Consider the following 256,379-nt stretch of genomic DNA (forward strand, 5'->3'; position numbering starts at 1 on the left):
ACGGTGTTGACAAACTTATTTTACAAGGCAGCAGATACAGAATGAGTGAGACACAGAATGTAGTATGTGTCCAGGATTTGGATGTATGGGTGGGTGGGTGGGTGGGTGGATGGATGGATGGATGGATGGGTGGGTGAGGAGAAGGGAGAAAAGGAGCGGGGGGAAGAGAAGAAGGAAAAAAGTAGAAAAATACACCTATTGGTGAGCTGATGAGTGCTACTTACACATGTGGTGGCAGTTCAAAGAAATTGACCCCTTGATAAAGTTCCATCTGGCTCAGGGTGTAGATGCCCAGCTCCTGGTACGGATTCACGGACACAAGGAGGGTGCCAATGTATGTCTAGAGGAATGGACCAAAGCACTAGTGAGGAATCCCGGGGTGCAAGTGGCCACTGTAAAAGACCATCACGTGCTACGATCCCCCTGCGTTCATTCAGAGCTGGGGATAGAACGTGATACATAAGACAAGTGGGAGAGATGCAAATCAAAAGAACAATGCGGTACCATCTCACACCTGTCAGAATGGCTATCATCAACAAATCAACATAAGACAAGTGCTGGCGAGGATGCGGAGAAAAAGGAACCCTCGTGCACTGCTGGTGGGAATGCAGACTGGTGCAGCCACTGTGGAGAACAGTATGGAGTTTCCTCAAAAAACTAAAAATGGAACTCCCATTTGACCCAGTAATCCCACTCCTAGGAATATATCCTAAGAAACTAGAAACACCAATCAGAAAGGATATATGCACCCCTATGTTCATAGCAGCACAACTTACAATAGCTAAGATTTGGAAACAGCCTAGGTGCCCGTCAGCAGATGACTGGATCAGAAAACTATGGTACATCTACACAATGGAATACTATGCTGCCATAAAAAAGAAGGAATTCTTACCATTTGCAGCAACCTGGATGGACCTGGAGAGCATTATGCTAAGTGAAATAAGCCAGCCAATGAAAGAAAAATACCACATGATCTCACTCATTTGTGGATAATAAAGAACATTATAAACTGATGAACAAAAAGATAGGTACAGAGGCAGAGAAGCATCGAACAGACTGTCAAATTCCAGCGGGAAGGTTAGGGAGAGGTGGGGGAGATAAGAGATCAACCGAAGGACTTGTATGCATGCATAGAAGCATGACCAATGGACGCAAGACACTGGGGGGTGAGGGCATGTATGGGAGTGGGGTGGGTGGGGGCAATGGGAAGATATGTACACATGTGATACCTTAATAAAAAAAAATGGAAGAAAAAAAAAGACAGGTGGGGTCTCTGTTGTCATGGAGCTTGGTGGACAGGGGCAGATAAACAACCCAGGCATCAAGGCTGTTTCCACCAGAGATGAGTGGTCAGAACGGTGTAAATAGGGTAATGAGAGCGAATGACTAAGGAAGGCCACCTCAGCTAGCGGGCTTAGGGACGGCTTCCTTTGGGAGGCGACATCTGAGCTGAGACTTGAAGGAGGAGGAGCCACGTTGTGAAAAAAAGTCAGCAGGAAGGGGTCCAGGCTGAGGGACGAAGCGTGGCAGGTTGGCAGCCACAGAGGCCAGGGATGGAGGGGAGAATGGAAAGGGGGATGAGATGATGTTGGAGAGGGAGCGAGTTCCCATCACACGGCGTGTGAGGAACTGGGGGTTCACTCCAAAGGCGATGGATGGCGGGGACACCGGTCTCCCTGCTGAAATGAAAATACCTGCCCCGAGCTGTGACACAAAATGAATGACGTGAAGAGGGGGCACACCGCGCTCTGGCGTAGGTTTCACCATGGTCTCTCCGGCCATCGGGCGAAAGCAGGGTGAGTGAACTCGCCAGCCATTTAAAATGGGGCAAATGCTCCCCAAGATCTCAACCTTGGATTCTATTAGGATTCAAGTTTTGGAAGTACTTATATTTGTAATATAGCAATTAAGGTAAAACCACTTGGCATACAATTAGGAATAAAGGTAAGCTGAAATAATTTACCTGAAAAATTGACCAATCAAATTAGGTTGGGGTGATAAATGGAGAATTTAATAACAACTGGCCACCGCTAGAAGCAACAGGGCCAGCCCTTGGATACTCAGGGGGTGTGGTGGACATCTCTTATTTATGCCTCCCTCCCCGGTATCTAGTTCCCCTTCGTCCAACAGGTCCCTTGGAGGGACCCTCTTCCCCAGCTCTCCGTCCATATCATAGGGTCAGAGGGGCGCTGGCCTCACCCCTCATCGCCAGGGGTGGCCTTGGGTAAATATTCTGTTCAATCAGAATATTCCTCACTCCTGGCTATTGGGATTGGTTCAGAGATAGGCACATGACCCAAAATAGGCCAATCAGAGCCAGTCAACATCTGTGTATCTGGGAAGACCCGCTTTCCGCAACTCTAAATGGATGTTGGCATGGTTCTGTTAGCAGCCAACTTGTCCCCTTGTGGAGAGGCTTCCCCAGAAGGAAACGGACACAAAAGAAACCAGAGAGGTGGGAGAGATCCCACCAGAGGGAGAAAGGGCCCTCAAGACATTACCCGAGCCCTGACCGGTTTGGCTCAGTGGATAGAGCATCGGCCTGCGGACTCAAGGGTCCCAGGTTCAATTCCGGTCAAGGGCACGTACCTTGGTTGCGGGCACATCCCCAGTAGGGGGTGTGCAGGAGGCAGCTGATCGATGTTTCTCTCTCATCGATGTTTCTAACTCTCTATCCCTCTCCCTTCCTCTCTGTAAAAAATCAATAAAATATATATTTTTTAAAGACATTACCCGAGACCCTAGATCTATTCATAGAGCCTACAGTGACATAGGCCCAGAGATTCCCTTTGGAGGCTGAGACGGGTTTCAGTCTGCGTCTCACTGTCCCGCCAAAAAGGCCTTAAGCCCAAAGGATGAAAAGGCATCTGAGCGGGGTCCCTCCACGCCTCCCTTCCCTGGCTAACCTAATAGCGTGATATCGCTCACAACCATCAAACTGGGACGGCGGGGAGGGACCCGCCACAGAAGGAAACCGGCTGAGGAAGGGGGTACGTTACATAGATGAGGTTCTCCCTGAAACGCTTGCGAAGGTTGTCCAGGAAAGCCGATTCGCTGGTGTGTGCGTCCAACAGCACGAAGTCCTGCACCCCGACCTTGTCCCGGGCGGTCAGCGCGCCTTCCATGTGCAGGCGGATGTGCCGCCGCCTGGCCTCTTCTCTCTGCGGGAGACAGAACATGCCTCAGCTGCCATTGCATCCCCGATTCCTGTCGCACGTCTAAGGTGGAAGCAGCGAGACGCGAAGCCCCGGGGACGGCAGAGAGCCACGCTCACAGGATGCTGTCTTCATGGAGAGTTCACCCCTGGCGAGGGACACCGGAGGAGGATGATAAAAGCAGCCACAACAGTTAGCGGCAGCAGCGGGTGGGGACTGAGCATTTGCTGTGTTGGGCACTAAACACGTGCTATTTGATCCTCATTCTGCCTCTGTGATGGAAGTACTACCATCATGCCCATTCTACAGATGTGGAAACCGAGGACAGAGAGGTTACAAAACATGTTCAGACCTGCCCAAAGGCAGAACCAGGGTATGAACCTAGATGGCCTGGCCCCAGGACCTGCTGGTCATGTACTCACTAAATGTTAGTTGCTTAAACTCGCAGTATAATTCCGAGACAAGGGATGAGGAGTCTGGTCAGAAAGAGAATTTCTTGTTACAGAAGGGTGGTCAGAAGAAGGACAGACTTGGAGGGTCCTCTCCCCAAGGCTGGGCTTCAGATCTCCGTGGAGAAGGCGTGGTCGCCACCCATGGGGTGGGGCTGGGGGAGGGGCAGAGCATCTCGCTGGGTGACCAGGGCCAGAGCTGGTCCGAGGTCACCGGGCAGAACAACTCTCCCCGGCGCAGGTGAGCGAAGGGAGTCGGAAGACCTGGCGCGGCACCATCGCGTTGGGAAGGCTCTGGGAAACAGCTCTCCGGGACCTGAGGCCGGAGGCTGGAGCTTGTGCAGAGGGAGTGGGTCATGGCTGTAGTCAGAGGTCTGCAGTGTGTAATGTGTGTGTGGGGAGGACTGAGGCAAGGTAGTCACCAATGTCAGACCAGGACTGGGAGTCTCCGAGGGACTCTGTTCTGGGCACAGTCAGTGCATGTCCCACCCATGTCCCACTGTGTAGCTGACAAGCAAGAAAAAGCAAAACATAGTAAAGGGAGCCAGGAAGAGAATCTCCTGCCATTGCAATGTCTCTCCAGCGCCCTCTACTGACAAAGACTCATCATGCTCACACCAAGGAGAAATGCTTAAGTCCAGGTCATGCTAACGGAAGTACCAACGGGTCAATTTGGACTTGAGATATGATAGATGGGCGACAGGCATATAGGGTTATGCAAAGGTCCTAGAAGAGTTGAAACAACCTTGAAAAAGAAAATTAAAGTCAATGGACTCACACTTCTTTGCTTTAAGTAACCAAGAGTGTGTGTCGATTGATTTTTGACAACTGACAATGGTCAAAATAATTCAGTGCAGAAAAGGAAAATCTTTTCAATCAATAGTGCAAGAACAGTAGCTGCCCATAAGGAAAAAGTGCATTCCAGCCCCTACCTCACACTATACGCATACTCTATATTATTTGTTAAATATAACAGGAAATAGATTTTATATATTAAATATAACATTAAATATTATATTAAACATAACATTAAATACACAAATAAATAGATCTACACTAATAAAAGAGAAATATGCAAATTGACCATCACTTCGCGATACCCACCAGCCAATCAGGAGTGAGTATGCAAATTAACCCAACAAAGGTGGCGGTGCCCCCTCTCCCCCCAGCTGCTCTGGGCCTCTGGTCAGCATGCATGAAGATGCAGAGCGGCTGGGCAGGGTGGGACGCCTGCTATGAGGGGGAGGGCATGGGGCAGAGGGAGCTACAGGAGCGGCGCTCCGGCTGAAGCAAAAACTGAAGGCGGTGGCCAGAGCGGAGGCCTGGGTCCTGGGTGCCAGAGGAAAACTGGTGCTGGCAGCCAGGGGAAGGAAGGCCTATTGCATGAATCTTTGTGCAACGTGCCTCTAGTATTAAATATATAAGATATATATTAGTTATTGTATAATTATGTATTGTATGTATATTACATTACATATATTAACGTGAGATGGATCTCAGGCCTAAATGTAAATGCAAACTCTATAAAGCTATAAGGAGAAAACAGGGCAAAATATCGTTGCATCCAGAGGAAGGCAACGTTTTCTTAGAACACAGGAAGAAACTACAAAAGAACAAAATAAGACATTAGACTTCATCACATATAAAACCTCTCATCAGAAGACGCCGTTTTAAAGACACCAATCGGCAAGCTACAGGTTGGCAGAGAACATTCACAAAACGTGGACCTGGACAGGGCCTGTCACCAAAGGACTCCCACAGCTCAAGACAAAGCCAAGCTCCGTAACAACTGGGCCAACAACCACGAATGGACATTTCACAACGGAGGACAGACGGATGGTCACGAAGCCCCTAGAGCCGTGGTTCTCAACCTTCCTAATGCCGCGGCCCTTTAATACAGTTCCTCATCTTGTGGCGACCCCCAACCATAAAACTATTTTCGTTGCTACTTCATAACTGTAATTTCGCTACTGTTATGAATTGTAATGTAAATATCTGTGTCTAAGGCTCTGGTTGAGCCCACAGGTTGAGAACCGCTGCTGTAGAGCCTAAGACCATCGGAAAACACAGATATTTACATTACGATTCATTAACAGTAGCAAAATTACAGTTATGAAGTAGCAACGAAAATAGTTTTATGGTTGGGGGTCACCACAACATGAGGAACTGTATTAAAGGGTCGCGGCATTAGGAAGGTTGAGAACCACTGCCCTAGAGAGATGCTCGGCAAACTTCGTCATCAGGAAAACGCAGAGGAAAACCACCGTGAGATGCCGCCACCGAAACAGTTCAAAGAAGACAGACTGACAACACCCGATCTTGGCGCGGACGTGGAGCCGACGAAGCCCTCACTCACGGCCAGTGAGGCGCAGAGGGATGGGATCCCTTCGGGGGAAAGTCTGGCAGCTCCTAATGAAGTCACCCGAGCCTCTCCCCTCTGATCCCGCCATCCCATCCCCGCGTGTTTACATAAGACCAGTGTAAACACTTGCTCCCAGAAAAGACCTGAACACGAAGGTCTACATCAACGTTATTCATCTCGGCCCCCAACTGGAAACAATCCAAATTCCCATCAACCGGAGAATGCGCGCCGGCCATCGGTGCCATCGAGCGGGCCCCGGCGATCAAAGGGAAGCGGCTGGCGTGCCCGGGACGCGATGGCTCTCGCAGACATTCTGCCGAGTGAAAGGGCCGGACACAAAAGGCCGCATGCCCTCCGGCTCCATTTATATGAAACTCCAGGACAAGCACAACTAATCCACAGTGAACCTCGGAATAATCGTCGCCTGGCTAGAGGGGGATTGTCTGGCAGAGGGCAGTTTGGGGACTAATGGAAACGTCCTCTGGCCCTGGAGGGCTGGGGGTTAACACGGCTGGGTCTCTCTGTCATGATGGTGTGCTTTTTTGAGATATGTACATTTTATTTATTTATTTTTATTTTATTTGTTTGTTAATTCTCACCCAAAGATATTTTTCCATGGATTTTTAGAGAGAGAGAGTGGGAGAGCGAGGGAAAGACAGAGAGAAACATCGACGTGAGAGAAACACATCGATTGGTTGCCTCCTGCACTCGCCCTGACCAGGGCCCGGGCTGGGGAGGAGCCTGCAACCAAGGTACGTGCCCTTGACCGGAATCGTACCCTTTGGTCCACAGGCCGAAGCTCTATCCACTGAGCCAAACCGGCTAGGGCTGTACAATTTATTTTTTAAAAAAGAACCATAAAAGTAATCAGTGGGGAGGGGATGGGGAGTGGTCGGAGGTATACACGAAAACATTTATGGCAGGGTTGCTTGCTGAAGCTGGGTACGGGAGGGATGTATTACGCTATTCTGTTTTCTTTGAAATGTAATTGAAATTTCCCATGATACAAGTTAAAAACACACAACACAGAACGGCCACCAGGTGTCTCCCTACACTCACCAAATGGAGCTAGAAGAATCACCTGCTCTCTAAGGTTGACAACAACGCGTTTAGATGAAAAAATATGTTAGTGATTCTGAATATTCTCACTTTAAAGTTTTGTTGTATATAAGAGAGGAAGCACAGCACGGTGATTAAGCACAAGGACTCTGCAGCGGGAGCCTGCCCAGGTTCAGATCCCATGTCTGTCTGCACAACCTTGAGAAAGGCTCTTGCTCTGTCCAAGTCCCCGTCGCTGCTCTGTGTCTGTAAAACGGAATCAACTGTGCCTACTTTAAGGGGGTAGGGGGTGGGGGGCTGGTTTGAACAGAACCAGGAAGAGGACTGGAAACAGTGCCAGATGCAGCATCAGCTCTGTAGCACTCGCTTCTGTCCTCAACCATATTAGTCAGACAACTGTTAGAAAACAGAACGTTACAAAAACAAAATTCTGTGGGTGAGCAGTCAGTGAGCCCCAATTGGGAGCAGGCTGGAGTCTGAAATCCTATCAGCGCTGCACCCACCAATATTACTACAGTCAGATCTCTGCAGGCGGAGGGTGTAGAGATTAGCAAAGCTTCTTCCTTTTTTTTTAAAAAAAATGTTTGTATTGATTTCAGAGAGAGGAAAGGAGAGTGGGAGAGACAGAAACATCAATGAGGAGAGCGAGTCATCGATCGGCTGCCTCCTGCACGCCCCCTCCTGGGGATCGAGCCTGCAACCCCGGCATGTGCCATGACCGGGAATGGAACGGTGACCTCCTGGTTCATGGGTCGATGCTCAACCACTGAGCCACACCGGCCGAGCAACAAAGCTTCTTTCTTATCTGCCCTGGAGATGGGAGGGTGCTGTGCTTACAAGAGAGAGAGCTGTGCCATCAGCCCAGGGCCTTATGCGACGTTCAGCCCAAAAAGAGATTTGACCAAACTTCCTAAATTAAGGAATCAAACAGGGAAATCGTAAACAGCCAGCGAGACGCCCCCTGTCCAGGCCGCTGGTGGTGCGTGAGGGAGGCAGAATTCACACTGGCAGCTCGACTCCAGGGCTTGTCCGCCCAACCCTCGCTCACCACCCGCGGGCAGGCTCCAGGCCGCCCACGGGGAAAGGGATCAGATGGAAGAAAAGGGCCGAGAAGAGCATCTAAAAGGCTTTCTTTCAAATAGAAGCTCGGTCTACTTCGGTTCTGCCTAGATGCCACCATCTGTCAGGGAAGTCACTTCCGTTTTGTAACAAAATTGGAATACGGAGTGAGCCCCACGCCGGGCTGGGGACTGCTCGTGCCAAGCTCAGGGCCCGGTGTCCTGGCCAAAGATTCCCCTTCGCTGCTCAACATCCATAACAATTAAATGCAAACAAATGAAAGCAACCAGCACCAGGTCATTACCATAAAAAGACACGCAAGGGAGAGGATCACACACAACATTGACATGAGAGTAAAACCCCCATGCACTGCAAGTGGCATAGTACATTTTTAAAAAAATATATTTTATTGATGTTTTTACAGAGAGGAAGGGAGAGGGAAAGAGAGTTAGAAACATTGATGAGAGAGAAACATCGATCAGCTGCCTCCTGCACACCCCCCACTGGGGATGTGCTCGCAACCAAGGTACATGCCCCTGACCGGAATTGAACCTGGGACCCTTGAGTCCACAGGCCGACACTCTATCCACTGAGCCAAACCAGTCAGGGCAGCATAGTACATTTTAACTATCCCTCAGAAATGCAATGTTGTCATAGGTTAATACACAGTATATCTACTAGAGGCCCGGTGCACGAAATTCGTGCAAGAGTAGGCCTTCCTTCCCCCGGCTGCCAGCACCGGCTTCCCTCTGGCACCGGGATGCAGGCTTCCCTCTGGCCGCCAGCAGGCACCCGGGACCCAGGCTTCCCTCGGAGCCCCGGCTTCATCCAGAAGGCCATCCGGAAAGACGTCCAGTCTAATTAGCGTATTACTCTTTTATTATTATAGATATTGGCCCAGTGATACGATTCCTTAGAATTTCTTCTAAGGAAATATTTCAAACAAGTAAAACATTTAGCTGTTTCTGTAGTGTTTTATCTAAAATGGTAATAGAGCCCTCGCCGGTTTGGCTCAGTGGACAGAGTGACAGCCTGCGGACTGAAGAGTCCCGGGTTCGATTCCGGTCAAGGGCACCTCGGTTGCAGGCTCCTCCCCAGCCCGGGCCCTGGTCGGGGCACATGCAGGAGAGGCAACCAATCGATGTGTTTCTCTCACATCGATGTTTCTCTCTCTGTCTTTTCCTCTTTCTTCCACTCTCCCTAAAAATCAATGGGAAAATATCCTCGGGTGAGGATTAAAAAATAATAATAAATAAAAATAAAATGGTAATGGACATTAAATTTACAACAGTAGCCAAGTACATGACCCCAACTAGATAGAATACATACAGAGGTGGAAGTAATGCTTAGGAAGAGGACATAAGCGATGCTTCCTCCCTTTTGAGGGACAGCAGCAGAAGACACAGGTAGATGTGGACTGGGATTACAAACTACGCCTGCAATGTATGCCGACGGACTGGGATGACAAACTACGCCTGCAATGTATGCCGACGGACTGGGATGACAAACTACGCCTGCAATGTATGTCGACGGACCGGCTGCGACATGGGCCGGACACAGTCACACCGGGTGGCAGGTGCCAATATTGGCTTCTGCACACCATTCCCACTTCCAGCGTCGGTCTGCTTTCCCCCCTGACGGGTCAGACACTGAGCCCAGAGCATTTTTCTTTCTTTCTTTCTCCTACTGCCATCCTAGATCTCTGTCTTGGCCCTCCAGACATCCGCAGCTCCTCCTCTGACTTCCCCTAGAGGTGTGTCCTCTCCCCCCTCGCCCCCCCCCCCCCCCGTGGAAGGTCTCAGGTGGGACCGTCCAAGACTCTCCCATCTCCTCCAGCCAAGAGGGTGGCGGGAGACACAGCTCCAACTTCCAGAGTTCTCTCTTTAGGACTTAGATCTCAACCGCACGGGGCGTAAAAAGAAGGAAAACGGCCCGGCCGGCGTGGCTCAGTGGTTGAGCGTTGACCTATGAACCGAGGAGGTCACGGTTCGATTCTCGGTCAGGGCACATGCCCGGGTTGCAGGCTCGATCCCCGGTGCGGGGCATGCAGGAGGCAGTGGATCAGTGATTCTCTGTCATCGTTGATGTTACCATCTCTCTCTCCCTCCCTCTCTGAAATCAGTACAAATATATTTTTAAAAAAATAAGTGGAACAACAAATCTATGTTTCCTTCTCTCTCTCTCTCTCTCTCTCTCTCTCTCTCTCTCTCTCTCTCTCCTTATTGATTTGAGAGAGAAAGTGCTGGTTTCCGTTTCTATTCCTCCTCTAACACAGAATCCGCATCTAAAGCTTCAACGCCAACAAGGATTTCAGGCAGACGCTTGCACACAAGACGAGCTTCTGTCCACATCGCTAACTCACAGATGAGGACTGCTTATCTGATTTCCTTAGTACCACACTTCAACACCACTGTTCCCGTGGACGGAAGCAAGACTGTGGACATTTGGGGTGACAGTTCACACATCCCCCATGAGGACCAAAGGGGTTTTTCCGGGGAGCAAACACCTCCCCCCGCTATCCCATGAAGGCAGGCGGCCGGGAATTTGGAGAGCTACACCTTCCTGAAGATGTTAGCCTACAGGCATCAGCCAATCACAGCGATTCCTGTCTCCAGGCCCTGAACATTATTAGTAAGGGGTGTGTGTGTGTGTGTGTGTGTGTGTGTGTGTGTGAGAGAGAGAGAGAGAGAGAGAGAGAGAGAGAGAGAGAGAGATATCTTTGCTATGGTGGTTGTCTAATTGGCAACAAAAAAAGCATTGAACTCTGAAGCTGACATCTCCACTCTGATTCAAGAAGCACAGAAATTGGGTATATACCTGAAAAAATGGGGTATTTGCAAAGATATATGCGCCCCTATGTCATTGCAGCATTATTCACAGTGGCCAAGACATGGAGACAGCCCAAGAGTCCTGCGACAGAGGACTGAATAGAGAAGACGCAGTACATACACACAGTGGAATGCTACTCAGCCATAAGAGAAGACGAAATACTGCCATTTGCTGGGGGGATGAGGACAAATATGTGGTACCTTAATCAATAAAGAAATTTTTTTAAAAAATGTTAAAGGAAGTCCTTTATGGTGTAAGTAAAACATATTAGAGAGTAAAGTAAAGGCATACATGAAGTAAAGAACTCCCTTCAAACTTTTAATAGAGCTAATAAATGAGTTCAGCAAAAAAAAAAAAAAAAGAAAAAAGAAATACTGCCATTTGCAACACATGGATGGCCCTTGAGAACATGGTGCCGAGTGAAATAAGTCAGGCAGAAAAAGCGAGAACCACAGGACTTCACTCATACGTGGGATATAAATGAAACTCGTGGACACAAACAGCAGTGGGGTGTTAGCCGAGGGAACGGGGGTGAGGGGACTGGGGTGAAGGGGGTTTCACGTATGGTGACGGAAGACGATTTGACTTTGGGTGGTGGGCACACAGTGCAATATACAGATCTTGTATCCTAGAAACCCACCCCTGAAACCTACATGATCCTATTAACCAATGTCACCCCAATAAATTGAATATGAAAAGAGAGAAGCACAGAAACACCCATTTAGTTTTGGCCTAAACGGATTAGAGCTGGCACACAAACCCGAGGGCCTCAGTCTTGGGGGAGACACTGAATACGCCTCAAACCCCAGCAGGTTCCCCCATAAAACTCATTGGGAGCCCTAGCCGGTTTGGCTCAGTGGATAGAGCGTCAGCCTGTGGACTGAAGGGTCCCAGGTTCGATTCCCATCAAGGGCTCGATCCCCAGTAGGGGGTGTGCAGGAGGCAGCCAATCAATGATTTTCTCTCATCATTGATGTTTCTCTCTCTCTTTCCTTCTCCCTTCCTCTCTGAAATCAATAAAAATATATTTTTAAATATATATAGAAAAAAAACTCACTGGGAAAAACGAGGTGGCATCTGAGATTCTCTGCTGTCTCCTATTTTTTTTAAAAAATACGTTTTATTGGTTTTTTACAGAGAGGAAGGGAGAGGGATAGAGAGTTAGAAACATCGATCAGCTGCCTCCTGCACACCCCCCACTGGGGATGTGCCCGCAACCTTGACCGGAATCGAACCCGGGACCTTTCAGTCTGCAGGCCGACGCTCTATCCACTGAGCCAAACTGGTTTGGGCTGCTGTCTCCTATTTATCCACACACATCCAGACCCCCTCCAAAAAAAAATAAAAATAAAATAAAAATGAACTTTTAGCCGAGAGAAAGCCCCAACCATCCATTCCTGGGACCCCCTGATTATCTGCAAGAAACAGGCTCCCAGCGTCTTGGAAAGGCTGCCCCTCGGGCCACCGGCGCAGGACAGGGGTCGGGGCGAGCTGCCTCGCGTTCCCAAATCAAAGCGGGGCAACGCAAGTGAGAAAATCTCCCCGGTTCACACACCCCTTTAGAGGCCGCGATGTGTCTCCCTGCTCAGCATCGGCTGGCCAAAGGCGGCCTCCGAGGGGCTCGGGGCTGGGAACGCCGGCCGCCGGACCATTGACGCGGGCCCCGCACAAAGGCCGTCCTGCCACAATCCCCGTGCTCGCGAGGGACGACATCTCCGCGGCCCCGAGAAAACATTTTAATGCGGTACAATCCTTGACACAGATCGCCCCCCATTTCCTTTCAGCAATTATTCATTAGAAAACATTTAACGTCGCTGCGGATTTCACACCGGCCAGTCCGCGCACAAAGGGCCAGCGATGGCCCATTTAGAAGGGGCCCGGGGCCGCCTTTTCTCATCGGACCAACCCCACGGAGGTGGGGCCTGCGGCGAAACCGTGCGGTTAACGGTCAAAGCCCCCCTGCCTGCCCTGACACTCATTTCAAGACGACGGGGGACAAAAGAGATTTGTTCTGTGCAACCCGCTCCGGGTGCCCCGGGGGCCGCGGCCGGCCCCGCACATGAAACCGCCCCGGCATTTCATCCCACCTGCCAGCCCCCCCCCCCCCCCTCCGCCGGCCCCTCTCTCCTCTGCGGCTCGGCTCGTTCCCACTTTAACACAAAGAGACAGGTAAAGAATATCGCCGAAAGCCGCCCATTCAGCGTGTCAGCTTGCATCAGGCGACCGCCTGTCAGGTTCCCTGCGAGCTGCGAGGCGCGCAGACGTCTGGGTTCAGACCTGAAATCCGGCCCGCGGGTTGGGTATAGACTCCCCGGCCACCACCCCCCTCCCACCCCCCCGGGGCACAACGCCATCATTTCACAGACCCCAAAACCATCCTGAGCAGCAGCGGTTTGAAACTTGGGCGACGTCAGTGAGGGACCACATGCCAACTCCCAAGGGGCTCTGTGCACATTCCCTTACTCGACAATGTAGCCACAAGCTCAGGCCCGGAGACCTGGGAGGCCAGGAGTAGGGAAGGCTGGGAAATAGCGTGTGGACATTTTTGAGGACATTCTCAGAAGAGGCGAGAACAGTTTAACACTGCGGATCCTCCCCTGACGTGGTGCGGGGAGAAGAATGTTCTTGAAAAGTGTGGCCAGAGGAACGGAGGTAGCTGATCACGCCGGAATATGTTCAGACTAAACACGGCTCGTGCGGCTTCTAGTGTGCACACTGCATGAGGCTTCCAGAACACCCTGGTTCACACACACACACACACACACACAGCCACAACCACAGTGAGCACACACAGGCGCTGGCGTGCACAGATTTTCAACAAGTCCTGTGTCACTGTACTGCTGTTACTCCTGAGGGCCACCCTGATGTTTACGTGTTACACTCGCTTCTGCTGACCACCACGGCGTGTCACGGAGTCCACCAGTGAGAGCGTGCCGGGTACGGTCAGTGGGCCGGCAGGGAGAGAGCAGAATTCAGAGTGAAGCCAATGGCAGTAGCCCGGGCAGTGGTCAAGGAGATTCTAAAGCCACTTTGGATGTTCTGCGTCACAGGACAGCAAACTGTGGCCCACGGGCCGAGTCCAGACAACTGCCTATTTCCTCCACAAGTTAAAAAAACTATCATTAGAGTAATACAGTATAATATAATACTCTATTGTGTTAATATACTATCCTATCTAATAATAGAGTAACATGTAAATTACCATCACTCCGCTACGCCCACGATTGGGCGGCGAAAGGCTGGGGGGCGGGACTCGGGGTGGCCTATCCGGCCATTGAGAAGCATGGATCCGCTGCCACTGAGGGGGGCTACCCTGCTGTTGAGAGGCGCAGGGGGCGGGACTCCCGCCTCCTGTGCCTCTCAACGGCCAGATCCGCGGCCGCTGAGGGGGCCTGCCGCGGACATCCAGCTGCGCCTCTCAACGGCAGGGTAGCCAGGTGTCCGCGGCAGCCCCCCTCAGCGGCCGCGGACCATCAAAAGCGTGGGAGCTGGGTGCCTGTCTGCTCCGGCACCAGGCCTTTCAGAAGCCTCCACTGAGCCGGAGGCTTCTGAAAGGCCTGCTGCACCAGCAGACAGGCACCCAGGTCCACCGCGAAAAGCGAAAGCGTGTAGGGGACCCTACATGTGCATGATTCAATCATGCACTGGGCCTCTAGTCTATATATAAAAGGCTAAGTGACCGACCATACGTCCGTCCCACCATCGGACCAACCGACAGGCCGGTACATATGACGCGCACTGGCAATTTAAAAATACACGTTGACTCGTGCATGTGCAATACATATAAAGCTCTCGCTGGCCCCAATTGCACGCGTGTATTTCGATCTGTCATTGTCCATCGTGAATTTGGTTGACATTTCTATTATAGAGAAAGGGCAAATAGCAATCTATTATAATAATAAAAGCATAATATGCTAATTAGACGGGACAGTCAAACGACCTTCCGGACATCATTCCGGACGTCCTTCTGGACTAAGCCGCAGTGGTGGGAGCCAAGGCAGAGGCGGTTAGGGGCGATCAGGCAGGCAGGCAAGTGGTTAGGGGTGATGAGGCAGGCAGGCAAAGTGGGTAGGGGCAATCAGGCAGGCAGGCAGGCAAAGTGGGTAGGGGCAATCAGGCAGGCAAGCAAGCAAGCGGTTAGGAGCCAGTGGTCTCAGATTGCGAGAGGGATGTCCGACTGCCGGTTTAGGCCCATTCCCACAGGGATCCCTTCAGGATTGGACCTAAACCGGCAGTCAGACATCCCCCAAGGGATCCTGGATTGTGAGAGGGTGCAGGCCAGGCTGAGGGACCTTCCCCCCCGCCAGGCCGCCCTCCCCTTCTGTGCACAAATTTCGTGCACCAGACCTCTAGTATTAAAATATTTCTTCTAATTAATTTCCTTTCAATGTGCATGAATCCGTGCACCGGGCCACTAGTAATTCTATATTATAATGTTACTAGAGGCCCGATGCACGAAGATTCATGCAAGAGTAGGCCTTCCTTCCCCCAGTTTCCCTCTGGCACCCGGGACCCGGGCTGGCTTCCCTCCGGCCCCAGCTTCGTCAGGAAGGACGTCCAGAATGACGTCCGGAAAACACCCGGTCTAATTAGCATATTACCCTTTTATTAGTATAGAAGAAGATAGTGATATTATTATTTTGTAATATGAAAAAATTATGGTATTCAAATTTATACCCATAAATACTTATTGGATCAGGGCCATGCTTATCGTTTACGTCCGTCTGTGGCCCCTTTCACACTACAACAGAGATGAGTATTTATGGCCTACACTACTGACTCCTTAGACCTCTACCGAGAGCAGTTTGCTGATCCCTGCTCTACATCCTACTTAGCACATATTTCTCTTTTCCTTAGGAACCAGACTCCCGAATCAGTGCTAGTCACAGACTGCACGCACCAAGAGCGGCACCGCGGAATTGCAAACACACCCCTCTCCACGTACGTGTCGAGTGGTTTGGGACATACCCCTGGAATGTGAAGTCAGGTTACTTCTTACTGAAGGTCGTCCCTATTCCCAGCATTGTTAAGCGTTGCAAGTAAGGTCATCTAGAACTCGAGTTGGGACGTTATCTTTCCAGACCCACGGTTGCTTCCCCGATCACCGAGCACAAACCTAAATGTAACTGTGCAAACGGCAGGTAGCGGTGTCTCCTGTGGAACGTAACCGGTGTTCGCTCCACAGACAGACAGACAGACAGACAGACGGGTCAGCCTCTCAGGGAAGGCCTTCTGCAGGTGCCACCCCCAATTCCACGGGACAGTGCTCGGGGGCACGAAAATTTAAACCAAACGCGCATCAGGCAAGCAAGCATGGCCGTGTTGTTTTGATGGCAGGGGTCTCAGCTGGGGAACTAACCAGGATCACACGTGAACGATACAAGCATTACCACACGGCACGCTCTCAGGTATCTGACTTGCTCAGCGCTGACAGCTCGCCGGCTGGACTGAGGGACTGTCTTTTCATCGAACAACGGGGAGACTGTTGGCGTTCTCATCTCCAACAGCAGCCTCTTAATCACTGCTGAATGAGTGTAATTATGACTATCAGCGGGCGGAATGATGCTTCTAAATGACCTCTGGGCTTAGACAGTCTCCTGGCAAGAATGAGAGCAGTTCGTGGAGTCTTAATTGCCTCCTGGGAGTTGCAGGTGGAGAAAAAAATTTGCAGTTACTTGGCCATCTTTTTCAGCATAACTAGGGACTAAAAAATATTAAATGCATGGCCTGTGGCCCTGGCCGGGCAGCTCAAGCTGGTTAAAGCATCGTCACGATTTGCCAAGGCTATAGGTTCAATCCCCAGTCAGGGGCACATGCAAAAATCAACCAATGAATGCATAAATAAGTGGAACAACAAATCGATGTCTCTCTCTCTCTCTGTGTCTCTCTCTCTCGTCAATCAATCAATAAAAAATTTTAAAAGAAGCAACTGCCCAGATGATTGGCATAAAGTGAGCTTTGGAATGAATCACCCATGAACTAAATATGCCAACACATGGATGACGTCCAATCGAGTGGCAGGAAGTACTTGTTTAACATCAGCATCATCATTCATGTGGCTTTAATGCTTCCTTTTGCTTCACTCATCAAACCCAGCTCCTTCTGAAGGTAATTTCCAAATGGTTCCATCTCCAATATTTTCAAATAGGATTTATTTTTATTGATTAAGGTATTACATATGTGACCTTATCCCCCCATTGCTCCCCCCCACCCCACTCTCATTCATGCCCTCACCGCCCCCCGCCCCCGGTGTCTATGTCCATTGGTTATGCTTATATGCATGCATACAAGTCCTTTGGTTGACCTCTACCCCTTACCCCCACCCTCACCTACCTTCCCTCTGAGGTTTGAGCATCTGATCGATGCTTTCCTGTCTCTGAATCTGTTTTTGTTTTGACCCAGTGATCCCACTTCTAGGACTATACCCCAAGAAACTAGAAACACCAGTCATAAAGGATCTATGCACCTTTATGTTCATAGCAGCACAGTTTACAATAGCGAAGATTTGGAAACAGCCTAAGTGCCCATCAGCAGGTGAGTGGATTAGAAAACTGTGGTACATCTACACAATGGAATACTATGCTGCTGTAAAAAGGAACTCCTACCATTTGCAACAGCATGGATGGGCCTGGAGAGCATCATGCTACGTGAAATAAGTCAGTCAGAGAAAGATAAATATCACATGATCTCCCTCACTTGCGGATCATAATGAACAACATAAACTGATGAACAAATAGGATTAAAAAAACCCACTTTGCTTTGAAATAATCACACACTCAGAAGAAGTTGGAAAAATAGTGGAGACAAGGCCCAGGTCCCCTTCCCCAGCTTCCCCCTCACATAACGTAACCAGAGTTCCAAGAGGTTGACTTTGGGACCATCTTCAGACTTCTTTCAGATTTCACTAGTTTTCACATGCACTCATGTGCGTGCGTGTTTCTATGTAATTTTACCACATGTATGGATCCATGTAACTACCATGGCAATCAAGATGCAGAATCATTCCATCATCCCTAAGGATGCTACCTTTTTAAAAAATATATATTTTTTTTATTTCAGAGAGGGAGAGGGAGAGATAGAAACATCAATGATGAGAGAGAATCATCAATCGGCTGCCTCCTGCACGCCCCACACTGGCCATCGAGCCCGCAACCTGGGTGTGTGCCCGGAGCGGAATCAAACCACAACCTCCTAGTTCACAGGTCAAAGGCCAACCACTGAGCCACGCTGGCCAGGCAGGATGCTACCTCTTACGGTCTTCCCGACCATCCTCAGACTTCTAACCATCCCCTGACTCCTGGCAACCAGGGATCTGTTCTCTGTCTCTATAATCATACTAGAGGCCCGATGCATGAAATTCGTGCAAAACTAGGCCCTCGCAGCCCCGGCTTCGTCCAGAAGGTTGTCCGGAAGGCCGTCCGGCCAGGCATTCCGCTGTTCAGCTCTTTGGTCGATTTGCTTTTATCATTGTAGATGGAGACATACAGGACATAACCTTTCGAGGTTGTCTTTTTTCACTGAAATAATGCCCTTGAGATCCACCCAAGTGGTAGGATGTACCCACAGCTTGTTCTTTAATATTCTAGACTATTCCATTCAAGTAATGTTTTACCAAGGGAATCTGGGAATTAATTCACAAGTTAAAGAAGAATAGCACCCTTCATTTTTAAAAAATACAACTACAGACAGCCCAGCCGGAGTGGCTCAGTGGTTGGGCGTTGACCTATGAATCAGGAGGTCACAGTTCTATTCCCGGTCAGGGCACAGGCCCGGGTTGCAGGCTCGATCCCCAGTGTGGGGTGTGCAGGAGGCAGTGGATCAATGCTTCTCTCTCATTATTGGTGTTTCTACCTCTCTCTCCCTCCCTTCCTCTCTGAAACCAATAAAAATATACTTTTAAAAATATATGTATATATAACCACATGCAGGTAAATCTACATGCATACTTCTACATGGATGTCATATAGTCATGAGGACAGAAAATGGCACAGAGACCTCACTTGAGGACAGGCCTACCAGTTGCATTTCCTCTGGGAGACCAGTGCCGCCGTGACCCCACCTCTCCACCAACCAACCAATCGTGTCTCCCCGCGACTCACGCTTCCTAGAGCCGCTGTCTGGAGATGTAACGCAGGAATGGCAAGTACAACCTGGACCTCTGGGTCAGGCACATTTCGGCCAAGGGCAGTGCCATTTAAGTTACCAGTTGCCAAGGTGCCATAGAAATGGATAATGGGCGGGATGGATCGATGACAAGCCGGAGCTAGAGTTTCTTCGTTGTGCGTGAGGTTTCTGGGGCCGGCTACTCAGTTATTCTGCCCACGAATGTAGTAAATGCTTCTGTGGCCTCTTAGCTCTCGAGAGAAGGAAAACTAATCCTTCAACAAACAGTGCTTTCTAAATAGACCACACAGGAGATGGTTATGCACAAAACCAACCAGCAAACAACAGAAAAAAAACTGTCCTCCTCCTTCGTTAGGCCTTTAAGGAACTCCTGGAGAGAGGGAATAGCCGCGGACACTCAAATTCCGTCTTCCATTGCCCCAGAGAATATTTTCATTGGCAGCACGCCAATAAAAACACCTCTACCTTCTTAGGGTGGTGATCTTTCCCGGGGCCAATTTGGAGGTAGCACATCGAAAAGTAAACACACTCTATCTGGGATTTTTAAAAAAAGGAAGGAAGAAAGAAAACGCGCACACAGTCTCACACCTAAGCGCCAAAATGACCTACGATTGTCTTCACTATTAGGTCACCATCTATTATTTAAGGTTCTACCCTGCGCCGCCCAACACCGCGGCCACTAGCCACCTGTAGGCATTTCGGTGGATTCAAATGCAGCGAAACGTACAATTCCGTGCCCCGGTCTCACCAGCCGCACGTCAAGCGCTCAGCGGTCACACGTGTCCTGCGGCCACAGGACTGCACGCCGAGAACACAGATCGCACCCTTCGTCACGGGAAGCTGGACAGAGACACTGCCCTAGACCAACTTGAACTGTTAACACCCCACACCTCGGCTCTAAAAGATCACCCGGTCCCCAACCAAGAAAAGGGGGAGCCCCTCAAGAGCATCTTAAACAACATTTTCACCCAACAAACGCAGCATCCTATCCACGTGCCCCCTGGGGGCTCGGCTGGGAGGCCCATTTAGAGGCTCGGGCGGCAGAGAGGATGCTGAAGTGAGGTCACGTTACCTTGGACTCCATCATGCCTGGGGGAGGTGGGGGGAGAGTGCGTGGCTAATAATTACTCCACGCGCGCCCTTCAAAACTTGCTTCTCACTGGCTTCTGATCCTGCGACGCATGACACGCAGCAGCAGCAGCGAGGTCTGAGCAGAGCCTAGCTCGCTGGGCGGGGCGGCATTAAAAATTCATCCTGGGAGGCAGTGACTGCATCCTATGGCCGCTTGGGAGCGATAAGAACTGGAAACCGGACCTGCCTCGAGATTACGTTACAGCCACTGCTGATCTTTGATTAGTCCCTGACGTTCCCGACCGACCGGTCGCCATCGGTGAAAGAAAGTTGGGACCCTCCTGAGCGATGCACACAAAAAAATAAAAATTCTCCCGACCACTCGGCCTAGACCCTGCTCAGCGTGACACCCCTTGGGATCATCTGCTGGCTCCTTCTGGAAGAGTTGACGTCCTCAAACTGCAGGAAAGCAAGCCCACTGGCAGCCTGGAGGTGCATAGCAGAGGGATGCCCGCACTCCCGGGTTCCCTCCGTGTTCATTTTGTTGTTCATTTTCAGATGCAAAAACAGCCCATGTGCGCGCTTACGCATTGACAAATTACAATGTTGCCCTGGCTGGTGTGGCTCAGTTGCTTGAGCATCAGTCCTGGGCACCAAAAGGTCACCGGTTCAACTCCCGGTCAGGGCACAGGGCCAGGCCTGTGGGCTCAAATCCCTGGTCGGGGTTGCGTGCAGGAGGCGACCGATCAATGTGTCTCTCTCTCACATCGATGTCTCTCTCTGTTTCTTCCTCTCCCTTCCACTCTCTCTAAAAATAAAAATAAATCAGTGGGAAAACTACCCTCGGGTGAGAATTGACAAATAATAATAATAAAGGATCCCTTAAGAGGCCAAGCAAGTAATAGCCACTTCTAGAATTCTCCTTCCAAGATGGTCTGCTTTGCTCACAAGCTCTTGGCTCTAAAGAGGGCCCAGACTTTGAGTCTAAATGGGATATGGCCCATGGATATGGCCCACGCTGGATCTCAGAATTCCCACGCTGGATCTCAGAATTCCCACCTCTGGTGGAAACAAGTTCTCAAAAAGCCTTCGTAGGCGCCCCGGGGCCTGGGTGATGCTGGGTCCCAGGTCCGGTTGAGACCAAACCAGAGGGAGTTGGACCTGCATTACCACCATTTGTCCACCATCCAGAGCTGAAAAGTCAGTGCCGACATGTACTCATAGGGAACTGGTGGACATTGAAATTGGGTCTCAAAAGAACTGTTGGTCCAGAAAGAAACTCACTACAGACTGATTCATTTGCCTGTCAGCATAACTATTATTGCTCGTCTCACATTCGGTTCTTATAAGTATATTTCTAGTGACACATGATTTCACTCATCTAGGGGAAATGATGAACAACATAGACTGATGAACAAGAACAGACCCAGAAACAAGGAGGCATCGATCGGACTGTCGGGCCTCAGAGGGAGGGTAGGGGAGGGTGGGGGGAGGGGGGAGAGATCAACCAAGGGACTTGTGTGCATGCATACGAGCCTAACCAATGGTTAAGGACAAAAGGGGGGTAGGGGCATCCGTGGGGAGGGGTGGGGGATGGGAATTGGGGGATGAGGACAAATATGTGACACCTTAATCAATAAAGAAATTTAAAAAAAAAAGTTATCGAAGAGAAAATATTTAAAAAAAAAAAAAAAAAGCCTTGGTAGGCACTCGAGCGTGTCAAAGAAGGGATTACTTCCCATGATGAAATCTGGGACGACCGAAAACTCTAAGAACCAATAGGAGAGACAGGCGCTCCAGTGAATTTCCCAAAATGGAAATCCCCCTCCAGAAAAGCAGAAAATAACGGGCGACTGGGACACATCAGGCTAGCCATAAAGACACGCAAAAGCGTATGTTCTGTGAAGGGTCATCCATTCTAGAGTAAATTAGAATCATTAGCCAGAATGAGTGACGTGAGTTGAGGAAGATGTATCCATGGCATAATGCTATGCCCAGAGCCGCCTTTAAATGACTCTTAAGTGAGCCATCTATCAAATGGTGTCCGGTGTTATAATATTCATTCATTTTGAAAGAAACGCACGCAACTACTACTCACAGCCTAAAAGAAGCACCCTCTGGCATAAACACGGACAGTGCCGATTCAGTGATGATTGGTGGGTTGGCAACCCCAGACGACAACTCTACACAAAACGAGAGACTTCAGGGCCACGTCCTGGAAATCCCACAAGGCAACTTCACGTTGAACTTGCAAGCAAATACCCAGGCACGATCTGCATGCAAGGGGGTGGCGTTTTGTTCTAGAACAATGGGCCCCAATTAAAAATAATGAGGCCTGTCTCCAGCCGCCAGACCCCATTAGAGATAATGGGGACTGATGGCTCCCGAAATAGATTCATTTTTCCCTGATGGACGAATTGGGACAGGGGTCTCGGAAGGGTCATCGGGACAGGCATGGCAACAAAGACTGGGTCACCCGGGCTTAAGAAATCCCCACAAACCCCAGTTAGTAAGGAAGGAAGTGGGAATAACCCCGCAAGACGGGCACCCACCAGCCACTTACACTCCGCCCCATTCAGATACACCTTACGTCTGAGAAGGGGTTAGTAGCCAAGATACACAAGGAGCTCCCTACACTGCAGTAGCAAAAAATAAAAATAAATTTTAAAAAAAGGCCCTAACTGGTTTGGCTCAGTGGATAGAGCATTGGCCTTCGGACTGAAGGGTCACAGGTTCGATTCCGGTCAAGGGCATGTGCCTTGGTTGCGGGCACATCCCCAGTAGAGGGTGTGCAGGAGGCAGCTGATCGATGTTTCTCTCTATCCCTCTCCCTTCCTCTCTGTAAAAAAAAAAAAAAAATCAATAAAATATATTAAAAAAAAAAAAAAGGCAAAAGGCAAAGGACCGGAATAAACATTTTTCTAAAGGAGACATAGAAATGACCAACAGGTAGATGAAAATGTGTTTGTTCTACATCATGAGTCATCAGGGAGATGCAGATCAAAGCCACAGAGGGACCAGCTCGCACCTGCCGGGATGTCTATTAACCAAAAAGACAGGAGGTGCGAAGTGTTGGTGAAAATATGGAGAAAGGGGGAGGGACCCTGGTGCCTTTTTCATGGTAAGCAAAGGTTTTCCTAATTTCCAACAGCAACACTCATTTCCCTGATTAAAGAAAAAAAAAAAAAAAGATGTTATTCTGGCCAAAACCAACCAAACAAAAAACCACAACATAAAATTTACCATCTTAAGCATTTTTGTGTCCAATTCAGTCGTGTTAAGGATGTTCACGTTGTTGCCCGCCGGATCTGGAATTTTTTCATCTTTCCAAATGGAAACTCTGTTCCCATAGACACGGCAGGAACAGGGACCAGTCACAAAGCACCGCTCAGGTTATCTATCCGAGAGGCCTCCAAGCGTCCGCGCAACGCAGGCTGTAAAACCTTCAGGGAGGGTCATTAATGGGTCCGGCAGCGAGGACGCGGTCGTTATCACTCAGCGGGCCCGTCGCGGCCGCAAACCCCTGGGTTTAGGAAAAGCAAAACCAGGGTGGGGTGCATACGCCTAAAAGCAAGGCAGTTTCTTCACTCAGACGTAGACACGACGCCCACTTTCACTCAGGAGCTCCGTCACAGAGCGGTGCTTGCAAAAGGGCTATTCAGGATAAACAGCTCATTTAGATCAAGATGGTCTCGCTTTTAAATGCTATCACTGATAAAGGTTTAATCTCCGACATCTACAGGCAGCTTATGCAACTTAAAAAAAGGAAGATAAATGATCCAATAAAAAAATGGGCAACGGACCTAAATAGAATCTTTTCAAAAGAAGACAGAAGGAAGGCCAAGAGACACATGAAAACATGCTCAACGTCACTAATTATCCAAGAGATGCAAATCAAAACAACAATGCGGTACCATCTCACACCTGTCAGAATGGCTATCATCAACAAATCAACAAACGACAAGTGCTGGCGAGGATGCGGAGAAAAAGGAACCCTCGTGCACTGCTGGTGGGAATGCAGACTGGTGCAGCCACTGTGGAGAACAGTATGGAGTTTCCTCAAAAAAACTGAAAATGGAACTCCCATTTGACCCAGTAATCCCACTCCTAGGAATATATCCTAAGAAACTAGAAACACCAATCAAAAAGGATATATGCACCCCTATGTTCATAGCAGCACAATTTGCAATAGCTAAGATTTGGAAACAGCCTAGGTGCCCAGCAGATGACTGGATCAGAAAACTGTGGTACATCTACACAATGGAATACTATGCTGCCATAAAAAAGAAGGAATTCTCACCATTTGCAGCAACCTGGATGGAATTGGAGAATATTATACTAAGTGAAATAAGCCAGTCAATGAAAGAAAAATACCACATGATCTCACTCATTTATGGATAATAAAGAACATTATAAACTGTTGAACAAAAAGATAGATACAGAGGCAGTAAAGCATCAAACAGAATGTCAAATTACAGGGGGAAGTTTAGGGAGAGGTGGGGGCGATAAGAGATCAACCAAAGGACTTGTATGCATGCATAGAAGCATAACCAATGGACACAAAACTCTGGGGGGTGAGGGCATGTATGGGTGTGGGGGGGGGGGACAATGGTAAGATATGTACACATATAATACCTAAATAAAAAAAAGTGAAGGAAAAAAAAAAGATGGTCTCGCTTTTGAGAAACAGGCCCTAAAAAGCCAAGACAATTGTATTCCATTCTTCTTTTTTCTCATTTTAATTGATTTCAGAGAGGAAAGGAGAGGGAGAGAGAGAGAGAAACATCAATGATGAGAGAGAATCATTCATCGGCTGCCTCCTGCACACCCCCTACTGGGGATCGAGCCCTTGACTAGAATCGAACCTGGGGCCCTTCAGTCCACGGGCCGACGCTCTACCCACTGAGCCAAACCAGCTAGGGCCATTGTGTTCAATTCCTTCAAGCAGCCCAGCCTTTTGGCTTTCTTTTGAGACAACTTATTCTGGTTGGAAAGTTATTTCTTCCCCTTTCCTTCTGAAAGCATGCCAGTGATTAGGAAGAAGTGTATATTGAAGTTGCATGTACATCTAAATTAGCGTTGAAATGGCTAGTCTTTGGTTTAAAATTTCAGTGAACATTTAAAATATAAAGTATAAATATAAACATTCACATCAATATAAATAATACTAGTGACCCGATGCACAAAATTCATGCACATTAAAAGGGGACTAATTAGAGGAAATAATTTAATATTGCTATTTGCCCTTTCTCTATAATAGAAGTGTCAGAGATTAAAGAAAATTAGTAAAATGTATATGAAAACCTTTCGCCTGTCAGAGTCTGGGGCTCACCACGGGACCCAGAGTCAAGTCCCCACCCTCCCGAGACGCCTCAAAATTGCGTTGCCGCCCACCCCGCATTGGACTAGATCCAGACCCAGCCAGTCCCACCCTTGTCAAGCCCAGCCGGGCAGGGGGCGTAGCCTCAGGTCCCCTTGCCCAGCACCAGGACTGGGGGCATGGCCTGAGGTCCCCCAGCCCAGACCGGGGCGGGGCGTATGCCTTGAGGTCCCCTGTCAAGCCCTGCTGGGTGTGTGTGGGGGGGTACAACCTGAAGTCCCCTGTCAAGCCTCACCAGGTGGGGGGCACGGCCTGGGGTCCCCTGCCTGGCGCTGGGGCTGGGGGAGTAGCCTGAGGTCCCCTAGCCCAGCACCAGGACGGGAAGCGCACCTTGAGGTCCCCTGTCAAGCCCCACGGGGGAGGGGGAGGGTGTAGCCTCAGGTCCCTGCTGATAGCTTAAGGCTCCTTATGGGAACTTGGCCTCAGCTGTAGGTGCAGCCATCTTTGTGACAGAGTGATGGTCAATTAGCATATTCCCTCTTTATTAGATAAGATACTAGTAAATATTTGCTTAGTTCAGAGTCCCAGGCACACTCCGGCTGCTCACTGGCTGTCCTGGGGTCTGTATTCGAGACTTTGCCATTTTTAGTCTCTAAGTTGAGTCCATCATGGGCTTTTCAGTCCATGGCTTCGAGGAATGACGATTTCAAAATCAGGGGCACGGTCCTTTTTCATTTCAGGTGCAGATTAATTTCTAACTCGCAGAGCCCTCCCTCTCCAGCCCCCAGCCCAGCGAACCCCTTTCTGGTGAGATGAGTGAGCAGCAGATACCGGTTTTGATAATGAGCTCTCTCCACTGGGCACAGCTGTTCGGCCCACGGCGAAGCCGCTCTTGGAAGCAAATCCTCGTGCAACGTGGAAGGGTTGGGCGGAGGACACGGGAGAACACGCCTGCCTACGCCCTGGTGGGTTTCAGCACGCAGAAGGCGCTGCGGACTCTCCCAGAGGGGAGGTGGTGAAATGGACACATTCTTGGGGGCCCGAGCGTCCCAAACAAGTCAGGCGCTAGGACCTCCGCTGTCTCCTCCAGCCCGAACGGGGGAGGTCTTTTTGTCCGTTACACCCAGGCATGTAATCAGCGATTGTTCCCATTGTGAGGCCCAGATTCGCCATCTGTACGCTCCAAAGGGCCGGGGGATTGTGAGGGCCCCGTCCCGATGGGATTAATCTGCAATTTCACACCGAGTGATTTTTAAGGATAATTTGTTACAACGATAACAACGTTACCATTTTCCAAAACAAACAGCCGGGACTGTCCCCTTGCAGAGGGGCCGTGTCCGGGGAGCGCGACACTGGGACGAGCGTCTGTGTGATCGTTTTATCGTCACTGCACTTCAGACGCAAATGGAAAGAGATGTTGGGGCGGGGGGAACCCCAATCCAGAACCTTGGGAAGGGGTCTTAGAAAAAAAAAAAAAAAGCACGTTGATTTTTGACTCCTGGGGAGCAGGAGCTGCAAGTGCAAGAGTGATAAAGTGAGTTCTCTGAGCAGGGTTGTGTGTGTGTTTTAATATATTTTTATTTTTTATTTATTAATTTTTTAAAAATATATTTTATTGCTTTTTTACAGAGAGGAAGGGAGAGGGATAGAGAGCTAGAAACATCGATCAGCTGCCTCCTGCACACCTCCCACTGGGGATGTGCCCACAACCAAGGTACATGCCCTTGACCCGAATCGAACCTGGGACCTTTCAGTCCGCAGGCCGACGCTCTATCCACTGAGCCAAACTGGTTAGGGCTGTTTTAATATATTTTTATTCATTTCCGAGAGGAAGGGAGAAGGGAGAGAACAACAGAAGAGCCTGCAACCCGGCCTGTGCCCTTGACCGGAATCGAACCCAGGACCCTTCCTTCCGTCCACAGGCCGACGTTCTATCCACCGAGCCAAACACCAGCTGGGCAGTGTTTTAAAACCACTCTGGGTTGGTGGCTCGGGGTTTGCAGGATAAAGCTGCTTGCGGTGAAAAAACTGGAGTCTAGATTCTTTGCTGAGCAGAGATCTGTTCAAGGCCTTTTTGTGGACAAAGGAGGAGCCCCCCAGATCAGCCTGTGCTGGCTTGAGGCACACGAAGAATGTATTCCTTATCATAAGGCTCTCTTCCTGTGCGCGCGTGAAGCAAAAAATTAACTTCCACCTCTAAAAGCTGCTTTTTAAGAGAAAGGCTCCATTGGGCGCGAACAGGACCAGGTCCTCAGGCGGGACATACAAACCACCAGCAACACGGCTCCGTGGAGAGATGAGCCCGCCATCCGGGCGTGGAGCGTTTTTATACGTCAGGGAGGGGTGGGGGCGAGAGGCCAGCCGTTCTGAAAGAAGTCACATTTGTGATCAACAAAGCGGGTACGGGAAGGTGGGGTGGGGCCTGCTCCGGGACAGGCACCCTCAGCACACACGGGGCCACCCCTGTGAACTGGCCGTGGGCAGCGGACTGGAAAATGCATGTGCAAATAGGACGCGGGGGCTCCTGTGGGTCCAGCACGCCTGGCTGTTCTCCCCTTTTGGAATCGGGGCAATAGCCACCTGGAAATGAATCCTAAATTCCAACAGATTTACAGGAATGTGGGGGGCCTTTTGTCAGAGCTGGTCCACAGCTGTTAACAGGTTGTGTCCTCTCTCTCTCTCTCTCTCTCTCTCTCTCCTCCCCCCCCCATCCTTCCCTCCCTCCAGCCATTGGACTTGAGAGCATCTCAGAACCTTTTTCTTGTCACCGTCTTAGTTTATGGCACAAAAGGTATCACTATAACCAACAGTGATAACTCTAGCCCTGGCCTGTGTGGCTCAGTTGGTCGGGCATCGTCCTGGGCACTGAAAGTTTGCTGGTTCGAGTCCCCGTCAGGGCACGTGCCCGGGTTGCAGGCTCAGCTGATGATCTGCTCTCACACTGTGGCTTATCTCCCCTCTCTGCTTTCCCTTCTCAAAAAAATTAATTAATTAAAAATAAAATTAAATCAATAAAAGTGTTTTTTAAAGTCACCAAGTCTTTTAAAAAAGTAATAACTCTATGAATTTCAAGAGGCAATCAACCAAAGACCTTGTATGCATAGATGCATAACCCCTGGATGCAGACAATAGGGTGGTGAAGGCCTAGTCAGGGCATGGGGGCGGGCTGGAGGGGGGTCAATGGGAGGAAAAGGGGGACATAGGTAATACTTGCAACAATCAAGAATTATTTTTTTTAGCCCTGGCTGGATTGGCTCAGTGGAGAGAGCATCGGCCTGCGGACTGAAGGGTCCCAGGTTCGATTCTGGTCAAGGGCATGTACCTTAGTTGCGGGCACATCCCCAGTGGGGGGTGTGCAGGAGGCAGCTGATCGATGTTTCTCTCTCATCGATGTTTCTAGCTCTCTATCCTTCTCCCTTCCTCTCTGTAAAAAATCAAAAAAAATATATATATTTTTAAAAAGAATTATTTTTTTTAATGTGCTATTTATATACATGAGCGTGGCACTGAAGTTCAAGGGTGGGATGTAGAATACCATGCGTGGAATTTCGGCATTGGGTGAGCCTCGGAGGCGAATCGACTGTTTTGTGAATCCCCTGCACCTGTGTTCATTCCCTGCTGGGTGGAGGGCACTTGCTACCAGCAGAGGAGAAAGGCCGTCTAATTGTTAGAAAGGTGTTCCTGATATCGACTAGTGAAGCCCCGGAATCTACAACCGGTGATCTCGGCTCTGTTTTGTGGCCTCACAAACCAAAATAGGCCTCTGCTTTTTCTTCTTTTTACACTAAAAAAAAAAAAAAAAAATCCTCAAAATTGAAAACAACAACAGTTTTTCATGAAGAAACGCCTGCACATGTTGCCAAAACTGACCCCCAAACGAGGATGTTATAAAGGGAAGGAGAAAGACCGTTTGGGGGAAAAACAAAAGCTCCCTCGATGTGCTCGGTGCACGCTCACGGCCCGCGCTCTTGAATGGGGTTCGTTTTCTGAGCCCGTAGCCACCTTTCTGAGGACAGGACAATGTCCGAACCGGGCGGGGGCAGGGGGACATCACCAAGAATCAAAACCATGACAGTGTTCCCTCCCTGGGGACATCCAAGGACCTGGCATCCTTTTATTAAGTAAGATGTGTGGCGATTATAAGCGGCAACGCCTCTACAAAGGCGCTCCCAAAGAGAGCCACAATGCACGCATCGGTCATGCTCACCGAGCAAAGGCGATCAGCGACCAGGATTCTTCCATGGTCTCCCCCGGGAAAGAGGAATCCCGTGCCCCCGTCTCCAGAAGCTGTGTTCCCCATCACGCAGTGGTTTCACGGGGCTCGGAACCTCCCATCTTAAGGAGCCAGGATCAGAAACCATTTTTAGAGGAGGCACGAAACTTGGGAGCATGAATACTGGGTAAGCTTTCCATTGAGAACTTCCTTTTTTTTTTTTTTTTTACTTTTTTTTTTTATTGATTTAAGAGAGGGAGAGATAGAAACATCAATGATGAGAATCATTGATCGCCGGCCTCCTGCACGCCTCACACTGGGGATCAAGCCCACAACCGGGAATTGAACCGTGACCTCCTGGTTCATAGGTCGATGCTCAACCACTGAGCCACGCCAGCCAGGCTGTTGAGAACTTACTTATTTTAAAAAATTCCACTTCACTAGTTTTTAGCAATTGACAAAGCAAGAAAAAAAATTTAAACCTGTTAATCTGCAGAGTATCTATTATATGCCAGACAGAGCCCAGGGGACTGTGGCCGAGAGAGGGGTGTTCTAGTTAAATCATTCACGGAAACTCACTTGGATATTTCTGCTTCATAAACATGGCCTTCAGCTCACTATACCAGCCAGTGGTCAGCGGGGAAGAAAGAGAACTGTGTTGTCCGGCCGGCATGGCTCAGTGGCTGAGCCTCGATCTGTGAACCAGGAGGTCACGGTTTGATTCCAGGTCAGGGCACATGCCCAGGTTGCAGGCTCAATCCCCAATGTGGGGTGTGCAGGAGGCAGCCGATCCATGATTCTCTCTCATCATTGATGTTTCTATCTTTCTCTCCCTCTCCCTTCCTCTCTGAAATCAATAAAAAAATTTTAAAAGAAAGAGAACTTTTTTTTTTTGCTACAAATCATATATTCCTGACCACACTCCCGGTTCCCTCCTCATTACCAGAATATCAGAACAATAAGCAAAGCCAAAGTCAGGAGCTTAGGAAAACAGAGAAATGTTTCTGGCCTGTGATAAAAATCAAGCTTCTTAGCAAACAAAACCTGCTTTAAACTTACTGAGTTAGTAGTTTTTAACCTTACAACACAAACACGGTGCCTACACAATGCATCCGAAGGACTGGTCTCCCCACTTACAACTGAGTTGTTTTAAGCGCATCCTCAACATCATAAATGTTTCTTGCAAAGCCACGGGTACCCTAGCTCGGAACAGACCAGGCAGATAACCATACCGCTCAACTATCAACATTTCAGAAACGCGGGCCCAGACTCGAGCTTTTTCCACTACATCCAACCGCAGAGTAAACAGAAAAGCCGTATACTTATTGCTTTCGCTTCCTTCCTTCCGCAGAGCCTGGGGACCTGGGTTTCTGTTCAGCCTTGTGGGAATCCTGCAGGCAGCCACGCAGCTACTTCTGCAAACTCGGGACCCATCTGAGGCCCGCCCCTGCCAGGAGCAAACGCTATGATGCTATTTATGTAGCTATGGACACAGGTGAGCTTCGCCTTCTTTAATTAAAAAAGAAAAAAGGGTGTTGGCCATCTTCACTTCAGTAAGGGGCTCACCCGGCACAGGTGCCCACACTTATTTGATCCCAGAAACACTTGAGACGCTGGTTTAAAAATAAGGATCTCCGAGGAGCATTTGAGATCTTGCTTCCCAGCAGTTGTCACCAGTTTGGTTCAAATAAACTCTTTTTTAAAAAAAATATATATATATATATTTTATTGATTTTTTACATTGATCAGCTGCCTCCTGCACACCCTACTGGGTATGGGCCCACAACCAAAGTACATGCCCTTGACCAGAATTGAACTTGGTACCCTTGAGTCCACAGGCCGACGCTCTATCCACTGAGCCAAACCGGTTGGGGGGCTCAAATAAACACTTATAAAATGTCTCTACAGGTTTGGCCATTTCTTATGTCAACAGCCAGTAAATAGAAGTTGCAGGATTTCTGGAAAATGGTCCATCATTGCACCAAGTTACCCTTTTGTTGATTCCTCTCACCTGATTGCTATGTTTTTCTAATTGTAGATTCGTTAACTTCACATGTCAGTGTCTCCCAGGAAGAGAGACTCTCTTGCCAAACAACATATGGGGAGGGTGTGTGTGCATGCGTTTTCTTTGCCATCTTTTTTTTTTTTTGCTGGAAAGTCTTTGGAATATGATGGCTTGCTTTGATCAATCTATGCTTGAAAAGGGATTTGTGTATCTACCACTCGATACTGATACCAAACATCTGAGCCAGCCACTGCGACACAACCAACATGCTCCAAATGAATGAGAAATAAGTACATGACTAAATATGGATTCTCAGCTCTTGCTTTTTATGGTTCTGATTGCACCCCCGGTGACTTACACAACGCAGCAGGCGTGAGGACACCCTACATTTATAAAAGGGGGGACATACGGGACTCTAACAAAAGAAGGGTTTCGGCTAAGATAGCCGGGTTTTCTGAATAACTCTGTAACAGTACATGTTTGAGGGGCAATATTTTCACCACCCAATCCTGAAGCAAAGCACTCAAAATCAATCGTTAGTGAAATCACCGTGCTTGCCAGCCAAGATTCCAAAGGGGCTCTTGAGGGCTGCCTAGAACATCCTGCATCTCTCTCTTTAAAAAAAAAATAAAAATAAAAAATTGAAGGGTCCTTGCTCTTCTTTTCCATAGTACTTGTGTCTATAGAACCCACACACGGAATGCCTTTTATTTTGAAAGCTTTATAGGAAAGGGGATCACCCGTTTCAGAAGAAAGACTTTCTTTCCAAACGATTCGAAAGATACAAAATGATCACTGGTAATGAAAGGGGCTGTCGCTTCCGAAGGAGGTTGTCAAGTCACCCCGTTTACTTACAACTCCCTTAAAGATGAAAAGAAATAAACCCAAATGCTTTGAATCCGCAGGTACGTACAGGGCAACTTAACCGGTGAATTCATTACAGGCCGGTCATTCGGGGACATTCGAGGCATTGTAAACTACCTTTTATCATCCGTCAAAATACAAAGTTTAACTATATGCAGGTGGGAAAGAGAGATGAAAAATGAGAAAGTTTCCTGACCATGACCTTGACTAACATCTGTAAATTACTTCTCCTGATCCCCCCCCCCCCCCCCCCCTTAGAGAATGCAAGCTGATCTATTTGCTCCTGGCCTAGAAGAAAGGAGGCAGGGCGGCCAGGTGCCACAAGAAAACCCTTCAGGACATGGACCAGCGCCAGGGCACAGCCCACCTGAGTGGGAAATGAAATCCAGGCACAGCCAGCCCAGGGAGCCTCAGCTCCCGTCGGAACTGAAACCCCAGAGGCGGAGGTGCGTTCTCCCGCCGCTACAGGAAACAGAAGGCGAGGACAGCCTCAAAACCCCTGGAAGCCTCCATCCTGGGGCCTGATGACCCCATTTGCAGGCGCAGAGGCCTCCGTCACTCGCTCGCCTCGCCCCCTAGGCCCACTCATGAGGGCCCAGAGCCTCCATTTCCCCATCTGCAAAAAGGGGGCCATCCCAGCTGCGAAGGGGCCGGTGCAAAGACCAGCCGAGGCGGCAGAAATGCGTAAATAAAAAAAATAAAATAAAAGGTGACTGTTCCTGTTGTTGTGGCAACTTATTCCAACAGAGGCTCACGGGTGAGAGGACCGGGAATGCAAACTTTCTTGGGGGATCAAACTCCTCGGGCCTTCCTAGAGGACCGGGGAGACCTTTGTGCGCGCTCCGCTCCGCCCCGCCCGCCGCCCGCGGTCCGCGCCACCTTTCCCGCGGCGGCTGCCGGGCTGGGCGGGGCGGCCGGCGGCGCGGGCCCCGCGGCCGGGAAGGCGGGAGCGCGGGCGCACCGGCGGGCCGCCGCCCCCAACGGCTCCGCCGGCTCGATCGCCGCCGCTCCGGACCCCGAACCCCGCAGCCTCCACCGCTGCTGCTGCGGGCTCGGGCCGCGGCCCATCCCCGCAGCGATCGCTCCGGGCCAACTCACTCTCCACGCGGGCCAGGGGGGCGCAACGCGCAGACCTGGGGCGCCCACCCCCGCGCCTGGCCCCCGCGCTCAGCCCGGCCCCCCTTCGCTGCCCGGCAGGTGGAGGCGCCCGGCGCGAGCGCTCCGGGCCCCGCGGTCCCCTCCCGCCCCGCGCCGCGCGCCAGCCCGCCCGGGCGCAACTTTCTTAAAGGGACAGGTGGCCGGAATCCGGTCTACCTGCGCCCCCCGACTCGGCCTCCTGGCCTGTCCCCGCTTTAGGGGAGAAAGAGGGTTGCAATCTCTCCATCCGCCCACCGCCCTTCCCGCTGGGCAGAGACGGATTGCAAGTTTTAATGCACCCGGTATCCTTTTGCCATTCAATGCTTTTGGCCTAAATCGCTCCTCCAGGCAAGCTCGCAGGCATGTAGTTGCTGCCACCGTGGGCAAAGTTGGAAGAGGGGTGTCCCTACCCTGGCGCCCCACCCCACCTGGAGCCCCAAGGCGTGCAAGGCTCGCCGCTGCCGGGAAACGCCGGCTGCCATCCCCTTGACCCTGCCCTGTAACTGACCCTCGGGGGGGGGGGGGGGAGAGAGACCCCCCGCGGGGCTACTGCGCATGCTCTGAGCTGGACAGCTCCAGAGAGGGAAATTTAAAAACGGTTCTTGCTGCGACGGCGACCAAATTGCAGAACGCGAGGGGCGAGCGCGAGGGAGTCCCCCTCCGAAACCCTCGCCCAGCCCAGGAGCGCGGGTAGCGGCGGCCCGGCGAGGACTGGCTCCAGGTACCGCCATGCAAGGTCGGCTTTGCTCCCTCCTCCTCCAGGGAAGTGCCCGGCATCGCATTTCCAGGGCGGAGACCCGGGCACAGGGCTTGCGGCGGGGGCTGCCTTATTCTGCTCTATTTATTTATTTATTTTTCCTCCTTCCTGGGAATCCCTGAATGACTTTGGGGGCGGATCTGAGGGTCTTGGGTGGGTTTCTGTGTACATTTCAGGCTTGGAGTTGGAGACCTTCAGGAAAGATTTCTTTTCTTAAAGGCTGTGTGTTGTTTAAGGCAGCGGCGGGGTGGGGGTTGGATGGGCTTTCCGGCCAGGGCAGGTGGCATTTCTGAAGGCATTTCCAGGGCGGGAGCCAGGCGGGGGGGGATGACTCCTTTTGCAAGTGGGAATGCGGCTCCCCCAGAGCAACAGGCACGGCGCATCCAGCTGTCCTTCCTTGCTTTTTATTTTCCAAGTGATCGTAGCTGCGTGCGGTTGGAAAGATTGGGCTTGGAAAGGAATCGGGCTCTTCTGATTTCTCGTTTGCGAGCCCACATTTTCCAAGTCTTGACACTTAGATTCTGGAGTCTCCCTCTGCCCTTCCCCCATTCATTCGAAAGAACCTGGAATTCCATTCCATTCTCTTCATTCGCTTCTAAAACCCTGTAGAATTGCCCTGGGAAAGTGACCTGGGACGCCCAGGAATCCTCTAGTACTTTTTTTTCCCTTTCTTTCTGATTCTTTCTTTCTTTCTTTCTTTCTTTCTTTCTTTCTTTCTTTCTTTCTTTCTTTCTTTCTTTCTTTCTTTCTTTCTTTTTTAAGTATACTGTCGGTTGTTTGAGCTCCATCCTTCTGAACTGTGGGAAAACTGTGGTTTCTGCCCCGTCCACATCGTTGCTCACGGCAGCTTTGTTTTCTGCTTGTCTTTTCCCCAAGGAGATGATAGAAAGTGACATCTCATCCATAATGTCAGGAATCATTCGAAACTCAGGGCCGCGTCATCACCCCTCTCCCTCTCCGCAGGAATACAGGTGAGGGCGTCAGCCGGGACAAACCGTGTGTTTTATCATTGCTTGAAGGGGGTGTGCGCTGTTTACGGTTCCTGAAAACGATTTGGTCCATTAAACTGTGGGGTTCTGTGGGAGAGCTAGGACGTTCCGATGTCAGGGTGGGTCTCTCTGAGGGCGCTGAGCTCCTGGCCTGGGGCAGTGGCGTCTCTAAATGCCTGTGGTCCTTTGTCTTTGCCAAGACAAGCCCTCGCCTGGTTGAGAGACTGGGCACCCTGGCGAATGTGAAGATGACAAAAGCAGCTCTGGCTTCCTCTCCAGTGGCCCTAACAGGGCTCCAGGAAATGCCCCCAAAATTGGGGTTTGGCTTCCATCCTCCTCGGTGCACTCCTGGGTTCTAAGCCTGGCTGTGTGACTTTGGACCAGTCCCTTGCCCTCTCTGGGCCTCCTTTCCTCGTCGGTTAAAGGATGCTCTGGAATCAGATGGTCTTAAGGTCCCTTCTAGGTCTCATGTATTTGAAGAATAAATGAGATGGAGACCGAGGCCAAAATACATGACTTCCTGAGACGGGATGAAGGGAGATGCAGGCGTGGGTGTGGAGGTGGGGTGTGTGGGGGGCTTCCCCTTTTTCTCTTCAAAGCTCAGGCCTAGAAAGGTCCAGCCCCTTCTTTTACAGATGGGGAAACTGAGGCCAAGAGAGGAGAAGGGGCTTGTCCAAGGTCACATAGCAAATGGGAGGGATTAGAAGAAAAAAGAAAGGACCTGGACGTGCCCCCCCACCCCCCACCCCCCACAACCCCTCTCCCTTGAGCTCTGAGAGGCCTGACATGGTTCCCAGCCCCACCCCCATGGCAAGCACCGTGTCCGAGGGTTGAGGGGTGACAGCCCAGATTATGGAGTGGGAGCAGGACAGGGGCCGGCCTGAGACGAGCGGGCTGTCACCTCACGTTCCCCATCCGCCTCCGGTGCCTTGTGGGGAAGACCGCCGCTCTCCATTAGAGGGAGGCGGCTCCCTGAGGGCTGTGGGTCTGGAGGCTGCTTTCCGAGACCCAGCTGAGGCACAAATGCAAACACATATTTGCCGGGAGCCTGCTGTGTGTGGAGCTGCGACCCCAGGTGTGGGCCAGGCACACAGCCATCGGCGAGCACCTGCTGTATGCCAGCCCCCCTCTCCCCATCCCTCACCTCAGCCTGGGACGCTGCTCTGATGAGTCCCATTGTACAGGTGCGGAAACTGAGGCCCAGGAAAATGAAATGGCCCTTCCCAGGATCCTACAGCCAAAGGCCTCTGGGTTTCCCTCCATCGCCCAAGGGTTTAAATCGGGCGTCCTCAAACTACGGCCCGCGGGCCACATGCGGGTGTTTTTGCCGTTTTGTTTTTTTACTTCAAAATAAGATATGTGCAGTGTGCATAGGAATTTGTTCATAGTTTTTTTTTTAAACTATAGTCCGGCCCTCCAACGGTCTGAGAGACAGTGAACTGGCCCCTGTTTAAAAAGTTTGAGGACCCCTGGTTTAAATAATGGAGATGTATAGAGGCAGCCCAAGGGTTGCGAGTTTGGGCTCTGGAGTCCGTTAGAATCCCAGCTTCTCTGGCTGTGTGGAGCTCTCTGAGCCTCAGTTTCCTCATCCATAAAATGGGGACAGAAATAGCACCCACTACATGGAGTTGTTATAAAGATTAAATAACAATTTCTGATGCTGCTATTTGCCAATTGAATGATCCTGGGAAAATGGGTGCCCAGCCTTTGTCATTCACATGTATTCAGGGTTGTTTTCTCATGTGAAACAGCTAGTATGTCCAGAAGGCAGAATGACATCATCATCATCATCACTGGTGGTTTCTTAACCCTTTATTACCTGCCTGACCTGGGCCACAGTGACCCCATCAGAGTAGCACTATTGTGCCCATTTGGCAGATGAGGAAACCAAGGCTCAACTAGATTAAATGGCTCCACAAGAGGATGCGGCTAGATATGGGCACAGTGAGAATTTGAACCTGAGGCTGTGGCACCCGCAGGGCACTGTGGCTGCCACCCCCCCACCCCACCCCATTGGTGAAGAGCACAGGTGCTGGAACAGAATACGTTGTCCTACCACCTCCCAGCTGTGTGACCCTGGGCAAGTCGCTGGCCCTCTCTGTTCCTCGGTTTCTTCATCTGGGCAGTGGAGCAATGAGAACCCAATTCACGGGTTATTGGGAGGTTCTGAGCCTCCGTCTAGAGAAGTTGTTTAGCCAGGCCTGGGGCAGAAGGGAAGGTTTTATGATCATACAGCAACTCCCCCCCCACCCCCCCGCCATTTCCAACGAATCCCATTTTCCCTGCATAACGGCCCCGGAGAGGTTTATGGGCTTCTCATTCCTCCTCCCAGTCCTCCGAGAGTGGCTCCAAGGACCGCTCAGGGCTGCTGGTCCAGCCTGGCTCCAGCCCCCACGCAGCCCTCCACGCAGCCGGCTGCCCCGCATCCCTAGGGGCCCGGTTTGGCCGTTAACTTTCAATGGTGTGTTCGGGGAGGTGGGGGGAGTGGGCAGCAGCTGGAGGCGGCCGCCCTGTCCCCGGGGAGCTGTCGGGCGTCAGTGGCCGGGCCTAGACAGCAAATTGGCAGCCGTCTCCCCGCCTGCAACACGGTGGCCAGGGGCCAGGGGTTGGGGCAGCCCTGACCTCCCGGGCAACGGCAAACTGCTTGTGCTCAACGTGGGTTAGCTACTTCCCCACCCCCCCACCCCACCTCCCCCCGGCCCGGCTCAAGGCCTGGAAGGGACTCCCCCTCTTAGAAGTGCTAAGAAATAGTTATTAAGCACCTACTGTGTGCCGGGCACCTGCTAAGCTCCTTAGCAAGTGCATCATCCCCTTTATGGTAACAACCGTGAGACAGGTTCTGGCATTATCCCAGCTTCTAGACGTGGAGGCGGTGGCCCGGAAGCATGGCGCACCCAGAGGCATGCACTCAGGAAGGGGCCGGACCACAGAGTTGAACCACCTGCCTCAACCTCTGGAATTTATTCTAGAGGTCAAGTCCCACAAACCCCTTTTACAGATTGGGAAACTGAGGCCCAGAGAGGCGAGAGAAGGCTGGCTGCTGGCTCCTCGGGCCCTCACCTTCTCCCAGGACCATGCCAGACCCTCCTCTCAGAAATTAGGTGACCTTGGGCAAAACCCCTTCTCCTTGCTGACGATGGTTTTCTCCTCTGTGAACCACAGCAAGGGGCACACAATAGATACTTAATAAATACTCATTGGGTGGGTGGGTGGGTGGGTGGATGGGTGGGTGGGTGAAAGTCGTGTGAGATATAACACATCCATGGAAATGTGGGGAGGCTATATGCTCGTGATGACAACATCCTGTCGCATGGACCAGACAGCAGACACCACCTGCCTTTCCTCCAACCTCCCCCCGAGCTCTGTATGGCGATGGTTAACCCCCTGTCAGTGTACCCCCGCCCCCCAAATCGGTTGTAACCTTGCAGAGGGTGTGGGCTCCATCTGTCAGGGGCGGGACCATCCCAACATCCTTACAATCCTTCACCCTCCTGGTGCCTGAACAGCTCTCAGTCTACACTGTGGGCAAGGAAGATGGCAGCCTTGCTGAGCTCTAGCCCTCCTTTGGGGTCCTGCGGTCCCACCCCCAGAAACACACACACACACACACACACACACACACACACACGCACGCACACACATACACGCATACATACATACACACATGCACACACGTGCGCGCATGCACACACGCACGCACATACACACACATACACACATACATACACACACATACACATACACACACGCACACACACACAAACAAACACACGCACACACGCACGTCCCAAGCCAAGTTCTAGAAAGGGAAGATTCTCTTTTCCTAACTCCTAATGTAATCATTTCACATGACTCTCCCTCCCAGCCCCATTTCTGCACTTGCTTTTGAGTTCCTGTTTCCTGGAAACGGCTACATAAGATATGTTGGCTAAATAAACACCCCTGTGAGATGCTTAATCCCTTCCGTGTGGAGGTTGAATCAGAACCAGGAACAGTTTGTGGTGATGGAACGGTTTCTTACTGACCACATCTGGAGGAGGCAGGCGAGACTTCTTGTAACCAGCGTGGAGGTGCCCTCCCAGGGAGGGCCCGGCATGCCTCTGCACCGCCGGGGTGGTCACCTGACCCCCTAGTGACAGTACTTTCTGGACAAACCCCTCCCAGTGACCATGAAAGGCCAGAGGAGAGAACGCAGTGAGGAGGAAGGAAGAATCATGGTTAGAGCGCCCCCTGCATGCTCGGCTCTGTCTTACAGTTTATCTGCCCTCTGTAGTGGGAATCATCACTACTAACCCATTTTACAGATGAGGAAACTGAGGCGCAGGGAGGTGAAGTGACTTGCCCAAGGTCCCACAGCTACAAAGGGGTTGACATGGGATGTGTACCCCCAGCAGATGTTCCTTCTACTGCTCAATTGCTATATCAACTCTAAGGAGCCCCAAGATAGGAAATAAGGGGTTCGCTGTGGGCTTGACTTCAGCTCTGTAGGCAAAGGTCCCCACAGAACTGTATTCCACCCACCAATATGTGTGGCCCTGTGCAGGCACCTCTGCAAGAACACCATCGCCTTTCACCTTACAGACAGGGCAGTGGCCCTGGGGTCCAGTTCGCCTCGGTGGACAAGTATTTGTGAGAGAATGAAAGCCTGGACTGGTGTCCTCTGAGTCTGTATTCGGGTGTAGGACGAAGTATCCCTGTCTTCCGGGAGTTTAGCGTCTACATGGGCAGATGAAGATGGGAAGAGATGCCCGAGTAAAAGTAATGGGTGATCAGTGGGACTTTGTGTTATGTGTAGACACGAATGGCATAGTTCATTCTAGGGGATGAAAGACTGGGAGATGTTGGACTGGTCTGGGAGGGCTCCCTGGGGGCAGTGGTATCTAAGCTGGGCAGAAATGGAGAGAGACTGGGGCATGAAAGATGTGTTGGAGCTGGGATGGGGGCTCTTTCTTCCTTTTCTACTCCAGCAGGTATGTAATAAATGCCCACAGGCTGCCAGGCCTTGTTCTGGGTGATGAACAAAAAAGAGGACTTCCTATCCTTACCCTTGTGAGTGAGGCTCAAAACATGTATAAATGCAAAATAAAGGGCCACTAGGGATCGGGGAGTGGCCAGGAGGGGACTCTCAGAGGAGGGGACATTTAGGCTGAGATCAGAAGCATGAGAAAGAAAGAGCCTGCCGGGAATGAGGACATGGAACAGCATTTCGGGCAGAAGGAACAGCATGTGCAAAGAGAACAGGTTTGCCAGAGCAGAGGGCATGGGAAGGAAGAGAAGGGAAGGAGGTAGCCAAGGGCCAGATCACGGCGAGGGGCTGGACTCTTACTCCCTGACGAGTTTGAAGGACAGGGACAGGCTCTGATGCCCCTTTTGAAAGCCACTCCGGCGGCTGGGGGTCTCATAAACGCATCTCTAGCTCCTGAGCCGCCCACTCACTGTCCTGCACTCTTCCCGTGGTTTACCTACTCTGAACCAAGCGGCAGGCCCTGTGGTCACCTCTATTCTGCACAGGAGGAAACGGAGGCTCCAAGGCATTGAGTCGCCTGCCCAAGGACCCCCCATTGGGAGTGGAGCCAGGACTGGAATCCAGGTCTCCCTGGGCTCACCCCTCTAGTGGCCTGCTCCCCTGGCCCACCTTCCATCCCTCCAGCAACATGGCTGATCAAGGACATGGTTGAGGTTGTCCGGTTGGTGTCCCCCTCAGTGTAGGATGGCAGCCAGGGGTGTCTCACTTTGCTCAGGGCCACCACGGGGCCCCCTGACCATGGCTCTGCCACCGTGGAGGCCCCGAGCAGATTCTTCTAAAAACGGTATGACGGTGGTTTGCCCTTCCTGACTTACTTCAGCCAAGCTGGCACAGTGGCTGAGGGACGAGGTTCCAGGGGGAGCGGTTTAAATATCCCAGCCCCGTGGCTGACATGCTGTGTGGCTGAGGGGCATCTCTTTCCCTCTCTGGGCCTCAGCCGTCCCATCTGTGAAATGGGTATGATCAGTAGCCACCCCACAGGCCGTCGGGCGATGATGAAGAAGGTGCAGAGCTCAGAGGACTGGCAGGAAGGTGGGCACGCCCCGGGGTAGTTCTCGCTCCTCTCCCCTAGGCCCGCTAGGAAGTGATCTCCGTGGGCAGGAGTTTTGTCTACTTCCCGGAGCAGGGCCTGGCAAGTAGAAGTTCGGGAAATGTTTGTGAAATGCTGTGGACACTATGCTAGTGGCCATCCCCCGAGAGGCCACTTGATGCCAAATCCATACCCTTCAGAGGATGTTTGCCGTAATGGAACCTCTGCCGTGCAATGCACGTTGATGAGCTGGGCACCTGCCTGCATGGGCTCATCCAACCCTCACAACAAATAGCCTGCGAGATGGGCATAGGTGTTAGCGCCCCCATTTAACAGATGAGCAAACCGAGGCTCAAAGAGGCAGATGACGCCAGACAAGGCTGGGATTCAAACTCAGGCCTGGCCGACCCCAGAGCCCCCACTCATAACCACGACACAAACGCCACAGAGAGAACAATGAGGGGGGACGTGGCCTGGGCTCCCCGGCTGAGAGGGGTCACGCAGGGCCTGGGCTGGGCCTTCTGAGGAGCCAGAGCCCTCTGAGCAAACCCACCGGGGCTCCCAGGAGCAATGGGGTGACAGCACACAGGAAGCCCTCGGGAAATGCCGGCTGCGTCACGACCCTGGTGACAGGTCATTCTGGTGTTGGTTTTCCCAGGGTGCCAGCTCGCTCCTAACCAGGCCCTGCCCCCCTTTCACACCCCTCAGCATCCCCCCATTTCCCAGGGGGCCCTGCAGGCTGTGGGTCCCAGTGGCAGCCCCACAGAGATGGAAGGGACTCAACCCCTTGCGTTCTGGATGGGGAAACTGAGGCCTGGGGAGGGCAGGTGGGAGGTGCTGGGGAGGTACCTGGGGCTGCTGCCAGGAGGCAGCTGAAGCACATGCACCTGCGCGGCCTCACCTTTCCTGTCTGTGAAAGGGGTGATGCTGCCCCCTAGGGATGTGTGTGTGTGTGTGTGAGTGAGTGTGTGTGTGTGTGTGTATGTGTGAGTATGTGTGTGTGTGTATGTGTGTGTGTGTGAGTGTGTGTGAGTGTGTGTGTGTGTGTGTGTGTGTGTGAGTGTGTGTGAGTGTGAGTTTTAAAAAGGAAAAGATGGATATGGCTGAGCTTTGAAAAGAAAGGAGAGCCCCCCAGTGTGGAGTGGGGAGCTGTGGGCGACCTCCTGAATCAGGAGGGGACTCTGAAGTGCCGGATAGGTATTTGTTTTTGTTTTTTGCCCCCAAAGCCCCGTCTGTGACAAGTCCCCCACCTGGTTTGAGGAAGGCGCCTTGTCAGGGTTCACTCCTGAAACCCTGGACTAACCGTGTCAGCTGCTCTTTCAGCAAACGCTTAGCGAACTGTCACCGTATTGTCCCCAGCCCGTGTCGTGTAGGTGCCATTTGGTTCCCATTTCACACCCGGGGAGACCGAGGCCAGGGAAGGTGAGTTACCTGCTCAGCTCACACAGCCAGGAAGCCTGCAGGCGGGGCCCCCCTGCCTCGGGGTGCTGCCTGCTTCTCACCGCGGTGCTCCCCTGCCTTCCTGGAGCCCCAGCGCCAGTGCTGCGCTGAGGGACCCTCTCCTCTGCCACCCCTGCTCTTCAGATGGGGAAACTGAGGCCTCGGAGGGACAGGCGCGTGCCAGGATGGTAACGCTTTGGGAATGCAACTAGGGGGTCACCTGCACGCTACCGCCATGGATGACAGGGTCCTTGGAGGCTGCGTGGCCTCATCTTTCACCCAACAGGGGCCTTTCACCCAACAGGCTCCTGCTTGCATGCCCCTGGGACAGGGAGCTCACTACTTGGTGTGGCCGCGGTACCCAGCTCCCAGGTTTACAGAGCCCTGCCCTCACTTCCTCACTGCGGGGGGTGAGCTGGGGGACTCTTTTTTCATTTCATTTCATTTCATTTTATTTATTTTATTTTATCGTTGACAGTATTACAGATATCTGCCCTTTTCTCCCTTTTTACTGGGAGAATCTTTTATAAGGAAACATACTAAAACTCAGAACCCCATGAAATCAGCTCCTGAAATTTCCAAACCTAACTCAGATTTGTACTTGTGCTCAGGCGATGTAGAAACACCACGGATTTTTCCATTAAGACTGAACGGAATGTTCTAGACCATTCATTGCCTCTTGGTAGGACTTTCTGCCTGTCCACTGTGGCAGCCACCGAGCCTCCGACGTGGCTGGTGTGACAGAGACGCTGAGTCTGTAATTTTGATGTTAATGGATTTAAATTTAAGTAGCCACAGGCAGCTAGCGGTTCCCTCTCGGCTGGCACAGTGCTGGGATTGTCTAGGATGCACAGAGCCCGTATCTTCAACCATTCCTGCAGGGCAGGGGAAGGGACAGTGGGCTATAACGAACCCAGTCTCTGGCTGGGGTATCCTAGACAAGCCCGTGTCCTCCCTGGCCTCAGTGTCCCCATCTGGCAAATGGGAAGGCAGTAATGATAACAATTCCTGTGTGCTCAGACTCCTGTGAGTTTGACATGAGACCAAACACGTAACCCATGTTAGCTCAGGGCTGGCCACACGCCAGGGGCTCGTGTCCACAGGCTTCCGCCCTGCCTGACCCTGGGGAGGATGGGGGTGGGGCATCTGGGAAACCGGGGTCTGTGTGCTCATTGGTCCAGCCCTGAGGACTTACTGAGCACTGTGTGCCCAGCCCTGGGTGGGACTCTAGGGGTCCAGCTCCTCCCTCAGGGGGTGCATGGCTCCTGCTTCAGCATCAGGATCTCCCGGGGCCACCTGCACCCTGCAGTGGGCTCTGCCCCTGTCCTGGCCTCCTCCCTGCCAGACCTGGGGGGCCCCAAGATCTGGGGGTGCAGTCCCTGCCCTCCTGGGGACATTAGCGGGGCTCGGGAGAAGGTGGAGGTTTGTGGTTAACCAGGGTGCTCCCTGGGGCTCAGGTGGGGGGTCACCAATGGTGCCCAGAGCATTGCTGGGACTGCTCAGGCCTCAGTTTTCCTATCTGTGAAATGGAGGTAGAGGGTAGCCCAGGCTCTGGCATACAGAAGTGCTCAACACACGAAAGCCCTAGTGGTAGCAACCACAGGGGCAGGTATATGTGACCCCCAGAGCCCACTCCTTTGAGGCCCTAAGTTTATCATTAACATTAATACTGATGTTAACGTTAATATTAATGACCGCGAAGTCAGACACTGTTCCAAGTGCTTTACATGCAGTAACATTTAATCCTCACAGCACCCTACGAGATAGGAACTGTTTTTACCCCCATTTCACAGATGGAAAACTGAGGCTCAGAGAGGTTCAGTCAGTGGCCCGCAGGTAAGTGGAGACCAGGATTAGAACCCAGAGCCCAAGCTCTTAACCACCACGGGTCCTGCCTGTGAGATGCACCCGCCACCGGAGATTTGATCCACGGGGGTGCCCAGGAACCTGGTGCGTTTACAAGCCACCCCACCACCATCCGGGGCTCCGATGGGGCCCCCACCTTGAGAAACCTGCCAGCGGGGACTCCCTCCCGCTGCTCCCAGCGCCAGGCAGACGGGTGAGGGCAGTGGGAGCCTCAGCAGGTTGCTGAGCGGGAGTGAGGAGGTGGGTGGGCTGGCCTTGGGGTGAGAAGGGGCGGGTGGGAGCCAGCCAGGCATTCCTGACAGCAGGTGGCACACCCAGCTCTCTCCCTCGGCCTCACTCCGTGGTCTCCGCGGGCCGGGGGGACAGATGGCATCGCCCAGGCCCGGGCCGTGGCTGTCACTCGGCCAGATGAGTTACCAGCGGGCCAAAGGGGCGGCAGCTGGGGGGGCTGCAGAAACAATCGCATTGAGACCCCAGGACAATGGGGGCCACGTGCCACAGGGGCAACAGTCGTTTGTCACACAATGGGCCGTGGCGGGGGCCGCAGCCGGGCCAACTGCTGCCGCGGGCACGGGCCGGCCGCGTTTTCAAACCGTCTCCAGGCCGTTTTCCTGCGAGGCAGCCAATCGCCGGGCAGCCGGGCGGTCACCTGATGCCAGCGTGGTGGGCCCAGGCCCTGTGACAACTGAGCAGCAGTGGCCATGGCAACGCTAATTGTGGCCCTAAAACACAGGGAAAGAGAGCGCAGGAGACACGGGAAGAAGGGGGAAGAGAGAGACAGGAAGAGAGAGAAGGAGGGCGAGAAGACCAGATCTGGGGGGGGGGGGGGGGCCGCAGATGGCAGGGCGGGGGAGGCTGATGCCCGTCGGTGGGTCCCGGTCACATGCCCGAGAGAAGCAGAGGTGGCATTTCTTCCCGTGTTCTCTCTCCCTCTCCAGCTCTGTGTTTGACACGTGGAGCTTAGAATTTGGACCCGGGGCCTCGCGGCAACAAACCGGACAGCCCTGGCCTCAGGGTGGCAGGGGTGTGGGCCTGGGGTGGGCCCCTGGCCGGTGGGCAGCCACACGGTCGCCTGGATAAGGTGCCGTGTGGGCCCAGTGCTGTCGCAGATCGGGTCCCTGTCCGGCGTCCTCACTGGCCGCCTTTCTCCTCCCGTGGGAAGTGCTGTTCTGGCTCATGAATCTGTTCAGGGCTGGGGGGCATGGGTCCTAGATGGAGCCTCCAGGGGCTGCCTGGGGTCACGGTGAAGAGTGCGGGCCTCAGACCACGTGGCCTGGGTTCCACCCCACCACGTGGTCCTGGGCAAGTGACTCGGTGCTCTGAGCCTCGGTTTCCCCATCTGTAAAAGGGGGATATGAGCATTTCCTGCCTGTCAGGTTTGCTCTGGGGATCGAATGGGCCTATCCTTTTTTGTTTTTAATTTATTTTTATTGTTTCCAGAGAGGAAGGGAGAGGGAGAGAGAGAGATAGAAACATCAATGATGAGAGAGAATCATTGATCAGCGGGCTCCTGCATGCCCCACACTGGGGATAGAGCCCACGACCTGGGCATGTGCCCTGTCCGGAAATCAAATTGTGACCTCCTGGTTCGAGTGGGACTATGCCTTTTGAGCAGGGATGCCATTACCTCAGTTTCCCCATCTGTAAAATGGGTACAATGATAATACCTGCCTTATGGATTAACCGGGAATGTTTCAATGGCTTAATTCCTCGAAAGGACTTGATATGCTGCTTGGCATATAGTAAGTGTTCAACACACATGAGTGCTTGTCATCTTGGGGCAGGAGCTAAGGAACATGTTAGAAGAGTGAACGAAGGAATGATCTGAGGCTGTGTAATCTGGCTTCCAAAGGGACCAGCGTGGGGAGACTGAAAAGGGGGGGAGGCTTGGGGAGGTCAGGGGCTAAAGGGGAGACTCCAGAGGTAGGGGAGCCCCCGGAGCTGGCCTGAGCTCCCTGCCTCTCCCGAGCTCCTGCCCTCCCTGCAGGCTCCTGGCCACGACCGGCGACGAGGACCTTCCCGGGGACCTGCAGTCGCTGTCCTGGCTCACGGCCGTGGACGTGCCCCGGCTGCAGCAGATGGCAAGTGGCCGCGTGGGCCTGGGTGGCCCCAGTGCACCACACCCACACCCAGGTAGGCCCAGGGGCCAGGTGGGACAGCATGCGGGTGGGACCGGGGAGGGGCGACACCTAGAAATGCCCCCCTCCCCCCCTGTGGGGTGGCCAGGGCCGGGTCACGCTCTGGGCCTCAGTCTCCACATCTGTAACATGTGCCCAATTCCGTCTTCCCCGGAGGGGTGTGACTCCTTTGCTCATCGCTATGTGCCAGGCCCCTGGGAGCTGAGGGGTTCCCTCGAAGAACAGACAGTCCCGCCCCCTGACACCTAGAGCAGCCTGCAAGCGGGGGCCCGGGCCTGTCTGTGTACGGATGGTTTTCACATCTTTCAAGGGTTATTAAAAAAAAAGAAAGAATCCACATGGCTGGCCAAGTCTAAAATACTTGCTATCTGACCCCTGAGAGAAGTTTACCGACCCTGACCTAGAGGTGAAAAGAGAAGGCATGGAAGGTGCTGAGCACAGGGCCTGGCACATAGTAGGTGTTCAGCAAACGGCAGCTGGTGGCCGTGACCCCAAGTGGATCAAATGCCTACATCAGGGGTCCTCAAACTTTTTAAACAGGGGGCCAGTTCACTGTCCCTCAGACCGTTGGAGGGCCGGACTATAGTTTAAAAAAAAACTATGAACAAATTCCTATGCACACTGCACATACCTTATTTTGAAGTGAAAAAACAAAACGGCAAAAACACCCGCATGTGGCGCCCGCGGGCCGTAGTTTGAGGACGCCTGGCCTAGAGACACAGAAAGTGCTGAACAGAAACCGTCACAAAAGCAGTCATCGCAGCGTTCGTGGCTGGAAAACGAGCGTCCAGGAGTATTTCCTTCATTGAACAAGTTGTCCGAGTGGCCCACTTCACAGGTGGTAGCCACGTGGTACAGATGGGGAAACTGAGGCTGGCCCAAGCTTATCCCCAACCCATTCTTCATCGCTAACCCCCCGCAGGGAAGTGATTTGCCAAGCACCTACTATGTGCCCGGCCCCAGAGGGGCGGTATGGCTCTGCTCTCTTGAGGGAGGTGCCCAGGGACTGGGCTGTCCCTGCCAAGGCCTCGTTGCCCCCAGCTCTGCGGCGTCTCTCTGTTTCCCTCTCACAGGTTCCTTGGCTGGGGTGGCTGACCTCCATGTAGGAGCCACCCCAGGGCCCCTGCTCCATGGCCCGGCAGGCATGGCCCCCCCAGGTGTTCTGGGCCTGGGCCCCTTGGCCAGCCACAGAGCCGGCGTAAGTGCTGCTGCATGGGTTGGGGAGCGAGGGGGCATCCTGCAGGCTTGGGGGTCTGTTCAGTCACTCTGACCCTCTGTCTCTTCCTCTCCCTGCCCCTGCAGATGCCCCAGTTCCCTGTGGGGGGGCAGCCCCCCTCCAGCCTGCAGGACCCACCGCAGATGTACTCTCTGGCTTCCCAGCCACAGTTCCCGCTCCCCCGCGGCGCCCAGCAGGTACCGGGGGCTCGGAGGGGCCCTGAGCTCGGAGGCAGACACCCCTGACTTTGACGGGCCAGGGACCCCTCTGAGCCTCAGTGTGCTCCCCCGGAACACGGGAATAACATTCTCCGCTGAGTCCCTGTCATGGGCTCCTTCATTCAGTTCTCCCTAAAACCCTGCTGTGGGTGCAGACCAGACTGTCTCCGGGGGGGCTGGACACCCCACACCTCATCTCGCTTTTCTAGCCCGGGGTGGGGTGGGGTTACCGTGAGTGACGTATGCTCTGTCTCACCGTCTCTCTCTCTGCTACCTGTACCCTGTCCCTGCCTGTGGGAAGTGCCCTCCTGTGGGCCTGTATGGCTCCCCGTTTGGGGCACGACCTCCCTACCCCCAGCCCCGCATGGCTGTGCATTCATCTCAAGAGCTGCACCCCAAACACTACCCCAAGCCCATCTACTCCTACAGGTGAGGTCCAGGGTGGGCCGCGGTGAGGGGGGCTCGAGGGGTGAAGGGTGCCTTTAGGGCACCTCGGACCGCTAGGTGTGGTGGCCCAGACTTCCAAGGGGGAGGTTTTGGGGACTGGGAGCCCCCAGGTGTGATATGGTGTCAGGAAGGGCCATCATGTGGTCAGTCGACCCCCGGGGTGGAGAATCCACTCCAGAATTGGGCTCAGGGCAACACTCTGTCACTCACAAGCTGTGTGGCCTTGGGAAAGTGGCTTGGCCTCTCTGGACCTCAGTTCCCCCTGATGTCTAAATTCATCAAAATAATAGCATTGTGTGACTCACAGGATTTGGGGGAGGGGAGTAAACAGCCTCGTTAACGTCTAAAGGCCCACAGACATTATTATGGGGAAGGGATAAACAGGAAAAGATGGGGTTTCTCACATCGGTATCAATGGCTGAGCTCAGGGTCAAGGAAAAAAGGGCAGGGGGTGGGGAAGATGTAGGGCCATGAAGAGGTATCCACAGTTAGCACTGTGAGTGTCGGGGCTGGTACCCGTGGGTCAAGCAGGGCAGGCTTCCTGGCGGAGGGGACCTTGGGCTGTCGGCCCGAGACGCCTTCATGCCTGGCCTGCCCACCTTCGCCTCCAGCTGTCTGATCGCCATGGCCCTAAAGAACAGCAAGACTGGCAGCCTGCCCGTGAGCGAGATCTACAGCTTCATGAAGGAGCACTTCCCCTACTTCAAGGTGAGGCGCCGCAGCCAGGGCTGGGGTGCGAGAGCCGCCCTGACCTCTCCCGGCACTGTCAGACCCAGAAACGGCCCCCGGCTGCACCGAGCTGCCCGCCTAGGCTCCCAGTTATGTCTGAGACCCGGCAGTGAGGATGCGTGCACGCGTGCACTCCCACAGACATGGGCAGAACAATCCAGACAGAGAAGGGGGTATCTGAGCTGGGCTCTGACGGATGAAGAGGAGCTCACTCGGCATCCTGGGGGCAAAGGGCAGAGGGGGCAGCCTAGTTACTCGGCACAGGCTCCGTATAAAACAGAATGATGCAGAACACAGGCCCCGGCGAGAGCCTTTGCTTCTCTGAGCCTCGGTGTCCTCACCTGCAAGATGGGGAGAGTCATCCCCAGCTGGCAAGTTAGCGAGGATTCTGCACGTCAAGGGCCTGGCAGCTCCTGGCACGTGGTTTAGTCATTAGTAATGTTATCCTTGTTGGCGTCAAAGCCAGAAAAGGAGGCGGTCAGAAGGTACCAAGCTGTGGGGTCCCCAGCCTGGATAGTGTGCTTAGCAGAAATATTGTAAATTTAGTAGCCCGTTGCAGGAAGATTCCTGCAATAGGGCTTCCTGCTGCGCTCTCCCCAGCCCCACCTGCTTTCCTCCCTTCTCCCCGCCCCACCTGCTTGCTTCTCTGCAGCTTTGCTCCCTTCTGCAGCGCTTGGCTTCTTGCTACGCTGTCTTGATATGCAAATTAACTGCCATCTTGGTTGGGTTAATTTGCATACTCACCCTGATTGGCTGGTGGGCGTGGCTTGGGCATAGCGAAGGTGCAGTCAATTTGCATATTACTCTTTTATTAGGTAGGATAGTGGCGGGAGGGGTGAAGGGGGGGAGGGAGGGAGAGAGGGAAGGGCAGAGAGAGAGAATAGGGCACGTATGGGGTGCATTACAGTATCCGGTTACCCAACAATAAACTAAGAGCATTTAAACCTGGTTGGCATTTCATACACTTGACCAGTTATCCATGCATTAGCATCCTCTCGCTTGCTTGCTTCCTGAGTGGGAGGGAAAGTGGAAAACCCAGCAGCCCTGGGCCCTGTTCTTATGTCGTAACCATGATGGGGCTGAGCTGTAGCTGCCCCTTTCATCGGGGCAGAGGCCCTCCAGTTCGCCACAGTCCCCACCACTCTCTCTCGTCTTCCCGACTCAAAGTGGAGTGTGGACACTGTCCTTGAAGCCCTCGAGGCCCGAGCCTGAGACCCCCAGGATAGAGGGTTTGCAGGGAGGTCTCTGGAGGGGCCTCCTGCTGCCCGTGTCTCCCCACAGACGGCGCCCGACGGCTGGAAGAACTCGGTGCGACACAACCTGTCCCTGAACAAGTGCTTCGAGAAGGTGGAGAACAAGATGAGCGGGTCCTCGCGCAAGGGCTGCCTGTGGGCGCTCAACCTGGCCCGCATCGACAAGATGGAGGAGGAGATGCACAAGTGGAAGAGGAAGGACCTGGCTGCCATCCACCGGAGCATGGCCAACCCGGGTGAGGCCCAGACCCCGCCCCGACACCCCCCATACACACACACACCACACACCTCACCGCCCAGCCCCGCCCCAGCCCTCCTTCCCTCCTGTGACATCACACCCTCCCTTCCCCACCCTCCCAGGTGGCCGCCCGGCTGAGGGGCCTGGGCAGACACGTGACTAGCTGTTGAAGCTCACCAAGCAATCCCTAGTCCTCACACAGAAATGCTGAATAAACAACCAGAAGAGAACACTGCGTTCTCACCTTTCCTAACACAGGTCTAAAAAATAGCAACCCCAGAGTGGGCTGGGGTGTGGAGAAACAGTGCCTGCATGTGCAATTCACAGGAACATAAGTTGTTCGACTTTTCCAGGGCAAAGTAATAGATCCAAACCCCATACACTGTGCCCATTTATTGGTCCGGTTATTCTACCTCTGCCAATGAATGCTGCAGAAATCAAGGATTTGTATGTATGCGCATCTATAAACACTTACACATGCATATATCCACACTCATTTCTCTAGATAGTTGAATGTATGTGCACACACACACACACACATCTCTATACATGGATATGTATCTATCTATATAAAAGCCTAAGCGACTGTCTGACCGGTAGCTATGACGTACACTGACCACCAGGGGGCAGACGCTCAACACAGGAGCTGCTCAGCTGAGGTGACTTGGCAGCTGCGGTTCTCGGGTGATGCACCGGAAACCAGAGAGGAGGGAGCCCGATTCTGGGGTGTGTCATCCGAGAACCACCCTCTCACAATCTGGGACCCCTCGGGGGATGTCAGAGAGCCGGTTTCGGCCTGATCCCCGCAGGCCAGGCCGAGGGACCCCACCGGTACACGGATTGGGCCTTTAGTCTAAATATAAAGAGAGAGAGAAAGACTGGAAGAAATATGCCAAAACCTTTACCATGAATAGAGAACACGGATAATTTCTAGATGCTTCGCCTTTCTGTATCTCCCCGCTGGGATCGAACCTGCAGTGTAGGTGTGTGCCCTGACCGGGAATGGACCCTGCAACCTTTTGGTGCACAGGACATGCTCCAACGAACTGCGCCACCCGGCCAGGCCACAGTAACTCCTCTCACTGTCCTAGGAGCAGGGGGTGGCTAGGACCCCTATGTGCTCATTCCATCCAACCTCACGGGCCTTGTGACCCCTGTCTCCCCGCCTCTTACAGGGCTGTGAGAGGGTCAAGTGAAGTCCAGGAGCGTCAGGGCCACCCTCTAAGGCACTGTCCCCCTGAGGGGAGCCACTGTTGTTGTCCGAGGCGCCTTGTTCCTGCACAGCGTGGGGTTCATCCCATTCCCACAATGACCCTGTGCAGTGCACGATGCCATCTCCTAGGTGCGGGACCTGAGGTTCACAGAGTCGGAAAGGCTGGCTCAGGTCACCCGGGTCCTAGCGGGGATCTGAGCCAGGCCTGGGCTGCTAAGTGACCTCCCCCCTGGGCTAAGTGACCTCCCCCCCTTGCCTGCAGAGGAGCTGGACAAGCTGATCTCGGACCGGCCAGAAAGCTGCCGCCGCCCTGGCAAACCGGGGGAGCCTGAGGCACCCGTGTTGACCCACGCCACCACGGTGGCCATGGCCCACGGCTGCCTGGCCGTCTCCCAGCTGCCGCCCCAGCCGCTGATGACCCTGTCCCTGCAGTCGGTCCCCCTGCACCACCAGGTCCAGCCCCAGGCACATCTGGCCCCAGACTCCCCCGCCCCCGCCCAGACCCCACCCCTGCACGCCCTGCCGGACCTCAGCCCCAGCCCCCTGCCCCACCCGGCTGTGGGCAGGGCTCCCGTGGACTTCATCAACATCAGCACCGACATGAACCCCGAGGTGGATGCCCTGGACCCCAGCATCATGGACTTTGCTCTGCAGGGTGAGGCTGGAGGAATGGGTGATGGGAAGAGGGGGAAGGGAGAAGCTGGGGGCGGGGCAGGAAGGCTGGAGGGCTGGCTGTCTGCATTCACCCCCAGCTCATTCCTTCAGCCAACACTTCCATCCACCTGGGAACAGCACATTCCATCAAGCACTTCATGGTGCTTACTGTGCAGCAGGCCCGGCCCAGCATTTCACAGGCAGCTCCCCCCTCTTCCCACAACAAGCATCCTGTGAGGCCACAGCCCCCCACCTCTTCCCACAACAAGCATCCTGTGAGGCCACTGCACAGCCCATTCCGCCAGTGCGGACACTGAGGCACAGAGAAGGCCCACGGTCACCTGGCTAGTCCGTGGCAGAGCCAGGATTTCAACCCCAAACGTTCCATCAGTAACTGCTACAACCTGCACGTGCCAATGCAGGCCGGTCACACTGACCCGCTGCCTGACACATGGCCATCCTCCATGCACGGGGTTGAATAAGTGAATGAATGAATGAATGAACGAGCAAACGACCGAACAAGAGAAGGTCAGGTTTCAGTGAAGGCTCATGACTCATTCACTCTCACACTGGTGTACCTACTATGTGCTAGCCAATAGCCTCTGCCCTCTGCATGTCTAGCGAGGAAAATGGACAAGTGAGCAGCTTAGTCCAGTGGTCGGCAAACCGCGGCTCGCGAGCCACATGCGGCTCTTTGGCCCCTTGAGTTTTTAGCAAAGGCCAGCTTAGGAGGACCCTAATTAAGTGAATAACAATGTACCTACCTATATAGTTTAAGTTTAAAAAATTTGGCTCTCAAAGGAAATTTCAATCGTTGTCCTGTTGATATTTGGCTCTGTTGACTCATGAGTTTGCCGACCACTGGCTTAGTCTGTCAGCAAGCTAGTGCGTTAGTTATAGCTGGGAAACGGGGGTGTTGGGGCCTCCCCCCCCCCCCCCAGATTCTTGTGTTGTTAGCCTGATGAAGAAAGGGAATGCTGTTCTGTCCTCTGGCTTTGACCAGGATGGTACCCCTGAACGAGGGCTAAGTGTTTCCACGCACCCCTGGTCTAGGGGGTGGGTTCTCAGATGGCCTCCATTTCATCTGGGGGAGCCCGAGGCTCTAAGGAAGTGACGTTCCCCGGGGTGCCCCGAGGGAAGGTGAGGGCTGGGGCTGGGACTCTGACTCCTCCAGGTGTTTCTCCGACCACACAAAACTTTATTTATTTATTTTTTAAATATATTTTATTGATTTTTTACAGAGAGGAAGAGAGAGGGATAGAGAGTTAGAAACATCGATGAGAGAGAAACATCGATCAGCTGCCTCTTGCACACCCCCTACTGGGGATGTGCCCGCAACCAAGGTACATGCCCTTGACCGGAATCGAACCTGGGACCCTTGAGTCCACAGGCCGACGCTCTATCCACTGAGCCAAACCGGTTACGGCAACACACAAAACTTTAAATCCCACACGGGGTCCCGGGCCTCCCTAAGAGGGGACTGGAACTCGGGTCTCACCTGAGCCAGCTCACCGAGCGCTTGTGTCTTTGGAAGGGAACCTCTGGGAGGACATGAAGGACGAGGGCTTCAGCCTGGACACGCTGGGGGCCTTCGGAGACTCCCCCCTCGGCTGCGAGCTGGGGGCCTCGGGCCTGACCCCCGTCTCCGGCAGCGGCGATCAGTCCTTCCCGGACCTGCAGGTGACGGGCCTGTACACGGCGTACTCGGCCCCGGACAGTGTGGCCGCGTCAGCCGCCGCCGCCACCTCCTCTCAGTACCTGGGCGCCCCCGGCAACAAGCCCATAGCCCTGCTGTGAGCTGATGGCCTCGCCCCCCCAAACCGGGGCCTAGCGGAGAGCCTCCCGGGCCAGTGCTCCTGCCCCTCCCACAGGGCGCTGAACCTCTGGGGGGCTGCTGGCACCCCGACCCCCCACACACACACACCTCCACAGGAAGCCTGTGGGGCCTCCCAGGTCGGAAGGACAGGAGAGTGGACAAGCATCCTGACCTCCGCCCTCCCGGATGCTCCTGGGACGGAGACGCGAGGCCTCCCGCCGGCCTCCCGCGGGGCCCCGTCCACAACCTGCGGCCCATTGGGGACACCTCGCTGCACCCCGGACACACCCTGGTGGGAAGGAAGGCCCTTTAATTTATTCTCCTCGGATGAACCATCTGCCGCAGCCTCTGGTGGACAGGCCCTGAGGCCCCGAGTGGCCGCCTGACTTCCCTTGGACTGGAAGAGGCTGAACTGGGAAATGGGTGCCCCCCTGGGTGTCCCCCACCCCACCCCCTGCCTCCAGGCCCACTTCTCCTGTAGTCCCCTAGACGTCCATAGAGCAGATTCCGGGGCCACGCCAGGCACCGTGACCCCGTGTACAGTTATTTATATTTATTGGAGCCCAATCACACCACCTCTTCGGATCCAGCCCGCAGCCCTGGAGTGAGACTCCGGGCCCCTGCCTGCATCCCGGCAATCCTAACACCCACCTTCTCCGCGAACCCCGTCTCCAACGGGCTCTTGATCCCCTTGCGGCCCGGGCTGCTCCTAGAAGGAACCAGCACTTTTGAGATGTGGAACATCCCATTTTGAAAACTTAAGAGACCGGAGAGTTCCTAACTGTTCAGCCGTGATTCCCATCTCTCCCCGTGTGGACCAGGAGGGGAGGCGCCATGCTTTTGGGGTCGCCAGGGCTTGCTAAGGGCGAATCGGATTGAAGGAGAGGAGCGGGCGGGGGGGGGGGGGGGGGGGTGTTACTGGAATTTAAGACGCCCCAATGGAAAGGAAGCAAACTGAACACTGGAAAGCTCGACCCACACAGTGGTGCGGGGGGGGGGGGGGGGGGGGGGGGGGCGGGACGAAGCTGCGATGCAGTCTCCATTGGCACTCGTCTGTTTCATTGCCCTGTGACCATTTTAATGTGGGTTTTTTATTCTCTTGTTGCCAATTACTGACTTTCCCGGTGGCGGGTTCTGTAGACAGCTGGGTCGGAGGGGAGCCAGGTGAGTGGCTTGGAGAGAGGAGGAAGGAATCGGGGATCTCCCAGCTAGTGGCTTGAGCCACTGTGCCCTCTTGACCAACTAGATGTTTCTGTGGGGGGGGGGAGTTCCCAATCCTCGAGCCAGAATTTTCCAATGAGCCAGCAGGTCAGCCAGCCCCCAGGGAGACTGGGGGTTCGGCCCTGTCTTGAAGAACCATCTCTAAGGCCCTCCTCGTCCTGGAAGCTCCCGCCGAGCATCACAATCCTCAGACACAGCCCATCTCTGCCCGGCTCTGCCCGGCTGCTTTGTGGGACACGCCCCCATATGGTAGGGTGTTTGAGCTGTTGTTAATGAAGACCCCGTGTGCGGGTGACGCGGGGACGATGTAAGCGTAGTATTGGATACCTTGTCTGTCAATAAAGGCTGAACGGCAGCTCTGTGGCTCCCAGGGAGGGATGGGCGGGGCGGACAGCGACATCACACCTCGCAGGGCAGACCCTGTTTACAGATGGGGAAACTGAGGCCCAGAGAGGTGACACCACAGCCACACGGAATCCAGGGCTTCTGATGCCAGGTTCCCATCACCCCGGAAACCGGGAGGAGACTGTCACCATCAATAAACCAGCACGGCTGCCATGCACTGTCCCTCAGTGCCAGGCCCCCTGACGGGCGCGAGCTCAGGCGGGGAGGTGAGCCCCGTTCGCTGCTCGGAAAGGGGCGGGTGGGGAGGACTCTGGGCCAAGGGAAGAGGCAGCTCCGAGTCCATCGCCCAGACTCCAGGGCCGGAGCCCGGCGGTACGCCGCGGAGCCGCCTCTGGTGATCCCCGGGGTACAAGCAGCTGCACCCTCCCAGCGCCAGGCCCTGGGCTGGGCACTGCCGTGAATCAGCTCCGTCAATCCTCACTACAACCCTGGCAAGCATGTCACTCATTATTGCACCTATTTTGCAAATGAAGAAACTGAGGCTCAGGACACAGACACCAGGGGGGTGAGGACATGAGGTGGGAGGGCGATGGGGGGATAAGGACACATATGTAATACCTTAACCAATAAAGAGAGAGAGAAAGAAAGAAACAGGCTCAGAGGTTAAGCAGGTGACTTGCCACCCAACATAACAGCAAAAGGACGTGATTAGGAGTCTAACTCTTTAGCCCACCCAGGAAGTGGCTTCCAGCCTCCCAAGGGAGGCCAGATTCCCTCCCTCCCTCTCTCTCTCTCTCTCTCTCTCTCTCTCTCTCTCTCTCTCTCTCTCTCTTTCTCTCTCTCTCTCACACACACACAAACACGTGACAATCAGCAAGTAAGAGGGTATGCGAGGACAGGGTTGGGGTGATATGAGGCAGTGCTGAAGGGGGCCCCCCAGTGGAGACCAGGCGGATGGCAGGGAGAGGATGCCTGCAGCCCTGCAGCCACCCTGGGCTGCCTTCTCCCCAGCACCCGCTTCTCAGCTTGGCTCCAGGGGGACCCTGTGGCCCAGGCCCGGCCGAAGGACACATCACAGCCTCCAGCTGCCCCCAGCGACGGGCTGGGGTCAGAGGGCAAGTGGCCGAGGCATGTGGGTCACAAGCCGTATACAGCACCACCCCAGGACTCTCCAGAAGCGATGGGACAGGGGCACCCTCCAGGGGCGCTGACCTGGGAGGGGAAAGCCTGAGGGGGGGGCGGGGTCACCATGAGACGAGCTGGGGGAGCCGTGACGAGTCTGACCTCCGTGCCTGACCCAGGCAGGTGGGCCCAGGCCCGCGGTCAGGCCAACATGCCAAGGTCGCAGCCACGGGCCGGGACCACGCTGACACGGGAAGACGGGGTGAGGGAGAGGCCGGAGGAGCAGGCGTCACTGAGGTTCACTCTGGAGTTGGGGGGCTAACAGGAGACACACCACCTCTCCCTGAAACTGCGCGGCCGCCCGCCCAGTGCGGGGACGGTCCCATTTCCCAGAGGAGGAAACTGAGGCTCAGAGATGGTGAGAAGTCACCCACATTCTGACAACAAAAGTAATGGAACACTGGAGAACGTGTAGGGTGGGGGGGCTTATTCCTCCTCCCCCGCAATGGGATGTATAGCCCCTGGGTGGGGGGCAGAATAACGGCCTCAGGCTCCTCATCCCCGTTACATCGAGGGGCACTGAGGGGGCAGGTGGAATGAAGTGTGCTGACGAGCTGCCCTGGAGAGAGAGCCTTCTGGATTGGCCAGGTGAGCCCAATGCAATCTCGGGATCCTCATCGGGAAAAGAGGGAGGCGGGAGGGTCAGGGTCAGCTCTGAAGGTGGAAAAATAAAACAAAAAACAAAACCGAAAACCGAATCTTCCCTTAGAGCCTCCGCGGGGGCCGAGCCCGCCAGCACCCCGGTTGGAGCCCCGTGAGCCCCGCGTTAGACTTCTGACCGCAGAACCGTAGACAAATCCACGTGTGGTTTTTAAGCCACGGCGTTTGTGGCCCTTCGGGCGGCAGCCACAGGAAACACAATCACCCTTTTCACAGAAAGGGAAACTGAGGCTCCGAGTGGCTGAGCACTTACCTGTGATGAGTGACGTGCAGGACGGATTTGGACGACCTTCCTCCCCGCGGCCTCCTCAGCCTCAGAGGGCCCGGCGGACGGACGGACGTGGGAGAACCTGTGAGGTTACACTGCCGGGGCCTGACCCCAGGCCTGCAGGCCTGCCGTCTCCTTCCGCCGCCTGGTGTAGCGTTGGCTCATCAAGGCGGTTTAGGGGAGAGGGGAAGAGACGCGGCCAGAGCGGGGCACGGGGTGTGGGAGCCAGGGACGGCCACCTCTGGACGCTGCTGGCCGTGCCCACCCGTTCTTCCTCTGGGTGTCGATGCCGGAGCCCGGAGTCTGGGGGGAACAGGACAAACACCCAACTGAGGACTGGAACGTGGGAACTTCCTGGGCGGAAGGCAGGGAGGCGTGGCAGCCTGGGCAGGAGCGGCGGGGCGGGCGAGGGGGCACGGGGCAGAGGGATCCAGGAATGGAGACTGGCTGATGGTGTCTGTACATCCCGTCTGGGATGTTGGAGAGATGCCAGTAAAAAGACTCAGTGACTTTTGAGTTAAAGTTACTTCTAGGCTACGCCTATTAGGATGGCTACTTTTAAAAATAAAAAGCTGCCTGGCCGGCATGGCTCAGAGGTTGAGTGTTGACCTATGAACCAGGAGGTCACGGTCTGATTCCCAGTCAAGGGCACGTGCCCGGATGGCAGGTTCGATCCCCAGTTTGGGGCATGCGGGAGGCAGTCGATCAATGATTCTCTCTCATCACTGATGTTTCTCTCTCTCTCTCTCTCTCTCTGAAATAAATTTTTTTAAATGTTTTTTTTTGTGCCCTAGCCGGTTTTGCTCAGTGGTTAGAGCGTCGGCCTGCGGACCAAGGGGTCCTAGGTTCGATTCTAGTCAAGGGCATGTACCTTGGTTGCAGGCACATCTCCGCTGGGGGGTGTGCAGGAGGCAGCTGATGAATGTTTCTCTCTCATTGATGTTTCTAACTCTCTATCCCTCTCCCTCTCTGTAAAAAAATCAATAAAAAAAATATATTTTTAAAATGTTTTTTCGTGGTTTTTTTTTTTTAAAGAAAAAGCCCATGAAGCAAGGGTTGGTGGGGACGAAACCAGAAGCCTGCATGCTGATGGTGGGATGTAAAATGGGGCGTGGGCGGTGGGAAACAGTATGAAGGCGCCTCAGAAAAATGAAACAGAACCATCATAGGATCCAGCAAGTCGACCTCCAGGCATAAACCCCAAAGAAGTGAGAAGAGACTTGACCAGATAGTTGTCCATCCACGTTCATGGCAGCGTTACTCACAGCAGCCCAGTGGTGGGAGCAGCTCAAATGTCCTTCGGTGGGTCAGTGGATGAACCGCACAGTGGACTATTACCCACCTTGGAGAGGAAACGCTGACGTGTGCTCTCACAGGGATGCACCTTGAGGCCACCACGCTGAGTGAGATAAGCCAGTCGCGAAAGGACAAATACTGTGGGACTCCTTATCTGAGGTCCTAGGGCAGCCAAACTCCCAGAGAGAAAGCAGACGGCGGTCCCCGGGGTTGGAGGGGAGGGGCCGTGAGGAGCTGGTGTTAGTGGGTTTGGAGTTTCAGTCGGAGGTGAATAAAGTGTCCTGGAGACAGTGGTGGGTGCTGGTTGCACAACGAATGTACGTCATGCCCCTGCGCTTCAGACCGGTACGTTCTATGCACCTTCTACCACAATAAGGAATGTCTTCTGGGCCCTCGGCCTGTGTTTCCTGCAGACGACGCTGCTCGGAGATATACCACACGGGTCAGGGTATCACAAGACAGAGAGCATCACTGGACACGATGCTCTCGAAAACCCCCCCTCGACTCAGCAGCCAGCGGGACCCAGGGACCCCCAGGTATACGTCGCACTTACAACCCCGCCTTTCACACATCACACAAAAGGGGGAGCACAGGGGCTGGGTCTCCAACACACCGAACGGCTCGGGGTTTACAGAAGGGGGCAGCCGGGTGTTCGGGCCCACCTCTGACCAGCTGTGTGACCTTGGACAAGCCTACTCATCTCCGAGCCGGGGTTCTGTCTAGAAACACGAGGACACGGGGCAGCATGCGCCTCAGGGGCCCAGAGGATCGCATGGGGTGGAGGCTCAGTGGTTAACGCCCGAGCACTCCGTCTGGACCTGCGCTGCTCACCAAGGCCTCTGTCCACACGCAGGGGCCGGGTCCTTCCCTGCCCTGGAGGCCGGCCTGCTCCGTGCCCCCGAGGGAGGAACGGCGGCCTCGGCAGGGAAGGTCCTGGCAGCTGAGGGCCCAGGCGCTGAGGGCACAGCCAGCAGCCCGTGTCGTGTTTGTGATCGAGCCGGAGGGGCTCGGTACTCCCCCCAGAGCCTTCGCGGGAGGAAGTCCAGTCCCGGCTGGTCCTGAGCGGGGGGCTGGCTACAAAGCCCCGCGGTGGCAGGAGGATGGCGAGCTGGGGTGGGGGTGGGGGGGGGGTCGCTCGGGGAGGCGGGCTGCCTTCGCTGATCCAGACATTCAGTCAAGGCCAAAGTGCTTCCTTTAAAAAATAATTTATTCCACACATCCCCTGGTAGGTTCCTCCGCCCCCGTCCCTGGGTAGCAGCTAGTCGTCAACCGGTCTCTCCCTGCAGAACCGAGGGGCGTCCCCGACACAGAAAACACTCGGTTCCCAAAGCAGCACGGGCCCCCCCCCCTCCCTGGCCCCGGGATGGAGTGATTCATCCATCTCCCCCTTGCCGCCCCCACGCCAGCGATGTCATTAGCTGGTGACCAGACTATTTTTATTTCTTTTTTAAACTCAGGACAGCCTCGAGCATCTGGCGTGCGGGGGCTTCCCTTTGTCCTCCAAATTGGCCAGGCGTCCCGTTGGATGTTCTCAGACAAACTGCCCGTCACTGCAGTGGGGGCGGCCAGCCCTGACCCCCCTCTCCCCGTGGCCAGCACCCGGGACGGATGGATGCGGCCGGCGCTGTGCAGCCTGCAGGGCTGGTGCTGGTGGGCGTGTCGCAAAGGCTCCCTGAGCAAATGGGCGTGGTCCTGGGGCCGGGTCCTGGGAGACCAACCGCTCTGCCCCTCGGGCTGGATCCCACCACGGACATCGAGGCACCAGAGGAGAGGGTGACGGTGACTTGAAGGGGCCCCCCCACGGGGTGGCGGCCATCCCAGCGGAGACGCCTGTGAGCAGGTGGGCTGTGAGTTTGGGAGGGCTTTCCGCTGCCTCTGTAGCCCCAGCAGGGCAGGAGGGTACCTGGAAAGGCGGCCAACCCCGTGGTGGGGGCGGGGCTGGTCCTTGTCCTCAGAGGGAGGGGCAGGCAGGGCGCTGTGAGCACCCAGAAGAGATCTCCCTGTGCCCGGGACCTTACCCCTGGGCAATTGTGCTCATTTTCCGCTCCTTTCCCCAAATTGGAATCTCTGCCCCTGAGCGCTAAGCACGGCCTGCCGATGGGCCATCCCTAGCGACTCACTAGGGGACATGGGGGGACAAGATGCCATTTTATTCTCTTAATAAAAATCACGGGTACCCTGGCCCGGGCGACTCGACAGTCTCCAAACAGCATCGTTACAAAAATAGGTTTCTCTTCTTCGTCTTGTCTCTTTATTTCTTTCCTTGGCCTCTGTGTTCTGCTGAAATTCAGATGTTTACAGCAAGAGCCGGTCTCCGAGTAAAAAAAATAAGATCCCATGATCTGATATAAACCCTGGGTCCTGCACGCCAGGCCCCGGAAGGGAAGGAAACTCAGGCGCGTGGGTTCAATTCATTCAGTGATGCAGCAAAAAACGTCTTCAGAGACAAACACTTCCCGACAACGGAGAGGAGGCGCTTTCCGCCTGGAGGGGGCGCTCCTGAGCGGTTTATTGGGACAGGAGTGAGTTGGGAGCCAGCAGCCCTGCAGAAATGCCCAGGAACTTTCTGTTGTAAAAAGCAAACCCCCGTGGTCCTGGCAAGGGCCTGCGGTCGGCGGGCCAGTGCGGTTCCTCTTGCCCGTGGTGCTGCGAGCGGCCAGTGGGCAGCGCTCAGGTGGAGGCCGGGCTGTCCATGGTGGACAGGAGGTGAGCGACCTGGGCCCGCTGGGCCGGGCTGATGTGCTCGCTCATGTACATTATGCAGTCCACAGCCACCTCGGGGTTCTCTTGGACCAGGCTGCAGGGGAGGGGAGAGAAGGGTTGGGGTCACTCAGCGTGGCCCTAAGAATCGCTGTGCAGGGCCATGTCACCTTCCTGGGGGGGCAAGAACCCCGAGCTCCCAACCTCTTCCTGCTGTGGTCGCCATGGGGGGGGTGGCGGTCCCGTGGGGGGCAGGAGAGAATATGGCCTGGGGGTCAGGCTGCCTCGAGGAACGACAGGGGACCCCACAGGTCCCTAGTTGTGTTACTGAGACCTGAATCAGCTTCATGCCCCAAACGGGGTCCCACATGATCTACTTCCTTCCTCCCAGGGGACCCCATGAGAATGGGGGGAGCAAACCATCCTGGAAGGCTGATACCGAATGGGAGCCAGCAGCCCAAGGCCTGTGGGTCCTCTGGCCATGACCTTGGACAAGCCACTCTTTCTATTCCAACACGATCCTGAACTGAAATCCTTGCACAGCACCCCCAGGGCTCTGGGGGAGCTGCGGCCTCTCTCCTGGGGGGCCGGGCCCAGGGCTGTGCCGGGGACCTCGGGGCCTGGTGTGGTGGCTTCCAGCAGTCCGCTCCGGGACAGGCCGCTGGAGGCCGAGCCCAGCTCTGCACTTGCTGGTCAGTCCGAGGGATGGGCGGCCACTCACCCTCGGATGGTCTTGAGGACAGAATCCCGCTTCAGGTACTTGATGTTCTCGCCGATGGTGGAACGCAGGCCGTCGCCCGCCTGCCAGTGCTGCTCCAGCCACTGCACCACCATCTGGTTGTTGTCCCACAGGTAGGCCTGGGGAGGGGCAGAGGCTGCCTCAGAGGGGGGCCCGGCTGCGCAGGCCCACCTAGCGCCCACCCGCCCGCCTCCGCCCTGGCCCACCTTGACGGCGCCCTCCGTCTCCACGAACCAGCGGCGCAGCATGGACTGGATGTGCACGTGGCTGAGCTCGCTGCTGACCTGCAGGATCTCCTTCTTCACCTGGTCCTCCAGCAGCAGGCGGCGCAGGCGCCAATACAGGAAGGTGCGCGAGGTCCTCCACTCCAGGATGTCCTGCGGACGAGCCCAGGCCTGAGTCCCCGCTGCCCGGGGCTGAGCCCGGCGGTGGGAGCGGGCTCTGGGATCATGCCCATTTCACAGGCCAGGAAGCTGAGGCCCGGGGAGGTGAAGGCACCTGCCCGAGCAGCGGCAGAGCCAGGACTTTGCCAGGACGCTAGACGGGCTTCCCAGAGGCAAGGGGTAGCAGGTGACTGACTATGGGATGTCCTCTTGGGAGAGGGGCCCTGGGGTGGGGGTGATGACGGCCAGAGGTGGGTGAACACGGGGCAGAAACCACACTTCCCACATCTGGCTCAGCAGTTACAGCCACACACAGACTGGTGGTTCCAAACCTCACTGCCTATTGAAATCTCTTGGGGATTTGGGGGAAAAAATACTGATGTCGGACTCCCACTCCTGAAATCCTGATTTAACTGGTCTGGACATGGGCTCCGGGATGTTCTGAAGCTGCCCAGGTGATGCTATAACATGCAGGGTTTGAGCCCAGATCTCCTCCCTGAGCTGGAAAGCCCAGTGCGCGGCCGGCCGTGGCTTACGGAGATGACACCCTTCTCCAGCATCCTGCCCGGCGTGTCGTGGAGGTCGGCGAACTGCACCGCCACCTGGTGGTAGATGGGCAGCAGCAGTTCCTCCCGGGCCTTCAGCCGGCCCTCCAGGTCCTTGCGCTCCTTGTCGGAGAGATCGGACACTCCTGCGGGCCAGGGCACAAACGGGAGTTCGCAGGTCAGGCCTCGGCGCAGGAGGCCTGAGCTCTAACTGGGATCGCACCCCCAAATCAAGCGGCTCCTGCAGGGTCAGAAGCACCCCCACAATGGCGAGATGGGGCCGACTTGCTAGATGTGAACATTTAAAAGATCTCCCAAGTTTGAAGCTGTTTGGGTAGGTCTCCAACAGCGGAGTGGGCCCCCCCGACCGCGGAGGGGTGGCGCAGGGGGACCCTCGCACCTAACTGCTCCACGAGCTTCTTGTAAGTTGGGTCGATCCTCCTCATGGCCTTTATCAGGTCTTTCTTTCGGAACTTAATCTCCACTGTTCCCTCCGGCTCCAGAACACCCCCCCTGAGAAAAAAAGAGGTAGGGGTGAGGCGGGCGAGGGGGGCCCCCAGCAGACATGGGGTTGAGGCGAGAGGACCAGGACGTCAGGGTGTCAGTTCCTAGCTCTTTCACTGACTCGCTATGTGACCTTGGGCAACTCACTTTCCCTCTCTGGTCATCTGCTTCCATATCCGTAAAATGAGGGGCCGAGCCAGCTTTTTAAAGTAAAGTTTTCTGAACTGTAGGAGGCCCTTTCTGCTCTAAGAGTATGCGACTTTCTCCAGGACAGCACAGCCCTCCTGCCCCTCTGCCCGTCCTTCCTGACCTTCCTCATTTCTGCTCTCCCAGAGCCGGGTCCTGCTTCTTATCTCCTTACAGCTCTCAAAGGCACGATGAGGTGTGTGCAGCCTGCCCGTCCATATCCAACCCTCTCACTCACCCCTATTTCCTCCGGCCCCCTTTTCGTCTGATAACTTGGAAGCCCTGAGGAATGTTGTATGTCGCTCTGGGCTTCCTGGCAGCCAGAGCAAGAAGTTAATGAGGCTGCTCATGCCCGAGTCCTCCAGGAGGATCTGGGCCCACTGGAGGCAGGACCGGGTTAGCTGATCTGTGCCATATACCACAATGCCTAGCATTGCCTGGTATAAAGTAAGGTGCTCCATAAATATTCACTGAATGTATGAATGAATAAGGGCGTGAAGACAGGAATAGAATGCCTATATTTCGGGCAGAACTACTCTTAAGGCCTTTATATCCTGCATAGCATGTAGCAGTGAGTCTTCACTTGGCCAAGGTTTCTCTCCCCTGGAGACCTGGTATCCCATCATGTGAGTATTCATTCAGTCATTTGTTTGCCAGTATTTCTCAACCACCCAGTAGGTGTGACTGTGCCAGGCAGGCCCTGGGTTATAAAACTGGATAGAATACAGCCCCTACAGGAACTCAGAGCTTTGGGAGAGACTCAGAGTTCAGTGAAAACCAGAGGACTGATCATATTTCCCTTTTCATCCTGGCTGCCAGGGAGCTCAGGTGCTTTTGGTCTTTCCTTACTTGATTGCAAACTTCCTTGGGGAGCAGAGGAGTGTGAGTTAAGAAAGAACAGACAATTCCTCCACCGCCTCTCTGCTTCAGCCACTTGCTCTACTGAGAAAAATCCAGTTGGATACTGGACACGAGTTTCGGGTTAAACAGGAAGCGCTCCGTCCTTCAGAATCTCACAGCGCCCCCGAGATCCCACGCCAGTGGCTCTAAGGTGAAGGGGCCTCCAGACGGGCAGTGAGAATACGGGAAGGCTGAGCCGGGCTGAGGGGACACACCCACCTGCTCTCTTTGTCTGCGTACATCTCTATGCACAGGGGGTTGATGGTGGAGTCCAGGACCACCCAGGAGCCGCCCCGGAGCTCCGCGTAGGGCGGGATGTAGATGAGGATGGGCTGCTTGTACTGCCGAAGGCCGTCCACGATGTAGGCCCCGAACTTCAGCACCTGGTCGTACATATCTGAAAAGCAAAGCGATTGCTTGCCCCTGAGGCGGCTCCGGCCCTGGAGCTCATGCGCTAGCAGAGAGTGTTGTCCTGGGGGTTCTGGGAAAGCGTGTTCGGCTGGGAGGCTGCATGGCTCTGTGGAAAGAGCCTGGGCTGAGAGTCAGGACCGGACCGGCACAGGGGGCTCAACCATCTGTGGGTTTTTTAAAAAAATATATCTTTATTGATTTCAGAGAGGAAGGGAGATGGAGAGAGAGATAGAAACATCAATGATGAGAGAGAATCATTGATCAGCTGCCTCCTACACGCCCCACAATGGGGATCCAGCCTGCACCCCAGCCATGTGCCCTGACCGGGAATCGAACCGTGACCTCCTGGTTCATAGGTCAACACTCAACCACGGAGCCACGCTGGCCGGGCTCTACCATCCGTTTTATAACAGGGAGCGATGTGTCCGCTCGCCCTGCAGCGGCCTCCATGTCCCCATCGTAAAGGGAAGCGTCGAGGGCCATCGAGCTCTAAGGTCCCTTCTGGCTCTGACTCTGCCACCACCCTGCCCCACCTCCCAGCCACAGAAGCAAGTCCCTCTGCTCTTGGGCGGCATGGCCCTTACTTCCCAAGGGACACCCAGGTACGTCCCTCCAAGTGCCAAGCACCCTCCACGGTAACACTAACCCAATAACAAAACCAACCGTAACCGTGTGGGCCAGAGACAGGCCCCTCGAATCCTGACCTTGTCCCCCGAGGTTGGCCCAATCGTATCCCCCTTCACAGAGGAGGGAAACAGGCTCGGAGAGGTCGCCCAGCTAGCAAGGACTCACACCAGGTCTGCCCGCCTCCCAGGCCAGCTCTTTCCTCCACACCCCGCTGACAGCCACTGTCCCTGCCAACAGGCTCCCAGCAGCCCCCTGAGGAGGCGGGGCACACATACCATCTCCTCGTCTTACCGAGCGGGAGCACGGAGCTGACTGCCCCATCCCTCGGCAGCTTCTGGGACGCCCCTCCCCGCCCTGCCACTCACGGCGTGACCTCAGGCAAGTCCCACCAGGAACCTCAGTTTCCCATCTGTGAAATGGGCTGTTTCCAGATCTGCTCCCATTCTCAGGGTTGTGTGTGTGTGTGGGGGGGGGGGGGCGGGGGGCTCAGCTAGGACGACGATGGGACCATACACAGAAAACACGGTGTCGCCACCCCGAGGGGGGGTCCTGGGTGCTGGCCCTGCGGTCTCAGGGCACCCACAGGGAGGCTGCCTCACCTTTCATGCCACCGGAGAAACCCCTCCAGTTGGCGAAGATCATCAGGGGCAACTTCTCCTGGTTGAAGTCCTTGATGACCTGGGCCGTCTTGTAGGCGGAGTCCGGGAACCACACCTGGCCCGCCTGCTGGGTTATCTGCAACACAGAGCCAGCGGTGAGACGCCTCTGCGCAGGGGCGGCCTCGGGACCTGGGACGGCGGGCAACCTGCCCAGCGCGGGCACCGGCACCAGAGCCAGGCTCGCAGGGAGGGCGCCTCCCACTGCAGCCGAGCGGTCCTGCTGCCCATTTACAGGCTCAGAGGGGCCTGAGCCAGAGTCGGATCCTGGGACCCGGCCCCTGGCTTCTGAGCTCCTCCCAGAGGCCCAACCTAGGAACACCCACGGGGATGGGCGGGAGGCCGGAGGGATCCCCGGGACCCTGTGGCATCCTCTGAGGGAGAAGGAAGCTGGTGTGGAAGGCTCTGCCACCGCAGAGAGGGGGCTGGGGAAACGGCACTGAGTCCCAGGCCGTCTCCTCCGAGTCTCTGAGCTGGAGAGGCAGGTTCGCAACCACCAGGGCCCACACCTGTGGCTGAGCCGACGAAACAGCAGCCCCAGCCTCCCTCTCCCCCCCCCCCCGCCCCTCCCCCGGCCCCTCACCTTGGCCTCGGAATCCAGGTTGGCGGGGTCTGCGGGCACCACCACCTCCACCGTCCGCGTCTCCACGGCGATCACTCCGACAGGGATGCCCCCCAGCCTGCGAGGCAAAGCACAGGTGAGCCCGGTGCGGGGCGCACCCCCAGGCAGTGTAGGGGGCTGGGGGGCCCACGCAGCCCCAGCTGTCAGGCTACGGGTGTCCTGGGAGTGGGCAGGGTGGCTGGGAGGGAGGCCGCGGGGCCAGCGCTGTTGTCACTGCAGGTGGTTTAGTGGACGGCAAGGCAGCTGTCCAAAGCAGGAAGCGCCTCTCAGCCGGCAGCTGGGAAGGTCCTGGGGTGCCTCGCTGGGGCCTCGGCCACCACGGGAGGGGAGGGCCCGCCAGTGACGGCCTGAGGCAGCGCCAGCTGCGAGGATTCCCCGTGATGATGCCACGTTCTCTGTGCCACGGGCCACACGGGGCTACGGAGCGCGACACGCCATCCCCTTTCGTTTTCATTCATTTGCTAGAACACTGGATTGCTGCACGTGGCCAGCAGCCACCAGTCGCACGGGGAAAGCCGGAGGGACACTGGGCCTAAAGGAGCTTTGGCGCAGGGGGCAGCTGTCCCCATCACCCCCGGACACGGCTGCCCCGTGTGACACTGGATTCCTCTTTCCTGTCGCCCAACAGCCCCGTGAGGCAGGCGAGGGGAGAGCGAGCTTCCAACAAAGGCAGGGCCTCCTGAGGTTGCCTCCCAGGTTCTAAAGGATGTTTGTGAAATGAAACCCTCACGGAGAAGCGACCGGTGCCCATCCCAGGCTTCGTAGGTTACTGCTGACTGCCGGGAGCGGAGTAACAATAACAACGATCGTGACCAACAGCAGCCGCGCCCACTCACAGAACATTTACAATGTTTAAGTGCTGAACATGTGTGACTACTTCTCATCGTCATCACAGTCTTCTGGAGTAGAATTATCACCCCATTTCACAGATGAGGATGTGAGAGCCCAGGGAGGTAAGTGACAGAGCGGGGCTGCACCCAGGGCCGAGTCCCCAGCCTGGACGCGAGGCAGCTACGTCGTGCCAGGCGTCCGCGAGGTGGACTCTGAGGATGCCGCTTAGGGCTCCATAAAGGGAGGAACTCTCCCCTGGGCCACTGGCGTTACCTAAGAAGATGATGGCTCCACCGTGGGGAGTGAGCTGCTCGGCTCTGGGAGCATGCAAGCAGTTAAGCCTTTCACTAGCTATGCTAGCCAACAGGATTCCTGCCCGGGCCCCCCCAAAACGGAATTCCAAAGGGGTCTGTGGCCCTCGGGGCTGGAGCGCCCTGTCCCAGGGGTGGACCAGGGGCAAGGAGCCCAGCCCCCAGCCAGAAGGCGCCCGAGACACAGACAAATCTAGACGTTCTGAAGGAGCTCATCGTCCAGAAGACCACCCACCGAATGAAGTCTTCCCTTTGGAACATCCTGGGGCCAAGAAGAGAGTGCCGCTGGGGCCACCTGTCCTAGCCCCTGGGAGTCCCCGGCCTGGTGAGGCCACGGGTGTGCGCCTGCCCGTCCTCGGGGTTACCTTGCTCGTCCCGTCACCACGGTCTGGGCCCAGGGCGCCAGGATTTCCTTGAAGCTGCCCTGGTCGAAGAATCCGCTCTGCCAGGACCCCTTCAGAGCTGTGGGCAGAAGGCAGAGCCCGGGCTGAGGGGCCGGGCGGGTGAGGACCCCCAGGGTCCGCTGGAGAGGGCAGACTGTTCTGTGGTTTCCCCAAGGGCAGCCTGACCTTGACCCCTCAGCCCAAAAGCCTTTTCCCCCCGGAACACGACACAGATCCCAACCCCTTGCAAAGAAATAAACAAACAAATAATACTAATTTTAAAAATAAAAATAAAAAATAAACAGAATAGGCCTGCAAAATTTATACCAAGTCAGGAATTCGGTTCATATAGGATATCCGACCACATCAGTCCCCATCAATGCCAAACACAGAGAGGACTCATCACAGCTCTGCTGCTTCTTCCCAAGAGGCAAACAGCTGATGGGCGCCCTCCGGGGGTGGGTGTCAGAAAGGGACCATCTGCCCCGAAAAACTCATCCGGGACCCCCAACCTGCTGGCTGTAGCTTAATAACACTGAACCTCCCATTTAACAGAGAGTAATGTGTTCAGTTTCCCAGAGAGAGAGAGAGAGAGAGAGAGAGAGACAGAGAGACAGAGAGACAGAGAGACAGAGAGAAAGACAGAGACACAGAGAGAGAGAGAGACAGAGAGAGAGAGAGAGAGAGAGGTGACGATGTCGGCAGCGGCTCCTGGAGGGAGGCGGTGATGTGAACCACACCTCGGTGTGCATGACTGCAGGTTGGGTAAGAACCACCAGGCAGCGGGAGGGTCTCAGGTTGCAGGTGTGGGAACAAGGCGGCCCCATGTCAAGGTCAGCCCGGGGACTGGCCTGGCCAGATGGAGAAAACCGTCAGTAAGAAGGTGGACGTGTTTAAATTAAGATAAAGCCAGCCCGCTCCGGGCGCACAGGTGCGAAGGGCCAACAGAAACGCAGGAGGGGGAGCGAGCACGGGGCTTCTTGCTGGCAGAGCCCGGCGCCTCCCGACAGGCCCTCCCGCGCGGCCGGATGCTGAAGGTGCAGCCTGTGAAACCCGAGACTCCGGACGATGGTGAGAGGGCAGCTCGGCTTTCCTGTCCTGTTCTGGGCGCTCAGAGGGTAATCATATCCCTCCAGGGGACAGACCTGCTGCTTTCGGAGAGGGAGAGAATGTGTGTGTGCAAGTGCATGTGTTAACATGTGTGCACGAGTATCTGCAGGTGTGTGTGCATGTATGTAGAAGAGGTGAAGTTGCCTGTCCTGGGTAAACTCACAGACAGCTCCGTTGTGAAGGTTTAACCAAAGAGAGAGAGAGAAAGGAGGGAAGAAGGGAGGGAAAGCAGAGGGAGGAGCAGTCCAAGAAATCCTGATGTGTCAGCCAGGACTCTGCACCTGTACAACCGGGGGAGGCGGGGGGGGGGGGGGGGGGCGGGCAGAGGTCATGACCTCGTTGCCCTGCACCTCCTCTCCATCCCTCAGCTCCAGAAACAGGAGGCCGGTTCCATCCTCCTCGGTCAGTCACTCAGGAAAGGCACAGAGTAAAACCTCAATTCCTCCGCGCTCTCCGCAGGGGCCCTCAGGCGCACCCCCTAAACCAGGGCTCCTGCATCTCAGGCCCAGGAAGGAGACCCGAGACCCAGGTCTCAGGCAAATGCCTGGGGACTTACTTGGGTGAGACCTTCCTGCAAGCATCCACCGGGGGTCGTAGGGGGCTCTCGACGGGGAAAACTCAATCTCTCTGTCAATGGGGTCGGTGGGACTGATGATGGGGACCGGGCTGTGATTATCCTGGAAAAGAAAGCTGGGTCTCCAACTCTGTTCCCCGGGTTTGTCAGCAACGCCTGCGACCTGCCCCTTGCGCTTCCCTCCTCTGACTGTGACTATGGCTGGCTGCCCAGCAGAAGCTGAACCCAAACGAGCTCATCTCTACGATTCTGAGTAGCATTTGCCGAAGGCCCACCAAGGAAGAGACGTCAATTCACTTCATCATCAGGATAACACTCTGGGGGTAGGGGCTATTGTTGTGCCCATTTCACAGATGAGGAAACTGAGGCTCAGTTGTCCCCAGGTCTGATTGCTACTGAGGGGAAAGCCAGGAATCAAATCTAGCCCATCCCCTCCTAAAGGATCAACTGATAGCATCATTGGCCATTTATTTTTCTTTTTAAGGCCAAGAACAACGAGTACAGGGTTGGGTGCCAGAGAGGGAGGGAGGGATAAAGAAACATTCACCCCGCCACACCTGCAGGGCGCCCTGCTCCCCGGGCTCCCACACCACGCAGCCAATGAGCGTCATGACAGCGTCTCCAGGCTCTAAGCCGCAGGAGGGGGTGCCGCACCTTGGGCATGTAGGACAGCCACTCCAGGATGGTGTAAACGCCCTCGAAGTCGTCGGGCACGGTGATGTGGGAGACGCCATTGTTATGCATGATCTGCACGCCGCCCAGCTGGTTGTTGGACGTGTAGACCTCTCTGCCCAGGACCTGCTCAGACACGGCAGGGTTAGCAAGGTCCTGCCCGGCCCGGGCACCATCTCCCTCCTGTTTGGCCGTCATCTCCCTCGGTGGTCTCACCCCTGGCTGCACGTCGGAATCACTGGGAGCTTTTACACACCCGGATGCCCGGGCTGCACCCGGTCCGATTATATTAGAGTCTTTGGTGTTTTTTAACTTCTAGGTAATTCCAACACGCACCCAATTTGAGAAGCAGTGTGTCCTTTGATTACCTTGATTACGATTACTTATGATGACTGTGGTCAGCTCAAAAGCAAAACCTGCCGACTGGCATGGCTCAGGGGTTGAGCACCGACCTATGAACCAGGAGGTCGCAGCTCCATTCCTGGTCAGGGCACATGCCCCGGTTGCAGACTTGATCCCCAGCAGGGGGCGTGCGGGAGGCAGCCCATCAATGGTTCTCTCTCATCATCAATGTTTCTCTCTCCCTCTCCCTTCCTCTCTGAAATCAATAAAAATAAAAAACAAATAAAAAGGCAAAGCCCTCCCTCATGTTTCTGACTCAGGGGGTCTGGGAATTGGCCTGGGAAGATGTATCTCTAACCAGTCCCCAGGGGGCGCTGATGCTGCTGGTTCGGGCCGCACTGGGAGTCCCTCGGTGGGATTTCAGCAACATTCTATCCTGGAAGCTTTACAGCAACGTGGCCATGTTGCCATGGAGTGAGCAAAGCAGAAAGCTCGCTGCACGTTCACTGAGCTTCAACACAGGAAGGGAGGAGATGAGGGAAATGCACCAGAATTACAGCAGGAGCACAGTTACAATTGGGGGTCTTTTTCCAATTTTCTGCAAGGTGCAATGCTGTCTTATGAATTTGCATAACTTTTTAAATTAACTAATTTTTTGAAATTTAAATGTCAGGAATATGGAGCCAAATCCCTTTTTTTTTTTTTTTTTTTTTGGCGGGGGCCGGCGGGGGGTGGGGGTGGAGCAGGGGGTGCGCAGCGATTCATAAGAGGCCCAGATATTTGCAAACCGGGAAACAGCTCTCACATCCGTGGGAACGATACGGTTTCACATTGAGAAGACAGACACCACGAGGGGACGAGGGGACGGAAAACGGCCCAGCCCCTTCGCGGTCACCTTGTTGAGGGCGCTGGCTCCTGTCAGGATGATGTGGGAGTTTTCCACCTGGATCACCCGCTGGCCCAGCCTCACCAGGTAGGCCCCGATGCCCAGGGCGCGGCAGGTCACCTGTGGAGACAGGCCCCCTTCTGAGTTCCTGAGGCTGCCCCGGCCCCAGCAGGAACCCGATGGGCACAGATGGCAACCGGCGTCAGGGCCGAACAGCAGGGGCGAAGCCTGACCTTGAGGCTCGCGTGACCTTGGCTTCCGACCCAGGAGTAACCCAGTCAACCACGAGGGGTGCTTTAGACAGGCCGCAGGCACGGAATGTTCTGGTTCTCCCTCCCAAGGCACGCGGGGAGCCCTTCTGAGCTGGGTCATTCATGAGCTCTCGCAGCCGCTCCCACGACCAAAAGGACGTGTGAAACGGGACATCCAAGCGAGGGCTGTGCCAAGGTCAATGTCCCGGCTCTGACAATGTCCTATCTCGTGTGAAAGATTCCGTCGCGGGGGAGGCTGGGGGAGAAGAGCACGGGACCTCTCTACACTAACCTGTAACTTCTGGGGAGTCCAAAACTATGTCTAAATAAATGAATATGTATACACACACACAGCTGACCTTTCAACAACACAGGAGTTAGGAGAGCTAACCCCCCAATAAAATCAGTGAATAACTTCCGATCCCCCCAAAACAACTACTAATAAACTACTAATGTGTTATATGTATTAGGAGCTGTATTGTTACAATAAAGTAAGCGAGAGGACCTTGGCCAGTGTGGTTCAGTGGACAGCCCCCTCGTTATCAACTCTTTCCTTCTGTGTCTATTTTAAACTTTCTAAAATAAAAGGTTGAGACATAAAAGACAATAAAGCCAGAGGAGACTCACCATGCTAATGGTGACGATCTCGTCATAAGCCAGGGAGCACTCCCCTGCGATCATGCCTGACCCCCTCAGGTTCTCCACGCCCAGGCCATCGTCCTTCCCAATGATGTCCGTGATGACATACCTTGAAGAACCAAACAGGAGTTAAAACACAAGATTGGGGGGGGGGGGGGGGCAATGGTAACATATGTACACATATAATACCTTAATAAAAGAAAAAGAAAAAGAAAACAAACAAAAAAACACAAGATGTGGTCCTGAGGCAGGAGGGGCAAGCAGAGGTCTAGGACCTTCGTGACTGGCCCTAAAGTTTCTAGAAGACCGTTCGGAGGCTGTCTTAATGAAATGTCATCCCCACCGCGCCTTCTTCCTGAAGCAATTGGAATACCATTTGGTCTACAGAGAGATGGGGAAGCCACTGAGCTCACAATCAATCAATCGAGACTGGCCACCTAAGTGTGAGAGACACTGTACTTCCTGACCTGCTCGAGATTCACAAGGCATTGAGCACGTTACAGGTTTTGGGGAGGCCCTTAGGAAAGATGCTGGTTAGATCTAACCCAGACCTACTTGATTATGGAAATGTCTCCTCCTTCCCACATATCACCAACTAACATTCCAGAAAACTCAGCTGGGGAAATTCTGGTTTAGTCAATCTCACTGAAACAGCAACAACACACCCACCACTTTCTCTGGAAGAGACAGCCGGCAGCTGTGATGTTCGGGCGGAGCCGACCCCTGCCCTGCCCACACCTTCCCAGCTTGCCAAGTCACTGCTGCACCGTTGGCTAATTTGATCCTAAAATTGCATCCGTTGGCTAATTTGATCCCTGCGGCTCTGGGGACTTCGTGGGAAACTGATCTGGCTCCCCTGTGTAATGTGCTATCTGTGTGAGAGGCACGGCTTATCTGGGGATGACAAGGAGGGGTTCCCCTTAGAGAACACCCCAGGTATTTAAGTCATCGGTGCCAAAGCTCAAGGGTCCCACTGTGCACACCCCCCCCCCCACCCTCTTGGAAATGCCACCACAGCTGGAGGCAGATTCCCCAGGAAGAGCCGAATCAACCCCAGGCCAAAGGCGGGAGCCACCTGCCCAGTCACTCACCTGGATTCTCCTTCCTCCTCGACGTGTTTGCAGTGGACGGAGTTCAGGGAGCTGATCCGGGTGTACTCTTGGGGGGTCAGGTACAGGTACTTAAATCCCTTTTAAAAAAAAAATATATATATATATATATATATCACACACACACACACACTCCAATGAAGCTATGAATCAATTTCCCTGCCCTTGGCAGCCAGTTTTTAAAAACATATCAACACTGTAGACTGGATGTTGATAACATGTTAACGTGTTAATATGTTAACATGTCTGACGTTAACACCATGCTAATAAGAGCTATAAACTCGGGATCTGCGTTGTGCTAAGTGCTTTCCACCCATCCTCACCACATCGCCGCACGTCTCCCTGGTCCGGTTCTGTTTCCCAGTTATCTTCTCACTATTGCTCCCCTAGGGAGACTTTTGAGACTGTTTTCCTTATTCCCAGCCTCTCCCCGTTTTATTATAGTACTCTGTGTGTGTTACGTTGTTCACATTAAAAATCATTTCCCCTTTTGTGTGTGTGTGGGGGGTGGGGCATGATTGCCCCCTTCGAAATGCAGGCTGTGGTTGCAAAGGGGACTCTGTCCCCTGCGTTTTCACGTCATAAAGCGTGCGCTCTGCTCTCACTCATCCGGCCTTCCAGTGTAGCTGGTGTCTCCACATCTCCCCACGATCTTTAACAAATCCCTGAGGCCAGGGACGATGTACTTTTCACCTCTGCATTCTCAGTGTTTGCTGCATTCAGGAGATACAGTATATATTCTGTATCTGTATATACATCTGCATTAGCTGAGGGTTCATAAACCTTTTTCATTACTGTCCCCTACGGAGCCTTCTTAGGCATGTTTTCCTAACGGCCATCGCCTCCCAGGAAATTTAAAATATATATGTACATATATTTTGCTATTATTGTTGATTTCAGAGAAGGAGGGAGAGAGAAAGAGATAGAAACATCAATGATGAGAGAGACTCATTGATCGGCTGCTTCCTGCACACCCCACACTGGGGATCGAGCCCGCAACCTGGGCATGTGCCCTGACCCAGAATCGAACCATGACCTCCTGGTTCATAGGTCGAGGCTCAACCACTGAGCCACGCCGGCCGGCCTCCCAGGAAATTTTAATACCGATACACTGTATGCCTGTCTATGTAGGATACCCGTGCTCCATGTAGAAAAAGAGTCAGAAGACTTGTTTCACCCGCGGGCACTGCCGCCTCCACCGGAGATACAGTGCCAGTGAGCGGAATGACACTGCCACCCGCTCCGGACGTACCTTGAGGGGGTCCTCGGGGTCCACCCACGCCACCTGGAACATGTGCTTGATCTCCTCCGCGAGGCCGATGCGGGCCCCGCTGTTGGCCGCGAGGTAGATCTGGGGGATGCCCTCGGCCCGGGCCAGCTCGGACGCGCGCAGGTACAGGAGGTCCTCTCCCACGCCGAAGGAGCCGATGCGGAAGGTGATGTCATTGCTGATGAGGACCAGGTCCCGCCCTTCCGGATACTCCCGGGTCTTCAGGTGCATTTTGAAGGCCACCATGCCCACCTGGTGACGACACAAACGCACGAGGGAAGCGGGGTTGTGTCTTCGGGGGGACGTTTCCGGAAAGGGCGGTTCCGGCCCGGCGCTGGGCTCCGCGGAGACCTGACCTCGTTTCCTCCGGGAAGCCGGTTCATCTCCACCAGCTGGCCCTGCGGGTCCAGCACCAGCTCCGTGTACGTCAGCATGTCTTTGGGGTACTTGTCTGGGGAGCCCCACAGTTTAAAGAGAGCCTGGGGAGAGGGGAGGAAAAAGAAAAACCTGAGTCACCAGTAGGGAGGCACATTTACTAGTTCTTTCTCTTTTTAAATCATGAGCTACTTTTTCTATTTAAAAAAATTTTTTTTATTGATTTCAGAGAGGAAGGGAGAGGGAGAGAAACATCGATGATGAGAATCATTGATCGGTTGCCTCCTGCACGCCCCCTACTGGGGATCGAGCCCACAACCCGGGCATGTGCCCTGATTGGGAATCGAACTGTGACCTCCTAGTTCAGAGATTGATGCTCAACCGCTGAACCACACTGGCCAGGCAATCATGAGCTACTTTTAACACGCAGAACATTAAATCTCATGTTTTATCAAATCATAATTTTCCGTAGTTGCTTACGATTTTCTTTTTAAATAAGATGTGGTGGAGCCCTTATTGTACCCCTCCTCACCCCATCCCTGACCCTCCTCCCCTCACCTACCCACAGGGAATCATTACCCTGAATTTAGTGTCTACCAGCCCTCTGCATGCTTGCATGTCTTTATTTCATCATGTATGCATACATTTAAACATGTAGTCTTTTGCATGACTTAAACTTTAAATAAGTGGTATCACACTGCACACATCCTGCAACTTACTTCTTCAGATTTTTTCAGTAAATACTATAAATGAATTTTCTCTTCTCTGGCTTACTTTACTGTAAGAATACAGCATGTAATACATGTAACATACAAAATATGTGTTAATCAACTATGTTATCCAGAAAGGCTTCTGGTCAACAGTAGATGAGCAGCTAAGTTTTGGGGAATCAAAAGCTATATGAAGATTTTCGACTGCACCGGGGGTCGGCACCCCTAACCTCCACATTGCTCATGGGTCACATGTGACTTCTTTTTCTTCCCAAGGAGACCCAGGCCCGTGCTGCGTCTCAGCTGCACGACTTGCCTGCCTGAACATTTCCGGGAAGTCGTACACGTAGGTGGTCCCCAGGGACTGGGCCTGGAACCGCTTGGCCTGAAGCAGGTCCTTGGTGACATAGGGCGTGTTGATCAGCATCCCGTGCTGGGCTCCTTGTTTGTTGCCAAAGGAGTGAAACAGGATCTGGATCAGAAAGACGGAGAAACAGAGCGTGAGGGAGACGCGTCCTCAGTGACATCCCAGCGCGGGGAGCAAACCTTGTCACATGACAAAGCGAGTGCCTGGCATTGCTAATCTCTCTTCTGCCACAGCCAGCACAAGGAGGGACAGTGGCAGGTGTGAAAACAGCCCCCAGAATGTAACTATTATAGTACCACACGCATGCGCACACACACATGCACGCACACAGTCAAACAAACAAGAGGGCCTCAAAATGGATGAAACCCGAAGGAAGTCCGAATTTGGGTTAACAGCACTGAGCCTGGGTCAGTTTCCTAGTCTGACAAGGTCCTGCGGTTACGTACGACGTTACCTTTGGGAAAGTGGGTGAAAGTACATGGGAACTTTCTGTGCTACTTATTTCTCTGTATTATCTCTGTACTTAGCTCTCTGTATAATTATTCTGTAGAGTAATTATTTCAAAACGAAAAGATAGCTGATATCCTATAAATGGGATATTTGATTCACTTCGCAAAAGTCTGTTCTAAAACACGGTTGTGGAAAATACCTATGTCCCTAAGTGAACCGATGTGGGAGGCTGCAGTGTAACCACCCAGGGCACCCCACATCCGATCCCGAATATGGTCCTAGAATGGATTAAACACGGAACCCCTGTCCTTCCCAAGGGAATGAACTTCGGGGACTCAGAGGCGACCCCGTTTATCATCAAAGCTCGGAGGGGCTGCCGGATCCGCCGTGGCCAGGCAAGGCAGCCACCGAGTGCGTTTCCCTCCACGTCCCACAGAGGGCGCAGCCTGCCTCCGCCCTGACCTCGGGACCCGCCCCGCCTTACGTTTCCGGATCTGGGGTCGGTGACTTCCTTGTAGAGGCTGATGTCCAGGTAGTAGCCTGACTCGTTGGTGATGAACAGGCGGATGGGGATGGCGCTGCCGGCGGCGGTCTCGCGGATGTTGATCTTGACCTCGGCCTGGAGCACGCGGAGCTTCCACAGCCGGCTGCCGTAGCGCATGACCATGGAGCGCACGGCCTCCTCGATCTGCCCAGGTCACAGCAAGTCCCGTGTCAGAGCCCGGGCCGCACTCACTCCCAGCAGCTCTAGCACCGACAGCAATGCAGTGAGGATACACCGAGGGCAAGGTGCCCGGGCACGGTGCGTATCCACACCTGCTGGCTGCTAATGACCAACGGCACCGGGCCGGGCACTGAGAGCTCGTTTTCTCCTTTCGTTTCAGGACTCAGAAGGGCCGGCATTTTTTTTTTTTTAATCCTCACCTAAGGATATCTTCCACTGATTATTAGAGAATGGAAGAGAGAGTGAAAGACATATCAACGTGAGAGACACACATTGATTGGTTGCCTCCTGCACCAACCCTGACCAGGTTGGGGAGAAGCCTGCAACTGAGGTAGGTGCCCTTGCCCGGACTCGAACCCGGGACCCTTTGGTCCACAGGCCGATGCTCTATCCACTGGGCCACACTGGCTAGGGCGGTGCCGGCATTTTTATCCCCCATTTAGATGACACGGAGGCTGGTGACCAACAGCTCGTGCTCCTTTGGGACACCACCTGTATCCCATCATGCATCTCAAGCCCACACATCTTCTCTGCTGGGAAGTGGGGGGACAGGTGGAGCAGGGGCACCAGCATGGGCCCTCTGCACCCCACAGATGCCAGGATGAGGTACCAGGACTTCTTTCATCCCATGATCACCACCCTAAACCCCGCCTGCTCATGAAGAAAGAGCCAGCGGGGTCCCCAGCAGAGCCTGGACCCGGGGACAGGACACCCTTTTGTTTTGTAAGACGTTTGGGGCATCCGTGTGGTCCTCAAAGTGAGACACGCTCACGGAGGGTGAACGCGGACCAGGGCCGGGCCCGGGCTGGTGGCTCTAGAACAGGGGTCCTCAAACTTTTTAAACAGGGGCCAGTTCACTGTTCCTCAGACTGTTGGAGGGCCGGACTATAGTTTAAAAAAAAAAAACTATGAACAAATTCCTATGCACACTGCTAAGTCGGCTGCTAAGCAGCACAGGCAGCGGCAGCAAAAACACCCGGCGGGCCGGATAAATGTCCTCGGCGGGCCGCATGTGGCCCGCGGGCCGCAGTTTGAGGACCCCTGCTCTAGAATCACACGGTGCAGGGTTTGTCTTCCACCTGCAGGACGGAGGCCCCGGCACGCACATGCGCGTCCTGTAACTCGGTTCTCGAGCGCCAGGAGGCGGTGCCCAGGGCAGCATGGCACGAAGAGCCACTGGTCCCCGGGCACTGAGCCCGGAGCGGGCGAGGGCCCTGGAGAGAGACCTTGTAGGGGTCCATGATGACGGTGGGCACGAAGTTGAGGAAGATGTGGTTGCAGTCGGTGCGCACGCTGGTGTTGTTGAAGGCCACCTCCAGCTCGTCCATGGCCTCCAGGAGCAGCCGCTCGCCCTCATTCTGCAGGTACTCGAAGGAGGCCTCCTGCCAAGGAGGGGCAGCCGTTGGGGCAACGCCTCGGGGAGGAATCACTCTTCTCCCCAAGGCGGGCCCGGCGAGCACAGCAGAGCCCCCTCCGAAGGCCAAGGGCTGACAAAGGCTGTTCGCCCAGGGCCCCTGCGCTCCCCCATGCGGCCCAGGACCCCCTGCGCTCCCCCGTGAGGCCCAGGGCCCCCTGCGATCCCCCGTGCGGCCCAGGGCACCCTGCGTTCCCCCGTGAGGCCCAGGGCCCCCTGCGCTCCCCCGTGCGGCCCAGGGCCCCCTGCGATCCCCCGTGAGGCCCAGGGCCTACTCCGAGAATTGACAGCAGAGGGAGGGCCAGCGCCGGAGTGACAGGCTCAGGGGAAGGAAGAAACACCCAAGACATGTTACCTTCGTAATCAGGTCCGAGTGCCGGATGATGGCGCGGATGAAGAACCTGTAGTCGGTCACCTCCACGCCCTCCTTCACCTTGGCAGCGCCCAGGTAAAGGTGCATCTTGTGGTTGGCGCAGGGCACGGCCGTCACGTCGAAATTGCGCATCCGGCTGAGCTCCAGCTGGAAGGCCAGGGCGGGCTCCAGGTGACGGTAAATGCGATCTTCTGCAAACTGCAGGCCGACAGAGAGAGGACGGATGGACAGACACACAGACACACACCGAGTTGGACGCTGGACCATGACCCTGCTTGGTCCACCCCGTCCTGCAGTCCGCTGGTGTCTGCGGGTTTAGCCCTCGAAACGTACGGTCTTATGTTGTCTAATTGTGAGCAACCCCCCGGGCTCAGGAGGGCTGGGACTTTGCCAGACGACATGCCAGGCTGGCGTGCGGGCAGGAGGCTCCCGGGTGAGCCCAGCTAGCTCCCAGCACCTGCCGCACAGCCAGGCGGTTCCCTCTCTGGCACGGGACAGAGTATTTCTCAAGAAGTCACAGGTGCTTGGTTTCCTAATGGAAATTCGTCCTCAAAAGAAAGCATCTGATAGTGCTGGAGACTAGCGCCCGGCCGGCGTGACTCAGTGGTTGAGCGTCGGCCTGCGGACCGAGGGGTCCCAGGTTTGATTCCAGTCAAGGGCATGTGCCTCGGGGGCAGGCTCCTCCCCGGCCTGGGCCTTGGTCGGGGCTGGTGCAGGAGGCAACCAATCGATGTGTTTCTCTCACATCCATGTTTCTCTCTGTCTTTCCCTCTCTTCCACTCTCCCTAAAAATCAAGGATAAAAAAAAAAAAGAGAGAGAAGAAAAATGGGTTGGGAGGACCACCTTTCTGAGTCCACCAGCAAGTCCAAAAACTGTCCACATGACAGAGGGAGCTGCAGTGAAGGCTGAAGGGCGGGAGGCGCGAGGTCTGAGCTCCACATGGACATTCGGGGCTCTTCTTGGAAATACCCCAGAGGAAGGGGGGAGTCTGTGTGAAAGTTGCCATGTTCTAGGGCAGGCATCCTCAAACCACGGCCCGCGGGCCACATGCGGGTGTTTTTGCCGTTTTGTTTTTTTACTTCAAAATAAGATATGTGCAGTGTGCATAGGAATTTGTTCATAGTTTTTTTTTTAAACTATAGTCCGGCCCTCCAACGGTCTGAGGGACAGTGAACTGGCCCCCTGTTTAAAAAGTTTGAGGACCCCTGTTCTAGAACATGGGGATATCTTAAGGTCTGGGACTGTCTTCCTGAAAATCAGAGATGCCAGGGAGAGAGAACATATCGCTGCTTTTGGTCATACCTCGTCTCTTGCTCTGAAGGTGAAAAACTTGGGAAATTCTTTCTGCAAAAGAGAAATCCACACAGAAGACCATTACATCCAGCAGGACCCGTGTCCACACACACGTGTGCTTGTTCTTAAGGGTGACCCCCTCTGCTTCTAGGGTGCATCATTTGGAAAGCCGTCCTCCCCAGCGCTCCATCTCTCCCACCCCGATCTGCAGCGTAAACGGCAAGGGAACGGCTCTGGGTCTTGGAGGAGGGAGGAGACGCAAAGGGGGCGCTGAGCATCGACTGACCTCCTGGGCGATCAGGAACGTGATTCTTCGGAGCCCGTAATCCACAAGGATGTTTTTCTGCGTTAAAAACCAAACACACAACGCAATTGCATCAGCCACAACATGGGATGAAGAAGTCCTGATACGTGGTACCACGTGGATTAGCCTTGAAAACGTTATGCTGAGAAAGACGCCAGTCACAAAAGACCTCAGACTGTCTGATCCCATTTACATGAAATGTCCAGAACAGGCAAATCCGTAGTTGGATAGTAGATGAGCGGTTGCCTGGGACAGAGGAGGAGGGTACTGGGTTGAAGGAAAATGGGGAGTGACTGTGAAAGGGTAGAGGGTTTTTTGGGGGGCGGGGGAGTGAAAATATGTTATAATAATGTTCACACAACTCTAGGAATATGCCAGAAAGCATTGGTACACTTTAAGTGGGAGAATAGTGTGCTATGTGAATTATATTCAATGTTATATTAAGATACACAGACTTTCTTTTTTTAATATTTCATGAAATCTTTAATGACATTGGCAGGTCGCCAGTTTGATTCCTGGTCAGGGCACATGCCCAGGTTGTGGGTTTGTTCCTTGGTTGGGGCACATGCAGGAAACAAATCAATAGATGTTTCTCTCTCTCTTCCCCGCTCTCAAAAATCAATACAAACCTATTTTAAAAAACTTACTGATAATGTTCTGTTTAAAAAAAAAAAGAAAAAAGAGCCCTAACCGGTTTGGCTCAGTGGATAGAGCGTCGGCCTGCGGACTGAAGGGTCCCAGGTTCGATTCCAGTCAAGGGCATGTACCTTGGTTGCGGGCACATCCCCAATAGGGGGTGGGCAGGAAGCAGCTGATCGATGTTTCTCTCTCAACAATGTTTCTAACTCTCTATCCTTCTCCCTTCCTCTCTGTAAAAAATCAATAAAATATATTAAAAAAAAAAGAAAGAAAAAAGAAATAGGCCAGGGGGAAATATGCTAATACTTCCCCAGTGGCTGCCTCTGGACGGCGAGGCTGTGGGCTCTGTTTTAAAACCTACTTTTCGGATTTGTCTGCACCTTAAACATGTTCTATAATGAACACCATCAGCTGCTGATTGACCAAGCAAAGGCTAAGCACATCACTAACATTGATGTCCCTGATCTTTCATGGCATTATCCATGACTCAGCACCCGGCAGGTCCTCTGAGGGACATCAAGTCCAGTCCATCAGGATAATATGGGGAACACAACACGTACAATTACCACCAAGCCAGGAGCGTCAAGAACTAGCAGCCAGACAGTGTGGCTGGTAGATTTGATTATATGTGAGCTAAGAATCTTAGCAAACCAGATGGGGAAACTAAGGGTCAGAGAGGTACAGTAACCTGCCTGAGGTCACACAGCACCTTCCTGCTGTTTCTCTGACCTACACCTGCCAAGCCGCTCCATATCTCTTTGCAGCTGAGGCCCTTGAGCATACATAACAGGTATCCTACTGCCACGGTGAGAGTGGCAATGGCCACCACGTTTATAAAAGCAGCCTGCGGTTACCTGCATACAGGGACGTCAATGCATGTGACCATTTCAAAATTGTGACTTTTCTGGGCTATCCCAACACACACGCCACCAAACCCAGAACTATATGCCGAGTGTGTTGCTGTGCTGAGTGGTGTGTTAACCCTGTCACTTCATCACTGCACAGGCTAAGTGCACAGACTGTCATTTCATCATTGCAACCCCGGGAGAAAGAAATGCCACCCCCGTGTTACGGGGAAGAAGCCGAGGCTCTGCCTCGTTCGGCCACCGCTGCCCATGGTCATGGCCATGGGGAGTAGCGGAGCTCGGGTGAGAAGCCAGCTCTGTGGCTCTGAAACACTCAGCAGGTCCCGGGCGCACGGGACACCTCCCCACGACAGCCCGTCCTCCTCCCCCGGGACCAGAACCAGAGGCACACGCAGGCACCTTGGACTGCACGAAGGTCCGCAAAATCGGCACCAGCTCCTCGTCCTCCAGGTGCTCGGCGCACTGGATGGCCACGTTCAGGATGTGGATGGGCTCTTCGCGGAAGTTCTAGGAGGGAACGAGGCTCGTAAAGGACCTGGGCCCAGCCTGCCCCGCCCCCGCTCGCTCCTGCTCAGGCACTTACCTTGCAGTCCTCCTCACAGTACACGGAGGTCTGGGCCTTGCTGAAGAGGGGGGCGTCCCGGGGCACGTTGGCGAAGCAGGAGATGACATCATCGAAGTTCCTGGGGGCGCGGGACAGAGAGGGAGGGCTGAGGGGCTGCTCCGCCTCGGCCGTGGGTCAGGTCCTCCCTTTTCCCAACCACCACTCTGCGAGCTCACTGTGTTCCTGACCAGGTCCAAGGCACCCCGGACGGGGTCTTTCCCAAGAGGGAAGAATGAGCCTATGGGATCTGAGATCATGAACAAAAGGAAGGCTGTCTGAACTCTGGGGCGTCGGCTGGGCCCCCCTTTTACCAGCTAGGAGGCCCTGGTGATTCACCCCACGTCTGAGTCAACTGAGGACAACAGAAGTAATCACGACAGCTCCTAGCGCCAGAGTGAAGACACACATAACCCAAGCACAATGCATAACACGCAGGAAAGGGTTAAAAAAGGCAATAACTGTAGTAGGACTGACCACTGACATTTATTACGTTATTTACAAATCAATGATACTTCAAATACAATATTAAAATGTGCTATCTCATTTAATTTTCCTGGTGACCCTATGAAGTAGTTCCTTTGCTCATTCCCATTATACAGATGAGAGAACTGAGGCACAGAAAGCTCCGAGTCCCACAGTTAGGAAGTGCAGAGCCAGAACTCGCACGCAGGCGGGCTGACACGAAAGCCCACGCTCTTGGCTACAATAGTATTAAACTGTGATTATTAATTTGTTGTGTGATATGCTGGGCCGCCCCCACCCCATGTGTCACATGAACAGAGGGGAGTGAGAAACAGCTCACTCGGCTCCTCTCCTGGGGTGTTTGGGAGACACTGGGTACCTGGTGAACTCCTCGAATCTCCTGAAGGCGACCATGGCACCCATCCGCTGGCACAGGGGGGAGAAGCCGCTGTCCATGTAGAGCTCGGTGCTGTGTCTCAGCAGGTCGGGATTGGTGATGCTGACGGGCACGGCTATCCTGCAGGGGGACGGCCGGTGGGGGGATGAGGCCGCTGCTGCGGATCTGGCCCCACGAGCTGCTCCTGCCCTGGAAACTTCGGTGAGCCAGCATCGGAGCTCTCCCCAAAGGGGGCATCAATTTGGAGGTGGAGGGGACTGAGGTCAGGGCCAGGGCTGAGGACTAAGAGCTCAACAAGTGAGTGAATGAATGAATGAATGAAGCACGCATAGGAGTGTAGTCCCAACAGGGTCCCCAGCTAAATCCAAAGTAGTGAACTCAGCCAAACGGAATGAACCCTCTCAGGCCAGTTCCTCCGGGAGTGTCCCGGGCCCGGAAGCCTGGGGAGGGGCAGGCTCAGTTCTAGAGACACCCCAGGCCTCTGCTCCCCTAACACTGCGTACCGGTTGGGGTGGGAGGAGGGCAGCATGAACTGGAATTCCACCACGCAGGTGCCGTCCGGGAGCTGCCGGTGCTGCAGGCTGTTTAGCTCGTAGGCGATGTAGCCCCTCCGCACATACACCTAGTGGGACCGGAGCACAGAGGACACTGTCTCAGAGGAACGCCTTCTAAACCTGAGAAAGTTCGGGCTGGAGAAATGACCTCTAAATTATCTCTAAGCCGTCGTTAAGAGCAACTTCGTTCACATTTCAGAATGTTACTTTCTCTGCAGAGGGCTGGATAGTAAATATTTTAGGCTGCAGGGGATATATCATCTGTTATCACAACTACTTAATTCATCTGTATCTACCACAGACAATATGTAAATGAATGGATATGGCTGTTCCAATAAAACTTTATTTATAAAAACAAGCAGGGGGCCGGATGTAGCCCACGGGCTATAGTTGACCAACTTCTGCTCTAGGTTAGTCCTGTCCAATAGAAATGGAACACAAGCCACGTAAGCAATTTTAAACCACTTAATAAAAAGTTATCAGGTCAATAGAACTTTAATAACTTTATTTCATCCCTAACACCTAAAATATCACTATTTCAACAGGTAATCAATATAAAAAATTATTGGTTACATCTGGGAATTTGGATTTGAGGAAATTTCCCACTATGCCTGATACAAACAGTTTATGGCGCCTGAAGTGTGCAAACTATATGATTTATGTTCAACATGTGCTTTCTTTCTGGGAGTTTAGAATGCTGGTGTGTGTGTGCTAGCCAGACGGTGCCTGTGTGATCGGCCCCCAGTAAAAGCCTGGATGCCGAGTTTAACTGTTCCCTGCGTGGAGGAGGCAGGAATGGAACACGAGATAGCAGGGGTTGCCAGCAAGGACTCTGGACAAGGGCAGACCTAGTGTGAACCCTCATTCTGCCACTTCCCCGCTGTGTGACTTCGAGCAAGTTGCTTCACCTCTCTGAGCCTCAGTTTCTCCTCTGTAAAATGGGAATAGTAACAGTACTACCTTATTGGTAGAATAAGATCATGTCTGCAAGGTGTGTGGCCCGGGGTCAGGTGTGTAAATGCCGGAACTGGCCCATGTGGTACTGTGTGGTCTTAGGGGTCGCTCCCACTTACCTCCAAGGACGCCATGCAAACCACCTTGTTGACGTGATAGAAGAAAGTGGGCAGGACGTCAAATATGGTCGTCTCCGAGAGTATTAATTTCTACAGGAAATGGTTAGGGAAAGGAGAGAAAAGTAAACCTGAATAAATTTAACCAACACGCGGATATGTGGGAAGGGAGGGAGCAAGGGGGAGAAGCCAGTGGTGTTATCGCCAAGCACGCCAGTGCCCAGGCCCCTAAGATCTGAATGTGGGAGCAGCTCTGAGCTGACTGCACGGGGCTCCCAGACGCACAGGGTGTACCTGGAAGCTTGTAAATGAGCCGAGTAGGGGGGCAGGGGAGCCCCGGGAAGATGAAGCCGAGACTCAGCCATGTGAGGCTGGCCGCTTCCAAAGCCCCATCGCATCCTTCCCGGGCGAGCCCTGCTGCCTGAGCCCCCCGAAGCCCCTTGGGCATCCCCGGCCTCGCTGGACTGAACCGCTGGCATCTGTGACTGTGCCCTGACCTGAGGGCTAGGGAGCCCGCCCCCCCCCAGGCCCCACCTGGGCCACGGCCTTGCTCTGCGGAAGGCGGAGGGGTGCAGACAGCCTCACCTTGAGGTTTTCCGGGCAGAACTGGTGGCCGTACCTGTCGACGGCAGACAGGAAAATGGACTCCACCTGGTTGTGCCTCAGCTCATAGGAGGGGAGGTGGGAGGCGATCAGGACCTGTGGGGAGGGCATGGAGGGGCCGGGTGAGCCACCCTCACAGGGGAGAAGCCAGGGGCCGGGCCCATCGGGCTGGACATGGACGGCAGCAAGGGGCTGTGCACGGTGGGGGCGGAGCATGGTGGGAGGACGGCACCCCGCGCTCACACACAGTGGGGACGGCGCACAGTGGGGACGGCGCCCCACATCCCTACCTGTCTGGCTCTGAGGGCCACTTTGCAGTGCTCGGTCTTGCTCAGCTGCGTGAGCTCGCTGAGGATGGCGGTCAGCTCCTCCGACAGGGAAGGGTCTGGGCTACAGAGTTCATCCTTTGGGGGACGAAACAGAATCAAAGTGGCTTTTGTCCGGCAGAAGGAAACATGCCGGCACCATCCTCAGCCAGGGTGTGGCTGCCCCGGCAAACCAGACAGCTTCCCGGCCTCTGAAGACACCTGGCACAGCCAGAGGCACAGCCCCTCCCCTTCCCACCATCACCCTGTCCATTCCTTCATCACCCCAAACACACCCTCACCACCCGGTAAGGAAAAAATACATCCAAGCCTGTGCCTGCACCACTACCAATGGCCAACAGTGATGGGGTGCTTCCTATGTGCCAGGCAAGCAGCTAGGCCCTTGACATTCATCTCCCCAAATTCCCCCAACCCTTTGAGGAGCTGGCATCATGATCCCCGTTTTACAGATGAGGAAACTGAGGTCAGAGAAGCAATATGCCTCACCCCCACCATGTCAGGAGTGCCTGGCACACAGCAGGTGTTGGTTATGAGCTCCCCAGGGGCTGACCACGTTTATGGGGACACAGCCACGCACATTCGCTTACAGTGCACACAGGCAGCTGTGAGCGGTCCGGCCTGAGACCGTATGACCTGCAAAATCTAAACTATTTCCTCTCTGGCCCTTCCCGGAAAACGTCCGCAGACCCAGCTGCCCCTGCCTGGGGGGGAGGCGGGGGGGTGCCCTCTCCCACGTACAATCAGCATGATCACCAGCTGGTTCTTCTTGGCCACCTGCGCGTGCGAGAAGATGCAGTGCAGCACCTGCGCCATGTCCGGCTTCAGCTGCTCCCGGAGGTTGATCACGCACTTGTCGTAGTGGGCTGCGGGGAGACAGAAGGCCACGCGGGGTAAGGCTCCGGCCCCGCCCGCCCCGGGGGCGTGTCACCGGTGCCAGGGCGACGCTTGCCTTGTTGGAAGTGGTGCTCGACTTGTAAGTATCGTTTCAGGAGGTCCAACACCACCGCCTTCATGTAGCCGCGGGTCCCGCTGCGGTATCTGGGGAGGAGAGGGAGGCGCCTTAGTGAGCCACTTCCCCTCCTGGCGCCTGAATAGCCACAGGCAGGGCTTTTAGGATTTCAAAATAAAGCAAAGGAATCAAGCATGTGGGGGATGCAGCCCTGTGATCCTTGGGCCTGGGAGGGATGCGCAAGTTGGATCATTTGCATGAACTGTAGGGCAAAGAGAGCAGTGACTTGCCCAAGGTCACACGTCACACCAGAGGCCACGCCCGAGCCTTTGGATGGCGCCTGCCCCGTCCCCAGAGAGAAGGAAACACACTTACAGAGTTGGGATGCTGAAAGGGGTCAGCCTTGCATGCATGGTTGAAGAGAAAAATGTTCAATTAACCATCCACCGTGTAAGACAGTTTGGAAAAAAGCAAGACTTGAAAGGCATTTACCAAACCATCTGTGTCAATTTCGCTTCCCTGTAAAACCAAATTTTAACTGGACGTTCCCTAGAACACTTCTTCTCGGTCATGCTGAACACAGGGAACGGGGTTTCTCGGGAGGTGTGACACTGAGTTTTAGAGAAGCTGAAACCAGCTTCACCCCAGCATCACCCAATAACAACAAAAGAGAAGAAGAACCGGTAACGCCCGTTTATTCAAACATGATTTTTAAAAAATATACGACATGGCCCCGGCCGGGTGGCTCAGCTGGTTGAGCATTGTCCTGTGCTCCAAAAGGCCGCTGGTTTGATTCCCAGGCACGGCTAATACCTAGGTTTCGGGTTCAATCCCCCAGTTGGGGCACGTATGGGAGACAACCGATCGATGTTTCTATCTCACCTGGATGTTTTTCTCTCTCTCCTCCCCCCTTCCTATCTCTCAAAAAAGAAAAAAATTAATGAAAACATATCCTTGTGTAAGGATAAAAATAATTAATTAATTTAAAAAACTAATCCACTTAGATGGACTTATTGTGCATGAGGTGTTTTTATTCCCATTTTATAAACTGGCAAACTGAGGTCCACAGAGGTCAGGTGCCTTGCCTGGGGTTCCGCTGTTGGGAATGGCTATGCCAGGACGGTCATCAGGGTTTCCTGACCCCATGTGCTATCTCCAGGTCGAGCCTGCCCCTCAGAGAACCCCACAGCACTCCCCTGGCGTGACACAGGGGATGACTCAGAGTGACGAGTGCACCCCACACCGGGCCCAGGACTCACCTCTGGACCAACTGCACGATGCTCTGCGTGTTCATGAAGAACACCTCCCGGTCGGCCTTCCGCTGCAGGGTGGCCGCGTGGCAGTCCAGGATGTTGGCTATCTGGACGGGAAAGAGGACAGGCCTGGCCACTCACAACCACACAATCCGGCCGCCACACAGAAGTCACCCGAAGGACCCACCCCAGGCTCCCCTGGAAGACCCGTCTGAGGCTCATGAGGAAAAAGAGAATTCCAGCCCCAAAGCCCTCTGGCCACCCAGAAACAGCTCTGCCCATCCTACTCAGTGTATTGCTTAAGGAATTCAAGAGCCCAGAATGGCCCATCGGTGTGGCTCAGCGGCGAGGAAATCACGGTCCGATTCCCCTTCGAGGCACATGCCCAGGTTGCAGCTCTATCCCCAGTGGGGGGCGTGCAGGAGGCAGCTGATCGATGATTCTCTCTCATCATTGATGTTTCTATCTCTCACTCCCTCTCCATTTTTAACAAATACTACATATACTCATAGCTGCAAGATTGTCACCTTACAAGGAGGAGAATCTAAGCTACAAACTAGCAAGAAAAACTCACACAACTTCCTCTATCACTTCAGCCAGCATCTCTTTGGAAAACGCTCACTGTGTACCAACTGCGTACTCCTTTTCTGCATCCGAGCTTTCTAGAGTGAGGCCCAAGAACTGCTTATGTTCCTCTAAGCATCTGCTGCCCGGGGGAATGCTGGGATTCTACAGGGAAGGCTCAGCCCCCACCATCTCGGGCCGTGCGTGGGTTTCACGACGCTCGACTCCATCAGAGGGCAGAAGCCCAGCCCGACCGGGAGCTGAGTTCCCGAGGAGCCACCCGGCCTGGCGCGGGCACCCCGGTGGGGCTGGGCGGGGGGCACACACCTGCTGGCTGGGGAACTGGCAGAGCACGGAGGTGATGTTACTGGCATACTGGGCCATCACCCTGCGGACCGACTTCTCCACGGGGGCGGGGATGCGGCCCGACACGTTGGTCATGATATCCTGCAGCTCCAGCAGCGGCAGCGACGGGTGTCGCAGGGTCATCATGAGCTTCTGCACCCACTCCTTCAGCTGCAGCGGGATCAGAGCATCGGCCCGAGGCCCTGCGGGGGGGCGGGGACCGCTACCCACCACACGGCACCCGACACACTCAACCCCTCCCGGCCCCACGCACTCGAGTGGCCGGAGACCTGGACCCAGCAGACTCTGGGGCAGTCCGGAGTGGAAGGAAGGGGCCCCCAGTTTTCCCACTAAGAAGGTCCCCCTTCCCCTGCAGGCACCCACACAGCCAGCACAGTGTGAGGATAAAACACAAGGCCATGTGCCCGGCTGGTGTGGCTCAGAGGTTGCGCGCTGACCTATGAACCAGGAAGTCACGGATCGATTCCTGGTCAGGGCCTGGGTGGAAGGTTCGATCCCCAGCAGGAGGCAGCCAATTGATGATGTTTCTGTCTCATTGATGTTTCTCTCTCTCTATCCCTCTCCCCTCCTCTCTCTCTAAAAATCAATAAAAATACTTTTAAAAAATAAAAGAGTGACCCACACTGACTCCTTTCTTAACTGACTACCTGACATTCTCAGTGTGGAGCTGAACTAAACCCTGAAACACCAACTGTCACTTTGACAAGTTTGTATAGTCAGACAGAGGTACCCCGACGTGTACCATCAAACCGAGGCTGAACGGGCATCAATCAAGCCCTCTCTGACCTGAGGGAGCAAATCCTTCTCGCTCATCCCACGGACCGACACGTGTGTGGGATACACACCGCCCTTCACACGAGACCTGCCTTTATGCTGAAGATGGGCTCCGGCAGGCAGTAGCCGCTCATGACGTTGGTGAGGTTCTCGAGGACGCTGTGGAAGACCTGGTTCAGCTTCTCCCCCATGATGGGCAGCGTCTGCTGGGCGGGGAGCTCCCCTGTGAACGGCTTGGCCTGAGGAGACACAACGAGAACCCGAGGTCAAGGACACCGTGGCCTCCCGACCGGGACAAGTGGGGGGCCGAGGCAGACCTGTCAATACGCAAGCCACACGGACAGTGTTCTCGGGATGGAGCCCAAAACAACACACTGGGAAGTTACATTAGCAAGATGGACTTAATGTGCCCGTTTGTCTATGAATTCATTCTAGAAGAACCCGCAGAACGCCTACTATGTGCGAGGCCCTGGACCAGGAGGTTTGGGACATCCGTTCTGCCGGCCCGGAACCCTCAGCTTCTGCCCCCCGCCCCCTCAAAACCTCCTCTCGTCCTTCTCCACAGTCTGATGTTGGCTTCTCGGTCGGACCTCCCACAGCCAGGGCCAAGGGCAGTCTCCCTTACTGGCGTTGCCAGCTGAATCACAAGGGCTTATCTCATGGGTGAGTGTGAGCCTGCAGGGCCTGGTGGCCGGGCCCTGGCTCGTGCCCCTGGCCCAGGAAATGTTTGCTGAAAGGAGTCACACAGCAGGCACACCGGCCTTCCCAATGATCAAAAAGGCTCCGACTGTTTCCAGCTTTGGGAACCCTCAGGAAAGAACAATAAAAAGAATGGGAGGGAAGACAAAAGTAATGGAATAGTCTGGGGAAAAGGAGCTATCTGATTTTTAAGAATATACTTTTCTAGCCCTGGCCAGTGTCGCCAAATGGTTAGAGCGCTGCCCTGCACACACCGAAGGGTCATGGGTTCAATTCCCGGTCAAGGGCATGTACCTGGGTTGCAGGTTCGGTCCCCAGCCCCAGTCAGGGTGCCGGGGGGAGGCAACCAATCGATGTGCCTTTCTCACATGGATTTTTTTTTTTTTCTCTCTCTCCCCCCCACTCCCTCCCTCTTCCATTCCACTCTCTCTAAAAAAATAAAAATAAAAAAAATCAATGAAAAAAATATCCTCGGGTGAGGATGAACAATAACAAAACATTTCTAGCTCTTTTCCTGGGCAGACGTACTGATAATCGTAGAGGAAAGAGCAATACACAGGTGAATGACGAACGTGGCTTACTTGGAAGGGTGCAAACAGTCAGCAAGACCTGTCTCTTCCGGGTACCCACTGTGCCCGGAGCACGGCTGGGGGAAAGCTCGCGAGAGGGAGGAGGGAGAGCCCTGTAAGCATCTGGGGGAGGTCCGCCCGGATGAGGGTGCAGGTCCCAGGCGGGGGGTCTGGTCTATTTAAGCAGGGGGAACGCGAGAGAGAGAAAAGCCAAAGGAAGTGGGGACAGCTGATGTGGGGTTAGTAGGTCCACAGAAGAACTGGCGTTTCTTCTGAGTGAGACCAGGCTGCTGAGAGGGGGCTGAGCGAAGGAGGGCACGCGTGCTCCTATCGCGCTGGCTCCGGGGGTCACGGGGGGCAGGAGACGAGCCGGGAGCCTCGAGTCTGCTCGGCTCACTGACCAGGCAGGTGGAGGCCATGGGCGCACCCGAGCCCGCCTGAGCCTGCTGGGTGGCCGTGCCGGGCGCTACGTACCGGGTGCACCTTGGAAGGATCATCGAGCTCCAGCCTGGCCACCACGCAGCCCGCTTCCAGCACGGCCCCCGGGCGCTTGATGTACTTCACCCGGCCACTTTCCTGCACGTTCAGGGTCATGATCATCTTCATCACCTGTTTTGCAGAAAGAAGACCCGAGATGGAGCCCACCAGGGCTGGCCTGTGTGTGTGACGCCCAGAGTCCTTCAGAACTAGTAACTCTGGAGCGGGGCCCGCGGCATTTAGACAGAATGACGCCCTGGCAGGGCTCAAGCTGGAAGGACAGAGGGAAGGAGCGGTCACCGGAAGCCAGGCACGGTACTCTTCACGAATCATCTCCATCTGCAAAGCCGGCCGGGGAGCTATGTTCATGTGCCCATTTTACAGACGTGAAAACTGATCTTTGGAAGTACAGACTCTCTCTTTGAATTATCATTAAATCGTAGCATGTAGGGTGATTAACATACCGTACGTGTTCCTGCTCCTTTTCACAAGGCAGCGAGAAACCCTCTGGGGAACACTGTGAAATGAAGTGTGTGCTCCCAGTACACACAACACGGGCACCCAAGTCCGCCAGGCCTGGGCTGCAGCCCCAGCACCCACACATCCTGCGACCTCCAGCAAGTGCCTTTCCCTCTCTGAGCCTCCCGAGTGTCCCCTCTTGTGAAATGAGGAACAATGACAGTCTCGCCTCGCAGAGCTCTGATAAGGATTCATTGAGATGAAGGGCCTGACCCACGGTTCCCGTACTGTCATTGCCATTATCATATTATTTTCCTGGGCAGCCGGATAGAGGCTGAGTTTGAATCCTGGCTATACGTGACCTCAAGTGAGTTTCTTAGCCGCATGGACGCCATTTCTTCATGTGTAAAATGGGGGTCAAAGTAGTGCCCGTCTCCTACGATAGCTGGGAGGATTAAAGGGGTAATTAAAGAGGTAAGATGCTTAGAATAGTGCCTGTCCTGTGGTAAGTGGCTGGTGTTGGCTGAAGACTTTGTAATGGCCACCATCACTATCATGCATCAGTTCCTGCTCATTCCCAGGGAGCGTGCATTTCTGCTTTCAATACTGCAGGGAGTCTGGGCTGAGCCCTGCACACTGGCTCTTAGGAATTCGCAGCTGGTGGCCCAGGCTAAGAGGTGAGGCCCATTTGCAGAAGCAATGGCCCTCCGTCGGGGAGCGGGGGGCACAGGGGAGGCCTCGCTGACCCCCCGAGACCTGCTCTGCACTCACCTCCATCTCGGCGTAGCTGTCCCCGGCCTCCACGTGGCCGCCGTCCTCCACCGTGTACTGCGTCAGCTTCCCGGCCGAGGGGGACCGCAGGACCGTGGGGTCGTTCTCCTTCTCAAACACGCACGTCTTGTTGCCGATGGTGATCCGGTAACTGGGGGAGGGGAGGGGCGTCGCCCCGGCGCGCCCACGTCAGGCCTGCTGCAGCCTCTCTCCCTGAGGCAGCCCTGAGGGTCCCTCACCCTGTGCGCAGTTCGGGGGGCTCCCCTTTCCCAAATGGTCACCACAAACAGCTTAGGAGCCAGCTGGGGGGGCAGAGGGTGGAACCCCTTTCTGGCTGGGACCCGCCCACACACCTGTCCACCTCCTCCTTCATGTAGGTCGTGTAGCTGTTCCCGTCGTAGGACAGCAGGAGCCCGCCGTCGTTCAGCCGGTGGGCGTCGATCTCGATGTGACCACCGTTCATGATGAGGACGAACATGGTCAGCGACTGCCGGGCCACCTGTGGGACAGGTGCAACGTCCCCACCTGCATCAGGATGTCGCTTGTCCCTGTGCCCCCAGAACAGCAGCTGCCCCGCCCCCGACCAGGAGCTAGAGCTGTGTCCACTGTGGGAGAGCCCGGTGGGCGCCTCGCCTGTCTGGTCCCAGGTCCCGATCACCACGCCTGCCTGTGGGGGGGCTCGTGGTCGCTGGCCCAGGGCATGGTCCCACCGGCCATCTCTCACCAACTGTGTACCCTCCTTCCGCTTCCTGCCCCCGAGCATCCGCCCCCCGCAGGGCCGCCTGGGCAGCAGGGAGACGGGGTCCAGGGCTCTGCCTCCCACACGTGGCTCTGCCCAGGGGCAGACGAGGGACCTGGGACTCCAGAGTGCTGGAGACATTCGAGAAACACGGGGCGCTACCTTGAGAATGTACTTAATGCCTCCGTAAATCAATTCCACATCCACAGTGTTCAGCAGAAAATCCGCAGGTAGGACCTGGCCCCTGAAAGAGAAGACAGATCGGCGGTCAGCCTCGGTTTCCACCAAGAATCTGCGGCCAGGTCCCAGGACTGCAGCCCAGCGCACCTGGCTGTCCTAAAAAAAGCTACGTCGCATCAAAAGGCGAGCAAACAAGGACCGTCCCAGGGAAGCCGACATTCCTCGGAACTTAAGGAAACAGCACTTTCTGCGGGATGTGAACTCTCCAAAGGGCTTTGCGGGAAGCTAAACCCATCATGGCTTCTTCTCAGATACTTCTGTGTTGGACCTCCTGCTGCCCGCTTGTGAGAGAAACCAGCGCACGGACTGTCATTCTGTCTCCATTCAAAGGCATGATAACCAAGCGCTAGAAACTTCTGTCCTTTTCATTTCTCTTGGGGAGTTTGATCGGCTGATCACAGTGATTCTCAGCTGGGGTTGAATTTTACCTCTCCCCCTGGGACAGCGAGCACCCGGCCCTCCCGTGCCCACCCGTGTCACGAGGCACCTGCTGCTTCAGGTGAGGGCCTGGGAGAGACCAGAACACACATCCTAGGACTCTGAGCTCCGGAGTAGGATGACGTCCCCGACACGAATAAGCACGTGTTGGTCTGGCGGGACTTTACTCGCTGCCTCGGCCTGGAGGATGCCGACCCCTCCCCCTTCCAGGGAAGCCAAGGTTTCTCCGAGGAATTTCACGGAGGCGGGCGTGCGGGAGGGGTTCACTCATCTCCCGGTGACTGGTCTGCCCCCAAATAACCATGTTCTGCCTTTCTTGCCACTAACACATACCCCAAAAGGGGGAAGAGTGACCCACGCGCCCCACCTCTCCAGCGAGTGTAGGAAATCCGTCATGCAGGTTCTAAACATCGCGTCGGCCACGTTCAAGGCGCCACACACCACCCCGAGCATGATATCCGGCTTCTCGGCCTAGGAAAGACCCCGCAGTTCAGTATCCGTGGTGACCAAGCCCGCCGGGAGCTGCGGGGGAGGGCTCTCTGTGACGGGAGGGGAGACGTGCGCAGATCCTCACCTGCACTTTCTCGGCGATGAGGTGATCCAGCCACCCGGTGTCGATGTCGTTGTTCTGGAAGCTCTCGGTCTCCAGGAGGTTGATGAGGTACTCCACGGTGGTCCTGAAGTCGCCCCGGATGGACAGTTCCTTCAAAGCCACCACCATGTTCCTGGAGGGGGAAGGCACACGGATTGTTTTCCCAATTAGCCCACGGGGTTCCCAAAGAGCCAGAACAGCACAGAAGACAAGAGGGTCCCGAGTCAGATGCCCTGGGTCAATCTCGGCTCCAGCACTGACTGGTCAAGTGATCTTGGGCTCAGTTTCCTCATCTGGAAAATGGGGAAATAACCCCAACTTCACACAGGCGCTTTCGGATTACAGCGAGACCATCCACATGAAGCGCCCAGTCACTGATCAGTAACTGTCACCTGCTATGAACATGACTCATCACCATGATGCCAATTCCAACTAACCACAGCCAGGCACTCTGCCTCGCTCCCGCGGGACCTATTCAAATCCCGGTCCCAGAGCATGAGACAAGCCACGGCCATTGCATCTGAAGAGGCTGCGACAGTGGCCTCCTTCCCTCCCCTGTTAATTCCTATTTGCTGAATCCTCTCTCACCTTCAAGAGTCTCCATTTTTTGCTGAGCGTGATGAAAACTAATTATTCTGCCTGGCCTGTGTGGCTCAGTGGTTGAATGCTGACCTATGAACCAGGGGGTCACCATTCGATTCCTGGTCAGGGCACATGCCCCGGTGTGGACTTGATCCCCAGTAGGAGGTGTGCAGGAGGCAGCGGATCAATGATTCTCTCATCATTGATGTTTCTATCTATCTCTCCCTCTCCCATCCTCTCTGAAATCAATAAAAATATTCTTTTTAAAAAAACTAATTATTCAAAGCTGGCAAAGAAAGCCTGCTCCCTCATCAAAACCACCAAACTCAATTTAATTCAAGGCTAAGTGCCAGGGCCAGATGGATTTTAATGTTTCCTAAATAAAATGTCCAAACGGCTTTGGGATTTTTCACTCTGAGGGACACTTACCCACAGACACAAGAATGTTGAATTACAATTGAACTGGTTTTGACCTTTTTGCCCCCAGGTCAAGGCAGAAAAAAAAGATAAGATGTGTCTCAGAATTTAGGGGCCTCTTTTCGAATTCGGTTTCTCCGCGAACTACTTATGAGGTTGAAATTTAAAGGCGTTCCCCTGAGACACACACATCTTTTTTAAAAGAACTAGAGTACTCCGCACCTTTTAAACTTTTGGAATCACCTGGAACGACCTTTGTATCTCCTTCAAGTTCGACCTGCAATTAGCTCAAGAGCCATGACCTTGGAGAGGTCATCTTACTTCAAGGATCTCAAATCCAGGGAAGAGGGCAGGCTTTGTCCTTGGACTTCGGCACAGGGCATTAATCGGGGCCCTTGATCTCCTAACTCGCTATTGCACCTGGAGCCACAGGCTAACCCTGAGTTTCTTAAAGGAAGAAAGGGACGGAAGGAGAGAAGGAAGAAAGGAGGAAGGGAGGGAGGAGGGAGGGAGATACTGACGAGACGGCCTCTTCCCGGTTCTCTCCCCAGGAGAAGCAGTGCCCGAACTGGGAGTCGGCAAACTCGTGCAAGCCCCCGGTGGCCGCCACGCTGAAATAGCCCCACACGTTCCTGCTGCTGCGGAAATTCAGCTCCTGGACTGTCCCGGAGCTCGGCTTGAACCCCTGCAGCCCAGACAAAAGAGAAAAAGCAACATGGAAGAAATCACGACTCCAGATCTATTTCCATCAGAATTAAACCCTAGGAAGACCCAAGAAGCCCGGCCACAACCCAAAACTTAGCACAATCCAGGACACACTGATACCCCTCCTCAGGGCTGTGGGTCTGTATACTGACCTGGGGGTGTACCATGTGAGCACGTCGGTGCATGTAATGTTTACTTTACATAAACTATTTAAAAAACAACAACAGCCCTAACTGGTTTTGCTCAGTGGATAGAGCATCTGCCTGCAGACTGAAGGGTCCCAGGTTCAATTCCAGTCAAGGGCATGTACCTTGGTTGCGTGCACATCCCCTGTGGGAGGTGTGCAGGAGGCAGCTGATCGATGTTTCTCTCTCATCGATGTTTCTAACTCTCTATCCCTCTCCCTTCCTCTCTGTAAAAAATCAATAAAATATATTTTTTTAAAAATAAATAAAAAACAACTTCCCGGCTGGCGTGGCTCAGTGGTTGAGCGTCAACCTATGAACCAGGAGGTCACAGTTTGATTCCTGGTCAGGGCACATGCCGGGGTTGCGGGCTCCATCCCCAGTGTGGGGCGTGCAGGAGGCAGCCGATCAATGATTCTCTGTCATCACTGATGTTTCTCTCTCTCTCTCTCTCCTTCTCCTTTCCTCTCTGAAATCAATAAAAATATTTAAAAACATATTAAAAAAAAAACAACCACCACCACCAGACATAATGTGGGAGAACAGCGACCACGGATGGAGCCGAGGGAAGGTACATTCTGATTTTATACTCTTGACACTGTCGATAATAAAGGCTTAAATGAAAGAGGACTGCGTTTCCAATTCTGGATTACGACAATTCCAGCAGATAAGGAAACCCAGCGTTAGCCCTGCTGATGCTGGCACACGAGTTCCCTTGGGGGATGGCCTGCCCCTCTTGGAGTGTAATTTTGGTACGGTGGGGTGAGGGGGGGGTGGATCTGGCCCCTCTCTCTGGGATTAAGGCTCTTGAAGTGAGTGATGGAGACATACGTCTTGGCAGAGATGCCTAGAGGCGAGAGACTGAGTTCCAGGTGCCCAAGCAAGTTACTCCAACCTCTTGATCTGTAATTTGGGGTAGCAACACCCCGCGGCGGAACGTGAGCCGTGAGACCCATGAAGGGGATCTGCCTGGCACACACTCCGCGTCTCTGAACCGTAACTGTCCCCTCCTGCACCTCAGTTTCCTCGTCTGTGAACCAAGAAGCCTGGGGGTCTCGTCTGAGGCTGATGCTGGGGGTGCCCCCCACACTGGGAGAGTGGAGGTGGCGGAGGCACGGGGCCCCCACAACTTGCCTCATCAGGGTTTTCGCTGGTGATCCTGGCTGCAATGACGTGGCCGCGGGCGAGGGGCGGGTTGGGAGGGGTTTCGAAGGCGATGGGCGTCACCCCCCACGGTGACTCTCCGTACAGCAGGCGGATGTCTTTCAGCCGGTGCAGCGGCACGCCCATGGCGATCTGCAATCGGGAAAGCCAGCACGACTGTCAGTCCCACGAGACCCCTGCCCCCAACACCACGCACGGAGCGGGCGCCACGGAGGACGAGGTGCAGTGCACGATGTCAGGTGTACTGAGCACCTGAGGTGCACACAACATGCCAGACGGTGGCGGGAGAAGCGAAGGAAGAAGATATTAATTTTAAAAAACCGCGATCCAATGAATGCGGGCGTTCCTGCCCCTGGTCACAAGTTCTCAATGGGGGTGATACTGCCCCCACGGGGACAAATATCTGCTCTTGGGGGTGAAAAACATCTTACTCTGTGTATGTATAAAGCACAGATGCATCTGTCGTTCTATGACATTAAGATTTCATGGGGAAGAAGTTAGGGGGGATAATGTCTAAAAAGGCTCCTTAGGGGGGACGCTAATGCAAAAAAAGGTTCAGAAACACTTCTCCAGCCCTAGCTGGTTTGGCTCAGTGGTTGAGCTTCAACCTGCAGACCAAAGGGTCCCAGGTTCGATTCCGGTCAAGGGCACATGCGGGTTGCAGGCTCAGTCCCCAGTGGGGGGGGGGGGGGGGTGCAGGAGGCAGCCAATCAATGATTCTCTCTCATCATTGATGTTTCTATCTCTCTCTCCCTCTCCCTTTCCTCTCTGAAATCAATAAAAATATATTAAAAAAAAAAAAAGAAACACTTCTCTGGTCCTTCGAATGGACATCATGGGTCCACGAAGGCCCTGAAATTGCATAAAACGTATTTTTCCAGGAGAAGGTCCATGACTTTTGCCAGTTTCTCAAAGGCCCATGTGGCAGACAGAGGCGACCAACCACATCCCGGAACCTTCCCTGCGTTGGTGGCTCTCAGTGCTACTCACCAGGGACAGTCAGTCCAGAGGGGCCGGGAGGTCTGATCTGAGTGGAACGGGGACCCCGTCCTGGGCGGGAGAAGACCCGGCCCGGAGCCGGTTTCCTCACCTGCAGCTGGGCGGCCGGCAGGTTGACGTCGGCGATCATTTCCGTGCAGGGATGTTCCACCTGCAGCCGGGGGTTCAGCTCCAGGAAGTGGAAGCTGCCGTCCTCGCTGTACAGGTATTCGACCGTCCCCGCGCTCACGTAGCCCACGGTCTTGGCCAGGCGGACGGCACACTGCCAAGGAACAGAGACTGCTTCTCAGTTCCCCCGCCAAAGGCAGACGGAGGACCTGCTCTGTGTCAATTCCTCGGGGACCACACAGCTCATACGCTGATCGACCCACGCCAGGCTGAAATCACGTCCACGAGGGGCCCCCGGTTCCTTCTGGGGCACCCAGCCCACGTTAGCAACTCGGACCACGGGGAGCTCTCGCTGGCTCTGAGCTGGGACGGCCCCCCCTGCGCTGCCCCCCACACCCAGCCCCGCAGAGCCCACCTGCTCCATGAACTCGAACACGACTGGGGTGGCGATGGTGGCGGGCGCCTCCTCGATGATCTTCTGATGGCGCCGCTGGATGGAGCAGTCCCGCCCGAACAGGGACACGGCGTTGCCGTACTGGTCGGCGAGGATCTGCACCTCCAGGTGCCGGGCGTGCTGGGCCAGCTTCATGAGGAAGACGGGGGAGCCCGGGATCTCGCTCTGCACCTGCGGGGAAGGCAGAGCCGCTGCAACAGGAAGTTCTCCGCAGAGACCAGAGTCGGCGGCAGTGACGTCCACGGTCCTCTAGTCTCGTGTAACGTGTTCAAGACATGACATTCTCGGTGCTTTAAATCCAACGGTGTGAAAATACATAACGTAGACAGTGAAATTTCCCCACAACCCCATCTCCTACAGATAATGTGCTGTTGAGAGTTGGGTACAATTTACAGCGGTTCTCAACCTTCCTAATGCCGCGGCCCTTTAATACAGTTCCTCATGCTGTGGTGACCCCCAACCATAAAATTATTTTCGTTGCTACTTCATAACTGTAATTTTGCTACTGTTATGAATCGTAATGTAAGTATCTGTGTTTTCCGATGGTCTTAGGCGACCCACAGGTTGAGAACCACTGCTGTAGCGCCTAAGACCATCGGAAAACACAGATATATACATTATGACTCATAACAGTAGCAAAATTACAGTTATGAAGTAGCAACGAAAATAATTTTATGGTTGGGGGTCACCACAACATGAGGAACTGGATTAAAGGGTCGCAGCATTAAAAAGGTTGAGAACCGCTGGGTTAAGAGTTTAAGATACTGTCAAGAGTTAAAGTTGTTGAGAATTAGTACTGCCATCGTGTCTGATGGGTACTAACACTTACCAGGGTGATCACTTCATCAATCATATAAATGTCTAATGACTATGTTGTAACCTGAAACTAATATAATATTGTACACCAACTATAATTGAAAACATTTTAATTATTTTAAAAATGCCCTGGCCAGGGTGGCTCAGTTGGTTGGGCATCGTCCCATGCATGTAAGGGTTGCCGGTTCAATTCCCAGAGGGGGCATATGGTCTGGGGGAGGGGTTGTGTGTGCATCAATGTTTCACTCTCGTATCGATGTTTCTCTCTCTCCCTCCCTCCCTCTCTCTCTGAATAAATATAAATTAATTAATTGATACAAATAATTTTTTTTAAGTTACTGGCCCTGGCCGGGTGGCTCCGTTGGTTGGAGCATCGTCCTGTACACCAAAAGGTATTGGGTTCAATCCCAGCTCAGGGCGCGTTTGGGAGGCTACTGACTGGATGTTTCTCTCTCACATCAATGTTTCTCCCTCTCTCTCTCCCCCCTTTTCTCTCTCTAAAATCAATAAGAAAAATATCCTCAGGTGAGAATTTAAAAAAAAAAAAAAAAGAATGCCAGCATAATTTTTTAAACATTGTCAAAAATAAGCATAATGTTTTAATAGTGGAAAACCGGCTATAATTAAGTAAATATACAATCACAGTTGACCCTTGAACAAATGAGGGGTTATGAGCACCAACCCCCATGCAGTCGAAAATCTACTTAAAACTTTTGATTCCCCAACAATTTAACTACTAATAGCTTACTATTGACTTTACTGCTAACGTAAGTAGTCAACTGAACATGTATGTGTATATATTATGGTAGTAAATGATAAAATAGTCTAGTATATATATTTTTTATGCATTCATGACATACTTTTTACTCATTTTTCAATATTTCTAGGTGATGCAGTTCGTCTATGAGATCTTTCAAGTTGTTGAAAATCTCCAAAAATTTTTTTAATGTAGCTACTGAAAGAAATCCATGTGTAATTCGACCCACCCAGTTGAAACCCAGGTTGTTCAGGTTCAACCATATAGTTCCTGCAATAAAAAGGGACCATCTGGAAACATTAAAAATACCAAGACTGCTACAATTTACAAAACATCCCCTCTCTTGATAGACAAATCTAGTCAGAAACAGATATTCCGACCCTGCATGCCTGAAGCCGTTTACACACACATTGACTCATGGACTTCAACATCCAGGGAAATGGTACAACGATGCACACGCACCAGGGACTTCTGAGTGACATGCACACATTTGCTTCGAAAGATGACACCGCACAGCCACATTCCCCTGCTGCCCACGCCCTCACAGCTGTGGCACATCATGCTCATAGGAAGAATCTGGCCTGGCCGGCGTGGCTCAGGGGTTGAGCATCAACCTCTGAACCAGGAGGTCTCAGTTCGATTCTCGGTCAGGGCACATGCCCGTGTTGCGGGCTCGATCCCCAGTGTGGGGCCTAGAGGAGGCAGCCGATCAATGATTCTCTCTCATCACTGATGTTTCTCTCTCCCTCTCCCTCTCCTTTCCTCTCTGAAATCAATACAAATATATTTAAACCGTTTAAAAAGAAGCAGAAAGAATCTGCTGGCCAACACACGACTAGAGACCATTCCCAAAGACGAAAAAACGCGCGGGCGCACTCACCTGTCGGAACAGGATGGGGAAGTCCTCGGCACTCTCCGCCTTCCGGATCCCTTTCCCTCCACCGCCTTCGGACGCTTTGATCATCAGCGGGAAACCAATTCTTTCTGCTGCCTGGGAGGCAGAGGACAGACAGCCCCCTTTAGAAGTTAGGCGTGTCCACCGCCACCAGGACAGGGGGACGTCCCGGCACCCGGTCCCCCCTAGGCTCCGGCTTACCTCCAAGCCCTCCTCTATGTCCTTCACACAGCCCTGGCTGTACACGTCTTCCGGGACGCTGATCCTCTTCCCCTCCTGCAGGCCATCCTCTGCCCACTCCACCGTCAGGCCTGGAGAGTCGCAAAGGAAGCGGAATCGTGCACGGACGGCAGGGGCACACACAACACAGAAACCGCGAGGCCCTGACTCGCCAGAGCTGCTCTAGGCCTGGCCTCTGGACCAGCGGAACACGGACACAGTCCTTCAGCTCAATTAATGAATGGCTTTTCATTTTCTTAAGGACCGACTCAACCCTGAATGGGGAAATCAAGCTTAAGAAATACAGATTGAGCCCTGGCCGGTTTGGCTCAGTGGACAGAGCATCGGCCTGCGGACTGAAGGGTCCCATGTTCAGTTTTGGTCAAGGCCACATACCAGGGCTGTAAGTTGGATCTCCAGCCCTGGTCGGGGCACAGGTGGGAGGCAACCATTCTATGGGTCTCTCTCACATCGATGTTTCTCTCTCTGTCTCTCCCCGTCCCTTCCACTCTCTCTAAAAATCCATTGAAACATATCCTCGGTTGAGGATTAAAAAACAATAAGAAATTCAGACTGACTCTACCAAGAATGCCGCATTAACCTGAATCTTTAAAAAAAATCCCAGTTCTACGCTATGGAGTCATTAATATGTGAATCATTATTTTCCAATACCCGGTGAAGATTTAAAAACAAAAAACAAAACAAACAAAAAAAACCACTTCCCATCCCAAATTTAAAATTCAATCTTTAGAAGAAAAAATCAAATTGAAAAGTCCTAAGACTTTTTTCCTGTTTATTTTTATATAAAAATGTATCTTAGAAACCCCACTATAAGAAATTTATCCTAAGGAAATGATTAAAATGTACATAGACATTTAAACATGAGATGATCAAGCCTCCGTTACTGTTAGTGGTTTTTAAGTTAGAACAAAATAAACTGGAAACAACCTAAATGTATAACTAGAGAGGGCTGTTAAGTAAATCATGGTATATGATATAATCCTAGGCAGGCATTTTAAATGTTGCAAAGTATATTTATTGACATAGAAAGATTAGTGAGAAAAAAAATAAGTCCCAAACTAGCAAATATAAGATCTCTGGGTTTTTTAAAGGACGTGCTTAGAAAAAAGGATGGGAAGGTAGACAGATACCCAAAATGCAACAAGTGTTCAACACGGAGTCATAGGATTATAAATGATTCCTATTTCTTTTCTGCATGTCTCATATTTATTTTCCAAGTTGTCTACAATGCAACTGTGCCACGTGTTCAATAGCTTTAAATTTTTAAATGAAAGAGTTAAAACGCACACCCTGTCACCCCCTCTGCTCACATTAGCAGCACTGGGCCGAGGAGTCCCCCCGTGTGAAGCTTGGGGTCCCTTACCGCTTCCGCTCCAGGGCAGTGTTGGAACCTGCAGCGTCTGGGCCACGATGGTGGAGGCGATCTTGTCTCCCAGGGCCCACATGGCCTCGCTGGGAGGGCCTGAGGGATGGGGGATAAAGCGGGGGGGGGGGGGGGGGCAGAACCGAGTCAGCCACAAGTCCCTCACCGCCGAGGGCTGACCGAGTGCTCAGGGAAAGAACAATACTCAGGGCCAAGCTCTCGAGGAGTTTAAGGTCAAGTCAAGGCAGCAAACAGTCTGTTCATCTGCTACGTCATCACTCAACTTGCAGCACACGTGGACTGTGCGCCTGGTCTGAGCTGTAACCTAAGCTACGGGGCATACACAAAATTCACTTTGGGGGGGCGGGGGAGGCCAAAAAGCGAGACCAAGAGGGCCAGCCAGCACCCAAAAAACTAGACCACGGGTGAGCGGACTTTTCCTAGAATGAACCAGATGGGGAATATACGCAGCTGTGTGGCCTGCTGCTCTCTGCCACTCATATGCAACTTTGCCAGTGTGGGTGAGAGCAGCCACGGGCAATCCGTAAGTGAATGAGCAGGGCCGTGTTTCAACAAAACTGTATTTACAGAAGGCAGGCAGTGGGCCGGATTCGGCCTGCGAGCTGTACAGCTTGCCAGCTTGTGGGCTGGACCACCAACCTCCAGAGAAGCTAAAGGAGAAGGAGAATCCTGTGTGACAGCCAATCAGAGACCATGGACAGAAAAAGCCTCGTGGGCACAGGTCACCGGGCTGAGCTCTGGAACAGCAGGTGCTGATGTGCACTGAGCTGCTTCATACATAAGTCTGTGTGGTGGCCCCAGAGGTAAGTGAATGCTGAACGAGTCCCCTAAACCAGTGGTCGGCAAACTCATTAGTCAACAGAGCCAAATATCAACAGTACAACGATTGAAATTTCTTTTGAGAGCCAAATTTTTTAAACTTAAACTTCTTCTAACGCCACTTCTTCAAAATTAGACTCGCCCAGGCCGATGAGGGGCTCTGGTCCCAAGGGGCTAAGGCATTCCAAAGGCCTGAGAACAGCCCCCCAAAAGGTGTGGCCTTGTAAAAAATGTCACCTCCAAACCTAGTGATAAATCTGAACACGGCTGGCATCTCAATACCAACAGGAACACGAGCAGGGTCAGCTTGCCCCAGCATCATTCCACGGTGGAAACCATGGTAACGGCTCCATTTCCCTGGGCCCACCAACCTACCCAGGTGCCCTCCCGCCCCTGGACTGGCTTACTCCTAACCATGAATATGTGACGTGGAAATACCGAACTGACCCCCCACCTTACAGGGCTGCACGTGAAGAGAATCGGACCCGTCAATGCCCCAATCCCCCCGTATCGGCGGGAGACACACTCTACCTAAGAAAGCAATCTCGTCCTTGCACAGGAGCTCCGGAAGTTTGGGGTTTTCAGAAGCATGGCCCCAGCCAGCCCACACCGCCTGCAAACACAGAGGCAAGAATGGAGATCTTTCTTCACAACCAGCCCCCCACTCCCCGCCTCTCCACCCCCCCACCCCCCCCACCCCACCCCCGCCCATCGCACACCGAGAGCTCCTTGCTGGGTCACATCAGCCCTGGATTTCAGAGTCTCTAGGACCCGGCTCCTCTGCCCCTTCCGAGGGCGGAATCCAGCTGCCCCGGGGCCCAGGGCATCACCCCCGGGGGCAGACTGGGGCGCCGTCCAACCTACCTGCACGGGGATCCTCTTGGCGATGTCCACGATCAGCTCCACGTTGGCGTAGTTGTTGTTGTTGGGCCCCCCCGGGACGGGGACATACTGGTCTGCCATCTTGATATACTCTGGGGTGGAAGGGAGAGAAGAGGAAGAAGAGCAGAGAGGCTGGAGTCGGCCGTGGGAAATCTGCAAGACGCACCCACGTACGGCCAATGAAAGCATAACCAGGACGAGTCTAGGGCGACACCGGACAGACCCGTGTGATAATCAGAAGAAAACTGAACATGACTTTCTCTATGTAAAAATACGTGTGTTTAGCCAGGCCGGTGTGGCTTGGAGCATCGACCTATGAACCGGGTTCGATTCCCGGTCAGGGATCATGCCCGGGTTGCGGGCTCACCCCCCCGTGGGGGCCGTGCAACAGGCAGCTGATGGACGATTCTCTCTCATCATCAACGTTTCTCTCTCTCTCCCTCTCCTTTCCTCTCTGAATAAAATATATATATATATACATATATATATATATATATATATATATATATATATATATATATATATATAATAGCCCTAGCCGGCTTGGCTCAGTGGATAGAGCATCGGCCTGCGGACTGAGGGGTCCCAGGTTCAATTCCGGCCAGGGGCACATGCAGGGGGGCGTGCAGGAGGCAGCTGATCGATGAATCTCTCTCATCATTGATGTTTCTATCTCTCTCTCTCTCCTTCTCCCTTCTCTCTGAAATCAATAAAGAAATATATATTTTTTTAAAAAATATGTGTGTGTGGGAACAACAAAAAGAAAGAAGCAAGTTATCAAGTAGTGAGATTAGAGGTAGGGTTTTATTTCAAACTCCTTAACTAGTATCTTTGCATTGTTTTCCCATGAAAGAATACAATGTTTGCATATCCTCCAGTGAAGGTTAAAAAAAAAAAAGATATAGTGTGTGCTTCTAATCATGGCAAAAAACAAACATAAAATGGACCTTCTTGCTCCTGTTGGGAGTGTGCAGGCCAGTCGCGATAAGTCTGTTTTTATTGTTGCGAAACAGAGCTCCAGATCTCTTCCAGCTCACCCATTTAACACTGTGCCATGAAACAGCTCGCCTGCCCCTCCCCTGCCCTGGCGGCCACCATTCTCCTTTCTGGCTCTCAGATTTCGACCTCTGTCTGGACCTCATATAAGTGGAATCAGACAAACGATGTTTGTCTTTCTGGGACGGGTTTATTTCCCTCAGCATCATGTCCTCAAGTCTCATCCATGGGATAGGAAGTCAATGTTTTGATTTTAACATATTCATGCTCTTTCCACTCCAAGGAAGAGGTCCTAAAACAAGCCGCTGCGGAGGTGCCAGAGATCATGAAGTGGGGAGTCAGACAAGCCCCCTCCTCACCGAGTTTCTCTCTCCTGTGGGAGGAGATGGACAAGCAAACAAACAGGCCTGGGCTCTGTGATGCGCAGGGAGGAGAGGAGACCGGAAGGAAGGTCGGGCAGGGAGGGGTGAGGCCTGCTGTGCAGTGAGCTTCAGGGAAAAACAGTCAGAAAAGGGTCCAGCACGCCCCAGGGCTCTGCGACAGGAAGCAGCAAGGCCCGTCCAGGAACTGAGGAGGCCAGAGCGACTGGGACCCAGGGAGGAAGGGCGCGAGGCATGCGATGGCACCGGGAGGCCAGCAGGAGTTGAGGCCGACAGGGTCTGGGACTTCCGCCTGAGCATGACGGGAAACCTCACGGGCTAAGGCTGTGGACTCAGACAGCCCTGCGCTCCAGCCTTGTCATGTCAAAGAAATAATGAGTGGCCCTGGCCGGTGTTGCTCAATGGTTAGAGGGTCGGCCCATGCACCCAAGGATCAAGGGTTCGATTCCTGGTCAAGGGCATGTTACCTGGGTTGCAGGTTCACGCCCCGCCCCCTGTTGGGGTGCGTTTGGGAGGCATCCAGTCTATGTGTCTCTCTCACATAGATGTTTCTTTCTCTCTCTCTCTCTCCCCCTCCCTCTCTGCCTTCCACTTTCTCTGAAAAGCAATGGGGGGGAAATATTCTCAGATAAGGATTAACAAAAATAAATAAAATATGATAATAATAAACGGAACCACTTTAAAAATGGAGCCGGAGCTGCCAAGCAAGAGGAACTGCCTTTCACATCTTCTGCCTCAAATGTTTGGAATGTTGAAAAGGGAAAAATAACCTTTGGACTGGGCCCAGGACAACACTGTGTTGCAAAAAAGAAACTGTTTGCAGAGATAACAAGAAAGCGGTTATTATGACTACCGGACTGAAGATTAAAAGCATGGTTTAGAATTAACATCACTATAGAATCTGCACCAATTGAAATGTAATTATTCCCCTCCCCTTTCTCATAACTACCCCCTTGCTTTTGTATCCTAATCCGAACACTATTTGGGCTTCAGTCTGAATCAATGCATCCGAAATAGCTATTCTTAGAGGTCTCACACGCATTTTGCCTCTCCCTTGGAAAAGAATAGTCGCATACCTTTTGTTTGACCCGGGGCAAGTGATTTATGTCCCCGTGCCTCAACTGTCTCATCTAGAAAAGGGAGCAAACATCAAACCTGTCCTCTCTGTTCCTTGTGAGTTAAAAGGAGGCTGCATCGTGCAGGGCAGAGCCTGGGGCGTGTGCCCAAGGTGGGGAGGTGGGGTTCAGGGGACAGGACTGAGGTTGCTGGTGCTCAGGACAGCACTGCAGCCTCTGGAGCATTTCAGGAGGGGCCACAGGACCTGAGCTGTGTTTTTAAAAGGTCAGTTTGCCGCTGTGAGGAGAGGAGTCTGTAAACGGATACGTTGTTCTGGATAAAAAGCAAATTGTCCAATACAAACACTAGTAGAATGATCTAGGCTAGTAGACAGAAAGACAGTAAATGAATAGGCAAATGGAAGAACAGATCATTGAAATACAGTGATACATATGCAAGAAAACACATCTGGAGGGAGAGACAGCGATCTGTGGCCACATGGACAGCGCTCACAGATGGGAATCCGCTTTGCATGGGAGCCATTTGCACTTTTTTAAGACACAGAGGTCATTCTTGTTGTCAGCAGACATTTTAATTAAATGAAGAAGAAAAGACAAATAACTGCAGGCTCAGGAGACAGACAGCCTGGAAGGCTGTTTGGGGTCCAGAATGGACTTGCCCGGGTAGGTGCAGGTGAGGGCAGGTAAGGACAGGGCATGGCGGGGTGGGAGGGGAGGGAATGAAGGCCCAAATACCTGCGTTGGCCTTGAGGTCCTCTGGAGTCACCATGACTACAAACCGGATGGCCCGCTCGTTTCGGAACATCTCGTAGGCCCACCTGCGGATGGAGCGCATGCACTTCACGGCGGCGATGCCGTTGTTGGCGATGAGCACCTGGACAAGGAAACGAAGGAAGGGACTAGAGCTGCACATCTACCTGCAACGGAGGCTGCGTGCCACCCTGGGGTCCATTTCATGGCTGCAGAGGCTCCTGGAGTACCTGGAGCACACAGCCCCGCACAGAGCGGGTGCTCTAAGTCTGAATGAATGGATAAACAGATGGATGGATGGATGGATGGATGGATGGATGGATGGATGGATGGCCGGATGGATGGCTGGGTGGGTAGATGGATGGATGACTGGATAGATGGGTGGATGGATAGGTGGATGGATGACTGGATGGATGGATGGATGGATGGATGGATGGATGGATGGATGGATGGATAAATGGATAGATGGATGGGTGACTGGATGGATGGATGGGTGGATGGATGGATGGATGACTGGATGGATGGATGGATAGATGGATGGATGACTGGATGGATGGATGGATGGATGGATGGATGGATGGATGGATGACTGGATGGATGACTGGATGGATGACTGGATGGATGGATGGATGGATGGATGGATGGATGGATGGATGGATGACTGGATGGATGGATGGATGGATGGATGGATGGATGGATGGATGGATGGGTGGATGGGTGGATGGGTGGATGGATGGATGACTGGATGGATGGATGGATGGGTGGATGGATGGATGGATGGATGGACAGATGATGAATGGATGGATGGATGAATAAATGATTTTTGATGCCTCTGTTTGGCGCCATCGTGGTCACTTAACATTTTTTTGAGTGTTTAGGATGTACTAAGCTACAGTACAATGTATTTCATTTCATCTTCGCAACAGCCCTTTGAAAGAGATTGTATTATTATCCCTATTTGGGAGTGAAGACATTAAAACTCAGAGGAGTTAAGGCACTTGCCCAAGGTCACACAGCTAGTAAGTGGCAGAGCTGGGACCCGAGCCCTCCTCAGTCTGGCCTGAGCTCTGAACTCCACCCCCCACCATGCTGCCTCTGCATGCTGAAGGTTAAAGGGCCCCGATTTGGTAAGGAAAGGCAGTAATGCTGGCTGTCCCCAGCAATAGAGCGTAACAGAACGGGTCCTAGTTTCACTTCTTGTTTTTATCACGAACTTGCTGTGTGGCATTAGACAGTTCCTGAAACAATTAGGCGCCTGGCTTCAAAGCCCTGACTGACAAGAGCAAATCCATACGGGGGTGGGCAAAAGTAGGTTTACAGCGGTGAGTATGTGAAACACAGTCTATTCTTACGTTATTATTTCTGTATTACTATATTATTTATTTTTATTACTATTAACTTATTTTTGCCCACCCCTGTATTTTAAGGCCCTTACATCTCTGATCTTCACAACAGCCCTGAGACACAAATCTCGTTAGAGAAGTGAGCGGTGATTGCCTCTATTTTATAGAAGGGGAAACTGAGCCCCGATGCCAGACCCCATGAGTGGCTACAGCAGACAGACCCCAGAGCTCCTGCCCCAGGTTCAACGCTCTTTCTCCCCTTTGAAAAATGGCAAGTTTGCCCTGGCCAGTGTGGCTCAGGGGTTAGAGTGTTGGCCCATGCACCAAAGATCGGGGTGCGTGCGAGAGGCAACCAATCTATGCATGCTCTCACATTGATGTTACTCTCTTTCTCTCCTACCCCCTTTCCACTCCCTAAAAAAATCAATGGAAAAAATATCCTCGGGTGAGAATTAACAAAACAAAAAAAAGGGGCAAATTTTAGCTGTTTCCTTTCGTCACTGTCATTCTCGCCCATGGGTCTCCTCTCCTCTGAGGGGGCTGTAGGCCCTGGGAGGGCAGGGCTGGGCTTTATACTTCCCTCCCAATAACCCAGAAAGCAGCCCCTTGCCAGAGGCACTTCGGGGTCCTTTGTGAAGGCCCCGATCTTGCTCAGAGGCCTCAGTCTCCTCCTCTGTGAAAGGGGTCCACGCCCCTGCTGCGAAAAGCTCATGATCCCAGCACGCAGCACGTGCTCACCAAGCGCTGGCTCGCACCCTTTCTCTGTGGCATGAGCACCCCGTCTGAAGGTGATTCTCCACCCCACCCTGCCTGGCCTCGCCCAGAGCACGGGACCCCATCTGTACCTTCTCAATGACCCGGTCCCCCCCAAAGCGCATGACAAACTCGGCTGGCGAAGCCACGGTGAAGTCTCTGTGCACGTCCACCCTCTTGTGTTCTCGGCCCCTCTTCACCAGGTGGAGTCCAGACATGCTGGGCCTGCGGAGGGAACAGGGCAGGCACGCATCAGCAAGGGCGCCGGGGGTGCCAGGGAGGAAGTCGGGTGCCCAGCACCCATAAAACCAAGGTCCACACGGAGAAGCATTCATTTCCCAGGGAGACTCAGGAAGAGGCCAGCACACGAACAAAGCAGCAGCCGTCCCCAGACCCACCCCGGGCTGTACGTTTAGATTTTTCATCTGAAATTAACTTTCACTTGATATGCCCGTCGTTTAGGGACTCAACACTAAGCAGCAAGGAAGAGGGGTGCAAGCGTTATGATCAGGGAGGGAGGATCGCATCCTAATACTTGAGACGTGTTCAACTGCAGGGATAACGTTCATGCACTTTTTCTGTGTGTACCAACATTTTAAAACTGAAAACAAAAAAATGTATAATAAAAAGGTAGGGGTTGCTTGCCCCACCCCCTCCAGATCCCGCCAGCAGAGGAATCGCTGCCCCGTGGCATTTCCGCACCTCCGGCGTTCCGAACAATGTGTGTGCCACCTCGTGAGTCACCCCTCTGGGCCACCACCTGTGGCCCTCCTACCCTGAGCGACGAGGAATCAATGCTCTTACGTGGCCACCCCGTCCACTGCCCTCCTCCCGGCCTCTCCCTAGGGCCCAACGAGATTCACGTTCCGTGTTTTTGAGAGTCTGAGATCGTGCCCTAAACGGTTTGGCTCAGTGGACAGAGCATCGGCCTGCAGACTGAAAGGTCCCAGGTTCGATTCCGGTCAAGGGCATGTACCTTGGTTGCGGGCACATCCCCAGTAGGAGGTGTGCAGGAGGCAGCTGATTGCTGTTTCTCTCTCATCGATGTTTCTAACTCTCTATCCTTCTCCCTTCCTCTTCGTAAAAAATCAATAAAATATATATTTTTTAAAAGTCTGAGATTGTTGTCCACAGGTGAGGGCTGGGTTAGACTAGATTTTCCTTCCTTTTCTTTTTTTTTTTTTTTCCTGGAGTGAACGATTTTTTTTCATTGACTTGTTTTCCTTGCGCCGTTGCTAATTCCTCTCATTCCTTCTCACAGTTTCCCGCTAACGTCAGAGAGCTGATCCTCTCCACTGGGGACATCCTTCCTGGAGGCCTCCCCTCTCCTCCCATCTAGCCTGGCTGTTCTCTGGGCCCCTGCACAGCTGTCACTCTGGGCCCGCCCTCTGCTGACGCCCTTCCATTCTCGTTGCCTTTCCCTGAGATCTGCTCCCTAATTTGGGGGACCCGGTGGCTCCCTCTACCTTGGTGACCTCCCTTGTTTGGCTAGGGCATGTCCTCTAGTAGCTTCATCCAGTTAAAAGGAGGGCACAATGGCCGGGCACGTGACGATGCCTCCCCCCCTCCCCACATGCCTGTCCTGCTTCTGGCTGCTCGGGCTCCCTCGTCACTGTCATCCCAGAGTCGCCTGGATTCTAACGTGGATCTGTTTCCTGTCTCCAGCGGTGTGGCTCTTCTTCGGTTTTCTCTCTTGTTTCCATGGGAGACATCCTTGAGTAGCTGTCTAAGATAAGGTCTTCAGGGAGGTAAACGTTTTGCAGCCAGACATGTTCTAGAACTGTCTTCTGCCCTCACAGTTGACCCTCTGGACCGGCCGTACGCGGAATTCTAGAAGGGAAAACCTTCTCCTTCGGAGTGCTGGACGCCTGGTGCCATTGTGTCGTGGCTTCCGAGGATGCTAGAGCCAGAGCCATCCTGGCCCTTGATACTTGATGGGTGACCTGTTTCTTTCATATCCAGAAGCTTAAGGGAACTTCTCTGTCCTCTGTCCTCGCCGTCTCACAGCGATAAGCTCAGATGTGTGTCTGCTCCCAACATTGAGGCTGAGGATCTGCTGGGCTCCTTCCATGTGGACACTCACGTCCGGGACTTTGTCTTCAGGTATTTCCTCGATGATTTCCCTGCTTCCTTTTCCTCTGCTCTTTCCAGAAGTCCTAAGACTTGGATGTAGAAATTCCTGACATGGCCCACCAGCGTACATATTTCTCCCTCTCCTACTTTCTATCCCTTTTCTTTTACTTCCTGGGCAATGCCTTCCCCGCCTTCTCTCCTAACCGTTCCGGGGAGTTTTTCACTTCTGCTATCGTGTGCTTACCGCCCAAGAGCCTGGCTGTTTCGGGCCTGCAAATGTTCCTTTTTGTGCATCCTGCGTGCGACATCCTCGCCAACCTGGATGAGAGGATTAACGGCAGCCTTTTCAAGTTCTCTTCTCCTGGTACGAGATTCCTGTTTCTTCCAAGTGTCCTGTGTCCCTTTGTTTGTCTGGGGCCCGCCTTCCTATTAGAAACTGCACCCAAATGTCAGGTGACTTCTTCAGGGCCAGGAGCAGGGACGAAAGGGCTGATGACAGGAGCTGAGAATGTGGTAAGGCCAGTGCACCCTGAGCTACACTCTGGGAGGTCTGTGTTTTGAAACCCCAAGTATCTTTTTTTTTTCTTTTAAAATCTCAAGTGCTCCACAGAATAACAGTTTTGTTGTTGTTGTTGTTAATCCTTACCAAAAGATATTTTTCCATTGATTTTTAGAGAAAGTGGAAGGGGGAGAGAGACAGAGAGAGAGAAACATCAATGTGAGAGAGACACATCAATTGGCTGCCTCCCACACGACCCTAGACCAGGGCCGGGAATTGAGCCTGCAACTGAGGTACGTTGACCAGAATCGAACCCAGGACCCTTCAGGCCACAGGCTGACGCTCTATCCACTGAATCAAACTGGCTGGAGCCCCAAGTATCTATAAAGTCGTCCTCCCTCGCTGGCCCAGTTCCCCGGGAGGAAGTGCCTGGGTCTCCTGCATGGAGGAAAGGTTGGCAGGGGAGAAGGGGGAACTGTTGGGACAGGTCTGGGGGAAGGGCAAGTTTCAGGATTCAACACCTACAATGACCCTTATCCTCCTGCTAGGAATACAGGCCCCACACCCCTGGGTGCCCGTCAGTCCCCAGGCCCGAGACCATCGGCCTTTCCCTCTCAGAGAGCAAACCTCCTGCCTCCTATTGAAGTAGAACCGGGCAGCCCCCGGCCACAAGGAGCAGGATAAGGGGGGCAGCTCCGGGGGCTCTCAGCCTTCCTCGCTGCTGCTTTGTGCCTCAGCCCAATTGGTTCTGCTGAGCCAGTTCCCACTTGCCCATCCGCTTCCCAACCCCCCAAAGGTTGCTCGTCTCCCCCTCCTGTTCTCCGGGGTTTGATGGGCTGCTATCTCTTTTTTTGGAAAATCTCTTTGCTGTCCTTTGGGGGGACTCTGACAGGAGCAGAATCGAAAGGAATATTCAGTCCACTCTCTTCAACCAGACAAAGGAGCCGCTGCCTGCCAGGAATTAGGTTAGAGGTTAACCACCCAGACGTGTGTCCAGGGACCGTCACCAGCACCTTGGGGGGCTGGGGCTGAGTGGGTTCGGGGGGCCGAGAGTGTGGGTGAGAAGCTGATGGATTATAAGAACGCCGCCGGCACGCCCTGTCTAGGATGAGGCAAATAAGCAAGTCAGGGAAAAGAAATTCCATTTAATGGATGAGGAAACTGAGGCCCAGCCAGCCAGCAAGTCGCCGGGCCTGGGGCTCTTTTCCATCACACCAGAAAGCAGGGTGTGGGCATTTTCTGCTATCAAGTCTCCGAGTCCAGTAGTTTCCCATGAGAAAAAACCTCCTCTACAAACCTGCAGTCTGTCCACCCTCCCCGCCCCCCCCCCCCCACAGTGGCACCACCAAAGGCTCCGCCCATCAGAGATCCGGAAACAGACTTCTGGGCCAGGGGAACAAAGGAGACCGGTTTGGCTCAGTGGATAGAGCGTCGGCCTTCGGACTCAAGGGTCCCTGGTTCGATTCCGGTCGGGGGCATGTGCCTTGGTTGCGGGCACATCCCCAGTGGGGGGTGTGCAGGAGGCAGCTGATTGATGTTTCTGTCTCATCGATGTTTCTAACTCTCTATCCCTCTCTCTTCCTCTCTGTAAAAAATCAATAAAATATATATTTAAAAAAAAAAAAAAAAAAAAAAAAAAAAAAAAAACAAAGGAGAAATGGCTCTCCCTCCCAGGATCACGCCCCGCGCCTTCCCTCCCCCCTTTACTTCCCCTAGGCCCGTGGTCGGCAAACTGCGGCTCGCGAGCCACATGCGGCTCTTGGGCCCCTTGAGTGTGGCTCTTCCACAAAATACCACGGCCTGGGCGAGTCTATTTTGAAGAAGTGGCGTTAGAATAAGTTTAAAAAATTTGGCTCTCAAAAGAAATTTCCATCGTTGTGCTGTTGATATTTGGCTCTGTTGACTAATGAGTTTGCCGACCACTGCCCTAGGCGGTACCTTTGCCTTCCCCTCTCCTAAGCTCCGAGGGCCCTTCTCCTGCCTCCATAACTTGTTTCCTGAGCCCACGCAGCCCCGCTGGCTCACTTCTGCTACCGCTGTAACTTTCTAAACAAACTTCCTCTTCCAATTTGAAAAAGAAAAACAGAAAGAGAAATGAAGGACGGAAACCCATCGTGTCTGGATGCCACTGTCCGCTACGTGCTTTCCGTTCAGACTGTCTCTGTTCTGCTGCGATGTCTGAATGAATGAACGAGGGAATGAACAGAGGGGTCCTGGCCCTCGCGATGGAGTGAGTGCCTCCGGTCAAGTGCCAGCGGCTTTTCTTCCTAAACCTCCCAGGACTGACCCGCTGCGATGCACTGGGATTTAGGAAAGGGCTCTGGAAGGTCGATAGCATCTTGCCAATGTGAACGGTGCTTTTATCATAATTACATTTCCTTAACCAGTTTGCTTTTTTAAAAAAAACTGATTTGAGCCCCAGCCGGTTTGGCTCAGTGGATAGAACGTCGGCCTGCAAACTGAAAGGTCCCAGGTTCTGGGACCTAAATTATGGGTGGTTTCTGCTCTCTTCTCTTCGCCTGTGTTTGTTAGCTTTTCTGCAATGGTGTATTATTTTCAATGAGAGAAAAAAGCTATTCGTTTTGTAATAGAGACGCTGAAAGCCGTGGCTACTCCGGTATCCACCGAGGAAGGCACTCAGTTTCCTTATCTTTAAAATGAGGGTAAGACCACGGGCCTCACTAGGCAGTGAGGGTTAATAAGTTAATACGTAGGAAGTAAAAGCTGGCGCCTGGTACACAGTAGTCTCCATATTACTGTGTCAGGGCAGTGATGCCGAGGATGAAGCAGCTAATCCCCTGACCTCACCAGGAAAGGCATCAGGACCCCTTCTGCCCAGGCCTGCTCCCCATCGTCCTCTCTCCCCACTTGGTCCACAGCCTTGACTCTTTGGCTTCAGAAAGTCTGAAACAGCCCTACCTGGTTTCTCAGTGGTTAGAGCATTGGCCTGCAGACAGAAGGGTCCCAGATTAGATTCTGGCCAAGAGCATATGCCTGGGTTGTGGGCTCCATCCCCAGTAGGGGGCATGCAAGAGGCAGCCAATCAATGATTCTCTCATCACTGATGTTTCTATCTCTCCCTCTCCCTTCCTCTCTGAAATCAGTAAAAACATTTTTTAAAAGGGAAGTCTGAAACATCCCATTCCAGGACACACAAACATTAAAACTCCAGCAATTTGGCCCTGGTCGGGGAGCTCAGTTGGTTAGAGTGTCGTTCCAATACACCAAGGTTGCGGGTTCGATCCCCGGTCAGGGCATATACAAGAATCAACAACGAATGCATAAATAAGTGGAACAATAAAAATCAATGTTTCTCCCTTTCCTCTCTATCTAAAATCAATTAATTAATTAACTTAAAAAAAATAACCCTAGCAATTTGACCTAAAGTGCAACAAAGAAAACCTCACTTGTCAGAAAAGCCACGGTGCGGCCTGGGGACAACCACTCACGAGCAGCATTCTGACCTCAGAGCCGGTGGCCGAGCCCCTCCATCCGCTGGGTCCCGAGCCCCTCGCAGCAAAGGGGGCCGGGGAGCGCACACGAGCGGCCGGTGTGGCTTTAGAAGGCCCCGTCCCTAGGCCGGCGGCTATTTTTATTTGTTTTGGACAAAGTTGGAGGCCAGTCGCCATTGGCTCTGGAGGGCTGACCTTCGGCTGGCGTTTGGCAAGTGCGGAAGGTGACATATTCCATGGTAACTTTGGAAATGGCTGCAGGTGCAGTCAACTACGCGACAGAGCTGTCAGCCAAGCACCAAACACTGTCAGCTGCCGGGGCACACGACCAGGGCGAACCGCATCGGGAGGGAGGGGACAGCAGTCTCCCGTCACCTGGGATCAGCACGGGGGCCTCTCCCTGAATCCCCACCGCCATCATCTCTTGCTCAGGATGAGGAAGCCGAGGCTCAGAGAGGCCGCTGACCTCAGGTTCCAATGCGACGCCACCTGGCCCTCAGAATCCAATGCTGAGCAGAAAGCTAGCTGAGACCAATGGAAATACCTCTATTGTCTGGACTTTAAACAACAAGCACTGTCCGGCCAGTGTGGCTCAGTGGTTAGCATCCACCCATGAACCAGGAGGTCGCGGTTTGATTCCCGGTCACATGTCCAGGTTGCGGGCTCCAGACTCAGTGGGGGGCGTGCAGGAGGCAGCCAATCAATGATTCTCTCTCATCATTGATGTTTCTATCTCTCCCTCTCCCTTCTTCTCCTTGAAATCAATAAAAACATATTTTTTAAAAAAACAAACAAGCACGTATGGTTGAGAGGTACTCAACTGGGGCCAATTTTGCTCTCCAGGGACACACAGCAATGTCTGCAGGCATGTTCCACTGTCACAACTTGGGAGCTGCTACAGGCATCCAGTGGGCAGAGGTAGAAAGACATCTAGGGGTGTCTTTCAACATCCTGCAAAGCATAGGACAGCCCCCACACAAAGAATGACAGGGCCCCCAAATTCAATAGTCTGCAGTGAGGAACCTGGGAGCCCAGAGCCATCCTCCGGGCTTTGAGTCTAGAATCTGCTACGTATGGCCTGTGTGATCTTGGGAAGGTCACTTTAGTCCTCTGTGTCTCAGTTCCCTCAGAGGATGACAATATTCAACAATATTAACAGCATCTGCCTCATCGAGCGAGCGAGCGTGTGTCCAGGGCTCATGGCCTGCAGTAAAGAGCTTTGCCTCAGGCGCCTCTCTGCAGGGCAGCCATTATGAAAGCCCCAGGATGACCCTGGCCCGGTAGCTCCGTTGGTTAGAGTGTCGTCCTGATAAGCCAAGGTTGCTAGTTCGATCCCCAGTCAGGGCACACACAAGAAGCAACCAATGAAAGGGAGAGAGAGACACAGAGAGAGACAGAGAGAGAGAGGGAGAGGGAGAGACAGAAACATCCATCTCCCAACGGGGAGTCGAACCCACAGCCTGGGTACATGCCACGACTGGGAATTGAACCTGCAACCTTTTTGGTGAATGGGACAATGCTCTAACCAAGCGAGCTACCCGGTCAGGGCTGGTTTTTACATTTTTTTTTTTTTATTGATTTTTTACAGAGAGGAAGGGAGAGAGATAGAGAGTTAGAAACATCGATGAGAGAGAAACATCCATCAGCCGCCTCCTGCACACCCCCCACTGGGGATGTGCCCGCAACCAAGATACATGCCCTTGACCGGAATCGAACCTGGGACCCCTCAGTCTGCAGGCCGACGCTCTATCCACTGAGCCAAACCGGTTTTGGCGGTTTTTACATTTTTTAATGTTTGAGAAAGAACTGTATTTGGGGACACATAAAAATTACATGAAATTCAAATTCCAGCCCTGGCCGGTTTGGCTCAGTGGATAGAGCGTCGGCCTGCGAACTGAAGGGTCCGAGGTTCGATTCCGGTCAAGGGCATGTACCTTGGTTGTGGGCACATCCCCAGTGGGGCGTGTGCAGGAGGCGGCTGATCGATGTTTCTCTCTCATCGATGTTTCTAGCTCTCACTCCCTCTCCCTTCCTCTCTGTAAAAAAAATCAATAAAATATATATATATTTTTAAAAGTACTGATGAAAAAAAAAAAAGTACTGATGCTTGGGACAATTTATTGGACTACTTGGACTACTGTAATTAATCGGCATGCGGGGCGGCGGGGGGGGGGGGGGGTGAGGGGTCGGGGGACACCCAGGCATCATTTAAAAGTCCCCCTGGAGATTCTAATGTACGGACAGAGGTGGGCACCACCGACAGATCCACAACCAGCATTGCCACACAGACTGCTGGCCTTGGCTCTGAGCAGAATTCCCACGGCAGGGATGTCACCCATCGGGGGTCATGGGGCATTGTGGGACTCACTGAAGACCAGATTCTCCCGCCTTCCCCTCCCCAACTTGATTTCATCCCGTTCAGCTCAAGTCTCTCCCAAGAAGCCCTCCTACAACCACTCTGCCCCACATGCATTTCTCCATTCTCCGAACTCCGGCCCTGTTGGCACCGAGAGGGATGCTGGGAAGCATTTGGAATCTTGCCTTCCTACTACTTCTGGCTCCTCCACAGAGGGTCCAGCCTTCGAGACAGGATCCCAACAGCCTCCTGACTCCACAGAACCTCTTTCACAACCCAAGTGTCGTTACGGCTATCAGTTGTGCAAATGTGTATGCTGACCTGGGACAGCGCTTAAGGCCAGCACCTCCCACGGCTTGGCATCAGGCACAGTGCCCGGGTCTAGCGCTGGACAGTCTCAAGAATCCTGGAAAGGCCCATGAGAATTAGCACCGTTGACAGATGAGGAAACTGAGGTTCAGAGGGTGGACGGCATTCGCTCAACATCACACAGCTCAGTGGCAGAGTGGGGCTAATTCCATCTTTTCAGCACCTCTTCAGCTAAGAGAAGTAACCCAATAAAGCATTTTCATATTAGAAATATGGTGACTACATGGCCAAATTTGCAGGGACGATTCCAATTTCTTTTTTTTTTTTTGTCTTCCATCATTTTTTTTTCTTTATTGATTAAGGTATTACATATGTGTCCTTATCCCCCCACTGCCCTCCCCCCCCCCCCCCCGATTCCAATTTCTTACACATTTATTCTTTTGGATTAACGTGGTTTATGAAAGGTATGTTTTTGGATTAAAGTGCACAATTCAATGTGATTCAACACTTGCCTGGCCTAGTGGCTCAGTTGGTTGGAGCATCATCCCGTGCACCAAAAGGTTCCGGGTTCATTTTCTAGTCAGAGCACGTACCAGATTGATGATCCTTGGTCAGGGTGTGTGCAGGAGGCAACTGATGGATGTTTCTCTCTCTCTCTCATCCATCTCCTCCCTCTCTCTCTAAAATCAGCAGACATATCCTTGGGTGAGGATTAAAATAAATAAGTAAAAAATAAATGTGATTCAATACTTATATGTAAAATTTTAAAGTGAATAGCTTTATAGATCAGGGAAAAAAAATGTCTCCTGTGTAGGTCACGTGGCCTGCTCTGGGTGTTTTTACCAAAGGAGTTCATTCGGGGCTCCAAATGTGGAAGAAATGTGACCTCCGCGCTCAACACAAGATTCAGTGCATGAGCAAGATCGCACTGTACTCCCTGCCCCTCTGCAGGCCCTTTGCTCAGACACACCCTCAGCACCCCCAGGAGGGTCCCCTCAAGACAGATGTTAGCCTCCTCTTTGCAAGGACCAAACAGCGACAAGGTCAGCCTCCCTCCTGGCGGCTGACCACGTCTGGGGCACGTCTCTTGCCTTTTCTGAATGCCCATCAAAGGAATTAAACCACCGCGGAGTTCCTTCCAGCTTCAGGAGTCCTCACTCCCTGGCATGCTCATGAGCCACAGTGACTAGTTCTCTACTAAGACCTTTAATCTTCTGACTAGTCCAACATTAGGAAAGGACTCTATTTCTGAAGTGGTCCTCTTAAAGCAGTAGAAACTGGCTGCCTATAGAGAGCCCTTTGGGCAGCAGACTGAGTGTGAATCTTGGTTATGTTCTCTTTGGCACTGAGAGTCTCAGTTTCCTCATCTATAAAATGGGGATGAGCCCTGGCCAGTGTGGCTCCGTTGGTTTGAGGGTCGTCTTGTGCACCAAAAGGTCACTGGTTCGACTCGTGGTCAGGGCACATACCCAGGTTGGAGGTTCGATCCCAGTTGGGGTGGGTGCAGGAAGCAACCGATGTTTCTCTCTCTCTAAAATCAATAAAAACAAACAAAATAAATAAATACAATAAAATAAATAAAAACATATTAAAAATAAAATGGGAATCCAAGCCAGTCTGGATCAGTGGATGGAGCGTCAGCCTGCAGACTGAAGGGTCCCGGGGTTCAATTCCAATTAGGGGCACATGCCTGGGTTGTGGGCTCGATTCCCAGTAGGGGGCATACAGGAGGCATACAAAAACCATCATTGATGGTTTCTATCTCTCTCTCCCTCTTCCTTTCTCTCTGAAGTCAATAAAAATATATTTAAAAACAATAAAAAATAAAAATAAAATGGGGCCGAAACCGGTTTGGCTCAGTGGATAGAGCGTCGGCCTGCGGACTCAAGGGTCCTGGGTTCGATTCCAGTCGAGGGCATGTACCTTGGTTGCGGGCACATCCCCAGTAGAGGGTGTGCAAGAGGCAGCTGATCGATGTTTCTCTCTCATCGATGTTTCTAACTCTCTGTCCCTCTCCCTTCCTCTCTGTAAAAAATCAATAAAATATATTTTTTAAAAAATAATAAAAAAATAAAAATAAAATGGGGATGACAGCAACCACTTAGCGCCCCCTGGTGGTGGTGAAAAGAGGGCATGAGAACACACCTACAAAACGTTGGGTCTGGCAAGTTGAAAGCACATGACGAATGATAGCAATTATCACAGTTGCAGCACATGGGCCTTGAACACATCCAGCTCCCCCACTAGCTCCACGGCAGAGGTCATGTTTTTCAAGCATCTTAAAGGGATAATATGAACCCAGTATAAAGCGTGATGTAGAACAAAGGTTGGCAAATATTTTCTGTAAAGGACAACATGATAAATACTCTAGGACTAGGTGGTACGGCCCAGTCTTTGTCCCTCTACTGAACTCTGCCCTTGAATTTTGAAGGCAGCAGCCATAGGCAATGTATAAACAATGAGCATGGCTGTGTTCCAATAAAACTTTATTTGTAGACACTGAAAGTTAAATTTCAGGTCATTTTTACATCCCCAAATAGTATTCTTCTTTTGATTTTTTTTTTTTTAAACCATGCTTTACTGACAAAACCATACAAAATGGGGCTGCGGCCGCAGTAAGCTGAGCCAGTGGTAGAATACTTAATGTCGAGTGAAAAGGCATCTGTATGCTTGGAGTTCATACATTAAAACATACCTGCCCAGGGAAAAAAAGGCTGTATGGACGGATACACAGCAACTATTAATCAACATGGGGGGAGGGGGGAGGTTGGGTATGGGTGATGTTTGTTCCTCCTTCCTGCTTATCTATAACTGTCTGAATTTTCAACAACAAACGTAGCATCACGTTGGTAATTTTATAAAATGAAGGCAAAAAAAAAAAAAGAAAAGAAAAATCTAGGAGGCGGGGCTAAGAAGCACTCAAGGCACAGACATGCCTACACTAACCTGCTCAGAAAATGACCTTAAATGTGATGCCTACTCAAATGCACGTTGATTCTCCCCGGACCTGACAACCGCGAGGTTTCAAAGAGACCGGCCTTCCACGACCACCCCCTTTATCCAGGCGACGGGGGAGGCAGAGGGGGGACGCGGGGCCCCCGCCGGCCGGTCAACCTTGAGGCACCTGTGCGGTCCCTGCGTGCCCTCCTCCGAACAACAACGTCACCGCCGCCTCCGGCCTCCTCTCCCGCCGCCGCGGCCGGCCAGCGCGTTTGCAAGGCGGGCACAAGTTGGTAAAAAGATAACGGTCATTAAAACGGCAGGCTTACTTACTTACTTTACTTGGCGGTCGGGGAAACAGACCTTGCACTTGGCCGGGCTCATGTTGACCGCCCCGCCGGCCGACCCCACCGGGCGCCTGCCGGGATGCGGAGCATGTGTCGTCCCCTTAGCCCCCTGCAGCCGACCCGGGGTCCGGGGCCCAGCGGGGCGGCCGGGTCGCGGCCGGGAGGCGGAGGGGCGGTCCTAGCGCCTCTGGGGCCGGGTGGGGCGGCAGCCTGCAGGCGGCCGGCTCCGCGCGGCGCTTCCTCCATCCCGGAATGCCTCCTGCGCGCAAGAGTCCGGCCCAGACCCCGCCCTTGGCCCCGCCCCCGAACGGGCCCCGCCTCCCGGGAAGGCCCCGCCCCCGGAACCTCCAATCTGGGAGCCACAGCTGACCTTGGGCTGGGGCGACAGCTGCCGGAGAGAAAAGACGTCTTGGCTAATGGCCTCCCCAGCTCCCCTGACTGCACTAGAAGGAAGAGTCCTAGGATGGCATCCCCCTACAGATTGACAGCTGCAAAAAACTCGCAGTCAATGTGCTTGAAGACACATACAGCAGGGAAGCAATGGAAAATGTGGGTTATCTGAAATGTGACTCAGCTGTCACCACGTGCCTGGGAAAAGCCCTTGTACTCAAGTCAACTTTTGGCTTCCGAGTTCCTGATTTTGCTTATTCTTCCGCCTCTGCTTCCATGGACTTGTTTGCTCCGTGCCCCGCCTCTCCGAAGGGGGCTTTCTAAGTGCATACTTTGAATCATCTGGGTCCCCTTCTGAACTGAGGGCCTCCTGCCCGGCTGGCATGGCTCAGTGGTTGAGCGTCGACCTATGCCCCAGGAGGTCACGGTTCGATTCCCGGTCAGGGCACATGCCCGGGTTGTGGGCTCGATCCCCCAGTGTGGGGCGTGCAGGAAGCAGCCAAACAATGATTCTCTCTCACCATTGATGTTCTCTCTCTGAAATCAATTAATAAAAATATATTGAAAATAAAGTGAGGGCCTCCTAGACCCGGGAGACCCCAGACAACCTGAGCCCTTAAATAAGGCCCTTTAGTGGGTGCTTTTTAGTGCCCTTGTCTCATTGAACCCTGGCAGCAATCCTACCGTTTTTGTTCCCATAATGCAGAGATAAATGTTGCCCAAGGTGACAGCTGGTGACTTGAACCCAGGCAGAATGAATGAATGAATGACTGCTTCTCCAAGTAGTCAGAATAAATAAAAAGAATCCAAAACATTGCCTAGAAAATACTGCAACAATAATTAATGTAGCCTATGTTCATAGCAAACAGAAACAAAAGCAAAAAAATAATGTGTTTGCAAATGATTCCCTTCAAAAAACACAGCCAGGACCACACCTCCAGGAGCACCATCTACACGACCAGCAAAGGCACAGTGACCTCCCCTAGGAGGTGCATTAGCAGCCCTGCCTGAGGGCACGGGTTAGTTGTACTTGAACCGTATAGTAAATAACGTTTCAACAAAAGGTTAAGAAATAGGCCCTGGCAGGGTAGCTCAGTTGGTTAAGAACATCGTCCCGATACACCAAGGTTCCATCCAGGTTTGATCCCTGGTCAGGGCACATACAAGAATCAACCAATTAATTCATAAATAAGTGGGACAACTAATCGATGTTTCTCTCTCTCTCTCTCTCTCTCTCTCTCTCTCTCTCTCTCTCTCTTTCTTTCTCTTCCTCTCCTTTTCCCTCTCCTTTCCTCTCTCTAAAATCAACCAATAAAATAATAATTAAAAAACCCCAAAAGGTTAAAAAATAAATAACACAGGTGAACAAAATTCTCAGTTCTTCAGAGTTTCTTTCTGGCCTTACCTTCAATCCCTCCAAAAAAAAACACACACACACACCTTAAGCTGATTTTTTTAAAACTTTCAAACCAAAACCTAAAAGTATTCACCACCACCACCTGCCCCCCAATGACCCAAATTTAAATGTAACCACCTCAAAATTATGAAAACAATTAAAATCAGGAAATGAAGGTATTTCAGAACACCCTACCCGACCCACAGTCAGTCCGGATCACGCTGGCAAGAACTCTCAGCAGGTTACTTCCATTGCTCTGGATTTTTATTCTCTATGGACAAAACCCCAACACACGCCCTAACACACGGGGCTTTGCCCAGGGCTCTCAAAGAGGGGTTTCACTTAGGTGGCTGGGCTTTGCCTGTCATCAGAGGGATGACGACTTGGGTTTGTCTCTGCTGCGTGATTAGCGAACAGAAGATGAGAAGGAGAGAATAAGAGGCACCCCTATACACACCACCATTATACCGACATCAGTACTTGTGATTTTCTTTTTTCTTTTTTTAATATATTTTATTGATTTTTTACAGAGAGGAGGAGAGAGGGACAGAGAGCCAGAAACTTCGATCAGCTGCCTCCTGCACACCCCCCACTGGGGATGTGCCCGCAACCAAGGTACATGCCCTTGACCGGAATCGAACCCAGGACCCTTCAGTCCGCAGGCCGACGCTCTATCCACTGAGCCAAACCGGTTTCAGCAGTACTTGTGATTGTCAATGAAACGGTTCACACTTGGCTGTGCTTGCAATCTCGTGCTGTACGCCCTTCTCCCCAGACTGATCAGAGGCTAAATTTAAGTTGTTGATATTGCAGAAAGCCCAGATTGGTGACAGCGCGCACACACACACACACACACACACACACACACACACACGCACACAGAAAATGCACATCCAACTGGCTAGCGGCAGGTGCAAAGGCACACTCAATGACTGCCCTCCGGCCTATCCCTGCTCGCTGGGTGACCCTGAGCAAACCTGTTCTCTCCACTTCCTCTTCCGGAAAATCATGGGCATAATATGCACTTTGGTGAAAAAATAAATAAATAAATAATCCCTTTTAATATATGGTGGGGGAAATATTACAGAAAAGTATAGAGCGAACGTGAAAGATTTTTTCTAAAACAGGATGCTGACGCTTAAGGGAAAGGGGGAAAAAATAACATGTTTGGTACTCTGGACCCTGTATTGATAGAATAGCCAACCTCCCCCGGACCTCAACATTCATTCCACAAATAGAACAATGAAAAGACAGGGATCCCCTTGATCCCGGGCTCCCAGAGACTATCTTAGGTGCTAAAGAGTCTTGAAAATGGGGGGTGGAGGGGTGGGAGGGTGAGGTCTGTCTGTCCCTCCCTAAATTAACACATGAATAAATAAATTAAGATAGCCCAAACCGGTTTGGCAGTGGATAGAGCGTCGGCCTGAGGACTGAAGAATCCCAGGTTCAGGTCAAGGGCAGGAGGCAGCTGATCAATGTTTCTCTCTCATCGATGATTCTAGCTCTCTATCCCTCTCCCTTCCTCTCTGCAAAAAGTCAATAAAAATATTTTTAAAAAAATAATAAATTAAGATATCATAGAAAGATCCATTGCATTCCATTTAGAGATACAAATATGTATAGAGAGTTTAAAGTTTTATGAGCTGCTCACTACTCGGCACTGATGAGAAAGGGATGGAGGAGAGGCCTGGGGAGGCGGCTGCGAGCCCACCCCGGATGCTATGGAGGACGGCGGGGGGGGGCGATGCAGGTCTCAGGGGTTCCTTTCCTTTCCGCTGCACCTTCACTCCCTGGCCGGGCTCCTTCCTTCATGTCCACACCCCACAGACCCTCACTGCACTCGCCTTCCCAGGGTCCGAGGTGCGCTTTGCAAATCTCTCAAACTCCCACGTGGAAGTGAGCATTCTGGGAAAAGGCAGAGCCGACCCCCGGCACCTGCGGGCCAGTTTGCATGTTAGCCTGTCTCAGGAACACTTCACCTGCCGTTTCAATCCCTCTACCTCCTCCGCGGACACAGGTTGCCCTACCTTAAAATCACAGTCCTGGCGAACAGCCATGACCACAGGTACGAACTTTGGAAGACGCCCATTCAACGGATGGCAACCGAGGCAGCCTGCGGCCATCCACGCCTGGCACTTCCTCCCGTGTGATCTCCACACACTTCCCAGGGAGACCTGGTCTTACCCTGCTTCGACAGAGAAGGGAATTGCAGCTCAGAGAGGTCATGGGACGGCTCTGAGATTTGAACCCAGATCTGTCTGCCTGCGGGTCCTGGGCCCTTACTATGACACTGTGCTTTGCATTTAATGACAATGAGTGCCCGGTGGGCCCTGCTTTAAGTGCTGTGCTCATAGTAACTCCACGAAGCCTGACTCTGGCCCTGTGAGGTAGGGGCCACTGTGGCCTCATTTGAGAGGACGCTGAGGCACAGAAAGCTGACAGCTCAACCCCAGGTCACATGACGGCCGGCGGAGGAGTCAGCAGGCCGGTCCTCCGTCAGCTGGCCTCCAGCGTGAGTGCTCTTAACCCCTCCACCACTCTCTCCACCTATCAAGGGCAATGTCCTGGGCTCCTGGCCGCTCAGCCCTTCCTGAGCCTGTCCTCCGGAGCGCAGGGGCCAGGTCTCACTGTCTAGGCGTCCACAGTGTCAATCACAGTGCCTGGCACCCACCTGCAGGGCTGCAAAAAGAGCTCCCGAGCCAATGAACGGAGGGGACAAACCTTAGCTACCGCCCTTGACCATTTCATCTCTTGGCTTGTCCTGAACTTGCCTGGAACCCAGACCCTCTGCGGTAATTAGCAAAGGAGAAAGTGGTTATAAATTAACGTGCTTTTTCCAATTTTCCAGCTGCCCTCTTTTCCCCATCTCCCAGCCCCTACCGACCCCTCCACACACAGAGAAACGAAAGCCAAGACTGTTAGAGCCACAGAGGACCTCGGAGCATCCAGTCCGGCCCAGAGAGGGTAGGGGGTGGCCCCAGGATCACACAGCGGAATGGGTGCTTGATCAGTTGTCCCGTCTCCTGCCTCTTCCATTAAGGGAAAGAACAAGTTAGAAGGAGGGAGGAGGTCTTTGCTGGAGCCCAGGTGAGGTGGCAACATCAATACCGGGAGTTTCCAGACCACTTTCTAACCTGCTTCTGCTGAGGGTCTGGGTTCAAGCGGTGCTCTGGGCCGAAGGCGATCTTGCTGGGAGACCTCGGACAGACCCCCGAACCTCTCCAGCCCTCAGCTTCTTATCTAGGAAGTGAGATGACTGGTTGACTCCCCTCCAATACCCTTTTAAAAAATCTTTATTGATGTCAGAGAGGAAGGAGATGGAGAGAGAGACAGAAACATCAATGATGAAAGAAAATTACCGATTGGCCGCCTTCAGCACGCCCCCTGCTGGTTCATAGGTCAAAGCTCAACAACCACTGAGCCATGCGTGTCAGGCCCCTCCAATATCCGTTATGTTTTATTATTAAACACTAGAAGCCCAGTGCACGAAACACAGAAGAAAATGTAAATTATGGATAATCGTACCACATAGAGACAGCGATGATTAATTATTCGGAGACACTCCTTCCCGCCACACGCACACGTTTATTAAACACAAGCGTTTTTTGTGCTTATTATGTGCCAGGGATGTTCTAAGCTAGTGACATACACGTATCCACAGTCCTTTTTCTGAAACTCACGGGGCCTCATGGGCTTCGGAATTGGGGGATTTTTTTTTTAGGAAGGTAACACTTAATGCTTCGCATTTTCACGTTAATATTTCGCCAGCAGAAGACAGGAATATTCACACAAAATGGGATAAAGCCTACAAATAACTACAACTATTCCAGGCAGGTTTGCTGGTAAAGGAGTTCAATGCCAACTCATGAACTTGAGTTTCGTAACTTTGACTCTCAGGACTGAGTTGTGCAATCCCGAACCCGTCCATCCCACTCAGTCCACACATGCGCCCCCCCCCCACAGGGTAGCACTGAGGATGACAAGCTAGCGAGAAGCGGCTTGGAACCTGGCAGCTCACCCCAAGCCCACTGTGCCCTAACCACACTGCTGCTTGTTCAACAAAACGGGCCCACCCTCGTTTCATGGTACGTGAACGTCTATTCTGCCACATCATGCATGTTCTCATCGCCTCTATTTCTGAGGGTTACATGGGAATTCCAATCCTCGGGGACTGTTTCCAAGTGCAAGGCAAGGCCAAGTCCCAAGTCCTGGCCCCAGATGAACCCCAAAGGGAAGAGACTGGGGGGAGGGGGGGAGCGGGGGAGATCTGAACAGACAGCACTAAGTCACTGGGTGGGAAAATGGAAGGGATGGGGGAGAATACCTAACCACATTTAAAAGCAGGAGAAACATTCCAACTTGGAGTTTCACCCAAGAACTAGTCTACTAAGTCACAAGATTTCTACCAAAAGAATTGTATGCATACATTCTACTTCTGCTCAAGAGCCACACGGAAGTGTCTCTTCATTCGTTCATTCATGCACCCACCCATTCTTCTGCCCCATTCATGAGGTGTTCTGCACGCCGCGGGAAACCAGAATTCTGTCTTTGACAAGATGGGGTTGCTTGTTTCATTCATGCATTTGGCAAATATTTATCCAAAGTCTACGGTGAGCTGGCACCAGGCTGGGGAGTGGGGAACGGTGGAGGCCCCTGGCTTCATGGAGCCTGCAGGTGGCAGGTCACAACTCAGGAAACAAACCAAACAAACCAGGGCATTGAAGACGATCTCAAAGAGGGATTAAGGGTTGTGAAGGCAACACATCAGCATGACGGATCAAGAAATGGGGCACGAGCAGTGAAAAAGAAGAATCTCTTTCCCTTTGAGACAGCATGGAGGGACCTGGAGAGTATCCTGCTAAGTGAAATAAGTGAGTGAGAGAAAGACAAGTGTCCCATGATCTCACTCATATGTGGAATCTAAGTAACAAAATAAACTGATGAACGGAGTGGATCCAGAGACATGGAAGCCTGGAACACAGTGGGGAATCTCGGAGAGAAGGCGGAGGAGGGTGGGTGGGTGGGAGGTAATCAACCAAGGACCTTTCATGCATATACACATGGCCCATGGCCACAGACAATGGGGTGGTGAGGGCCTGGGGCGGGGGCGGGCTGGAGGGGGTCAATGGGGGGGAAATCAGGACATACGTAATACTTTCAACAATAAAGAATTATTTTTTAAAAAAAGAAAAGAAACGGGGCACGAGGGGGGAAACTTTAAAAGTGGGAGGGGGACAGGGAAGACCCTTGGAGACAGAGACTCTGACGGGCAAAAGCCGGAGGGGGAGGCAGGACCGGCTACAGAATTTACGAGGCCCACAGCACGATGTGTGGGCCCCTTGTTCAAAAGTTATTAAGAATCTCCAGATGTGAGAGCTGAGCAAGCAGAGCACTCAGCCAAGCGCACAGGGCACGGTGGGACTGCACAGGTCAGGGCCAAGGCGCAGGCCCTGGGGGGTGGGGAGGGAGTCCAGGGCGTGAAGAAGAAAAGAAAGCATTGCCGCCCAGAGGGCACAGCAAGCGCAAAGGCCCAGAAGGAAGCGGCAAGTGTGAGTATTCTGGGATGCGGAGGGCACAGCAGGAAGAAGAAGGCCTCTTTGCAGACCGCTTCAAAGAGCGTCTCTCCAGCCCTGGCCCGGTGGCTCAGTTAGTTGGAGCATCTTCCCAGGCACCGAAAGGTGGCGGGTTCAATTCCCAGTTAGGGCACATACCTAGGTGGCAGGTTCGATCTCCGGTTGGGGCACAAACAGAAGGCAACCCACTGATGTTCTCGCATCGATGTTTCTCTCTCATCTCTCTCTCTGACTCTCCCTTCCACTCTCTTACCCTCAGTGGAAAACATATCCTCGGGGAAGGATTAACAAACACACAAAGTTTTTTGTTTTGTTTTGTTTTGTTTTAAATATATTTTATTGATTTTTTTTACAGAGAGGAAGAGAGAGGGATAGAGAGTTAGAAACATCGATGAGAGAGAAACATCGATCAGCTGCCTCTTGCACACCCCCTACTGGGGAAGTGCCCGCAACCAAGGTACATGCCCTTGACCAGAATCGAACCTGGGACCCTTGAGTCCACAGGCTGACGCTCTATCCACTGAGCCAAACCGGTTTCGGCACACACTAAGTTTTTAATAAAATAAAATCAATGAGCATATCCTCAGGAGAAGATTAAAAAGAAAAGGAAAGGAGCATTCCCCCCCACATATTAAGCACATGCATTTTCCATCCATGGCCTTGCCAGTCTCCCAGCAGTTGGGCTGGCAGGAAGAGAGGAGAGCCAGGTGGGCCACAAGGTGACCTTGGGTGGCATCCAAGAAAACTGCAGGGGCCAGGGAAGACCCCCAGGCCCTGGGATAAACTCTCCAGGCCTTTGCTTTCTGTCTGGGAAATGGGGACGGAGTGAGAGCCCCTGTTCTCGGCTTCCATTTTGCAGAAACCGGGCCCAAAAGGTTCGGAGATTTGCCTGAGGGTGCAGACGATTGAGCAACGGATCAGGAAAAAAAAAACAAACCCACACATTATACTAATGAAGGGAACTTCCTGGAACTAACAGGGACTCTGTTACCACTTCCATCGATGCTCCAGCTGGAGGCAGGCAGGGCGCCAGCCTGCACCCCGAACTCAATGACCCGCATCTGAAAGTGGCCGGAGCCTTTGACCTGGCGGCCCGGGGGAAGGCGTCACCACCCTGTGTAAGAGAAGACCCCAGCAGCGGCGCTCCATAAGCTGCATATCGGGCAGCCCAGTTCTAGAACGTCTCATTCTAGAAAGTCCTGTGGGCCTGCTCAGGTCTAGTTTGAAAGTTGCTTCTTCTAAGACCTCTTCCCTGACCTGCACACACCTTTCTAAAATACGGCCTCTTAATAATCCCCTCTCCTGTACCCTGTTTCCTTCTTGGCATTGGACACACTTGGAAACTATCTTATGGGCTTGTTTATTTGTACACTAGAGGCCCGGTGCATGGAATTCATGCACAGGTAGGGTCCCTAGGCCTGGCCAGCGATCAGGGCCGAACAGGGCCTTCTGGCTGCCCGCAGGGGCCTTACTCCATTCCGTGCCACCCCCTGGTGGTCAGCGCATGTCATAGCAAGCGATAGAACTCCCGATCTCCTGGTCGAACTCCCGCGGGGACACTTTGCACATTAGCCTTTTATATATACAGATTTCCCATCTTCCAGTTAGGATGGACCCTCTTGTTTCCTGCTGGAGCTCTTGTAATTAAGGTATCTTGCCAACCCTCCTACTTAGATATCACTTAGCACCGCCCCCACACACACACTGGACATCCACTTCTACCCTAATCTCTGTGGTTCATCAATTTCAGTGACTTGGTTTAATAAACTGCTTTCCCTAATCGCTGCTGAAATTGCCACACTGAGGGAAAGAACGGGGTTTGGAGGGGAGAGAATGTTTAAGATTACTAGAGAGCTCGCACTATGGGATCTTGGGAAAGGAACTTCCCCTCTCTGGGCCTCGGTTTTGTCATCTGTAAAATGGGGATCCACCGCCAGCCTGGTGTCATTGTTAGAAGAGATAAATGGGTAATTTATATAATCTATAGGTAGAAGGGGGTGGGGAAGCTCCGGCTAAATTCGAGTGGTGGGTGAGGTGGGTGCTAGTGGGCAGAGGACCAGCCCAGGACAGGAGCTGGGGAGGAATCTCATGCTTATTAAGCACCTATTGTGTACCAAACGCTGTGCATACTTTACAAACATCATCCCCTTTAATCCCTTCAACATTTTGCAGGTGAGGGATGCAGGTGGGAGAGGTGAAGTGCCAAGCCCAAGGTCACAGAGTGGGGCAGGGGGGCAGAGCCAGGGTTGAACCAGGTACTCTTTGTACCAGACCCTGAAGCCCTCTCTTCCTTTAACCCTTCCAGAAGCTCAGAATAGTTTCCCCTGGCCCTAGCCGGTTTTACTCAGTGGTTAGAGAGTCGGCCCTCGGACTGAAGGGTCCTGGGTTCGATTCCGGTCAAGGGCACGTACCTTGGTTGCAGGCTTGATCCCCAGCTCAGGTCAGGGCGTGTGCAGGAGGCAACCCATCGATGTGTCTCTCTCACATCGATGTTTCTCTCTCTGTGTCTCTTCTCCTTCCTTCCACTCTCTCTAAAAAAAAAAAATCAATGGAAAAAATATCCTCGGGTGATGATTAACCAAAAAAAAAAAAAAAAAGTTTCCCTGGAGATCATCCTCCTAGGGCACACTGGCATTTTCTTTTTTCTCAATCTCTTACTTCAGGAACCAGGGTTAACATTAAGCTCCCTGGGAACGTGGGTCCCTATGGAAGAACCCATGTCCTCACCGAGGTTTCTCTCATTTTGGCAGAGCAGATACCAGAGCTGCTTAAAAGAACAGCCAGTAAGAGAGCCTACCCCTCACCCCCCCACCTGGCCTGTGAGGTTCTGGTTGGCGCCTTTTCTACCGGGATCGACTGCGTTCCTTTTGTAATTTGGGAATGGAGGTGGCAAGGCTTGATTAACAAAACAAAATCCTCCAAAACGTCACCACCGGACAACACTGGTTCCAGTATCTGGGATTTGAGTTTCTGCTTTTTCGGCATCCCTGGGGGAAGGCCCGCTTCTCGGTTAAGTAGCTCCCTGCTGAACAGGGAAACTGTCCTGCCCTCCAGGCTCCCGTCATCCCTTGTGGCTTAAGCTCATTTGGCTTAAATTACAACTAGTTACATGCCGAGCCCTCTTCCCCAACTAGGCTGAGATTGCCTAGGAAGCCAGCTTCCTGTTCACACAGCAGGTGTTTAAGAGACGATTTTGAAAGGAAGGAAGGAAGGAAGCAAGCAAGCAGAGAAGGGTAACATCTCCTGCTTTTCACACAGCTACCCTGGAAGCCCTGGCATCCAAGGATGGCTTGACGGAGCGGGGCGGGGGAGGGGAGAAGGTGAAGACCACTCCCTAACGCTGCGCCACCCTCCTGGTTACGAGGACAAAAAGGGCACATTACCTCATCGCGGGCACAAGGGTCTCAGAGTCGCCTGCAGCACGAGCAGCCTCCAGGGTCAGGGCCCCCAGGCCGGCCCTGCTGCCCCTGCGGGAAGATTCTCGGCCCGAGCCAGTCCCCGGGTCCTCGTCGGAGGAGTTGTCGTCGAAGGAGCCCAGGATGAAGTTGGTCATCAGCTGCCTCTTGATGTGCGCCTGCTTCTGGTCCTCTTTGGAGAGGGTTCTGGCTCGGGCCTGCGGCCTGGCCGGCGAGGACAGGCCATTGGTGTCGGGGGCCTCCGGGCCTGGGGTCCTTGTCCCATTGGCTGGGGAGGCATCCCGGGAGGCAAGGGGGCTTTTGGAGGGATTCCTGTGTCGGGGTGGCCTGGAGGTTCTTTGCCGATCAGCATCTTTGGGGCCTTTCTGGAAGGCCGGCTCCGCCTGGTTAGGAGTCTTTGGCAAAGAGCTGCTGTCTCCATTTTTCTGCGGTGGCTCCTCGGAGCTGTTGGGCGCTGGAAAGGGGTCCTGGCTTGGGATGAAGCTCGCCTCCGATTTATTCTTGGTGACTGGCTTGGAGTCTGTCATTTTCTCCCAGATTTTTAACCAGGAAAAGGTCAGGCAGGAGATAATCAGACAACACAGGAAAAGCAGCAGGGTCATTCAGAAAACCTGCAAGGAGAAAAGGAGAGATGCTTTAGTATCTATGGCTTTGAGTTATTTCTCTTTTTAAATTTTTAAAAATATATATTTTTAAAATTGATTTGAGAGAGAGAGAGGACAGAAGAAGGGGAGGGAAAGAGAGAAAAACATCCATGTGAGAGAGAAACATCAATCAATTGCCTTCCGCACGTACCCCGACCAGGGATTGAACCTGCCACCTGGGCATGTGCCCTGACCGGGAATTGAACCAGTGACCTTTCGGTGCACAGGACGACGCTCAACCAACTGAGCCACCAGAGAGACCAGAGTGAGTTACGGTATTTCTCTCTTAAAGGAGCGAGTGGGATGAGAGGCAGTCGGGAATCTGTGTATTCAGCCAAGAGAGCCAGAGGAGAGAAGGCAGGGACAGAGTGGAGAAGGGTCCTCCTCGCAGCTCCTGCCCATCACGTGCTTGGTCTTGGGAGCGTTCCTTAGCCCTCTGACTCGGGGTTGCTCGCCTCTAATTTATGTATGCTAACACATGCTCGCCGTGCATCAGAAACATGCATGTGCGAGAGAACTAAATGAGATCACGTACTTTAAAGGACTCTGTGGCGGCATCGTAATATCCAAACAGTTGAAACAATCCAAATGTCCATTAACTGATGAATGGATAAACAAAACGTGGTCCATCCATACAATGGAATATTCTGTAGCCGTAAAAAAAGAACGAAACGCTGATACATAATAAAACACGCATGCATCTTGAAAACGTGCTAAGTAAAAGAAACACCTCATAGCGTATGATTCCAGGTAGATGATGTGCCCACAATAGGCAAATTCAGAGAGACAGAAGATTAGTGGTTGCCTAGGGCTAGTGGGATACGGGTGAGAGCTACAGGTGTCCATTGGGAGTGATTAAAGTGTTCTAAAATTCACGGCAGCGATGGTTGCACAACTCTAAAAAACACTGAATTTTACACGAGTAAATTTTCTGACGTGTGACTTACATTTCAATAAAGCTGTTATCTAAAAATGACTTCCCTAGCCTTAGCTGGCTTGGCTCAGTGGCTAGAGCGTTGGCCTGCGGACCGAAGGGTCCCAAGTTCAATTCCGGTCAAGGCCACGTACCTTGATTGCAGGCTACTGCCTGGCCTGGGCCCTGGTCAGGGCGCATGCAGGAGGCAACCAATGGATGTGTTTCTCTCACATCGATGTTTCTCTCCGTCTTTCCCTCTCTCGTCCACTCTCTCTAAAAATCAATGGAAACATATCCTCGGGTGAGGATTAAACAACAACAACAACAACAGATCACAAAGCTTAAGCATACCAATGAAGTATCTAAAAGAGGTTTTTTTTTTTCCTTTTTTTAAGTTTCAACACAATGTTCTTAGGGGAAAAGTTCTCACGTTTTCCCAGAACTCCATGGCCCACACTCTTGCCCACGTTGGCCAACAGAACTTGCCAAAATGTTGTCGTCAAGGAAATTTTCTAGGTAATCCATGGGGCCAGGAGGATTCTTTTTCTTTTTAAGACCATCAAGGTTTTGTTTAAAAAAAAAAAAAGGGTCAGTCAAGGGCGGTTCAACATCAACCAACGGAACAAACCACACGGGTAAAACAGAGGGGGGGGAAAAAACACGTGATCATCTCAATGGACCCGGAAAAGCATTCAAGAAAACCCAGCAGCCTCTCCTGATTAAAACACTCGGAAAACTAAGAACAGAAAGGAACTTCAAAGTCACAACGCACATTTATGAAAAATGAATATCTACTCAATAGTGCAAGACTACCATGCTTGCCCCCTAAGACCAGGAATAAGACAGGGGTGACCACTCTCACCTCTGCTATCCAACTAGGTATATTCCAAAAGAACCGAGAATAGGGACACACAAATACATGTACACACGTGTTCATAGCATAAACTTTCCAACTTTCGGAGGCCCAAGCCTTGCCCTCACCCTGGCACCACCGACAGTTGGGGCCGGAGAATCCTTTGTGGAGGGGGCTGTCCCGTGCATGGTAGGATGTGGAGCGGCATCCCTCGCCTCCACCCACTAGAGGACAGTAGCTCACTCCCTTTAGCTGTGACAACCAAAAAGGTCTCCGGACGTGGCCAACTATCCCTGGGGAACAAAATTGCCCTCGGGCGCCCTAGCTGGTTTGGTTCAGTGGATAGAGCATCCGCCTGCAGACGGAAGGGTCCCGAGTTTAATTCCAGTCAAGGGCACATGCCCGGGTTTCCACCTCAGTCCCCAGTAGGGGGCGTGCAGGAGACAGCTGATCAGTGATTCTCATCATTGATGTTTCTCTCTTTCTCTCTCTCTCTTTCTTCCTTCCTCTCTGAAATCAATTAGAATACATTTTTTAAAAATTGCCCTCGGGTGAGAATCAGTGGTCTAAACTCTCCCGCCTACTCCCTCCCTCCCGCTTCTGGCCCCTGAGGTGAGGTGGGAGCTTCTGGGAACAGAGTCTATTTCTTACTCGTTTCTTGCACAGAATAAGTCCTCAAGGAAAGCTTAAGAAACGTCAGAGTCCTGAAACCCGGGCTTACAGTTGTCCTCAGGACAAATTTTGAAATGAGCAATTGGCAGGTGGCATCACCGAAAAACGCTGCCAAGGCTATGCTGGCTTCCCCAGAGGCTCCAACAGGTTGCAGTCCGACCCACTTCCTCCCTGGGCCGGAGGGCATGGTGGGGGCAGAAGGGCCACTCCTGCTCTCACGCCCTCTGCTGGCCACACCGGCCAAGCACCTTCACAACCCCCGAGCCCACCCCGAGACCAGGCTCTTTGCTCAGCCGGCCTCGGACTGCCTGCCACGCTCACCAGCGAGTCCAGACCTCCGTCCTGGTAACACTGACGCACAGTCACTGGTCTCCCGTGGCCAATCCCCTGGTCCCTTGGGGATATGAACCGTCTGTCATTCATTTCTGGACCCTTGTGCCCGGCTTGGTGCTCGGTGCCCAGTCGTTGCTCAAAACGTGAGTATCGAATGAATGACAAGTCCATGCGCACACACTCAGCACCAACGGACGGCCTGAAGTGAGCTGGGATTTGGATTTTAGGGCCCCGTTTCTGGGACGGTGTCAGGAACGCCCCAGGAACGAGCGGGGTGTCTCAGTGGCGGTTCTGAAGCTGAGTGCCAAGCAGGACACCTTATCCCAATGTGGCCAAGTTTAGGCACATTTAAAATGGGCATGTCTGAAATTGTGAGCGCTAAGAAACAGTGAAAATAGTGCATGAAGTTGAAATGCTGAGCAAACCAGAGCAGCATCAAGGAAAACATGTGCTACAAGGGGGATTGGGACTTAGGAATCCTGAGAATACATTCTTTTTAAAAAAAAAAAACACAACATATTTTTATTGATTTCAGAGAGGAAGGGAGAGGGAGAGATAGGAACATCAGTGATGAGATAGAATCATCCATCGGCTGCCTCCTGCACCCTCCCCCCCTCCCCCTCCCGGATGGAGCCTGCAACCCGGGCATGTGTCCTAACCAAGAATTGAGCTGTGACCTCCTGGTTCATTGGCCAACCCTCAACCACTGAGCCACGCTGGCCGGGCTTGAGAATACATTCTTTACATGGATTCCCAAGTTTTGCATTAGGCAAGCTCTTTGGGAATTTGCTCCGGAAATCCTGGCTGTGACTGTGGGTGGAAGGATGAATAGGTCGGTGGGCGCAAAGACAGGGAGTGGGTGGGTGGGCAGCTGGGCAGAGACACACACGCGCGGTGGGGATGGAGGGATGGGGGTGAAGCTGCCAAGCTTACCTTGGCGCCCTCTCTTACTCTGCAAATCCGTGAAGACCTGCTGTTATTCCGACAGGAGCCAGTGCAACTAACACCCCAAAACCTGCCTTGTGAGAGCTACCTGCACGAAAAACCCCAGGGTCCCTCCATTTTCTTTGGAGAGCAATGACAGGACCCTAAGGCCACCGCACGAGTAAGCACCTGGGGCCAAATGGGGGAACTGTTTGAGAAAGCTCCCAAAGAAACTGAGTCTCAGTTTCCTCATCTGTAAAATGGGGATGCCAATTCTTGCCCCATTTCCCCGCCTCACAACTGCGCTTCCAATAACACATAAACATGTACAGCACTTACACATACAGAAACCATCGCGAGGAGAGAGTGCCTTCAAGCTTCCAACCCTTGGAACAACTTGATGGGAATTGTTACTGCTGCTGCCGCTACTTTAGTCCCATTTCACTGTTGGCAAACTGAGGCACGGGGAAGCTCAGCACCTTGAGTTCGCTCACATCCAAGCCCAGCACCCACACCTTTCCCCCTGCCCCACCCCCACGCTGGATGTCAATTCATTCCATAAAGTGGAGAGGTTACTACGAGCACATGGATACGATCGTAAAACCAGACGCCTGTCTGTCACGTAGAAGAAGGAACCGCACAGCGGACCGGCACTGTCGTGTAGGATCCCTGTGCCTGCAGTTTGAATCCACGGGCAGGACAGGCTCCCCGTGCCGCGCTGTGGCCCTTCGCGGAGATAACCCAGCTGACCCAAAGACCAAGCACCAGCCAACGCTATTTTTATTCCTTGCAAACCGAACCCAAAGCAACAGCTGCCGGGTGCCAAGAGCAATCATGGCCCTGGCCACACGAATGCAGGCCACGGCGCGGCTCCAAGCAGTGCTGGCCAGCAGCCAGCCGAGGGCTGGAGAGAGAGGAGGGTTCCCAGCTCTCTTCCCCCCCACACCCCCCTACCCCCACCCCCAACCCCCATCCCTGGCAAGGTCTTTGAGGGAGAAGGGGAGAGTGGCAGCGGCCAGCCGGCACTCCCAGCTCCCACTCGGACTTTGCCTCCCACCAAGAGGACCTCCCGGGACTTGCTGCCTGCCACTTACCATGACCGTGGACACAGCCACCAGCGGCACCCCGTCCGGGTCTGACAGGCGCCCGCTGTGACTAAGGGAGCCCAGCCCACGCCGTGTCACCTTTCAGCAGGAGGCCGGTGGCGCGCATCAGGCCACGGGGGAGGAGTTTGGACGGCCGGTGCCCCAGCGCGGGGACGCTTTCTCCCAAGTCAGCTGCGCCGCACATGTTCTTGTTTGTCACCCGCCAACAGAGGCCACTTGGGAAGGTCCCTGCTCAGCCCTCACCTGGCCTCGGGCTCAGGTACTTAAGAGGCTATCTGCGCTCTCTCTCGGGGCTCGCCGGCCCACGGGGCCACCTCCCTCCGGCTTGCCACATTCCTGTACTTAGGCCTACTTCTCAGCTCATGCAATCACCCTCCTTGCCCAACTCTGTGTCTGTCGCCGAAGTGAAACGCTCCCAGGATCACGAGTGCCCGGTGTAGACAGGGAAACCAGATTGAGGCAGCCGCCTGTTCCTCTGTGGGTGTCGGTCAGACACCTGCCTGTGGGGGAGGCGGGGAGGGGCGGTGTCTCAGCAGACCCTGGGTTTGGCCAAGTTGGGCAAGGCGGAAAGAGAAGCAAAAGCATCAGGAGGAAGAGTGGGTGGTTAGGGACCCTCCTGCTGGCAGGTGACGAACGCCTTCTACGAATTCACAGATAATTAAGGAGAAAGGAACAAACAAGCGGACTGGCAGCTGCTACCCGCACCTGTACTCCGGCCCTAGGGGCCAGCGATGTCACAGGTGAGTATTTCCCAAAAAGACGCCTTCTCCAAACCACAGCCTGAAAGGGGGAACCCTTGGCAAGCCCGGTGTCCCTGTTTTATAGGTGAACAGAGGCCAGAGGTCACACATGAAATGAGTGACACAGCCACGCCTAGCACCAAGGTCCCGGCTTCGGGCCGGGGCTCCTTCTACACGGAGGCGCCCGTCTCAGCCAATCCCACCGTCCTCGGGCACCTCGACTGGGGCCTTGGAAACTGGCCTGCGTTCACACCGAGGCTCTGCCGCCCACACGCAGGGTGAGCCTTGGGCAAGTTCAGTGCCCTCTCCAAGCCTCAGGTGACTCATCTGCAAAGTCGGATAAGGGCATAGCTTGCAAGATGAGGCTGTCCAGGTTGATGCCATCCCCCACGCAGGGCACTGAGTAGGGCTCATCTTAGCCACGGCCGTGAGCTCGCCCACCTCACAGGATTACTGGATCAACCAAGATCCAATTCGTCCCTGAACACAACGTTCCCCTTCTTGTGCGTCAAAAGGGAGAGAGCGAGGCAGGCGATCAAGCCCGAAACCCGGGCATGTGCCCTGCCTGGGAGTTGAACCATGACCTCCTTGTTCATAGGCCGAGGCTCAACCACTGAGCCACGCCCAGTTGGGCTCTTGTTTTTAAATCTGTGTGTCCACTCCTAAGGAACACAAATGCAACCAAGAAATAAGTAACAAGAGCACTTCTCTAGATTTGGGATTCTTCTCCTGGGAAAGGGTGTGCAAGATACAGGAGAGTTCCGCCCAGATAAAGAAAATGCCTTTCAAATCAACATCTAGCCACTGGAACACCGGAATTGGGAAAAGTCACATCTGGAAGGCAATTCAGAGAGAACTCCTTTCAGGGGTGGAGATGGGTGAGAAGGAGAGCTAAGAGAAGAGGACATCCGCTCTGGGGCTTTGAAGGCTGAATAGGAGTTCACCAGGTCACTAAGGGGGCAGGACGTCTCAAGCAGAATTTGCTCTTGGCACCTTGCTAGATGGTAAGTTAATAACTCTACTGGCTAAAGATGGGGACTCGACCAAAGGTACTAAACCAGGAGCAGCAGTTAGCAAACTGGTTCTATTGCGAGGGATAATCGTTTGTTTTAATACCTTTGCAGCTAAAGAAAATCTGTGACAACTTCCAGGTGACAGTGCAGGGAGGGGTCCCTTGTGTCATCCAAGAACCCCACCGACACCTGCCTGCGCTTGTGGCCAAGGGTGCTGGTGCAAGGTCACACTTCCTGACACCAGAGGACAATGCTTGGGGAGAGCAACCGAATTGCAGTCCTCACCTCTAAGAATAGACTCTGCTCTCTGTTACTCCCTCACTACAAACACTAGGGAGATTAGCCTCGTACGAATAAATAACAACAACGCCGCCCTAACCGGTTTGTGGATAGAGCGTCGGCCTGCGGACTGAAGGGTCCCAGGTTCGATTCCGGTCAAGGGCATGTACCTTGGTTACGGGCACATCCCCAGTAGGGGGTGTGCAGGAGGCAGCTGATCGATGTTTCTCTCTCATCGATGTTTCTAACTCTCTCTCTCCCTTCCTCTCTGTAAAAAAATCAATAAAATATATTTTAAAAACAACAATAACAACGCCTTCCATTATAGCGAGCATCTTGCATCCAGAATCTCATTGACCCCTCATAGCAGCCCTACAAGGGAAGTATTAGTCTCATCTCTTTCACGTTATTATTATCCTAGTTCGCAAATCAGGCATCAGAAAACCCAAGGCCCAGAGAGGGGGAGTGACCTGCTCCAAGTCACACAGCCCGGAGGGACAGGAAAGCCAAACCTGTTCCGCTGGACTCCGGAGCCAGGATGTGTAATAGGTGGAGGCGAGCGGGCTGCTGATCCCATTGGTTAACTGGCTCTCCTCTTAACTGGGTGGAACCAGAGCCCCAGAAATAAGACCCAGGGAGAGCCAGCCGTTCTCAAACTTAGCACATGTCAGAGCATCTGGGCCTCCGGAGAATCCCAGCAAATGCTATTTGCATAAGCAAAACAATCCTGAGCTTTTGTGCCAAATCCCAATCTGCTTGCCCTTAGAGCCCAGCGGGTGTGCAGCTGCAGGGTCAAACCGATGTGGAAAGCAGCTCTGGAGAGGAAAACACAGTGGAGGGAAGTCTGTGAATTTCGGGAAAAGGCTCAGATTACCAAGGCCCACGGTTCTCCCGGAGTGTTGGCCTAGAAAGGTGCGCTCGGGCAGTGCCTGGCACACTGTAGGTGCTCAATGAATGCCCGGAGAGCCAAATCGCATGTTTTTTAAAAACCGATTTGAGAGAGAAAGAAAGAGAGAGAGAGAGAAACATCGATTTGTTGTTCTATGATTTATGCATTCATTGATTGATTCTTGTAGGTGCCCCGACCAGGGACCCAACCCACAACCTTGGTGTATCGGGACGACACTCTAAGCCAGCGGTCGCCAACCGGTGGTCCACGGACCACTGATGGTCCGTGAGGTCTGAAAGGTCGGCGACCGCTGCTCTGAGCAATTGAGCAGCCAGGACAGGCCCCAAACTGAACTTTTGACGGAGGTTGATTTGCCAGCCCAGGCAAAACCGGCCCAAATGGTCCCGGACCAGCCCTGCTTCAGAGAAATGGAAGAGGAGTGGGTCTGTCTCGAAGGCTAATCGGGCTCACCGATTCCTCTAACGTCTCATGAGAGTCGTCCCTGCAGATACTGCTGCCGTGGACTGTCCTGGGCCCCCGCCCCCCTCGCAGATGGAATTCCATCCTCCTCCCCTTCTATCCCTTCTGTGCCGGAACCTGCCTTCAACCAGTCACTCATTCAGCGCTTGGTAATTCCCAAAGCACCTGCCAGGCGTGGCACCAGCTGCTGGAGACACGGAGCGGACGGCGCAGGGATGGCCCTGCCCGCGTGGGTTTAATCTCACCGCGTAAGATCACAGAGGAACGTGAGGGCACAGCCGGGAGAACTGTCAGAAAGGAGAAGCCTGCCCAGCTGGCGTGGCTCAGTGGTTGAGCATGGACCTATGAACCAGGAGGCCACGGTTCGATTCCCGGTCGGGACACATGCCCGGGTTGCAAGCTCGATCCCCAGTGTGGGGCTGTAGGAGGCAGCCTATTAATGATTCTCTCCCATCATGGGTGTTTCTCTCTCTCTCTCTCTCCCACTCTCTTCCTCTCTGAAATCAAGAAAAAATAAAAAGGAGAAACCTGGGCTGAGCGTGGGACAGGGGCCCGGCCTTGGTCTGCGGGTTCAGGGAAGTGATCTCAAAGCAGGAGGCTTCTGTGGAGAGCGGGAGCGCGGTTCAGCCGGGAGGAGCCGGGCAGGAAGGGGGAGGAAATGGGGGAAGCAGGTGGAGCAGGTATCGGCACAGGCAGCCCCCGTTTCCCAAACCGCCTGTACCACAGCCCCTGCCCCGCCTCGCAGGGGTTACCATTCCAAAGAGGAGGGCCCCTCAGCTCGCCGCTTTGTTGGGAGAGTGGCTATAGGAGACCACAGCCTTAGGACAGCGCGGGGAGACCTGCTAAGGGGGCGTTTCCAACAACACATTATTCCAGTGACTACTGGAGCCTGCTTTTCCATTGACTTTTTTAATTTTTATTTTTACAGAGAGGAAGGGAGAGGGATAGAGAGTTTAGAAACATCGATGAGAGAAACATCAATGAGCTGCCTCTTGCACACCCCCTACTGGGGATGTGCCCGCAACCAAAGTACATGCCCTGGACCAGAATCGAACCTGGAACCCTTTCAGTCCGCAGGCCGACGCTCTATCCACTGAGCCAAACCAGTCAGGGCTCCATTGACTTTTTAGAGAGAGTGGAAGGGAGGGGAAGCGACACACAGAGAGAAACACATCAACTGGTTGCCCCCCCCCCCCCGCATGCACCCCAACCGGGGCGGGAATAGAGCCTGCAACCGAGGGACGTGCCCTTGACCAGAATCGAACCCGGACCCTTCAGTCCGAGGGCCGACGCTCTATCCACTGAGCCAAACCGGCCAGGGCTCATGACCCACTTACTTCCAAAGAGAAAGAAGAGCGTGTTGGGGTTGTCCTTCCATGTCACTCTTAACCATGATTGAATCTGATTGGAAAAGGGGGGAGGGGGGGAGGTTTCAGTGAGTCCAAGCAGAGTGGCACAAAACCCCGGTCTCCGGAGTGTGGCTGTGTCCGGGGCCCAGCGCAGGTGAGGGAGCTCAGGTGCGCTGGGCCCAGAGAGGTCAAGTGCAGCCCTTCTGGCCTGAGGCTAACCGGGGTGGGTGGAGACTCTGCTGTCTGTCACCTGAGGGGCCTGGGCCTATCACGGAACTCCTCTGAACTTTGATTTCCTGGTCTGGGGAGTGGAGTAAGTAATACCCCCCCCACCCCCCAGGACCGTCCTCGTGTGTAAACGCCTGGCAGGTGCCAACTTCTCAATACTGGAGACCTCAGGTTTCCTGCTGTGCCCGCCTGGCCTGTCCGGTACAAGGAGTTCTGGGTCCCGGGGACAAAGGGACAGGGCCCCTTGTGCCACGGGGATGAGTTCGTTCCCTGGTATCACACAGGGCTCTGCTAGAACAGCATCTGACCTGCGCACGAAGCCTGCAGATAAGATGCGAGGTTTCTGGCCCTGCTCCGGGGGTTCCCTACGCACAGGTGCACGCTCCTCAGAAGGTCGGGATCCCCGGGTGGAAATTCAGAAGAAGTGTGAGAGCAAGGGATCCCGGCATTTCGACGGGGATATAAGATGGTCTGAAAAGTTCCATCTCAGGGGACAATGTTTATTTCGCCATAAAGATGGCGTGCCTTGTGTAATGGAACACGTTCCTACCTCAGGTCTAAAGGTGGTCAAACTGGGAGGGAGTTTATCTGGGCAGGAGCAAATAAAACGCCTTTGCATAAACACAAAACGCCTTCCCCCCAGCGTTTCAAATATAGGGCATGCGGGCATCTCAGACTACCTCGGCTGAGAACTGGCTGGGTCTTTCCATTTAAAACTTGGAGAAGCCAGTAAAGAAATCACATCTTGCCCTAACCTGGCTCAGTGGATAGAGCGTCGGCCTGCGGACTGAGGGGTCCCAGGTTCGATTCCGGTCAAGGGCATGTGCCTTGGTTGCGGGCACATCCCCAGTAGGAGGTGTGCAGGAGGCAGCTGATCGATGTTTCTCTCTCATCGATGTTTCTAACTCTCTATCCCTCTCCCTTTCTCTCTGTAAAAAAATCAATAAAATATATTTTAAAAAAAGAAAAAGAAATCACATCTTGTAAAGGCCTCCCAAGACACTGTTAGAAGGAAAACTTTTCTTTCTTTCTTTTAAAAAATATTTTTATTGATTTCAGAGAGGAAGGCCGAGGGAGAGAGAGAGAGAAACAGCAATGATGAGAAAGAATTGTTGACCGGGAATTGAACCGTGACCTCCTGATTCATAGGTCAACACTCAACCACCGAGCCATGCCGGCCCGGCAGAAGGCAAACATTTCTAAAACAACATTTAGACCTTTCCGTTTTCAAATGGAAAGACCCGCTTCCTGGGAAGTCCCCTCAGTGCTGGATAAATCTGGCTGCTGGGTCACCCTACCTATAGGGAAGCCCATTTATGTTCCAATAATCACCATGATCCGTGTGGAAGACATAGTTTATGGACCAGAGAATGCCAAGAATCGGAGGCCTTTGGGGAGACAGGGTCTGGGAAGTTTTAGCACAGCACCTCCCTCAGGAGGAGGGCGACGCAAGGAGACACCCCGATTTCCTCTGTACTGTTTCAATCTCTTGAAACAGAAGTTTGGGGGACAGAAACATCAACTAACCAACCACAGAACAGCCTTCTAGGTAAACCTAAACCCTAAAGCATTTCGGCACGTGGAACGAATGAGCAAGCACCGGATTCCCAGCAACATCACCATTTATAGACGCAAAGAAAGACCCCTCTCCTCCTTCACCTGTTCCATTCAGAGCCCTTTGGATCAGCTTCTCCCACACAGAACAGAGCTGCTGCCCCGGGAGAGCCCGCGTGTGCCCCCCTGCACAGGGGCCGCCGTCCCTACGCACTGAATGCCCGGTCGCTTGGCCGCTGGCGTGAAGTCCCTGACCCCCAGGGAGGGGCAAGCTCACTTACCCCTTCTCTCTCGGCCTTTTCTTCCCCCATGTCCTCCCAACTGTGTGTACTCAGGCTCACATTCTCCAGGGTTCTCGTTTGCGGAGGGCCCCCCCGAGCCTAAGCCGGCTCGGCTCGCTGCTCCCTGCCGTGACTGCCAATGTCACTTTTAGATGAACTGGCCCTTGCCAGTTTAAAAATATCCCGGGTGCTCTTAACCTTCAAGGCACCGAAGAGCAATAACAACCCCGGCGCAGCGGGACAGGATCTCTCGGCGGAGCGTTGGTTTCCACCTCTCAATTCCGCCCGCAAGCTTGCTCTGCTGCAAAATTCGCAGGCGCCTAAGCCGCCGGGGATCTAAAGTCCAAGCTGTCGTAAGCAATACAAAGCCATGCTGGCCCTCCTCTGACATGCTGTACACAGGCTGCTGGACACTGGAGAAATGGCTTCTGGATCAAGCCCCGTGAATGGGCTCAGGGGATCGCTATTGAAAGATCACCTGGCTTCTCTCCCCAGGGTGCGGGGGGAAGGGGGGGGGCGGGGGGGGAGGTGGAGGGGAGCCAGAAAAGGAGGGGGGAGATCTGGGTTAAACCTTCTCCATGCAAATACCACTCAAGGAAACAAACGTTTCCCATTTCTGGGGACTTGGGGAAAGAAAAACAAACCCCAAAGAGCTCCATTCCCACCGGAGGGGCCGGGGGCTGGGGGCCGGCTGGCTCTGGCTGGGGCTGGGAGGAGAAGCCCAGCATCCCCGGCAGTTACAGAATGTCCCAGCAGCATGTGGGACAAAGGTCATCTTCAGGTCCAAACTGGAGCCTGCGGGGAGGCCACACAAAAGGGCATTGTACTCTGTAAACCAGGAGGCAAGTGGGGAAAAAACGGCTGTAAGAGCTGAGCTTAGGCAAAAACAGTTTACCTGGTGGCTGGGACTGGTGCAGCCGGGAGCCACTAGTTCACGTGTGGCTTGTTTTCCAAGAAGTGGACTTCGTGGGATCGTGGGATATCTCCACGGCACTGATAAGCAGGACGAGCAGGGCCTCCTGGGTCCTCTTGAAGCCTCGGGGTCATCCGCTGTCACCTGGAATAGTGCCACATTCGTGTTATAGGCGTTGAGGATAAAGCACTACGGGTGGAGGAGGGCTTAGCCCAGGGCCTGCGTCCCCGAGGTCTTGATCATCCGCAGCCCCTGTGACTGCGGTTAGGTTATTTATCAAGGCTACTTCACTCTCAAGTGGCTCATGCGATCCTTTCAAAGAGGCAGCTCTCCAACCACAGACACGTCCTCCTGCGTTTCCTGGGAAAGCCATCTGTGAGCCGAGGGGAACACGTTAGACTCCATTTAAATTCCCAGGGACAGCAAATAATGATCGTCTGGGCAGAGCGTCAATAGTGACAAGACGATTGGGCTGTGAAATCGGGTTGCCGTGGGTTTGAATCCGAGCCCTGCTACCTGTGGCTCTGGGCAGCGGGCCCAGCCGGTGTCCTCATCCAACTACTTCATCACACGGGAGAGAAAATGAAATGGAACAATAGTCAGTGAGCGGCTGGCATAGTGGCTCGCTCACAGCAGGCACTTCATAAAGTCGAATCCAACTCCTTGCTTTCAGAAAGATTAGAAAGCCCTCGCCGGCTTGGCTCAGTGGATGGAGCGTCAGCCTGCGGACTGAGGGGTCCCAGATTAGATTCCAGTCAAGGGAGGCACGTACCTCGGTTACAGGCTCGATTCCCCCACCCTGGTCAGGGGGCTTGCAGGAGGCAACCAATTGGTGTGTCTCTCTCACATCGATGTTTCTCTCTCTCTCTCTCTCTCTCTCTCTCTCTCTCTCTCTCTCTCTGTCTCTCCCCCTCCCTTCATTATCTCTAAAAAAAATTAATGGAAAAATATCCTCAACAAAAAAAAATCAATAAAGGGAAAAAAGAAAAGATTAGAAACACTTCACACTCTCACTAAACACACACACACTCAAACGAAGAATTCTTTCTGGTGGCTCAGCTCTCCCTTGACACGCTCTCTTTAAGGCACAGGTGTTTTCTAGAAGACAATGGAAAGCTTGAAACCAAAGTTATTCACCAACTTTCCCCATCAAACTTAAGAATATTAATAGAAAAAAATGTATTTCTTTAAACACAGATTCAGAAAGTCTTATATATCATTGGCCAAAAATAAAAATAAAAAAAAAATCACCTGGCCACATGTTAAGACGTTGCCAGTCCTGCTGCAAACCGGCCCCTTTATAAACAGGCCATGTCTCCTCCTCCTCCTCCTCCTCCTCCTCCTCCTCCTCCTCCCCGGGGCCAGTGAAGTCAGAATTTCTGGACTGGCCCGGCATTAATATTCTTTAAAGCTCCCCCAGGTGACTCTGTAGTGAAGGTTGAGGAACGCTAATGGTTTGTTTGAAGCCTCCGGACCCCCCTCTCCATCACCCCAAATACAAGGACACAAGGAAACACACAACTGAGTAGCCAAGTACTGATCGCCTGGTCTGTCCCACTCTCCAAACTCTGCAAACACGCTTCCAAAATGTCCGCTGAGAGAATCAACAGGTGACTTCAGGCTGAGAGACGCAGATTAAAAGTGTCAGGACCTGCCCAGCCGGCCTGGCTCCATGGTTGAGGTTCGACCTATGAACTAGGAGGTCATAGTTCTATTCCCAGTCAAGGCACATGCCCAGGTTTGGGGCTCGACCCCCAGTGTGGGGTGTGCAGGAGGCAGCCGATCGAGGATTCTCTCTCATCACTGATGTTTCTACCTCTCTCTTCCTCTCTGAAATCAATAAAAACATATACTTTTTTAAAGTGTCAGGACCCTAAATAGGAAAAGAGGCCTCCCCAGCAGGTTTGTTCCAGTCTTTTCTCAGCTGGAGTCACCACCAGTCAACACCCCCAGGACCCTCCAAAGTAACCCAGAGCTCATACCTCGTACATCTCTAAGGTTTGACAAAGATTAAAAAAAAGCCACTGCCACACACAGACACACCAAAAAGCTCACTTTTCCAATTCAAAACCCTTCCTAAGACTTTTTTTTATTATTGATTTTTTACAGAGAGGAAGAAAGAGGGAGAGTTAGAAACATCGATCAGCTGCCTCCTGCACACCCCCTACTGGGGATGTGCCCGCAACCAAAGTACATGCCCTTGACCGGAATCGAACCTGGGATCCTTTAGTCCGAAGGCTGACGCTCTATCCACTGAGCCAAACCGGTTAGGGCTCCTAAGACTTTTTAATGCCAGGAGCAAACCGCAGCAGGAAAGGGAACTTCAAAAGGGAAAAAGATGGGTGATCTTATTTACTAAGAAGCGAATTAACAACACACTGAAGCCTCTGACTAAAACAATTCACAGGCCCCTACCTTGGCCCTCTGGACTCCGATCACAGATAAGTGACTTTGGCAGGATTGTTTTATAACTTGGGGTTCCCAGGACATTTTGCATAACTGACTTCCTTGTGTTCCCAAAAGCCCTCAGCAGATCCTCTGCTCCTTGCCTGAGAGGGGAGATAGGAATCATTGTTGGCCAGGTTCTCCCACGTGAGCCACACAGAACCGCCTGGATGGCGGTGGGGGGGGAGGGACACAGCCATTGGGCTCCGTCATTGCTGGCGTCTGAGTAGGACCCCCTAGAACAGGGGGCTGCAAACTATGGACCAGGCCATCTGTTGTCCTGTGGCTCCTGAACTAAGAGTGGCTTTTACATTGATGAAATGCTTGGAAAAAAAAAAAGATTTCATGACACATGCAAATCCTATTAAATTCCAATTTGGGGTCCATAAACATTTACTGGGACACGGCCACACCTGTTTGCTTCCATTCTGCACGTGGCAGCTTCCTCTACAGCAGAGTAGGACTGAGGTAGGATGGCCGTAAAGCTTAAATATTTACTATCTGACCCTTTATAGAAAAGGCACTCAGGCCTCAGGCCAAGATTGCCCTTCATGGTGGCCTACTCAGTGCTATCATCGCAACAAATCCGAAAACACGTGAAAAAAACGTACCACCACACGGCCAAAAGTTCATCACAAACCAGCCTTGTGCGTAAAAGATCAGTGATGAAATTTGTATTTTTTTTGGAGAGGAGGGGGAGGAGTAATAGACCATGTAAGAGGCTTTCTCTGTGTTCTGTTTAAAGCGCCACTATACTTAGAAGATTCACTATATTTTTAAAACAAGTTTGCTTTTTGAATCCTTTATGGTTACTCAGAGCTTCCTGCTTCCTCCCTTTTCTCATAGCCCCACAGAAATATTAACCCCTCCCCTGGTTCCTCCCTTGGCTAAGGGGACCCATTGTCAGGCCGAGAGGACCCCAGGTCACCAGAGGGCAGATGAAGAATGCATCTTTGTTCTGCCTGCTTGCTGATGGCAGAACGTGGGATGGCAAGCCCTCCTCTTCAACCATAAGAAAACTAAGACGTGGAGGGGGATTCTCAAGCGAAAGGTTCCCAACGCCCTGCTTTCCTAAGAAAGGTCTCTGCACCCTCGCTGGATACATTCTTTCTAACGCTCTTAAATACAGGCAATGAGTGACCAAGCCCTCCTGACCCCTTTTACTTCCTTCTGCATCTGACACCAGGAGTGTCCACCCAGTCTCTCATCTTTCTTTGTTGTTGTTTTGTTAATCCTCATCCCGAGGACATTTTCCCATTGATTTTTAGAGGGAAAGGCAGAGAGAAACATCGGTGTGAGAGAAGCACATGGATTGGTTGCCTCTGGCCCCGGAGGAGGAGGAGCCTGCAACCCAGGTGCCTGCCCTTGACCCGGAATCAAACACGGGACCCTTTGGTCCTCAGGCCGAGGCTCTATCCACTGAACCAAACCGGCCAGGGCCAGCCTCTCATCCTGATGGGCCAGCCGCCTCTCCAGCTCTGCGGGCAGGTCAGTGGGCTAGGGCCTATGTTTGCCCAGCGTCCTGGCCTCACACCTCAACCTCAGATTTCCTGGAAAGTTTGCAAACACGAGCAGAGGGAGGCTGGGGAAGCTCCCCGCGCAGTGTCCCAAGGTTTGGCAGGACGCAGCCCTGACAGGCCAACGCCAAGTTCTCCGCAGAAATGTTTTCCAGCTGAAATGGGCCCTTTTGGAGTCTCGGCGGACCCTGACCCCGGCCAGCCTCCCCACAGCGCTGGAGTAGGGCCCGCCTGGACTCGGAGACCCCTGGCCACCGTCCTGCCTTCGCCCCTCCCTGGAGGAACCCCGCCCAACGCTTACCCAGGCCCTGCAGACGGGTGGGCGGCTCCATCGGGGCGGACGGAGGGGGGAGGGGCAAAGGCGGAGGAAAGAGCGAGGGCGGCATGGAGGCGGCCCTTCCTGCCCACGGCAGTTGCCATGGCAACCACAGTCCAAGGGCAGCCCAAGGGCGTCCGCGGATGGCCAGGCCCAGGAGCTGACTGGGGAGGGGTAAGCAGCCGCATGAAGGGCACAGCACAAAGTGAAACTTCAACAACCTTTTATTACCAAACTCTAGCAGGTCTAACTTTGAGCCCAGCTAACAGCATTGCTAACGGGACCTAGGATGGAGGCTCAGCCCTAATGAAGATGGTCTCTGAAAGGATTAAAAAAAAATACAAAACACCCGCATAGAAATCGAACTGTGACATCCTGGTTCACAGACTGACCCTCGACCACGGAGCCACGTTGGCCGGGCATATAAGTATTTTTTAAAAGAGCGAAATTCTCCAGTGTTCCAGAAAAAAAAAAAAAAAGCATTTGGCACTATGCTGCCTTTTCTTCCAGTTCAAGATACACATGGGAGAAAACCATTTCCCTTCTTAAAACAAAACAAAACCCCCTTTCTCCTTCCTGTTCAACTTCCACTGCTTATTCCTAGAAACATCCAGAGAACAATATAAACTAGGCCCGGCCCACTCCTGGCCTCTGACAGCCTGAAGGCTCACAGCAGGAACTGTTCCTTAGGAATTTTCTCCTCTGCTATAATCAGGTAACTGACCCCCAATTTCTGGGAACTGGCAAAAAAATAAAATAAAAACCCCATTTCCTTCCAGGAGGGGCCTGAGGGCTCTGTAAGGATCAGAGGGCAGGGGACCTGGCCCAGCTGCGAAGGGGGACTTTCTATATAAAAACACCCAACACCTTATAACCTAACGTTTAACCTACGGGTAAAAGCAACTAGCAGCTGACTTAGATACTGAAAAGGTGCTTACCTCCCCACCTTTAACCATAAAGGAAACAGAGGGGAGGAGGGTCTAGAGAATTTGAACTCCTCTCCTTTCCCAAAACTTTGATGTGTCTTTTCTAAGCCAAAGCCAAGTTCCTGAGACAGACACGTGGTCACAGGTACAGTCTCTGCTGGAGAACGCTGCCGGGCAGCCTGGCGCTCGGCCGCTTTACTGAAACGTTCTCCCTGGTGTGCAAAGTGCTGAAGGATCACGAGGGAAATGATTTTCTCAATTCGACTTCGCCACTGACAAACACTTCAATAGCAGCTTCTAGAAACTGCCCGGAGGACCCCCCTCCTTCCCCCCCCAGTTCAGGATCACAGATCCTTCCAGTTGATGGGCTCCTTGCCAGACTTCCGCAGCAGCTCGTTGGTTTTGGAGAAATGTCTGCACCCAAAGAACCCTCTGTACACCGACAGCGGGGAGGGATGGGCGGTCTGCAGCACGTGGTGGCGCTTCTGAAAGAGAGAAAAAGAATGACCAAGAGTTGGCGCGGCTGGGACTCTGTGGCTGTTGCACTTGGAGACAGTGTGCCGTCCCCTTTGCGCTTTCTAAATCCTCCCACTTTGCTAAGTGCATTTATTTATTTGCCTTCGGTGTTCACGAGGACATCAGTGCGCTCATTCATTTGTGGGGCAACTACCTTTGCTAGGCTCTGAGGCTGCGAGGACCAGTCTCAGCCTCCAACTCGGCACCGTCTATGCAATCCTTTTAAGTGCCTGATGACCCAGCAATCCACTGCTGAGAATGTATTTGCTGAAGGACACCTTGATGCATGTCCCTACACAAAGGCGCAGGTTTAAGGGGGTTCGTGGCAGCACTGCTTTCTCCAGGTAAAACCTAATATAAATTCAGTGTCATGCAACGGGCTAAAAATATTTTTCTCAGGTTCTTACAATGGAACACCCCATGGCTACTAGAATAAAGGCTGAGCTACATATGCTGATAGGAGACCTCCAACATATATCAACTTAAAAAAAATAAGTGATAATTGCGTTAAAAATTTTTTTGGGGAAAAAAATACCCAAAACACTATTAGTAGTAGTTCCTTCAGGGAAAAGAAATAGTGGAAAGCATTTGAGCCCCCGTCACTGTTGGGGTGTGTGCGGGAAGCAACCCATTGATGTCTCTCCCCCACCCCCAGGCCCCCCACTTCTACTCTCTCTAAAGAGCAATAGAAAAAATATCCTTGGGTGAGGATTAACAACAAAAAAGGGAATACTTTGATTCTGATTTTTAAATTTTCAACTGTCATTAACTGAGCAGGAAGATTATAGACTTTTTATTCTTTTCTGCATTTAAATTATAACCACCTAACAAATATTTTCAAACATCACTGCCTTCAAGTTGCTCAGCAGCCCCGGAGGGGCCTTAACTGAAGCCAGGCAGCCCTGTGGTTAAGAGCACGGAGCCTGAAGTGGGCCGCCTGGGTTCAAGTCCTGGCTCCACCCCTTAGTTGTGTAGCCACAGGGAAGTTGCTGAGCCTCCCTGAGTTTCGTTTCATTTTTCATCTGTAAATTGGGAATACCAACAAGCGCCTAGCTTCTAGTTACTGCAAAATGAATGAATGATCATGTGTAGAGAATATTGTGAGAAGTAATTGAGGTCAAGTGCTCATTAGCACCCTGTCTGGCATGCAGTCCAGGCCCCTGGAAATGTGAGCTGTGCTGAGCATGGAAGGATGACTTAGCCTCTGGGGAAGAAAGAGACCTCTCCACGCAGGACAAAGGAAGCAGGGCGTTCAAAGGCGGGCAGGGAAGTGGGGCACAGGAAACAAACCTGAGAAGTGCCTCCAAGCAGCCTGGAGTTGAGAGTGAAGAAGCAAGCTGTGGCTGAGACCAGGGCCATGCCCCAGACCCCAGCTTATCAGCCTAAGTCAGTGATGGCGAACCTATGACACGCGTGTCACCACTGACACGTGTAGCCATTTCTGATGACACGCGGCCGCTGAGGTTTATTAAATACAATTATATATAACAATTATACATTTATGTTATTTAAACTATAAATATTGCGAAATAATGTTTTTTTCCTCAAAGTGACACACTACCCGAGTTATGCTCAGTTTTTTGGCGAAGTTTGACACACCAAGCTCAAAAGGTTGCCCATCACTGGCCTAAGTCATGGCCTTCAGGGAGAAGGCATCTGAATGCTCCAGGCAAGATCAGAGGGGCCTAAACCAAGGCAAAGGTATTTGAGGGGGGGTGGGGAACGTTTTTGAGAGATAAGAGAGAGAACTTGGGCCAAGAATGACAGACTGGATAGGGGGGTGGGGAGGGAGAGGAAGGGAAAAGAGGTAGGGAGGGGTTATGAATGATATCTGATTTGATTTCTGGCTGGAAAACTGGGTAGATTAGCGATTTTCAACCTTTCTCATCTAATGGCACACATAAACTAACTACCAAAATTCTGCGGCACACCAAATAATATATTTTCTGACCTGACAAAAAAAATAAAAGGTATAATTTTGATTCATTCACATCAGACGGCTATGGTTGTGTTGGCTGTTGTCATTTTTTAATTTGACAATCTAAGAGGAAAGAGATCAGTGGCCCCTGATTAAATAAGTCAGGTATTACCATGTTTAAAAATTCTTGCGGCACACGGGTTCAAAATTGCTGACTTATTGTACTATTTGTTAAATGAATGGTAGCTGGGGATCTGTGTACCTTTCTAAGTATATGGCAAGTTTATGCCTGTATTAGTAAATCATAAGTTGGCTAGTCACTTTCCTCATTACTGTAATTTGTCTAAATTTTGTTCAATTTTCAACCCTAATTACCGGTCTTCAGGGAAAATAAGCTTCATTTTATGGCAAGGATTTTCCAGGACCACACTGCAAGGATTTCTAGATTCTCACTGGTTTCAACTATTAAAAACCACATACCCTATCGATGGCACTGCCCTTCTTCTGAGCGTAAGAGCCCCAGAGCAAGAAGACGAGGCCACTCGAGTTCTGATTTAGCCAGGACACAACCGCATCGGTAAATTGCTCCCAACCTCTCTCCTTATGGGAATTGGCCTGATGCGCCCGGACTGTGAGGACAGCGTTGAGTAGGAGAACACCTGCAAACATCCACCAAAGAAAGAGGTTAAAGGCAGGTTGAAACGAGTCAGCCCAACACCGAAGGTCAGGGCTAACCAACTGCATGAGGAAAGCATCCTCAGGCTGGGACCCAGAGCGGCCGGCTGAAACTCGGCCATAGAGAAGCATTTCAACAGACTGCTGGGCACTTCTTGGTGCTACCAGAGGGCTCTGAACTTCCACCTCTGCACTTTCAACACCTTTGCAAGTTTGCAACAGTAATGTGCATAGATACCATCGGTCATCAGAAAGAACTGTTTTTAAACAATATCATAAGTGATATTAAATAACCCCAGAAAATAACAAAAGGAGGCCAATGTGTTTTACTGGGGGGTGGGGGGGTGGGGTGGGAATCTAACTCAAGAAACCAAAGGGCAAATACTCTTTCCTTATCCTGGTTATAATTCATTTGTTAAAAAAGAAAGAAAAGTCCTGGTTGGTGTGGCTCAGTTGGTTGGGCACCGTCCCGTGCACGGAAAGGTTGCCAGTTCAGGCATATGCCTAGGTTGCAGGCTTGATCCATGGTAGGGGGCATGCAGGAGGCAGCTGATGGTTGCTTCACTCTCACATCAATGTTTTTCTCTCCCTCTCCCTTCCTCTCTCTAAAAATCAATTAAAAAAAAATAAGAAAAGGAAAAAATTTAGTTAAAAAAAAAAAAAAAGAAACCCATAGGTATTAAATACATACAACACCACCTATGTTGAAATGACAAAATTGAGGACAAAATAATAATAAAGGGGAACACAGTTTTAAAATTATGATTAAAACATGAATCGGGGGGGGGGAAAAAGGAGACATATGTAATACTGGGGGTCAATCGGGGGGCGGAAAAGGAGACATATGTAATACTTTGAACAATAAAAAAAAAAACATGAAAGAAAAAGGAGCAAACATCGGCTGCAGGGTAAAACGGAGATTCCCTTTCTGACTTATATAAGTTGAGTCATGTTAGCCACGTGTAGCAGTGGTTGGTTTACCTTGCTTGGCCCACCCAGACAAATCTCCATGGCCAGGATGAACAAAACCATCTATGTCTGTAGACAGCTCTTTATAAATGTTTTCCAAACTGAAAGCAAGCCAGAAGAAAAAAGGCAATCTTAGGTACAACTCGGCAAGTTCAGCAGCCACCAACAGACGTGTGAATTACAGCGTGTAAAGTCAGCCAGGTAAATTTTTTGGTCTGTTTGGATTTAAGGAACAGCACTTCAGAAAACCTAAGCACACGTTAGCCCAGGAGTTACAATCTCCCTCCCGATTGATGCTTAGTTACAGTTTTATATCTCTATGCATTTACTTATAAAAACCCTCTAGCCCGGCCAGCGTGGCTCAGTAGTTGAGCGTCGACCTATGAACCAGGAGGTCACAGTTCCATTCCAGGTCAGAGCACATGCCCAGGTTGTGGGCTCGATCCCCAGTGGAGGGCATGCAGGAGGCAGCCGATCAATGATTTCTCTCTCATCATTATGTTTCTATCTCTCTCTTCCTCTCTGAAATCAATAAAAATATATATATTTTAAAAATCCTCTAAAGAAGTAGTTCTTAACCAGGGATGATTTCTGTCCCACCAGGAACATCTGGCAATGTTTAAAGGCATTTTTCATTGCCATTTTGTTAGTTGTTAGAACTCTCTAGTTCTAGGGGGGCAGTGCTCCTGGCACCTGGTGGGTAGAGGCCTTGAGTGCTGCTAAACATCTTCCAGTGCACTGGACCAACCCTCTCCCCCACAAAGCCCCAGCCCCCCAACATCACCAGTGCTGATACCGAGAAATCCTTTTCCAAAGCCTAGCGAAAGTCCCCCAAATAGCCATACCAATCATTTAAAACAGCGTTCACTGCCCTGACCAGTTTGGCTCAGTGGATAGAGCGTCAGCCTGTGGACTGAAAGGTCCCAGGTTCGATTCCGGTCAAGGGCATGTACCTTGGTTGCGGGCACATCCCCAGTAGGGGGGTGTGCAGGAGGCAGCTGATCGATGTTTCTCTCTCATCGATGTTTCTAACTGTCTATCCCTCTCCCTTCCTCTCTGTAAAAAATCAATAAAATATATTTTTAAAACAGCGGTTGCCAACCGGTGGTCCGTGAGGTCCGAAAGGTTGGCGACCGCTGATTGAAAAAGTACACATCTGCAATTGGACCTGAGCCATCTATAAAGCAATCGTACCTGGGCGGAGGTGGAACAGGTCTTTGAACACTAAAGCAGAGGCCATGAGCTTGATTGGGTCCATGATATGGATCCTGTCCCAGGATGACAACCTTCACCTGCGAATGCCAGGTGGCAAATTAAACAATACTCTAGTGTAGGCAGTGTAAATGAACACGGCTGACTGCTGACCTATACAGAGGGACAGGATAATGAGAAGAGCACCCCCTCCCCCCCACCTCCGTGACCCAACTAGAACCCCCAGAAGCAAGCAGATGGCCTGGTACAGTGGTCGGCAAACTCATTAGTCAACAGAGCCAAATATATCAACAGTACAACGATTGAAATTTCTTTTGAGAGTCCAATTATTTAAACTTAAACTTCTTCTAATGCCACTTCTTCAAAATAGACTTGCCCAGGCCATGGTATTTTGTGGAAGAGCCACACTCAAGGGGCCAAAGAGCCGCATGTGGCTCGCGAGCCGCAGTTTGCCGACCACGGGCCTGGTATCTTTTCCATTACCAAATTCTCCTTCACTCAACCACCCTACCACACTGCCCCCTCCCTTCTGACACAGGTATTGGGAACAAGTTAGGGTCAACTTTGCTTTCGTCCCCTTCATTTGTCAAATTACAAAAGTAAATACGCCTTGAAAACAAGTACAACCATCCAGAAAGATACAAAATGGTTAGTCATCTCCCAGTTATCCTATTCCATCCTAATTTTGTTTTTTAAATTACCTATAGAATTGGGGTTATTGTACTCATTACCCTACATTTGGTGTTCCTCACATCACACATTTTAGCCTTCAAGTTAATAGAGCCCAGTCACTGATGGGCAGTCAGCTTGTTTTCCATTACACAAAGTCACGCGGCAAGCACCCTGGTACATATATGTTTCCCCACTGTTGCTTTTATTTCTGTGGAATACTTATAATAGTGGAGTTGCTGGTCAAAGGGTAAGTGTATTTTAAATTTTCATCTCCAACGAGTTGAAGCAATTCGGATTCCCCACCGGCAGCATGCGCAGGGGCTTGTTCCCCCAGATCTTCTCAGGAAGGAAACCAGAAGATAAAGAGGTCAGGTCAAGAGCCACGGGAGTAGGCGGCAAGATGCAGTGAGAAGTAATTAGGTCACTGGCACGGGCTGTGTTAAGACACGGCTAGTCCTTCGGATCGGGAGGCCGCCCACCTCTCCTTCATTCTCATGCTTCTGCTCAAGATGCGCCTTCTTAGAATCTTCTTCCACGGCTGACATATGCCTTGTCCTTCCAAGTCCAGCTTCAGACAGTCGCATCATCAGGAAGCTTTCCTGGGTCTCTCCCTTCCTGCTGCTGTGCTCACACTGTCCCCTGCACGAAGCCACCTTCCCAGCACGGAAACTGGGTACGGGACAGCCTTGGAGGAGCCAGGTAACCTCCCAGACCCTCCACATCAGGCGTCCTCAAACTACGGCCCGCGGGCCACATGCGGGTGTTTTTGCCATTTTGTTTTTTCACTTCCAAATAAGATATGTGCAGTGTGCATAGGAATTTGTTCATAGTTTTTTTTAAAACTGGCCCCCTGTTTAAAAAGTTTGAGGACCCGGCCGAAACCGGTTTGGCTCAGTGGATAGAGCGTCGGCCTACGGACTGAAAGGTCCCAGGTTCGATTCCGGTCAAGGGCATGTACCTTGGTTGAGGGCACATCCCCAGTAGGGGGTGTGCAAGAGGCAGCTGATCGATGTTTCTCTCTCATCGATGTTTCTAGCTCTCTATCCCTCTCTCTTCCTCTCTGTAAAAAATCAATAAAATATATTAAAAAAAAAAAAAAGTTTGAGGACCCCTGCTCCACATGCTCACTTGCAAAGCCACTCTGGGCCATCTGATCCCCAGTCTCAGGCTCTTTTCTTATTCTTCCCTACTTATATTGATCACCGGTATTCAAAACAGAACATCTGTTCAACCAAGGGGCAAAATAGTAGTGAATTTAAAATAACTTCGTTTTGTTTGTTTTTTCTAACTCCAACTTCAGAAACAAGGAGCTACATCCAAAGTCCTTACTCTAAACTGAAAATTGTGAAGTTTGCTAAGTATTAGGCATAGTAGCCTTATCAGGATGGCTTATTCACCCGTTTCACTTCTACTTAACAGATATTTACTAAGTCACGGGATTCCTGCTTTCAACTTACAAATGGGGAGGGAAAAGCGTAAGAAGGAAGTGTAAAAACCTCCAGTGTAAGCAGACACCAAGCATATTTGGGGGGTTTTGAGGAAAACCAGATCACAACGGTGGTGGAAAACAGGATTCAGTGAGGTGCCGTAGATCTATAGTTGGTTTTAAAAGACAAAAGCGAGGAGAGGCTTGCCACAATGCTCAATTCTGATGTAGAAGAATGGGAGGTGGAGGAAAGGCTGGGTAAGGAGGCCATGGCCACATTCATGCAGCTTCCGTAGTTCAGTGGGAAGCCAGACAAGCTTCTGAACCGGAGACTGACTTGACTAGAGGCCCCAGGCAGCAGCCGGTTGTACAACCAACCAACGCAAAGGGATTTGGTAACCTAACAGGGTAGCAGAGCTGTTTGGGCCAGAAGTTAAGAGACTAAAGGACAGCGTGGTCAGACAGAAAGAATACTGAGCTTCAAGTCAAGGTGGGGTTGACTATAACCAGGTGAAAAAGAGTAACTCCTTCATGCCTCAGTTTCCTCATCACCACCACAATAATACTTAACACTGGTCTGGGACTGGTTTCAGGATTAAATAAAATACAAGAAAGGAGCGCATATAGACACAATGGTCTATGTTAAAAATAAAAGAGTAAATATAGGTTAAAATATAGCCTGACAAATCTCACAATTTTAGTATTTTATTTTGTTAAAATATGGACAGTGTTTTAACTCCAGTGTCCCTAATTAAGAAATACTATTTGACTCCCACTCTTCTTTTGCAAAAATTCACCCACAACCTGTACTTACATCTCTTATGTTGCACATTTGGGTCCAAGTGAAGACTTGGTGTGGGGGTGGATAAACAGTGTGATGTCTTCTTTCTTCTGCAACAAATCCCATTAGCTGATTGAAAAAAAAAAGAAACTAGATTTAAAATCAGATTCTCACTGAAAAAGCATATGAATTCAATAAGAAAGTTAACTGAAGCATTATCTAACTCTTTGCTATGTTTTATGTCCCAATTCTTTTTTGCCCTGGCCTGGTAGCTGTTGGTTAGAGCGATACATCGAGGTTGCAGGTTCTATCTCCAGTAAGGGCACATCTCTAAAATCAGTAAGTAAAAAAAAAAAAAAAAATCTGAATAATTTTAAAGAAAAACCAAACAAATAAAAACAGTACCTGCTCCCTCCCCACCGAAGTTGCTCCATCTCTTCAATTTCGCCCCCCCCCCCTTCTTTGGGCTGGGTCAAAGTTGATTGGCTTAGATGCTCGGATTTCCTGTTAATGCAAGCCCCGCCCCCTTTTTTAAAAGGCGGAGCCAGGTTTCAAGCAGCCTGGTTGGTGGTTTTTACTTTGCCCCTCTTTCCTGGATAGCAGACTGACTAGATGGGTTAAAAGAAGCCACGATATCATCTTAAGTCGTTCAGAAACGAATATAAATGTGCAGATTCAAAACACCATAGTTAACGGGAAAAGGACACTGAAGGAGGGAAAACTGGAGACTACGAAAGCAACTGCCTATAAACGTGGCCTCGGCCTGCTATACTAACAAGACTAAGGGCGCGCAGCCTCCTCGTTTACCTTTATAAAATACGGTTTTCCGAACTCTCCGCTGAGGTGTTTCTTCCAACTCTCGCCGAAACCCACCGGCACGTTGCGAGCCGCGAGTCTAAGCAGGGCCGCGGCCTTGTTCTTCTGGATGCGGTCCAACTGCTCGGGGCTCAGCGGCGACGAGGGCGGTGTGCCGGGCTCCTCCTGTTCCGCCCGGGCCTTCTTGGCGGGGCTCACCTGCAAGTGGTCCCCGCAGAGACGGGTCAAGATCCACAGCGGACCTCTCCCAGGCACCAGCAGGTTCCGCCCCCAACCCAAAGGCCCATAGCAGAGGACGCCCATTCGTGGGTTTCAGCCCCCCCCGCCCGGAAGGTCAGTGCAAAACCGGCCTCTGGGAACCCAGGCCTTAGGCCAGACCCGCGCTTAGCAGGCCGACGCCCCAAATTTCGTGTTTGGTATTAATACGGGGCGGAATGGAGCGGTGCGCTGCAGGGGAAGCCCTGCAACCAGGCGCCCCGCCCCGCCGGACCCGCCACTGCGCGTCCCCACGTGGCCTTTTCGCGGCAAAAACTCTCCGAGGTCCCGCCCCTCTCCTCGTCCGATTGGACGCGAGCGAGAAGGGCGGTACCCTCGCCTCTGATTGGCGCCCTGGGCTCCAAAGTTCGCCCCTATTGGCTGGCCCCTCAGCATGGCCGCCGATGGCGGGGAACGCGGCGGCTGTTTTGAATAGGTGGAGGCGGCTTTAGACACGAGACTCCAGTTTACCAAGCCAGGGGTGCGTTCCTGCGACTCTTCAGTCGCGCGGTCCCCGCCGCCTTCCTCCCTCTCCCTCCCGCCTTCCCCGGCCCCACGAGCGGTCCCCGCCGCGCCTCACCGCTGCATCCACGGCCGCCACGCCGGTCCCCGGGTCGGCCGGCTCGGGGCTGCGGGCACGTCGCTTCCTGGCGGGGCTCGGGCTCGGGGAGAAGAAGGAGTAGAGCGTCTTCTGGCCGATCATCCCGAAGCCGCCCGGGGGCCCGCGAGGCTGGGGGAAGCGGAGGCGCGCCGCCCGGGGTCCCGCAGGCTGGCGCTAGCAGTGGCGGTCCGCAATTGGCGCCAAGCCGCGCGCGCATGCTCCCACCGAGGGGGTGGGCTGGGCGGGGGGCGGCGGAGGGCCTAATACGCATGTGCGGGAGGGGCTGCTGGGGGCAGGATTTCCTTAGGTGGGTCTGTTCATTTGTTTATTCACCCATATCTCTGCCTTGGGGCGAGTCCCCGCATTCTCCCCGCTAAGGGGGGAGGAGGGAGGAGGGGAAAAAGAAAAGTTAAAAGGACCTGCCGGGTCAAGTAGTAGTGGGCGTGAAATTAGCATTAAAATACTATTTGTTGAGCTCTTAGATACTACATTATCTCATCCAATTTTCCCAACCCATTGTACTGACAACAAGCTAAGGCGAAGAACAGTCCAACACAGTGCCTTACCTGTAAGTTTTGGGGAGACCTTGGGGGCGTGAAGGTTGAACTCCAAAATAGTCATCCTCTGTAAGGCACCCCTGCCCCCCAATACACCTGCCTGTCCTTCCTTCCCTATATCCAAACCATCAACAGGTCCAATTGGTTGTCTCCAAAATAAAGCCTGAATTCAACTGCTGCCCTCTCATCCTACTGGCCAAAATCCCAGCTGGTCACATCTTTCCTACCAAGTGGTCTGTTTGAAAGGTAAAATTATTAGTAATTTTACATTGCAAACAGTTTCCAAATATGCTTAGCATAGAATGCCAGCTTGTCCCTCTGCTGGCCAGGCTGCTTCCCTCTCTGACAGCCCCTACGAGGGTGCCATGACTGAGTCTGGGTCTCAGCGTTCACTGGACGTAACCAGCTTGTCCCTCGTGTGGCATTCACACCCTTGCACGCAGCATTCCCTACCTGGAAGCTTCGGGTCTCAGCCTGGGACCCTTCCTCTGAAAGGCCTTCTCCTGCCCGTCACTCTGTTTATAGCTTCTGTATTACCGAAAATTATCCTATGTATTCTCTCCTTGTTTATTTCTGTCTGCAGCTCCAAAATGTAGCCTGAGTGAGGGCAGGGACTGTATTCTTGTTAACAGATGTGTTCCAGCGCTTGGAACAAGGAGCTTGATGGGTAAGAAAGAGAGAGGCTCATAATTTAAAACCATTTACCCACACAGCAACTAACTCCCTGTCGGGCTCCCAAATGAGTCCCCAGGGAGAGGTGCACCGAGTAACAGCTCCCAAACCACAGGAGGATCCTCAACAGTTACAGAGCAAATTCTAAACTCAAAAAACACGCTAGTACAGTACTTGCAACACGCCCAGGAGACCAACAGGTGGCGCTCGGAGGCCGCCCACTGCCTCGTTTTGCAGCTCTGCCTGCATTTCCCAGCTTGCTAGTCGAAATCCACCCGGAAGTACTGCTGCGGTCCTGGTGAGTGTTTTCTCCTCCCCGCCCCCCTATTTACGCTGTTTGCGGGGTTCGGAAGCTGCGCAGATGCTGAGATTTTAGAGAGAACCCTAGTCACCCCACTTCACGCAGGTGTTACAGTTATTTCTTATCAGAATTCCAGCACTTGCCTATGGATCACGTTGAACTGTTTATGTGTAGATTAAGAATCATAGCCAGCCCTAGCAGGTTTGGCTCAGTGGATAGAGCGTGGGCTTGCGGACTGAAGGGTCCCGGTCAAGGGCACTGCCGGGGTGGCCCGCTCCATCCCCAGTGGGGGGCGTGCGGGAGGCAGCCAGTCAATGATTCTCATCATTGATGTTTCTATCTCCCTCTCCCTTCCTCTCTGAAATCACTAAGAGAAAAAAAATCATATCCACTTGATCACTATACTGCTTGTCTATTTTGTTTTAATACTGGTGTGGGCAGGGCAGGCGGCTAGGGTGAAAGGGAGATAGACACACTGCTTTTCTGATGACTTTATGGCAGGCAAGCCCCTTACTTTCTCTTAGTGTTAGTTTCCCCATCTGTAAATTTGCCTGTACAGTGTGAATTGGGGGGGGGGAGGGCGGGGGGGAGCGGCGCTGTGTCTGTGAAAATACAGGTGCTTGCCCAGACAACCTCGCTCAGTGGTTGAGCATCGGCCTATGAACCAGGAGGCCACAGTTCCATCCGGGTCAGGGCACATGCAGGGGTTCCAGGCTCCATCCCCAGTGAGAGGCTTGCAGGAGGCAGCCATCAATGCTTCTCTCTCATCATTGATGTTTCTATCGCTCTCTCCCTCTCCCTTCCTCTCTGAAATCAATAAAAGTTTATTTTGAAAAACCTTCAGGTGCTTGCGGGAGGAGTGGAGGCATTTGGGTTTTTGCAAGCTAGCCCTCTGATTCCAGCACGGCCAGGTGTGGGAGACTCCGGGCTGGACCAGATCATCCCAAGGGACCGGCCGTTCCAGCTTTAACCCTCTACTTCCTTTCTAGCACATGGCGTTAAACTTTCAAATGGAAACCTGAAAACAGCAAGGAGGAATGCTGCTGTGGATCACTTTGCCATAGAGCACATCTTTGCATCTGGGAGAGAGCCTGGGCCGTGTCTCTCTGCCCCACCACTGACTCCCAGGTCTTCGCTCTGTGGAGACAGGATGGACAGATTCCTGGAGAAGAGGGCTCTAGGGGGCCTTGTGGGAAAGAGGGAGCAGGAGCAGACAGGAGCAGGCCCAGCCGAGTTGGGAGAAGACGAGGAAAGCACCAGGAAAAGGCCCAGGAGAGAAACCCCAGAGAATGGCGCTGACTTGGCCGGCCTCAGCTGGCGACGCATTCGATCCGAGGGCCTGGACTGCGATTACACAGTCCTGTTTGGCAAAGCTGAAGCGGACGAGATTTTCCGAGAGTTGGAGCAACAAGTGGAGTATTTTACAGGTAAAGCAGAGGACTGCAGGCCGTGTGCTGAATGAAGGCTTGTTCGATAAAACTAGTCTATGTTTAGAGAAATCGGAACTCAGGAGCCATTAATTGCTGATGAGTTTGGTAACTGATTCAACACATTCTCTGGGCCCCTGTGGGCCAAGATCCTCTCGAAGTGCTTGGGATAAAAACTTAAAAAAACAGGATTGCCTGCCTGCCCACCAGGGGCTGACAGACAACTAGAGTGGATCTCCACTGGGAGAATCACCTGGGAAAGTTGAAAAAAGAAAAAGATGCTGAGTTCTGACTGAGATCAGTTGAATCAGAGTAGCTGGGGGCGCAGCCTGAGCATCAGTGTTTTCAGGTGAATCCATCGTGCAGCCAAGGCTGGGAACCACTGGCCCAGGAGAGACGGCAGATGACCCGGTAATTCTGCAGTGCTCTCAGCATCACCGGAGGACTCTGTTGTTTGTGTTAACTCCGGTGGCTGGGCCCCGCCCCACAGTCTAGTGTCTGAATTGTCAGGTCTTGTAGAGGCTGCTGGGGTAGCACACATTGAGAACCAGCAAGGTGGCAGAGCACGTGGAGGCATAGGAAAGCCCACAGGGGACCCCAGCCTACAGACTAAGCTGTGTTAGCCCCACCTTTCAGGGGGCCCTAGACCCTTGGTCTCCACAGTGGGCAAAATCACCCCAGTGTGTATCACCCCTAACTTTATCTCGCTCACATCTCAGCCTCTTTCTTCTGTTCCTACTGTAGTTAAGGTGATTAAGTTATGGTGTTCTTGAAATAATTGGACTAGGACCATGTTTCTCTAAGTGTAGGACAAGAATCACTGTTCTTTTTTAAAAAAATATATTTTCATTGATTTCAGAGAGGAAGGGAAAGGGAGAGAGAACCATTGATTGGCTGATTCCTGCATGCCCCACACTGCAGATTGAGCGAAACCCTGCCATGTGCCCTGACCAGGAATCGAACCATGGCCTCCTGGGTCATAGTTCCACACTCAGCCAATGAGCCACGCCAGCTGGGCAAGAATCACTGTTCTTAAATGAAAACTTTGGGCAAGCCACAATGACTTTTGAGGAGGGGTCCTTGGTCAGGTTATTAAGTTATTCCTGCCCTGGCTGGGTAGCTGAGTTGGTTAGAGCATTGTCCTGATACACCAAGGTTTCAGGTTCAATCCTGAGTCAGGCCACATACAAGAATCAACCAATGAATTCATAAATAAGTGGAACAAATCGATGTCTCTCTCCCTCTCTCTCTCTCCCCCCCTCTTTCTCTCCCTCTCCCTTCTTCCCCCTAATATCAGTCAATGTCTTTTTTTAAGTTATCCTGAATACTCAGGTAGTGAGTGTGTAGGCACCCACCTGCCCAGTTCTCTGAGCTGCCATGCTTCATCTGCACAGGTGCGCTGGCCAAGGTGCAGGTGTTTGGGAAGTGGCACAGCGTGCCAAGGAAGCAGGCGACGTACGGCGACGCTGGGCTGACCTACACGTTTTCAGGCCTCACTCTGTCTCCAAAACCCTGGATCCCAGTTCTCGAGCGAGTCCGGGATCGTGTTTCTTCGGTGACTGGGCAGACCTTCAACTTTGTGCTCGTGAACAGGTGACACCCTACTTGTCTTGTACTTTTGTTTTAGGCCACGGCGCTGAATTTTACCAGTCTCTGCCTCTTCCAAAAGGGAGAGGTTAGGCTTCCTCCATATTTGATTCCTTTGCACAGCGGGTAACTCCTTAGCGCACCAGGGCTGTGGGTGGTGGTGGAGTGGCATGAGCGGTCTGTCTTCCCGGAGCTCATGCCGCAGGGGAAGTGAGAGGTGATTCACTGATGAACAGTTGAATGAGATAATTTCAGACGCTGATCAGCGTCTTGCTGATTTGACCAAGAATGGTCAGCAGGAAGGGGTCTGGGTTCAGGGCAGGGTTTCTCACAGGGTGTTCTGGGCCAGATAATTCTGTGGTGCGGACTGTCCTATACATTGTAGGCAGTAGAGAGCAGCATCCCCGGCCTCCACCCACTAGATGCCAGTAGCGACCCTCCGTAGTCATTGCAACCAAAACGTCCCCAGACACTGCCCAGTCCCGGGGTGGGGCAGGATCCTCCTGGTTGAGAACTCTGGGTTTAGGGGATGGCGGTTAGAGGAGGGCTCACAGAGGCGCTGACTTTTGAACTGATAACTAAATGGAGAGAGAGCAGGAGCCACTGGGCGGAAGAGCAGAGGGATCTTGGTGTCTATGGAGTGAAAATCCCATTGATATTTCCAGAAAGCAGTGAATGCGGGAAAGGGGTCTGGGGTGAGCTCAGAGGTGGGCAAGGGCCAGACTGTGAAAGGAATATGGATTTTATCTAGGTGTAGGGAGAGACTTTTGTTGTTGTTGTTAATCCTCACCCGAGGATATTGTTTCCCATTGATTTTTAGAGAGAGTGGAGTGGAGGGAGGGAGAGAGAAGAGAGGGAGAAACATTGATGTGAGAGAGACACATCAAATGGTTGCCTCCTGCACATGCCTGATGGGACTGGGGAACTGAACCTGTAACTCAGGTATGTGCCCTTGACCGGGAATCGAACCTGTAACCCTTCCGTGCGAAGGCTGACACTCTAAACACTGGCGGGGCAGGGAGAGACCTTTTCATGGTAAAGGGTTACATATGTGAACTAGGAGAACTAGAAAACATGTTTTGGCTTCTTTTGGTGGTTGAGTTTTCAAGCATGTGGTCAACGAGGACCGGGTAGCACAGTGGAAAGGCTCTGGGCGTGGCTCACCTGTAGGACCAGGTAAGGCCCTGCAGCCTCGCAGACACCGGCATGCTGGGAGCAGCTGTTCACACGCTGAGAACGTGAGGATGCTCCGTGTGGGCGCGTTTCAGGAGCGAGCTGTGCTGTGAGCGGTGCCTGCTTCCTCGCTGCAGGTACAAAGATGGCCGCGACCACATTGGGGAACACCGAGATGACGAAAGAGAACTGGCTCCTGGGAGCCCCATCGCCTCCGTCTCCTTTGGGGCCCGCAGAGACTTCTTCTTCCGGCACAAAGATGCTCGAGGGAGAAGCCGCTCCCGGAGGCTGGAGGTGGTCAGGCTGCCGCTGGCCCACGGGAGTTTACTGATGATGAACCACCCGACCAACTCTCACTGGTATCACAGTCTCCCCGTCCGCAAGAAGGTTCTGGCTCCGCGCGTCAATCTGACCTTTCGTAAAATCCTGCCTACTAGAAAGTAAAAATATTTTTCAGTTAGGACTTCTGTTTTCTCCTTTCCCCTCTACTCTAGGATGGAGCTGGCACTGCCTTTACCAACAGGGAAAGGAAAGGGTTAACATTACATAACAATGCGGAAAGAGGATGTTTATATCAAATAGCCCTGGCTCAGTCGGGAGGAGCGTACTTCCATACACTGAAAGGTCCCAGGTTCGACTCCTGGCCAGAGCACATGCCTAGATTGCGGGTTCGATCTCTGGCTCCAGCTGGGTGCATGGTCAGGGCAAGTGTAGAAGGCAACCAATCAATGTTTCTCTCATTCTCCCTCCCCCTCTCTCTAAAAACCAACTGACACTCTAAACACTGGCGGGGCAGGGAGAGACCTTTTGTGAGGATTTAAAAAAATAAATTATGAAAGAATACCAGTTGATTTTTTTTTTCCTGCAAATGATTCTTTTATTGCTATATTACACAGCAGATACAAAAGGTGCCTTTACCAAGTACATAAATCAGCAGTTATTATGGCATAAACTACTACTTTAACTTAGGTTTTTGCAAAAAGAAGCTGTTTTGTAAATAACTTAAAACTAGAAATAAGATTATTTGGCCGCTACTTAACACCTGATAATTTACAAAACGAGGAAGTCAGCTTTAAGTCGGGTTAAGGGACTCTGCACGGTATCATTTACAACCTTGGCTCACACCTTGGCCTCTGACCAACAGTCTGCTTACAACGTGTTCCAAGGAGGAGCCCTTCCGTGCCCGGCCTCTCTCTTTAACAGGCAGATTTCAAAGAGGAGCAGTAGTTACTCAAAGCTACAGGTGTGCAGTGCAGTTTAAGGTCACACGATTGGGTATTGGTTCCACCAGCCTCGGGTAACACAGGTATGTACGCTCGTTTCTACATCAAAGCCAGGCTCTGCCACGGAATCGGGAGGGAGCAGCAGTGAATGGATGGACCAGACGCTTCCAGCTGCCCCTCACCCGCCGGCCATGACCTTGGAGAACCTTCACAGTAGGTGCTATCCGTAACGAGAGTCCGAGTCCTCTGGATGCGAGCTGGGCCTGGCGGGAGCATGGCCTCTTGAGCTTTTAGCTGACACCGAGGCATCGTCTAGAAATGTCCGCCTGCTCGCCCCCACCGGAGGAAGTGCGGGTCTTAGACTTACCTCAGGTGGCCTTTTGGGGAGGTCTGATTCCAGATCTTCTCTCTGAAGAGTCCATACGAATTTGGTATCCTTTTTCTTTTTTTTAAAATACAAAAATCTCGCTAAAACACATACTCCTGTGCCATCAAAATGCCTTCGGCCTGGTCTGTGTTCATGAGACTTACCTGAAGAGGGAAGAGCATGCTCACCGTAGTGTCTCTGTGTAAGGCTGCTGGGAACAAATACGTTTAGAATATGGACCTATAACAGAATGACAACACTAGGTGTCAGCTGTAGATCTATGTTTAAAAAATAACTTAGACTTCTTTTTGTGGAAAAGCCTGGCCTTGGATGGTCACTGAATCTAACCCTTCACTTTATGAGGAGGAAACAGGTCCATGGAGACGGCAGCCCCGGGGTCAGTGCCTTTCCTTCGGGGTCAGGCTCTCCAATCCAGGCAGGGCCCCACCTGGAAGTCTTACGAGCTCCGCACGAGCAATAAATAAATAGATGAGAATAACCGTCCACACTGGGTCTCTGTGTGAGAAAGGTGTCTTCTACAGAGCAGAGGGGTCGCAGGTGAGCCCACGCCGCTCAGGTCTGGCAGTTCACGTGGGTTTGTAACCCCGCCCAGTCCCATACTGAAGGTAAAAGCAACAAGTAAGAGCCGGTCACGAGCACCGACAAGGTCGTGAACGGGTTCCCCGAGGGGCAGATTTGGCAGATGAGCTTTCGCTAGGTACAAAGGATCGGAAGGCTAGAAAAAGACGTACAAAAAGGGAAGGCGGGTGTTCTGTAGGCATCCCTTCACTGTCCTTTAGCCAGCCACTGAGAAACCTGGGAGAGAGCTTTTCAAAAAGTGTTGCTACGGCTCTTAGAGAAAGTGCATTTTCCAGAATGGACATGCCACAAAAGCAACCGGAAGTGAAAGGCACTTTTTCTTCTAAATTGTTGCCTTCAATAATTTCACGAACTCTTGTCAACCATGTTTAGATGGGCCTGCTTATTAAAAATAAAAGATCTGTGCTGAGACCTCAGAGGATTTGACAAAGTTAACGCCCCTCTGAGAACACCTAGCATATCAGAATATAAAAACGATGTCTCCCAGAGTCTGATTTCTTTTAATCACCTGTATCAGGTGAGCACACAGATGCTCTAGACACACGAGTGCTCTGCTGACAGGACGAGGACAGCTTCCGGTGCGCACTAGAGCGGCTCAGGGCGGTCTGGTTTGCCCTGGGGCCACCTGCTCCCCGGGGAACCTGCTCTTAGACCACACCAGGAGGCGGGAGGACTCTCGTGGGGCTGCCTGCACACACGCGCGGCCTGGCTTCGTCCTTTTCCTGACGGTGTGGACAGTGCCATCAGGTCTAGCTCTGGGGCCGGGCACAGTCACTCTTCAGACTTGTACTCCCGACTCTGGTGCATCTTGGAAAGAACGCGCTCGTAGAACAGCAGGTAGGCGCTGGAGGACAGGACCTCCTGCAGGCTGGCCTTGCGGACGGTGTCGTCGGAAATCCACAGCCACTGGTTGCTGGTTGAGAGAGGGTTCTTGGCCGAAGGTGGGGACCGTCGGTAAGTCACGAAGTGTCCGGAGTGCATGTCTCCATGGTGGACGACAACCGCCATCAGCCGGAAGAGGTACGTGGAGGAGCTGACCGGTAGGACAAATGCCAGTGGTTTACAAAAGCAAAAAGTAAAACAATCCTAGATATTCAACGATAAGAGGCTGATACAATGGTACGTCCATATAAGTGAATGCTACACAGCCATTAAAATACAGGCCTATCTTTACTGGTACGATGTCCGTTCTATGAGCGTATGTATAAGTGCGCGCACACACATTACAGGGTGGAAGACATTAAGGATTTAACTGGTGATCTAGGTAGTAGCCCAAGATATTAAAAATTTTCTGCTTTATACTTTTTCTACATACATTCATACATGTATGCACACATACACATAACATATTTAAATTTTATAATTCTTATATTTATAGTGACTTCCATTTTGGACAAAAATAAACAGGAATGCATAATAGTGAAGTTCCACCTTAAAATGAAAGACAGCCATCTCCACACTGTTATTCACTTCGTGAGGAGCTAATTTTGGAAATCCCAGAAAACCAGCAGCCTCCACGGAATGAAGGCTGCCTCCAAAGAGCGGCTCACCTGTAGTCCGGAACCACCGGGAGGGGGAAGGGCATTGGGGCTGGCAGGGTGGGCAACAAAGACGGGGAGCAGGCACCATTCATAAAAATTTGGGTTTTGGGGCCCCCTGGCTGATTCAGAACTGCAAGAGAAAAAGGTCCGAGGCAGTTAAGATTAGCAATGGGTGTGGGTAAGCAAAACAGGGTTTTGATCACGCTGAAATGTAACTACCCAATAATGCTACAAAGAAAATACTAATATTTCTTTTTGTTACTGTCAAGCTTCCTGCCTTTTTGTCCCTGTTTTCATCACCAACAGGAAAAGCACCCGGAGCTCCCGGTACCCTGTTCACTTTGAGACTTTGTCAATGGCTGCCTGCTTACGGGCCCGGGTCAGAATTCAGCAGCAGCTACGTTACTGGCATTTTGACCTACACCAACCTTGACATGCTCAACATTTGGGATGGGTAATTATTTGTTGTGGGGGCTGCCCTGTGCACTGCAGGAAATCTAACGTCGTCTCTGGCCTCTACCACTGCATACCTGTGACACCCCTCTCAGCCAGAAACGTCACCAGCCACGGCCCAATGTCCCCTGGAAGGCAAAATCCTTGTTTCGAATCACGGACCTAAACCTTCTCTCGCCTTTCATTGTCAGCTTCTAAGGAATACCAACATGTAACAGTGTTAACACATGCTCATGGGAGTAGATAAAATAATTGAGGAGATATTTACATCTCGTTTCCTCTCAAGTGTCACATGGGAGGGGCTTTAAGTACAAGGAGTTCACTGTTGGCCTCTTTAACCATGGCCACCACGCTGTGACCATGAGCAGATCTGCACTCACACCCGGGAAGACGGCCGGGACTTGAGTGGGAGCAGCATGAGGTGGTGGTTCAGGCTTGGAGCACTTAACATCGGTGGGTTTCCTCCTCTCTAACTCTAAAGCTCTCAACAGATGATATCAGATGCATTTGTAACACTGCCCAACACTGCCTTCTAGTGCCCGTTGTCTGCGGTTTGCCTGGGGACCAATCATTTAACCTCTTGACGCCTTGATTTTCTCCTCAGTGAGACTGAGGGTAATAATAGTGACCTGCTTCACTGGGACCCCATTCAACGAAGGACCTCAAGTGAGGCCAGTAACAGAATTAGATAATAAGTCGTTCAGTACAGGAGATGATCAACCCCAATGAGATGTACAGTGATCTCTACCCAGGACATTTCTTCCCCACATTTTCTGTATAATTGAGATGACTGTGCTAGGGAAGAAAATAGAAGAAATTCACTGGGCCCTGGCTGGTGTGGCTCAGTTGGTTGGTTGGGCATCGTCCCCTGCACCAAAAGATCACAGGTTCCACTCTCAGTCAAAGCATATGCCCAGGCTGCAGGCTTGATCCCCAGTGGGGGGGCCAGTAGGCGGGCAACTGATCAATGTTTCTCACATCAATGTTTCTCTCTCTCCCTCTCCCTTTCTCTCCCTCTCTAAATAAATAAATAAGTAAATAATCAATAAAAACATTTAGAAAAAAGAAAAAGCCTGACCGGCATGGCTCAGTGGTTGAGCGTCGACCTATGAACCAGAAGGTCATGGTTTAATTCCTGGTCAGGGCACATGCACAGGTTGTGGGCTCCATCAACAGTGTGGGGCGTGTAGGAGGCAGCCAATCAATGATTCCCTCTCATCATTGATGTTTCCATTGCTCTCTCCCTCTCCCTTCCTCTCTGAAATCAATAAAAATTTATTTAAAATAAAAAGAAGAAGAAATTCACTGGAATGATATGTGAACCAATTATTACTTAGTCAAAAGACCAAACAGAAATCTTAAGCTTTTCTTCCTATATTTTTTCAACTGTGATCGTTTTTATTTATTTATTCATTTATTTACTTTTTAAATACTGGGTGTGGAGGAGGCAGCTGATCAATGATTCTTTCTCATCACTGATGTTTCTATCTCTCTCTTCCTCTCTGAAATCAATTAAAACCAACAACAACAAAAACTATACCTCTCATTACTATATAATTTTAACTTCCTTTAAGAAACCTTACCCCTCCAGCCCCAAACCTGCTGTTTTTAAGAATTTCAGCAACTACTGGACAAGCCTGCAAGGCAGAAAGGCCCCAGAAGCTAGTGATGCCAAACTCCTTCTCTCTGCGCTGCAGGCTCCCGCTGCCTTCGCTCCTCGGGCACATACCTGATTTGGGGGCTGCCGGCCCGTCCTGCAGTTCCAGCGCAGGCCCTGCCTTCTCCTTCAGTTTAGGACTGTGTTGACCAGGTTTGTGTCCAAGGAGGTGGTACTTGTAGATGTCCATCATCAGGAACTCGTTGAACTGCACATGCTCGTGCCGCTTCAGGGGCGTGCCGTGGCTGGACCAGCTCAGCCGCTGCAGGTGGATGCACAAACACTGAGGGAGCTGCAGGTGGGAGAAAGCGGAAGTGCTGAGTGTTGGGAGCGGGCCCCCAAGAGGCCTCGAAAGCAGGGCCAACAAGGTGTGTGGTGTGGGCTCACCTTCCCTAGTTTTAACTGCTTAACGAAAGTGGTCCTCTGGTGTTCCACCTTCTCCCCATTCAGCGTCCCTTTGGCTTCAATCTGGAATAAAAGAAACAACATCCATCGGCTGAAATTCTTGAAAGGACATCTCTGGAGAACTTCCCATCAGGTTGGTGTTTATGCCTGCACTCAACTGGCACTTTACTACCTGCTGAAATGAACTCAGCTGCCCAATTACTTGTGGGTTTTCAGTGTTTTATTTCTTTTTTTTTTTTTTAAATATATTTTATTGATTTTTTACAGAGAGGAAGGGAGAGGGATAGAGAGTTAGAAACATCGATCAGCTGCCTCCTGCACACCCCCTACTGGGGATGTGCCCGCAACCAAGGTACATGCCCTTGACTGGAATCGAACCTGGGACCTTTCAGTCTGCAGGCCGACGCTCTATCCACTGAGCCAAACCGGTTAGGGCAAGTGTTTTATTTCTTAAGTACCAGCGACCGTGGAGGCAGGAGAAAGAAAGAAGCTCTGACACTGGCATTTAACCTGTTCTGTTGTGTCTTTAAAAATTCTGTCCCACAGAGTCCCTCTTAATTCAGTTGCTTAGGGAGTTAGGCAGGTGGCACAGGTAAGGCGGGTGTGAGACAAGTGGGAATGGAGGGGACTGTAGCGAGTCGGAGAGGGCATGCCCAATCTCAAAGCCTGGTATCAAACTTCTTCTTTGAATAGTTGGTGGCTAAAACAAAACTCATCAGGGAGAGAGACTTGCTCCAGGGGCTGCCAGGTGCCCAACCTGAGGTGGAAATGGCAGTGGCGGGAAGGACCCTCGGGGAATAGTCAGAAGAGCTCCGGGCCAATGGTGTGAGAGGCGCCGTATCGGGGCACACGGACCACGGGGGAGATGACACTCGGGGCTGAAGGCCTACCTTTGTGCAGTTGTCACATACAACATCCCGCACTGATTCTGATGAGATGAAGTGGTGAAGGCAGTGGTCTAGGGTCAGGGGATGACCCTACAGCACAAGAAGAAAACGCTTTGTCACAATTCAAAGGGGAGCTACTGACCCGGTGAACAGATGGCATCACGAGTCCCAGAGCTTTCTTTGTGCTCATGGAGGCAAAAAAAAGCATCACAGACACAACTGGCTGCCTTCTGAACCAACATGGAGCTCACAGCACCCTAGACTGGCTACCGTGATGGAGTCAAGGGTATGAGGACATAATGCTGCAGACAATTATGGACTCCCACACTGTCTTAGATATTTTTGAATTTGAGATTAATATGTGTGTGTATGTATTTTAAAAAGCCAAAATTTCTGCAGCAAGAGACAAACCGTCCACCTCCTCTCCCCCCAAATCGGGCCATGGTACTACACATTCAAACTAAGACGGGTTCAGCCAACCACAGGTCTGAGGAACACATGGCCCCTGAGCTACACAAAACGCCTCAAAGCCCGTTCAGACTCAAATGTCTCCGAAGCAGACCCCAAAGGAACCACAGGTCAGTACATACCCAGGTGGCAGCTGGAATACTTAGTGAAAGGCTATCAAAGGTATCGAATCGAACGGGACTCTGAAACAAATATTGCAGAAAATCCAGAAAGGGCTGAAGTTCAGTTCAAAACTTTATAGATGGGAAAATACATGCTTATTGAAGTTTAATATTTAGAAGTTCAACACTAACATAATGAAACATAATGTACTTACCTAGAAGCAAATTCTACTGAAAACAACCTTGTAAACATGAAATACAATAATACCAAACAGCTTGGAAACACTAAGATGACATGGCAGACCCAGAAATTTTGGGATTTTATCCTAAGGAAATAACCATGGACATAACTACAAAGATGATCATCACAGCATTATTGATAACAGCAAAATGTGATCATCGAAATTTCTATGGAATGATTAAATAAATTCTATCATGTCCATGGAGTGGAGTGGAATACTACATTAAAAGTAGAGTAGTATAAGAATGTGTGATTATGTGGAAAGATGTGTGTTTTATTATTAATTGCAAAAAAAAAATGCTAAAATAGGGTAAGAGTTCCTACATTTGGTGATGGCAGAGTAGCTTGATTAGACGAACTCTCCTTGAGATAACAATTGTAGAATCTGGACCCAAACAAAACAAAAATATATGAATGACTGGAAAGCTAGCAAAAGCAGGCAGAAATTGAAGAGAAGTCATGTCTTGGAAAAATAGGAGCTCCATGGGTGAGATTTGCATTGTGTGGCTTTTTGTCTGAAGGTCTCCCTAAAACAATGTACAAATTTGGTGAAAAACATAGATGCACAGATTCAAGAAATGCAGCAAACTCTAAACAAATACAAAGAAAACTATGTTTATGTACTGAGAGGGCAAACTAATGAAACCCCAAAAATGAAGAGGAAATCTTGTAAGCAGCCAGAGAAAAAGTGACACTTTCTATACAAAGGGATGAAATGACTGATGCTGACTCTGCATTAGAAAAAATGCATGTCAGAAGACAACAATGCCTATAAAGGGATTTATTTAAAATAAACCAAATGAAACTGAAACAACAGCAACCCCAAATTCTATACCCAGCAAAACTATTCTTAAAAAAAACAAAAGGCAAAACGAAAAACATTTTCATACAAATTAAGTGAAACTGTTGCCAATAGATCTGCAAGAAATGTTGAAGGAATCCTTTTAGGCTGAATGGAAAAACCATCAAATGAACTTGGGTACACAGAAAGGGCTGAAGAAAACTGAAAACAGCAAATGTAAAACTGTTTTCTTTTTTTTTTCTTTTAAACATATTTAACTGTCTAAAGCAAAAAGTATGACAGTATTATGGGATCTGTGATGTATGTAGATGAAACATATATGACAAAAATAACACACAAAGGATGCGGGGCTAGAACTATATTTTTATAAATTTCCTGTATTTCACATGCAATATAATATTAACTCTAAATGGTTAAAATTGCATGATTTCATCATAACCTGCCCCCCCCCCCCAAATTTAAAAAGTACAGCTAAAAGCCAACAGAGAAATTACAACAAAATACTAAAAAGTATTCTAAGGAATTTACAACAAAATTTCTGAAATCAATAAATGAGTTTTTACAAGAACACAAGATAGAGGGTCAATATACAATTATATTTCCATATATTAAAAAAATATTTTAAAATCCCATTTATAATAGTATCAAAATACAAATAAAATGCAATGATCAATGGGAAAGTTATAGATTAAAAGATATTTAAGACAATGAATTTTAAGTTATGGACCTTTTTTTAATCCTCACCCATTATTGATTTTAGAGAGAAAGGAAGGCAGAGGGGAGGGGAGAGAGAAAGAGAAATGGGGAGTAACTGCCATAATAGATCCAGGTTTTTTTGGGGGGGTGGTTGATAATGAAAATATCCTAAAATTGTTTGAGGTGATAGTTGTACAATTCTCTATTTCTGTATTTACTTGGAAAATTTCCAATTAAAAAAGTATTTTAAAACTTCAAAAGAAAAAACAAAACAACAGTCCTACCATCAGTATAGACCCAAACTCAGGACCTGAATTCTTGCAACCCACAGAGGGTCTGTGGCTCTCGGTGCAGAAGATGCCGCCTGAAGATCAGTGAACATGTTAGTACTGACCACAGCAGGGCAGTCTGTCCACTAAGGGCTCAGGCAATCACAACGGCATATACCAAGGTTAGTCCACACTCCTCTTCTGACCCTTCATGAATCTTAACTTAAAAGAAGACATCGCGAGAAAATATAAAGCACTGGCGTTGTATTTACCTGGTGTTCACAGTGTTTGCAGACCATGTTACTAGTAAGTCTCCCATGAAAAGGATGCTGAGATTTCCAGTGATTGGACGTGGGATGAGGTGCCCCTGCAACACAAAACATCTTTGGATCTGCCACCTCTGGTACCAACCTCAAAATCCACCCTCCTTTTTATTTATTGATTTTTATTGATTATTATTATTTTTAATATGCTTAATTGATTTCAGAGAAGAAGGGAGAGGGAGAGATAGAAACATCAATGATGAAAGAGAATCACTGATCGGCTGTCTCCTGCACACCTCCTATTGGGGATCGAGCCCGAAACCCAGGCATGTGCCCTGACCAGGAATCAAACTGTGACAGCTTTGCCCCGCCGGTGTGGCTCAGTGGTCGAGCATCAACCTATGAACCAGAGGTCACACGTTCGATCCCAATCCCGGTCAGGGAACATGCCCAGGTTGCAGGCTCGATCCCCAGTGTGGGACTTGCAGGAAGCAGCCGATCAATGATTCTCTCTCATCATTGATTTTTCTATCCCTCTCTCCCTCTCCCTTCCTTTCTGAAATCAATAAAAACATATTCTAAAAAATCTGTGACCTCCTGGTTCATAGGTTGATGCTCAACCACTTGAGCCACACCAGCAGGGCTACCCTCCTTTTCAGTATGTGGTAGCAATTCTCTCCTTAGAAAAAAATACCCCTGAAAATTAAATTAAAAATAGCTTTTCTTATTGATGTACATAAAAAAGACAAGCCATTCCCTTCACAGGAGAACTTCTACAGGTCCTTAAATGTGGTTTCTGTATAATGGGTACAGCCACATTTTAGAAAGGAATTTGTGTTTAGTGACGTCTTTTCATAAACATATGCTTAAAATGTTTGAGATGTCAACAGGATACCATAAGTGAACATTCCATAAAGATAAACTTTTGAAATACCATCAGAAGAAGCAAGTTCTGAAAGACACTTTTTAAAAACAGAATGGGGGCAAGTGGAATAAACACAGTGTGGTGTGCTCGTTAGACACACAGGCCCTAGAGTATGGCTGCCCTGGGCTTACTAGCTAAATCATATCATCTCTACAAGCTTCAGTTTGCTGGCAATGGGGATAATTATTGTCCCATTATCACCAATATCATCTACTTTATAGAGTAGTTGTGAGACTTTAATGGGATAGTACACTGCCTGGCTCCAAAGATAATCGTGTGGGTTTTTAAAAATATATATATATTTCTATTGATTTCAGAGATGGAGGGAGAGGGAGACAGAAACATCAATGATGAGAGAGAATCATTGATCAGCTGCCTCCACATGCCCCCTACTGGGGATCAAGCCCACAACCCAGGGATGATCCCAAAGGTAATCGTTCTTATAGCTACTAATGCACAAATAATTGATGTCTTTATTTTTTTATATATAAGTTTAAGTCTTAAGAAAACAACGATTTCCTTCTAAGGAGGACTGTGATCATTTGTAGTAAGCTGGCCAAGGTAGAAATGCTGAGAACATGAGTTTCAGCTTACTAAGTTCCTCACAGGATCACTTCAGGAAGGTAAAAAGAGCCTGGCTCGGTGGTTGAGCGTCAACCTGCGAACCAGGAGGTCACGGTTTGATTCCCTGTTGGGGTACAAGCCAGGACTGCAGGCTCGATCCTCTGTAGGGGGCGTGCAGGAGGCAGCTGATCAATGATTCTCTCTCATCATTGATGTTTCTATCTCTCCCTCTCCCTTTCTCTCTGAAGTCAATAAAAATACATTCTTTTTAAAAAAAGAAGGTAAAAATAAAACCCTCACTTGAAGTTGAAATGAGTCTATTTGGAAGAAACTGAGCAGGCTAAGATGGGAAGGAATTATTCAAGATGTTCACAGAGGGAACCATTTAAAGCTGTTTCCAAAACACAAATTCCTTTGGGAGTACACACAGTTCAAGCTGGATTAGATGTCACCAGAAAAAAAATGTAAATGAGCAAATGGTTGTCATATCTAGAAAGTACCCATCTTATGTGTTGCAGTTCAATGGACAATGACTACCTCTTGTGCGGCAGGTTATTTGTGTGGGAGTGACTTCCGGCTGCTGCTGTAAGGGAAAGAAAAACAGACTGGAGACCCTAGTGCAACCCTTTTATTCCCCTCAGCCCACTCCCAACCTCACAAGCTTCTGTGCTGACTGCACCACGAAACCAACTTTTCACAAAGGTTTCTAAAAGCAGCCTGGATCACGCTCTCTGGTTGGTTACTGTGCCTATTCCTTCATCAAATGCAATCAAAACACTTTTCCTCTCTCGGGAACATTACCCCCCTTGACCAGTTAACTTTCATAATGTTTCAGGGAAATGAAGACTCACTTAGCATTCCCAGGGCTCTGTGTTCCCCTGTATAAAAAAGGGGGGCGGGAAATGCATTTTTTCCTTTTTCAAGCCAACACAAATTGCAGCCATGAATCATTGTGAAGTCTTCCAAGTCACTACCTGCAAAGACCCTCTCCCCGCCCCACCCCCACTGCCGATGGTTACTGAGTCTGACTTGTGAGTTTAAAGTTGTACAAAGATTATACTCGTGGTCCCTACACCTGTTAAACATGCACGAACCACATTAAATGCATTGGAAATCTTCATGGTTTACCTCCAGGGAATGCACATCAAACAAATGTGTGACCCGGGGCTGGCGGTCGCGCTCATCTTCCAATGACGAGGTGATGACGTGGAATAGCTCGTGAGCATCCTGCCAAAGGGCAAAGCATTCTTCAGAGAGGCCCGAGGAGGCCGGGGCAGCATCAGCACCACCCCCGTGTGGTCCACTGGGCAGCCCCCTCCAGCTAACGTGGGCAGGATTTGCTGTCCACCTTCTCAGGGCCCGGCTCCTTCAACGGAAACAGTTCCACCCTGGCCATTTTCACAATGAAGACCCTCCCCAGACGGAGAGCTCACTAGTGGGAAGGAGTCTCTAAGTAAACCTGTTTTGAATGTTGTGTTCACCTGCTCTTCAAAGGAAGAGATCTGCCATCGGTACATCCTTAAGACGTCCAACAGGCAGCTTGCATCCAAGACCTCATCATCAGTAACTTCTTGGCAGGACAGAGCTGGAAACAAAAATTGTAACATAATCATTAAATTCATCAGCGTAACAACTAACCAGAAGACCTGCACAGCACAACATACCAAAGCTAATTAAGAATTTGAGAACTGTAAAATTCACCTTGGAGTCATATCTCTTTCTTCATTCTTCCTTGTAACCTTAGTACACTATGAGGCGCTTGGTGTTTGTTGAATGAATGTAACTTTTCATAAGGCTGCAGCATTTAAATAAAGCAATTGCTTTTTAGTTACTTACTTGAATTATCCTCAACATAAATTTATTGTTGCAAGATTCTTACTGAATAAAATGATTTTAATTCGCAGCTCTCAGGGGACCCTTAACCACTCACCTCGTCCAACCCCACATTCAGTGCTTAATTCCTCTCCCATGGCCATAAGGCCTTCACTTGTATTTGTCTGCATGTGAGTTTCTGATTATCACAGCAAAGCATCAAGCTACACGTAGCAGCTCAAATGTGTCCGCTGAGTTGTTTACTTTTTAATCCTAAATAGAATCAAACCTAATAAACAAAAATAAAAGTATGATGGGCTTGCAGGCCAGAAGGGAGTGGCACGAAATATTCAAAGTGATGAAAAGCAAAGACCTACGATGAAGATTACCCAGCAAGGCTATCATTTAGCATAGAAGGAGATAAAGAGTTTCCCAGACAAGAAAAAGCAAAAGGAGTTAATCAAACTAGTATTACAAGAAATGTTAAAGGGACTTAGAAGGAGGAGGAGGAGAAATAAAGATATGAATAAAAAGGCAATACTGACATACCTATCAAAAATTACTGTAAGTGAAAATGAATTAAATGTGCCAATCAAAAGACATAGGGTAGCTGAATGGATAGGAAAACAAGACACATAAATATACTGCCTACAAGAGACCCACTCCAGATAGAAAGACACATACAGACTGAAAGTAAAGGGATGGAAAAAGATATTCCATGCAAATAGAAACAAACAAACAAACAAACAAAAGCAGAGGTGGTAATACTTACATCAGACAAAACAGACTTTAAAACAAAGGTTATTAACAAGAGACAAAGAAGGACCCAGCAATTCCACTTCTGGGTACTTATCCGGAGAAACCCAAAACACTAAGTTAAAAAGACACATGCCTCCCTATGCTCACCGCTGCAGTATTTACAATAGCCAAGCTATGGAAGCCACCTCAGTGTCCACGGATGGACGAATGGATAGAGAAGTTGCACACACTGGTATTTTGGTTATTAACCCCTAGTCAGAGCTGTTGTTTGCAAGTATCTTCTCCTACTCACTTGTGACCAGTTTCTTTTGCTGTGCAAAAGTTTGATGTATTATTTAGTTTGATATACTACCCTAAAAATTTGAAAACATTTATTCGCAAAGATATACAGGGGAGGGCAAAAGTAGGTTTACAGTTGTTTGTATGGAAATAATACAAGTAGATAATACAGTAATTGATCAATAATGATACAAGAATAAGTTCACAACTCCTAACCTACTTTTGCCCACCCCTGTCTGCAAAATGGAGTCTTACTCCACCATAAAAAAAGCATGGAATCTTGCCACTTGTGACAACATGCATGGACCTAGAGGGTATTATGCTAAGTAAAATAAGTCAAACAGAGAAAGACAAATATGATATGATTTCACTTATATGTAGAATCTAAAACACAAAGGAACAAACTCAGAGAGAACAAACTGATGGTTTCCAGGTGGGAGAGGGGTTGGGAGGTTGGATGAAAAATATAAAAGGATTAAAATTACGAATTGGTAGTTACAAAATAGTCATGGGGATGTAAAGTACAGCACAGGAAATACAGTCAATAATATCATAATAACTATGTGTGGCATCCGGGGTACTAGACTTACTAGGGTAAGTTTCAGAAACGTCTGACCACTATGCTGTACACCTGAAATTAATATATCGTATTTTTGTTGTTGTTAATCCTTACCCGAGGATATTTTCCATTGATTTTTAGGGCGAGTGGAAGAGAGAGGGAAAGACAGAGAAACATCAATGTGAAAGAAACACATTGGTTGCCTCCTGAATGCGCCCTGACCAGGGCCTGGACAAGGGAGGAGCCTGCAACCACAGTACATGCCCTTGACCGGAATCAAACCCGGGACCCTTTGGTCTGCTGGCCGACGCTCTACCCACTGAGCAAAACTGGCTAGGGCTTACCATATTCTGTATTCTGCTCTTTTAAACTTAATATTATAGCTTATACCCTCTCCCAAATTAGGAAAAAACAAGACTTCATAAAGATGATTCTAAATGGCTCTGTACTACTCATGGATTGCTTAATCATTCTACCATGGGACACGCATACTCTCTCCTTTTCCCCCTTTATAAGGTGTTGGAGATCTTTGTGCATACACCAGCAACTCCCAAATTGCGTTCTGTTGAATGCCCTCAGGATGTTAACAGATGTCAATGTGGTGGGTAGGAGGAGGGACAGTTCTGCAGTCAAATGGTGGTTTAAAAATGAAGTTAGAGCCCGGCCTGCATGGCTCAATGGTTGAGCATCAACCTATGAACCAGGAGGTCATGGTTCGATTCCCCATCAGGGCATATGCCTGGGTTGTGGGCTCAATCCCCAATGTGGAGTGTGCAGGGGCAGCCCATCAATGATTCTCTCTCATCATGGTGTTTCTATCTCTCTCTTCCTTTCCCTTTCTCTCTGAAATCAACAAAAAAATATATATTTTAAAAATCAAGTTAGATAAGTGACTTTTTTAAAAAAACATATTTTATTGATTTTTTACAGAGAGGAAGGGAGAGGGATAGAGAGCCAGAAACATCGATGAGAGAGAAACATCAATCAGCTGCCGCCTGCACACCCCCTACTGGGGGTGTGCCCGCAACCAAGGTACATGCCCTTGACCAGAATCGAACCTGGGACCCTTGAGTCCGCAGGCTGATGCTCTATCCACTGAGCCAAACCGGTTTTGGCGATAAGTGACTTCTTAAAATCCCATGTATACCATGAGTCTCCGGGCTCAGGGCCAGGGTCCAGCCATTCCCGCACTCTCCCACCCCCACTCAGGCTGGTGGAAATCACAGTCTACATTTCTAACTGTTTCCTTAAGCCAGGTTTCCAGACAAGGCACTGCTAAGGCCAATGGTGCGGAACATTCGGCAAGCCATGACGGTGCAGTTCCAAACCGCTTCCCTGAAAGTTCCCCTCCCTCCCAACAGTGTGTAGGAACATGTCATCCAACAGCTGGTCATGACCGTGGAGTCGTTTTTCAATCCTTGTTGACAGGCAAAAAAAAAAAAAACCCACCACCCAGGGTGCCTCGCTGTTATTTCATGTCAGTTAAGATGCATCTTTGAGCCCTAACTGGTTTGGCTCAGTGGTTAGAGCGTTGGCCTGCGGACTGAAGGGTCCCAGGTTTGATTCCGGTCAAGGGCATGTACCTTGGCTGCGGGTACATCCCCAGTGGGGAGTGTGCAGGAGGCAGCTGACTGATGTTTCTCTCTCATCGATGTTTCTAACTCTCTATCCCTCTCCCTTCCTCTCTGTAAAAAAATCAATAAAAATATATATATATATATTTTTTAAAAGATGCATATTTGAGTGTCAGATACACTTTTTATCTATTGAAATACAATTTGCATTATTTTTCTTCCTTCCTAGGCTAACATAGTTAAAAAACACACACACTTTAATGTTTTTGAAATCAGAGTATTCGATAATCAAAATGATTATGTCACAATGGGTTTTCTTCTTCCCTAGAAATCTGTTACTAAGCTGATCATTTTTAGAATAGGTGGTAATATATTAGATTTGATTTTTAAAGCAGCTGTTTGTATCTACTGGGCTCTTAGTGGTTTTTCCCATAATGACCGGTATGATCTTTTCCTACACAGAGGCTATTAACCCTCTGCCTATCATCCGAGCTGCTGCTTTTTGAAAATGCACACAGTCCCCCTTCAGTTCCCAGCTAGCTACCTTTCAGGAGGTGCAACAGTGTCAAGGATAAATACTGGTGTGGGGGGGGCTCCTTCTGATCCCCGGTGTACTGCGTGGTGAACTCTTCCAGCCACCTGATGAAGGCGGGGCAGGCAGACAAGCCTTGCAGCAGGGAGTTCATGAAGCAGGTGTTCCCCAAGTTGACGAGGCCAGGCACGAGCCCTAGAAGTGGGGCGGGGAAGAGAACAGCACATCACATTGGACCCACTCTCCCATTCGTGGCCCAGAGTTCCTGCACCGTGGCCTTGGATTTGAAATCTGAACGTGAGAAAGTTCTCATCCACAGAGATCCGGAGCCAGGCATTCTGTCCAGGCTGAGCCCTGTCCATGCACTGCTCCTTCGGGTCCCCGTCTGTCTGTGTTACTTTTGAAACCCACCATAGCGTCTGATACAGTTTGGTTAACACTGAATGTACAAAACCCCATAGTAACATCTCCCTTTCCCTCCCTCATTCTCTCTCTCCTTTGATAAAAAAAAGCAATGTTTCTCAGCACAGAAGAAAACAATTGTTCTGTTGTTGCTCCTGGGACAATGATTGTGTTCTTATAATCAGTGGGAAAGACACTATAGCAATTCCGATCAGTCTTTCTGCAAAGAGACTGACAAAATCTGGCACACTTCCCTTTGCTGCTGACATTTTAAAAAACCCAACTTTTTATTATGAAAGTTCTCAAACATGCACAAAAGAAGAGAGGATATATAATGAATTCTAATAACCATCCTCAGATTTAACGAAGATCAACATTTTGCTACATCTATTCGCACCCCCCCTCAAAGCTGACTTTTAATCAATCAACAGAAGTAGAACAACATTTACAAAAGGGCACATTTTTACAAAAAAAGGAAATAGACGTTTGTGTTAATGAAGAAACTTGAAACATTTACTAGTGACTACCAGCTAGTCAGTGAAACCCCAAATGCGTCATATAATTAGTCAGTTCTACTACTAAAAAACATAATTGCCATATTAATGAGAACACTAGGCAATGAAGCCACTTTTACTGCAGGGTATAAAATCTGGAGCATGTAAATACTATTTTGATCTCAGCTACTGGTGATACTAGGGACTCTCTCTTACAACTACCAACATTTTCCTAATGTCATCACTGGTATAATGCAAAAAAAAAACACCACTTCTGTTTAAAAGAAAGTACTGTTCAAAAACTGAAGATACAAAAGAACCAAAAATGGTCTCCCTTTTTGTACTGTTTTGGGGGTAATAAGGGTTTGGGTCAAGTCTATAGACCATGGTGCCAAGTCGAAGTCTTACCTTTTCTACGCTTCTTTCTTTCTGTGATGGGACCCCAAATAACATATATTCCTGCTGCAAGAGCAGCGGCGAGTCCACCTATAACACCCCAGTTCTTCATGACTTTATACCTAAGAAAGAAAATCAGTTTACTGTCTTCCCTCATCACAAACACATTCTGTGTGTATACAGATATATGAAGAAATGACATTCCCTCAAAATAATCCACTGGCTCCTGGCTGGTGTGGCTCAGTGGTTGAGCATCAACCTATGAACCAGGAGGTCATGGGTCGATTCTCAGTCTGGGCTGCACGCTCCATCTCCAGTAGGAGGCGTGCAAGAGGCAGCCGATCTATGATTCTCTGTCATCACTGATGTTTCCATCTCTTTCTCTCCCTCCCTCTTCCCCTTCTCTCTGAAATCAATATTAATAATAATAATAATAATAATAACCCACTGGCCCACCAAATACCTAACTTTCAAATTAAAGTAACATATAGCATAGGATAATGTCTTGAAAATCAGCACATTTAGACATTAGGATTTAAAACCTAAGTCAGACCACAACCTGCCAAAAGCCCCATCTCACTGAGAGGAGAAGCCAGGGTTTTCCTCCTCTGCCCTCACCCCCCCCCACAATCTGCCCGTCACACCCCCTCAGGGCCTTTGCACTGCTGCCCCCTCCCCCTAAGCTCCTCCCCCAGACCCCTGCGTGGCTCACTCCTTCCCTTCCCCTCCACGTCTGACTATTAGAAGCTGCACTCCTGGCCCCTTTTACCCAGTCTGATTTTTTCTTGTCACCTTCTAACATAAAATTCACTTATTCACTATGTTTACTGTCTGTCTCTCTGAGATGGAATGCTAAGTCCTGAGGGCAGGGACCTTTGTCTATTTAGTCACTGACACATCCCGAGTGCCTAGATCAGTGGTCAGAAAACGAGCCGCATGCGGCTCTTTGGCCCCTTGAGTGTGGCTCTTCCACAAAATACCACGTGCAGGCGCGCACGTACAGGGCGATTGAAACTTCGTGGCCCAAGCGCAGAAGTCGGTTTCCGGCTCTCAGAAGAAATTTCAATCGTTGTACCGTTGATATTTGGCTCTGTTGACTAATGAGTTTGTCGACCACTGGCCTAGATCATTCTTGGCAGATAGTAGGTTCTCAAAAACATCCACTGAATAGTTGTGTATTAGAGAAAACATAGAAATGGGTGTATCATTTGGAGTACTAATGGAGAGGGGGCATCCAATAGTAAATAAGATCTGTTAAGTATTTATTAAAGATTCTTAATTTCAGGTTTGTCTTGGACACTTAAGTTCTTTTACTACACATATAGAAATTTCACCAATTTAAGACTGTTTTTATACAAAGTTATGCATTTCCACTGAATAAAGCAAACCATATATGTATATACATATATGTGCAATATACACTTGTGTGTATATACATATATATATGTATATAAATATTAGGTATGTATGTTATGTGTATAATATATCTTTATTCTAATATCTGAAGCATGTAAATATTGTTTTGATCTCAGCTACTGGTGATACTAGGGATTCTATCTTACAACGACCTACATTTGACTACTGTATAACGGATATGATGCAGAACTGATAACTGAATTTCAAAATAACTATCTGTCTCCCCACGCAGTCAGTGGTGCAGAGAACTTGGTTAAGAAAGTGGAATCACATTAATCTGGTCCAACTCTGGCTCTGCTATTCCCTAAGGCAGTGGTCGGCAAACCGCTCGAGCCACATGCGGCTCTTTGGCCCCTTGAGTGTGGCTCTTCCACAAAATACCACGGCCTGGGCGAGTCTATTTTGAAGAAGTGGTATTAGAAGAAGTTTAAGTTTAAAAAATTGGACTCTCAAAAGAAATTTCAATCGTTGTACTGTTGATATTTGGCTCTGTTGACTAATGAGTTTGCCGACCACTGCCCTAAGGCATCATTTTACCTTCTAAACTTCCGCTTCCTAATCTGTAAAATGGGGACACTCATGAGCCCTCCTACCTCACGGGCTTCTGGTGAGGAAAACACAGGCGTGAATGCACAGGGTACATAGTAAGGGTAAATGTCACCTGCTAGGATAATGATTATAACCTTAGTTTATTTATGAAAGTTATTCTTGCCCTAGCCGGTTTGACTCAGTAGATAGAGCGTCGGCCTGCAAACTGAAAGGTTCCAGGTTCGATTCCAGTCAAGGGCACATGCCCAGGTTGTGGGCTCGATCCCCAGTGGGGGGCTTGCAGGAGGCAATGGACCCATGATTCTCTCTCATCATGGATGTTTCTGTCTCTCTCTCCCTCTTCCTTCCTCTCTGAAATCAATAAAAATATATTTTTTTTAAAAAGAAAGTTATTCTTAAAGTTTCTTAAGGCACCGCTGTGCTGACTTTTACACAACAGGAGTATTCACAAAGTGCCTGGGAAGATGAAAAAGGACTGGCATTGAAATGGTAAAGCGCTTACTCATAGGCTGCCAAATCCGCTTTCCAAACACTAACGTTTCCGAGTGCGTGCTCTGTGTCGGGCACCGTGATCATCTCAGCTCATCCCCAAAACAATCCCACGGAGCGGGGTCCCATTACCGCCTCCTTTTTTACAGATGAGGAAACGAAGAGATGCAGCCAACTTGGTCAAAGAGGGTGAGGCCGTGTGGCTCTGAACTTCGGCCTGTCAGGCTGCCAACCCTGTGCTTGACACCACAGAGCTCATGAGGGAAACTGAAGGACAGCAGAGTGTCGAAGGGGTGGGACAGAGAACTTGCCCGTGTGCTTAGCAGGGCGGGCAGGCAGGGCATGGACTAAAAAACCTCTGGAGATGTCATTGCTCTGCAAAATGACAGCATGAGGAGAGTATGGGCCCTGGGAGTGGAAAGCTCTGGCTTCTCCCCCCAGGTCGGCTGCAGGGCCATGGGCAAGGCCCCCTCAAGACACGTTTCCCATCTACAGAAGGGGGGCACCGCAGAGCCAGCGATGGCTCCCGGCCGGCGATTGTAAGCTCTTTAGACCTGCTCCAGTTCCAGAGGCAGGAAGCTGACCTGAACAACAGGTCTCAGTCATTCAGGGACAGGACTGAGGGTGCAGGGCTCAGCTCTGCAGCCTGGAGCCCGTGGAGGGTGGATAAGAGGAGGGAAATAGGGGGTCTGAAAAGGGGGGCAATACTGACGGGGGGGGGGTGCTGGCAGGGCCTTAGCGGGACTGGGAGCTTTAATAGGTAAAGGGGTCCTGACTGGTTTAGGGACCCCCTTGCAAGACAATTAGTGACTAATAAGACTGGGGACCCAGACAGAATAGGCGATCCCGGGCCTAACTAGGACGGGGAGTGACAGGAATGGGGGATGGGGCGGGGGTCGCGCTAGCCTGCACCCCGCATTTTACAGGATTGGAACCATGCAGGGCTGGAGAGCATGACAAGGCTGGGGAACCCTGGCAGGCCAGGGCCTGACATGGCTGGGAACCCATAAGGATTGGGGGGGATCCTGAAAGGATTAAGGGGACCTGGAAGGCCTGAGAGGCACCGAGAGGACGAGGGGCATTGAGAATCTGAAGCCTTGACAAGCCCGCGGGTTTCTAGAAGTTCTGGGGTCAGTGACAGGCCTGGAGGAGGCACTGGCATGCTGGGGTGGGGCACTGATAAAATCTGGGGGCGCTAGTAGAACTGGGGGGTGCAGACAGAATTGGCGTTGCCGAGGCCCCGGAGGCCCGTCGCCCCGCCCGCCTCGAGGCCTGAGCCTCCAACCCCGCAGGACGCAGAAGCCTCTAGAATGCTCGCTCCGGCCCGGGGACCCTGACTAGGACGTGAAAAGGCTTCCAGAGGCCCGAGCTGGGGACTCTGGACCCGGCCGCTCCGGCCGCCCCGCCCCCCAAAGCTCACCTGACGGCCGCCCCAGTCCGCAGGAAGCGCTGGATGGCCCTGTCGGCCGCGCTCATCGCCTCCCGGGCCCGGGAGCTCAGCATCGCGGCCGCGCGGAAGGCCCGCCGCCGCCCCCGCCCCCGCCGCCCCCGCCACTACCGCCGCTGACGGACAGAAGTCTCCGAGGGCTCCTGAGGCGGCGGAACCCGCGGTTAAAGTCCCAGCTCTTCAGGGGAAGGGATACCGAAGGACCGGCTCCCGAGAGGACCGGAAACAGCCGCCCCCGGAGAGGAAAAGCCGACGGACCACATCCTGTTTTTATTTTTTCCCCGGGTAGCAATGGGCCCTGGCGTCGGTTCCTAAAGGAAGCCCTGCGGCGGGAGAGAACGCTTTGTTTTCAGGTTTTGCCAGGGCTCCGTTCATAAACACAAATGCCCCTGTTCCAGGAGGGAGCCTGTGTCATTTTCATCTTTTTTTGGTGTGCAGAGGGCGGCCCCTCCCGAAAGCGGAGTCTGGCCTGGGGCAGCATGTTGTTATGGTGCTCAGAGTTGTTAAGGTCGCAGAGGAAGGGCCTTGAATGATCCTGTGGCCCATCTCTGACGGCATCAATAAGAGAAACCGAGGCCTTTAATAATAACCGCCACACTTGCTTTTTAGATGCATTGCTAAGCATGTCACATGCATTATTCACTCACATGCCGTCTTCACACCAACCTTAACATGATCTGCATTTTACATCCCAGGAAACGCAAGAACTTTAGAGAAGTAATGTCTTTTGACACAGCTTGTAATTGATGGAAACAAGATCGGCCGTCAAGAATAGCGCTTTTCAATAGAAATACAATGCAGGCCACATTTTAAATTTTCTAGTAGCTACATTAAGTAAAAGAAACAACAACAGATGAAATGAAAAATTCTTTTACTTGACCCAATATGTCCAAAATATTGCCAATTCTACGTAAAAATTATTAGAGATATTGTACATTTGTGTGTGTGTTAAGTACATTTCAATTTGGACCAGCCGCGATAGCCACACGTGGCCAGTGGCTACCATATTGGACAACACAACTTAGAACTCATTCGAGCCAGAGAGAATTTGCCCTCTCTATTAATCACTTCCCCCAACTCCAAATCAAACAATTGCAACTGTTTTAGTAAAGAAATCAATGCTTTAGGCTCAGTGATTCTCTTAAGTTTTTGGTCTGATTACCCCTTGGTATGCTTATAGATTATTAGAGCTTTTGTTTATGTGGGTTATAACTATATGTATAGTATTAGAAATTAAAATAAAGAAATAACTATTGGGGTTTTTTTTAAGTGAAGTACAATATATAGTAAAAGTCACCTAGTTTTAGTGTATAGTTCTATGAATTTTTGGCAAATGCAGTCATGTAACTATTACCACAATCACCATATAGAATCACCACCACCCCAAATAATCCCCTGTCCCATTTAGTCAACTCCTCCACCCACCCTGAGTCTGGAAAATCACTTATCAAGCCTGAGAAAAAAATTTAAGCCCAATAATACCAAAGCATACATTCCATTAGACATCAGAGCCATGACCTCATCGAATTTTGTGTAGCTTCTGGAAAATTCCAGGGTACAACCATGAGTGAATGGGAGTGGGAAAGGCAAATAATATGTTACCATGAAAATAGTTTTTACTTCAATAACCACCTGAAGGGGGTTCCAAGAAGGGGTTCTGCAAATATACTTGCAGAACCTCTACTTTAAATGGTTTTGAAAAATTGATTTTTAGAGAGAGAGGAAGGGAGAGGAATAGAGCTATGGAAACATTGATGAGGGAGAAATTTAATTGATCAGCTGCCTCCTGCATGCCCCCTACTAGGGATTAAGCCCGCAACCCAGACTTGTGCCCTGACCAGGAATCAAACTGGTGACCTCTTGTTTCCTGGGTCGACGCTCAACCACTGAGTCACACCGCCAGGAGAGAACCCCTACTTTAGCCTCTTGAGTGAATACCTTACCATCCTATCCACAGATCTACTTAGAACTCTACATTGCAGACTAGTTTAAATAACATAGAGTATCCACAGCCAATCAACTCACAAGTATTTTTGAGCACTTTGCATGCCTTATCTCGATTTAATTCTTGCAACAGCCACATGAGTAATAACAGTACTTTGCATTCATGAAGTGAATATCTCCTCCAGTCTGGCCCTTGCTGCTCCTCTAACCAGTAGGGGTATGGCTGTCCTTAACTAACCGATGTTCTTATTATTAAGGATATATTACTAATGATGGCAATAATGCCGCAGCCAGGAACCAGCAGGGCCTGCTCTAACATCTATCCGCAGATCAAGGGTGTGCAGCACCAAGGGCGAGCACACAGACACGATTTAGAGCAGGCGTCCTCAAACTACGGCCCGCGGGCCACCATGCGGGTGTTTTTGCCGTTTTGTTTTTTTACTTCAAAATAAGATATGTGCAGTGTGCATAGGAATTTGTTCATAGTTTTTTTTTAAACTATAGTCTGGCCCTCCAACGGTCTGAGGGACAGTGAACTGACCCCCTGTTTAAAAAGTTTGAGGACCCCTGATTTAGAGTCTTAGAGCTCTTTCAGCTGCTGGGATGATTCTGCGGGCAAATGGTTTATTCAGGACCCTCAGCTCCTGAGGGTTAAACACCAAAAGCAGCATTTTCCCAGCTGCCCTCATGTGTACTAAGTTGGACCTCTCCCTTTCACACCATGGAGTAGGGCCCTTGTAATGCAATTTTTATATCTATGTTTAGAGACTCCTCATCTCCTTTCCATAGATATATTAGTGTTCTCTTTATTTTTTTAATTTAAAACTCAAATCTGATTCAGAAGTCTTCTTCCTGGCCCCAGGGGAGTGAGTGTCCTAGGGAGAGAGAAGGATCGCTCTGTATTCCTTCTTCACTCCCTCTTCTGCTCTCCTGTGTGTCAGCAGGAAGAGCTCAGAAACTGTGATCAGGGTGTGACACAAAGTCACAAGAAAGATCTAGAATTCAATTAAGTATCTTTTTAATATGTTTTAATATATTTTTATTGATTTCAGAGAGGAAGGGAGAGGGAGGGGGAGAGGGAGATAGAAACATCAATGATAAGAGATAATCATCGATCGGCTGCCTCCTGCATGCCCCACACTGGGGATCGAGCCTGCAACCCAGGTATGTGCCTTGACCGGGAATGCAACTGGTGGCCCTCCTGGTCCATGGGTCGACGCACAACCACTGAGCCACACCGGCTGGGCATCTTTTTAATATTTAAAAAAGTTATCATTGTTCTATATTTTCCTCCAGATAGGTAGGAATCAAAATAATAGGGATATGGAGAGCTTCCAGGCTAGCAAAGACATCCACATCAGGAGGGTGACACCCCAACTCCATGGGGGCAGAGCCTCCTGCACACTCAGGACCCTCCCCGATCTCATCCTATGTATCTCTTTACCTGGCTGTTCATCTGTGTCCTTTATCATGTCCTTTAATTAAATGGTACATGTAATTAACTGGTAAATTACATTAAGTTAATTAAAGGATATGATAAAGGATACAGATGCTTCCCTGTAGTGTTCCCTAAGTATTTCCCTGAGTTTTAGGGAAGTTTCCCTGAACAACTCCAGCAAATTAATCAAACTTGAGGAGAAAATCATGGAACCTCCAATTTGTAGCCAAATCAGACAGAAGTTGTGAGTCACCTGAGGACCTACGGCTGGACATTGGCATCTGAAGTGGGTGGGAGCTGTCTTGTGAAACTAAGCCCGTGATCGATTGGATATGACATTATCTCCAGGTAGATAGTATCAGAACGGACTTAAATTGTAGAACACCCAGCCTGGCCGGTGTGGCTCAGTGGTTGAGTGTCAACCTATGACCCAAGAGATCACGGTTCGATTCCCGGTCAGGGCACATGCCTGGGTTATGGGTAGGGGGCATGCAGGAGGCAACCAGTCGATGTTTCTCTCTCCCTCTCCTTTCCTCTCTGAAATCAATAAAATATATACACTGAGTGGCCAGATTATTATGATCTCTGAATGTATAATAATCTGGCCACTCAATGTATGTGTGTGTGTGTGTGTGTGTGTGTGTGTGTGTGTGTGTGTATTAGAGGCCTGGTGCATGAATTCGTGCATGGGTAGGGTCTGGCCAGCCTGGCCAGGGGGAGGAGACATGGGCAGTTGGCCGTTGGTAGTTCTACCTGCCTGCTGGTAGAACTCCTGGTCAAGGGGACAATTTGCATATTAGCCTTTTATTATATAGGATATACACTAAGTGGCCAGATTATTATGTGTTCAGAGATCATAATAATCTGGCCACTCAGTGTGTGTGTGTGTGTGTATTTAAATTGTAGGACACGCAGCTGATGTCACAGAGACTTGTTTGTGTGGGGGTAAAACCACACACATCTGGTGTCAGAAGTGTTGGTGCACAACACTCCAACCAACTGACCCACCGGGCCAGGATGCCTTGACATTTCAAACAAGGGCTTAATCTCCTAACCAAGCCTCCCCTTTCTGCTGGCTCCTGCGGTAAGTCAGGAGGTACTTACACTTCCCAGCACAATCCCAGGGACCTGGGAGTGACTCCAGGTGGCAGTGCCATCCCACCACCAAAGTCTGAGTTTTCCCTTTTGGTCTTTTATCCAATGTCAGTTCTCAAAAAAAAAAGGATAAATCTCTTTATGTATTTAAATCCATGGGATTACCTTTTAAAATTAAGTGCCATTTTTATAAGTAGTAGAATATTGTCTTGATACAAAATAGGGTCTAAAACTCAGTAGATTGGAGAAACGCTTGTACATAGCACATGCCTTTTATATTCAGTATTTCAGGCTAAGGGGCAACTTGTCAGGCTCTATTCCAGCCTCTATTTAAAATTTTTTTAAATATTCATCTGAGGATATGTTTTTTTAAAATATATTTTTATTGATTTCAGAGAGAGGAAGGGAGAGGAAGAGATAGAAACATCAATGATGAGAGAGACTCATTGACCAGCTGCCTCCTGCATGCCCCCCACTGGGAATCGAGCCCACAACCCGGGTATGTGCCCTTGACCAGAATAGAACCTGGGACCATTCAGTCCGCAGGCCAGCGTTCTATCCACTGAGCCAAACTGGCTAGGGCTGAGGATATGTTTTTTATTGAAGAGGGGCGGGGGCAAGAGAGAGAGAGAGAAAAAAAAAGATAGAGAGAGAGAGACGTCTCACTGGTTGTCTCCTGTACGTGCCCAACAGGAGATTGAACCACAACTGAGGTATGTGCCCTCACCAGGAATCAAACCCACGACATTTTTGGTGTACAGGATGATGCTCCAAACAACTGGGCAACCTGGCTGGGGCTCCAGCCTCTATTTTAAGATGTTCACTTTATAAAAAAAAGAATCTGAAGGGGGAAATGATGGTGCTTTATACCTCCGTGAAATAAAACCCATCTGGCTTTTGGCATGCCCTCATTTCCCGGACAGATGGATAATGTGGTTAGCTGGAGGCAACTGCCTTTATAATATTCCTATCTGCCCAAGGATGTCTCAAAGATCAGAGGTATAACAACGCGAGCCATGTTTTTCTTGGCTGATAATGTCATCCAGATGTAACTTTAGAACAGGGATCCTCAATTCTCAGCAGCAGCAGCATCACCTGGGACCCTGTTACAAATGCAAACGCAGGCCTCTCCCCAGATCTGCTGAATTAGAAACTCCGAATGGGGCTCAGCTACCTGTGTGTTAACAAGCCCGTTGGGGGATGCTGACCCATGCTCAAAAGTAAGAAACAATTGCTTTAGAAAAACACACCCACATTTTTAAGAAAGACAAGAAAACATGGTATTTTATAAGTGAATCAACACATTATAGAGTAATTTACTTCTCTAAGACATATTTTCAATGCCTGTTATATACTAAGTATTCTTCTCCCAGTGTTCAGGGGTGGAGCGTAGGAGTCCCCAGAGAGCAGGCAGAAAATATAAACGTGCAAAGTTTGCTCTGGCTGCAGCGTGGACAGTATGGAGCAGACTGTTTTGGGGCCCAGGTTGCTAGTGGCCAGAGAGAAAGGAAGACCCAGGAGTGAAATGCTGTCCCCCTACCCCTTACCCAAGAAGCTCACAATCCTATTACATAAAAAAATCTCTCTGTTTCAATGTTGGAAAAATTGGAAACAAATTTAAAAAGTACTTTTTAATAAAAAGGACAGCTTTATTGAGATATCATTCGCATGCCATATAGTCAGGGCTGTAGAAATCAGGTCATAATGCTTGTTGGGTAAATGAATGAGCGATATGTGGCCTTCTCACACTTGCCTTACTTTTTTTTTTTTTTTTCTTGATTCATTTCACTAGACCTTCAGCTCCTGATGACCATGGCATGTCTAACTGGATCTCTCTCCTATGCCCAGTGCCTATTATAGTAGGTGCTCAATAAACCGTTCTTTAATGCATGAACAAATTAATTTTTTTTCCCTATTCTGCATTTGTTATAGCAGCCTGCGCTTGAAGAATAGTATACCCATCACGTTCATGAATCCCTACAGATAAACATATACACAGGAGGGCTCATGGGTACCTCGACAGCCATTTCACAGGCGGGTGTGCCCTATGGGCACCCCAATAAAAGCCCACCAGCCACAGAGAGCCAGTAAATTCTTCTAACCAGAAGGGCTCTCCCCGCCCCCTCTCCCCGCACAGCTTGCTCTGCCCTCCGCCCCCTCCTCTCCGCCCACTCTCGCCGCGGTCTCCCGGCGGCGGAGGCTTTGTCTCGTGGGCTGGTCCCCAGGCGGCTGCCTCCCCCGAAACAGCTGCCGCCAGAGGGAGGAAGCGGCGTGGGAGCTGTCCGGCGCCCCGGTGCTGAAACCCCGATCGCTCGTCATCCACCACCACCACCACCACCATGTAAGGGCCATGAGAAGGGCTCGTCCTGGCGCAGCGCGGACATGGAGGAGGACTTATTCCAGCTCAGGCAGCTGCCGTGAGTAGCAGGGGGGCGAGTGAGAGGCAGGCCGGCTTTCCTTGCAAATATGAAGCCCTGCAGGGGGGCATCGCTGCGTGGCTTCTTGAATTTAAAGGGAACTGTTTCAGGAGGAGAGAATTAGGCCTGGAGGAGAAAAGCCATTTTCCTACCCCAGGAGCCCAGCCTCTGTATCTGACTCAGTTCGATTTTTTATTTTTATTTTTTCCCCTTCAGATCCGTCAGAATCTTATGGGGGAATCTACAGGGTGTTATGCTTCCCCTCTTAATTGCTCTCCGTCCTAAAGGGATTTTGAGGTCTGTGTTTTAAGAAAGCATTTGCCACGGTTGTGAAATGTGGACTGAATGTATGAGTCCATGCAATGACATGGGGGTGGGAGGGGGGAGTCTTTCCAGACCTTCTCCTGTGCTGTGAAATTCCTAATTTTTCTGCAAGGTTTTCTGGAAGCTGGAAGGGGGTGATGACTGATGTTGGAAACTGGTGTCTGAAAAGCTAAGGTGCCTTCCTAGAGGGGAGGCCAGGGCCAAGCCGGGTTGTGGATGAAGTGTGTGAATGAGAGGGCTGTGCACCCTGGCTGAAACCTCTTGCCTCCTTCTGAATGGGAGGTTTTTGTCACAGCTCGAGTGAGACTCACTGTCCACAGCTTTCCTTGGGAACATCAGCAATACACGGCTTAGCGGATGGGCATTTTTAAAGCGATACCAAATTTGTTCTGAGACCTTTGGGGAAATACAACCAAGCAAAGGAAAGGACAGGGGCCTTGCAGAGGGGGGCTTAGGGATGTCTCCTACCATAAGCCGTCGGTGATTTCTTAAGCAAATCCCAAGAGTATGAGGTGGGCATTAAAAAGAACACGAAGGGGGACTGTTGTTTTAATTTTCAGAAGCACTGGCCATTTGGATGGTAGCAGTAGACACCATTCGGATTTGTTGGGAAGGATACAATATTGTTGGTGTGTGTGTATTTTCTCGACCTGAACATTTTTTTTTCTCTCGCTAAGCCACTGAGGAATTCTCCCAAGTGACTTTTAGTGTGACTGACACAGCTCTCTGAGGCTCCGAGTCCTGAAGGATATTGCAATATTTACTTCTCAATCAGCGTAAAATTAATTTTCATTTCCAATGTTTAATTAATTCGAATGTTACTTTTAGGCTTTCGTTAATTGATCCACAAATAGCATAGCTTATGTAACACAGCATTCTTTCACAAATGCTGAAGGATGCTCAGTTATCATAGCCAAAGGTCGATGTCTGAATACATAACAGTGCACCTATCTGAGTGCAAATCTGTCAAGGAAAACACACCACTTCCATTGAAAATTAGTATCATGTTCAAAGCCAACCTGTTATCCCAAATTGAAAAAAAAATAATTTAGAGACTGAAATATGAAATTTGGTCCTCACAATAACAATACGATTCATACTGGAGCTGCTGTTTTACTGGGATAAATTTTTAAATAATGTCAAAGCATGTGAACCTTGCAAGTTACTCAAAGATTCATGTATAGTTAATTTACTGGTATGCAAGCAGGACACTATCATGACAAGTCCTTCCTTAATAAAAAAATAAAAAAAGTAAAATAATAGGAGGCTTTTACTTCTTTAAATTTAAAAAATAATTCATTTTATGTTACTATATAAGATAAAGTACTATATCATCTATATATAGGGCAAGTTCAAAAAAGAAGCACAAGAATTAAAAGTAAGTCTCTCTCTTCCCAAACTCCAGTTTTATGTTTCTTGATTATTTTTTCTTATATTTTATGTATATATATATATATATATATATATATATATATATATATGTACATATATATAATATCTAATATATATGATATCTAATAGAGAGACCAAATTGTGTACTGGTTAAGAGCATTGGCTATTGAGTAAGGTTGTCTTGGGTTCCGATCCTGACTCTGCCACTTCCTGGTTATGTGACTTTGAGCAAGTGACTTAACCTTTCTGATTCTGAGGTTCCCTGGCCATAAAATGGGGGTCACAACTGTACTTGGTTCTTGGGGTTATTGTGAAGCTAAAGTGAGACAATGTGTGCTACATACCTGACAGACACCAAACATTCAACCCACATTAACTATTATTATTACATCTGAAAGATCATTGATAAAAGCAGTATAGACTTCTTAGGTTGGACTTCCAAAGATTGTCCTCTGAACACCCCAAATTACATTTGAATGGAGTCAAAATTAGCCCTGAAATGTGTCGACCTCCGTTTATTTAAAACAAATAAAAGGAACAGCCACGTGAATCTGCGTGGGATACAAGTCACGACTGAGATGGACTTAAGCCACACCCTGTGTATGTTATCCACAGATTGCAGGTAGCAGAGTTCCTGAGAGCAACACGGTTTAAAAAATCAGAGTGCCTTCTAGAGGGTTGGCAAGCGTGGGGTTCGGAATAGGCTCGGTCCCACGGGAGGCCAAGTGTTAATGGATAATAAGCCACTAAGTAGTTTACGGGTCAGGGGACGGGGAAAGGGGATGAGGGTGCCTAAGAAAACAGTCCTTCCTTGCACTTGGGGCTCCTTCACATAGCTCCAGGATGGTTCATTTGAGACCACGAACAACCTGTGCTTTTCACCTGCTGTCCACTCAGGCTCAAGACCATGTTCCAGGACGTTCCGGAGGCTGGGATTTTTTAATCTAGTTCGGCCTTATTGTGTGCCCTTGTGCAAGTTAGACTTTTCTGGGTCTCTCCTTTCTAGGATGATTTCTTGAAAGCAAGTTTTGCAGACTACATTGATTGATGGATGGATTGGTTGATTCATTTATTCATTTATTCAATTTAGTTGGGCGCCATCCTTGATACAAGAGACTCTACAACTAAATAAGAGAAGTTTCTAACCTAGAGCTGCAATATATAATACAGTAATCACTAGCTCCATGTGGCTATTTAAATTTAAACATGGCCCTAGCCGGTTTGGCTCAGTGGATAGAGCGTCAGCCTGCTGACTGAAGGGTCCCAGGTTCGATTCTGGTCGAGGGCATGTACCTTGGTTGCAGGCTCCTCCCCGGCCTGGGCCCTGGTCAGGACTCTTGCAAGAGGCAACCAATGGATGTGTTTCTCTGACATCGATGTTTCTCTCTCTTTCCCCCTCTCTTCCACTTTCTCTAAAAATCAATGGAAAAATATCCTCAGATGAGGATTTAAACAAAATAATAAAAACGCTTTAAACGTAAATCATGTCATTAGTATGTGAAATAACTTTTATAATATAATACATATTATAAATATAATTTATAAATAAAATATGTGAAATTTGAAAAACCAGTCCCTTGTAGCACTGACCAAGGAGAAATGGTTCACTGTCACCCACTTCCGGCAAAAAGTAGGGATAGCACAGGGAGCCTCAAGGTTAACCCACCAAAGCCTTTTACAACCTCAAGTTCAAAGCCACTCAGGCCTCATTATTTCCAACACTTGGTAGCTAACTTCACTCTAAGGCAGTGGTTCTCAACCTTTCTAATGCCGCGACCCTTTAATATAGTTCCTCATGTTGTGGTGACCCCCAACCATAAAATTATTTTCGTTGCTACTTCATAACTGTAATTTTGCTACTGTTATGAATCGTAATGTAAATATCTGATGGTCTTAGGCTCTTGACCCACGGGTTGAGAACCACTGCTGTAGAGGGGTAGTCTGGTAGCTTTCAGTCTGATAGCTTCATGATCTCAGGGGATAGAAGTCCAGAAACTCAGATGGAAAGAGAAAAGAAAAGAAAAAAACACTTCCTTGTCTAAAATACCCTAATAATCAAGTCTCAGACCCTAACTTAAGGCACGAGGTGAATGAATTTCATGACGGTACAAACAAGATCTTGACTGTTGACAGCTAGTTCCTCAAGCTCTTCTCTCCTTTAAACGGCAAAATTATGTAAAATAAATGTTCCCAACTATTTTGGTGAATTATATGCTATCTATACCCCACAAATGCCAGGGAGTTATGAGCCAGCCTGCTTGGAAGCCCTCATGTATTTAACATATGTCACTGCTATTTTCTTTCATATTTCTTTTTTCTCTCTTGGGAAGTCTTGGCTCGTGTATTCGATACATACTTTTAGAAACCCGACCCATTCAAAATGTGGCCCGGCTTTCTGAGTCTAATTTAATGTCAAAGGTCCCCTGTTATGTCTGCTTTAAAACAAGTGTTCGTAAATAAATAATGTGTGCATAAATACAGCTGCCCAGGCTTCTTGTGTTTTTGCCAGAGGAGGACTGTGAGCAGATCCTGGTTTAAAAATGCAGGGAGCTAAGCCACTTTCTCAAGGTCACATCCCGCGAAGGTCAACGTACTCCATGGTCAAGGCCAAAAGGTGGCCTGAGTGAAGCCGGGTGGGAGGGAAGCTCATACTGACTCATTGCCTGCCACCGCCCAGTCATCAGGCTCAGTGAAACTTCACGACGGTCCTGCATGCCCGTCATCGTTCCTATTTCACAGACGTAACATGCTCAGCAGGTGCTGCCGGATCAGCAAGAGCTCTGTAGAGAGTCGCTATTGTTATGTATATTTATTATTATTTTTTCAAAATATATTTTTTATTGATTTTTTTACAGAGAGAAAGGGAGAGGCATAGAGAGTCAGAAACATCAATGGGAGAGAAACATCGATCAGCTGTCTCCTGGACACCCCCTACTGGGGATGTGCCCACAACCAAGGTACATGCCCTTGACCGGAATCGAACCTGGGACCCTTGAGTCCGCAGGCCGACGCTCTATCCACTGAGCCAAACCGGTCAGGGCTGTATATTTATTATTAATGTACAGATGCCCAGGTTCAAAAATGCAACCATTACAGAGGGGTCCAAAATAAAAGTAAAGACTATTTCCTTTCCCTAGCAACTCCTCATTTCCATCCAGTCCTCCCCAGAAGCAACCGGTCTTCAATGCTACTCCTCCTTCCAGACACTCTCGGCTGTAGGAGTTTAAATAATCCACAGCAGCACTTCTCAGACATAGCCCTGCACGCGTTGCCTGGGGACCTGGTTAAAGTGCAGATGCTGTCTTAGTAAGGCCTGGGTCAGGGCTCCAGACTGCAATTCTAATAATCTCCTGGGGCAGTGGTCGCCAACCTTCAGACCTCACGGACCACCAGTGGTCCATGGACCGCCGATTGACAACCGCTGCCCTAGGGGACACTGGGCCTCTGGTTGGCGACCACACTCAGGTCTTTTTTTTTTTTTTTTTTAAGAATCCATTCTTTTTTTTTTTTTCTTTTTTTAAATATATTTTATTGATTTTTTACAGAGAGGAAGGGAAAGAGATAGAGAGTTAGAAATATCAATGAGAGAGAAACATCCATCAGCTGCCTCCTGCAAACCCCCTACTGGGGATGCGCCCGCAACCAAGGTACATGCCCTTGACTGGAATGGAACCGGGGACCCTTCAGTCCACAGGCCGACGCTCTATCCACTGAGCCAAACCGGTTAGGGCCACACTCAAGTCTTCATGGCAAGGACCTAGATCACGGGACCATATTCTAGCATATTTAATAATGAGCCCAACAGTTTTTTTCCTGCTGGCTCTTACAGATCAACTTGTGTGCATGTCTATGCATGTGTGTTTTTTGTGATACAATATGCATTACATAAACTTGACCATTTTGATCATTTTACTAGTAAATGTACAGTGGCATTAAGTACATTCACATTGTGTAACCATCACCACTGTCCATTCTCCAGAATTTTTTCATCTTCCCCAACTGAAACTCTGTACCCATTAAACACTAACTCTCCCACTCCCCCTCCCTCCAGCACCTGCTTTCTATCTCTGTGAATTTGACTCTTTTTGGCCCCCTCATATAGGTGCACAATATTCGTCCTGGTGTGTAGGCTTATTTCACCTAGTGTAACGTCTTCGAAGTTCATCCGTGTCGTAGAACGCGTCAGAATTCCCTGCCTTTTTAGACCACAGTTGTTTTTGTCTTTGGCTATTGTGCTACAGATCAACTTACAAACAGTTTCTAAGACGTTTCCTTAAGTGGCTGTGCCATAATCTCTGTGGTTCCTCCTCTCCCGGTGATTGTTTCTGGGTTTTGTTCGTACTTATCACATTTAGAGAATAATTATCACATGCAAGGCTGCAAACAGCCTGTGAGCTTCCGAGGAGAAGAGCACCAGGAGAGGCTGCCAGTGGGGACGCCGGGAGGGCAGGTGGCGTTGCCAAAGCCTGGCTTCCACACCCTCTGTGGGGCCTTGGGCGAGCTCCCAGCCCTTCCGTGCTCCAGCGTCCTCATCCGGAACTTGGGGACAGTGAAAGCGAAGGTGACATAAGATCATCGATGGCAAGTGCACACCCTGGGCCTGACACGCGGCACGCTGAGAATCCCCAGCGGCCGTTATGTGGGCGGTGAATCGTCGCCTGCTTGGGTCTATCCCAGGGGTCGGCAAACTCATGAGTCAACAGAGCCGAATATCAACAGGACAACGATCGAAATTTCTTTGGAGAGCCAAATTTTTAAAACTTAAACTTCTTCTAACGCCACTTCTTCAACATAGACTCGCCCAGGCCGTGGTATTTTGTGGAAGAGCCACACTCCAGGGGCCCAAGAGCCGCATGTGGCTCGCGAGCCGCGGTTTGCCGACCGCGGGGACTCTATCCCGACAATGAACTGCCGGCACCGCCATCCTAGGCGGGCGCACAGAGCATGTTACCTGTTGAAAGCTGTCACGGGTTGCCTTCCAGAAAGGTTGCAGAGGTTGCTATCAGTCACCGACCGGAGGGAGGACCCCCAGGCGGCCCTTGAGGAGAGGATGCGATCAAAGCCGTAGTCCAGGAAGATTTCCGGGCCTCATAGCCATGTCCTTCTCGGATGCTATCCTCAGCGTCGAGGGTGACCCGCGGACCTTTCCTTCGTCCCTGAAGACGAAGTGATAATGTGCGTGAATGTTCATGCCCTTCCTTTGTCTAATACGTATCGACGTGTTCGTCTTGTACAGATAGGTACTTAGGGGGGCTGTTGATGTTCTTATTTTGGGGTTGCTTCTGGGGGACAGAGACTCCCTTCCTGGAACCCATTTCACACCACCCCTGACTCCGTGGGTTGCAGAGTGGAAATGTCTCAGCTACAGGGACCCTGCCCAGATCTTGCCGTACTATTCCTTGAGAGCAGTGGTCGGCAAACCGCGGCTCGCGAGCCACATGCGGCTCTTGGGCCCCTTGAGTTTTTAGCAAAGGCCAGCTTAGGCGTACCCTAATTAAGTTAATAACAATATACCTACCTATAGAGTTTAAGTTTAAAAAATTGGGCTCTCAAAAGAAATTTCAATCATTGTACTGTTGATATTTGGCTCTGTGGACTCATGAGCTTGCCGACCACCGCCTTAGAGAGATAGGGGCCCCAGATGGCCAGCTATCTTACTGTTGTAAGAGACATCAGAAGTCTTGCTTTTCATGTGAATTCTTTCAATTAAAAAAAAAATTGGCATCCACTTAAAAAAAACCCACCATGTAGGCAACTTCTTGTGGGCATCATGTAACCTTAGGTGACCACATGGTTCTCTCTGCTACAGAGAGATGAGTCTAAATTCTGAAACACACAAGCTCGCAAACTATTAAAGTCTAGAATAAAGCTCTCCCCGTTCCCATAGCCTACCATGTGACTAGAGCCCCATTGGAGCTGTGCAGTGCCAAACCTGTGCAGCCATATATGGCAGCCCTGGTGCACGACTTCGGAAGGTGTCAGCCTCCACAGGCCAACTCAATAGAAATGCCAACCTCCTACCCACCCAACTCCCCTGGCTGTGAAAAAAAAGCCTTTCACCTGTCTTGGGCACAAGAGCTGTGCAGCAAGGCTGTTGAGGGAGAGTTCCAGCCTTCATGACCAGCTTTGCTCTGTCCTCCAGGGTGGTGAAATTTCGTCGCACGGGCGAGAGTGCCAGGTCAGAGGACGACACGGCTTCGGGAGAGCATGAGGTCCAGATCGAAGGGGTCCGCACGGGCCTACAGGCGGTCGAACTAGACGATGGGGCAGCTGTGCCCAAGGAGTTTGCCAATCCCACCGACGGTGAGGGGGCCCTGCCTTTGGGGCATCAGCCCAGGCCACAGTCAGGGGCTCTGAGGTGCCTGGGTTGCCTCCCCAGGTGGCACTCTCAGAGGGATCTCGGGAAGAGGCAAGTAGGAGGGCCCCGAGGGCACGGGGGTGATACTGAAAGTGTGAGCTGAACCTACATGGCTTACTTACTTCAGCAGGAAGGGCTACATCACAATCCCTGCCACCAGCATCATTGCATAGCACTTAGCTGAGGACAGCACAACAATGGGGTTGGTGATGGTGATGATGATGATGATGATGGTGATGATGATGGTGATAGTGTATTGATGATGTGATGATGATGATGGTGATGGTGATGATGATGGTGGTGGTGATGATGGTGATATAGTGTATTGATGATGTGATGATGGTGATGACGATGGTGGTGGTGGTGATGATGGTGATAGTGTATTGATGATGTGGTGATGATGATGGTGATGACGATGGTGGTGATGATGGCTACAATGATGATGGTGATTGTGATGATGGTGGTGGTGGTGATGGTGGTGGTGATAGTGTATTGATGATGTGTTGATGATGATGGTGATGATTATGATAGTGGTGATGATGATGAAGGTGGTGATGGTGATAATAATAGTGATGATGGTGGTGGTGATGATGTTGATTGTGATGATGATGAAGGTGGTGATGATGAAGGTGGTGGTGGTGATGATGATAATAGTGATGGGAACAGCTGACATTAGCTGAGGATTTACTCTGTGCCAGGCACTGTTGGAGGCACTTTATTCGAATTACTTGTGTAATCTGCACAACATTTCTAATTAGAACTATTACGATCATCTTCCCCTTCTTTGCAGAAGAGGCAACTGAAGCACGGAAAGGTTAAGTATCTTGCCATCGTCACACAGCTAGAAATCAGCCCCTGCTGGATTTACACCCCGATGATCTGACCTGGGAATCCACTCCTACCCAGGACCTTGGGCTGCCTCTGAGCAGAGCTGGGCAAACCCAGAGACCTGAGGTGGCGCTGTGGGATCTGGTCTCCCCTCATCACCAAACATCCCACGCATTCCTGAGAGGCCCCAGATTCCCAACAGGAGAGAGGAGGAATGGCTTGGCCCCAAGGCCTGTTTGTTGGCAGAGCTAAGGAGGCCAGGACTGGGGAGAGGAGAGGCAGTGATTAGGAGCAGAGGCTGGTCTGAGCTCAACTCCCAGATCTACTGTGTGCCAGCTGAGTGACATGGGAACGCCCACTTCCTCCTCTGTACAGGAGGCTAAGACCGGGCCTTAGCCAATCGTTGTGACAGGGACTAAAGGAGAGAATGCACGCCAAGCTCCTCGCGCAGCGCCTGGCACATGGTGAACACCCTTCTGTCATCGTTACTCTTCATATTGTTGACGACGTCATAGGACTCGCGCTGCTGTCTCCTCAATATTTTTGCTGGAAAAAAAAACACAGAACCTGCTGGAGTGATAAACATCAGCTCACACTTCTGGAGAACATATGGCTGACGTTAAGGGGCCCATGATTGAAATTCCCCAAAATTGGCAGTTGCCAGCAGGGACTGTTGAGAGCCTGAGAGGCAGCCCACAGAAGGGCCACCAGCAGGATCCTTTAATATTTTTATTGTTCAATTCAATTAAAAACTTTAAAAACTACTTTATTAATTTTTAGAAAGAGAGAAAAGGAAAGGAGAGAGAGAGAGGAAGGGAGGGAGGGAGGGAGAGAGCGTGCTCCAGGGCCAGGGATCGAACCTGCAACCCAGGTACTTGCCCTTGACCGGGAATGGAACCCGCGACCCTTCGGTGCTCGGGCCGACGCTCTAACCATGGAGCCACACTGGCCAGGGCAGTTTTCCCTTCTGTAAACCACGTTGCCGTGGGTTTTGTAGCAAGGTACCTTTTCACACTTGCCGTAATGTTTTTCGAAGATAAATTCTAGAAGCGGCATGTGCTACGTTTAAGGAGCTTGGCTGTGGACACCCCTCCCTGCCCCCGGACACCCCCACACTAGGACAACTGCAAGATGCCCTGACTCCGTCCTCCCCTCCCCCTTTCTCCTTTCCAGATACTTTCATGGTGGAAGATGCGGTGGAAGCCATTGGGTTTGGGAAATTCCAATGGAAGCTGTCCGTTCTCACCGGCTTGGCTTGGGCAAGTATTTCTGGGGCAGGGACCTCCCTTTCAGCCTCCGAGAAACCCTTCCTGATGCCGCTCCCCCGGGTTTCCATGATCTACGAGGCAGGACCCAGCTCTTTCCGCATAGAGCCTTGGCGTGAATCAGTCAGGGTTCTGATGAGTGACCCTGGTGGTCACGAAGGTCAGCGCTTGGGGGGAGCTGGGGAGGAGTGGGAGCTCCTGGCTCATTAAGTGGCTCTCAGTCCTCGGGGGCTCAGGGCTACGAGGAGATGGTGATGTCATCTGCGGAGCTCACCCTAGAAAAACACGCCCAGATGAGGGTGAGCCCTTCGCTTCCCGAGGCTCGCGGTCTCTTGTTAAAATCCCCGCATCTACCTGTTGCAAGTAACGCATCTCGACCACGGATACAACCGAAATGGATTTTGGGGAATGGTGCAAGAGGGCGACCTAGTGAAATATTTCCCAAAATGGATGTTTCATTTCCCCACTAATGTGAAAGGCCACCTGCATCACCCATTGCCCACGGCCACCTGGGTCTGCTCCCGGACTCTCATTTCTGCCCCCTGGTTCGGTCTACCCTGTCCCATAAAGGATGTTTAATGACTGGGGCTTCCTACTATGTTTGATTATATTATAAGGTCAGACTAGAGAATTCTACATGAACAATGACCTTTAAACCAAAGACAAACTAGTCTTTCGTTGAACTAAAGAGAAAAGATTCTTGTCTCTCTCTGTAAAAAAAAAAAAAAAAAAAGTTTTTCTCAGATTTTTGAAATGCGATGTTTTCCCGCTTCATTCAGGAAATGCCTGTATTTTTTTAAATACGGAAAAACACACACACAAAAAAGAATGCAGAAGGGCTAGTTGTCAATTCCCGCATGTACCACACCGCTTTAACTACTAGAGATTGTGGTGTGTTTGATGTGTGGTAGGGAGCTCAGCAGGCAATGAAAGAGGGGTTCTTGCATGCTTTCTCGGGGGTCCCTGAGTGAGGGGTCAGCTCTCCAGGCTCTCATGGGGACAGAGTGGGCGGGGCCTGAGTGAGGGGTCAGCCACCTGGGCACCAGGCAGCGTCCTGGCTCATGACACCTGCTTGCTCCCTGCAGATGGCCGACGCCATGGAAATGATGATCCTGAGCATCCTCGCGCCCCAGCTGCACTGCGAGTGGAGGCTGCCCAGCTGGCAGGTGGCCTTGCTGACCTCGGTAGGCAGCAGCGGCTCTCCCGCTGGGTACAGTTCCGGTCCACTGGGGTGATCTGTGGGGGGCCCCGCCCCCTGCTGCTGCCAGCCGCTCAGCAGAAAAAAATCCAATTCTCTGCATGGAAACACCGTGACCTCGGCTCCCTTTACTCCCCGGTTGGTTGGCAGCCACCTCTACTGCACCCAGGGGCCCAAGTCCCTGGGGTCCCCAGACATCAATTGCTGGGAAGGTGCAGGCTACTTGGGTGTATCCCTTAGACCTTATACACCTCACTCATCCAGAAAGGATGTGCCAATACCTCCCACAGGAGGGTGATTGAGGGTTTTATTTTTTAAATAAGTTTTTATTGATTTGAGAGAGAAAGATAGACACATCGATGAGAGAGAGAACATCAATATCGATTGGCTGCCTCCTGCACACCCCCTGCTGGGAATCGAGCCCAAAACCCAGGCATGTGCCCTGACCGGGAATTGAACCGTGACCTCCTGGTTCATAGGTCGATGCTCCATCACTGAGCCATGCCGGCCAGGCCTGAGCAGGTTTCTTAACCCTTCTGAGCCTCAGGCTCCCCTTCTATAAAATGGATAGGATGAGTCCAGCCTCATTAGCTCTGTTCAAGGATTAGCAACGTAACAGTGACTTTGCCCGAGCACAGTCGGTGCTCCATGAATGCTTTGTCTTCTAAAGGGTTACAGCTCCCACCCCAACCTCCTGACTCCTGTTTTCGTACTCTCCGAACTCTGCCTTGCAACCTTGGATATTTTCTCAGCAACAGGACAAGAAATCCATAATACTGCAGCCATACTCCCTGAGTCCAGCCTGGGCTGCAACCACTTACAGATGTGTGACCTCCCCCGCTCTGAGTCTCAGTTTGCTCCTCTGTAAAATGGGGCCAATAACAGCACGCACCCCCTCGGATTGTTGTGAGGTTTCAACAGTAGCATGAAGCACCCAGAATCGTGTTTGCCCCTTAGTAGCCGGATCTCAGTGAATGCTGGGTGCATTGTTATCACTAGGGTGTGACGTCACAGGTTCAGTCTGTCGTTCCCTTTCTCTGCGATCAATGCTCCGTGTCACCGTCTAACAGAAACCCTGTTTCCACCCGCAGGTGGTCTTTATCGGCATGATGTCCAGCTCCACACTCTGGGGAAACATCTCGGACCAGTACGGCAGGAAAACAGTAAGGCCATCTCTCCTGAGCGCCTGTCCCCTAGCCTAGGTGATCTCCGTGGTGATGGTGACAAGTAGCAACACTTAGGCTGCTTGAGCATGTGGGAGGCCTACTGAGGAGCCATGTTGACGTGCTATGAGAAGACATTGCTCTGAGGCCACTGTGGAGTCTTGAAGTCACACATTCCCCGGGAGCGCCCAAGCTCGTGCATTTCAAGACTCTTTGGGTTCCCAGGAGGAAAATCTCCATTGAGCTAGCTTACGCCCAAAGAAAGGAATGAAGGATATGTGTGGCAGGCACCGATTTCATAGTCATGGGCGTAGGGGGGCATCAGTGTTGCTTTATTATTATTATAATTTTTAATATATAATTTATTGATTTTTTTTTACAGAAATAAGGGAGAGGGATAGAGAGTTAGAAACATCGATGAGAGAGAAACATCGATCAGCTGCCTCCTGCACACCCCTATTGGGGATGTGCCCGCAACCAAGGTACATACCAGAATCGAACCTGGGACCCTTCAGTCTACAGGCCAACGCTCTATCCACTGAGCCAAACCGGTTAGGGCAGTGTTGCTTTATTATTATTGCAATAGATCCAGGGTTTCCTACTTGAATAATTCCTGTCCTACCTGTTCTCCTAGGTACACAATACTTTTATTTGTATCAATTGTTGTGTGTGTAGTTTAATGACATGAATTTTGTTTTTGGAAAAGAAACTTTACAGTGTCTTAAATGGGAAATCAGTCACAATTGCCCTAAGGAAATATCTGCAAAAGTAAATACAATGAAAATAAAACAATGCTATTAAGTTCTAGCCGCTTACCATTGACCCACTGCTCTCTTGGTTAGAAAGAGAGGTTGGTAGGTGGTCCAAAAGGTGTTAAAGACAGGCTGGCACCACACGGATGCTTCCTTTGGCCATAACCAGAAGAATAAATATTAACATGAAAAAGAAATGACTTCCTTGCAAGGTGATTCACAGTTATTTGAAATATTCTCTCTACTAGTTAAAGTCATGTTCCCAAAGACCCGAAATCAACTGGTAGACCTCCAAATTTCCTCTCTAATCCTTTTAATTTAGTTTAAGGTTTTAAAAAAATATATATTTTTTATTGATTTCAGAGAGAAAGGGAGAGGGAAAGAGAGAAATATCAATGATGAGAGAGAATCATTGATCGGCTGCCTCGGGGATCGAGCCCACAACCTGGGCATGTGCCCTGACCGGGAATTGAACCGTGACCTCCTGGTTCACAGTTCGATGCTCAACCACTAAGCCACACTGGCCGGGAGGACAAATCTTCCTGGGTCTCACGCACGTTGGGACATCTTACTATAGATGGCCTGGGCCCTGGCTATACCTGCCAATCATTGAGACAACCGAGAAAGCCCCACAATTTGGCCACATCCCGCCTAGGGGTGGGCAGCACCCACACAGAGAATCCTTGGTTGTATGTTTCCCCTTAAACAGGACCCTATTGGTGACTTTAAATGTGGGGGGTGGGGCCCTGAGACCTGGAGGTGCCGAGCAGCCCTGTGACTTGGTGTCTCCCATCTGTGCAGGGGCTGAAGATCAGCGTGCTCTGGACTCTGTACTACGGGATCCTCAGTGCTTTCGCGCCCGTGTACAGCTGGATCTTGGTGCTCCGGGGCCTGGTGGGCTTCGGGATCGGAGGGGTCCCCCAGTCGTAAGTAAATACCCAGCTCTGGCCTTGCAGCCAGGCAGCCAGGCACCTGTGTCAGGGCCTCGAGGTCTCTCACCGCTAGTAAACAGCAGAGCTGAGATTTAAACATCACTTGATCCTCCAAACATCTTACCTTAACCACATCCTATAACTCTTTTGTCTATGAGGAAAACACATAAAAACCACACACGAAATTACAGAAGAAATATTTAACCCCCCAAGAGAGCCACTGGTCTCCCAGCTCTTTCCCTTCAGCCATTTACATAAAAATAATCGTCTTAATCAGGCAATGTTCTTATCTAATTATAAAATGGCTCCCCTAAGTTCATTATTTGGAAACATTTAGTTGAAGATATTTGTATGTAATTAAATGTAACTAAGAGTTTCCATTCATTTAGAATAGCTTTACCCAATGGCACCACCTCACCAAACCAAGTGAGTAGGATTTTGCTAAGGGCCCAACAATGAGAAGTCCTTATAACGTACTCTACATTTTTAGTATAAATGCAAATTGTAGTACTAAAATGTTTTAATTAAAATTTTTTTCTTTCAGTTTTATTGATATATAATCAACATACAGCAGTTTAAGGAGTACAACATAATGACTTGACTTACATAGCTTGCAAAATGATTACCTCAATAAGTTTAGATAACATCCATCATCTCATATACAAATTATATTATTAACAAGGAGCCAGATCATCTCTCTGCTCTGATCTGTGCCTTTCTATGTCCCTCCTTCTCTTTCTTTTTTTTTTTCTCTTTTCTTTATTTCTTCCCTCAAAGTAGGTGTTCACATCAGTTCTTGGTGATAGCAACAATATTAGCATTAATAGTGATGATGATGATGATATTAATTGAGTGTTTACCAAGTGCTAGGCCTGTGCTAGGTGCTCTCTTCACACTATCTCATCTTGTCCATTGAACAATTATTCCCATTTTACAGATGAGAAAACTGAGGCTCAGAGATCATAAGTGACTTGCGGGGTCAGGTGGTTCTTAAGTGGGGTGTGGACGTTGCTTTTGCTTTGTAACAAACTATCCCAACACTGATGGCTTAAAATAATGATTTCTTTAACTCATGATTCTGCAGTTCGTCAGATCGGTTGTTCTGGTCTCAGTGGGGCTTCCTTATGTGTCTTCAGTCAACTGGTGAATTGAATGGGGGCTGGCTAGGCTAGCACGGCCACGGCTGACTCCCCTGCGTTCCACAAGCCTCTCATCCTCCAGCTGGCTAGCCCAGGCACCTGGTCACGTGGTACCTGGGCAGGGGTCCAAGAGCAAGCAGAAGCCACAAAGCCTCTTGAGGCCCAAGCTTGGGACTGGCACAGATTCCCTTCTGCAACATTCTATTGATCAAAAGCAAGTCACAGAGCCCAGGCTGGAGGGATGGGGACATAGACTCCGGACGGAGTGCGCTGCCAAGTCTCATGGCGAGGGAGCATAGGCGCAGGGAGGGGAAATTGTACGGCAACGTTTGCAAACCATCTACGGGTTCCAGTCCAGGTTGCCCAATGCCAAAGCTCTTTCACTTGAACAAATGTTGGGGAAGGGTTCTGAGCGTGCGGAGTCAGAGGTCCCGGTAAATCAGTAATGCCCCTGGGGCCCGAGCACTGATTTGGGGAGGATTCTGGGAATGGAGAATGGGTGGTTCTGAGCAGGTGGTATTCTTTTTTTAATTATTTAAAAAAATTTTAAATTGATTTCAGAGAAAGAGAGAGAGGGAGAGAGACATCGATTTATTGTTCCACTCATGTATGCATTTATTAGAAAGAAATGACCTGTGATCATTTGACTCTTGTACGTGCCCTGAGGGGGGACCCAACTGGCCACTTTGGTGTATCGGGATGATACTCTGACCACCTGAGCCACTGGCAGGTGCTCTTCTTTTAATGAAGGCAGGAAAGAGGAATCGCATTTAGGATACTAATAATTCCATTTTCTGTCTATGAAGGAGCATTAAAAGAGACTTTAATTCAAGCAAGGGAGTTCAATGTAACTTTCTTTATATTGTTACAGACCATACATTTTTGTCTTAGAAAAAAATTTCAGTGCAGATAAGCATCCTCCCCACCCCCAAATGATAATCGCCTCTAATTGAACCCACCTGGGCACATCACTTCTTCTTTCCAGTAGAGGGTGCTGTGTGCTTCAGCAGAAATGCCACTTTCCCAAGAGGCTGGATGGAAACCTTCCTTAACTGGCGCCTGACTTGTGTTTTAGCCGCTCTTAAAGAATGCATGCGCACCCCCAGGTAGCTGCCCACCTGTTCCACCTTGCCATCGGCCTCAGAAGGGTCTTCAGATTGGTGTCTACTATGAGCTTGCTCCCAAACCTGTCCTTGGCATGGCTTTTTCTTCCAAATTTTAAGCAGAAATGAGGAGTGGAGATCACAGGTCATTTCTTTCTAAGCCTGGGATCCAGATGGCAAGTCTCAATGGCCAACGCGCCACCATAAACGCGATGGCTTGCAGCGAGGGTTTGTTTACGCCAGTATCAGCTGCTTCTTGGCATGGCTGATTTTGTTGCTCATTCTTTTACTTTTCAGTGTCATTGTAATCATAATCAGCACACATTGGATGAAGATCAAACAGCTCGTTTTCATTGTAAACTGCTATGAATCATGGCCAAGTGTGGGGCACAACAATGCCAGGAAAAGATGTTTCTTGTGGCATAGGTTGCAAAAAAAACAAACAGGAAATGGCAAACATCTACATGTTGACCAACAGGGTTGTGGCTGTTAGAAAATAATGCTATAGATCTATGGATATGGATATGGAAAGATTCCCAAACTGTCTTATGAGAAGCAGATCCTGACACAGATTCAGGAACAAGTACAGTGTGAGCCTTGAACAATGAGGGGGGAGGTTAGGGACCCTACCACTCTGCAGCAGAAAATTCTAATATAACTTTTGACTGCCCACCGGCCTAGTAAAGGGATCCCAGGAGATCTGGAGGGGTCCTGAGCATCATCTGCCTCGAAAGGGTTCCTGGAAATTAGCTTCCCTCTACCCCCACCTCCCTTATGAGGAGCCAGGAGAGTAACAGGAGGCCACCAAGTAGCTCGGATGCCGGGCTTAGGTGGGAGATGAGGGGAAAGAGAAGGTCTCCTCTTCCTAGCAACGTGGAAGGCCGCGTGGGGGCGTGGTCTAGGCGTTTCCTTCTCCTCCAGCCTGTCCAGTGGCTGAGGAAGGGAAAGCGGGGGGAGGGGCGTGGGGAGGCAGTGGATGGAGAAGGCTGCTGGTGCGGTTAAGACGTTGATTCCATTGAGCACACAAGTAAATTGACTGACCAGATACATAAATATATTGAGGATAATGAGACCCAGGTGTCTCATTGTTTTGGAGAAGGGGTTTACAAACATGGAAACTGGAAGGTTAGAAAGAGCCCTGACCTTCTGGTTGGACTGGAATTGAAAGTATCAGTATGAGCTCATTGGTTGTTTTTTAAATACATGTACATGGGTATAGATATATAGATATAGATGTGTGGTGTGTATGTGGGGGGAGAGAGAAATGGACAGCGATAAATAAATAGATGATAGATAAATAGATAGATGGTAGATAGATAGATAGATAGATAGATCTCTTAGCTGTTCACTGAGTGGGCCTAGACGCAGTGACTTCCCAGGAGCAATGAGCACACTGAGCACCCAGATCTTGGTTTCTAAATACCACCATCGGCCAAAAGGAACCCGGGCTTCTTAGAAAAATGGCTGACACCAGGGCTGAGGCAAGGAGGTCTTGCCATGCCAATAAGTGAGAAAGAGCTCAAGGAACGATGGAGGCAGCAAAAAGACACAGGCATTGGCTTAAAAGGGCTTGCACTGCGCAGATCTACGACAGTCTGAGCATCCAATTAATAATGGCAGAAATGGTCACAATCCATTGAATAAAACAGAAATCCTCATTGATTAAATGAATAGGTAGGTGAGTAGATAGATAGATAGATGGATAGAGATAAAGGGCAGCAAGGAACCCTTTTCCTCATAGTAGAATGTCAACCAATGACTGTAGACAGAATAATGGAAATAAAAATACCATTTGTGACCGTCATCGTGGTGATTTATTCAGGCAGAAATAATCCATGGATGGGATGCTTAAGCTGGTGGGTAGAGGTCCTCTGGGTAACAGGATTTAGGGTAATCTCTGAATGTTCCCTCACAGAGGACTTACTCATCACAAATGGAAAATAATAGCTGTAGGGTGGGGAAATCTGTCTGACACCAACTTAATCTGGGGATGACGCTTGATAGCACCAGGGATAAGACGGGTTGACATCATGTCCCCCGACATCAGGGAAGGGTTTGGCATTATTTCTGTGAATATCTGGCCTGAGTCTGGTCACAGGGGACATCAGATGGACCCAGGATGCAGGGCACCCCACAGAATGAAAGGCCTGTACTCTTTCACATTATCTGGGACTTGAGGGATAGGGAGAACCTGAGGAACAGTCCTAGAATGCAGTTGTCCATCACCCCACCACCCGAGTTCCCCCTGGGTTGTGGAGAGGGCTCAGTGAAAGCAATTATTACATTTGAGAATCGTTTGGGGAGCTAGTTAAAAATGCAGATGCCAGGGCCCCACCCCTTGGAGTCTGTTTCTGAAGGTCTAGGGTGGGGCGTGGGGATCTACATCTAAAGTCATCATCCCAGGAAATTCTGATGTAAGTGGTCCATGGACCACACTCAGGGGAACGTTGGCCTAGAACTTCAGAAAGCTGTAGCAATCTTCCTACTCAGTCCTGGCCTTAACCCCCTTTCTGTCTCTTTGCTTCCCCAGGGTGACGCTGTATGCCGAGTTCCTTCCCATGAAAGCCAGAGCCAAGTGTATTTTGCTGATCGAGGTAAGGAGGGTGGCTGGATTTGTGGAGAATTCTCAGTCTCTGGCATGAGATTCTCAGGTGTCTTGAGCCACAGGACAAGGAAAAGCGAGTTTAAGAAAAATATAAAAGCCCAACCAGTTTGAGTCAGTGGATAGAGCATCAGTCCTCAGACTGAAAGGTCATGGGTTCAATTCCGGTCAAGGGCACATATCTCAGTTGCAGGCTTGATCCTCGGCCCTAGTCGGGGTACATGCAGGAGGTAACCAATCGATGTGTCTCTATCACATTGATGTTTCTCTTTCTCTCTCTCTCTCTCTCTCTCTCTCTCTCTCTCTCTCTCTCTCTTCTCCTTTTTCTCCTCCTCCTCCTCCTCCTCCTCCTCCTCCTCCTTCTTTTTCTCCTTCTCCTCCTCCTCCTCCTCCTTCCCCCTTCTATTCTCTCTAAAATCAATGGGAAAATATCCTCAGGTGAGGATTAACAACCAAAAATATATATATATACAACAGACTTAGTATGCAAAGACTTAAATGGATCAGCTAGGTTGATTTCGACGTGGTTGTTTTGAAAGTTCTTCAATTGACGAGAGAGAGAGAGAGAGAGAGAGAGAGAGAGAGAGAGAGAGAGAGAGAGAGAGTTTGGCCAGGACTGTTGGATGGGAGCTGTAACCTTCACCTGAGGGATGCAGCCAGCCCATCACTACCCTGCAGAGCTTCCTCCCTCCCTCCACCCTGGGGGGGTCCCCATTGGCTGTACTGAATGGGAAGCCACAGGACAGGAAGCCTGTAGATACGAGGTGAAAAACGACAGAGAGCGACTTGGAGAAGCAAACAGAGGACATGCAGTCCCACAGGGAAGAGGCAATTCATATATATGTAAATATATATATATATTTAATTTTTACAGAGAGGAAGGGAGAGGGATAGAGAGTTAGAAACATCGATGAGAGAGAAACATCGATCCGCTGCCTCCCGCACACTCCCCCCTGGGCATGTGCCCACAACCAATGTACATGCCCTTGACCAGAATCGAACCCGGGACCCCTGAGTCCGCTCTATCCACTGAGCCAAACCGGTCAGGGCCAAGAGGCAATTCGGATAAAGGACACCGGAGCACTGCTGGGCAGGGGAGATGGCTGCCCATGGACAAAAGCCAACGTGTTCACGACCATACTGACCTCGCACAATCTTGGCCATATTGGTCTCCTTAAGCAGAGCTGCCCCAGCACACACTCCCGTGGGTGCCCTGCAAAGGTTCTAGACTGCAGATGGGCCAGATGGCGGCTCTGGCTCAGCCATAGAAACCACAGGAAAAGGGATGGCCATTCTGACCTCGCTGACCCCAAAGACCCCGTACCCCCATGGGTCATCGTGTCTGCAGTGACCCTGAAATTGCTCCCTGTGCTGACCAGTGCTGCCCCCCATTCTTCTGTCCAGGTGTTCTGGGCCATCGGGACCGTGTTCGAGGTCGCCCTGGCGGTGTTCGTGATGCCCAGCCTGGGCTGGCGATGGCTGCTCCTCCTCTCGGCTGTCCCGCTCCTCATCTTTGCCGTCCTGTGTTTTGTAGGTACCCCTTTAAGAGACCCCAGCCTTTGCTACGGACCTTCTGCTGGTCACTGTATTTTGATAGGGAGGGTGTGTAGGACAGCACCAAAGCTACCTTTTTCGATTATTATTTTTTTTAATAAGGACACGAGACAAAGGAACTGGGCCTGGGGCAGGCTCGGTGTGGAATACTGGGTTTCCCCCAGACAAACACTGCTGGGATGCTCTTTAGGGAGACAGCGGGGGATGCAGGAGGGATACCCAGGTCCCACCACTGCAAGATGCACCCTTGAGGTAACTGTATTAGAAGAGTTGGGACTCGTACGTTGTAAGTGACAGAATCCCAACTCAAACTGGGTCCAGAAGTTCAGATGATCTCTCCATCTCCACTCAGTTCTGCATAAACTACACCTTCCCTCACCCCCCTAATCCCCTCGCAGTGAGATCATGCCCTTTATCCATTTTATGGATGAGGAGATGGAGGCACAGAGAGGTTGGATAATTGCTCAAGGTCACACAGCCAGCACACTCAATGGCAGAGCCAGGCTCTGAAGCCAGTCCTCTGGTTCCAGAGCCCCCACCCTTCAGGTCTCAGAGCTACACACAGGTGAGTGTGAGGCTGGAACCCGGGGCTCTGTTCCCCCCTAACCTGCCACGCGTGGCTGTCCTGTCCCCACAGTGGCTGCCGGAGAGCGCAAGGTATGATGTGCTGTCGGGGAACCAGGAAAAGGCCATCGCCACCCTAAAGAGGATAGCGACGGAAAACGGCGCCCCCATGCCGCTGGGGAAGCTCATCATTTCCAGGCAGGTCAGTTCCTGCTCCACCGATTCTGCGGCCCGCGTGTCCCTGCGCGGGCACAGGACCCAGCGGCCAATGCCATCTAATTTGCTAACTTGTCAAATCTTTGCCTTACACATTCTCTTTTTAAAAAAATATAGTCTATGACTGATTATATGCTTCTTCGATATATTTAATGAACATTCTTTTTCTTAGTAGCAGTTTGAGAAGGGCTTACTTACTTAAACAGGCTAAAAGTGAAAAAAAATATATTACAGGCCACAGGTGGCTTAGTCTCTGAGTGTTGCCTTCATGAATAAAAATATTTTGGTAATATATTCTTCCATGAAAAGATAGCATTCATGAAATACGCTTACTGGATATATTTGAGAATGCATTTATTGAATATATTTAGGAATATTAGGCAGAATATATTGATGCATAAATGTGTTCATATGTACATAGAGAAAATGTATTCCTGTTTACTAAATATATTTAAAGAGAATAATCCTTAAGACACATTTTTGGCAAATGGATACATTAAGCAAGTTAATTCAGGAAAATCTGCTTTTGGAAAACTGGTCTGCCCTTCTCTCCTCTTTTTGCTGTGCCTGTGTGGGGCGGGCGTGTGTGTGATCGCGGGTGTCCATGGAGTGGGTCGGGGCCCCGGGGGGCAGATCCTGCAAGGTGAACCTGGCGGCTGCGATCGGTGTGTTCTCACTGCCAAGCCCTGAAAGTGGCACCTGGAGAATGCGTCCCGTGATTAGAGAGACGGAACGCGGTGCCCACTAATGGATCCCGTAACTGCTCCTGCTTCGGTTTCACCTTTCAGCGCCCATTACGTCTGATTAGCAAATGTGATTGATCGCCAAAGGCCGGACAATAAAACCACATTTAGAAAGTGCCGTGATAGGCTTGGATCCAGGGCGCCAAACTGCACTTGGAAGACGCCCTTAATGGAGGGCGCATCGCTCGGATGGCGACGCCAGCAGGGAATCCACCCCAGGGAGCATGTACTAGTAGGAGCACCTCCCACGCGCATGCGCACCGAGCGCAGGGGTGGGGGAGTGGAGGTGGGAGGTGGGAGGTGGGGGGAGAAGGCAGTCAGATTAAAGGCTGCGGTTCCTGACCTCAGACGTGACAGATACCCTTAAGCAAACAGCAGACCCTACAAGGAAATTATCTTTCAAAATAAAATCATATGTCTGATTGTTTTTATGTTATGCAAAAAAGAACTGGATGAAATTTCCCCACATTGCGGGGCGGTGTTTTGCATGGTACATAGGCCAAAGGACACACCCAAATCCACTTCCAGAAACAGGATGGTCCTGGAAGGCTCCAAGGAGGTGGTGAATTTTGAGACAAGCAAAAGAGGAGAGAAGGGCAGACCAGTTTTCCAAAAGCAGATTTTCCTGAATTAACTTGCTAATGTATCCATTTACCAAAAATGTGTCTTATGGATCATTCTCTTTAAATATATTTAGTAAACAGGAATATATTTTCTCTATGTACATATGAACACATTTATTCATCAATATATTCTGCCTAATATTCCTAAATATATTCAATAAATGCATTCTCAAATATATCCAGTAAGCGTACAGTATTTAATGAATGCTATCTTTTCATTGAAGAATATATTACCAAAATATTTTTATTCATGAAAACAATACTCAGAGACTAAGCCACCTGTGGCCTGTGATATATTTTTTTTCACTTTTAGCATGTTTAAGTAAGTAAGCCCTTCTCAAACTGCTACTAAGAAAAAGAATGTTCATTAAATATATCGAAGAAGCATATAATCAGTCATAGAATACATTTTTTTTTAAAAGAGAATGTGTAAGGCAAAGATTTGACAAGTTAGCAAATTAGATGGCATTGGCAGCTGGGTCCTTTAGCCAATCTGTCTCTTGGCAAATGGCTTTTGGTGATCGATTGGCACCTTAGTTTTTGTCCCCTTGGGGGCTAGACGTGATATGGTTGGACACCCCTTGGACTGGTTTTCCGCTCCCTGGGCCCATGGAATTACCTAAGAGGTGTCAGGGGGCCCAAGCCCAAAGCGTCTGCTTCCCAGCTCCAGGATTCCAGGTTGGGGTGGGGGTTCAGAATGTCCCCATCCTGCGGAGAGAAGCCTGTGGACATTGCTGGGTCCCGGCTGGAGGGGCCGAATTGGCCCCATTGGGCTGGAGATTTGAGTCCTGGGTCCTTGGAGCCTGAGTGTCCAGCCCACGAGAAACCTTCCTCTCAGCCACGGGTGTCCACCAGTCTCTGGCCACCAGCCAGTACCCACGCACCTGCCTGTTTTTTGTCTTGAAACAGGAAGACCGAGGCAAATTGAGGGACCTTTTCACGCCCCATTTTAGATGGACAACCTTGTTGCTGTGGTTCATATGGTAAGAGCCATGTGTTGACATGTTGACCCCCTTCGTCTGTGCCCTGTTTGGGGGTTTTGTTTGAACACAAAGCACAGAGAACGTTTCGATCTCGGGCAGCGTTTGCAAAATTCAGGGGTGGGAGCATCACTTTCCCGACCGCTGTCGTACCCAGATAGCGCCTGGACTATTATTTTCCCAGTTGTTTTCTTTCATTGGACTCACTTTTTAACCCAGATAAATGCATTTGAAAAGGAAACTTTATATGTCTTCTTTAAAGGGGGGGAAAAAAAACACACCTTAATTTCAGGCCATAGATAGAAGGCGCTCTTAAAGATACAGTGAACAGTAGCCAGGTTGATGGTTTGCCAAGGCGCTGAGTGGCTGTATTTAAGAGATAGAGAAGCAGACAGAGAGGGGAGGTGCTAAGGACTCACCAACATAAGTAACTCATCACTTGAGACGGAGATACAATCAAAAGAATTGAAAGGAAATTGAAAAGGGATTTTTTCCCCCCACAATGAGACTTCATGCTGATGCTGTATCAGTTCCCCGCTCCACTCCTATTGCCTTGGGTACCACCAGGACCCCTAGTTTGGGAAGCATCGATTTGGTGGCCATGGGCATTCTTAGAACGTTCCGTCCTGATCATATTCTACTTCTCTTAATAACAGGGGCGGGGGTGGGGCTTTTAACTCCACAACCAGTCCCATTTCAGCTGTTCTTCCAACTCTCTTTCTACCCAGTCGTGCACACAACATCAACAGTGCAGGCACTGGGCCTGGGTCAGGCTTTGTGTTCTGATTCAACTAGTTCTCACCTTTTCTATTCACCTTTGAGCAGAGGTACTAGTTAGCGGAGGCGGGGGGGCGGGGGGGGAGAGGGGGTGGAGAGAAGGGTATCAGTGGAAGTGGTTAATTGTAGGGAGGAGGAGGGGAAACACTTTGATAATATATAGAACGGGGCTCCGTTTACAGAATTCCATACACAGAACTCTGACCCCGCCTTCCCGAGAGCTGAAATCAACTCACCAAGCACTTGTGAAATACCTGCTGTGTGGCCCGGCTGTCGGATTGTTAAAGGCGTTTGGAGGGGTACAGAGTTGAGGGGGTCTGTCTTTGAGAGCACATGATTCTGTTGAGCCGACACCAGACGAGTACGGAAGCAACGAGGTAGAGGCTAATTTTAGCGCACTGCAGAAATCACTGCATTTGCTAGCACATATTGTAGCCCAAGGAAGTGAATCAGTGGCGTCTGGTTGTGCCGGGGTTCCCACATACTGTACTGGATGAGAGTGATCAGTCCTACAGACTTGAGTATCCGGGTTCTTGGGACAGTCGGGAATGAATGAATTGCCTCTTTCTGACCTGAGAGCCGAGTGAATTCTGCAGACTCCACCCCTGTACGGGGCACACAGCAGTTGTTTAATACATGACTGGTGCATTGATTTAGCTCTCAGGAATTCGGGGAGGGAGCGGGAGCCCCGTTCTGTATATTATTAAAGCTTCCGCCCCCCTCTTCCCCGTCCAAGTGGACCAGACCAACTCAACCCAGAAGCCCGGACAGGTGTCAACGCTGTGCTTTCTTCTAAATGTTGGTCTCCGCCCCCCCAAAACGCCCCCCTGTTGCCAGTTGAGTAAACAGCCTTGGGGGTGGCATGTCTGTGGCAGAATCCAGCTCCTGAGCTTTCAAAGGACACAGGATGAATCCCCTTTATCACATCACTGTGGTTTGCACCTGCCATCTTCCTGCTCAAGGGCCCCAGGGAAGCCCCCGAAGGCCCATGTCTCTCCCTCTCATGCTTCCTTCCTGGCAGGTTTTCCAATGCGTTTTCTTACTACGGATTAGTCCTGCTCACCACGGAGCTCTTCCAGGCAGGAGACGTCTGCAGCAGTGAGTATGGCAGCCCGTGGACCAGTTACCACGCCTGCTCCCAACACATGCCACACGCACACACACACACACACACCCACCCCAGGTTCTGCCCTCACAGGGCCTGGCCTTGCACAAATCCCACTGACTTTACCCCACCAACTCCAGGGAGAAACTTTGTGCAAAATCTGAGCCTAGCCCTGACTGGTTTGGCTCAGTGGATAGAGCGTCGGCCTGTGCACTGAAGGGTCCTGGGTTCGATTCGGTTTCTAACTCTCTATCCCTCTCCCTTCCTCTCTGTAAAAAATCAATAAAATATATTTTTTTCATTGATGTTTCTAACTCTCCCTTCCTCTCTGTAAAAAAATCAATAAAATATATTTTTTTTAAAAATAAAATATATTTTATTGATTTTTTTACAGAGAGGAAGGGAGAGTTACAAACATCGATGAGAGAGAAACATCGATCAGTTGCCTCCTGCACACCCCCTACTGGGGATGTACCTGCAACCAAGGTACATGCCCTTGACCGGAATTGAACCTGGGACCCTTGAGTCCGCAGGCCGACGCTCTATCCGCTGAGCCAAACTGGTTTTGGCAATAAAATATATTTTTTAAAAAAATCTGAGCCTAGACTTATCTGGGCTGTGGTTTCCAAGACGCTGTACAGAGATCTAGACAGTCCTGTCGTTATAGAAGTTACACGACAGCAGAGTGACTCTTTTTTTAATTAAAAAAAATACTTTTATTGATTTCAGAGAGGAAGGGAGAGGGAGAGAGAGATAGAAACATCAATGGATGAGAATCATGGATCGGCTGCCTCCTGCAGGCCCCCACCAGGGGTCAAGCCCACAACCGGGGCATGTGTCCTGACTGGGAATCGAACCATGACCTCCTGGTTCATAGGTTGACTCTCAACTACTGAGCCACGCTGGCCGGGCCAGGGTCATATCTTACCGAGCTCCATGAAGTACAGCACGGAGTTGAACCGCTAGGACTCTGTGCACATTAAGTCTGAGAACCAGGTTGGAGCTCAATCCTGGCCACATAAGAGAATCGCCTGGGGGAGCTTTTCAACAATGCCAGCGCCAGTTAAACAATGCCCAGCCCAATGTAATCAGCATCCCGGGGTGGAGCCGGGCATTCGTGGGTTATAAAAGCTCCCCAGGTGATTCTGTTGTGTAGCTGGAGGTGGGGACGGCTGGACAAAAGAAACGAATAAAAAGCTAAGTCTAGATGCCAATGCCTGGGCTTTCAAATCGTGCTGTCCTTAAGATAATGCTAACTTCCTAGCATTGAGCCCAGGATGGGGGATAAAGGGATCAAGTTCTCGTTTGTCTGCAGGACTTGCCCAATTATCTTTTTCTGTGTTAAGCCGCTTTCATCGTGGATAATAGTTTTGTTTATTTGGTATAAGGATTTAGTGAGATGGCAGAGTCACATCTCACTGTGGGGGGTGTGGGAGTCTAAATTAACTGCTTCGAGGAGGCAGCTCGGTTGTAGATTTGGAGTTTGGGGTTGATGGAGAATAATTGCATGCCCCTCACAGTGGACCTGCTTCAGCCAAGCAGAGGGTCCGGTGAAAGGTTACAAAGCAGGGGTTGGCAACTCTTTCTATGAAGGGCCAGATAGTGAACACGGTAGGCGTGGCGAGCCTGGTGGCTCGAACACTATAGCAGTGAAGCAGCTATGGGCAATGGGTAATGACAAGCATTGCTCGTGGTCTGATAAAACCTTATTTGTGAACACAGATTTGAACTTCATGTCATTTTTATGCCATGAAGTGTTCTTCTTCTTTTTTTTTTTTTTTAAATATATTTTATTGATTTTTTTTACAGAGAGGAAGGGAGAGGGATAGAGAGCTAGAAACATTGATGAAAGAGAAGCATCGATCAGCTGCCTCCTGCACACCTCCTACTGGGGATGTGCCCGCAACCAAGGTACATGCCCCTGACCGGAATTGAACCTGGGACCTTTCAGTCCACAGGCCGATGCTCTATCCACTAAGCCAAACCGGTTAGGGCCTCCTTTTTATTTATTTTTTTAACATATTTTTATTGATTTCAGAAAGGAAATGAGCGAAAGAGAGATAGGAACATCAATGATGAGAATCATTGGTTGGCTGCCACGTCTATGCCCTCTACTGGGGATCAAATGCACAACCCCGGGCACGTGCCCAGATCTGGAATGGAACTGTGACCTCCTGGTCACCGAGCCACGCTGGCTGGGCTCTGCGTTTGTTTTTTAAAAAATAATTTTAAAAATATAAAAACTACTCTTATCCAGTGGACCAGGCAGAAACAGGCAGGAGATCAGATTCGGCCCCAGGTGGTATTCCCAACCCCATTAAAAAAGCTCTCTCTTATACCTGGTGGGAAAGTAATTCTGTGGAACGAGTTCACAGCCACAAACCAGGGAGCCCGGTAGCTGTGCGACCTTGGGCAAGTCATTCGCTCAGTATTTTCTTAGTACCTGCCAGGTATGGTCCAGGTGTTAGGATATATCCGTGAACACAAAAGACAAATCTCCTGACCTATGAGCTTGCATTTTGGTGTAGAGAGAGGAAAAAGAGAGAACGAGAGAATAGTGAAATAAGGAAATCATATAGTGTGCTGGAAAGTGATTGGTGTGTTCCAGGGAAAACTTTAAAGAAGTGTCTAAGCACATTCATATGCACAGCTTGCTTTCATTCCCTCCACCATCTTGCCCAGTGATTTTATTAGCCCCAATTTTAAAAAATACATTTTTATTGACTGCAGAGTGGAAGGGAGAGGGAGAGAGCGATAGAAACATCCATGATAAGAGAGAATCATCGATCCGCTGCCTCCTGCATGCCCCACACTGGGGATCGAGCCCACAACCCGGGCATGTGCCCTGACCTGGAATCAAACCTGTGACCTGTTGGTTCATAGGTCAGCGCTCAACCACTTGAGCCGTGCCAGCCGGGCTGGGCTGTCCCAGTTTTTTGAGGAAACGGATACTCAGAGAGTTGACGCTATAGAATGCTGGTCGGGATTCAGACCTGAGTCTGTCTGACTCCTGAGGCTGGCTGGGCGCTTTTCACAGCACGCCAGCCAAATCAGACTCTGCAGAGAAGGAGGTATGGGGAGCAGGAGCGTGTGACTCCAGACTCTGCACGTGGCTGATCCTCTCCCTCTGCCGCCCACCTCCCAGTTTCCAGCAGTAAGAAGGCAGTGGAGGCCAAGTGCAGCCTGGCCTGCGAGTACCTGAGTGAGGAGGATTACATGGACCTGCTGTGGACCACCCTCTCTGAGTTCCCAGGTGAGGGATGCGTGGGAAGTGGGGTTGGGGCAAGGAAGCCTGAGAATGTGGCGGCCGTCCAGTGCCACCTTCTTTATTTTATTTTATTTTTCCTCCTTTTGGCAAAGCTGATGAGATTTTTGTGGTTAAAAGAGTCCAATTATTATGAGGCATTTCTGTTGGAGTCCCAGGTGGTGCCACATTCCTGGTGCCACATTCCTGGTGCCACCTGGAAGCAAATCCCATTTCCATTGGAGCTGGGGATTGTTTTATCCGCCCTGAGCTACACATTGTCAAGAATGGTGAAGGGGCTGAGATGTCACTCCACTTGAAGGCTAACAAGTTTAAGCTGCCCAGTTCCGTGCATGCTGGCAGGAGACATGAAACTCCTGGGTCAGAGACAAAGGACTCATGAGCACAGCAAACAGCACGAGTAGCATATTAATGCCAGGTCCCCCTGCCCCAAGACCCAGGGGGATGATGAGGAAGGGGCCAGGGAGATACTACAGTGCAGTGGATCTGCCCCCAGCTGAGGAATTCGGGAACCTACATCCTATCTAATAAAGAGGGATATGCTAATTGACCCTCACGCTGTCGCAAAAGATGGCGGCTCCCACAGCCAATAAGGAGGGAATATGCTAATTGACTGACCCGCCCTCAAAGATGGTGGCGCCCACAGCCAATAAGGAGGGAATATGCTAATAGACTGCCACGCCCTCAAAGATGGCGGCACCCACAACCACAAGATAGCAGTGCCCAGTCCCCTCAGCCCCACTGGGGCGGCAGGTGCACGGCGTGGCCTTGCCGCGCACCTGCCTCCAGAGCCCCCCAGTCCCCTCAGCGCCCCAGCCACCCAGGGCCAGCCCAAGGCACAGGCAAGCCTCAGATGGCAGCTGTCCAGCCACCCAGCCTCCCAGGGCCGCCCGAGGCTCAGGTAACCAGGGCCAGCCAAGGCTTGTGCTGCTGGCAGTGGCAGCAACAGAGGTGTGATGGGGTGGCGTCTTCCCCTGATCGCCAGGTCGCCTCCAGCCCCTGAGGGCTCCCGGACTGTGAGAGGGGGCAGGCCGGGCTGAGGGACCCCCCGCCTCCAGTGCATGAATTTTCACGCACTGGGCCTCTAGTCTTTTATAATAGGCTGACAGCAACCTGCCCAGCCTGTGTCCCTGAGAGCAAGACATCACCTTTATGATATCGGGCAGTAAACAAACATGCCCTGTGCTCTAGAAGGAGACTATGTCTTTATCTTTCAAGGCTGTTTCTATACAAATAACCTTGAAATGATAGCCTGGAACAAAAGGGCAGCTGGTACCTCTCTCTGCTCACAAGATGTAGAGAAATATGAGAGACCAACAGAGAATTGTCCTCCAACACCAGTCACATTGGGAAAGACCAGTGGGATGTCGAAAAATCCAAACCTGCACATAAAGCAATGGTGATCCATCTCTTTCCTCCAGAAGGAATAACGATTATTATAATGACAGCAATACGCAGTATTTATTGAGCGCTTATTGTATTTCAGGCATGGTGCTAAATGTTTCACAGATAACTTCTCATTGAATCTTTGATGTTGTTTAGTTATTCCCTTTTTAAAAAAATATTTTTTGTAGATGTTTATTTTTTATAACTTTTTAATGTTTTTATTGGTTTGAGAGAGAGAGAGGGAGGGGAAGGGAGAGAGAAACATCCATGTGAGAGAGAGGAAACATCCATCAGTTGCCTTCTGCACGCACCCCCAACTGAGGAATCCAATCCACAACCTGGATGTGTGCCCTGACCAGGAATTGAACCCACCAGCTTTTGATATTTGGGGACAACGTTCCAACCAACGGAGCCATGCCGGCTAGGGCTAGTTATTCCCGTTTTACGGCTGGAGACCGTGAGACTTGGAGAGGTGCAGCAGAAGCTGATCCTGCAACTGGCTGCTGCCAGGACATGCATCTCTGTTCCTAAGGGCTGTCCCAGGAGGAAGGGGAAGCCGAAAAGCAAGCAAAGTGGCCGGACGTGCCAGGGAATTAACGCCTGGGAACAGCCTTCGGCCAGTGACTGAAAGCTCGTGTGGGGCAGGATCTGCTCTCACGCTCACTCACGTGGTTGTTGGCAGGATTCGGTTCCTCCAGGGTTGTAGGGCTGAGGGCCTCAAGTTCCGCATTGGTCACCTTCAGTTCCTTTCCAGGTGGCCAACAAGGCAAGCACTTGAGAAGAGCCAGGGAGAGAGAGAATACCCCACCCCCCACCACAAAGTCACAGCCTTTATTAAAAAAAATATATTTTTTTATTGATTTCAGAGAGGAAGGGAGAGGGAGAGGGAGATAGAAACATCAATGGGCCGAAACCCATTGGCTCAGTGGATAGAGCGTTGGCCTGCGGACTCAAGGGTCCCAGGTTCGATTCCGGTCAAGGGCATGTACCTTGGTTGCGGGCACATCCCCAGTGGGGGGTGTGCAAGAGGCAGCTGATCGATGTTTCTGACTCTCTATCCCTCTCTCTTCCTCTCTGTAAAAATCAATAAAATATATTTTTTTAAAAAAGGAAACATCAATGGATGAGAATCATGTGTCGGCTGCCTCCTGCACACCCCACACTGGGGATCGAGCCTGCAACCCAGGCGTGTGCCCTGACTGGGAATCGAACCGTGACCTCCTGGTTCATAGGCTGACGCTCAACCCCTGAGCCGTGCTGGCCGGGTAGTCACAGCCTTTTATAACCTCATTTCAGAAGTGACGTTCCATCACTTGTGCTGTATTCTCGCCATTAGGAGTAAGTCACTAGGTTGGCCCCCTTTCAAGGGGATTGCACAGGGTGTGACTGCCAGGGGGTGGGGGTCCTTGGCGGTCACGTCAGAAGCTGCCTGCCATGGTGCCCTGCTCCCTTCCAGGTGTCCTTGTGACTCTGTGGATCATCGACCGCCTGGGCCGCAAGAAAACCATGGCGCTGTGCTTCGTCGTCTTCTCTCTGTGCAGCCTCCTGCTGTTCATCTGTGTCGGCAGGTGGGTGGTGACACCAGCTCTCTCTGGCCAGCAGGTGGATGGCTCCAGTCCTGGGCAGTGGCTCTTTAGGCCTGTGGGCCGGAGATTGCACCCACGGGGGTCATCAGAGGGATTCCCGCCAGCCTCTCACTAGCGCTGAGGCTCTTGGCTGCCTGAAAGCTGACCAAAAGATCGGGCTCAAAGTTGGGGCCCCCGGTGGGGGTTTGGTCCAGGTTCTCCGCCAATACCATCACGTTTAGACCTTTGATATTATCTCCCAATAAAATCATGCATCTAGCTGGTGGATTTATGTATGGGTTTAAGATGTTCATTTGTCCCATGGAAATATTTTAAATCGGCCCTGCTTCATAATCCCTTTTCGGCTCAAAATATGGAAGTGGCCTGTGCCTCTTTTGACCTGTGAGAGGCCCCAGACAAAGCCTGATGAGGAATCTGGGGAAGGTCTGAAGATACAGCTTAGAGCACGAAATGCTGCTATTCTGAGATATTTATGGGAACAATAGAACAGAAGGTTGGGGATCAGGATTCTCCTAAAAATACTGAACAGAAGTTTATTTTCCTTGGCTCATTTGGTTCCTGGCTCAATATCCGCCGTACCGGGTCCTTTCTGGACTTGTGATTATTTATATCACTTCTCCCCAACCTGGGCACACAACAGATGTTTCTAGCTCTCAGCCCGGTGCTTTGGAGAATGAGAAACATTGAAAAAGCAGGCCTTAGGGAGGGCACTGGGATGTGAGTGCCCACGTGCCTGCATCCATTATGTTGGGTGGAGGTTGGTTTTGCCAATTGCTGGGGTGTAAATTCTGCCTGGGCAGATAGGACTTTGCTGAAACAAGCTGACAGAAAAACAAACAAACAAACAAACACAAAAAAAACACCTGCTGGTCTTTGTTTTGTTTTGTTTTTATTCCCTCCACCTAGAACTATGCTCACGCTGTTACTCTTCGTCGCAAGAGCGTTTATTTCTGGAGGCTTCCAAGCGGCCTATGTTTACACACCTGAGGTAGGAGGGGTGTCTGGGAGCAGCTGGGCAGTGAGGGAGGTACAGAAAGGTGACCACATCTAGTGGGTGGAGGCCAGGGATGGTGCTAAACAGCCTACAGTGCACAGGACTGCCCCCCTCCCCGCCCCCATGGAGGCTGGCCACTCCTGGGTATGAACTGAGACGCCCTGTAAACATTTCAGTCTCTCTCTGTCTGAAATGCCTTTAACATCCGTGACCAGTGAGTGCTTCAAGGTCAACTAGTGGGAAGTGGCAGGTAGGACAGTGCCTGGGCCCTGAGCGGAGTTCCTGGCGGAGTCTTGGGCGACCACCAAGGGGGCAGGAGGACCTCCTTGCTGGGTTCCCACCCGCAGCTCAGCCTCTCGCCTTCTTGCTCAGTTGAATTTCCTATCTCCTTTGGGGTAAGAATCTTTACCCCCCCCCCCCAGTATCCCACCCCTTCCTGGGGTCACCAACACCTGAGGGATTCACCCTAACTTCAGGCCCACCCTTGGGGAGTCAGTCCCGTCATTCCTGAGCTGGGGCAGCAGGAGGGACCTGCATTTTCTCAAGGCCACGCCTGGTGGCTGCGTTTCAGGTCTACCCCACGGCGACGCGAGCGCTGGGCCTGGGCACCTGCAGTGGCATGGCAAGAGTGGGTGCCCTCATCACTCCGTTCATTGCTCAGGTAGGTGTCCCCCCAAATACAGAGGGGGTGGGCGTGCCAGAAGCCAGCGCGTGGCAGGCAGTTACGATATGCTGAGCCTTCTGTGGAGCCCTCCCCGTGTGCCTTATGGTATTTCATCCTAACAACCCATCTGATGAGAAAAGAAATACGGCTCGCAGATGGGAAAACTCAAGCTCAGAAGGGTCACGGGACTTGCCCAAGGTCACACAGCCGGGAAGTAGAGAAGCTGGGGATCAAACCCAGGTCTTTCCCACGCAGAAGACCCCTGGGGTGTCATATGACTTGGCCAAAAATAATTTGGATGGAAACAAGTCGGCCAGCATGATTCGTGGGAAACAAATGTCCCCGCCCCTGGTTTCTGAGTTGGGTCATTAGACGTAATTGTAGAATTTTGCAACCCGATGTGTATCTTGAAGCATTTCAACCCATTTTCAGGGATTTTTAAAAAAAATATTTTGTAATTGATTTCAGAGAGAGAGAGGGAGAGAAAGAGATAGAAATATCAGTGATGAGAGAGAACCATTGATCAGCTGCCTTCTGCATGCCCCACACTGGGGATCGAGCCAGCAACCCAAGCATGTGCCCTTGACCTAATCGAACCCGGGACCTTTCGGTCTGCAGGCTGATGCTCTATCTACTGAGCCAAACCGGCTAGGGATGTTATTTTGAAATATCTTTACTTTTTACATATGTAATTTATTTTCTCCCTCTTTTTGTCACTTTTTAAAATGGAGACAAAAGTTGTATCACACAAAAAAACGAGCCATTTTAAACCAACAATTCAGTGGCATTGAGCACATTCCTCATGCTGTGCAGCCACCACCCCTAGTTAGTTCCAAAACATTTTTGTCACCCCAAAAGCTCTGTACCCACGAAGCAGCTCCTCCCCACTCCCCTCTCCCTGCAGCCCCTGGCAACCACCGTGCTGCAGTCTGTCCGTGTGGACTTATCTATTCTTGGTACTTTGTGCACCTGGAATTCCAACACGGGCTTGAGCCGAGCAGTTCTGTCCTGCGCTGCTGTGTTTGGCCATTGTACGTCGCTGCTAACTAATACTGGTTGAGAGCCTGCCATGCGCCCGCCCCGTGCCAAGTGCTGCTACGGTATCTTCTCATTAGGAGGCGGACACTGCCCTCGTGCCCGTTTGCCAAAGGGAGGAAATGAGGCTCAGCCCTGCTGTGATTTCCCTGGTGCCGTTGAGCTCGGAAGTCAGCAGAGGCACTGCTCCGGGAGAGAGGGTTGAGATAAGGAAAGCAGACGCTTTGGGCCTGTGGGGGTCTGGGTTCAAATCCCAATCCCATCCTTCGTATCTCTGTGAACCTGGGTATGATACTGAACCCCCTCTGAGCCTCAGTTTTTCCCTCTGTGAAATGGGGACAAGGAACTTACCTCATGGAGCTGTCATGAGGACTAAATGGGACCATCCACGCGGTGCTTACAAGAGGGCCCGGCGTCATCAGTATCGTCTGAACGGTTGGTGGTCCATTCAGAAAGGATGCTCTCATGGACACACATCTTCCCCCCCTTCCCCCCCCTCAGGTGATGTTGGAATCCTCCGTGTACCTGTCGCTGGCGGTTTACAGCGGCTGCTGCCTCCTGGCTGCACTGGCCTCCTGCTTTTTGCCCATCGAGACCAAGGGCCGCGGGCTGCAGGAATCCAGCCACCGGGAGTGGGGCCAGGAGATGGTGGGCCGAGGGGCGCACGGCACAGGCGTCACCAGGTCGAACTCGGGCTCTCAGGAGTAGTGACCTCTGCGGGGGGCTGAGCTGGTCTTTGAGGCTGTGGAGCGCAGGGAGCTGGTGGAGCCCGGAGCCCGTCTGGGGCACCGACACGTCACTGCCGACACCAAGAACTCACCCAAGAGCACAACCTGGACCCCGGTTGCTCCTGTTCACTGAGACCCACCCCCGGATGGGGAAGCCTTTGCTCCGGGGGGAGGTTCTGGATGTGTGGGGGGAGGTTTGTCAATAACCTGTGGATCTGCATGGGAAAACTGCCCCTCTGGTGACCCTGGTAGCCAGCCAGACACCATCCGGGGTTAGCCGGCCACACCCGTGGTGAGCAACAGCCAGAAGGTCTCCATAGACACAGTCCAGGCCCCGGCCCCGTGAGACCTGCCGCCCACCAGCCAGACCTGGTCAGTAGGTTCCTCCTACGCCCCAGGCCCCCGGCTTGCTTCTTTGAAATCGCAGGTGACGCAGGTGTGGCCTGAGCAGCTTTTTCTTGGGTTTGAGAAACGCTCCCTCGGAAGGGGCCTCTCGGTTTGCCTCCCCAGGCGGGGCCTGACGCGTGGAGACTCTGGCAGACGGACCTGCATTTGACCTCGAGCCAGGTGCCCCACCTGGCCCCCTTGGGAGTTGCTGTCCCTGGTTCCAGGGGATCCAGATGTGTCCGTGGGGACCGCTGGGCTTGCACCAGACGGCAACCCCAGAAAGCTGTTACCCCAGGCATTGGGGACTGGAGCCAAAGGGAGGCGCGAATCAAGCCCAAAGCCAAAACAGGGCCCTCCCGCTCAGAAGCAGCGAAAGCCCCGTGGGGGGCTTCTTTTTCGGCCCCCTCCTCGGTCAGGCGGATTGGGGACTCTTGGGGAAAGAGGACAGTTAACTCAGGTCTCGGCGCTTTGGACTCTGAGCTCGGGTGAACGGAGGAAACCAAATGATGCTACGCCAACCGCCCCCTCCCGTTGGGGTCCGGGGACCAGGAATCCTCCCCCCTGGTTTCTCTGCCGCCCTTGCTATCAAGGTTGGCTTGGTCTCTGCACAGGGCAGCTCCTGGGATTCCAGCAATGGACCCACAGCAGGGGTGCCACGAGCTGGGGAAGAACGGGGGTGGGGGGGACCCAGATATGTGAAACGTGTACATTTTCAAAGGAAGAGGAGGAAGCTCCTTTGGGTTTGGGGTTGGCCTGGGAAGGAAGGGCTGACACCCGCCTCCTGGATTTGGGTTCCAGGAGCCTCTTGCCCGCCGGGAAGGCAGGGGACCTAGGAGAGGAGGGAGGACGCTGCTGGGTCCCCACAAAGGCCAGAGAAGCTTGACCCTCTGCCTGGAGGTATCTGCTTGACGTCAACATTGCGAGGAAGCCAAATGTGTACGTTCATCTCTTATTAAAACATGTTGGCCCTGGCCGGTTTGGCTCAGTGGATAGAGCGTCAGCCTGTGGACTGAAGGGTCCTGGGTTCGATTCCGGTCAAGATTGCAGGCTTGATCCCCAGCCCTGGGTTGGGGGCGCATGCAGGAGGCAACCAGTTGATGTATCTCTCTCTCTCTCTGTCTCCCCCTCTCCCTCCCCCCGCCCCGTACCCCCACTCTCTCTACAAATCAATGGAAAAATATCCTCGGGTGAGGATAAAAAACATGTTGGTGATGGACATCGCAAGGGACGAAGTTTGTTCGTTTGTCATAATGTCCTAGTGACAGCTCAGCCTAATGGCCTTGCCAACTCTGTCCATCCAGGGTCATCTCCACGCTTCCATGTGCTCTGATAGGATCATCTTTCCCGTAAGGGGGAAACATTCTACCGTTGGCTGCTACCATGGTGACTTTGGGTCTGTCGGAGGCAACACTCTCTCCTCACGGGGTTGAGGTCACAGTGGGCGACTTCGCCAGGCTCAAGTCCTAGGTCGACTCCAAACAATCCAGTGTCCCTGGAATAGGGGCTGCTGCCCCCTCGGCCCAGGCAGCCAGTCAGGGAGGAGGCAGCTTGGCGGATCCTCCGCTCCCTGGCACTGGGGGGTGTGCCCTTGAACCCCGAGTGGCTAGAGCTCTAATTACTTCTGGTCTGCTGAGCTCTCCTGGGTAACACAGACCCTTCGCTTGTCTTTTTTTGCCTTCCAGCTGGCTAGACGCTGCCGGATGAGCATGTCCACTCCCTTTACCCTCAAATAACCCGGAGGGGTGGGGGGCTGGGGTAGGGAAGGAGTGCTTGGTGGGCAGAAATGTTCTCCAGGGGCCGGCGTCGAGAGGCCTGCGACGGAGAGCTTTCTCTTCTTGAGAAAATGCAAGTGAAAAAAATTCGTTGCCTTCTAAATCGCTTGCCCTTTCAAAAAAAAAAAAAATCAATATTCCTGAACGACACACGAGCTGCCACTAAAGTTGCCCAAGCCTCTCGCTGAGGACGTTTGCATCTAATTTTGAACTATCCGAAAGCTCCTGTTTCCATTAATGGAAATGTCATCTGTTCCTCTGTGTTAGGAAAGATTTCAGAAAATGGCCAAGGATGTCCAGTGTAGCCGGGGCTGCGTAATTTCTTCCCCTTCCTTCACATACTCCCAGGAACACATCAATGACCCTGGCGGTGTTGGCAACGGGATGAAAGACTCTCTTAGGGATGGACTTTGACGTGAATACGGACAGCCTTTATTTTTAAGTAATATTAAGCCACAGAGAGCCTTGAAGGGTGAGGTTAAGAGTCTCCCTTAGTTACCGCTAACAGACATCAAAGGACTGGCGACCTTGAGCTGCGAGCAGCAGTAAAACCAGTCCATGGTCGCTTCAACCATTCACATAGTCATTGTTCATTCAGCAACAAGCCCAGAGTCAGGCAGTTCTAGGAAAGGCCCAGCAGCTCAACCGTGTCACCCAAGACCCAACTTCTTTTTGCCTTTCTCCCCTGCTCTCGTCTGCATGTTGGCCATTCGCAGCCTCATGGTCACAGGGGGACTACCGCGGGCCCGGGCATCGTATTGATTCTCAGAGGAGGAGGAGAGTGGGGAAGGAGCAGTCACCGGAGGGTTTCCTTCAAACGGGTCTGTTCCTTTTTGGTTCAAAAGGAAGCCCTTCAGCAGATTTACCGTTGCTTCATTGATCAGACCTGGGTCCCATGCCCATCCCAGCGTGAATTCTTCCCTCGGGCTGGGGGAAAAGCCCTACTTCCCACAGGAGCTTCTTGAAACAGAATTGGGATTCTGTTAGCATGGGAGAAGGAAGATGGTGGTGGTGGGATGGGGGTTGGGGGGCAGGAGGCTTGCCACAGAGTTCCCATCAAGGCTGTGTTAATGGCGAGGAATAGCGATTGGACTCGGGTTACTTCATACGAAGAAGTACAGGAGGAGGGGAGGACAGCACAGAGCAAGGAGACAGGCCTCCAGCAAAGGGGCGGCCACTACTCAGTGGTAGCTGACATTTTTTTTAATTTTTTTTTTTGATGCATGATGGGATCTCCCAATTTTCAAGACAGGAATCTGGATTTTCATGTCAAATCTCCAAATTTTAGTAGGTCGGGCCAAACATTTTTCAGTGATGTGTGAGCCCGATAAAATCCACCGCAGGCCAGGTCTGGTGAAGGGGCCGCCCGTTGGCAGCCTCTGGGAGTGCCTCCTCGTGGTTGCTGCCTATGCCTACCCTGCACATGGCTTCCACGCACCGTGGCGCGGCTCTGCAAACATATCTGACTCAGCTGTTCAGTGTGTCCCACTTCCAAATCCTCAGGGGAGGAAGCCGATCGGTCCAGTTTAGTGTCCGTTATCGTCCTGGCCCAATGAAGATGGGTTGGGAAGATTGGGTCAAGAGGTGCAAACCAAGGTGGCTCCTGGGCTCATGGAAGGCTCTCAGAAATGTCTGGAAGCCTGTTTGCCACCTCAGAGGGTGCCAGCCAGAAGGCAGAGAGATGCTGAGCAAGCAAGGAGCGTGCTTGGTGAGCTTATTCTCTGTGAAGGGGTTCCTTGTGGGATGATCCTTCCCGGGGCCCCTTCTCAAGGATTTACATGGTGTCCCTGGGGCCACTCAGTGGGCCGCTGATGCCGTTCGGGATCCTGGATGTGAAACAGGCATCATATGTCGGTAGTTTCATGCCTCATCTCTTCTGCCTCCTCTGTGTTCCAGTTCGACACATAACTTCCAGTGAAATCTGTTACAGCATTCCCCGAGGTTCATTCTGTGGCATTAGGGCTGGGCAAAAGGCTTCCATAGGTTTAGGAAGACACAACATCAGATACCAGTCTTTGCTGAAGGACTTTTCAGAACCTTTCATATGTTAATGCAACTTGTCATCGAGTGGCTTCACCTCAACTGCCTCGTTTTCCTGCTCGCCTCTTGGACTTTCTGAGATTTCCTGAGGACTCATGGAGTAAGCTTTAGCAAGGCCAGCCCCAGAGAGAGAGGGCAAAGCGTGCCCAGATGGGGCTGGACTCACCTCCAGGAATTGACCTTCACCTCATGCTTCTTGTGCACAGGAGCCAGGGGCGGGGTGGGGGGTAAGTGATGACTTAGAGAGAAGCACATTGATTAGTTGGCCGAGGAAAGCGGGAAGTCCTTGTGGGGGGAGAGGGGGATGATGGTCATTGGCACCTTCAGAGGTGAGATGGTGGCATCCTGAGCAACTTCCTTTCTTCCAAGACCTCGCCCAAGAGCTTGGCCGCCTCCAGGGCACAGCCCCAGTGGATGGTGAGCCCGTAGCCTCCATGGCCGTAGTTGTGGATGACCTGGGAGAGGAAGAGAGGAGGTGGCCTGGTCTGCCCTGAAAGATTCAGGAACTTTCTGAAGAGTCCTGGACAAAGCCAGAGGACATGGAAACTCTTCTCGGCACCCTGGCGGGAGGGTGGGGACTCCTGGAACAGCAGTAAGGGGATTGTTTGGGGAACTGGAGGTTGACACTCTAGACTCCTCTTCTACTTAGGAGATGAACCTGCTTTATACACTCAGCACAGGAAATGCAGAATCATCTAGAACTTGAGGTCAGAGATCCCCCCCACACACACACACACACATAAAATGGTTTGAAGTTCTCTAAATCACCTTCCTCGTTCCCACCCTGCTCCGGATTGCTGAACCTCCTGTGTTAATAGACGACTCTTCTACCCATGTTGGGAGCAAAGAAAACCAGGGGCACCCTAGGAGTGGGGTCTGGGGAACGTGCTTATTCATCCTGGAGATAGAGGCAAGACCTTGGGGCCCTTTTCAAAGCTAAAAGCGTTAGCTGGGACTTAAAAACTCCATGCGTGACCCTCCCGATTGTACACACATCCACAGGATAAGAAAGGACGGGTGACCTCGATGGGGAAGATTGCTTTCCTGATGGGAGCCCAGTCCCCACCCACTCAGGTCCGTGCCTTCAGCCCAGGACAGCACCTCCCATCATTTCAATAAGCCCATTCCTACCCTATGAGAGGGGACCCCAGAGAGACAATGGAGCAGCCACAAATGGACACCTGGGAAATGGGGCTGGACTCCCATTCAGATCACATCCCAAGCCTGTCCCTCACCGGTGGTCTGATGTAGGCGAACGACTCTACCTCTTGGAGCCCCCGTTTGCTGAAGCACAGGGAGGACAGTCCCCGCCCCAAAGAGCCGTAGGGAGAGATTCCCTAAGGTCGTTCGTGTCATGGGCATAAAGCAGATGTTCAATGAGTGCCCATTTCCTTCTGCTTGACCACAGGTTCCAGCAAACCGAGGAACTGCCCTCTGTGTAACCTTGAGTGGGTCCTTTCCCATCACTGAGCCTCATTTATAGAGGAGGGGACATTAGCCAGCTCTGCCAAGAGCCCTCTTAGAGGTGGGGAGGGCATTGCTTTCCATGCCAGGAAAGCGTACCTCTGTGTTTGAAGATCCGAAGCAAAGCTGTTCTCTTTCTAGCCGAATCTGGGGGCGTACTGGCCGGAAGCCAGTCAATTCAGCAACAATTTTGGCATCCTGGAGAGAAAAGTGTTAGTCATTCATCTCTGGATTATTTTTTTTTCAGCTGCCATTTTTAGGGGATAGAGAGTTCACTTTTGGGACCTCGGTGTCATTACCACCACCTTGAACACCATCAATGTCTGTCTTATTCATCATCACTGCCAACATCACCACCTTTGTCAGCCACCAACATCATTACTATCACTCGTTCCCCCCACTTCTATCAGCTTCTCCATCTTTATCCACCACCAGTCACCACCATGATACTGTCAACAGTCACCACCTCATCACCATCCTTATTACCATCCTCAGCATTTTCATCACCATCAATACCAACCACTACCTCCACCTGCTCATCACACCCTCATCACCGTCAGTGTTGTCATTGCCACTAACAGGTGAGATGGTGGCATCCTGTGAAAACTGAAATTTCTGCACCAAATACATGTGCTCCTCGTGAACACTGACTAAGGTGTTTTGAGGATGTCACCTCAGCAGAGAGTAAGTCTTAGTCATGGTCATATCGGTTTCATCAGCCCATAGCAGGACTTCCCTGGACATGATCAAATTCGGGTGTATTCCACAGACCCTTGCTGGAATTAACTCGCCCAGTTATCCCGTGGTGGAATCTTCCCCTCCTCACGTGTCCTCATGATCAAGCTGCCCGGAGCCTGGTGCAGGGACCGGATACCTCTCCCCTTTACCTTCAGTGTGGGCTCCAGTCTGCAGCAGCCTTCCCAGATGGTGTTGTGGTCTTCACTGTTGTTCACCTCGCTCCAGTTCCCCAGCTGGAAGATGCCTCCAAGAGTCACTGCCTGGATCCTACATAAAAGTAAGGAGGGTCAAGGAGGAAGGGAAACGAAGCCTTTGAGATGAGTGGGGGTCATTACCCTGCTAACCCTTACCACCACCTCTACCTAACTCGCTCCTACCATCAACATCCCTGCTCACATACCACCAACACCATGGCCATTGCCATTGTCATCACCATCAACCACCACTTCCGCCATCACCGTTATTGGCATCTCTTCACGTGTACAGCATGGCAACTATTGTTAACAATACTGTATGAATACTTGAAAATTGCTAAGAGAATAGATTTAATATATATATATATATATATATATATATATATATATATATATATATATAATTGATTTCAGAGAAGAAGGGAGATGTAGAGAGAGATAGAAGCATCAATGATGAGAGAGGCTCATTGATCGGCTGCCTCCTGCATGCAACCTGGGTATGTGCCCTGACTGGGAACCGAATCCGGGACCTCTTGGTCCATGGGTCGACGCTCAATCCACTCAGCCACCACGGCCAGGCAAGAGAGTAGATTTTAAGTGTTCTCACCACACACAATGTAATTATGTGAGGTAATGAATGTGCTAACTAACCTTATTGTGGCAATCATTTCATAATATATACATATATCAAATCAGATTATGCATCTCAAATGAGCACAACGTTATGTGTCAATTATATCTCAATAAACCTGGAAAAAAATATTGTCATATCCATCAACAACACCATCTGCACTACTTCCTTCCTTGTTACCATTAAGATGTCATCACCATCATCTCCCAGTCACCATTTCCACCACCGTCATTATTAGCCATGGATATTGTCATCTCCTGCACACCATCAACCTCACCATTGAGACAGTCAGCACAGCCACAGAGTTAACATGGCCTCTGAGCCTGTCACCTCTGCCACTCTGTTAACGTTATCATTGCTACTCTCATCTCCATCAGCACTGCCTGCCTCCCCACTCCCAGCCACCACCATCATCAACCCTGATCTCATCAACAGCAGTACTATCTTTACTGCCACTCTTTCACTATCAACATCGTTGTCATCGCATCGATACCACCGCCATATTCATTAACATCAGCACCTCTGTCCTTACTATCACCATCAACGCCAATCACCCTTCCCACCACCCTTCCTGCTATTGCCATCCACACGGCTTCTAGTGTCGCCGCCATCACGTCTTTGTCTCCAGCATCACCTTGGTCTCTAGCATCACGCTCATCCAAAAGCTTGTTCAAGCCTGGCCGGCGTGGCGTGGCTCGGTGGTTGGTGTTTCCATCTCTGTTGCCCTCTCCCGGGCACTTAATGACTCAACCACACTTTTAAAAAAGCATTTGAAGAAAAAAGCTGAAGAGACTAAGCAAGGGGCCTGGGGCAGGCAGCAGGAGCTTAAGGGGGGCATAGAGATGGCCCCTCTTCTGCCTAGGATGCCAGCTTGTTACCCTGGGATGATGTACGGGGACTTGTAGATGCCTCTGTCTAGGTCATGGGTGATGATGAAGTGCTTCATCCAAGGAGCATCCACCTGTGGAGAGAGGACCGAGAAGTCTCCTCAGGGGAGAGGGATCAGCGGGCCCCTGCCCTGCTCCCCTCCAAGACCACGTGCTCTGATAAGAGTGGACAGTTCCCAGGACCCCCTGCCACCGTCTGCCCCTGGCTGCCTGCGCTCGCAGGAAGAGCACCCGGACTGAGAGCCCACCTGTTCCCTGAAGCATCGCATGTTTTCACCCACATACCCACAGAAAAGCCCAGCACGCATGTGCAAACACACACACACACACACACACACACACACACACACACACGCACACGAACACACACGCCATCCCCACACACCTGCACGCCTACGAATGCACATGTGTACATTCACAAATAGGCATGCCTCGCGCACATGTACACGTACACCGTGAGGGGTGGTGTGGACTGATGCTTAGACCCAGGCTCTTAATCCAGGCTGCCTGGGTTCTAATCCCAGCTCCACCGCTTACTGCTGCGTGAAATTGTGCATGTTCCTTAATTCCTCCGTGCCTCAGTTTCCCCATCGGCGAGAGGGCGATGGTGATATGATAGACCCCCATCTCAAAGTGTTGTGGTAAGGATTCAGTGATAGACACAATAAAGTCCTCTTTTCGTTATAATAATAGGCATGCTCGCACATCTATGCAGCTCCCATATGTGCACAAGCATATACACTGAGTGGCCAGATTATTCTGATCTCTGAACGTGTAATAATCTGGCCACTCAGTGTATATCCTATATAATAAAAGGCTAATATGCAAATTGTCCCCTCGACCAGGAGTTTGACCAGCAGGCAGGTCGGCCAAGCACCCATGTCCCCTCCCCCTGGCCAGACTGGCCGGACCCCACCCACGCACGAATTCATGCACCAGGCCTCTAAAATACACACACACACACACACACACACACACACACACACACACACACACACTGAGTGGCCAGATTATTATGCATTCAGAGATCATAATAATCTGGCCACTCAGTGTATTTATACACATACATGCTTTGCTATTAAGAAGAAATCTCGAAAGAGAACATTTGGGAGGGTCGTGTTGCTTCTTCACCATGCAATTCCTCTGACAGATGTCCCTGACCCCATGCTCTGTCTTTGGAGACGAAATAAGCAGGCAGCTACCATCTTCCTAGCAACAAAAGCCTGAGGTCTCATCCCTCACCTCCACACTCACCTTAATGATCTGCCCCCGGCCTGGCTGCAGCAGCGGGTCCGGCTGCAGCGCCCCGGCCCACACGCCGGTGCAGTTGATAATCACGTCGGCGCCTCCTCTTGCCACCTGGCAGCAACCAACAGGGCAGGTAGGGTGGAAGGGGGTCAGGATCCTGGTACCTCCTGCCCCCTCCCCTCCCCTCCTTTCACCTCAAAGCTCTCAGCTCCCTGTGGCACAGCAGGGCGGAGGCTCAGGGAGGAATTCCTGGGCCTTACTCCTAATGTCTGCTCTGCCCTTGACCTGCCGGGTGGCCTCCGAAATGTCCTGTCACCTCCTCTAGGCTCAACTGCTTTAGCAATAAAACGGGGCTGGTGATGCACATTCACAAGCCACGGTGAGGATCCAGTGTGGCTCTGGGTGTCAAAGTGCTTAGAAAGGCGTACCGTGGAAAAGGGGGAACCTTTCTGGAACCTTCCAGAAGAAGTCAGAAAGCAAGCAGAGCTAGTTCTCTTCCTCTTTCTGACTCCCCCCCCCCCCATTTTTAAAAAATATATTTTATTGATTTTTTTATAGAGAGGAAGTAAGAGGGAGAGAGAGTTAGAAACATCGATGAGAGAGAAACATCAATCAGCTGCCTCCTGCACACCCCCTACTGGGGATGTGCCCACAACCAAGGTACATGCCCTTGACCGGAATCGAACCTGGGACCCTTGAGTCCGCAGGCTGACGCTCTATCCACTGAGCCAAACCGGTCAGGGCTCTTTCTGACTCCTTTTCCTTTCATTCTCTTGCCTTCTCTTATGCCAAGACATCTTCAGGAGGCACGTTGGAACCCCTAGTGCTGGGCATGGATGGGATACTCAGTAAGTCCAGGATGGAGCCTGATGGGCACCCAGCCCCCCAGCCCCGCCCTCGTGATGCCCCTCAGAGGTCAGTCCTGGGGCATGCCCATTGCAGGGGACTGTTATTGTTCATGAGCTAGTGTTTGCTACACTGGACTGTCATCTCTTTGGGAATGAGGGCTGCGTCTGAGTCAGCTGTATTTCCCAAGTGCCCATCAGGCCTGGGCGCAGAGCGATGCTTACTATAGAATGCTAGTAGCTGCGGGTACTGAGCGCCTTCCCCGAGCCAAGCACTACCCTAGCTGCTGGGATGGAGTGAAGTCATAGAACAAAGCTCCTGGGGCCAGGCCAGCGGCTGATGGGGGCTGCTCCTGTCATGATTACTGGTGGTGGTGTTACTCCGGCGGTGAGTCAGCCGGGGCCCGTGACTTTGCAGAAGCATCAACCCAGATGTTGGTAGGAGGCAACCCAAGTGTCTGGAACGTGGGGGTGGGGAGCAGCTGATACTGGGAAAAAGCAGCTAGCTCTCTGAGGCTTTAATATAGATCAGCCCTTCATGGCCGCCATGATCCCCCTGTCCCTCCACTTCTGCCACCAATATCAAGGCAAAATGCCCGAGTCCTCCTGGGGTCGACAAACGTTCGGAGTCTGGGATGGGCCTCAAAGGGATTCTGGAAGACTGAGGAGGGGGCCCTCAACTCAGCAACAGAAAGCGAAGGCCTGCCCCCTTCTCCTCCCTCCCACACCCAGCCCCCGCCAGCCCTGCAGCTCACCTCCTCAAAGGACTCCACCTTCTGCTGGACGAACCTCACTCCCCTCTCGGTTAACCTGGGATGATCAGACACACGGAAAAGCTCATTACTCAACCCTCTCTCCCACCTCTCCACAAGGACGGCGTGGGGGACACGTCCCAAAGACCCTCTGTCCCATGGGGTGCTCCTTGAGAAAACGGCTGGTGCCCCAGGGGGCCGTGAAATGTCCCTTGGGAAACCTGAGACGGTCCAAGCTCCTCATCGGGCAGATGGAGATGGGAGAAGGGCCTTGCTGAAGGTCATACTGTGAGTCAGTGACGGGGCTGGGACTCAAACTAAATGCAGGGTGGAGGGGGGACAGGGTTGGACCAATGCACCCCTTTGTCAGAAGCAGAGCATGAGGAGGGAGGTGGGCTAGAGACACTCACCCCTCCCTCTAAATGTCCCAGCTGAAAAATATTTGTCACTATTAGAAATATAGTAGAAACATCAACAGAACAAGAAATAAACCATATAAAGGCTGAAGTCTAACCTCAGGACTATTTTATCTACACAGTTTCCTCAAGGTAGAAAAACTTGGAGCATTTGTTCCGGGAAGAGCCTAGACAGGAGTCATTAAGTGTTCCAAGGTTAGAAGAAAGAACCGGGTTTTAGCACAATAGTTCATAAACCTGGCTGATCATTAGAATCACCCAGGGGACTTCCTAAAATATAAATTTCTGAGCCCCATCCCAGAGGTTTTGATTCAGTAGATATGACGTAGGGTCCTGAAATCGATGTTTTTAAAAACACCCCAGGTCACCTGATAAAAGCCACTATCTATTCTATAGTTTTCAACATCATAATGAAATAGTAATATGTAGGAAATATATGGAATCTTTCCTAATAGGAAGGCACGTGAATGTAAATACAAATGTATCTCTCACGCTAATGTAGAACACTTCAAGATTCCTATCAACATCAGGAACAAGACAGGGACATCCACTATCACCTGTATTACTTAACATTGTTCTGGAGGTACTGGCCATAGCAGTTAGACAAGAAGAAAAAAAAAAAAAAGGTGAGGTGTAAAAATAAAAGGCAACTAATGTTTTGTAGATGATGTAAATAGACCTGGAAAACTTAAGAGAATCCATTTAAAGCTACTACACAAACATTATGGATTTTCAGTGAGGTCGATAACAAACATCACATGTAAAGGGTTGCCCAGGTGGTTCTGTTGCCCAACCAGACGTGGGAACCACTGCACAGTGGTTAACTCCCACCACACCTAAAGGTTAACATGTGGGGTTGTTCACTACAAAGACGAATACCATGAACAATCATCTGCTACAGCCCTGGTCCCTGGGAGGTGTTTTGCTGAAGCTAACGTTGAACATCTCACCTTTCAGTCAGCCACTGCAGATACCTCCTCCCCTCCAGAGTCAGGCTTGTGTTGAACCAGCCATAGCTAGAGTCACAGCAGGCAAAGGTGGGAATAAAGGATCAGAATTAGAAGGCTATCAAATGGAGACGGGAGCAGTGTTGGGGTGTTTTTTTTTTGGGGGGGGGAGGGGAGGGGAGGGAGGGAGGGAGGTGGTGGTGGTGTGGGCCCAAGGGTCAAGACAGGACCACTGGGAGAAGGTCAAGTGGGAAGTGGTGTTTAGCTCAATGCCAGGAAATTTGTTCTGCCATACAAAGCCATCCCTGACATAGGGATGTGCAAGCGGAGACCGGATGTACATTTGTAGAGGGGATTCCAGCATTGGGTGGGGCGAGGAGAGGACCAGAAAGACACTGGGCTGTAGGGAAAAGAATAGAGGGGTTTGGAGTCGCACAGACTGGATTGGAATCCCATTTTGGTCCCTTGGCTGTGTGACCTTAGGAAGGAACATAGCCTCTTTAAAGGGATACGGAGCATCTGGCCTTGGGATCTGTGGTTCCATGACCTCCACTTCCTTAGCCCAAGGCCCAGTATGGGTGGGTTTCTTCTTGGAAGGAGCTGAACAGAGCACCAGGGGACCAAGGTACGAGGGGCTCTAGGCGTAGGATGGGACAGGAACTTTGGTGACTCCATCTTCTGCTGCCTTCTGGACAGGTCTGTCTGAATTGTGGGGCCTCAGTCCCTTTGCCCATGACAGTAACCTTACCTGTAATCGGGGAACATGTCCAGCTCCCTGGGGGTCAGCTTCCGAAATCCCAGAACTATGTCCTTCCAGGAAGGGTCCTGCAGAAGAAGGAGAGGAGGGGACACAGGGATGGGTGCACGTCAAGAGTAACTATAACAAAAATTTTATATCATGTTCACTGTGTGTAAGGCTCTGTTCCAAGCATTTTACTTATACCACTCCATTTAGTCTTCACAACAACCCACTGAGGTAGATACTATTATTATCCCCATTTTATAGATAGGCCCATTGAGGCTTAGAGAGTTTAAGTGACTTGTCTAAGATCACACAACTAATAAATGGTGGAGCTGAGATCTGAACCCATATAGTTTGGTTTCAGAGTCCAAAGTCTTAACCATTATGCTATACTAAGGGTAAGAGTAAGACTTGGGGTGAGTGATAGGGTAAGGGTTGGAAATATGGGAGACAAAAAGGGTGGCAATAAGAGTCACCAAGGAGTGAGAGTGGGGTCAGACAACATAAATGGAAATTTGATCTCACCGCTGAACACCTTGAATTCTCTGAGACTCAGTTTTCTGGTCTGTATCATGGAGTTCATAGTCACTCTTGGTCCCATGGAAGGTAATAGATAATGTGGGCAATGCTCTTAGCACAGGGTTAAATGTTGACTAAACCTTGGAGAGTTGGATTGGGGTTGTGGGCACCCAGTCAAATCACCCTCTCCAAGCAACCTGAGAATATCCCCCATGCTGTCTGGGTTCAAATCCCAGCTCTGCCACTAATTTAAAGCTTTATGAGCTCAAGTAAGGTACGCCATTTCATCTGCAAAAGGAAGATAATAATAACAACACTTACTTCCTGGTTATTGTGAGAGTCGAGTCACTATTTGTAAAGTAGTTAGGACAGGGCCTGGCACACAGTAGGTGCTTTAGAAGTGTGCACCACGATGAGTGTATTAGTCCATCTTGATGAAAAGCCCGGGGACCACCTCCAGGGTCACAGGACATATTTTGGCCTCAGCACCAAGTAAGTGCCCACCACTGCAGAACCTGACTAAGCGTTACCCATGCCCATCAAAGGCCAGTCCCCTCTGTTTGTCAGAAGATTCTTGGGTCTCTGCCAATTTAATAGCAACATGGGAAACAAACAAACAAACAAATCATTTTAAAAGCAAGAAGTAGGATTTCAAGTAAACTTGTTTTGGACACAGGAGTCTGTCGCCTTCGAGACTCAAAGTACTCCCCCAGACTCGAGGCCCCGCTGGCCTGTGATCAAGGCTCGGCCCCACGGTCAAGGGCTCCTCGCTCACCGGAACAGCTTCGTGGAAGAGGTTGTAGCCCGAGATCGGGGCCAGGCCCATGTTCGCAGCATTGGGAGAATGGATGTGGCCCAGGAGGTAGTCGAAGGTCTGCCGGTTCCAATGCCTGGAAGAGTCCACCAGAGTCTCATCACGTCAGACCCTGAGCTGGATGAGACAGCGCTGAGGGCCAGCTTGCCCAGGGCTGTGGCCAGGCTGGTGGGGGGGTGTCCAAACCCAGAAACCCATCATGTTCCACTCCTGCAGCACCCCTCATGCCTATGGGTCTTCCCCTTCCCCAAGCTTTTCAATATGTCCCCATCAATGGAATAGAGACGAGGGAAACAGAGGATGCTCCCTCACAACCTTCCGGAACCTACCTCCCACTTAGGATCACGTAGTTGCCACGCTTCAACGAAGGCTTTGACCTGCTTCGGACACTGTGAGCCACTCGGTTCAAGCTCTCTCTAGGCACCGCCCCACTGTAAACACCAGCTTGCACTCCCAAATGCTTCCTCTGCTCCCTGGGCTCACAGCTCAACTACATTTCCCAGACTCCTTTGCAGCTAGGCATGACCACGTGACTGCCTTCTAGCCAAAAGACCCCAGAAACTGTGCACACGGAGTCTTCATGCTATGCTCCTTGTGCAGGTGCCGGCCCATGAGAAGGGCAACGTTGGAAGCCACGGAGGAGAATGAACAGAGCCACGAGCTGGAAAGGAGCCTGATCCCTGAACTGTCACCCGCCGATCAGGAACATGGGTTTGGAATTTGTGGGAAGAATAAAACGTCTGTTTGAGCTGCTACTCATCTGAGGCTTCCTTTGTTGAATCAGCTGGGGGTTTCAAAACTGACATCATGACCTTTGCAACGTCTTTGCTAAACCTGAGCATTCATCGACTCCCTTAGAAGTACTCCTGATTTACCGACTCATCTGGCATCAACAGCCACCTGGTTTAGGGGAGGAATGGAGACAGAGCCTCCATCGGTCTGGCACATGTCACTTGTATCACTGCCGAGATCAAGTGTAGCATCTGTCTAGCACCTAGAAGGGGCTTCCTATTTATTATTTTCTTCACATCATGCCAGGCCATAGCCTCCACAATGGGCATCCCCTCTGCAGACCCAGCTCCTCCCTCTGACCGCCCGGCCACCCTCTGGGACCCTCACTCACGCCTCCTGTTGGCTGCCGGGGTCGGAGAGGTAGGGCTGCCACAGGCCAGCAGCCACGTCGGTGTTGGTGAGCGGGGTGAAGCGGTCTGCGTAGACCTTCAAGTCCAGCGACTGCAGGACCGAGTGGTAGCGCTCGTGGATGCAGAGGGCGGTGGACAGCCCAATGACGCCCGCTCCAATCACCACCACGCGCATGGTGCCAGCCTGCAGGACGGAAGGGTGGAGGCGTGCCATCATCACCATCATCTCCATCTCCATCTCCATCACCACCATCACCACCATCTCCATCTCCATCTCCATCACCACCATCACCACCACCACCACCACCACCACCATCACCACCACCCACTGGAGGCTTAGAGAGTGGTGGATACTGCCAGGACCTTGCTAACACTCAGTCCTCGCCATGACCCTGACAAAGGGAAAAACAGACATGGAGAGGTGAAGCCCAAGGTCACACAGCGGGTCAGTGATACCACTTTCTATGGGAAGCCTCCCCAAATGTACTGTATCATCTGGGAACATTAAAAGGGCCTAACCCCGGCGGGTGTGGCTCAGTGGTTGAGCATCAACCCATGAAACAGGAGGGCAAGATTTGATGCCCAGTCAGGGCGCATGCCCAGGTGGCGGGCTCGATCCCCAGTGTGGAGCGTGCAGGAGGCAGCCGATCAATGATTTTCATCATTGATGTTCCTATCCCTCTCTCCCTCTCCCATCCTCTCTCTGAAATCCATAAAAGCATATTTTAAAGGGTGTAGGCAGAGTACCTGGCTAGCTCTAGGCTGGGGAGTCTAATGGTTAGAACAGTGGTTGGCAAACTCATTAGTCAACAGAGCCAAATATCAACAGTACAACGATTGAAATTTCTTTGGAGAGCCAAATATTTTAAACTTAAATTTCTTCTAACGCCACTTCTTCAAAATAGACTCGCCCAGGCCGTGGTATTTTGTGGAAGAGCCACACTCAAGGGGCCAAAGAGCCGCATGTGGCTTGCGAGCCGCAGTTTGCCGAACACTGGAATGGGCTCTGGCTTCAAATCTCAAATCTCAGCTCTGCTGCCTACTGGCCATTGACCTTGGGCAAGACGCGTCCCAAGTCTCAATCTCTTCTTCTGGAAAATGGGGAAATGAACTCATGCCTCGGAGAGTAGAAGATTTACCAAGATGGCACATGTAAAAAGTTGAACCCAGTGTCTAGTACAAAAGGAGCGACTTACTGACTCGCGGAGCACCTACTGTGTGCCGGCCTCAGCGCTAAGCGCTTCCACGCATCATTTCATGTAAGTCTCCCAACATCCTTGTGAAGCAGGGACTAGTGCTCTTGGCTCCACTTTCCACGTGAGGAAACTGAGGCTCAGAGAGATTAAGGTCACTTCCCCGAGGTCACAGAGCCAGGAAGGAGTGCTGCTGTGATTTCATTTCAGTAAACTCACACGCACTTTTTGCACACCTACTGTGTGCTGGGCTGGCCGCTAGTGGATGCAGCTCTAAGCAGATCAGCTGCATCCGCTGCATCAAAGGCTGGCCTCAGAACTCAGGTCCTCCAGCGCACCCCCTCACGGCCTGCCTTGGGGTGCTGGGCTGCCTGGGCCCTCAGGAGTTTAGAAGGCCTAGCAGCTTTTGACCTTGAAGCTGGTTGGGCCCGCACAGCAGGGAAATATTCTACTGGCTCCTGCTGAGGCAGAACAAGGGGACATTTGTGCCCCAAAGGGCCAAATTCAACTTTCCCTCCTCTTTACTCACAACTCTCCTCCCACAGACCTTGGCTCCCCGCCTGTGGCCCTGAACGGCAGGACATTCTCAGTATGGCCTAGTTTTGTAGAGGAGGAAGCGGCTCCAGGCCACAAAAACCGTACTCTGTGAGGATTTCAGCAGCCAAGTGGAAGATAAAAACGCCAAAACAAAAGAATCGCATCGTTGCTCTGGGCGATTCTTCTTCCAGCTGCCAACCTGGGCTTGGCTGGGGGTGGGGGTGTGTGGGGTGGTAGGCAGACCCTCCCAGGGACCCCCAGCCTCCTCCTGCAATTTCCTCATCAATAAAATAGGAGGAACCTGGTCTCACGGGGTTGTCCCGAGGATTAAATGAGCAGCATGGCAACAGTTCCTGGTACAGTGCCTGGCACGAGTAGGCCCTCAATACATGGCAGCCTCCTTCAGTCCCCCAGCACTTTGGAAATGACAAAGGAGAGAACGCTGGGTGTGGAGGCGGGGAGAGGAAGAAGGGAGGGTCAGGCCTGTCTTCACTTCTGCCTCGCTGTGTGACCTTGCCTAAGTTACTTCCCCTCTCTGGGCCTTCTGACTGTCTTTGCATAACCTCCAGAGAGTTGAGCACCTTTGCACATTAACAATAAGAAGGCAGGGATAGAGGGCTTATCTGCATTGCCCAAATGCCCCACAATGAATCCACGAGGCGGCACGGCGTGGGGAAGCGGCAGTCACAGCCCCGGCCGTGGGTCAGACACACCCAGGTTCCCAGCTGGCTCTGGCGCGGACCAACGGTGTGACCCTGGACAAGCCACGTAACCTGACTGAGCAAGGGTGGCCAGTCCCCCGCTATCCCAGGACTGAGGGTGTCCCCAGGATGTGGGGTCTGAGTGCTAACACCAGGAGGGTCCCCTGGCAAACCGGGAGGAGGAGTTGCTCATTGTAACAGCCTCAGTTTCCTCTTCCATAAACTTTTGAGGGTTCACCAAGCTCCCTGCCGATGGTCTCCCCACCAGAATATCAGCTCCAGGAGAGCAGGGACTTATGTCTACTGCTCCGTCCCCACGGCCTCGAACAGGACCTGGCCCGTAGCAAGGACTCATGAATGAATGAATAAGTGAATGAATGGAGTTCTTAGAGGAGCAAAAGAGAAAATACTTGTAAAGCGCTAGGCAGCTCATAAATGAAACCAGTGATTGATTATCGTTGTCCCTAGTTCGCAGATGAGGCAGCTGAGGCTGGGAGAGAGCAAGGCTATTAGAAGTCACAGCAAGAGTTGGAAGAAGCCGGTGGGGGGAGGCAGGGGGAGCCCAGTTCTGCTTTTTCTAGGGCCCAAGTTTTTCTCATTCTCATGTCACCTAGAAAACCAGTGAGTAATTGGGGGTGGGGGGGAGGAGCTGCTTATATAATAGAAGTATGTGAGATGAGAGAAGAGAGAGTCTGAAAACCCTTAAGAGGTTTCTGGCCAGGGAGAAAGAGGCTTCGAAGGTAGCACGTGGCACGTCTCAGATAACAAGCAAAGCCTCCGGGTAGGTGTGGTGTCTCACCTCCAAGAGAAGAGCAGGAGGGGGAGGGGGTCCCAGAGTAACTTCCGGTACCAGCTGGCAGGTTAAAGGGATAAGTCCCAGCGCGGGGCTCAGGTTCTGCCGTGTGTAAAATTCTAAAGGTGAGCAAGATGTCCTCATGCAGATGGGGAAACTGAGGCTGGAAGAAGAGGAGGGACTCAGCTGAAGTCACACATTGGAGAAAACAGATTTGTGGGCCTTAGTCAGCGTGGCTCGGTTGGAGCGTCATCCCACGTAGGGGGGGTCGCAGGTTTGATTCCCGGTCGGGACACATACCCAGGTTGAAGGTTCAATCCCCAGTCGGGGCACACATATGGATGTTTCTCTCTCACATCAACGTTTCTCTCTCCCTCTCGGTCTCTCAAAAACCAATAAAAACATATTCTCGGGTATTAAAAAAAAAAAAAAAAGAGTTGTAGGGTCTTGAGGTTAAAAAGACCCCGTGAAAGGCAGGAATAGGTCCCATCCAGAAAAGAACTACAACGTGGAGAGAAACAGCAATGATAGCAGCTGCTAGCTTCAACTCCTAGGATTATGCCGAGAACTTTACATGCACTATCTACTTTAACCTTCTCCCAACCCTTGGGATTATCATTATGCCCATTTTACAGAGGAGGCAACTGAGCCTCAGACAGCCCCTGGTAAGAAGCAGGGCCCAGGCGGGAAAAATCTGAAGGTCAAACAGGTGAAGAGAAACCCCAATTTTTCAAGGTCCTACATTGGGGGAAAGAAAAAAAAAAACACAAACACCCACATAAAATACAACAATTGCAGGAATGTTTAGTGTGTTGGTGATAGGCATAGAAGTGACGAGGGAATGTGTCTGTCCTAAATCAACTATCTTAATAGAGCAAGTGAATCAAATTGGACACTGGTTACAGTAACTTTGTGTGTGTGTCTAATTATCATGTCTATTTAAGGATGGAGCCGGAAGGGGACCTTTTTGGTCATCGGCCACTTGCCAGACACATGTGGATGCCCGAGAGACATCCTCTCACTTAATCCTCTCACCTGCTCCAGAAGGTTCTACAGAAGTGAAACTGCAGTGTAGGGAGAGAAAGCCACTCTCCCACAGTCACCCAGCCAGTGTGGGCCGGTGTTCAGACCTGCGCTTTCCGCACTGTGCAGCCGGCAATACATGGACACGGACACTTTCGCCCTGTCCCGTGTTTCTTTGCTAATCCTCTCTCCCTTTTCCCTAGAAAGTAGCTTGAGGCTGCTCCTGCCTTGGATGGCCACAGGCGCTCAGCAAAGAATAGGAAAGATAGTCCTGAAAAAAATCAGCAAGGCGGGGGTGGGGGGAGGTATTTGAATGAACATTATTAGCGCCTCCAAGTTGCGCCCTAGGGCTACTTCTGGTGAAGTGGATGTTTCCAGAGTTTATATTTAAAATGGAACAGGTTTTATAAACGCTTGACAGCCAGGCTACCAGCTCCCCGCCCCCCCAAATAATAATGGCCATGTATTGAGTACTTGCTACGTGCCCAGTTCTGTGCTAGGCACTTTACATTAATCACCTGTTTGAATCCTCAGCTCAACCCTGTAAGAGGCGGGTTAGGATCCCATCTTCCAGATGAGGAAACTGAGGCTTAGAAAGGCGAAGGTGCTTACCTGAGGTCCCTGCCCGACGACAAGGCTCTCACCTGCCTCAGGCTCTAAAGTGGAGCCGTCTCTGTTGACACCAGGAGAACATGAGTTCTACTGTTCCTCTCCCGCCCCCCCCCCCCCCAAAAAAAAACAACAACAACACACAACCCCACTCACCTGGTGTGCCAAACTTCTGGAGAAATGCAGCAGCTGCTGTGGGTGCAGGGTCCTGTCTCCTGAGGGGAGGCTCCTGATTCTGGGGTGTCCTGTCCTCAGTCCTCTGCCCGCCAGCCGGGACTGGAGCTCAGGGTCAAAGTCCGGAGTTATAGACAGGGCACAGCTTGGCGCTGTGCTGCTGGCAGGGGCTGGGCCCAGGCCAGGCGGGCAGACCTCCCCTCCCCTCGCTCCCAGTCCCTGAAAAGCTGCCTGACTTTTCTGGCTGATCCCAAGCCCCCGTGTCCAGTCCTCGGTGGAAGGGAGGGGGCAGGCGGGGGTTCTTGGAGGGCTGATGGGCACAAGCAGGCCTGTCTCCCGGGCCAGCTGGAGGCGATCCTCTTTCTTCTCTCTTTCTGCTGCCACCCTGGGGGGGGGGGGGGGGGGAGGGTCGTTTCCTGGCCTGCAGGGGGTGGGAGGGGTGGTCATCTTGGCAGCACCGGAGCGGAGGCCAGAGGTACTGGACAGGGCTCCCCGGGCCAGCCGGTCAGCCCAGTGCCATTCTGGGACGCTAGGTGGATAAGGCCAAGAAGAGACCATGAGGAGACGTGGCTCTTTGCTCGGTATCCCAGGGATACTAGCTGCAGGGCTCCAGGTCCCTCCTCTGCAGAGCTAGACCTGGAGCTCTGATTATTAAAGCCCAAAAGTCATCGGGCACCTCACTGTATGGATGGGGAGACTGAGGCTCAGAGAGAAAAACCAGCCAGCCCTCGGTGAGGCATCGTTTGGGTCAGTTTTGAAGTACCAGCCTCTACCGGGCCCCTCCCTTCAGCAGCACCAAATAAAAAGGTAAAGATGACCATCGGCCCTCGAACTGAAGGGTTCCGGGTTTGATTCCTGTCAAGGGCACGTGCCTTGGTTCCCCAGCCCTGGTCGGGGCAAGTATGGTGGGCAACCAATTGATGTGTCTCTCTCACATCAATGTTTCTCTCTCTCTCTGTCTCTCCCACTCGCTTCCACTTTCTCTAAAAATCAATTCGGGGTGGGGGTAGGGGTGGGGAGAAAGGCACCCTGTATTTTATCTGGCGACCCCTCACACAGGCAGTCTGTACCCAGAGCTGGAGCACCAGGCCACCACACTAAGAGAGCTTCACTGAGTGGGATCAGTGAAGGGTCTCAGGGACCACACAGGGACTTCCCACACGGTCGGGCTGGATGTGGGCTGTGGTTTCAGAGAGTCCTGTGCTGTGTGTAAAAAGCATATGCGGTATTGTTACTTAATTTTGGAAAATGAGGTGCGGGGACACCTATTGTTTTCATGATACAAAGCACAGAGAGTAAGGTTCCACAGAATATTCTTGGCTATTGGATTAAAATGTCCCCGGGTGTGTTTGTGTGTGTGTGTGTGTGTGTGTGTGTGTGTGCGCGCGCGCGCGCAATTTTAAAAATCTTTATCAGAAGAGGGCATGAGATTTAAAAAAGAAAAAAAAAAAAAGGAAAAGAAAAAGCTGAGAAACGAAAAAAAAAAAAGATCAGGCCTGGCCGGCGAGGCTTAGTGGTTGGATGTTCCTCTCTCTCTCTCTCTCTCTCCCTCTCGCTCCCTCTCTCCCTCTCTCCCTTCCTCTCTGAAATCAGTAAAAACATATTTTTTTAAAATATATTTTATTGATTTTTTGCAGGGAGGAGGGTAGAGGGATAGAGAGCTAGAAACATAGATCAGCTGCCTCCTGCACACCCCCCGCGGGGGACGTGCCTGCAACCAAGGTACACGCCCTTGACCGGAGTCGAGCCTGGGACCTTTCGGTCCGCAGGCCGACGCTCTATCCACTGAGCCAAACCAGTTTCGGCAAAACATATTTTTTAAAAAAAATTAAAAATAAATAGCCGAAACCGGTTTGGCTCAGTGGATAGAGCGTCGGCCTGCGGACTGGGGGGTCCCAGGTTCGATTCCGGTCAAGGGCGTGTACCTTGGTTGCGGGCACGTCCCCAGTGGGGGGTGTGCAAGAGGCAGCTGATCGATGTTTCTCTCTCATCGATGTTTCTGGCTCTCTATCCCTCTCTCTTCCTCTCTGTAAAAAATTAATAAAATATATTTTTTAAAAAATTAAAAAAAAAAAAGCTGAGAAACACTGAACTGGATGAATGTGCCCATTTTACAGCTGAGTAAACTGAGGCCCAAAGAGAGGAAGGGAGGTGCCCTGAGTCTCACAGGGTATATGGCTCACTCGGTGGGTTGATGGCAAGGTCCTTGAGAAACTATTCTGAAGTCCAAATTTCACTGATCATGCTAGCAGGCCCCAAAGAACCTTTGGAAGCATTTTTTTTTTTTTGTGTTTGTTTTTTGTTTTTGTTTATTAGGCTGGAATGTTCGGGTTCAAGGATTTCTCTGGCCTACTGGC

At 51.3% G+C, this 256,379-nt stretch overlaps 8 protein-coding genes across 15 annotated transcripts in view; 3 read left to right on the top strand and 5 right to left on the bottom strand.

The window, feature by feature from the left end:
• Positions 1-3,152, bottom strand: part of MYO1H (myosin IH) — a 37,371-nt gene extending 34,219 nt beyond the window's left edge. The window contains exons 1-2 of the mRNA XM_079762894.1: positions 3,000-3,152; positions 225-340 (exon numbers count right to left, since the gene is read on the bottom strand). Of these exons, the coding sequence (XP_079619020.1) occupies positions 225-340; positions 3,000-3,125 (242 nt within the window). The 5' untranslated portion in view covers positions 3,126-3,152. The remainder of the gene's footprint in view (positions 1-224; positions 341-2,999) is intronic.
• A 31,119-nt stretch (positions 3,153-34,271) lies between these two features.
• Positions 34,272-54,953, top strand: FOXN4 (forkhead box N4). Its single transcript, XM_079762809.1, has 10 exons — positions 34,272-34,368; positions 35,281-35,375; positions 46,743-46,888; positions 47,967-48,091; positions 48,196-48,306; positions 48,629-48,756; positions 49,386-49,482; positions 50,785-50,992; positions 52,470-52,862; positions 54,396-54,953. Exons 2-10 carry the CDS (start codon positions 35,284-35,286, stop codon positions 54,656-54,658), a joined length of 1,563 nt encoding a protein of 520 aa, XP_079618935.1. The 5' UTR covers positions 34,272-34,368; positions 35,281-35,283; the 3' UTR covers positions 54,659-54,953.
• A 6,078-nt stretch (positions 54,954-61,031) lies between these two features.
• ACACB (acetyl-CoA carboxylase beta) lies at positions 61,032-152,667 on the bottom strand. 3 transcript variants are annotated; one of them, XM_079763014.1, is made up of 54 exons: positions 152,616-152,667; positions 148,335-148,496; positions 135,146-135,789; positions 112,520-112,652; positions 110,317-110,455; positions 107,112-107,221; positions 106,779-106,860; positions 105,408-105,506; positions 104,006-104,115; positions 103,790-103,900; positions 101,298-101,507; positions 100,866-101,036; positions 99,746-99,907; positions 98,243-98,406; positions 96,705-96,855; positions 96,498-96,601; positions 95,615-95,696; positions 95,067-95,212; positions 94,714-94,864; positions 93,481-93,615; positions 91,831-91,977; positions 90,926-91,114; positions 90,041-90,141; positions 88,782-88,870; positions 88,571-88,695; positions 87,797-87,910; positions 87,489-87,602; positions 86,907-86,996; positions 85,783-85,901; positions 85,262-85,399; positions 84,400-84,499; positions 84,216-84,323; positions 82,294-82,350; positions 82,017-82,058; positions 80,696-80,911; positions 80,153-80,308; positions 78,687-78,890; positions 77,702-77,857; positions 76,657-76,779; positions 76,283-76,552; positions 75,013-75,110; positions 73,910-74,030; positions 73,041-73,151; positions 71,786-71,929; positions 71,114-71,234; positions 69,430-69,526; positions 67,884-67,980; positions 67,244-67,379; positions 65,826-66,003; positions 64,417-64,529; positions 64,008-64,162; positions 63,295-63,465; positions 63,071-63,207; positions 61,032-62,446 (listed from the first exon to the last, which is right to left on the bottom strand). In XM_079763014.1, the coding sequence occupies exons 3-54, from the start codon at positions 135,778-135,780 to the stop codon at positions 62,320-62,322; spliced, it is 7,359 nt and encodes a 2,452-aa protein (XP_079619140.1). In that variant the 5' UTR covers positions 135,781-135,789; positions 148,335-148,496; positions 152,616-152,667; the 3' UTR covers positions 61,032-62,319. The 3 variants fall into 3 exon arrangements, with proteins under 3 accessions (XP_079619140.1, XP_079619141.1, XP_079619142.1); XM_079763015.1 differs by lacking the exons at positions 135,146-135,789; positions 148,335-148,496; positions 152,616-152,667 and adding an exon at positions 124,394-124,671; XM_079763016.1 differs by lacking the exons at positions 135,146-135,789; positions 148,335-148,496; positions 152,616-152,667 and adding an exon at positions 124,390-124,671.
• Positions 152,668-152,710: 43 nt separating this feature from the next.
• On the bottom strand, positions 152,711-163,613 carry UNG (uracil DNA glycosylase). The gene is made up of 7 exons (XM_079762898.1): positions 163,377-163,613; positions 162,533-162,739; positions 161,759-161,854; positions 158,829-158,926; positions 157,647-157,735; positions 156,471-156,649; positions 152,711-154,041 (listed from the first exon to the last, which is right to left on the bottom strand). The coding sequence occupies exons 1-7, from the start codon at positions 163,497-163,499 to the stop codon at positions 153,901-153,903; spliced, it is 933 nt and encodes a 310-aa protein (XP_079619024.1). The 5' UTR covers positions 163,500-163,613; the 3' UTR covers positions 152,711-153,900.
• On the top strand, positions 163,252-169,901 carry ALKBH2 (alkB homolog 2, alpha-ketoglutarate dependent dioxygenase). 3 transcript variants are annotated; one of them, XM_079762901.1, is made up of 6 exons: positions 163,252-163,277; positions 164,538-164,621; positions 164,742-164,924; positions 165,917-166,354; positions 167,749-167,947; positions 169,252-169,901. In XM_079762901.1, exons 4-6 carry the CDS (start codon positions 166,078-166,080, stop codon positions 169,556-169,558), a joined length of 783 nt encoding a protein of 260 aa, XP_079619027.1. In that variant the 5' UTR covers positions 163,252-163,277; positions 164,538-164,621; positions 164,742-164,924; positions 165,917-166,077; the 3' UTR covers positions 169,559-169,901. The 3 variants fall into 3 exon arrangements, with proteins under 3 accessions (XP_079619027.1, XP_079619026.1, XP_079619025.1); XM_079762900.1 differs by lacking the exon at positions 163,252-163,277 and adding an exon at positions 163,889-163,965 and having other exon boundaries at positions 164,090-164,924; XM_079762899.1 differs by lacking the exon at positions 163,252-163,277 and having other exon boundaries at positions 163,901-164,621.
• Positions 169,902-169,979: 78 nt separating this feature from the next.
• Positions 169,980-191,365, bottom strand: USP30 (ubiquitin specific peptidase 30). Of its 2 annotated transcripts, none has more exons than XM_079762751.1 (13): positions 191,258-191,365; positions 187,396-187,505; positions 186,104-186,286; positions 182,058-182,161; positions 181,705-181,803; positions 181,114-181,156; positions 179,097-179,191; positions 176,838-176,897; positions 176,251-176,337; positions 175,343-175,423; positions 175,028-175,247; positions 172,855-172,975; positions 169,980-172,337 (listed from the first exon to the last, which is right to left on the bottom strand). In XM_079762751.1, the coding sequence occupies exons 1-13, from the start codon at positions 191,338-191,340 to the stop codon at positions 172,076-172,078; spliced, it is 1,548 nt and encodes a 515-aa protein (XP_079618877.1). In that variant the 5' UTR covers positions 191,341-191,365; the 3' UTR covers positions 169,980-172,075. The 2 variants fall into 2 exon arrangements, with proteins under 2 accessions (XP_079618877.1, XP_079618876.1); XM_079762750.1 differs by having other exon boundaries at positions 181,114-181,159.
• Positions 191,366-198,143: 6,778 nt separating this feature from the next.
• SVOP (SV2 related protein) lies at positions 198,144-233,434 on the top strand (the record flags this gene model as incomplete). Its single annotated transcript, XM_079762233.1, has 16 exons — positions 198,144-198,178; positions 206,037-206,197; positions 208,254-208,339; positions 209,431-209,529; positions 210,635-210,706; positions 212,260-212,384; positions 217,163-217,226; positions 218,639-218,764; positions 219,426-219,554; positions 221,844-221,917; positions 223,713-223,789; positions 226,942-227,049; positions 229,904-230,015; positions 230,940-231,021; positions 231,599-231,688; positions 233,228-233,434. The coding sequence occupies 16 exons, from the start codon at positions 198,144-198,146 to the stop codon at positions 233,432-233,434; spliced, it is 1,647 nt and encodes a 548-aa protein (XP_079618359.1).
• A 4,542-nt stretch (positions 233,435-237,976) lies between these two features.
• DAO (D-amino acid oxidase) lies at positions 237,977-249,170 on the bottom strand (the record flags this gene model as incomplete). Of its 3 annotated transcripts, none has more annotated exons than XM_079762315.1 (10): positions 237,977-238,108; positions 239,217-239,315; positions 240,005-240,122; positions 241,559-241,641; positions 242,822-242,926; positions 244,416-244,470; positions 245,779-245,844; positions 246,524-246,600; positions 247,812-247,926; positions 248,974-249,170. In XM_079762315.1, the coding sequence occupies 10 exons, from the start codon at positions 249,165-249,167 to the stop codon at positions 237,977-237,979; spliced, it is 1,044 nt and encodes a 347-aa protein (XP_079618441.1). The 3 variants fall into 3 exon arrangements, with proteins under 3 accessions (XP_079618441.1, XP_079618439.1, XP_079618440.1); XM_079762313.1 differs by having other exon boundaries at positions 242,822-242,953; positions 248,974-249,167; XM_079762314.1 differs by lacking the exons at positions 237,977-238,108; positions 240,005-240,122 and having other exon boundaries at positions 239,291-239,315; positions 248,974-249,167.
• Between the last annotated feature and the right edge of the window lie 7,209 nt (positions 249,171-256,379).

The sequence above is a fragment of the Cnephaeus nilssonii genome, assembly GCF_951640355.1.
Source record: "Cnephaeus nilssonii genome assembly, chromosome: 22".
Taxonomy (NCBI): Eukaryota; Metazoa; Chordata; class Mammalia; order Chiroptera; family Vespertilionidae; genus Cnephaeus; species Cnephaeus nilssonii.

Bases quoted from the DNA above. Each gene is read 5' to 3' on its own strand.
- ACACB (XM_079763014.1), bottom strand. From the start codon at position 135,780: ATGACCCTGCTGCTTTTCCTGTGTTGTCTGATTATCTCCTGCCTGACC. The intron at 88,696-88,781 runs GCAAGCGTCGCC...GTCTCCCCGCAG, and splicing joins CGAGCACCACTTCCAACAAG to CCCACTACGACAAGTGCGTG. The intron at 76,780-77,701 runs GCAAGTCGTGCA...CCCTCTCCCCAG, and splicing joins TCCCGGAAATGTTCAGGCAG to GCTCTCTTTAAACTGTGGGG.
- USP30 (XM_079762750.1), bottom strand. From the start codon at position 191,340: ATGCTGAGCTCCCGGGCCCGGGAGGCGATGAGCGCGGCCGACAGGGCC. The intron at 175,248-175,342 runs GTGAGCCCACAC...TCCCACCTGCAG, and splicing joins AGCAGTTAAAACTAGGGAAG to CTCCCTCAGTGTTTGTGCAT. The intron at 172,976-175,027 runs GTATGTGCCCGA...TTTCTCTTGCAG, and splicing joins GCCGGCAGCCCCCAAATCAG to TTCTGAATCAGCCAGGGGGC.
- FOXN4 (XM_079762809.1), top strand. From the start codon at position 35,284: ATGATAGAAAGTGACATCTCATCCATAATGTCAGGAATCATTCGAAAC. The intron at 35,376-46,742 runs GTGAGGGCGTCA...CCCTCCCTGCAG, and splicing joins CCCTCTCCGCAGGAATACAG to GCTCCTGGCCACGACCGGCG. The intron at 48,092-48,195 runs GTAAGTGCTGCT...CTGCCCCTGCAG, and splicing joins TGGCCAGCCACAGAGCCGGC to ATGCCCCAGTTCCCTGTGGG.
- ALKBH2 (XM_079762901.1), top strand. From the start codon at position 166,078: ATGGACAGATTCCTGGAGAAGAGGGCTCTAGGGGGCCTTGTGGGAAAG. The intron at 166,355-167,748 runs GTAAAGCAGAGG...TCATCTGCACAG, and splicing joins ACAAGTGGAGTATTTTACAG to GTGCGCTGGCCAAGGTGCAG. The intron at 167,948-169,251 runs GTGACACCCTAC...TCCTCGCTGCAG, and splicing joins AACTTTGTGCTCGTGAACAG to GTACAAAGATGGCCGCGACC.
- UNG (XM_079762898.1), bottom strand. From the start codon at position 163,499: ATGATCGGCCAGAAGACGCTCTACTCCTTCTTCTCCCCGAGCCCGAGC. The intron at 158,927-161,758 runs GTAAGTACAGGT...TGGCATTCGCAG, and splicing joins AAATGTGCAACATAAGAGAT to GTGAAGGTTGTCATCCTGGG. The intron at 154,042-156,470 runs GTATGTGGTTTT...TCTCTCTTTCAG, and splicing joins AGGGCAGTGCCATCGATAGG to AAGCGCCACCACGTGCTGCA.